The 288,358-nt window shown below is 39.5% G+C and overlaps 5 protein-coding genes and 2 long non-coding RNA genes across 9 annotated transcripts in view; all 7 read right to left on the reverse strand.

Annotated features, from left to right (window-relative positions):
• plppr2a (phospholipid phosphatase related 2a) overlaps positions 1-1,131 on the reverse strand; it is a 48,106-nt gene extending 46,975 nt beyond the window's left edge. For both annotated transcript variants that reach the window (XM_084408961.1, XM_084408962.1), the window contains exon 1: positions 854-1,131. The gene's annotated coding sequence lies outside the window, so the exon portion shown is untranslated. The remainder of the gene's footprint in view (positions 1-853) is intronic.
• An 18,760-nt stretch (positions 1,132-19,891) lies between these two features.
• On the reverse strand, positions 19,892-95,760 carry LOC311304575 (uncharacterized protein; the record flags this gene model as incomplete). Its single annotated transcript, XM_084431684.1, has 22 exons — positions 19,892-21,925; positions 22,225-22,308; positions 22,390-22,638; positions 22,730-23,038; positions 24,442-24,699; positions 24,874-25,116; positions 25,204-25,458; positions 25,547-25,804; positions 26,182-26,658; positions 27,160-27,624; positions 36,846-37,295; positions 61,784-62,206; positions 62,504-62,926; positions 63,223-63,693; positions 64,196-64,507; positions 65,178-65,642; positions 68,486-68,935; positions 92,501-92,923; positions 93,221-93,643; positions 93,938-94,408; positions 94,911-95,363; positions 95,702-95,760. The coding sequence occupies 22 exons, from the start codon at positions 95,758-95,760 to the stop codon at positions 21,859-21,861; spliced, it is 7,488 nt and encodes a 2,495-aa protein (XP_084287810.1). The 3' UTR covers positions 19,892-21,858.
• A 5,901-nt stretch (positions 95,761-101,661) lies between these two features.
• Positions 101,662-132,627, reverse strand: LOC311304583 (nucleotide-binding oligomerization domain-containing protein 1-like; the record flags this gene model as incomplete). Its single annotated transcript, XM_084431698.1, has 6 exons — positions 132,571-132,627; positions 121,207-121,541; positions 119,500-121,120; positions 107,707-108,084; positions 102,441-102,913; positions 101,662-102,194 (listed from the first exon to the last, which is right to left on the reverse strand). Exons 2-6 carry the CDS (start codon positions 121,538-121,540, stop codon positions 101,662-101,664), a joined length of 3,339 nt encoding a protein of 1,112 aa, XP_084287824.1. The 5' UTR covers position 121,541; positions 132,571-132,627.
• Positions 132,628-138,234: 5,607 nt separating this feature from the next.
• LOC311305559 lies at positions 138,235-141,787 on the reverse strand. The gene is made up of 4 exons (XR_014630025.1): positions 141,633-141,787; positions 139,636-139,679; positions 139,441-139,525; positions 138,235-139,348 (listed from the first exon to the last, which is right to left on the reverse strand). It is a non-coding gene; the product is annotated as an uncharacterized lncRNA (long non-coding RNA).
• A 13,061-nt stretch (positions 141,788-154,848) lies between these two features.
• LOC311306268 (uncharacterized protein) lies at positions 154,849-159,504 on the reverse strand (the record flags this gene model as incomplete). Its single annotated transcript, XM_084434589.1, has 2 exons — positions 154,849-154,908; positions 154,992-159,504. The coding sequence occupies one exon, from the start codon at positions 159,502-159,504 to the stop codon at positions 156,541-156,543; it is 2,964 nt and encodes a 987-aa protein (XP_084290715.1). The 3' UTR covers positions 154,849-154,908; positions 154,992-156,540.
• A 48,889-nt stretch (positions 159,505-208,393) lies between these two features.
• Positions 208,394-212,217, reverse strand: LOC311276576. The gene is made up of 5 exons (XR_014625086.1): positions 211,955-212,217; positions 210,885-210,917; positions 210,680-210,738; positions 210,327-210,492; positions 208,394-208,900 (listed from the first exon to the last, which is right to left on the reverse strand). It is a non-coding gene; the product is annotated as an uncharacterized lncRNA (long non-coding RNA).
• Positions 212,218-221,798: 9,581 nt separating this feature from the next.
• Positions 221,799-288,358, reverse strand: part of LOC311306254 (uncharacterized protein) — a 72,852-nt gene continuing 6,292 nt past the window's right edge. The window contains exons 1-13 of one of the 2 annotated variants that reach the window (XM_084434576.1): positions 274,952-275,725; positions 250,256-250,705; positions 246,189-246,611; positions 238,759-239,244; positions 236,852-237,301; positions 229,004-229,261; positions 228,661-228,915; positions 226,005-226,247; positions 225,572-225,829; positions 223,973-224,275; positions 223,632-223,880; positions 223,470-223,553; positions 221,799-223,169 (exon numbers count right to left, since the gene is read on the reverse strand). In XM_084434576.1, the coding sequence (XP_084290702.1) occupies positions 223,103-223,169; positions 223,470-223,553; positions 223,632-223,880; positions 223,973-224,275; positions 225,572-225,829; positions 226,005-226,247; positions 228,661-228,915; positions 229,004-229,261; positions 236,852-237,301; positions 238,759-239,244; positions 246,189-246,611; positions 250,256-250,299 (3,120 nt within the window). In that variant the 5' untranslated portion in view covers positions 250,300-250,705; positions 274,952-275,725 and the 3' untranslated portion in view covers positions 221,799-223,102. Of the gene's footprint in view, positions 223,170-223,469; positions 223,554-223,631; positions 223,881-223,972; positions 224,276-225,571; positions 225,830-226,004; positions 226,248-228,660; positions 228,916-229,003; positions 229,262-236,851; positions 237,302-238,758; positions 239,245-246,188; positions 246,612-250,255; positions 250,706-274,951; positions 275,726-288,358 lie in introns of those variants that run through there. The other variant, XM_084434575.1, reaches the window with a different exon arrangement.

The raw sequence follows: 288,358 nt of genomic DNA on the forward strand, positions 1-288,358 counted from the left end.
ATATCGGCCAAAATGCAATATCGTGCATCCCTAAAAAGAAGATATTATGAAGGACGTTTGGGTCCAAACTAAATATGAACCCACTGACTTTCAGTGCATGGAAAAATAAAAACAACCCAACATGAGATATAGATATATTTTGTGTTCCACACAAGAAAGGTTTTTAGAACGACACGAGGGTGAGAAAATAACGACAGAACTGTCATTTTTGGGTGAACTATCCCATCAACTAACATCCCTTATACATACACAAATGAAACTCAAAAACATATACCAAGAAGACATGCACGACTTACTCTGTCTCTTTTCTCGCCCTCTTCTCTGCATTCATTCCTTCATTTATCCAACCCAACAACAATAAACCACATGCTCAAGCGCGTAATCCTCTTGCTGGCGCGCTGTTGATGTAAGCACCTGGATTACACTGTGTACTGTACGTGTCTATTGCTCTACTGTCAATCGTTGATTTCGTGTCTCAGGGCTTCGAACACCCCCAAAACACACGCACGTTTCAAATCACCACATACATCATCCGGCAGCATCGCAATTTCAAGCTATTAAAGGTGGGGGATGTATGCGAAGGCAATAAGAGCGTAAAACCCTAAAGGGATTTCGCTATACAGGGTAATTAGAGCTAGCGTTTGGGGAATACCACACCAACACCCTCCTTCTCAATGTCCTTCTGATTTCCAGCGATATGGGGCAGGAAACATCACTCATCCTTCCAGGGTGCTTCACCAAAGCGGCCACACTCACCGTAAAATGACAGCCATGCACCGTCCACAGTGGAAGAACCCTCGCGTAATGGTGACCAGAAGCGTTTGCATGCATAATTAGATGGATAGCCACTTACTTCACACCCTGCAGCCGTCACGATAGATAGATTCCTATGCAGTGGCCATAACGCGCGTTTGCCATGGAGCTCCTGTGAACCGATCCAGCTTTCCTCTCTTCGTCCTTCCTCTTATCCTCCCACCCACACAGGATTTTTTCTCGTGGAGTGTTTCCTCACATTAGCGCATGCAGATGCGCTCACGGTCTGTGTGTAAACCGCACTCGCATGCACAGGCGGATCCTGCTTAATGAGGCGTGAGAGATTAAATCGTCACCTCAACCGCAGCTCTCCAGTGCGGCTGCAGAGAATGCGCGTGTGCGCAACGGAGAGTCTGATTTGTATTCAAGCTCGCGTCTCTCTCTCTCTCTCTGAGGATTCAGGTAACAGTCTGAGCTGTAGTGAATGTAGGTTAATGTTATATTCAAATTGTTCTGCAATAGGTCAATGCTTGTCAAGCATGTCGGTCTCTATAATATCAAAAATGAACAGTTACATTACACTCATTAGTGGTGTTTGCTATAGCATACATCAGTACAACTGTCAAGGAGTGTTGATAGTAGTATACAGTATGATGAACGAACAGTGACCCATATAATAATGTGATGAAACATGTTAGTGTTAAACAGTTCATATACTTCTGGGTTTTTATACAGTGGGTACGGAAAGTATTCAGACCCCCTTACATTTTTCACTCTTTGTTATATTGCAGCCATTTGCTAAAATCATTTAAGTTATTTTTTTTTCCTCATTATTGTACACACAGCACCCCATATTGACAGAAAAACAGAATTGTTGACATTTTTGCACATTTATTAAAAAAGAAAAACTGAAATATCACATGGTCCTAAGTATTCAGACCCTTTGCTCAGTATTTAGTAGCACCCTTTTGATCTAATATAGCCATGAGTCTTTTTGGGAAAGATGCAACAAGTTTTTCACACCTGGATTTGGGTATCCTCTGCCATTCCTCCTTGCAGATCCTCTCCAGTTCTGTCAGGTTGGATGGTAAACGTTGGTGGACAGCCATTTTCAGGTCTTTCCAGAGATGCTCAATTGGGTTTAAGTCAGGGCTCTGGCTGGGCCATTCAAGAACAGTCACGGAGTTGTTGTGAAGCCACTCCTTCGTTATTTTAGCTGTGTGCTTAGGGTCATTGTCTTGTTGGAAGGTGAACCTTCGGCCCAGTCTGAGGTCCAGAGCACTCTGGAGAAGGTTTTCGTCCAGGATATCCCTGTACTTGGCCGCATTCATCTTTCCCTCGATTGCAACCAGTCGTCCTGTCCCTGCAGCTGAAAAACACCCCCACAACATGATGCTGCCACCACCATGCTTCACTGTTGAGACTGTATTGGACAGGTGATGAGCAGTGCCTGGTTTTCTCCACACATACCGCTTAGAATTAAGGCCAAAAAGTTCTATCTTGGTCTCATCAGACCAGAATCTTATTTATCACCATCTTGGAGTCCTTCAGGTGTGCTTTCATTTGTCTTGCACTGAGGAGAGGCTTCCGTCGGGCAACTCTGCCATAAAGCCCCGACTGGTGGATGGCTGCAGTGATGGTTGACTTACTACAACTTTCTCCCATCTCCCGACTGCATCTCTGGAGCTCAGCCACAGTGATCTTTGGGTTCTTCTTTACCTCTCTCACCAAGGCTCTTCTCCCCCGATAGCTCAGTTTGGCCGGACGGCCAGCTCTAGGAAGGGTTCTGGTCGTCCCAAACGTCTTCCATTTAAGGATTATGGAGGCCACTGTGCTCTTAGGAACCTTAAGTGCAGCAGAATTTTTTTTGTAACCTTGGCCAGATCTGTGCCTTGCCACAATTCTGTCTCTGAGCTCTTCAGGCAGTTCCTTTGACCTCATGATTCTCATTTGCTCTGACATGCACTGTGAGCTGTAAGGTCTTATATAGACAGGTGTGTGGCTTTCCTAATCAAGTCCAATCAGTATAATCAAACACAGCTGGACTCAAATGAAGGTGTAGAACCATCTCAAGGATGATCAGAAGAAATGGACAGCACCTGAGTTAAATATATGAGTGTCACAGCAAAGGGTCTGAATACTTAGGACCATGTGATATTTCAGTTTTTCTTTTTTAATAAATGTGCAAAAATGTCAACAATTCTGTGTTTTTCTGTCAATATGGGGTGCTGTGTGTACAATAATGAGGAAAAAGAGTGAAAAATTTAAGGGGGTCTGAATACTTTCCGTACCCACAAGTCCATTCTACAGATATAGCAGGTGTTTAGGATAAAGTCTGATCAAATTGAGTCAAAACTCCACAGTTTTTCCATGCAACTTTTCATTCGAAACGACTGACTTATGGTCTATTGTTTATCATAAGCAGTGAAAATGAGTTTAAGGTACTCTATCATTCCCTCAAAAGGTAAAATACTATCACCAATTACACTTACCCTTATGTCATTCTATGAGTTTTTTTTTCTTCGAAGGAACACAAAAGATGATATTTTGAGAAAATAAATGTTTTTTTTGTGTGTGTGTATGTGTGTGTGCACTGCACGCACAATAAAAGTCCAATATTGTTTTGTCTTCAAAATATATATAGTTCTGTCTTGAAAGTCTAGATGGCTCAGGCTAATAGTTCCTTCACTCAACCTGCTTACATTCCAACGCTATCTCACGAACAATTCGTACGAATTCATATGATTTGTCTAAACCCCAGTGATGGTTAGGTTTAGGGGTGGGGTCAGAGGTAGGTAATTCGTACAAATTCATATGAATTGAGCAACTCGTAAAATATGTACGATTAAGCAAAAATCGTACAAATTTGTACAAATGAGGTAGTATGAATTCGTACTAATTAGCCACTTCGTAAAATACGAACGAATTGCCGTGAGATCGGGTTGTACATTCACATCATTCTCTATAGGGCACAGCTGATTGGTTCCTGTTGTATCAGTAGCCAATGAGCTGATTGAGCTCACAGCTCAACCCTGGTCAGAATTTGCCTTGGCAGTAGGCTACAGTGCACTTTCAGAAACCCACCAAGCCAATATGAGCCCGATCTCATGAAAGTGCGTATCTATCGCACGAATGATATTTCTCGTATCATTTATACGCCAAAATGAGTTTTTGCGTACATATGATACGCAGTTTTCGCGTGCATATGATACGCACTTTATGGCGGGTAATATGCACGCTCTCCTCACCCCAATCCTACTCAAGGGGTTTACAGGGCGTATCATTTGAACGCAATAACACGTTTTGGCGTATAAATGATACGAGAAATATCATTCGTGCTATAGATACGCACTTTCATGTCGTGCATGTATTGGTGGCCAGTAGCAAGTCCCTTACTAACAGCAGATCTGTTACAGTTACACCATGACCAGACATATCAACATTGCCATACCCATTACCATAAAAAAATTAATAAAAAAAAACACTTGAGAGTTATCATGACATAACTTTTGTTCTGCAGAGGAAAGACAATTAAATGCATTTGAATGACATGCATTTGAGACTGACATTTTGGGGTGAACCTTCATTTAAGGGCTCAAATTTTCAATTTGCGTCCGGTGGACAATAAAACATACGAAGGACCAGAATATCATGGAGACTTAAGGATGGACCTAGCAATGCCTTAACCATCCAGAATGGGTTTTGCATGTGCAAGCATTCTCATATTTTTCAGACATTAGCAATATTTATTTAGAGATTAAAGTACCAAACCTTTGCTATAAAACCTTCTGGATATTCTTTTAATGTTAATTGCAGATAGCAAAGACATCACGGAGTGGAGCAAATGCAAATGAAATCTGAAACTAAAGCAGCTTGCATGTCTCAAGGGTGATTTATGTGCATTATAGCAGTCCATTGGGTGCAAATGTGACTTAACCTTTTACTTCTAGACTGTGTGTGTGTGTGTGTGTGTGTGTGTGTGTGTGTGTGTGTGTGTGTGTGTGTGTGTGTGTGTGTGTGTGTGTGTATGTGATTGGACAGCTCTGCTTAACATCTTGTCAGGCAGCAATCCCTTGAGTCCTGTATTCAGTCAGGCGGTGCTGCTCACACTTGATCATCCCAGTAAGGGGGTTTTGGAGGGAGAGAAAAATCAATAAAGACCTTAAATGCTTCATATTTCTGCTCTATATGTCAGCTGTATACAAGCAAATGACTGCATTATTTTTTTCCAAGACCTGAAGGAAGAATAAAAACAAAAAGGTCAAAATCATGAATATATTAAAAGCATGGATGTTATATTTACAGCACTAGAAATTGAACCAGTTCTGTTTCTGAGCATTTTTTTTTTTAAGCATATTAATGTTTATACTTTAGGTTTATAGATCTGAACAAACCACTAACAGTATATAGTAAAGTGTAACTTTGTACTACAGACTGAAATTAAGAGATTTGAGGAAATCTGTGCTAAACCCTCTGATTTATGATTTCTGCAAAAAAAATCCCATGGACTTACATTGATGAAGTAGCCTACCCATAACTATAATATTTTGGTGAAACTCACTAACCACCCACAACTCAGTTTAACTATAGGCACAAGATGGGGAATTGCGCCATGCAACTTGAGTTCAGCACAGATTTTATGGGCGCATTTTCACTGTTGTCGGATTTGCATAATTTCTTCAGTGAATTAAGTGTTAAAGCGACGCAAACATCTTACGCAAATAAATGACACTATCAGCGGGTGCAACTCATTCTCTCCCACAGTGTTATGGTTAAATGAACATCATGTTTCATTAGAGCCTGTTTCAGAAGATCTTGTAGAACCTCGTCCCCTAGAAAAACATCTTTCTTTTCTGCTGCCACATGGGAAATGATGCGTGTTATTCAGCGCCAGATGGAGAACTGATGCGGACTACACTGATGCGACAGAACGGCCTTCCCTCATTAAAATTCATGACAAAAAAGAGGTCATAGCTAGCAAACAGTCAGAATGGACAGGTTGTATTCCTACAGCTTTTCCGGTAGATCACAATGGAGCAAGTAACTAGTGTCTCCCAGTGGAAGTAACACATTTCTAGAGAGCAGCTTTTTATATCTTAACATATTGCAACTTAACAGGCCGGTTTTTCTCATTTGGGTTACATTTAACATCCTATAGAACTATAAACCTTAAATTTACTTTCTTACGTTCATGATCACAAATGCAGCCATTTTTTTTATCAGCTCCCTCAACCTCATGTCATGATCCAATTCCAGCACATTTCAAGTAAGAAGAGATTTTGTGTGATTTTACAGTTGAATTCACAGTTTTTGGAAGTGAAAAAGAAGTAATCCTATATAATTTACAGTGGAAAACCAATTCATTGCCAGAATTTACACTGTTACATCTTGTGTTGTTAAATTAATATTTATTGCATTATTTTAATGTGTGACTGTTTTATATTTGTGTGATATCTTTATATATTAGTATTTTGAAAAGCTATGAACGTCAGTATATTATAATAGTACAAAGCATTATTTTAGTATTTTATTAACATTTATCAGTTACTTTTCTTACAGTTCATTTGAGTTTAAGCTGTAAAACCTAAAAAAAAAAAAAGTTTGCACTTTACCCCTTAAAAAATATGGTAGTCACATTTTATCATGAATTTCACAGCTTCTTTTGAACAGTGCGTGGTGTCTAATAGAAAGAATAAAGACATCTCACTTCCTAAAGGACTGAAAACATCACACACACACACACACACACACACACACACACACACACACACACACACGCACACACACGTCTGTTAGTGAGAATCATTGGCACAGGGCTGGATGTTCTTCGCTGGCAGCTCATTGAGAATCCAGATTGTGTCTTGAACAGCCAGCTAATTTAAATCATACCCACATGATCTTCTTCATTATGTGAGAGACAGACATCAGAGGAAAGTTGAGTGAAAAATGGCCAGGAATCTTCCTCTGTCCACCCTCAGCATGCATGGCTGCTTTAAAACATCCCATAATGCAACTGAATGAATATTTCAGGCATGAGAGGCAAACCCAGTGTGTGTGTATGTATGTTCATGTGTGAGTGCATGTAGTGGGACTAATGCACTTCACTGCACACTTCATATGTCAAAAAAAAAAAAAAAAAATGTTGAGCATGGGTCTTTGTGAGCATTCCTGCATTATATTCACTTCAAATTGATAATTACGCCATGAAAATAGTATTATTTTACACTCATCCATACTGTCATCAAAATCAGTGTCATTCCTAACAATATTACCATAACTTTAAATGCAACATGAAATCAAAATTGACTGCATTTACTTACAAGTGATGTATTTGTAGTGGTGTCTCTGAAACCAACTTGATTGTTTTTGCTGTTATCACAAATGGCTTTTTTACAAACATCTACAAACCAGTAACATCTACAAAACCTGATGCTGTAAATTAATGCTTGCACATTTATATATTAAACGTTCAAAAACAACAAATAATAGATTTTAAAAAAGGAAAGAAAAGTTAAAATAAAGTAGTTGTCTATATCCACCAATAGGAAACATCCACTTTACACCATAATTGATATCCAATTAAAAAATAATTAATTATCATTTGGAAATATGTTATTATTAAATATAAAAAAGAGTTTTTATGACATTCTGGATTAAAGCTTGTCCCACGAAAATAGATTTTTTTTTTGTGGAGCAGATGTGAGTTGGGCGATGTGGAAGCATGTCATATTTCAAGGCCTGGGGCTCTCTGGGTTCCTCTGAATACAGCATGGTCCAAATCTGAGTCGAAAGTGTTTGTGAGTCACGCCAGAGCAAATCTCATGCAAACAGGCAAAACCCTCAGGATGTGAAAGATGGAGCATTTAGACTAGAGGAACCAAGAAACTGGAGGATTTTGCTATAAGAATCATGAAAAATTATTATGGAGATAATGAGTATATATATATATATATATATATATATATATATATATATATATATATATATATATATATATATATATATATATAGTTAGTACACACTCATTTGGAACAAAGAGGAAAATATATAATAAGTGTGTATAATGGGTGTGTGTATGTATATAAATAAATAAATAATTAAATAAATAGCCTACACTAAATAAATTAAATTGTATGTCATTATTTGGCATATAGTATGTTCATAAAGAGCCAGGTTATACTGAAGCTAAAGACAGGTTTATTTATCAGTGGTCACTCACTGGAAACGGTCGGCTGAGGTGGGAATTAATTTGACGGGATGACTGATGGCAGGGCACTGCAAGACAATAGTTGCAAATATAACCACAAAAGAACAAAATGATGCTTGTATTTTGGCCGTATAGCCCTATTGCTCACATCAAATGACTCTATATGGATCATAAAGGCACACATAAACCTCTACCGACATATCCATGACTCAAACTTGGAGTGAAACCATTATCGTCACTATAATACCATTATCAAGAAGCTTTCACTGAAATATACAAACACAGCTGGTTTAATTGTTGTTCCATTATAACAGCCATATTTGACTGCAATACATGTTCATAAAGAATTTCCTGACACTATTGCTGTGCTATGAACTGCATTGTTCTATGTTGTAGGGTGATGTACATCAGGTAATCAGGTGAAAGTTCATGGCAAGGTGAAGCTGTAAGTGGACTCTATAATCTGCACTTTCACTGAATTTAAAAGAGATGAAGGTTAGAAAGATCCATCTATCATGACGGCTGAAAGCTCTATAGCTTCATCAGCATTAGCTAAAACATCTGCAGACATCAGCATCTCTGCCATCAAACTACAGCAGTCCTGCAACCTCTAACCAGGGGACTTATAGAAGACCTGACCTGACCTGAATATGAAATAACATCTAAAACTGAGTTGATATCCAGTAGGTAAACAGTCAATGTACCTTCTGATATTAGAATTAGTTTACATATCTAGTTCAGTCATGAAACTCTAAATGGCGCAGGCTGATCGGTCCTTTACATGCAATCTGCAAGCAATCACATCATTACCGCATGGCACAAGCTGATTGGCTTCTGCTGATCCTGCAGCCAATGAGATTGCTTGCACAACATTTAAATAGTGTAAACTATCAGAGTTCCTCTGAACCCCTCCACCTCCCCAGCTCAACCTGCCTAGATCTGCTACACACACATCTATTAGCAGTAGCAAGTCCACAGCTCAAATATATTCACAAAAAATATACCATTTATATTGTTCATTACAGAGAATAATGCCTTAAAACCCCCAGTACACTCTTAAAAATAGACATTTTAAAATGTTATGCAATCAAACATTGCCAATGTTTATCAGAGGAAAGCCTCATGCTGTCTGATGTACCAGTTGCTGAGCAGATTGCTTTCGTGTTTAGGGCTTTAAGACAATATGAGACAATTCACCCTTCCCGAGAGGAGAGCAGATGAAAGCAGAAACTGAAATGGGTCGAGGAGAGAGGGATGTGCTCTGTGGGCGAAGCTCATGAGGAGGACGATTAATCAGCTCTGTGCCACAGTAACATAAAGAGTGTGCTTCCCTACGAATGACTGTCACTTAAAGGAACAATCCACCTTAAAATGAAAATTCTGTCACCATTTACTCACTCTCATGTCATTTCAAATCCATATGACTTTACTGTAAAAGTCTGTATATCATATGTATATGATATACATGCTGTATATGACTTAAATGACTTAAATGTAATAACTCACTTGCACGGTGTGAAAAAATAAATAAATAAAATATATATATATAATGTTATTTCTCTTTCGTAGTTCAGGAGACATTAATGAATCATATCATCTTTGTCTCAGACATTTCTACTAAAACACCTAAGATCACTCAGGAGATATTGTGCTATAAAATATAAACTGCAGACTTTGGGAGCACAATTTAATACATTATTCAGATTTTTTTTTTTTTATGAAGAAATGTGTGAGATTATTGGGATCTTTCCTCTGAATTAAAAAAAACTAAAAAGCAAAAGACTTCAGAAAATGTCTATTAAAGATATTTACTTTCCTTTCCTAATAAGATACAATAAACAAACAAATAATTAAACAAAGGCAACACTGTACTGGATTATCTAACACAGGAAATGCAAATAAAAAAAAATAATTTACATTCTTAAGACAACACACAGGGACCTCATGAACCTCATGAAAATTGACAATCAATATACATAATCATGTAAAAAGATGAACTCTGAACATCACACAACAAGAAACTAACAGCCAGCAAAGAGTAAAAGGATCCTATAAAAGTAACCACATGATTTATTCATGCAGAAATGCATGCTGGGAACTCTAAACAAATCTGCAGCATTGTTGCATTGTTCAGACTCTGTTGGTTGGAGCAACATTTGGACAATATGTATCCTAGTATCTGTGACTCAAAAAATAATGATCTAACCCTTGGTTTCAAGCATGAACCTCATAGAGCCCAAAGTTGCTCTCAAATGGTGTAAAAAAAAAAAAAAAATTGTATTGTAGTATTTGTAAATAGATGTGTAAACTTACTGTCTGACCTAGAAAGTGAGCAGTTGTAAGTCAAACCCTAATTGACTCCAAAAAAGCATAACAAATATTGTTTTATTGGATGGGATTGAACAATCACTCATAACTCCAAAAATACACATAAACCTTGAGATTACATAAACACTGGGAAGCAGTAACTAGTTCCTGCAGCTTTTGTATAAGAATGTCAGAGTGCCACACAATCCTTTCCCACATACAAATACACCAGAAAACCCAGAGTACGAGAAGCCAGTTTGTGCTGAAACACCTGCTGGGTCTCTGAAAGCAAATGAAGGTTGTAGAAGACTTTAAAAACAAGCCCACAGACGGTCAAAGTGGAGAAGCTGAATAATTCATTGAAGAGCCGGTCAGGACTCTCTGCTTCTCCAAGAGTTAAAGACAGACTCCCAACAAATGATGCTCGAACAAAACCATCAGAGAAACGTTTCGGAATCGAAAACTAGAATTTAGATTAATAACTTTATTTACTGCATTTCATTTGCATTAACTACATTAACTGCATATGTTTTACAGTTTTCAATATTAGTTAAAGGTTAAAAGCCTGAAGATGAGAGACGTAACTGCTAAAATCATTCACAACATTTTTAAACACACTGTCTTTTGCTTTCAGTAGTCGATTGTCGAGTTCACGCGCGTGATCATAGGTAGGCTACTAAACCTATGCGCGTGAACTCGACAATTGACTACTGTGGACTTCGACCGAAAACAGGATGTAAATACAGGTATGTGCACTGGCTGAATAAACATCATTTTTATTAATATCTTTCACATCTACTGCAGTCAGATTCACTCGCGTTCACTCCGAAAGAATCACTCACATGACCTGTGCACTTGTAATGACACATCAAGGATGTTAAGAGGCTAAAAGCAGGTTTAAAACTTGCCCCATTGAAGTCAACAGGGTGCAAATTTTAAAAAGAGGATAACTCGGTGTAGGCAACACCGATTTTTGTCGTTGTTCTCTGTAGCCTACTGACAGCACTCCAAATGTACAAAAAAATGAGCTCAATGTTAAAATTGACCGGAGTTCTCCTTTAAGGAAATCTGTTCTGGTCGAACTGAACCAGCTCTTTATGACCTTACAATGTGTTTGATTTGGAGAAAGCTTCTCAATATTGTGTGATTTTCATAAATGCAAAAGTACTTTGCTGGTGCTGAAGACCAATATCTTGTACATGAAAACAGATCAAATGAGTTAAAATGATGAAAGTGATTTCATAAAATGGCTAATTGACATTTTGAATCGTTCTTCTAATGAAATGAAATTCTTTAAATCTACAGGCTATAATGTGCAGAAATATTAAACGTTTCTCTCCTCAAAACAAACCTCAGTGAAGTGTAATATATTAGTGAACACGTATGGAAGACACTTCAACAGCTGCTCATCTCTTTCTCAAAGATGCTGAGATGTTTTATGTTCTGTAAGCTCTCAGTCGTCCTACTGAGATTCCCTCATACAGACACATTCAACATCAACTGAAAAACACTGAGATTGTTTCAGTGATTGGAGCCGTTGTTCCAGCATGTCTGTGGAAATGGAATCGTCATGGCAACAGCGATCATAAACTCTGAAGAGGAAAACACAAGTGCCCTTATCGTCTCTCCTATGTGCATCTCGATCAGATCGTCCTCTGTTTCTCTACCTTAGAATATTGTTCAAAAAAACTGCTAAAATCAGATAAATTTGTTTTAAAAAACTAAGTTCAGTAGCTTTAAATTCAGGAAAACTTTTATTCAAGTCTAGCACAATATTATATTTCAAAATGAACGTATGCTGGATATGACACGAATACGGAAAATGTCAGATTTAATTTCAATCAGTAACAGTTTATTAAAGCTATAAATACAACACAGGATTGAATGCAAAAGTTATCAAAAATACATCTGAAAACCAGTCAAGTAGGCTAGTAGGCTATGACACACCTTGTAAACGTCCTGTTAACATTTGTAATACATTATATCTAAAATGCCTCAGTACCATAACATTCCGGAATAACTAGAAGATATAAAAACTAAATCAAGTTTTACTCGGACAAAGTTAAATACAGAGGACAAATTCGAGAGGGGGTAAAATCTTTGCGTGGCAGGGGGAGCTGCCACTCGACCAGTCACGGATATACGCGCCTGCCACTGCTTTATATGCGCCGGCCACTCGACCAGTCACGGATATATGCGCCTGCCACTGCTTTATATGCGCCGGCCACTCGACCAGTCACGGATATATGCGCCGGCCACTCGAACTTACACAATATGTAAGGTTTAAAAAAACAATCAAATGCAGCGCGCGTCTCGTGGATCGCGCCGGCCAGACCAGCCACACAATCTCTCACTGTTTACATCTATCAGACACTCCTAATGATACACAAAAGCACACATACAGTGCAATACATATCTTATTTACCTATTTCTCATCTGTTTTTTTTAATTTGCACTTTTTCCCATATGGGAGCGCGCTCGTGGCTAAGCGATTCAACGAAGCGTCGCACCAGCCACACGATCTCTCGCTGTTTACGGCCACTACCAGCCACGTACGCGATCTCTCACTGTTTAACATCTTTCAGGCACTCCTAATGATACACGAGAGCACAAAGACAGTGCAATACATATCTTATTTACCTATTTCTCAACTAAATCTTATTTTTTATTCGCTCTTTTTACCCGTATATGGGAGTGCGCGGTCGTGGCTCTGTTAGCGTCGCGCCGGCCATACCAGCCACACCAGCCACACAATCTCTCACTGTTTACATCTATCAGACACCCCTAATGATACACAAAAGCACACATACAGTGCAATACATATCTTATTTACCTATTTCTCATCTTATCTGTTTTTTTATTTGCTCTTTTTCCCGTAAGGGAGCGCGCTCGTGGCTAAGCGAAGCGTCGCACCAGCCACACGATCTCTCGCTGTTTACGGCCACTACCAGCCACACAATCTCTCACTGTTTACATCTATCAGACACCCCTAATGATACACAAAAGCACACATACAGTGCAATACATATCTTATTTACCTATTTCTCATCTTATCTGTTTTTTTATTTGCTCTTTTTACCCGTAAGGGAGCGCGCTCGTGGCTTAGCGAAGCGTCGCACCAGCCACACGATCTCTCACTGTTTACATCTTTCAGACACTCCTAATGATACACGAGAGCACAAAGACAGTGCAATACATATCTTATTTACCTATTTCTCAACTTAATCTTATTTTTTATTCGCTCTTTTTACCCGTATATGGGAGTGCGTGCTCGTGGCTCTGTTAGCTTAGCGCCGGCCACACCAGCCACACAATCTCTCACTGTTTACATTGATCAGACACCCCTAATGATACACAAAAGCACACATACAGTGCAATACATATCTTATTTACCTATTTCTCATCTTATCTGTTTTTTTTTTTTTTTTTGCTCTTTTTACCCGTAAGGGAGCGCGCTCGGCTAAGCGAAGCGTCGCACCAGCCACACGATCTCTTGCTGTTTACGGCCACTACCAGCCACACGATCTCTCACTGTTTACATCTTTCAGACACTCCTAATGATACACGAGAGCACAAAGACAGTGCAATACATATCTTATTTACCTATTTCTCAACTAAATCTTATTTTTTATTCGCTCTTTTTACCCGTATATGGGAGTGCGCGGTCGTGGCTCTGTTAGCGTCGCGCCGGCCATACCAGCCACACCAGCCACACAATCTCTCACTGTTTACATCTATCAGACACCCCTAATGATACACAAAAGCACACATACAGTGCAATACATATCTTATTTACCTATTTCTCATCTTATCTGTTTTTTTATTTGCTCTTTTTCCGTAAGGGAGCGCGCTCGTGGCTAAGCGAAGCGGCGCACCAGCCACACGATCTCTCGCTGTTTACGGCCACTACCAGCCACACAATCTCTCACTGTTTACATCTATCAGACACCCCTAATGATACACAAAAGCACACATACAGTGCAATACATATCTTATTTACCTATTTCTCATCTTATCTGTTTTTTTATTTGGTCTTTTTACCCGTAAGGGAGCGCGCTCGTGGCTTAGCGAAGCGTCGCACCAGCCACACGATCTCTCGCTGTTTAGGCTACTACCAGCCACACGATCTCTCACTGTTTACATCTTTCAGACACTCCTAATGATACACGAGAGCACAAAGACAGTGCAACACATATCTTATTTACCTATTTCTCAACTTAATCTTATTTTTTTATTCGCTCTTTTTACCCGTATATGGGAGTGCGTGCTCGTGGCTCTGTTAGCTTCGCGCTGGCCACACCAGCCACACAATCTCTCACTGTTTACATTTATCAGACACCCCTAATGATACACAAAAGCACACATACAGTGAAATACATATTTTATTTACCTATTTCTCATCTTATCTTTTTTTTTTTTTTTTTTTTTTTGCTCTTTTTACCCGTAAGGGAGCGCGCTCGTGGCTAAGCGAAGCGTCGCACCAGCCACACGATCTCTTGCTGTTTACGGCCACTACCAGCCACACAATCTCTCACTGTTTACATCTTTCAGACACTCCTAATGATACACGAGAGCACAAAGACAGTGCAATACATATCTTATTTACCTATTTCTCAACTAAATCTTATTTTTTATTCGCTCTTTTTACCCGTATATGGGAGTGCGCGCTCGTTGCTCCATTAGCTTTGCGCCAGCCATACCAGCCACACAATCTCTCACTGTTGTTTACATCTATCAGACACTCCTAATGATACACAAAAGCACACATACAGTGGAATACATATCTTATTTGCCCATTTCTCATCTTATCTGTTTTTTTATTTGCTCTTTTTACCCATATGGGAGCGCGCTCGTGGCTAAGCGAAGCGTCGCACCAGCCACACGATCTCTCGCTGCATGTTTGCGGCCACTACCAGCCACACGATCTCTCACTGTTTAGGCTACATCTTTCAGACACTCCTAATGATACACAAAAAGCACACATACAGTCATGGGCGTCAGTTTGGTTTGAAATGTGCTGGGGACAGAGACGCATTCGGAAGTGCATTTTCAGAAGTGCTGGGTACAATGACGCATTCATTTTTTTTCTCTCTTTCGCGCAGGTTATGTTTTGGAAGACGATGTCCTGTAGCTCAGGCACGGCCCCACTTTTCAACAAGCCCACCCAAAAGTTTCAAAAAAAAAAAAAAAAAACAAACAAACTTTTACTATATTCTAATTTTGTCAATAATTATAAAAAAAAATCGCCAATAAGCTCATAATTTGTGCTAAAATAGTGTTTAGTTTTAAAAAACATTTTAAAAAGCTGGTTATATTTTGATGTTTCTGTGCAAGTTCAGCAGACAGTGAGGTTCGGGTTTGTTCCGATCAGAGCTCCTGAGTGGAGAGCGCATTTCTGAATATTCCGCTCCGCTCGTCCACTTCGTAAAAGTAATGATATGAATGATTGTTAATAGGCTATATCTTCATTAACTAGAGATATAATTAACAGAACATCTAACAGAACATAGCCTAATTTGTTTATTTTTTTTACACCTTGTGTGTATTTTAACGTATGTTTAACGAAATGTCAATCTTCGTGTTTATAACAATACAATACAAAAATATTCAAGATGTAAAACGGATTGTCACCTTATAAACAGTCCTTTTTTAATGGAATAATACACCCTTATAGTAAAGAAAAAGCTTCAGTGATAAAGAATATGAACGCAATGCATTTAATTATACATTAAGCGTTTTCCTTTCATAGAAACCCTTTATTATAAAGAAAATAGGTGGCTCTTAACGTGTCTTTCTATGGGAGGATGGCATAGCGGTGCATAGCAAATATTCAATGCATTCAATGAAAATATTCAATGGTATTCAAAGAAACAAATAAAATAAATAAATTATTGTGGCATTAATTAGCCCATAAACAATATTTATTTTAAAGCCTAAACAAATTTGTTTAAAGAAAAACACCAGCGTTTGGCGTTTATCTGTATAGGCTAAGTGTTTCAGCCGCCCTTTTCAAACTGCCGCAATAAAATGCAACAGAATTTGATTAGTTAAACATGAAGAGGATTATCCGTCTGGCATGGCCGCTCGCTCTAACGTTAACCTAGATAAATGTTTGCTATTATGAAGCGCATATCCAAGTGTTTGTGCGGAGTGTGGAGCGCGCACTATGACATGGATAGAGGCACCGGTGCCATCACTCGCATTTTCCTATCAACAGTGGAAACAACTTAAAATACTCCATTTCTGATCATACAGAATATAATAATACATCAGTCGCAACTACTTTTATTTGTGTAAACTCACAACAACAAGAAAACGGTGTGCCTTCTGTAAAATAACGAACAGGGCGCGCTTTCATGATCTCTGTGAATTGGAGCGCGCCTCAAAAATGAACTGACAAACAGTGTATAGACAAGCCTCACAGACATGAGAAATATAACTATAAAGTTACTGAAAAAAAATGTCCACCAAAGAAAAAAAATCCAATCGAAAGCAAATACGGTAGCTACCATCTGATTATGTAATCCTGTCCGTATGAAAGGCGCATCTAGGCTACATTACAGCGGAGATGTGGAGATATGTATGCAGGCAGCCTACACTGATTTAGAAAAGACTAGTTCATTAATAAACAATTAAAATGCATCGTTATTTTAAAACGACATAAGATCTCGTTATTAGACATAATTGAGGTGAAAAAATAATATGTATGTGGCAGCAATGCGTCATCGTATGATTCTGCTATATTTAGCCTACTTTTTATAGCTATATTAAATCCAGGCAATTGGTTCATGAAACATTGATTAAAATTAAGATATAATTAATACAAAACGAAATTCACTTTAAAGAAAGGCAGCTGTTCTGTTTGAGGTCTCTGTGAAAGTTTTAAAGCAGTCTTTTAGTGCCGCTTTCAGAGCGCTGCACGTCCGTAACCATAAACTGAAACTTTTTCCCTCATAAATGCGAACACGGAAAATAAAATAAAATGAATATTATAGTGTTTTTTTTGTTGGGTCAGACAATGATTACCAAATTTCTCTCTCATATTGCTCCACATAACCACTGAAAACGATGAAAAAAATCGAACCAAAAGTCAAATTAATATGGACGGAAGTTAAGTGGTGGGTACAAAATGACTCATGACGAAATCTGGTGGGTACGCGTAAAATAAAAAACCAAGATGAGAAATAGGTAAATAAGATCTGTATTGCACTGTATGTGTGTTTTTGTGTATCATTAGGGGTGTCTGATAGATGTAAACAGTGAGATTGTGTGGCTGGTAGTGGCCGTAAACAGCGAGAGATCGTGTGGCTGGCGCGACGCTTCGCTTAGCCACGAGCGCGCTCCCATACGGGTAAAAAGAGCAAATAAAAAAACAGATAAGATGAGAAATAGGTAAATAAGATATGTATTGCACTGTATGTGTGCTTTTGTGTATCATTAGGAGTGTCTGATAGATGTAAACAGTGAGAGATCGTGTGGCTGGTAGTGGCCGTAAACAGCGAGAGATCGTGTGGCTGGTGCAACGCTTCGCTTAGCCAGTAGCCACGAGCGCGCTCCCATACGGGTAAAAAGAGCAAATAAAAAAACAGATAAGATGAGAAATAGGCAAATAAGATATGTATTGCACTTTATGTGTGCTTTTGTGTATCATTAGGAGTGTCTGATAGATGTAAACAGTGAGAGATTGTGTGGCTGGTGTGGCTGGTATGGCCGCGGCGCGACGCTACAGAGCCACGGCCGCGCACTCCCATACGAGTAAAAGAGCGAATAAAAATAAGATTTAGTTGAGAAACAGGTAAATAAGATATGTATTGCACTGTCTTTGTGCTCTCGTGTATCATTAGGAGTGTCTGAAAGATGTAAACAGTGAGAGATCGTGTGGCTGGTAGTGGACGTAAACAGCGAGAGATCGTGTGGCTGGTGCGACGCTTCAAAAGAGCAAATAAATACGGGTAAAAAGAGCAAATAAAAAAACAGATAAGATGAGAAATAGGTAAATAAGATATGTATTGCACTGTATGTGTGCTTTTGTGTATCATTAGGGGTGTCTGAAAGATGTAAACACAGTGAGAGATCGTGTGGCTGGTAGTGGCCGTTAACAGCGAGAGATCGTGTGGCTGGTGCGACGCTTCGCTTATAGCCATGATGAGCGCGCTCCCTTACGGGTAAAAAGAGCAAATAAAAAAACAGATAAGATGAGAAATAGGTAAATAAGATATGTATTGCACTGTATGTGTGCTTTTGTGTATCATTAGGGGTGTCTGATAGATGTAAACAGTGAGAGATTGTGTGGCTGGTGTGGCTGGTATGGCCGGCGCGACGCTAACAGAGCCACGACCGCGCATCCCGGGTAAAAAGAGCGAATAAAAATAAGATTTAGTTGAGAAACAGGTAAATAAGATATGTATTGCACTGTATGTGTGCTTTTGTTAATCTGATAGATGTAAACAGTGAGAGATTGTGTGGCTGGTCTGGCCGGCGCGATCCACGAGACGCGCGCTGCATTTGATTGTTTTTTTAAACCGTACATATTGTGTAAGTTCGAGTGGCCGGCGCATATATCCGTGACTGGTCGAGTGGCCGGCGCATATAAAGCAGTGGCAGGCGCATATATCCGTGACTGGTCGAGTGGCCGGCGCATATAAAGCAGTGGCAGGCGCGTATATACGTGACTGGTCGAGTGGCCGGCGCATATAAAGCAGTGGCCGGCGCATATATGCAGTGGCAGGCGCGTACATCCGTGACTGGTCGAGTGGCCGGCGCATATAAAGCAGTGGCAGGCGCATATATCCGTGACTGGTCGAGTGGCAGCTCCCCCTGCCACGCAAAGATTTTACCCCTACAGACAAATTCTGAGCATGGGTTACCAAACTGGGCCTTTGTGTCACTTCACTTTCCTTTCACTTTCACAAATCATTGCTGCCCTCTACTGGAAATACATTGAAATTGAAAATTAAATATATCAAAAGCATCTTTAGCACTCACAAAAAAAAAATTATGGCAGTATTTCAATTCGCTCTTTTTTTTAGGTGAAGTGTGTAATTCTAGCATCTACAAACAGTTCTGCAAAAATAATAAAATCTATCATCCATCCATTCAAATTATGCTGATAACACACATACAGGAATAGGACTGAAAAAGGACTGAAAGCTGCATGCATGCTTTGGCTTTGTTCATTCATTTGTTTGTCAAGACAAAGGGGAAAAAAGACCAGAAATCCATATTATCATTAAAGAAAACTAAAAGAAAACATTTTCACTAAAAATGAAGATTAAACTAACATAGATTTTCATGACTCCAAAACATACTAAAATAGACCAATTAATTTTAGGTTTTGATACATGACATATCAAACTTGAAACCTTTACATCTTGCCTGAATTAAACATGAAAAAGCCTCTATAGCAAAAACACTGGATTGAAAGACTTCGTTTAAATATTTAACCCTGTTTTTATTTTAAACGATTCCAGTTGGCATATTTACTTTAGAAAACATACTGTAACGTAAATACTGTACATCTGACTCTGGGTCAATGCGAATTAGCTCAAGAATATAGGGAATTTTGGAAATATTACTAATCATAAATCATGGTCATAATTAATAAATCGCATATATATATTTACTTTATCAATTTTCGAGATTACCTTGTTCTGTAACTGGTTTGGTCATCAGTCATTCGTCCAGCGAATAAATGTAAGTTTGTCACAGTTAAGAAGGGGTATCCCGTTTACAAACTCCAAGAAAGTTTATCTTCTGGCCACGAACATAAAACTTTCTGAGTTTATGAATTAAAACTATTCAAAGTAGTCTATACTATCAAGCGTGTAGCTTAGATCTTTTTTTTTTTTCATTGACTTAAGGTGGGGTTTCAAACACAGAGACAGTTAAAGTATAAATGGATTTTAATAGATGTAAACTAGAGAGATTATATGAGCTACAAATATAAACGTACGTAAAAATGCAAACAATAAATCGAACAAACATTTAAACATACAAGAACATAAGAGATAACGTGATCAGAGTGAATAAAATGAAAGAGAGAAAATAAGAAGAGAGAGAGAAAGAAAAGCTGGTAATTATTACAGACAGAAACCTAATTTTCAAGAGGCACCTGGAATCAGCTTTTAGAGAGATATACTTGCAAGTTTGTTTTCTGTTCGAGTGATGCTGAGAGGCAGGAAGCGCGGACGGTGTCCTTTTTGTGCTGCGTCTTCCGGTGTCGCGGGAAGCTTAAAAGGCTCACTGAATGTAACGTTACCAGAAAATAAGATTCATCTCCCGGGAAGGGAGAGGCAAATATATAACTTAGTTGCAAAGAACGGCAGCTTCTACATGACGCGAGGGTATGCATCCCAGAGGAGAAGGCCTGGTCCAGCTGGTTCCGTTGGGAGGAGAAGCGCTGCGCGTGGAGAAGAGGAGGAAGGGTGAGAGAGCGGGGTGAGAGAGAGAAGAAACTGAAAGTTTGGACTTTTATCAGTGTCCCGTGAGCAGTGTCCCACGTCCCCTTTTCCGTGGGGGACGAATCATCTTAGAGTATTTCGAAAGAAAAGGTTCCTTTGTCCGGTGGACGACGCCCACTGGAATGAGTCATGAGGGAATTTAACTTGAGAGGATTTGCTCCAGACATATGAAATGTATAAAACAATGCGCATCACTGCATTCTGCTATCGGAATTCAACTCCGTTAGCTGGAGAGGATTTCAGAGATATCAAAAATAGAATATAGACGTTGTAGCAATGCAAAGATACATTATTATGCATTAGTATAGGCATTTGCAGTTCTATTAATGTTACAGTAGGACATATATGCTTTCCTATGGTTTACACACACCTCTTAACACAAAAAGGGATATATTTAGTACATTTAAGAGTGACTTTATGGGTAAAAAGTCCTTTTCTGTAGTGGGTTTCTGTTTCAAAGTCCAGAGTGTGTTTGTGTGTGTGCGTTGGAATGTCAAGAGTCTATAAAGTCACGGGGAGTTCACGCTGAACTGGGGGGGATTCCAGTCACCCTGGCGCTGGTGAGTTACCCCGTAGGGAATAATAATAACCAGAGCTGTCTTCCTAAGGACAAAGAAGATGTGTTCGACATCCTCATGATCCACTTAATTTGAAAAGCAGCTGGCCGGATGTCAATGTTGCTACAATACACATACTAAAAATAAAATAAAAACTAAATAAACTGTCCCTGAGAAAAATGACACTATGAATGACTACTATGAAAGTATTAACTACACTAAAACTAAATTACAGTGAAATCTAGACTAAATTGAAAATAACAGATATAAAAACAGATATTCAAAACTATAACCCTGCATGACAAAAATAATATAAAAGAATGGAGAAGAGGAAAGAAAGTTTACAGATGGATTTGGTCATTTTACAAAACACAGTTAATGCAACAGATTATGACTGAAGATGATGATGAAACATGAATATGGAATAAAATCTGCAGCTAGATTCATCTCTGGGACTCTGCTGGGCCGATTCTTCAAAAGTGTTCACACCTGTTACCTTTTCACGAGCCTCATCTCTCTAGATCTGCATTGGTTGTTTCGCCTGTTTGTTGATTCCAGAGAGAGTTTATTATCATCACCACATCTCAAATCGTGGGTCTGTAAGGAAGAGCTCTCTGGATTCAATTCTGTTGTTAAAGAGCCTACAGATACAAACACACATTGATATTAGAAACAGCAGCTGAAACAAACACACCATAATGAACAGAATTCAGATTTATAGACATAAATTGTTCCAATGTTTTAATTTCTTTTAAATGAACGATAAATTGTAGTAGATATCAAAGGAAAAGCAGAAACAAAATGGCCTTGAATAAAAGAGAAATCACTTCAACTCAGAGATCACAGTTTTATTTTTAAGCCTCATGTTTGTTGCTACTGTAAGACTTCAGCTCAAATAACTTAAGAAGGGAATGTGATTCTGTGACGTTCAGACACACACCTTACTGTCTTTATGTCACTGTTGCGACAGACGATACTGTAGATTCTCTGAGCCCCAGTGTCAGTGATGCTATTGCCACTAAAACTGCAGATCAAACAAACAAATCAGATAAAATGCAAAAATATTACATTATACTTCATACTTCTTTGTGTCTCAGTCACTCACTCAATGTTTTGTGCTTTGTGGAGGTTTGGGAGCAGCAGATCCAGGCTGGGATTAGTGAGACGGCACTGACTCAGATCCAGTTCAGTCAGTCCTTCAGAATATTCCAGAATCAGCGCCAGACCTCGACAGACCTGCGGCTCCAGAGGAGTCTGACTGAGGTCCACCTCGTCACCCAGAGCTCGAGAAAGAGACTCCGCTTCCTCAGGACTCACATGAGCCAGAAACTGAAGCAGCAGAGATTTATCACAGCTGAAACACAGAGAAAGAGATGATTTACATTTAGATTTATATTAGATTTCTGTCTGTTTGTGTATGAATGTAATCTGTTGATGTTTCTCACTAGAGTTTCACAGCATGTAACACTGGGAACAGCTGGTCCATTCCAGCTGTGTTAATCTCACAGTCCTGTAGAATCAGCTGTGTGTGTGTGTGTGTGTGAGCTCTCTGAATGACTGTGGTCATCACACGGCAGTCCTCAGTGGTCAGATGTAGAGTCTCAGAGTGTGTGTTTGTTGTCAAATCCAGAGCAGAACGGCAGGAGAAGTCCAGCTTGTGTTGCAGGACGGAGAGCAGAACTGAGGAAAACTCCTGCTGGACATCAGAGACACTGCAGCAGCGAAGCATCTTCAGTAACAGCAGCCTGTCAACCCTGAACACACACACACACACACACACACACACACATCATCATCAACACTGAACACACACACACACACACACACACACACACACACACACACACACACACACACACACACACACACACACACACATCTGGTTTACTATCTTTGTGGGGACTCTCCATAGACTTAATGGTTTTTATACTGTACAAACTGTATATTCTATCTCCTTACACTAACCCTACCCCTAAACCTACCCATCACACAAAACTTTCTGCATTTTTACATTAAAAAAAAAAAAAAAAACTCATTCTGTATGATTTATAAGCTTGTTTACCCATGGGGACCTCAATTTAGGTCCCCACTGTGACACGAGTCCCCATGAGTCTTTGTGCATTCAGGTTGAAGTCCCCACTGGGATAGAAAAACATGAACACACACACACACACACACACACACACACACACACACACGTCTGGTTCACTATCTTTGTGGGGACTCTCCATAGACGTAATGGTTTTTATACCGTACAAACTGTATATTCTGTCCCCTTACACTAACCCTACCCCTAAACCTACCCATCACAGGAAACATTCAGCATTTTTACTTTCTCAAAACAACTCATCCTGTGTGATTTATAAGCCTTTTGAAAAGTGGGGACCGCTGGCTGGTCCCCACAATGTAGGTGATCTCAGGTTTTACTATTCTTATGGGGACATTTGGTCCCCACAATGTAATATAAACAAGGGCACACATTACACACACACACACACACACACACACACACACACACACACACACACACACACACACACACACACACACACACACACACACACACACACACACACACACACACACACACACACACACACACACACACACACACACACACACACACACACACACACACACACCCCAACAACAGACTCTGGGAACATCAGTACCAGCTAAGAGTCACAGTATCTTAAAACACTAAGTATGTAATTCAGTTTTTTCCCTATAAAATACAACTAACAAAATAATTTGTCTTTAAGTAGTTGCAAAATAACACAAGCTTTTATCCATAAGGCTTTTGTATGACACAAAATCTGTTGAATGTAAGAAACAGGCCGAGAGAAAGAGGAGAAGAGAGAAATAAGGAGTTTCTCAAATGAAAGGCTGCATATCTCGACTTTCACATCATACAACACTGTCCACGCCTGTTTCCATTTATAGGATCTTTGAGACCAGGGATTATTGCCATTTATCATTACATTCTGTAACTAGAAACTAAAAAGTTTTTAATATAGGCCTATATAGTTTTATTTCTTCAAAATATATTTTTAATATCAGATACACTGGACTCCAGTGTTTAATGCTCCAGAAGGACTGGTAAAGGAAGAACGCAGCCTTCGCATTGAGAAGCCTCTCCAGAGAAAAGCAGCGAGACCTAATGTGGGAGACATGTCTGAAGAGAGGCACAATGCTCTCCAGCTCTTCCTCTGGTATGGAGGTCCACAGCAGGTCGAGTGAAACTGCAGTGCAGTGCTGCAGTGTGAAGCGCAGCGCCGCACAGTGGACAGAGTCCAGATCTCTGCTCTGCAGGGTGATGTAGTTCTTCACTGAACTCAACAGACTGAACACACACTCAACAGAGCCGCTCTCATAGATCTCGGTCATTACAGACAGCATGAAGACAGAGCTCATCCTGTACACACACACACAAATCATCATGATTAAAGATTGATCCTTTGTATCATTTCTTATTCAGTTCGAGATTTTATATGAAAAAATAAAACCTTTAAATCTTGCCATTCATTTAGAGGTTTTATATCATTTCTAAAGTGTTTCTGAGATAGAAATAATTTATTGAATAGCTTACCGTTTAAACTGAATCCTGTTCAGAAATGGCAGCATTTCTCTGATGTTGCACTGAATGTTGCTCTTTCTGAAGTTCACAGAGATTTGTTGAATTCTGTGCTGCAGGAAATAGTGAAGCTCTTCCCAGCTCAAGGAACAGGAAGTCAGATCTCCGCCCACTTTCTGCAGGAAGTGCTGAGTCAGTTCCTCTTCCTGAGCTTCATACACACATTCAACCAGCTTCTGGAGACTCTCTTTAGATGGTCTACACACACAGAATTCAATGTTTTATTTCTATGCCATGATAAATGTAAGGTCAAACACTGCTGAAATGTGTCTTATAGTCTAATACCTGAGAATCACTGGGCCCTGGTGACACAGTAGGACACATAGAGAAACAGACGCCATCTTGTATTCAGTCAGGTTCAAATACTGGACAGTCCAGAGTCTCAGAAAGATGGCCAAACTGCTCAGGACTCTGGACCACTTCCTCTCTGACAGCCGTTCATCATTCAGATCAAGTGTGAGTTCATTAATAGTGACAGGAGTGTGAACCCTCATTGACCTCAACACCTGCACTATTCTCAGCAGCATATCACCACTCAGCCTAAACAAAACAATACCCACTGTAAATATTAGCAGGGAAATTAATCAAGATCAATATTCGAGATGATTATTAATAATCCTGTCTGTACCTGAGTGTGTGTATGTGTGTGATGTGTCTGAAGAGAAGCCTTGTTCCTCTTAGAGAGATGGCTTTAGGTTTTAGAGAGAGGTTGAGTCTGTCAGAAGAGAAACGTAAGACTCTTCCCACAGACCTGCAGGATTTACTGGGTAAACTTCCTTCCAGACTGACGGAGGAGCCGAGAACCTCCAACAGTAAAGTCACCAGCTCTGGATTCTCTCTGAGCTGAACCACTTTAACTAAAGTTAACAAACACCGCTCAGAACAGCTGAAAAATACAATAAATACTTGATTAAAAAGACTAGATTAATTAATATGACTCATTACAATTGGAAAAAGAAATTAACAATGCACTGTATTTCATGTGTAAAAAATCTAAAGACTCTTAGGGCCAGTTCACACAGAACGTGTTTTTCCATTCACTGCGCTATATTGTCCATTGTTTTAGAATTTAATCATGCACTAGACGGACGTGTTTGACGTCTCGCACAGGCTTCGTTCTAGGATTGCGTCACTTGGGGGGAATTTCGAAAACTTATGTAATGTTTGTTGGTCACACTTGATTCAATTTATGATTCATTGTTTTGTTTTTCTTTTCTTTTTTTCCAAATGACTGACACTGTAAGTTGTTGTAGATTCTCTCACCTCAGCTGTGAGATGTAGGGCAGACACTGAAGGAAACTCTTCACTTCTCTCTCTTCCTCTGAACATCCTCTCAGCTCTACTGGTTTCTTCTCTGTCTGGAGTTTCAGCACTTCCAGGAGGACGGAGGTCTTTCTCTGTGAGAGATCTATGATCCAGACATCAGGTAACTGGAAAACTGACTGTAATGCTGGAAGGAAACTCCAGCCTGTTTGAGTCTCATAGTTCTTCACATCTAAGTAAAGATCCAGCAGGAAATCACTCTGATAAACCAGATCATCATTCCGCTCTTGATCATAAGGGAAGGTTTTGTAACTGCACACAGATGACAGCAGAGTAGAGAATCTTGTTCCTGTAACTGTGACATTTTCTACAGCAGCAACACAGAGATCCAGCAGGAATTTCACTGCAGACTTCATCATTTCTACATCATCATCATCATCATCATCATCATCATCATCATCTTCACTGAACCTAAACCTGATAAAATACAGAGAAATAAAAATCCTGTTAATTTATGACAACATACAGCATTTATAAATAAAATATATAGTACACAAAAACAAGTATAAGAAGAAACATAAAAGCAACATTAATATAAGAGGACAGAATGTCTCAGTCTCTGCTGCTTTAATCAAGAGTCTCAGAAGAAACTTCACTGCATCACTGATATTCCTAAAGTCAAACCTGTTTCCCAAAGAAAAAAATACTATAAACAGAGATAAATGATCCCAGAATTCTGACAAGGACAAGAACTCAGAAATTCTATTTGTGCTTGAAAACAAATTTCAGCTTCCTTTGTTATAAATAGTTTAATAAATGCATCGGATGAAAGGGAAAAAAATAATTTATTACTTTAATCATTGTAAAACGATTTTAAATGAATATAACGCATATCTTTCCATAAACAGATGCAGATACAGTGAAGTGAAACTGATTGAGAAGTAGGTACAGTAAGTGAATATCCAAAAGTTCATATACCTCAGCTGTGAGATGTAGGGCAGACACTGAAGGAAACTCTTCACTTCTCTCTCTTCCTCTGAACATCCTCTCAGCTCTACTGGTTTCTTCTCTGTCTGGAGTTTCAGCACTTCCAGGAGGACGGAGGTCTTTCTCTGTGAGAGATCTATGATCCAGACATCAGGTAACTGGAAAACTGACTGTAATGCTGGAAGGAAACTCCTGCCTGTTTGAGTCTCATAGTTCTTCACATGTGAGTAAAGATCCAGCAGGAAACCACTCTGATAAACAGCATAATCATCCCACTCTTCATCAAAAGGGAAGGTTTTGTAACTGCACACAGATGACAGCAGAGTAGAGAATCTTGTTCCTGTAACTGTGACATTTTCTACAGCAGCAACACTGAGATTCAGCAGGAATTTTACTACAGACTTCTTCATTTCTTCATCATCATCATCATCATCATCATCTTCACTGAACCTAAACCTGATAAAATACAGAGAAATAAAAATCCCGTTAATTTATGACAACAAAAAACATTTATAAATCAACTATACAGTACACAAAAACAAGTATAAGAAGAAACATAAAAGCAACATTAATATAAGAGGACAGAATCTAATGACATTTATTACACTTTTTTCCAAGGTCCATATACAGTATAACGTGTAGCGTCTGGACTGAATCACGATGACCGATTCAGTTCTAAGCTTCACAAAGCTTTTAACCTTTTTGGACTTCTTCATGTAAATCACTAGCCTGACTACGTCAGACTTCGTACTTCCGCTCAATTTCATTTCGCCGAATGTCCCCAGCATATATTAGCCTACACTGTTAACCCTTGCTGTAAAATGAGGCCAAATTCTGACAATATCATACCATTTTCCATTAAAACAGTAATATACCAAAGAAAACAAAAATAGCCTACATGAATAGAGTATACTGTAAATCAACAGTACTCAAAATCGACACTCAGAGGCTGTTTTCACAATCACACCCTATACCCTCATTCACTATTCACTACATTAGTTCACTGATATAGTCCACTTGACAGAGTGAATGAAAAGAAGTGAGTGAATTGAGACACTGATGAACACCTGATAAGCAGAATCACTGAAGGACAGAGAATCAAGAACAGAAAAAAGAGAAACACAAGAACTACAACTGACTTCCAGCAACACCTGAGTGTGAAACCAGTTTACAAACCAGTTTAACATTATTTCTTTCGTACAAAAGTTATTGTTGAGAATTAACAGATATTTAGTGTTTTATTGAAAATAATAAAGTTATTATCACCATGATAGAGATCAGTATTTGCTTTAGTTGGGCTCTTGACCCTTGGCTTTACAATATAATGTTCTCTTACGAGAGTCCTCTCGTACTGCGTTTTTGTAGAAAACGCTACGGGAAAAGTCTCTTTTCACGAAATACTGAAGCAAAAAATTATCCTTAATTTTCATAAATGTAAAACGCGTTGCGGCAGTGCTAAGCTATGGCGAGACGGCTTGCTCGCTCATTGGCTGCTCTGCGGCAACTGCATAAGCCTATCGAGCGAGGCCTGAGGTGACGTCAGGCCAATGAGGACGCTTCGCGCCCTCCTAGCCATTTCCCGCCGAGACGGGTGTGGCTAGCCTCTATATAAGGAGCTCGAGAAGGCTTATTCACTTGATTTTTCATCTCTTCAGCGAAGCTCTCACATCGCTGGATCACGAGGAAGCAAGCGTCGTTTGAGGCAAGCACTTCAGCGGGACGAGCCACTTGAAGCCGCTGGCAACGCCGCCTTCTACGGCCGTACCTACTGCGCTTTCCGGCGCTATATCCTTTCGTTTATTACTGTTCTTGTGTGTGTGTGTGTGTGTTCGCCCCGCGACACTCACCCCTAAAAGAGCTGCGTCTTTTTAAAGATGCCTTCATGTGGCTCGTGCCGAGCCCCACTCTCCCAGGGAGACCGCCACGTCATCTGCGTTTCCTGTTTGGGAGAGGACCATGCAGCGCTCGCGCTCGCTGACGGCGGTTGCCCTCACTGCGAGCTTTTGCCTATGGTGACTCTGCGGACTCGCCTGGCTTCCTTCTCAGAGTCTGCATGCCCCGCCGCGCTGCCGCGCCGCAAGAAGCGCCGCTCGCAGCGGGTCCCGGAACCCGCTCCAACCCGACCAAGCTCGCCGGTTCGCCCGCCTGCTTCACCGGCTTCTCCTGTTCTTCTTCCTGATGCTCAGCGCCCGCAGTCTGCCGCCGCTTCATCAGAGGAAGTCGTTTCCGAGGCCGCGTCGGGGGAGAAGGATTCCTGCTCTCTGTTAGCTTCAGGCAGCGAGGACTGGGCGAGCTCTGAGGACCTCGCGCCTCCTGCCCGCAAGCCCACTACGAGAGCCAACATCGAGAAGGAGCTCATGCGAGTACTCGCGCTGGCCGCGGCGAGCCTCGGCCTCGAGTGGTCTGCACCGGAGCTCCCCTCTCGTACCCGGCTAGATGGTAGCTTCCTCCCTGGTGAGCGCACTTCTCCGGAATCTAAGCCCGCCCCCTTTCTTCCTGAGCTTCATGAAGAAGTGGCGAAAGCTTGGAATGCGCCCTACTCTGCGCGAACGCGCTCGTCTGTGTCGCCTGCATTTTCCTCCTTGGATAACGCAAAAGACCGAGGCTACCTTTCACTTCCGCCGGTGGAACAGGCGATAGCAACCCACCTTTGCCCGCCCTCTGCTGGACGGCGGACTAAACCGGTGTTGCCTTCCAAAGCCTGCCGCATGACGTCGACGCTGCTCGCGCGAATCTTCTCCGCTGCTGGGCAGGCTGCGTCAGCGCTACACACCATGGCTACGCTGCAGATATTCCAGGGTGATCTCCTCCGTAAGTTGGATGAGATAGGACCTGAAGCTATCTGCATCGCGGATTTAAGGAGCGCTTCGGACCTAACTCTCCGCGCTACCAAGTCTGCTGCACAAGCCATGGGGCGATGTATGGCTTCCGCCACTGTTGCTGAGAGACACCTATGGCTTACGCTCACGGAGATGGCTGATTCCGAGCGCAACGCGTTCCTCGACGCCCCGCTGTCTTCCGCTGGCCTTTTCGGTTCTTCTCTCTCCGAGTTCGTGGAGAGATTTACCGAAGCCCAGAAAGCGTCTCAAGCCTTCAAGCACTTCCTTCCGAAGCGCTCCGGTTCTGCAGCGAGTCGTGAGAAACAGACTCCGCGGAGTTCTCAGCCTCAGCCCCCGCCTTCGGCCACATCTTCACAGCAGCGACAGCAGCGACAGCAGCACAGCTCTAGGTCCCGCTCTCGCTCTACTAGCCGACGCCCCGCTCAGCGCGGGCCGCGGTCGAGGATTGTGGTAAAGCCGGAAGCCCCGAAGAAGTCCTAGCACTCCTAGGAAAGCGCAGGTGTGTGAGTCCCGCTGCGGCCGGTCTCTCACCCAAGCGCGCCGCTGTTTCAGTCCCAAGACTTGCGACTGCCCCAGCGTTTTCTGCAAGGCGCAAGCCCGCACAGTTGCCCGCTTGCCTGCACACAAAAGCCGTTTTCACGGCTACCCAGATATATCCCGAAAAGAGTGTATTTTCTGGTGTCCCGGCCACGGCCGATGGTGCTATAAACGTAGTGTCGATGCCCACTCCTCAGTGCCCATCCCTACACATAAGCACAGCCCTACACTTAGGGCTCGCGCACATAAAATCGACTCAGATCGATTGCGCTTCAAATGTAGTGAAAGTGTCCACTTCCCAGTGCCCACACACACTATGTCTCACGGACCACAGGCTCTCTGTAAAAACGAGACCTGTGTGCGCTCGCTCTGCTCAGGCAGACAGCGCGTCCAAAGCAGTGAATGTGCCCGCGTCCCGCCCACATTTACCCGCAGACATGAGTCCCGCGAAACTCGCTCAGCCCTCCCTCACTCAGTTAAGCACTGTAGTAAGGTCGAGGACGAGCGCTCTGCCCGCTGTAATAAGCGCGCCCCCCGCCTCGAATGCCACAGGCATAACGCCTATGTTATCGCACCCCGAAGCACCTCTGTCACACGAACAGAGCGTGTTTCGTATCCAGCCCTTAGCCAACCATGCAGTAGCATGGGCAGCGCTCCCAGGGGTTTCGGACTGGGTGCTAGGCATTATAAAGAGAGGCTTCTCGCTACAGTTTTGTCGACGCCCCCCCCGCTTCACAGCGCGCGTCGAAACTTCGGTGAATTTAGAAGTAGCACACCTACTTCGCGCCGAAATATCAAAACTGATAAGCAAAGGGGCGATAGAGCACGTACCCCTAGCTCAAAGCAAAGGGGGGCTATACAGCAGATACTTTCTAGTCCCCAAAAAGGACGGTGGTATCAGACCCATACTGGATCTAAGACGGCTGAACAAAGCATTAGTGAAACGCAGTTTCAAAATGCTCACGACCAGGAAAATCCTCGCGCATGTTCGCCGAGGAGACTGGTTCATGTCGATAGATCTGAAGGACGCGTATTTTCAAATACAAATAGCGTCACATCACAGGCAATACTTGAGATTCGCCTTCGAGGGTCAGACATACCAGTATACAGTCCTGCCGTTCGGCTTGTCCCTGGCACCTCGTACATTTACGAAGTGCATGGACGCAGCGCTCGCTCCTCTCAGACTCAGAGGCATGCGAGTGCTGAACTATTTGGACGACTGGCTGATCCTAGCTCAATCACGATCACAGCTCGTGGAGCACAGAGCCATTTTACTCGATCACCTCGAGAATCTTGGTATCACAGTCAATTGGACGAAGAGTTCACTGAACCCCAGTCAAACGATCTCGTTTCTGGGTACCATTCTGGACTCACAGTCTATGACAGCACGGCTGTCGCCACAGCGCGTGCTGCACATTCAGCGCGCAGCGAGATCTTTCCGCTGCAGCGCGACTACCCCGCTCAGGACGTTTCAGAGGATGCTAGGTCTCATGGCCTCAGCATCACCGGTTCTTCAGCTGGGCTTGCTCCGCATGCGCCCTCTGCAGTTCTGGCTGAAAGCGCGAGTTCCGCGCGGAGCGTGGGTGTCCGGCCGGTTACGTCTCAAGGTCAATCAGAGCTGTGTGGCAGCCCTAATACCTTGGTTGGCGGACGACTGGTACCGATCAGGTGTAAGCCTGGGGACTTCCTCGAGAGTGAGGATGGTGTCGACAGACGCATCCACCTCGGGATGGGGAGCGCTGCTCGAGGGCAGACCGTTCTTCGGCCTATGGTCGAAACGAGAAAAGCTCCAACACATCAACTGCCTGGAGATGCTGGCAGTGCACAATGCGCTGACGCGTTTTTGTCCCCAAATCAAGGACCATCACGTCGTAGTCCGTTCGGACAACACGGCCGTGGTGTCCTATATAAATCGCCAGGGCGGTCTGAGATCCACAGCCCTATACAGGCTGGCGGAACGCCTCCTAGTATGGGCTCAGCACAATTTGCGCTCGCTGAGAGCAGTGCATGTGCCTGGGCTCCAGAATGTGGGCCCAGACAGGCTGTCCAGGAACAACATTCCCCTGGGCGAATGGTCTCTACACCCGCAAACAGTTCTGCTGTTGTGGGAAAGATTCGGCAGAGCGGAAGTGGACCTATTCGCGTCCCGCGAAAACGCTCATTGCCCCGTGTTCTTTTCCAGAAGCGACAGCGCGCTGTCCCACGTGTGGCCGCGCTGCCCGCTTTATGCCTTTCCCCCCGTCTCCCTCCTGCCACAGGTGTTAGAGCGGGTCAAGGAAACGAAATGCTCAGTGCTGCTTGTAGCACCGCTCTGGAAGAACCAGGCATGGTTCCCAGTCCTGATGCAGCTAGCAGACATCGCTCCGTGGCCAGTGCCATGGAGGAGAGATCTCCTCTCGCAGGCCAGGGGCTCGATTTGGCACCCACACCCGGAGCTGTGGTCCCTTCACGTGTGGGCGCTCAACGGTTATCCGTTGACCTCGCAGAGGGAGTGATAAACACCATCACTCAGGCCAGGGCGCCGTCAACTCGGCGGCTTTATGCCTCGAAGTGGTCGGTTTTCTCCGGCTGGTGTACAGCTCGGAGCCTATCACCTCTCGATTGTGAGGTGACGGAGGTTCTCTCCTTCCTACAGGAGCTGTTGGATAAGGGCAGATCCCCTTCCACGCTCAAAGTGTATGTGGCGGCTATTTCAGCGTTCTCCGGTTCAACGCTGGGCCAGTCACTAGGAAGGAATGATTTAGTCATCCGCTTCCTCAGGGGAGCTAGGAGACTGAATCCACCCAGACCTCCTTCAGTTCCTATGTGGGACCTTTCTACGGTTTTGGCGGCCATGAAAGGTGCCCCTTTCGAGCCTATCCAATCTATTAGCCTCAAACATTTGTCTTTCAAAACAGTGTTCTTGATGGCTCTCGCTTCGGTGAAGCGCATAGGCGACCTGCACGCGCTCTCTGTGAGCCCAGCGTGCTTGGAGTTTGGACCTAACGACTCTAAAGTCATACTCAAACCTAAGCATGGCTATGTGCCAAAGTCCCTCAACACACCGTTTCGGGCTCAGGTTATCTCCCTGTCTGCCCTGCCGGGATCAAGTGAGGAAGGGGACTCAAGTTTTCTTTGCCCCATTCGGGCTCTAAGAGCTTACGTGTCCCGCTCGGCTGTCTTCAGACAGACTGAGCAGCTCTTTGTCTCGTTCAGTGGACGTTCCAAGGGAATGGCTGTGTCGAAACAGAGCTTATCCAGATGGATAGTTGACGCCATAGCGCTGGCTTATACTACCAAGGGCCTCCAGTGCCCGTTGGGAGTTAGAGCGCACTCCACGAGGGGCGTTGCCTCCTCGTGGGCTTGGTCCAGCGGGATTTCCTTACAGGATATATGTACGGCGGCGGGCTGGGCCTCGCCGTCTACATTTATCAGGTTTTACAACCTAGAGGTTCCCGCCTTACAGGCTAAGCTACTATCGGTATAGCTGATTCAGCTGTATAACTAGAACACTGAAATCGCATGCGCAACGCGCTGCCGACTGTCTTATGGGCAGAACTGTGTAAGACCCACATTTCTCACATTTAGTTCAGGCTCCCCCACCCTGTCTATGTGATGTCATATTCGCGTCTGCTGACGCAACCATATAAGGACAGAGGAATCCCCTCTTGTCTCTAGACTCTCTCTGTGAGGTCATGTTTTACGTCCGCGGACGTTACAATATAGGGAATTAAGGTTCCCCTCCCTTAATCCCAGGCCCTTTGAGTCTATCTGGTGATTATGCACTGTACACCTGGTTAGCTTCCAGTGATCGGTGTCTTTATCCCAGCACGCACGGCGTTTTACAAGGGGTTCCCGTAGCGTTTTCTACAAAAACGCAGTACGAGAGGACTCTCGTAAGAGAACGTACTCGGTTACTAACGTAACCTCGGTTCTCTCTAGAAGAGGGAACGAGTACTGCGTTCTCTGCCGTGCGTACGGTTCACTCTGGTTCGCTTCGGCGATGAAAATCAAGTGAATAAGCCTTCTCGAGCTCCTTATATAGAGGCTAGCCACACCCGTCTCGGCGGGAAATGGCTAGGAGGGCGCGAAGCGTCCTCATTGGCCTGACGTCACCTCAGGCCTCGCTCGATAGGCTTATGCAGTTGCCGCAGAGCAGCCAATGAGCGAGCAAGCCGTCTCGCCATAGCTTAGCACTGCCGCAACGCGTTTTACATTTATGAAAATTAAGGATAATTTTTTGCTTCAGTATTTCGTGAAAAGAGACTTTTCCCGTAGCGTTTTCTACAAAAACGCAGTACTCGTTCCCTCTTCTAGAGAGAACCGAGGTTACGTTAGTAACCGAGTACGTTTTCTCTGGCTGCTTTAACTGTGAGTTAATAAAACACATTTGTTATGGCAAGAAAAAGTCAAGAGGAAGACGATAAGGTTTATTTGACTGTTGTGATGATTACATAATCATCCTGGACATGTCTGATTATATGATTTAACCAGTGTATAAGCTTTGGATTCATGGGTATTTCATATTAATCATATGTCTGTTAATCTATAACATGAAATACAGCAATGTTTCTGTAATCATTTATTCTGAAGAATATTGAAATCATACAGTGCTTTATAACATTTTGAACTCTTGCTTAACTCAGACACACACAGACATCAACAATCAGCATATTAATCTCAACAATGGTGACAATAAAAAGTTCCATGTCGCAATGCATCTTGGGTTCCAGGATAGTATAAAACTCCCAGCATGTACTACTGCATGAATAAATAAATAAAAATAAATTATTGCTACCATTGATGAGAGACATATGCAAATTTTGTATATCTCTGTGTTTCTACAACACATTGTATCTCTGTTTCTTTTTTAGGTTGTGCATGATGTGTTAAAAAAAAATCATCATCATAACTTATTACTGTAGTTTCACAGTGGTGGTAATGTAACACTTTTGATATAGGATTAAAAATTGAAGGAGACTTAGTGAATGAACAGGCTATGATGATTTTGTCATCATAATCAATTTAACCGCAATCATTCACAAACATCTGTGCACACAAATGTGACCTACAAATACACAGTTGAAGCAGCAAGAGAAAAACTAATATTAAGAAGTCAAGAGTCCAGAACTCAACTAAATAAAACACTGATCTCCTTCATGGTAACTTCAAACCAAAAATTTTCAATTAAACATCTTAATAACAACTTCTGTAGATATATGACAGAAATAAAGTCATACTGGGTAATAATAAGTGTAAAAATGTGTAATGGCTGGAAGTCAGTTGTAGTTCTTGTGTTTCTCTATTTTATGTTCTTGTGATCCTCTTTCCTTCAGTGATTCTGTTTGTTAACAGCAGGTGTTCATCATTAATGCTCAACAATCACTTATTTCACTTATTCACTTATTATTCAACCTATTCACTTAATTATCTCACTGCAACACTGCATCAATGTTACTTTTACTCTTTGTAGTGTGGATTTTCCTGTGGGGTTGAAAGGGTTAACAGTGTAAGATAAAAAGACACACCCACAAAATGTATTTTAATAAACTGTAAGTTATAAAACAAGTATATACTGGCAACACTGTTGCCAGTAGTTTACTGTAAAAGTTTGTGTCACCATTGTGCTGAAGAGTAGAGCCTGTGCTTCAGTCCGGGAGTATTGATGATTAATGTTGATTGATTAATACTGATGATACGCTGCATGTTGCTTTATTTCACAGGCGGTGACTGTGTAGTTGTGGTCCAGTGGAAATCTTTTTATGTACAATATTTTTTTAATGGTCTCAAATGAAGTAAGTTCACAGTAATACTTTGCTCACATTACTTATGCATTATAAATTTTAGTTAATACATTTAAATGACAGTTGGTCGATTTAAGGCAGTCAGTTTCTGCAAGTGAAATGAGTAAACTCGAGTTTTAATTTAGTACATTTTTACAGTAACATACTGTAGATTACAGTAAAGAACTGTACAATTACCAGTATATTATTTTACTGTAAAAAAAACTGATAAGGTCTAACAGTGTAGTGGTGATTTGATTCTTTGCTGGCTCTCAAAGATTAACTGTTGGTGATATTTCCTTTTTGAGCTAATTTGCTACAAATGTTAGTTGAGGTTTCTAGAAACCAGTCAGTTTCATTTTCCTGACTATTTTCCAGCTTCTCTGTGACCCTTAGAATAACAGTTTTTTTCAATCAATTTTACACATTTCTGCAGGTAAATACAAAACAATAAATAAAATTAATGATCCATTTAATACACAAAGACCTACTGCAGCTTTTTTAAACATGTTGAGCAAAAGGCTGTGCAATATCTTACCTCAGCTGTGAGATGTAGGGCAGACACTGAAGGAAACTCTTCATTTCACTCTCTTCCTCTGAACATCTTCTCAGCTCTACTGGTTTCTTCTCTGTCTGGAGTTTCAGCACTTCCAGGAGGACGGAGGTCTTTCTCTGTGAGAGATCTATGATCCAGACATCAGGTAACTGGAAAACTGACTGTAATGCTGGAAGGAAACTCCTGCCTGTTTGAGTCTCATAGTTCTTTGCATGTGAGTAAAGATCCAGCAGGAAATCACTCTGATAATCCAGATCATCAATATTATAATCATCCCTCTCTTGATCAAAAGGGAAGGTTTTGTAACTGCACACAGACGACAGCAGAGTAGAGAATCTTGTTCCTGTAACTGAGACATTTTCTACAGCAGCAACACTGAGATTCAGCAGGAATTTTATCTTCATATCCTCTTTATCATGTAACCATCTAAACCTGATAAATACAGAGAAATAAAAATCTCATTAATTTATGACAACATTCAGCATTTATAAATCAACTATATAGTGCACAAAAACAAGTATTCTGATAAGAAGAAACATAACAACAACATTTATATAAGAGTCTAATGAAAGAATCTAATGACATTTATTACACTTTTTCCCAAGGTCCATATACAGTATAACGTTAGTTGAGGTTTCTAGAACCAGTCAGTTTAATTTCCCTGAATATTTTCCAGCTTCTCTGTGATCCTTAGAATTAAAATTGTACACATTTCTGCAAACTAATGTAAACACAAAACCATACTTTTTTTAATGATCATTTAGCAGACTATTTATCCAAAGCAACTTACAAACGAGGAGAGCAATAGAATCAGTGAAACTAACAATAGGACAACAATATGTATGTGCTGTGATGATTTCTAGTTTAGTCTAAGGCAGTATGTGTAATTTTTGTATTTTTTAAATAGATATAGAGTAGAAGAGAATAGAAAAGAATGCGTTAGTACTAATGGATCAAGTGTTGCGGAAAAAGATACGTCTTCATTCGTTTCTTGAAAATGGCTACGGACTCGGCAGCGCGGGTTGAGTTCGGCAGGACATTCCACCAGCAGGGAACAGTCAAGGAAAAGGTCAGTGAAAGTGATTTTGTGCCTCACTGAGATGCAGCACGAGTCGACGTTCACTTGCAGAAAGCAAGTTTCTGGATGGCACATAAGTCTGGAGTAATGAGTTTAGGTAAAAGGGAGTAAAAGGGCCAGTGGTTGTTCTGTAGGCAAGTGTCAGTGCCTTGAATTTGATGGGAGTTGTAACTGGCAACCAGTGCAATTTTGTGAGGAGAGGGGTGACGTGTGCTCTCTTCGTCTCAACAAAGACCTCTCTAGCTGCAGCATCTGGATCAGTTGCAGAGGTTTGACAGTGCAAGCTGGAAGGGAGCATTACAATAGTCCAGTCTGGACAGAACAAGTGCTTGGACAAGGAGTTGTGTATCATGCTCTGATAGGAAGGGCCTGATCCTCCTAATGTTGTATAAGGCAAATCTGCAGGATCAGCCAGTTCTAGCAATGAACTTTATAATGAATCCATTTTTCACCAAATACATTTGAAAAAGTATTTACCATCTTACTTTTTTTACTTAATTCTTAAAGTGTTTAATTATTGAACAACATTATGTGCCCTGAAATGATCAACTTACATTTGAGACTTTTTCTAAGCTCAGCAAAACAATTAAATCTATTCAATTTATCAATTATAAACTATTCCAAATAATTTTCATCCATTTTCTATGCTGTGTAAAGTTGTTAATGTCTCAATGATTTGTATTAAATTTCTACATTACATACCCTACAGTTACTGTATATTCAGAGAAGAGCATTTCTATTATTTTGATTATACCAGACAATGGAAAAACTGCTAAAATCGAACAATTAATGGAGAAAAGTTTACTTTCTGAATGTAAGTGACAAAAGGAGAAAGACGTTATTTGGTTCAACAGTCGTGGACAGATTCTTCACCTTTTATTTTGTTCAACTTGATTTTTTTATTGCATATTGTTTTAAAATAGTTATTGGTTTTAAATAGTCAAATGTTTGAAGTATTGAATTTGGCCTTACTGATTGTAATATAGTATTTTAAATATTTCATCCTGTATCCTGTATCCTGTGTAATATGTAATCCTATATTACATATATCATCTGATCATCCTTCTGCAGTGTGTGCCAATCTGAACGGCACACACACACCTGGACACAGTATGAATGACCATGGGACTTCACTTCAGCAGCAAAATGGACATGCAGTTGACATATCACACAAGGACAATGATAACACCACTCCGCCACAACAACCTCTGCTCACGGACCCAATCTCAGCTGAGCCCTGCCCACAGAGCTCACCACAGACAGACATATTAGAACTGCTCCAAGATTCAGCAGCCAAGGACGACTTCCTGGAAAACAGCCAGGGAAGCCAGGACAGCATATCACAGCCTCCGATAACACCAGAGCAACAGCCCCTTTCACCAGACACTTTCTCCCTCTCTCCAGCATCTCCACTTCTGTGCTTCTCACAGAAAATGGAAGAACTGGTGTATGCTGGAACCAAACTATCCCACTCTTCTGCTGCAAGCCCCCAGATACCAACCAAAAAACGGCAGGCACCTCAACCACCAAAGCCTGTGGGCCCAGCTCGCCCTCCCCCTCCTCCTGTGAGAGCTCTTCGGCCTCTGCCAGTGATATGTGTTGGGTCCCTGCTATGATAACAGTAACTTTCTCAAATGTTTACAGAACAAGCGGGAACCCAGTGTGCCTGTATCTTTCTCTATTGCTGTTCTATTACAAGATATAAAGTCTAAGGCCTTCAATAGCCGTACAGCAAACCCAACTAACCTGGTGCCTATTACATGTCAAACTAAGATTGCTGTGGGGACAAAAAGTAAGACCGTTAAGTTAGCACTTTTTTAAACATTCGCTCACTTAAAAATAAATCACTTTTAGTCAACGACTTAATAACCACAAACAACCTGGATTTTATGTTTCTAAATGAAACCTGGCTAGAAGACAGCTGCAGTGCAACAATCCTCAATGAAACAGCCCCTCCTAACTTTACTTTTATGAGTGTCTGCAGAGCTGTTAAAGCTGCATTATGCAGCTTTGCCGATTTCTTCGCTGTTTTCTCGCTTTTTGCTCACGGGTTTCTCTAAAGAGCTCCCCCTACAGCTTCGGAATAGATATTTGACAACACGGTCGTCAAAACCCGTTGGCTCGTCCCATCTTCTCCCGCTGGTCATGTGCATTTGTTTTCAAAGAATCCGGCGAACGCACGGAGCCATGTCCACTGAGGTATGTATAATACACAGAAGGCTAGCATATAAATGTTTAGATAGTATATGTGTGCAGTGCCGTAAAGCAGTTTGTTACATCACGAGACCTGATATCACGCGATACTTCCTGATGCTGCGGTCGTCGGCCCGCCGGCCCAAAGTTGCAAGGGTGGTTTTTCGTCTCACAGGTGCTCGGGGGGAGCGAGAAGACCACCATTCAACCCGAAAACAGTCATATAACCATTCCAATGACTCCGAAGCTGTTCGGTTGAGATAAAAAAGTTACTTAATTCACCTTTAAGAGAGGTGGGGGTCTAGCTGCTCTTTTTAAAGATATCTATCAATGCAAATATCATTTGGGAATTACCTGTCTTTCGAATATCTGGGTATTGTGTTAAAAGGTGCTCCACGCATTTTACTTATTATTTACAGGCCTCCAAAATACTCTCCAGCCTTTGCTGAGGACTTTACAGAACTGTTATCAACAATTACCTCAGAGTTTGACTGTGTTTTGGAAAATTCAGCGTTTCTTATAATCATTCGTTTCCAAACTGTTTAATCATATGTTTCTGTGAGGTTTTCTAGCAGCTGAGGGGGGACAGGGAAGCGAGAGGCAATTTAGGTCGTAGATGAAGGCCTTTGGGTGTCTCAGAGACAAAGAACAGTGTGACCTGTGCCAGGGGGGGTAGAAACCAGTCCGAACCAGCAGGAGATAGGGGGTATCTTTCTGGAAATTTACAAGAAAGCTGGAAGGAGGAGTTTTTGCCAAGAAACTGTATAAGATCTGTATGTTTTATTATGTCTATTAGGTATTCTATTTCAAAGCTGGGTGGCTGCGGCTTTTGTGAAAAGAATCCTCATTGAAATAAACCTTTTCTCTTTATTACAGTTTTGTCTCTTGAAAGTTTTCTTACACCTCTGATGCTGTTTGATATTAACTTCTCAAAATTGCCATTACAACTTGGTGTCAGACGTGGGGTCCTGTGTGGATCTTCTTCTCCTGGTCCTGAAGAACGGATTTGGACGGAACTGCAAACCCGGCGGCATCAGGCAGCCGTCTCATACCCCGACTGTTTGAGATAGTGACTCAACAGGTTAAGGGAGAGAGAGCCAATTCCGGCGTTCAGGACCAAGGGAGGAACTCCCACCAGGATCAGAAAGAATCCGCGGCAATTACAGAAAAGAGAAAGCATCTCTGGGTAAGAAACGGCAGAATTGTTTTATTGATGTTAAGTGTGATTTGATAATTGTGAGTGAACGTGAACCATATTGGCTGAATTTGCTTTGGGTACGGGCGAGAGGTGATTCAGATAATCACAATTTTTTGAGGGAGAAATTGATCTGACAGATTCAGACCGGTTTCTGCCACACTTAGCTCGTTAGTGGACAGGGGTACCACTGGTGATTCAGGTAATCACAGGTGCTGGTTAATTGGTTTTGCTCGAAGTCTCTGTAACCCGAAGAAGTCTTGCAAAGGTGGACGGAAGAGCCACGCCAGATTAATTGGGTGAATAGAAGATTTTGAGTAAAACATAATTACAAAAGCACAGCATATTTGCTGAAACCCGACCGATTTTGGGTGAAATAAGATCGGGTCTGTTGAAGACGTTTGACAGATACTGTAAGACACGTGTCGAAAGTGAAATCCAGAAGGGAAATTCAGCCAAAAATGGGGTCATCTAACAGTAAATTAGATCATTTTTATACACCAATTTTCTGTCAAATGAGAAATAATTATGGTGGTAAATGTATGGTTGACATACAGAAACTGATCAAATATCACGATTTTCCCGAAGCGGGGACCTTGAGTAAAATAAGACTAAATGTAGTAAAAGAGTCAGTAGAAAAGAACGAGGGAAAACAGAGTAGCTGCTGTGTGTGTGTCAAACATGTGTGTAAGAATGTGAACAGACTATAATGTGTTGGGTAGAAGAGGCTGACAGGCGAGAACGAGAGCAAATACAAAAAGAATTGGCATGTAATGTTGAGAATGTTGTGTGCGTAAAAACAGTTCCACTGGAACAGAATGCTACTAATGAACCGAATGTATGTGCTTTTCCACATGTGACTGAGGTGGCAACGGCTCCGCCGCCTGCCTACAATACAGCTCACTACCCAGTAGCAGAGATACCGGCCCTCAGGCTGGACCTCGATCTGGACCGCTTTCCACCAGCCCCGAGAACAGCCCAAGAAGCACGACTTGCAGAAGCACGAGCACAAATTGAACTGGCAGAGGCAGCCCAAAGAGCAGCGCAGGCAGAGACAGATGCAAGAGAAGCGCGAGAGGGGGCAGAGGCCGCAGAGCGAGTGGCACACAGACTAACAGCGCAGTTTCATGCACAGTTACACGGGCGTTTGAGTGCAACGCTGGGGCACGCTACTCACGCTGAAGAGGACAGAGAAGAGCTGCTGGAGGGAAAACAAATGGAGCTGTTATGTTTGTGCCACAAATGCCCACTCGCTCTGAGACTGTACAAAATATAGAGTGTGCAAGAAGACGGACACTGGAGCAGCGCGTGTCCCACCATGAAGTCGGATTGAACCAAGGGGGCTGAGAGAGCGGGACGGAAAGAGTCCGGTTCTGGGAAGCCATTCTCAAGCTGCAGCAAAGGGAAGTGAAAATATTTTTACTAACACACACACACACGACGCACACACAAACACTTATGGCGCTTTTCCACTGCATGGTACGGCACGGTTCGGCTCGGTACGGTTCGACTCGGCACGGAACGGTTCGGCTCGCTTCGCTTTTCCACTGCGTGGTACGACTCGACTCGGTACGGCACGGTTCGGTTCGCTTTAGCTCGGTTGCTTTTCCATTGCAGTTAGTACCGCTTCAAAATGGGTGGGACTGATCGTTATAGTTGCCGCCTCTACTGCCATGACATCATCGTAAACGCGCCACATTTCAAACGCACAACACAGGGGATGGTGCTCTTGATTCTCGGCATGTTGTGGATGTTTTTAAATTAAATTAAACGTTCTTATAATGGTTTACTATATGGAAGGAAAATTCTTAACGTGTAATTAAACGTTGCGTTCATATTCTGGGCTCATCTGATTTTTTGTACATAGCATAGCCTACTTTATGATTTTAGTATCATAATGATTAATAAATGCACGCACAATTATCCGTGAACTTGATTTGAACAAATGCCTTTCAACTTGTGTGTGCAAAATTCAGAATTAAATGAATGTGCAGCAATCTTTACAAATAGAGTCTAGGCCTAATGTAGCCTACTGTTTTAAACTACTGCCATTAAAAAAGCGCATTTAATGTTAATGTTATGTTATTTTTTTCCATTTGCCTATGTTGATTATGAAAAGTGAACAGCACGAGACGAGTAGAGAGACATGGAGCGAGTCAGACATAATTTTGACCACTTCATTAAGTTTTGTTCACTTTGTTTTCTTTAAAGTGAATTTCGTTTTGTATAAATTGTATCTTAATTTTAATAATTTTTTCATCAAACAATTGCCTGGATTAAATAAGATGCAAAATAGACAATTTAACCATTGAGGCGCCCGAGCGGTCACTTGCATTGTACGTTAACTGGAGCGCATCTCATCCTCAAATACACAAAGCTTGAAATGTCTTTAAACGAAATAATTCAAAACAAAAAGAAATAGGCTACTCTCTTATGTAATCCATTATGTGCATTTATCTCTATAGGCGCGTTTACTACGAATATGGCGATCGTCAACTTCATCTTTGCCATGCACAGACACTGACAGAAAACACTATTTTATAAATAAAAATCAGTGCACGCGTTTTAATAAAATTAAAACTTTAATTGTGATCATTAAAATAATTGAATATTAAATAATTTGTGGCCAATTTTTGCTCATTTATTAATAGTAGGCTATATATATATAGGATATACAGTGAGGAAAATAAGTATTTGAACACCCTGCTATTTTGCAAGTTCTCCCACTTAGAAATCATGGAGGGGTCTGAAATTGTCATCGTAGGTGCATGTCCACTGTGAGAGACATAATCTAAAAAAAAAAATCCAGAAATCACAATATATGATTTTTTAACTATTTATTTGTATGATACAGCTGCAAATAAGTATTTGAACACCTGTCTATCAGCTAGAATTCTGACCCTCAAAGACCTGTTAGTCTGCCTTTAAAATGTCCACCTCCACTCCATTTATTATCCTAAATTAGATGCACCTGTTTGAGGTCGTTAGCTGCATAAAGACACCTGTCCACCCCATACAATCAGTAAGAATCCAACTACTAACATGGCCAAGACCAAAGAGCTGTCCAAAGACACTAGAGACAAAATTGTACACCTCCACAAGGCTGGAAAGGGCTACGGGGAAATTGCCAAGCAGCTTGGTGAAAAAAGGTCCACTGTTGGAGCAATCATTAGAAAATGGAAGAAGCTAAACATGACTGTCAATCTCCCTCGGACTGGGGCTCCATGCAAGATCTCACCTCGTGGGGTCTCAATGATCCTAAGAAAGGTGAGAAATCAGCCCAGAACTACACGGGAGGAGCTGGTCAATGACCTGAAAAGAGCTGGGACCACCGTTTCCAAGGTTACTGTTGGTAATACACTAAGACGTCATGGTTTGAAATCATGCATGGCACGGAAGGTTCCCCTGCTTAAACCAGCACATGTCAAGGCCCCTCTTAAGTTTGCCAATGACCATTTGGATGATCCAGAGGAGTCATGGGAGAAAGGCATGTGGTCAGATGAGACCAAAATAGAACTTTTTGGTCATAATTCAACTAAACGTGTTTGGAGGACGAAGAATGATGAGTACCATCCCAAGAACACCATCCCTACTGTGAAGCATGGGGGTGGTAGCATCATGCTTTGGGGGGGTTTTTCTGCACATGGGACAGGGCGACTGCACTGTATTAAGGAGAGGATGACCGGGGCCATGTATTGCGAGATTTTGGGGAACAACCTCCTTCCCTCAGTTAGAGCATTGAAGATGGGTCGAGGCTGGGTCTTCCAACATGACAATGACCCGAAGCACACAGCCAGGATAACCAAGGAGTGGCTCTGTAAGAAGCATATCAAGGTTCTGGCGTGGCCTAGCCAGTCTCCAGACCTAAACCCAATAGAGAATCTTTGGAGGGAGCTCAAACTCCGTGTTTCTCAGCGACAGCCCAGAAACCTGACTGATCTAGAGAAGATCTGTGTGGAGGAGTGGGCCAAAATCCCTCCTGCAGTGTGTGCAAACCTGGTGAAAAACTACAGGAAACGTTTGACCTCTGTAATTGCAAACAAAGGCTACTGTACCAAATATTAACATTGATTTTCTCAGGTGTTCAAATACTTATTTGCAGCTGTATCATACAAATAAATAGTTAAAAAAGCATACATTGTGATTTCTGGATTTTTTTTTTAGATTATGTCTCTCACAGTGGACATGCACCTACGATGACAATTTCAGACCCCTCCATGATTTCTAAGTGGGAGAACTTGCAAAATAGCAGGGTGTTCAAATACTTATTTTCCTCACTGTATATAGGCCTAATTTTATTAAATTGAACAAGCGCAAAATTCAGCATTCAATCAAATATTCAAAAAGACTTAATAATAATAATAATGTTATTTCAACATAATATCTCGTTATTTCGACATAATGTGCGTGCAACAAGCAAGATGTGCGTTTGTAAATCCGGGGACGCGTGCACTGATTTTTATTTATAAAATTGTGTTTTCTGTCAGTGTCTGGCAAAGATGAAGTTGACGATCGCCATATTCGTAGTAAACGCGCCTATAGAGAGAAATAACATTATTATTAAGTCTTTTTGAATATTTGATTGAATGCTGAATTTTGCGCTTGTTCAATTTAATAAAATTAAAACTTTAATTGTGATCATTAAAATAATTGAATATTAAATATTTTGTGGCCAATTTTTTCTCATTTATTAATTATATATATATATACACACACATATGTGTGTGTGTGTCCTCAGCACATGCGTTAAAAATTATCCGGCGCCGCCCCTGACTGCAAGAAACAGTTTACAAGAAACTTTTTAACTGCAAGACACTACAGCGTTGGCTGTTGTCTACTGGCTATTTAAATCTAGCGGGTTTGTCTCGTGCATGGTCTCGTGTCGCAAATACAATGACACTGGTAGTGACGATTCTGTCTGACCAATCAGTGATCTTCAGTGTTTTCACGTCACATTTTAGTACCGGTACGGTACGGTACGCTTGGAACCTCAACAGAGGTGGTACCATTTAAAGCGAGCCGAAGCGAGCCGTACCGTACCGTACCATGCAGTGGAAATGCGCCATAAGCGTGCCGTACCGAACCGAGCCGTACCGTACCATGCAGTGGAAAAGCGCCAAAGCGTGCCGTACCGAACCGAGCCGTACCGTACCATGCAGTGGAAAAGCGCCAATACACTGATCTTCTTTCTGCTGCCTGCAATGAAAAAACTGCTTGCAAATCTTTTTGTGTGTCTGATGAAACTTTGAGCAAAGCTATGACTGATACTTTGAGCAGTGTTGTGAATGACGAATGTATGAGATTGTACAAAAGTACAGGGTTTCCTGAAATGCCAATTTACCCGTTATTAGTCAAGGGGGTAATTATTGAATTTTTGGTCGATTCTGGTATCAGTCTGTCCACGTTACGACCATGTGATTTACCATGTTTTCTACGGGAAAGTGTAAATTAAATTTGTCCCTCTGTGCTGATTCTTATGGAATTAGCATTGAGGAGGCACCACAAATTACTTGTTCTAAATTTGAGCCGAAGTAACAGATATTGATTGGGCAGAAAAGATTTTGAAATTGGCAAAAGATTGTACAGACCCAGTCAATACAGAGTTTATGACAAATGACAAAATGCATTGTACATCACATGTCGTAACAGAACGAGATTCAGACTTTGAAAAGATGTGGTTTAATTCTGTGAAGAATGAAAGTGTGAAATTTGACCAGATTTTCTGGACAGAAAGTGTGTGTGCGCATTGGCTGCAGTGTTGACAGAAAGTCAGAAAGCTTGTTATCTTATGTCAGAGAACACCGCCTGCCACTTATCTGTCTCCAAGGCCATAAGCCAGCAGTGGAGAGATGCAGGCCTTTTGTGAGAGAGTGTCTATCGGCCACAGACTGGGTGAGAGTTGACACACATACAGCAGAGAGTCAGAGTATGGGGGCATTTAAATCAAAATGTGACTGCTGTTGGGAAAAATGTGACAGGACAGGGAGAGGGGGATATTTCTGCCTCAGAAATTGATATTTCTTCGGCACAAATATCACCAAACTTGTGGGCAAAAAAACAAATATGATGTGGGGCTGATAAAAGGTTGTGAGCCAGTTGTAATCACACCAAAATCTGATTTCAGACCATGTAAGGCACAATATCCACTGAAACGTGCACAATATCCACTGAAACGTGAAGCAATAGAGGGCATAAAACCAGTGTTTGACGCTCTGTTGAAAGAGGGTGTAATTAGGCCTTGTGATGGTTCACAAGTTAGAACCGAAATTAACCGTACTCCTTTCTTATGTTGATGACCTTTTGATCTGTTCAGAAGGTGAGTCTATTTGCAGGGCTGACACTGTGACTCTCCTGAAGCATCTTGAAAGGGAGGGGCACCAGGTCAGCCTTTCAAAGCTGCAGTTTGTGAAACAGGAAGTGACCTTCCTGGGGCATGTTATCAAACCAAACAGCAAAGCACTGTCACAGAAAAGGGTGCAGGGCATAAAAGAAGCCCCAAAGCCTGTAACAAAAACAGTTGCTGTCATTTTTGGGGATGTGTGCTTACTGTCGTACATTCATTCCCAATTATGCCATTTTAGAACAGCCTTTACGAGCCCTGATAACAGGGAAAGGGTTGAAGTCATGTGACAGACTTGTTTGGACAAGTGAAGCTGAGACAGCATTTGATAACATGAAAGCACAATGAGATATCTCGATTGTTAGGCCTTCTGGTTGTAGACCATCCACTGTTTAGATGGTTGATGAAAAGCATGACCTTATGACTTCTGTTCTCCTGTAGACGCATGGTGACCGATGAGAAGGTAGCCTATTTTCAACAAAACTCGACCCCGTGGCAGCGGGATTGCCACACTGTCTCCGGGCGGTGGTGGTAGCTGAACTGGCCCTCAATGGCCTCAAGAGAGTTTGTAGGCTATGCTGATCTGACTTTAGGGGTCTCACATTTGGTGTCTTTGATTTTGCAGGAGCAGAGAACGTCACATTTGTCTACAGCTCGATTGAGGTATCATAAAATTTTGTTTGACATGCCAAATGTCACTGTTAAAAGGTGTGCACACCGCGTCCAGATTTGTTGGACGTTCCGCTTGATAATTGTGACAATGTCCTTTTTGTGGATGGATCTGCGTCGAAGAATCCACAAACAGGACAGAATAACGTAGGTTATGCGGTGACGACTGAATTTGAAACTGTAAGATCTGGCAAATTACCATGTCATTACTCTGCACAGGCAGCTGAATTAGTCGCTTTGACTGAAGCATGTAAACTGATGACTGACAAGTGTGTAACGATTTACACAGACTCGCGTTATGCTTTTGGGGTCACGCGTGACTTTGGTGCTCTGTGGAAGCACAGAAAATTTTTAAGTCAGACGGACGACCGATACTGAACGCTACGTTAGTATCTGACCTTTTGGAGGCCATTATGCTGCCAGACAAGATTGCAATTTGTAAATGCGCAGCGCATATTAATGATAAAAGTTTCGTATCAACAGGCAACGCCAGAGCTGATATGGCTGCGAAGGCAGTGGCAACAAACCAGTCTGGAGCTGATACCATTGGCGCCACTTGCGTACAACTTGACAATAACCTTAACAATGACATTTCTCCTTGTTTACAGAGCATGCGGTTTTTTTCCACAGGAGCTGAGAAAAACAAATGGAAGACGGCAGGCTGCAGCCTTGTTGATGGTGTATGGAGATCTGTTGGTGGACAGCCATGTCTGCCCACTGCCCAGCCATTTTTTCCCACATTAGGCTAAATTAATGCATGGGTGGGACCATGCATTAAAAGAGGGGATGATTATGCAAATGAGAGAATTGTGGTTTACCAAAGGTTTCACAATATATGCTGAGAATTTTTGCAAAAGATGTGTGATTTGCACCGCATATAACATTGCACGGGGCATTAAAACACCACTGGCAAGTCAGCCAGCCCCAGACGGGCCATTTGAATATTTAATGATTGATTTCATTGAACTAACCCCGTGCGGAAAACAGAAATATTGTTTGGTATATAGTCGTGGATATGTGGTCACGATGGAACACACTGTGCCTAAGACGCTGCCAGCGGGGGCGCTGTTGAGCGTGAAAACCAGACGGTAAAGAACAAATTGGCAAAATGCTTTGAAGAAACAGGACTCTCGTGGGTGAACGCACTCCCCACTGTGTTAATGTACATGAGAATGAGAAAGAGAGTCAAAACAAATTTGAGCCCATTTGAAATCCTCTTTGGTAGACCACCATTCATGGGTATAACGGGGGAAAGAAGGAGGCTTCCATCAACAGATGTGTGTGAGAATGAAATGTTGAATTACTGCAAAGAGATGTCGTGTTTGTGATCTAACAGTTCTGTGCAGGTGAAAGAAATACCAGGGGCAAAGTAGCAGAGACGTTCCTGCACAAAATCAGACCGGGTGATTACGTGGTGATTCGAGACCTCAGGAGAACGAGCCACGTGGGTGAATGCCAATCACTGCAGGAGAGTTCCACCCATATCAGGAGAGCAACAGGAGGAGGAACCCGGACGACAAACAACAACGGCGAAACCTATCGTGCTGCCAGGGCCACCCGAGATCGAACGGGCCTCTGGAGAGGAGCTGGCCTGGATGAGAGACGAGGGGACAAGCAAAGGTCAGACTGAGACAATTGAAAACTGGGTGGTCAGACTGCAGAATTAAAACCAACCACGAAGAAATCAACTTTAAGTGTCCATTCGATAAACCGTATCAAAGTTCACCGGCGGCAGTTTGGGTTTGTGGTAATATCATATCACCGTTTGGAAAAAGGACTGGTCAGGGTGCTGTTATCCAGCTTTAATGAATGTGGGAACTTCTGTGTATCTGCCAAACAAGGTGGTTGGAGTTAACAAAGAAAATGTTTAGTGAAAACCCCTTAGAATATGTTGAATGATTTTCTGTGCAGTTTATGAAAATGAATGTGGTGCCAATAATAATGATGAAGATTATGCTTTTGGCTGTTGTGATTGAATCCACACTGGTGGACGGTAAAAGAATGACAGAGAACTGCTTATCAGTGGCTGTGTTTACATTCCTGATTGGGACACACTGCTTCAAGGGTGTGCAGTAAGTTGGAGCCCTTTGCAAGCTCAATGATCAAACTATAGGCAAAGAGAGTGTTTTAATTATGGTCAGGGGGGGCCATTTAGCCCGTAATTGTAAATGGACACTCGGAAAAGAAAGATATAACGTGAAAGTGACGTGTATTAATGTGGGTTTTTGAAAGTAGAAGCAGTATTACTGGATTAATAGTTGATAAATGTAAAATATGTAGAAAGGCATCTGATTAAACAAACAGTTTGTTAGTGTCTTGAACGTGGAGGTTGACCATGAAAGAACTAGGAGCTGATGTTTTGCTTTCAAAAGATAAGCTTGTGATTGGCTGAGACAGTTTGCTTATCGGAATCTGGTGTGTGCTGTGGCTGAGACGTCCAGTGCGACAGAGACACGATCTGAGAGGAAATTTGTAATGTCTAAATTCCCTGATGTGGGCAAAAGACAAATATAAAAATTATGTTTATTTGAAAATAGATATCGGGGTGGTGTGGCGCAATGGATAAGACAAATGCCTTTGGTGTGAGAGACCCGGGTTCGAATCCACTGTGAGACACCAATGTGTCCCTGAGCAAGACACTTAACCCCTAGTTGCTCCAGAGGCGTGTGACCTCTGACATATATAGCAATTGTAAGTCGCTTTGGATAAAAGCGTCAGCTAAATGAATAAATGTAAATGTAAATGTAAATTCTGGCAAAGATGCCTTACTGCTGGGCTAGAGTTAAAAGTTTAAGTGGTAGATAAAGTTTGATTTTAGAAGTTTATGAGAGTACAGTGTGCCAGTCCTAAATGCCTAAGAGTCTCTCTCATTCAATGTCAGCTAAAAGCTGTTAACTGAGCCTGTGCGATTTAGGGATTGAGAGATGAGTAATATGATATTTTGTTTTTTGTGAAACAGCAGAGATAAGTGGGACTGAGGAAATATTGATAACATTAAGTTGAATCTGCAGACTAACAACTTGATAGAGGAATACTGTTTTCAACAAAGTTTTAATGAAATTGATGACATGTAGTACAAATTTTATACTTTTGTGAAGAGTCCTGAAAAAAACAGTGAAAAGAGGAGAGCAAACGCTGTAAGCAGCTGTGCTCTGAAGCTTTGACTTCAAAGAAATGTGGAGTTGTAAAATGTTGGGGGTATCATGTTGTTTTAACATTCCTGATTATAGTGACAACATAACCAATATCATCGAGCACATGAGGAAAGCGGTAAAAGAGCCGCCTCAAGCTACTGGTAGTGAGTGGGTGGGGTGGCTGATGTCTGCATGGTCAGGGTGGTTTTTATAGAATAATTCAAACTGTCTTGCCAATTGTGGGTATGGGATTACTGATTCTGTTTTGTTTACCATGCATTATGAAGTGCCTTTCCAGCTTAGTGCAGAGATTGATCAGGGCAGGGACGGTTAGCACGTCAGTCCAAGCAGTGAAACTGACTCTGTACCCAATAACTGATGGAGAGCAATGTGATGATTATGACAGCGATGACGTGTATACAGACATGAGTTAAATGTGTTTTCTTTCTTTTTGTTTGCCTTCCTGGGACCAGGAAAGGGATTTTCTAAACTTTGATTGTTTAGGGTTTGATGTCAATGATTGACTGTTCTATTCACTGTTTTATTATTATTATTGTTTTCATTATTTTTATTTCTTTTTCCATTGTAAGAATGATGATATGTTCAGAAGGTTAAAACCAGCGGTCATCCGTGTTACGAGGTGACGTACAAGTGGAAGGGTTTGAGCTGAGGGATTTTTATGTATACTATTTCTTTGCATCTTTTTTTTATGAATTGATATGTTTTTTCCATACTAATGTGATCTATACTATTTCTTGTTTATACTGAGGTGACTGAGGGTCCGATCTATAGTGTCGGGGATGCAATAACAGTGCTTATTCATCTAGCCCGGTTTCAGAATAAACCTTTACTTGCTTGCTATAACATGGGGGGCCTATCCTGAAAAAAAACAGCCTAAGCTTTTTCATTCTAAATTTTAATGAAGGTTCAAGTAAAGTATCAGGTATATAAAAGTCAGACATGAAGAGTAGCCTATAACTGTGATGTAGAGACTTGAATCAATTCTGTTCTTGAAATGTAATGATGTAATGATGTAATGATTTTGAGAAAATTAGAAGACAAGGGTAAATTTTCCTTTAATACGTTTATCAGAGAATGATAAAGAGGAGGAATTGTTTTGGAAAATTCAGCGTTTCTTATAATCATTCGTTTCCAAACTGTTTAATCATATGTTTCTGTGAGGTTTTCTAGCAGCTGAGGGGGGACAGGGAAGCGAGAGGCAATTTAGGTCGTAGATGAAGGCCTTTGGGTGTCTCAGGGACAAAGAACAGTGTGACCTGTGCCAGGGGGGGTAGAAACCAGTCCGAACCAGCAGGAGATAGGGGGTATCTTTCTGGAAATTTACAAGAAAGCTGGAAGGAGGAGTTTTTGCCAAGAAACTGTACAAGATCTGTATGTTTTATTATGTCTATTAGGTATTCTATTTCAAAGCTGGGTGGCTGCGGCTTTTGTGAAAAGAATCCTCATTGAAATAAACCTTTTCTCTTTATTACAGTTTTGTCTCTTGAAAGTTTTCTTACACCTCTGATGCTGTTTGATATTAACTTCTCAAAATTGCCATTACAACTGTTTTGCCATTGCTGGAGATTTTAACATTCACATAGATAATGCAGAAAACAATATGGCAAAAGAAATCAAAACTGTTTTAAAAACTTTTGATCTGACTCAGCATGTACATGGACCCACACACAATAGTGGACACACTCTAGATTTACTTATCAGTAAGGGTCTAAACATTTCATCGATTGTTATTAAGGATGTAGCACTGTCTGATCATTTCTGTATTTTCTTTGATATATTGATCTCTCCTGCCACTGAAGCTAGATCTGTGTCTGTCAAGAAGAGATGCTTAAATGAGAACACTAGTGTACTATTTATGAAGGCTATATCCTTAACACCAAGCATATCTGCTGACTCTGTTGATTTTCTCCTTGATTCTTTTAACTCAAATGTTAAAAGTGTAATTGAAGATATTGCTCCTGTGAAAGTCAGGAAGAAGAGTGGCAGACAAAAAGCACCTTGGAGAAACTCAACAGCAGTGCAAAATATGAGAAGACAATGCAGAAAAGCAGAGCGCATGTGGCGGAAGACAAAACTTGTAGTCCATTATAACATCTACAAAGACAGCCTTCATGCTTTCAATATGGAACTAGGCAAAGCTAGACAGACCTTCTTCTCAAATATTATAAACAGTAATTTAAACAACACACGCACTCTTTTTGCTACTGTAGAGAGACTGACAAACCCCCCAAGCCAGATTCCCAGTGAAATGCTCTCAGACAACAAGTGCAGTGAGTTTACTTCTTTCTTCTCTGAGAAAATCAATAATATCAGAAAGGTGATCAGCACATCCTTGAGTTGCGCTGGGGTCAGACAGATCAGACCACCTGAGAAAGTAGTTACTATGTCTGATTTCAAAGAAATTGATGGCAAAATTTTGGAAGAAACCGTACAGCACCTTAAAACATCAACTTGCGCTCTTGACACACTTCCCACATCTTTTTTCAAAAGTGTGTTAAACAGTTTAGAAGCAGATCTTCTAGAAGTGGTAAATGCCTCACTTCTCTCTGGGAGTTTTCCAAACTCTCTGAAAACTGCAGTTTTCATGCACCTCCTGAAAAAGAGCAATCTGGATAAGACCATATTAAGCAACTACAGGCCGATTTCAAATCTTCCTTTCATAAGCAAGATCATAGAAAAAGTTGTCTTCAATCAGCTGAACAAATTATTATGCACGAATGGATACTTTGACAATTTTCAATCTGGTTTCCGACCGCACCACAGCACAGAGACAGCGCTCAAAAAGATAATAAACGATATTCGCTTAAATACTGATACAGACAAATTATCAGTGCTGGTACTACTCGACCTCAGTGCTGCATTTGACACTGTCGATCACAACATACTTCTGGACAGGCTGGAAAACTGGGTGGGGCTTTCTGGGATAGTCCTAAAATGGTTCAGGAGGTCATCCTTAGATGGGAGAGGTTATTATGTGAGTATAGGAGACCATAAGTCTGAGTGGACATCCATGACATGCGGAGTCCCTCAAGGCTCAACTCTTGGGCCACTCCTGTTCAACCTGTATATGGGCCAGTGACAAATAAGGTTTTCAACTGATAAAAAATTCAAAAAGGTTAAAACTGCACATCAAAGTAGTTATTATCTTTATGGGGGTGTTTTTTACTTATTACTAAAATCTCAATTTTAAACAATGTATTTTAAGCGGTTTAACTGAGAATCATGTGACGACACCAGTCAAAATGTCATACGGGATAACGTTAATGCATTTTCTAAATATTACGATATTAAAACTTTTCAAATCAATAATACTTAATGAATATATAAAGTGATGCAGTAAACAATATTTGGAGCACAGAAAAAAATGTTTTGCACAACAATTTTTTCTCATTATATTGTGATTTCTTTAAACGTGACCCTACTTGTTCAAGTTCTTTACCCACATTTTAACACTGCAATGTGATTTAAAATGCGAAATGTCTGAAAATGTTTTACAGGACTTGGTATCATGTTATTATTGTTTCCTCAACTCCATGAAGTGAAATAATTCATTTCAATGGGAAAAAACAGCGTTATCCCGCCTGACTTAAGTTGTTACTCGGTATGACACCATATAAGTTAACACATGAATTGTCATTTTTACAACACTTAATAATGTTCATAAATAATTAATGTTTATGTTATGCAATGTTTTTCCAAGGAAATTAATTAGGCTCCACTGTAAAGAAATACAGATGTGGTTTTCAGTGTGTAAACTGTTACACACAAACTCAGTGTGGTTTCTTCCCAGATTTGGCAAGTATACAAATACATTTAAACATTTTTTTCATGTTTATGAATATCAGAACAGCACAACTTTTCAACATTAGGTTTAATTTAGTACTGAAAAGAACCGTGAATCATTTTATTGATGATCATAGTCACTCTACATCAATATTCATAAATAATGTAAAGGGTTAAAGTAGGCGACCTTCACTCATTTCACTGAACATCATTTATTTGAACAACAAATTTACAAAAGCATGTAATTGAACAACATATTTATAAAGAAAAATCTTATTAATGGGTTGAAGTACCTTGAATCACTAAATTTCATTAGTTTCATTAAATGAACACTACATTTTTATAGACTTAAAGGGGCTGATTCCCCAATATGACAGGTTGGACAATAATTAAGTGTAATTGTAATTGAATATTAATATGAATTATATAATTTGCTAATATTTAACTAAACAATGTTAATGATATGTTAATATCACAATTTTAATGGAAATTATACAAATTAAAGCTGAAAACTGTATAATAATATATTGTCAAACAGAAAGTAACTGTTATCCTATATGACAAAATTGTTATCCGGTATGACAAAACTCAGTTTAAATCTTTATCAGGCAGTATTTTTGGCTACCTATAGAAATCTGCAACCTTTACCTTCAACTTCCAAATATGTAAATTCATGCTAAATAAACATATTTACATAAAATCCACATTATATATGTTATTTTAGCGTTATCCCATATGACACAGGATTTTACTACATAGTGTGCTAGTGAAGAAAAAGGGTGAGTTAAACACATTTTATGAAAGACATACTTACCTTTCACCATTGTTTGGGGGTCCATCAGGGTCTTCCTGATTGTGTAACATGCTGTCTCACATCGTGTCAAAATAAAATTCACAATAAAATTGCTCCAGTTTGCTTGTTATCCCGTATGACATTGGCTGACAGCCAGTTTTGGGACAGAATGCTCCAAAGCATAACAATTAACTGGATGTCATATTCTTTGTAATATTTAAATATATTGTTGTCAAGACTCATACAATAATGCCTGTGGAGGAGATGTTAGGGTTTATTCGATTTTTTACAGTTTGTTTGGCTTTTTTGTATGTCACTCTAAGGTCCGGACAGTTATCCGGTATGACATTATGTGACTATAATGTCTAATAATTCTTACACTTTGTAATACCCTCAATATATGTTTATATCATTTGATAAACAGAGATCAATTGATTCAATAAATGTGCTTTTTATTAAACATTTCCTTATTTTGACTTCATAAAGGGGTTTGGACATCAAAATTGCACGTCACGTCATTGGGCCGTATGCTCCCAATGAGCCAAATAATGAGAAAGAACCAAATCTCTTACCACAGCTATGCAGACGACACACAGATCTACTTAGCCCCATCGCAACAATTACAGCCCCATTGACTCCCTGTGCCAATGCATTGATGAAGTCAACAGTTGGATGTGTCAAAACTTTCTTCAGTTAAACAAAGACAAAACTGAAGTCATTGTGTTTGGAAACAAAGATGAAGTTCTCAAGGTGAACGCATACCTTCACTCTAGGGGTCAAACAACTAAACATCAAGTCAGGAATCTTGGTGTGACACTAGAGTCAGACCTTAGTTTCAGTAGTCATGTCAAAGCAATAACTAAATCAACATACTATCATCTGAAAAATATTGCAAGAATTAGATGCTTTGTTTCCAGACAAGACTTAGAGAAACTTGTGCATGCTTTCATCACCAGCTGGATGGATTATTGTAACGGACTCCTCACTGGCCTTCCCAAAAAGACCATGAGACAGTTGCAGCTCATACAGAACACTGAGCAGAACCAGAAAATATGAACATATCACACCAGTCCTCAGGTCTTTACACTGGCTCCCAGTTACATTTAGGATTGATTTTAAAGTATTATTACTGGTATATAAATCATTCAATGGCCTAGGACCTCAATATATTGCAGATATGCTCACTGAAAATAAACCCAACAGATCACTCAGATCATTAGGATCATATCAGCTAGAAATACCAAGGGTTCACTCTAAGCATGGCGAGTCCGCTTTTAGCAATTATGCCAGCCGCAGCTGGAACCAGATTCCAGAAGAGATCAGACGTGCTCCTACTGAAGTCACTTTCAAATCCAGACTCAAAACACTTCTGTTTAGCTATGCATTTACTTAATGAGCACTGTGCCACTGTTCGTCCGACTGTTTGTACTAGGGCTGTCAAATTCAAGAAGAAAAATCAAATTCGAATGGTAATCGAATATCAAGAAATGTATTCGAATATCTACGAGTAAAATGGAAAATGAAGTTAAAGGACAAGTTCGGTATTTTACACTTAAAGCCCTGTTTACAGATCGTTTCTGATGAAATAGAACGGTTAAGATTAAAATTTGGACACATGCTGCTGTCCCGAGAATTTTAGGTTTATTTCGCTTTCCCCAAAACCTCCACAATGGGTGTATAGGTGCACTGGAACAATCCTTCATAAAACGCATTAAACTTTAGTTTACAAAGACGTGAAACTCACCGAGTGGTAAGGGGTGTTCACTGATTTGCTCACACAAAAATCGCTGCAAAAGATGCTTTCCAACAGGTTTTATCGTAGTTTTTGTCCAACTCCATTGACTTGTATTGAAAGAGCTGTGTGAGGTACGGTATTACTCCGCCGTTTCTTCTTCTGCTTCTTCTGTGTATTCAATGAAATGCCAGCGGATGCTTGCATTTGGCAAAGGTGCATTATCGCCACCAACTGGGCTGGAGTGTCTATTATTCAAGCTCTCAAGTGAGACGTTTGGAAAAATAGATCCACAGTTTTACAACGAATGGTAAAACGCCTGTTGGAAAGCATCTTTTGCAGCAATTTTTGTGTGAGCATATCAGTGAACACCCCTGACCACTCGGTGAGTTTCACGTCTTTGTAAACTAAAGTTTAATGCGTTTTATAGAGGATTGTCCCAGTGCACCTATAGATAGATTTCCGATGACGTCACATTTCTCCCGCAACTCCTACCGGCCCCATCTTGTGTGTCAAGTGTTTGTGTTACGGAGCATGATAATATCCTGAATCGGCATTATTCTGAACATAAAAATCATACGATTATTCTCCGTTTGGCTGGAGTTAATGTTCAGTGCTGCTCTTGTGAACATTAGAGGTTTTGTGCTCTGGAGATGTGACACTTTATCTAATCATTTCCAAGATGGGCTAGCTAAATGCGCTAACGTTAGCTCTCATCGGCTGTCAAATCGCTGTACCCAGGCGGCTACTATCGACACAGCCCTTGAGAGGTGTTGGCTGGCTGGGCAGAAGCACACTCTGACGATTGTCCACCTTCATCACTTTCTCTGTGGCCACATCAGCTGGTCGAGCCAGAGGCAAAGGCTAAACCTGGAGCACATCGCTCCGTGCCTCTGCTCTCCATCTCTCTCCTACACTAAATTAGTTCGGAGCGTTGTGGTGTTGTTTTTTTACCCAGATGGTGTTGTCTTGACACTGAGTCTAAATGTACCGTATAATAAAGGCTGTGCAGATATCAGCCGCCTGGCTACAGCGATGTGAACCGCCAATGCAGGTCTCCAGACTAACATTTCCACGAGGGAGAGAGAGCAAGACAGCGCTTAGTTTGGAGACGGTGAAGTTTTGTTTACACTTTCGCCTGGCTCCGAAGAGAGAGAAAGTGCGCGCGCGCGACCGGCTTTCTCCCTCTGCTCGTTCTTTCAGTTAAACATGCGCCCAGTTCATCTACATTACTCACCGATCAAATAAGACTTTGGCGGGCGCTAAAACAAGTTCAATGCAGGAGAATTCATGCGTGAATTTAACTGAGTAGTACATGACCATGCACTCGCACAAATGCGACCATATAAACTTTTAACTCGCACATTCTAACAAAATAATTGTATGCTTCCAGAGACTTTCTTCCTCTTAATTCGTCAAAAGTGTACACACTAACGGTGTGGATGAGATACTTGGCAATGTGCATTTCCTGAATATCGGGGTACGCCGCAGCATTAGCCTACATAACCAGTCCTCTTTCGACATTGTGTAAGGATCCTTTCCATCGATATAACTAAATTTCTCATCATATCTTGCCTTGCAAACATCGTCTAATGTGTCCCTGTAAATAACCTTCACCTTGTCGCCAGGTTTGGAGGAATTTGTCATCGTTATCTCAACACAAGAGTCAAAAATACTTTATATTAACTGGCTTTCTATTAATGCAGCACAGTTGATAACTGACAGCTTTGACACACAACATGGCGGGGCGCCGCAGAGGATAATGGGTAATTCGCGAAACGGAAACCCATCTATACACCCATTCTAGAGGTTTTGGGGAAATCGAAATAAACCTAAAATTCTCGGGACAGGAGCATGTGTCCAAATTTTAATCTTAACCGTTCTATTTCATCAGAAACGATCTATAAACAGGGCTTTAAGTGTAAAATACTGAACTTGTCCTTTAACGAACAACCTCGATCCATCAGGAAACGCCGCATGGTCGCTGAATTTCACTGCGCTTCATGGAGAGTTTTTCTTTTGCGTGAAATAGCCGTTCGCCGGAGATGTGTTAAAAGATAGCGGAGTGTATTCATGATTAGGCTACCGGTATAATAATCCTCCTGGCGCCAGGTCTGAGTGAGTAATGTACTCTCTTACCTTTGTTATTTGATTAACATTAATGACACTTTAAGACCAGTCGCTGCGGACAGAAACGCGATCTGACACGCATCGCATTTTCTCACATCTCTACGTTCATTTAAGACTTTATTTAAATAATTTAAGACTGCTCTTATGAGGACACTCGACAAAACGGACATTTGGCATAATTTGTGTGTTGTGGTTTGTTCAAGCCCAAAAGAGAACTCGATACTGACACGCGTCTTTTCTGTGGGTCGACTCGTGTGTGTGTGTGTAACAGGCAGGAATTACAGCGCGGTCTCTTTAGTTTTGTCGTTATCTTCCATTTTCAAAACAAGCTGGCTATTCGCTGCTATTATTCGCTTGATTTGGTCATGGGCCTACGCTACAATACGTTTAGAGCGGCCGCTACTGGATGAGATGGCAAACAATAAAATAAAAAGCAAACGGTCTAATCATTAACTAGCCTGACGTCGTCATACTCAGATTCTAGTCAGAATGTGAGTCTGAGTACTGCTCCATAGAGATTTGATTATGGGGCGTGTCTCAACCGAACCAGGAAAAAAAAAAAACTCTGCACTCAATTGGATAGACCTACAACCAATCAGAGCAACGGAGTAAATGACGTATGTTCTTCATTCATATTTTCAACCAACAAAATGTCGCGGCTCTCTGTTCCTCTTTTAAAATGAATGCGCTGTCGATATCTTCTATAACAGACGCGATGGCGGAATCTACACATGATGTTTCATAAACAAAGTTCGGGAGGAGCACGTACAAATAATCAATCCAATATCAACTTGTCATCAAACAATACCATGTCTAACGTTACCCTATATCAGCATGAGGAAGCATATTCACTCTGTAAACTTACCTAACACTCTTTGACAGTTTTTCAGCATCCCTCCACCACCCCGAATCCTCACTCTTGTCTTGTTCTCTCACAACCAGGAATACGGGGGAGTATGGCTACCGAGCCCACAGCCCTCTCCTCGGACAGCACGTATACGCATTTATTCTATCGACTTATTTGTGTGTAATCTTATATACGCATTTATTCTATCTGACTTATTTGTAAATGTGAACTCGTGAAATCTCAATTCTCCAGCAGCAGTCGTCTTTGTTGTAAACTAATTCAAATCAAGCGCTCTTTGGTGACGTGGATGATTACGTTACCGTTGCTCATCTGTCCATCATCGTATAAAGCCCGCCCTGACAATTTGATTGGTCCGAACAATTTTTGTTCGGGCATAATAGCTCCTCAACGGAGCGAGTCCAGACCGAACTTCCCGACCCAAAAATGTTGTGGGCGGGGTTCGGGCTGGCACCCAGGCTGGCTAATCATTAACAACAAAACATGGCACTTTAAAAACCGGATAGTTTATTTATAGTTCGGTTTTGGATATTTCATGTCATGTTCGAATGCATATTCGAATATCGAATAAAAAGTGACAGCCCTAGTTTGTACTGTACTGTATTTTATTTTATTTTTCTAAACTGTTTTAATTATTCTTATTTCTTTTTATTATTTTAATTTCTTCTATGTAAAGCACTTTGAATTGCCATTGTGTATGAAATGTGCTATATAAATAAACTTGCCTTGCCTTGCCTATAGATGTGTGCATTGAATTGTGTTGTGAATCCAAAACTTTCACTTGCTGTATTAAAAATCAACATGGTGAATTAGCAATGTTTTTCCAAATTACACACCAATCCAAAACATCCATAAACAAGATAAATGTTCTCATCAATGCCTTCCTAAAACATGTTTAATGATAAAAACATAAATAACATCATGAATATCAATGCCTGGGGATCTGAGGGTTAAAATCAACAATAAAAAGCATGTAAGTTCAGGTACCTCAGCTGTGAGATGTAGGGCAGACACTGAAGGAAACTCTTCATTTCACTCTCTTCCTCTGAACATCCTCTCAGATATACTGGTTTCTTCTCTGTCTGGAGTTTCAGCACTTCCAGGAGGACGGAGGTCTTTCTCTGTGAGAGATCTATGATCCAGACATCAGGTAACTGGAAAACTGACTGTACTGCTGGAAGGAAACTCCTGCCTGTTTGAGTCTCATAGTTCTTCACATGTGAGCAAAGATCCAGCAGGAAATCACTCTGTTTAATTCTGTTAGTCTTTTGATAAGGAAAAGATGTGTAGGTGCAGACTGATGATAACAGTTTCAGCTTCTGCTCTCCTGTCTGTGTCTCAGTCTCTGCTGCTTTAATCAAGAGTCTCAGAAGAAACTTCACTGCATCACTGATATTCCTATAGACAAACCTGTTTCCCAAAGAAAGAAAACAACTATAAACAGAGATAAATGATCCCAGAATTCTGACAAGGACAAGAACTCAGAAATTCTATTTGTGCTTGAAAGCAAATTTCAGCTTCCTTTGTTATAAATAGTTTAATAAGTGCATCGGATGAAAGGGAAAAAAATAATTTAAAACTCTAATCATTGTAAAAACGATTTTAAATGAATATAACGCATATCTTTCCATAAACAGATTCAGATGCAGTGAAGTGAAACTGATTGAGAAGTAGGTACAGTAAGAGAATATCCAAAAGTTCAGGTACCTCAGCTGTGAGATGTAGGGCAGACACTGAAGGAAACTCTTCACTTCTCTCTCTTCCTCTGAACATCCTCTCAGCTCTACTGGTTTCTTCTCTGTCTGGAGTTTCAGCACTTCCAGGAGGACGGAGGTCTTTCTCTGTGAGAGATCTATGATCCAGACATCAGGTAACTGGAAAACTGACTGTAATGCTGGAAGGAAACTCCAGCCTGTTTGAGTCTCATAGTTCTTCACATGTGAGTAAAGATCCAGCAGGAAATCACTCTGTTTAATTCTGTTAGTCTTTTGATAAGGAAAAGATGTGTAGGTGCAGACTGATGATAACAGTTTCAGCTTCTGCTCTCCTGTCTGTGTCTCAGTCTCTGCTGCTTTAATCAAGAGTCTCAGAAGAAACTTCACTGCATCACTGATATTCCTATAGACAAACCTGTTTCCCAAAGAAAGAAAAAAACTATAAACAGAGATAAATGATCCCAGAATTCTGACAAGGACAAGAACTCAGAAATTCTATTTGTGCTTGAAAGCAAATTTCAGCTTCCTTTGTTATAAACAGTTTAATAAGTGCATCGGATGAAAGGAAAAAAATAATTTATAACTCTAATCATTGTAAAAACGATTTTAAATGAATATAATGCATATCTTTCCATAAACAGATTCAGATGCAGTGAAGTGAAACTGATCGAGAAGTAGGTACAGTAAGAGAATATCCAAAAGTTCAGGTACCTCAGCTGTGAGATGTAGGACAGACACTGAAGGAAACTCTTCACTTCACTCTCTTCCTCTGAACATCCTCTCAGCTCTACTGGTTTCTTCTCTGTCTGGAGTTTCAGCACTTCCAGGAGGACGGAGGTCTTTCTCTGTGAGAGATCTATGATCCAGACATCAGGTAACTGGAAAACTGACTGTAATGCTGGAAGGAAACTCCAGCCTGTTTGAGTCTCATAGTTCTTCACATGTGAGTAAAGATCCAGCAGGAAATCCCTCTGATAAACAGGATCATCATCATACTGCTCTTCATCAAAAGGGAAGGTTTTGTAACTGCACACAGACGACAGCAGAGTAGAGAATCTTGTTCCTGTAACTGTGACATTTTCTACAGCAGCAACACTGAGATTCAGCAGGAATTTCACTGCAGACTTCATCATTTCTACATCATCATCATCATCATCATCATCATCTTCACTGAACCTAAACCTGATAAAATACAGAGAAATAAAAATCCTGTTAATTTATGACAACATACAGCATTTATAAATAAAATATATAGTACACAAAAACAAGTATAAGAAGAAACATAAAAGCAACATTAATATAAGAGGACAGAATGTCTCAGTCTCTGCTGCTTTAATCAAGAGTCTCAGAAGAAACTTCACTGCATCACTGATATTCCTAAAGTCAAACCTGTTTCCCAAAGAAAAAAATACTATAAACAGAGATAAATGATCCCAGAATTCTGACAAGGACAAGAACTCAGAAATTCTATTTGTGCTTGAAAACAAATTTCAGCTTCCTTTGTTATAAATAGTTTAATAAGTGCATCGGATGAAAGGGAAAAAAATAATTTATTACTTTAATCATTGTAAAAACGATTTTAAATGAATATAACGCATATCTTTCCATAAACAGATGCAGATACAGTGAAGTGAAACTGATTGAGAAGTAGGTACAGTAAGTGAATATCCAAAAGTTCATATACCTCAGCTGTGAGATGTAGGGCAGACACTGAAGGAAACTCTTCACTTCTCTCTCTTCCTCTGAACATCCTCTCAGCTCTACTGGTTTCTTCTCTGTCTGGAGTTTCAGCACTTCCAGGAGGACGGAGGTCTTTCTCTGTGAGAGATCTATGATCCAGACATCAGGTAACTGGAAAACTGACTGTAATGCTGGAAGGAAACTCCAGCCTGTTTGAGTCTCATAGTTCTTCACATCTAAGTAAAGATCCAGCAGGAAATCACTCTGATAAACCAGATCATCATTCCGCTCTTGATCATAAGGGAAGGTTTTGTAACTGCACACAGATGACAGCAGAGTAGAGAATCTTGTTCCTGTAACTGTGACATTTTCTACAGCAGCAACACAGAGATCCAGCAGGAATTTCACTGCAGACTTCATCATTTCTACATCATCATCATCATCATCATCATCATCATCATCATCATCTTCACTGAACCTAAACCTGATAAAATACAGAGAAATAAAAATCCTGTTAATTTATGACAACATACAGCATTTATAAATAAAATATATAGTACACAAAAACAAGTATAAGAAGAAACATAAAAGCAACATTAATATAAGAGGACAGAATGTCTCAGTCTCTGCTGCTTTAATCAAGAGTCTCAGAAGAAACTTCACTGCATCACTGATATTCCTAAAGTCAAACCTGTTTCCCAAAGAAAAAAATACTATAAACAGAGATAAATGATCCCAGAATTCTGACAAGGACAAGAACTCAGAAATTCTATTTGTGCTTGAAAACAAATTTCAGCTTCCTTTGTTATAAATAGTTTAATAAATGCATCGGATGAAAGGGAAAAAAATAATTTATTACTTTAATCATTGTAAAAACGATTTTAAATGAATATAACGCATATCTTTCCATAAACAGATGCAGATACAGTGAAGTGAAACTGATTGAGAAGTAGGTACAGTAAGTGAATATCCAAAAGTTCATATACCTCAGCTGTGAGATGTAGGGCAGACACTGAAGGAAACTCTTCACTTCTCTCTCTTCCTCTGAACATCCTCTCAGCTCTACTGGTTTCTTCTCTGTCTGGAGTTTCAGCACTTCCAGGAGGACGGAGGTCTTTCTCTGTGAGAGATCTATGATCCAGACATCAGGTAACTGGAAAACTGACTGTAATGCTGGAAGGAAACTCCAGCCTGTTTGAGTCTCATAGTTCTTCACATGTGAGTAAAGATCCAGCAGGAAACCACTCTGATAAACAGCATAATCATCCCACTCTTCATCAAAAGGGAAGGTTTTGTAACTGCACACAGACGACAGCAGAGTAGAGAATCTTGTTCCTGTAACTGTGACATTTTCTACAGCAGCAACACTGAGATTCAGCAGGAATTTTACTACAGACTTCTTCATTTCTTCATCATCATCATCATCATCATCATCTTCACTGAACCTAAACCTGATAAAATACAGAGAAATAAAAATCCCGTTAATTTATGACAACAAAAAACATTTATAAATCAACTATACAGTACACAAAAACAAGTATAAGAAGAAACATAAAAGCAACATTAATATAAGAGGACAGAATCTAATGACATTTATTACACTTTTTTCCAAGGTCCATATACAGTATAACGTGTAGCGTCTGGACTGAATCACGATGACCGATTCAGTTCTAAGCTTCACAAAGCTTTTAACCTTTTTGGACTTCTTCATGTAAATCACTAGCCTGACTACGTCAGACTTCGTACTTCCGCTCAATTTCATTTCGCCGAATGTCCCCAGCATATATTAGCCTACACTGTTAACCCTTGCTGTAAAATGAGGCCAAATTCTGACAATATCATACCATTTTCCATTAAAACAGTAATATACCAAAGAAAACAAAAATAGCCTACATGAATAGAGTATACTGTAAATCAACAGTACTCAAAATCGACACTCAGAGGCTGTTTTCACAATCACACCCTATACCCTCATTCACTATTCACTACATTAGTTCACTGATATAGTCCACTTGACAGAGTGAATGAAAAGAAGTGAGTGAATTGAGACACTGATGAACACCTGATAAGCAGAATCACTGAAGGACAGAGAATCAAGAACAGAAAAAAGAGAAACTCAAGAACTACAACTGACTTCCAGCAACACCTGAGTGTGAAACCAGTTTACAAACCAGTTTAACATTATTTCTTTCGTACAAAAGTTATTGTTGAGAATTAACAGATATTTAGTGTTTTATTGAAAATAATAAAGTTATTATCACCATGATAGAGATCAGTATTTGCTTTAGTTGGGCTCTTGACCCTTGGCTTTACAATATAATGTTTTCTCTGGCTGCTTTAACTGTGAGTTAATAAAACACATTTGTTATGGCAAGAAAAAGTCAAGAGGAAGACGATAAGGTTTATTTGACTGTTGTGATGATTACATAATCATCCTGGACATGTCTGATTATATGATTTAACCAGTGTATAAGCTTTGGATTCATGGGTATTTCATATTAATCATATGTCTGTTAATCTATAACATGAAATACAGCAATGTTTCTGTAATCATTTATTCTGAAGAATATTGAAATCATACAGTGCTTTATAACATTTTGAACTCTTGCTTAACTCAGACACACACAGACATCAACAATCAGCATATTAATCTCAACAATGGTGACAATAAAAAGTTCCATGTCGCAATGCATCTTGGGTTCCAGGATAGTATAAAACTCCCAGCATGTACTACTGCATGAATAAATAAATAAAAATAAATTATTGCTACCATTGATGAGAGACATATGCAAATTTTGTATATCTCTGTGTTTCTACAACACATTGTATCTATGTTTCTTTTTTAGGTTGTGCATGATGTGTTAAAAAAAAAATCATCATCATAACTTATTACTGTAGTTTCACAGTGGTGGTAATGTAACACTTTTGATATAGGATTAAAAATTGAAGGAGACTTAGTGAATGAACAGGCTATGATGATTTTGTCATCATAATCAATTTAACCGCAATCATTCACAAACATCTGTGCACACAAATGTGACCTACAAATACACAGTTGAAGCAGCAAGAGAAAAACTAATATTAAGAAGTCAAGAGTCCAGAACTCAACTAAATAAAACACTGATCTCCTTCATGGTAACTTCAAACCAAAAATTTTCAATTAAACATCTTAATAACAACTTCTGTAGATATATGACAGAAATAAAGTCATACTGGGTAATAATAAGTGTAAAAATGTGTAATGGCTGGAAGTCAGTTGTAGTTCTTGTGTTTCTCTATTTTATGTTCTTGTGATCCTCTTTCCTTCAGTGATTCTGTTTGTTAACAGCAGGTGTTCATCATTAATGCTCAACAATCACTTATTTCACTTATTCACTTATTATTCAACCTATTCACTTAATTATCTCACTGCAACACTGCATCAATGTTACTTTTACTCTTTGTAGTGTGGATTTTCCTGTGGGGTTGAAAGGGTTAACAGTGTAAGATAAAAAGACACACCCACAAAATGTATTTTAATAAACTGTAAGTTATAAAACAAGTATATACTGGCAACACTGTTGCCAGTAGTTTACTGTAAAAGTTTGTGTCACCATTGTGCTGAAGAGTAGAGCCTGTGCTTCAGTCCGGGAGTATTGATGATTAATGTTGATTGATTAATACTGATGATACGCTGCATGTTGCTTTATTTCACAGGCGGTGACTGTGTAGTTGTGGTCCAGTGGAAATCTTTTTATGTACAATATTTTTTTAATGGTCTCAAATGAAGTAAGTTCACAGTAATACTTTGCTCACATTACTTATGCATTATAAATTTTAGTTAATACATTTAAATGACAGTTGGTCGATTTAAGGCAGTCAGTTTCTGCAAGTGAAATGAGTAAACTCGAGTTTTAATTTAGTACATTTTTACAGTAACATACTGTAGATTACAGTAAAGAACTGTACAATTACCAGTATATTATTTTACTGTAAAAAAAACTGATAAGGTCTAACAGTGTAGTGGTGATTTGATTCTTTGCTGGCTCTCAAAGATTAACTGTTGGTGATATTTCCTTTTTGAGCTAATTTGCTACAAATGTTAGTTGAGGTTTCTAGAAACCAGTCAGTTTCATTTTCCTGACTATTTTCCAGCTTCTCTGTGACCCTTAGAATAACAGTTTTTTTCAATCAATTTTACACATTTCTGCAGGTAAATACAAAACAATAAATAAAATTAATGATCCATTTAATACACAAAGACCTACTGCAGCTTTTTTAAACATGTTGAGCAAAAGGCTGTGCAATATCTTACCTCAGCTGTGAGATGTAGGGCAGACACTGAAGGAAACTCTTCATTTCACTCTCTTCCTCTGAACATCTTCTCAGCTCTACTGGTTTCTTCTCTGTCTGGAGTTTCAGCACTTCCAGGAGGACGGAGGTCTTTCTCTGTGAGAGATCTGTGATCCAGACATCAGGTAACTGGAAAACTGACTGTAATGCTGGAAGGAAACTCCTGCCTGTTTGAGTCTCATAGTTCTTTGCATGTGAGTAAAGATCCAGCAGGAAATCACTCTGATAATCCAGATCATCAATATTATAATCATCCCTCTCTTGATCAAAAGGGAAGGTTTTGTAACTGCACACAGACGACAGCAGAGTAGAGAATCTTGTTCCTGTAACTGAGACATTTTCTACAGCAGCAACACTGAGATTCAGCAGGAATTTTATCTTCATATCCTCTTTATCATGTAACCATCTAAACCTGATAAATACAGAGAAATAAAAATCTCATTAATTTATGACAACATTCAGCATTTATAAATCAACTATATAGTGCACAAAAACAAGTATTCTGATAAGAAGAAACATAACAACAACATTTATATAAGAGTCTAATGAAAGAATCTAATGACATTTATTACACTTTTTCCCAAGGTCCATATACAGTCTAACGTTAGTTGAGGTTTCTAGAACCAGTCAGTTTAATTTCCCTGAATATTTTCCAGCTTCTCTGTGATCCTTAGAATTAAAATTGTACACATTTCTGCAAACTAATGTAAACACAAAACCATACTTTTTTTAATGATCATTTAGCAGACTATTTATCCAAAGCAACTTACAAACGAGGAGAGCAATAGAATCAGTGAAACTAACAATAGGACAACAATATGTAAGTGCTGTGATGATTTCTAGTTTAGTCTAAGGCAGTATGTGTAATTTTTGTATTTTTTAAATAGATATAGAGTAGAAGAGAATAGAAAAGAATGCGTTAGTACTAATGGATCAAGTGTTGCGGAAAAAGATACGTCTTCATTCGTTTCTTGAAAATGGCTACGGACTCGGCAGCGCGGGTTGAGTTCGGCAGGACATTCCACCAGCAGGGAACAGTCAAGGAAAAGGTCAGTGAAAGTGATTTTGTGCCTCACTGAGATGCAGCACGAGTCGACGTTCACTTGCAGAAAGCAAGTTTCTGGATGGCACATAAGTCTGGAGTAATGAGTTTAGGTAAAAGGGAGTAAAAGGGCCAGTGGTTGTTCTGTAGGCAAGTGTCAGTGCCTTGAATTTGATGGGAGTTGTAACTGGCAACCAGTGCAATTTTGTGAGGAGAGGGGTGACGTGTGCTCTCTTCGTCTCAACAAAGACCTCTCTAGCTGCAGCATCTGGATCAGTTGCAGAGGTTTGACAGTGCAAGCTGGAAGGGAGCATTACAATAGTCCAGTCTGGACAGAACAAGTGCTTGGACAAGGAGTTGTGTATCATGCTCTGATAGGAAGGGCCTGATCCTCCTAATGTTGTATAAGGCAAATCTGCAGGATCAGCCAGTTCTAGCAATGAACTTTATAATGAATCCATTTTTCACCAAATACATTTGAAAAAGTATTTACCATCTTACTTTTTTTACTTAATTCTTAAAGTGTTTAATTATTGAACAACATTATGTGCCCTGAAATGATCAACTTACATTTGAGACTTTTTCTAAGCTCAGCAAAACAATTAAATCTATTTAATTTATCAATTATAAACTATTCCAAATAATTTTCATCCATTTTCTATGCTGTGTAAAGTTGTTAATGTCTCAATGATTTGTATTAAATTTCTACATTACATACCCTACAGTTACTGTATATTCAGAGAAGAGCATTTCTATTATTTTGATTATACCAGACAATGGAAAAACTGCTAAAATCGAACAATTAATGGAGAAAAGTTTACTTTCTGAATGTAAGTGACAAAAGGAGAAAGACGTTATTTGGTTCAACAGTCGTGGACAGATTCTTCACCTTTTATTTTGTTCAACTTGATTTTTTTATTGCATATTGTTTTAAAATAGTTATTGGTTTTAAATAGTCAAATGTTTGAAGTATTGAATTTGGCCTTACTGATTGTAATATAGTATTTTAAATATTTCATCCTGTATCCTGTATCCTGTGTAATATGTAATCCTATATTACATATATCATCTGATCATCCTTCTGCAGTGTGTGCCAATCTGAACGGCACACACACACCTGGACACAGTATGAATGACCATGGGACTTCACTTCAGCAGCAAAATGGACATGCAGTTGACATATCACACAAGGACAATGATAACACCACTCCGCCACAACAACCTCTGCTCACGGACCCAATCTCAGCTGAGCCCTGCCCACAGAGCTCACCACAGACAGACATATTAGAACTGCTCCAAGATTCAGCAGCCAAGGACGACTTCCTGGAAAACAGCCAGGGAAGCCAGGACAGCATATCACAGCCTCCGATAACACCAGAGCAACAGCCCCTTTCACCAGACACTTTCTCCCTCTCTCCAGCATCTCCACTTCTGTGCTTCTCACAGAAAATGGAAGAACTGGTGTATGCTGGAACCAAACTATCCCACTCTTCTGCTGCAAGCCCCCAGATACCAACCAAAAAACGGCAGGCACCTCAACCACCAAAGCCTGTGGGCCCAGCTCGCCCTCCCCCTCCTCCTGTGAGAGCTCTTCGGCCTCTGCCAGTGATATGTGTTGGGTCCCTGCTATGATAACAGTAACTTTCTCAAATGTTTACAGAACAAGCGGGAACCCAGTGTGCCTGTATCTTTCTCTATTGCTGTTCTATTACAAGATATAAAGTCTAAGGCCTTCAATAGCCGTACAGCAAACCCAACTAACCTGGTGCCTATTACATGTCAAACTAAGATTGCTGTGGGGACAAAAAGTAAGACCGTTAAGTTAGCACTTTTTTAAACATTCGCTCACTTAAAAATAAATCACTTTTAGTCAACGACTTAATAACCACAAACAACCTGGATTTTATGTTTCTAAATGAAACCTGGCTAGAAGACAGCTGCAGTGCAACAATCCTCAATGAAACAGCCCCTCCTAACTTTACTTTTATGAGTGTCTGCAGAGCTGTTAAAGCTGCATTATGCAGCTTTGCCGATTTCTTCGCTGTTTTCTCGCTTTTTGCTCACGGGTTTCTCTAAAGAGCTCCCCCTACAGCTTCGGAATAGATATTTGACAACACGGTCGTCAAAACCCGTTGGCTCGTCCCATCTTCTCCCGCTGGTCATGTGCATTTGTTTTCAAAGAATCCGGCGAACGCACGGAGCCATGTCCACTGAGGTATGTATAATACACAGAAGGCTAGCATATAAATGTTTAGATAGTATATGTGTGCAGTGCCGTAAAGCAGTTTGTTACATCACGAGACCTGATATCACGCGATACTTCCTGATGCTGCGGTCGTCGGCCCGCCGGCCCAAAGTTGCAAGGGTGGTTTTTCGTCTCACAGGTGCTCGGGGGGAGCGAGAAGACCACCATTCAACCCGAAAACAGTCATATAACCATTCCAATGACTCCGAAGCTGTTCGGTTGAGATAAAAAAGTTACTTAATTCACCTTTAAGAGAGGTGGGGGTCTAGCTGCTCTTTTTAAAGATATCTATCAATGCAAATATCATTTGGGAATTACCTGTCTTTCGAATATCTGGGTATTGTGTTAAAAGGTGCTCCACGCATTTTACTTATTATTTACAGGCCTCCAAAATACTCTCCAGCCTTTGCTGAGGACTTTACAGAACTGTTATCAACAATTACCTCAGAGTTTGACTGTGTTTTGGAAAATTCAGCGTTTCTTATAATCATTCGTTTCCAAACTGTTTAATCATATGTTTCTGTGAGGTTTTCTAGCAGCTGAGGGGGGACAGGGAAGCGAGAGGCAATTTAGGTCGTAGATGAAGGCCTTTGGGTGTCTCAGAGACAAAGAACAGTGTGACCTGTGCCAGGGGGGGTAGAAACCAGTCCGAACCAGCAGGAGATAGGGGGTATCTTTCTGGAAATTTACAAGAAAGCTGGAAGGAGGAGTTTTTGCCAAGAAACTGTATAAGATCTGTATGTTTTATTATGTCTATTAGGTATTCTATTTCAAAGCTGGGTGGCTGCGGCTTTTGTGAAAAGAATCCTCATTGAAATAAACCTTTTCTCTTTATTACAGTTTTGTCTCTTGAAAGTTTTCTTACACCTCTGATGCTGTTTGATATTAACTTCTCAAAATTGCCATTACAACTTGGTGTCAGACGTGGGGTCCTGTGTGGATCTTCTTCTCCTGGTCCTGAAGAACGGATTTGGACGGAACTGCAAACCCGGCGGCATCAGGCAGCCGTCTCATACCCCGACTGTTTGAGATAGTGACTCAACAGGTTAAGGGAGAGAGAGCCAATTCCGGCGTTCAGGACCAAGGGAGGAACTCCCACCAGGATCAGAAAGAATCCGCGGCAATTACAGAAAAGAGAAAGCATCTCTGGGTAAGAAACGGCAGAATTGTTTTATTGATGTTAAGTGTGATTTGATAATTGTGAGTGAACGTGAACCATATTGGCTGAATTTGCTTTGGGTACGGGCGAGAGGTGATTCAGATAATCACAATTTTTTGAGGGAGAAATTGATCTGACAGATTCAGACCGGTTTCTGCCACACTTAGCTCGTTAGTGGACAGGGGTACCACTGGTGATTCAGGTAATCACAGGTGCTGGTTAATTGGTTTTGCTCGAAGTCTCTGTAACCCGAAGAAGTCTTGCAAAGGTGGACGGAAGAGCCACGCCAGATTAATTGGGTGAATAGAAGATTTTGAGTAAAACATAATTACAAAAGCACAGCATATTTGCTGAAACCCGACCGATTTTGGGTGAAATAAGATCGGGTCTGTTGAAGACGTTTGACAGATACTGTAAGACACGTGTCGAAAGTGAAATCCAGAAGGGAAATTCAGCCAAAAATGGGGTCATCTAACAGTAAATTAGATCATTTTTATACACCAATTTTCTGTCAAATGAGAAATAATTATGGTGGTAAATGTATGGTTGACATACAGAAACTGATCAAATATCACGATTTTCCCGAAGCGGGGACCTTGAGTAAAATAAGACTAAATGTAGTAAAAGAGTCAGTAGAAAAGAACGAGGGAAAACAGAGTAGCTGCTGTGTGTGTGTCAAACATGTGTGTAAGAATGTGAACAGACTATAATGTGTTGGGTAGAAGAGGCTGACAGGCGAGAACGAGAGCAAATACAAAAAGAATTGGCATGTAATGTTGAGAATGTTGTGTGCATAAAAACAGTTCCACTGGAACAGAATGCTACTAATGAACCGAATGTATGTGCTTTTCCACATGTGACTGAGGTGGCAACGGCTCCGCCGCCTGCCTACAATACAGCTCACTACCCAGTAGCAGAGATACCGGCCCTCAGGCTGGACCTCGATCTGGACCGCTTTCCACCAGCCCCGAGAACAGCCCAAGAAGCACGACTTGCAGAAGCACGAGCACAAATTGAACTGGCAGAGGCAGCCCAAAGAGCAGCGCAGGCAGAGACAGATGCAAGAGAAGCGCGAGAGGGGGCAGAGGCCGCAGAGCGAGTGGCACACAGACTAACAGCGCAGTTTCATGCACAGTTACACGGGCGTTTGAGTGCAACGCTGGGGCACGCTACTCACGCTGAAGAGGACAGAGAAGAGCTGCTGGAGGGAAAACAAATGGAGCTGTTATGTTTGTGCCACAAATGCCCACTCGCTCTGAGACTGTACAAAATATAGAGTGTGCAAGAAGACGGACACTGGAGCAGCGCGTGTCCCACCATGAAGTCGGATTGAACCAAGGGGGCTGAGAGAGCGGGACGGAAAGAGTCCGGTTCTGGGAAGCCATTCTCAAGCTGCAGCAAAGGGAAGTGAAAATATTTTTACTAACACACACACACACGACGCACACACAAACACTTATGGCGCTTTTCCACTGCATGGTACGGCACGGTTCGGCTCGGTACGGTTCGACTCGGCACGGAACGGTTCGGCTCGCTTCGCTTTTCCACTGCGTGGTACGACTCGACTCGGTACGGCACGGTTCGGTTCGCTTTAGCTCGGTTGCTTTTCCATTGCAGTTAGTACCGCTTCAAAATGGGTGGGACTGATCGTTATAGTTGCCGCCTCTACTGCCATGACATCATCGTAAACGCGCCACATTTCAAACGCACAACACAGGGGATGGTGCTCTTGATTCTCGGCATGTTGTGGATGTTTTTAAATTAAATTAAACGTTCTTATAATGGTTTACTATATGGAAGGAAAATTCTTAACGTGTAATTAAACGTTGCGTTCATATTCTGGGCTCATCTGATTTTTTGTACATAGCATAGCCTACTTTATGATTTTAGTATCATAATGATTAATAAATGCACGCACAATTATCCGTGAACTTGATTTGAACAAATGCCTTTCAACTTGTGTGTGCAAAATTCAGAATTAAATGAATGTGCAGCAATCTTTACAAATAGAGTCTAGGCCTAATGTAGCCTACTGTTTTAAACTACTGCCATTAAAAAAGCGCATTTAATGTTAATGTTATGTTATTTTTTTCCATCTGCCTATGTTGATTATGAAAAGTGAACAGCACGAGACGAGTAGAGAGACATGGAGCGAGTCAGACATAATTTTGACCACTTCATTAAGTTTTGTTCACTTTGTTTTCTTTAAAGTGAATTTCGTTTTGTATAAATTGTATCTTAATTTTAATAATTTTTTCATCAAACAATTGCCTGGATTAAATAAGATGCAAAATAGACAATTTAACCATTGAGGCGCCCGAGCGGTCACTTGCATTGTACGTTAACTGGAGCGCATCTCATCCTCAAATACACAAAGCTTGAAATGTCTTTAAACGAAATAATTCAAAACAAAAAGAAATAGGCTACTCTCTTATGTAATCCATTATGTGCATTTATCTCTATAGGCGCGTTTACTACGAATATGGCGATCGTCAACTTCATCTTTGCCATGCACAGACACTGACAGAAAACACTATTTTATAAATAAAAATCAGTGCACGCGTTTTAATAAAATTAAAACTTTAATTGTGATCATTAAAATAATTGAATATTAAATAATTTGTGGCCAATTTTTGCTCATTTATTAATAGTAGGCTATATATATATAGGATATACAGTGAGGAAAATAAGTATTTGAACACCCTGCTATTTTGCAAGTTCTCCCACTTAGAAATCATGGAGGGGTCTGAAATTGTCATCGTAGGTGCATGTCCACTGTGAGAGACATAATCTAAAAAAAAAAATCCAGAAATCACAATATATGATTTTTTAACTATTTATTTGTATGATACAGCTGCAAATAAGTATTTGAACACCTGTCTATCAGCTAGAATTCTGACCCTCAAAGACCTGTTAGTCTGCCTTTAAAATGTCCACCTCCACTCCATTTATTATCCTAAATTAGATGCACCTGTTTGAGGTCGTTAGCTGCATAAAGACACCTGTCCACCCCATACAATCAGTAAGAATCCAACTACTAACATGGCCAAGACCAAAGAGCTGTCCAAAGACACTAGAGACAAAATTGTACACCTCCACAAGGCTGGAAAGGGCTACGGGGAAATTGCCAAGCAGCTTGGTGAAAAAAGGTCCACTGTTGGAGCAATCATTAGAAAATGGAAGAAGCTAAACATGACTGTCAATCTCCCTCGGACTGGGGCTCCATGCAAGATCTCACCTCGTGGGGTCTCAATGATCCTAAGAAAGGTGAGAAATCAGCCCAGAACTACACGGGAGGAGCTGGTCAATGACCTGAAAAGAGCTGGGACCACCGTTTCCAAGGTTACTGTTGGTAATACACTAAGACGTCATGGTTTGAAATCATGCATGGCACGGAAGGTTCCCCTGCTTAAACCAGCACATGTCAAGGCCCCTCTTAAGTTTGCCAATGACCATTTGGATGATCCAGAGGAGTCATGGGAGAAAGGCATGTGGTCAGATGAGACCAAAATAGAACTTTTTGGTCATAATTCAACTAAACGTGTTTGGAGGACGAAGAATGATGAGTACCATCCCAAGAACACCATCCCTACTGTGAAGCATGGGGGTGGTAGCATCATGCTTTGGGGGGGTTTTTCTGCACATGGGACAGGGCGACTGCACTGTATTAAGGAGAGGATGACCGGGGCCATGTATTGCGAGATTTTGGGGAACAACCTCCTTCCCTCAGTTAGAGCATTGAAGATGGGTCGAGGCTGGGTCTTCCAACATGACAATGACCCGAAGCACACAGCCAGGATAACCAAGGAGTGGCTCTGTAAGAAGCATATCAAGGTTCTGGCGTGGCCTAGCCAGTCTCCAGACCTAAACCCAATAGAGAATCTTTGGAGGGAGCTCAAACTCCGTGTTTCTCAGCGACAGCCCAGAAACCTGACTGATCTAGAGAAGATCTGTGTGGAGGAGTGGGCCAAAATCCCTCCTGCAGTGTGTGCAAACCTGGTGAAAAACTACAGGAAACGTTTGACCTCTGTAATTGCAAACAAAGGCTACTGTACCAAATATTAACATTGATTTTCTCAGGTGTTCAAATACTTATTTGCAGCTGTATCATACAAATAAATAGTTAAAAAAGCATACATTGTGATTTCTGGATTTTTTTTTTAGATTATGTCTCTCACAGTGGACATGCACCTACGATGACAATTTCAGACCCCTCCATGATTTCTAAGTGGGAGAACTTGCAAAATAGCAGGGTGTTCAAATACTTATTTTCCTCACTGTATATAGGCCTAATTTTATTAAATTGAACAAGCGCAAAATTCAGCATTCAATCAAATATTCAAAAAGACTTAATAATAATAATAATGTTATTTCAACATAATATCTCGTTATTTCGACATAATGTGCGTGCAACAAGCAAGATGTGCGTTTGTAAATCCGGGGACGCGTGCACTGATTTTTATTTATAAAATTGTGTTTTCTGTCAGTGTCTGGCAAAGATGAAGTTGACGATCGCCATATTCGTAGTAAACGCGCCTATAGAGAGAAATAACATTATTATTAAGTCTTTTTGAATATTTGATTGAATGCTGAATTTTGCGCTTGTTCAATTTAATAAAATTAAAACTTTAATTGTGATCATTAAAATAATTGAATATTAAATATTTTGTGGCCAATTTTTTCTCATTTATTAATTATATATATATATACACACACATATGTGTGTGTGTGTCCTCAGCACATGCGTTAAAAATTATCCGGCGCCGCCCCTGACTGCAAGAAACAGTTTACAAGAAACTTTTTAACTGCAAGACACTACAGCGTTGGCTGTTGTCTACTGGCTATTTAAATCTAGCGGGTTTGTCTCGTGCATGGTCTCGTGTCGCAAATACAATGACACTGGTAGTGACGATTCTGTCTGACCAATCAGTGATCTTCAGTGTTTTCACGTCACATTTTAGTACCGGTACGGTACGGTACGCTTGGAACCTCAACAGAGGTGGTACCATTTAAAGCGAGCCGAAGCGAGCCGTACCGTACCGTACCATGCAGTGGAAATGCGCCATAAGCGTGCCGTACCGAACCGAGCCGTACCGTACCATGCAGTGGAAAAGCGCCAAAGCGTGCCGTACCGAACCGAGCCGTACCGTACCATGCAGTGGAAAAGCGCCAATACACTGATCTTCTTTCTGCTGCCTGCAATGAAAAAACTGCTTGCAAATCTTTTTGTGTGTCTGATGAAACTTTGAGCAAAGCTATGACTGATACTTTGAGCAGTGTTGTGAATGACGAATGTATGAGATTGTACAAAAGTACAGGGTTTCCTGAAATGCCAATTTACCCGTTATTAGTCAAGGGGGTAATTATTGAATTTTTGGTCGATTCTGGTATCAGTCTGTCCACGTTACGACCATGTGATTTACCATGTTTTCTACGGGAAAGTGTAAATTAAATTTGTCCCTCTGTGCTGATTCTTATGGAATTAGCATTGAGGAGGCACCACAAATTACTTGTTCTAAATTTGAGCCGAAGTAACAGATATTGATTGGGCAGAAAAGATTTTGAAATTGGCAAAAGATTGTACAGACCCAGTCAATACAGAGTTTATGACAAATGACAAAATGCATTGTACATCACATGTCGTAACAGAACGAGATTCAGACTTTGAAAAGATGTGGTTTAATTCTGTGAAGAATGAAAGTGTGAAATTTGACCAGATTTTCTGGACAGAAAGTGTGTGTGCGCATTGGCTGCAGTGTTGACAGAAAGTCAGAAAGCTTGTTATCTTATGTCAGAGAACACCGCCTGCCACTTATCTGTCTCCAAGGCCATAAGCCAGCAGTGGAGAGATGCAGGCCTTTTGTGAGAGAGTGTCTATCGGCCACAGACTGGGTGAGAGTTGACACACATACAGCAGAGAGTCAGAGTATGGGGGCATTTAAATCAAAATGTGACTGCTGTTGGGAAAAATGTGACAGGACAGGGAGAGGGGGATATTTCTGCCTCAGAAATTGATATTTCTTCGGCACAAATATCACCAAACTTGTGGGCAAAAAAACAAATATGATGTGGGGCTGATAAAAGGTTGTGAGCCAGTTGTAATCACACCAAAATCTGATTTCAGACCATGTAAGGCACAATATCCACTGAAACGTGCACAATATCCACTGAAACGTGAAGCAATAGAGGGCATAAAACCAGTGTTTGACGCTCTGTTGAAAGAGGGTGTAATTAGGCCTTGTGATGGTTCACAAGTTAGAACCGAAATTAACCGTACTCCTTTCTTATGTTGATGACCTTTTGATCTGTTCAGAAGGTGAGTCTATTTGCAGGGCTGACACTGTGACTCTCCTGAAGCATCTTGAAAGGGAGGGGCACCAGGTCAGCCTTTCAAAGCTGCAGTTTGTGAAACAGGAAGTGACCTTCCTGGGGCATGTTATCAAACCAAACAGCAAAGCACTGTCACAGAAAAGGGTGCAGGGCATAAAAGAAGCCCCAAAGCCTGTAACAAAAACAGTTGCTGTCATTTTTGGGGATGTGTGCTTACTGTCGTACATTCATTCCCAATTATGCCATTTTAGAACAGCCTTTACGAGCCCTGATAACAGGGAAAGGGTTGAAGTCATGTGACAGACTTGTTTGGACAAGTGAAGCTGAGACAGCATTTGATAACATGAAAGCACAATGAGATATCTCGATTGTTAGGCCTTCTGGTTGTAGACCATCCACTGTTTAGATGGTTGATGAAAAGCATGACCTTATGACTTCTGTTCTCCTGTAGACGCATGGTGACCGATGAGAAGGTAGCCTATTTTCAACAAAACTCGACCCCGTGGCAGCGGGATTGCCACACTGTCTCCGGGCGGTGGTGGTAGCTGAACTGGCCCTCAATGGCCTCAAGAGAGTTTGTAGGCTATGCTGATCTGACTTTAGGGGTCTCACATTTGGTGTCTTTGATTTTGCAGGAGCAGAGAACGTCACATTTGTCTACAGCTCGATTGAGGTATCATAAAATTTTGTTTGACATGCCAAATGTCACTGTTAAAAGGTGTGCACACCGCGTCCAGATTTGTTGGACGTTCCGCTTGATAATTGTGACAATGTCCTTTTTGTGGATGGATCTGCGTCGAAGAATCCACAAACAGGACAGAATAACGTAGGTTATGCGGTGACGACTGAATTTGAAACTGTAAGATCTGGCAAATTACCATGTCATTACTCTGCACAGGCAGCTGAATTAGTCGCTTTGACTGAAGCATGTAAACTGATGACTGACAAGTGTGTAACGATTTACACAGACTCGCGTTATGCTTTTGGGGTCACGCGTGACTTTGGTGCTCTGTGGAAGCACAGAAAATTTTTAAGTCAGACGGACGACCGATACTGAACGCTACGTTAGTATCTGACCTTTTGGAGGCCATTATGCTGCCAGACAAGATTGCAATTTGTAAATGCGCAGCGCATATTAATGATAAAAGTTTCGTATCAACAGGCAACGCCAGAGCTGATATGGCTGCGAAGGCAGTGGCAACAAACCAGTCTGGAGCTGATACCATTGGCGCCACTTGCGTACAACTTGACAATAACCTTAACAATGACATTTCTCCTTGTTTACAGAGCATGCGGTTTTTTTCCACAGGAGCTGAGAAAAACAAATGGAAGACGGCAGGCTGCAGCCTTGTTGATGGTGTATGGAGATCTGTTGGTGGACAGCCATGTCTGCCCACTGCCCAGCCATTTTTTCCCACATTAGGCTAAATTAATGCATGGGTGGGACCATGCATTAAAAGAGGGGATGATTATGCAAATGAGAGAATTGTGGTTTACCAAAGGTTTCACAATATATGCTGAGAATTTTTGCAAAAGATGTGTGATTTGCACCGCATATAACATTGCACGGGGCATTAAAACACCACTGGCAAGTCAGCCAGCCCCAGACGGGCCATTTGAATATTTAATGATTGATTTCATTGAACTAACCCCGTGCGGAAAACAGAAATATTGTTTGGTATATAGTCGTGGATATGTGGTCACGATGGAACACACTGTGCCTAAGACGCTGCCAGCGGGGGCGCTGTTGAGCGTGAAAACCAGACGGTAAAGAACAAATTGGCAAAATGCTTTGAAGAAACAGGACTCTCGTGGGTGAACGCACTCCCCACTGTGTTAATGTACATGAGAATGAGAAAGAGAGTCAAAACAAATTTGAGCCCATTTGAAATCCTCTTTGGTAGACCACCATTCATGGGTATAACGGGGGAAAGAAGGAGGCTTCCATCAACAGATGTGTGTGAGAATGAAATGTTGAATTACTGCAAAGAGATGTCGTGTTTGTGATCTAACAGTTCTGTGCAGGTGAAAGAAATACCAGGGGCAAAGTAGCAGAGACGTTCCTGCACAAAATCAGACCGGGTGATTACGTGGTGATTCGAGACCTCAGGAGAACGAGCCACGTGGGTGAATGCCAATCACTGCAGGAGAGTTCCACCCATATCAGGAGAGCAACAGGAGGAGGAACCCGGACGACAAACAACAACGGCGAAACCTATCGTGCTGCCAGGGCCACCCGAGATCGAACGGGCCTCTGGAGAGGAGCTGGCCTGGATGAGAGACGAGGGGACAAGCAAAGGTCAGACTGAGACAATTGAAAACTGGGTGGTCAGACTGCAGAATTAAAACCAACCACGAAGAAATCAACTTTAAGTGTCCATTCGATAAACCGTATCAAAGTTCACCGGCGGCAGTTTGGGTTTGTGGTAATATCATATCACCGTTTGGAAAAAGGACTGGTCAGGGTGCTGTTATCCAGCTTTAATGAATGTGGGAACTTCTGTGTATCTGCCAAACAAGGTGGTTGGAGTTAACAAAGAAAATGTTTAGTGAAAACCCCTTAGAATATGTTGAATGATTTTCTGTGCAGTTTATGAAAATGAATGTGGTGCCAATAATAATGATGAAGATTATGCTTTTGGCTGTTGTGATTGAATCCACACTGGTGGACGGTAAAAGAATGACAGAGAACTGCTTATCAGTGGCTGTGTTTACATTCCTGATTGGGACACACTGCTTCAAGGGTGTGCAGTAAGTTGGAGCCCTTTGCAAGCTCAATGATCAAACTATAGGCAAAGAGAGTGTTTTAATTATGGTCAGGGGGGGCCATTTAGCCCGTAATTGTAAATGGACACTCGGAAAAGAAAGATATAACGTGAAAGTGACGTGTATTAATGTGGGTTTTTGAAAGTAGAAGCAGTATTACTGGATTAATAGTTGATAAATGTAAAATATGTAGAAAGGCATCTGATTAAACAAACAGTTTGTTAGTGTCTTGAACGTGGAGGTTGACCATGAAAGAACTAGGAGCTGATGTTTTGCTTTCAAAAGATAAGCTTGTGATTGGCTGAGACAGTTTGCTTATCGGAATCTGGTGTGTGCTGTGGCTGAGACGTCCAGTGCGACAGAGACACGATCTGAGAGGAAATTTGTAATGTCTAAATTCCCTGATGTGGGCAAAAGACAAATATAAAAATTATGTTTATTTGAAAATAGATATCGGGGTGGTGTGGCGCAATGGATAAGACAAATGCCTTTGGTGTGAGAGACCCGGGTTCGAATCCACTGTGAGACACCAATGTGTCCCTGAGCAAGACACTTAACCCCTAGTTGCTCCAGAGGCGTGTGACCTCTGACATATATAGCAATTGTAAGTCGCTTTGGATAAAAGCGTCAGCTAAATGAATAAATGTAAATGTAAATGTAAATTCTGGCAAAGATGCCTTACTGCTGGGCTAGAGTTAAAAGTTTAAGTGGTAGATAAAGTTTGATTTTAGAAGTTTATGAGAGTACAGTGTGCCAGTCCTAAATGCCTAAGAGTCTCTCTCATTCAATGTCAGCTAAAAGCTGTTAACTGAGCCTGTGCGATTTAGGGATTGAGAGATGAGTAATATGATATTTTGTTTTTTGTGAAACAGCAGAGATAAGTGGGACTGAGGAAATATTGATAACATTAAGTTGAATCTGCAGACTAACAACTTGATAGAGGAATACTGTTTTCAACAAAGTTTTAATGAAATTGATGACATGTAGTACAAATTTTATACTTTTGTGAAGAGTCCTGAAAAAAACAGTGAAAAGAGGAGAGCAAACGCTGTAAGCAGCTGTGCTCTGAAGCTTTGACTTCAAAGAAATGTGGAGTTGTAAAATGTTGGGGGTATCATGTTGTTTTAACATTCCTGATTATAGTGACAACATAACCAATATCATCGAGCACATGAGGAAAGCGGTAAAAGAGCCGCCTCAAGCTACTGGTAGTGAGTGGGTGGGGTGGCTGATGTCTGCATGGTCAGGGTGGTTTTTATAGAATAATTCAAACTGTCTTGCCAATTGTGGGTATGGGATTACTGATTCTGTTTTGTTTACCATGCATTATGAAGTGCCTTTCCAGCTTAGTGCAGAGATTGATCAGGGCAGGGACGGTTAGCACGTCAGTCCAAGCAGTGAAACTGACTCTGTACCCAATAACTGATGGAGAGCAATGTGATGATTATGACAGCGATGACGTGTATACAGACATGAGTTAAATGTGTTTTCTTTCTTTTTGTTTGCCTTCCTGGGACCAGGAAAGGGATTTTCTAAACTTTGATTGTTTAGGGTTTGATGTCAATGATTGACTGTTCTATTCACTGTTTTATTATTATTATTGTTTTCATTATTTTTATTTCTTTTTCCATTGTAAGAATGATGATATGTTCAGAAGGTTAAAACCAGCGGTCATCCGTGTTACGAGGTGACGTACAAGTGGAAGGGTTTGAGCTGAGGGATTTTTATGTATACTATTTCTTTGCATCTTTTTTTTATGAATTGATATGTTTTTTCCATACTAATGTGATCTATACTATTTCTTGTTTATACTGAGGTGACTGAGGGTCCGATCTATAGTGTCGGGGATGCAATAACAGTGCTTATTCATCTAGCCCGGTTTCAGAATAAACCTTTACTTGCTTGCTATAACATGGGGGGCCTATCCTGAAAAAAAACAGCCTAAGCTTTTTCATTCTAAATTTTAATGAAGGTTCAAGTAAAGTATCAGGTATATAAAAGTCAGACATGAAGAGTAGCCTATAACTGTGATGTAGAGACTTGAATCAATTCTGTTCTTGAAATGTAATGATGTAATGATGTAATGATTTTGAGAAAATTAGAAGACAAGGGTAAATTTTCCTTTAATACGTTTATCAGAGAATGATAAAGAGGAGGAATTGTTTTGGAAAATTCAGCGTTTCTTATAATCATTCGTTTCCAAACTGTTTAATCATATGTTTCTGTGAGGTTTTCTAGCAGCTGAGGGGGGACAGGGAAGCGAGAGGCAATTTAGGTCGTAGATGAAGGCCTTTGGGTGTCTCAGGGACAAAGAACAGTGTGACCTGTGCCAGGGGGGGTAGAAACCAGTCCGAACCAGCAGGAGATAGGGGGTATCTTTCTGGAAATTTACAAGAAAGCTGGAAGGAGGAGTTTTTGCCAAGAAACTGTACAAGATCTGTATGTTTTATTATGTCTATTAGGTATTCTATTTCAAAGCTGGGTGGCTGCGGCTTTTGTGAAAAGAATCCTCATTGAAATAAACCTTTTCTCTTTATTACAGTTTTGTCTCTTGAAAGTTTTCTTACACCTCTGATGCTGTTTGATATTAACTTCTCAAAATTGCCATTACAACTGTTTTGCCATTGCTGGAGATTTTAACATTCACATAGATAATGCAGAAAACAATATGGCAAAAGAAATCAAAACTGTTTTAAAAACTTTTGATCTGACTCAGCATGTACATGGACCCACACACAATAGTGGACACACTCTAGATTTACTTATCAGTAAGGGTCTAAACATTTCATCGATTGTTATTAAGGATGTAGCACTGTCTGATCATTTCTGTATTTTCTTTGATATATTGATCTCTCCTGCCACTGAAGCTAGATCTGTGTCTGTCAAGAAGAGATGCTTAAATGAGAACACTAGTGTACTATTTATGAAGGCTATATCCTTAACACCAAGCATATCTGCTGACTCTGTTGATTTTCTCCTTGATTCTTTTAACTCAAATGTTAAAAGTGTAATTGAAGATATTGCTCCTGTGAAAGTCAGGAAGAAGAGTGGCAGACAAAAAGCACCTTGGAGAAACTCAACAGCAGTGCAAAATATGAGAAGACAATGCAGAAAAGCAGAGCGCATGTGGCGGAAGACAAAACTTGTAGTCCATTATAACATCTACAAAGACAGCCTTCATGCTTTCAATATGGAACTAGGCAAAGCTAGACAGACCTTCTTCTCAAATATTATAAACAGTAATTTAAACAACACACGCACTCTTTTTGCTACTGTAGAGAGACTGACAAACCCCCCAAGCCAGATTCCCAGTGAAATGCTCTCAGACAACAAGTGCAGTGAGTTTACTTCTTTCTTCTCTGAGAAAATCAATAATATCAGAAAGGTGATCAGCACATCCTTGAGTTGCGCTGGGGTCAGACAGATCAGACCACCTGAGAAAGTAGTTACTATGTCTGATTTCAAAGAAATTGATGGCAAAATTTTGGAAGAAACCGTACAGCACCTTAAAACATCAACTTGCGCTCTTGACACACTTCCCACATCTTTTTTCAAAAGTGTGTTAAACAGTTTAGAAGCAGATCTTCTAGAAGTGGTAAATGCCTCACTTCTCTCTGGGAGTTTTCCAAACTCTCTGAAAACTGCAGTTTTCATGCACCTCCTGAAAAAGAGCAATCTGGATAAGACCATATTAAGCAACTACAGGCCGATTTCAAATCTTCCTTTCATAAGCAAGATCATAGAAAAAGTTGTCTTCAATCAGCTGAACAAATTATTATGCACGAATGGATACTTTGACAATTTTCAATCTGGTTTCCGACCGCACCACAGCACAGAGACAGCGCTCAAAAAGATAATAAACGATATTCGCTTAAATACTGATACAGACAAATTATCAGTGCTGGTACTACTCGACCTCAGTGCTGCATTTGACACTGTCGATCACAACATACTTCTGGACAGGCTGGAAAACTGGGTGGGGCTTTCTGGGATAGTCCTAAAATGGTTCAGGAGGTCATCCTTAGATGGGAGAGGTTATTATGTGAGTATAGGAGACCATAAGTCTGAGTGGACATCCATGACATGCGGAGTCCCTCAAGGCTCAACTCTTGGGCCACTCCTGTTCAACCTGTATATGCTCCCAATGAGCCAAATAATGAGAAAGAACCAAATCTCTTACCACAGCTATGCAGACGACACACAGATCTACTTAGCCCCATCGCAACAATTACAGCCCCATTGACTCCCTGTGCCAATGCATTGATGAAGTCAACAGTTGGATGTGTCAAAACTTTCTTCAGTTAAACAAAGACAAAACTGAAGTCATTGTGTTTGGAAACAAAGATGAAGTTCTCAAGGTGAACGCATACCTTCACTCTAGGGGTCAAACAACTAAACATCAAGTCAGGAATCTTGGTGTGACACTAGAGTCAGACCTTAGTTTCAGTAGTCATGTCAAAGCAATAACTAAATCAACATACTATCATCTGAAAAATATTGCAAGAATTAGATGCTTTGTTTCCAGACAAGACTTAGAGAAACTTGTGCATGCTTTCATCACCAGCTGGATGGATTATTGTAACGGACTCCTCACTGGCCTTCCCAAAAAGACCATGAGACAGTTGCAGCTCATACAGAACACTGAGCAGAACCAGAAAATATGAACATATCACACCAGTCCTCAGGTCTTTACACTGGCTCCCAGTTACATTTAGGATTGATTTTAAAGTATTATTACTGGTATATAAATCATTCAATGGCCTAGGACCTCAATATATTGCAGATATGCTCACTGAAAATAAACCCAACAGATCACTCAGATCATTAGGATCATATCAGCTAGAAATACCAAGGGTTCACTCTAAGCATGGCGAGTCCGCTTTTAGCAATTATGCCAGCCGCAGCTGGAACCAGATTCCAGAAGAGATCAGACGTGCTCCTACTGAAGTCACTTTCAAATCCAGACTCAAAACACTTCTGTTTAGCTATGCATTTACTTAATGAGCACTGTGCCACTGTTCGTCCGACTGTTTGTACTAGGGCTGTCAAATTCAAGAAGAAAAATCAAATTCGAATGGTAATCGAATATCAAGAAATGTATTCGAATATCTACGAGTAAAATGGAAAATGAAGTTAAAGGACAAGTTCGGTATTTTACACTTAAAGCCCTGTTTACAGATCGTTTCTGATGAAATAGAACGGTTAAGATTAAAATTTGGACACATGCTGCTGTCCCGAGAATTTTAGGTTTATTTCGCTTTCCCCAAAACCTCCACAATGGGTGTATAGGTGCACTGGAACAATCCTTCATAAAACGCATTAAACTTTAGTTTACAAAGACGTGAAACTCACCGAGTGGTAAGGGGTGTTCACTGATTTGCTCACACAAAAATCGCTGCAAAAGATGCTTTCCAACAGGTTTTATCGTAGTTTTTGTCCAACTCCATTGACTTGTATTGAAAGAGCTGTGTGAGGTACGGTATTACTCCGCCGTTTCTTCTTCTGCTTCTTCTGTGTATTCAATGAAATGCCAGCGGATGCTTGCATTTGGCAAAGGTGCATTATCGCCACCAACTGGGCTGGAGTGTCTATTATTCAAGCTCTCAAGTGAGACGTTTGGAAAAATAGATCCACAGTTTTACAACGAATGGTAAAACGCCTGTTGGAAAGCATCTTTTGCAGCAATTTTTGTGTGAGCATATCAGTGAACACCCCTGACCACTCGGTGAGTTTCACGTCTTTGTAAACTAAAGTTTAATGCGTTTTATAGAGGATTGTCCCAGTGCACCTATAGATAGATTTCCGATGACGTCACATTTCTCCCGCAACTCCTACCGGCCCCATCTTGTGTGTCAAGTGTTTGTGTTACGGAGCATGATAATATCCTGAATCGGCATTATTCTGAACATAAAAATCATACGATTATTCTCCGTTTGGCTGGAGTTAATGTTCAGTGCTGCTCTTGTGAACATTAGAGGTTTTGTGCTCTGGAGATGTGACACTTTATCTAATCATTTCCAAGATGGGCTAGCTAAATGCGCTAACGTTAGCTCTCATCGGCTGTCAAATCGCTGTACCCAGGCGGCTACTATCGACACAGCCCTTGAGAGGTGTTGGCTGGCTGGGCAGAAGCACACTCTGACGATTGTCCACCTTCATCACTTTCTCTGTGGCCACATCAGCTGGTCGAGCCAGAGGCAAAGGCTAAACCTGGAGCACATCGCTCCGTGCCTCTGCTCTCCATCTCTCTCCTACACTAAATTAGTTCGGAGCGTTGTGTTGTTGTTTTTTTACCCAGATGGTGTTGTCTTGACACTGAGTCTAAATGTACCGTATAATAAAGGCTGTGCAGATATCAGCCGCCTGGCTACAGCGATGTGAACCGCCAATGCAGGTCTCCAGACTAACATTTCCACGAGGGAGAGAGAGCAAGACAGCGCTTAGTTTGGAGACGGTGAAGTTTTGTTTACACTTTCGCCTGGCTCCGAAGTAGAGGTCTTCACAGTGAACCCGAGACCCGTCGACCCGGGACCCGACCCGGGACCCGTACGGGTTCGGGTCTATATTTTAAATTATCAGCCGGGTCCGGGTCGGGTCCGAATTTATTACTTCGGGTCCCGGGTCTGTTTAACATTGTGTGTAATACCCGTGCGATCGGAGTCATCAGATCAGACTCGGAGAAAACCGTGATTAGACACTGCTGGTGTTTTTTTGTAACTTGCAACTTGTAAAATTAGGACACTCAAAATAAATTGCGTTAAAAAGCATATTTTAGGTTGATCCAGCTAGCGTGCATGTGCAGTCTCAAGCGCGTGTCATGTTTCTATGGCAACCAGCAGAGTTTCAGTGAGGGACCGCCAAACCGCGCTTTAGATTTTACAATATAAATTAACAGTCTTGTTTAATCTTAAAGTTTTAGTGGTCAGATTCAGACTCGATGCAGAGCAGAGCACGGAGATGATAGCAAATAAATAACGTCAGCGGCCATGGCACTGAACGAGCAATCGTTATTATAACGTTAGTTCAAAAGGGCAAACAGTCAAAGTTATTATGCGAGTTAACTCGAGTCAGAATGTATGTTACATGTGCAAAGTTGCATTTGTCATCCGTCACCGTGACATCAAGTGGACTTTTGAAGCTGAAATAATGAGTGGATTAAGCTTGGACTTGGAATAACTAGAGGAATAACATGAATAACTTTCTTGTCGGAGGATTGTAATGCATGATCACAGCCAGTCAGGTAACGTTAACGTTACAAGGAAAGGAGAGGAGACTACTACGCTTCCATGGCTCCTTAAATTAGGTAAGACAAAAAGTTGTATTTTTCGCAACAGGTTTATTGACTTGTAATAGCAGTTTAAGGTGGAATATATGACAATCGGGTCCAGTCGGGTCTGTGTCTTCCCGGCGGTTTCGGGTCCAGGTTTCAAATAATAGACGGGTCCAGGTCGGGTCCGGTTAGGCATTTCTCGGATCTGCACGGGTCCGGGTCCAGCTTTTGAAATAATAGACGGGTCCGGGTCGGTTCGGTTTAGCACATTACGGGTCTCTTTCGGGTTCGGGCACGAATTTTTGGACCCGTGAAGACCTCTACTCCGAAGAGAGAGAAAGTGCGCGCGCGCGACCGGCTTTCTCCCTCTGCTCGTTCTTTCAGTTAAACATGCGCCCAGTTCATCTACATTACTCACCGATCAAATAAGACTTTGGCGGGCGCTAAAACAAGTTCAATGCAGGAGAATTCATGCGTGAATTTAACTGAGTAGTACATGACCATGCACTCGCACAAATGCGACCATATAAACTTTTAACTCGCACATTCTAACAAAATAATTGTATGCTTCCAGTTCCAGAGACTTTCTTCCTCTTAATTCGTCAAAAGTGTACACACTAACGGTGTGGATGAGATACTTGGCAATGTGCATTTCCTGAATATCGGGGTACGCCGCAGCATTAGCCTACATAACCAGTCCTCTTTCGACATTGTGTAAGGATCCTTTCCATCGATATAACTAAATTTCTCATCATATCTTGCCTTGCAAACATCGTCTAATGTGTCCCTGTAAATAACCTTCACCTTGTCGCCAGGTTTGGAGGAATTTGTCATCGTTATCTCAACACAAGAGTCAAAAATACTTTATATTAACTGGCTTTCTATTAATGCAGCACAGTTGATAACTGACAGCTTTGACACACAACATGGCGGGGCGCCGCAGAGGATAATGGGTAATTCGCGAAACGGAAACCCATCTATACACCCATTCTAGAGGTTTTGGGGAAATCGAAATAAACCTAAAATTCTCGGGACAGGAGCATGTGTCCAAATTTTAATCTTAACCGTTCTATTTCATCAGAAACGATCTATAAACAGGGCTTTAAGTGTAAAATACTGAACTTGTCCTTTAACGAACAACCTCGATCCATCAGGAAACGCCGCATGGTCGCTGAATTTCACTGCGCTTCATGGAGAGTTTTTCTTTTGCGTGAAATAGCCGTTCGCCGGAGATGTGTTAAAAGATAGCGGAGTGTATTCATGATTAGGCTACCGGTATAATAATCCTCCTGGCGCCAGGTCTGAGTGAGTAATGTACTCTCTTACCTTTGTTATTTGATTAACATGACACTTTAAGACCAGTCGCTGCGGACAGAAACGCGATCTGACACGCATCGCATTTTCTCACATCTCTACGTTCATTTAAGACTTTATTTAAATAATTTAAGACTGCTCTTATGAGGACACTCGACAAAACGGACATTTGGCATAATTTGTGTGTTGTGGTTTGTTCAAGCCCAAAAGAGAACTCGATACTGACACGCGTCTTTTCTGTGGGTCGACTCGTGTGTGTGTGTGTAACAGGCAGGAATTACAGCGCGGTCTCTTTAGTTTTGTCGTTATCTTCCATTTTCAAAACAAGCTGGCTATTCGCTGCTATTATTCGCTTGATTTGGTCATGGGCCTACGCTACAATACGTTTAGAGCGGCCGCTACTGGATGAGATGGCAAACAATAAAATAAAAAGCAAACGGTCTAATCATTAACTAGCCTGACGTCGTCATACTCAGATTCTAGTCAGAATGTGAGTCTGAGTACTGCTCCATAGAGATTTGATTATGGGGCGTGTCTCAACCGAACCAGGAAAAAAAAAAAACTCTGCACTCAATTGGATAGACCTACAACCAATCAGAGCAACGGAGTAAATGACGTATGTTCTTCATTCATATTTTCAACCAACAAAATGTCGCGGCTCTCTGTTCCTCTTTTAAAATGAATGCGCTGTCGATATCTTCTATAACAGACGCGATGGCGGAATCTACACATGATGTTTCATAAACAAAGTTCGGGAGGAGCACGTACAAATAATCAATCCAATATCAACTTGTCATCAAACAATACCATGTCTAACGTTACCCTATATCAGCATGAGGAAGCATATTCACTCTGTAAACTTACCTAACACTCTTTGACAGTTTTTCAGCATCCCTCCACCACCCCGAATCCTCACTCTTGTCTTGTTCTCTCACAACCAGGAATACGGGGGAGTATGGCTACCGAGCCCACAGCCCTCTCCTCGGACAGCACGTATACGCATTTATTCTATCGACTTATTTGTGTGTAATCTTATATACGCATTTATTCTATCTGACTTATTTGTAAATGGTAACTCGTGAAATCTCAATTCTCCAGCAGCAGTCGTCTTTGTTGTAAACTAATTCAAATCAAGCGCTCTTTGGTGACGTGGATGATTACGTTACCGTTGCTCATCTGTCCATCATCGTATAAAGCCCGCCCTGACAATTTGATTGGTCCGAACAATTTTTGTTCGGGCATAATAGCTCCTCAACGGAGCGAGTCCAGACCGAACTTCCCGACCCAAAAATGTTGTGGGCGGGGTTCGGGCTGGCACCCAGGCTGGCTAATCATTAACAACAAAACATGGCACTTTAAAAACCGGATAGTTTATTTATAGTTCGGTTTTGGATATTTCATGTCATGTTCGAATGCATATTCGAATATCGAATAAAAAGTGACAGCCCTAGTTTGTACTGTACTGTATTTTATTTTATTTTTCTAAACTGTTTTAATTATTCTTATTTCTTTTTATTATTTTAATTTCTTCTATGTAAAGCACTTTGAATTGCCATTGTGTATGAAATGTGCTATATAAATAAACTTGCCTTGCCTTGCCTATAGATGTGTGCATTGAATTGTGTTGTGAATCCAAAACTTTCACTTGCTGTATTAAAAATCAACATGGTGAATTAGCAATGTTTTTCCAAATTACACACCAATCCAAAACATCCATAAACAAGATAAATGTTCTCATCAATGCCTTCCTAAAACATGTTTAATGATAAAAACATAAATAACATCATGAATATCAATGCCTGGGGATCTGAGGGTTAAAATCAACAATAAAAAGCATGTAAGTTCAGGTACCTCAGCTGTGAGATGTAGGGCAGACACTGAAGGAAACTCATCATTTCACTCTCTTCCTCTGAACATCCTCTCAGATATACTGGTTTCTTCTCTGTCTGGAGTTTCAGCACTTCCAGGAGGACGGAGGTCTTTCTCTGTGAGAGATCTATGATCCAGACATCAGGTAACTGGAAAACTGACTGTACTGCTGGAAGGAAACTCCTGCCTGTTTGAGTCTCATAGTTCTTCACATGTGAGCAAAGATCCAGCAGGAAATCACTCTGTTTCATTCTGTTAGTCTTTTGATAAGGAAAAGATGTGTAGGTGCAGACTGATGATAACAGTTTCAGCTTCTGCTCTCCTGTCTGTGTCTCAGTCTCTGCTGCTTTAATCAAGAGTCTCAGAAGAAACTTCACTGCATCACTGATATTCCTATAGACAAACCTGTTTCCCAAAGAAAGAAAACAACTATAAACAGAGATAAATGATCCCAGAATTCTGACAAGGACAAGAACTCAGAAATTCTATTTGTGCTTGAAAGCAAATTTCAGCTTCCTTTGTTATAAATAGTTTAATAAGTGCATCGGATGAAAGGGAAAAAAAAAATTTAAAACTCTAATCATTGTAAAACCGATTTTAAATGAATATAATGCATATCTTTCCATAAACAGATTCAGATGCAGTGAAGTGAAACTGATTGAGAAGTAGGTACAGTAAGAGAATATCCAAAAGTTCAGGTACCTCAGCTGTGAGATGTAGGACAGACACTGAAGGAAACTCATCATTTCTCTCTCTTCCTCTGAACATCCTCTCAGATCTACTGGTTTCTTCTCTGTCTGGAGTTTCAGCACTTCCAGGAGGACGGAGGTCTTTCTCTGTGAGAGATCTATGATCCAGACATCAGGTGACTGGAAAACTGACTGTAATGCTGGAAGGAAACTCCAGCCTGTTTGAGTCTCATAGTTCTTCACATGTGAGTAAAGATCCAGCAGGAAATCACTCTGTTTAATTCTGTTAGTCTTTTGATAAGGAAAAGATGTGTAGGTGCAGACTGATGATAACAGTTTCAGCTTCTGCTCTCCTGTCTGTGTCTCAGTCTCTGCTGCTTTAATCAAGAGTCTCAGAAGAAACTGCACTTCATCACTGATATTCCAATAGTCAAACCTGTTTCCCAAAGAATAAAATACTGTAAACAGAGATAAATGATCCCAGAATTCTGACAAGGACAAGAACTCAGAAATTCTATTTGTCCTTGAGAGCAAATTTCAGCTTCCTTTGTTATAAACAGTTTAATAAGTGCATCGGATGAAAGGAAAAAAATAATTTATAACTCTAATCATTGTAAAAACGATTTTAAATGAATATAATGCATATCTTTCCATAAACAGATTCAGATGCAGTGAAGTGAAACTGATCGAGAAGTAGGTACAGTAAGAGAATATCCAAAAGTTCAGGTACCTCAGCTGTGAGATGTAGGACAGACACTGAAGGAAACTCTTCACTTCACTCTCTTCCTCTGAACATCCTCTCAGCTCTACTGGTTTCTTCTCTGTCTGGAGTTTCAGCACTTCCAGGAGGACGGAGGTCTTTCTCTGTGAGAGATCTATGATCCAGACATCAGGTAACTGGAAAACTGACTGTAATGCTGGAAGGAAACTCCAGCCTGTTTGAGTCTCATAGTTCTTCACATGTGAGTAAAGATCCAGCAGGAAATCACTCTGATAAACAGGATCATCATCATACTGCTCTTCATCAAAAGGGAAGGTTTTGTAACTGCACACAGACGACAGCAGAGTAGAGAATCTTGTTCCTGTAACTGTGACATTTTCTACAGCAGCAACACTGAGATTCAGCAGGAATTTCACTGCAGACTTCATCATTTCTACATCATCATCATCATCATCATCATCATCTTCACTGAACCTAAACCTGATAAAATACAGAGAAATAAAAATCCTGTTAATTTATGACAACATACAGCATTTATAAATAAAATATATAGTACACAAAAACAAGTATAAGAAGAAACATAAAAGCAACATTAATATAAGAGGACAGAATGTCTCAGTCTCTGCTGCTTTAATCAAGAGTCTCAGAAGAAACTTCACTGCATCACTGATATTCCTAAAGTCAAACCTGTTTCCCAAAGAAAAAAATACTATAAACAGAGATAAATGATCCCAGAATTCTGACAAGGACAAGAACTCAGAAATTCTATTTGTGCTTGAAAACAAATTTCAGCTTCCTTTGTTATAAATAGTTTAATAAGTGCATCGGATGAAAGGGAAAAAAATAATTTATTACTTTAATCATTGTAAAAACGATTTTAAATGAATATAACGCATATCTTTCCATAAACAGATGCAGATACAGTGAAGTGAAACTGATTGAGAAGTAGGTACAGTAAGTGAATATCCAAAAGTTCATATACCTCAGCTGTGAGATGTAGGGCAGACACTGAAGGAAACTCTTCACTTCTCTCTCTTCCTCTGAACATCCTCTCAGCTCTACTGGTTTCTTCTCTGTCTGGAGTTTCAGCACTTCCAGGAGGACGGAGGTCTTTCTCTGTGAGAGATCTATGATCCAGACATCAGGTAACTGGAAAACTGACTGTAATGCTGGAAGGAAACTCCAGCCTGTTTGAGTCTCATAGTTCTTCACATCTAAGTAAAGATCCAGCAGGAAATCACTCTGATAAACCAGATCATCATTCCGCTCTTGATCATAAGGGAAGGTTTTGTAACTGCACACAGATGACAGCAGAGTAGAGAATCTTGTTCCTGTAACTGTGACATTTTCTACAGCAGCAACACTGAGATTCAGCAGGAATTTCACTGCAGACTTCATCATTTCTACATCATCATCATCATCATAGAACCAAAACCTAATAAAATACAGAGAACCAAAGATTGCATGAATTTATCACAACATACAGCATTTATAAATCAACTACAGTATATAGTACACAAAACAAGTATGAGAAGAAACATAAAAGCAACATTAAAGGGCACCTATTATGCAAAATTCACTTTTACATGGTGTTTGAACATAAATGTGTGTTGGCATTGTGTGAGCAAAACCACCCTAGAATGATAAAAATCCACCCAGTAGTTTTTTTTACTATCTCAATAAATCACAAGCACTGTCTCAGAACACCCTGTTCTAGATTTTCCTCACTGTGACGTAGAATTGAGCTAAGCCCCACCGACGTGTTTGATTGACAGTCTGGTTTTGGCATAGACCCCGCCCTCGGTGATCTGTACGTCATCACCATCCTCCATTGTTTCAACGACAGCCGGTAATGTCTCCTAAGAAGTGTAGTGTGTTCTGTTGTGGGATGTAAGAATGGACATAGTAGTCTTCACTGACATCAGAGCCACTGAAAACGCAGCGGATGGATTTTATTTATGAAGAAAAGGCGCCACTTAAACTTCCTAAATACAAGAATCATTTTCTGACTGACTGTTTAGTGAACGAGGGTCAAAGTTAATCCTCAAGTGTGGATCGTTGCCTACTGTTCGCGATCCAACGTCACCTCCAGAAGAAGTAAGTGTATTTTATTATTTTTGAGCAAATAATAGTCATTTCAATCGATGTCAGCCAGTTCAACAACAAATGCGTCTAAAGCTATTTATTGTCGTCGTCATAGCTAGGATGTCTCAACAAACAACGTCAGACAGTTGTCGAACCCATGAACTTTGTGTTGTAAGTACCAACGCTCTACTGTTTGAGCTACAGGAAAGCTCGACACTATACAATTCAATATTACTATATATTTGCTGTATAGAATTGTTCTGAAAGAAGAAGAGTCAAAATTCGTTTTTATTTTTAATTTTTTTATTTTTTATTTTATAAATCTGTTGAAAATGTTACAAGTTCATGAGATAATTAACTTCATGACCCTACGTGTATAAGCATAGCTGCTTTATGTCCAGGGAAAAGGATACAGAGGCGTCAGAGCTGGTTGTACAGAAAAGAGATCTTAATATAATCAGCAGAGTAAAATAAGCTGATAAGTGTTTTTATATAAAAAATAATAGATCCATTATAAAATTAGGCTATATGCAGATCAATAAATGCAACTTGAAAAAAATGTAAATGACTTTGCAATTTATGTTTCTTTTAGGTAGCCTATAGCTACTTTAATTTAATCTACATCTGTTGTTATTTGTGATTAGAACTCATGACAACACACTACAGAAAATATGATACACTAATGTTGAGAAGAAGATTCTTACACGTCTTCTGAAGTGCACTGACAAGTCTGTTCATCAGAGGTGGGACAAAGTCATTGTTATGCAAGTCACAAGTAAGTCTCAAGTCTTTGCCCTCGAGTCCCGAGTCAAGTCGAGTCAAAGATGAGGCAAGTCCCGAGTCGAGTCAAAAGTCAAAGCCAACAAGTCTCAAGTCGAGTCCAAAGTCCTACCATTTTAGTTTCGAGTCATTTCAAGTCCTCTTACCACAGAAATAAAATTTATACAAATCATGTACGCCTGTAAGATTTGTATTTATTTAAACCTCTTTTTATACTTTGATTTATAATCAAATACAGTAAAAAACAGAAAATTTAATTTTCACAAAAAATGCTTGTATTTCAACAGCATATTGCACTAGAACAATGCACAGCATGCAGCTTCAGTCCTGTATTGTATTAACCTCATATTGCAAAACAGTTTAACTTTCAAATAGACATGGGTCGTTTTAGCCTAAACCTTTTTAAACATGTCATCAATAAAATCCTCACTCCTCAAAATTATCACTTCTGAAAAACTGGACCAACCTGATAATATAATTGGAATGCGTGTTGCAGTGCGTATGCGGTGCAAGACCAGCACGCGCGATAGTGCTTTCACATATGCTGCGTTTGCAGTGCGTGATCCGCAGCTGTACCACAAATACATACTCACTATTTGTATTTCAAATCCAGAAGTTATTAGCATCTTTTATTTAAAAAAAAATTTTTGTCAGCATTGCGATTCTCTTTGTACACACGTATACACTCTTTAATAGACGTATTCACGTTTAAATACAATTTAAACAACGTATTATTTAATGCATTACTCTTATATAATTATAGGCTATATTAAGTTGCTCAAACAAGTGGTAAAATATTTAACCATGTACTTATATTAAAATCGCATAGCCTACATTTTAAATTAAAACTTAAAATTGACAAAAACAGCAGACTCATACGCTTTCTTTTGCATAATTTAAATCTTTATACAATATATCTCGCATGTCACAAAGAACTTGTTTTTCCACCTCCACGAATGAGACGAGTGTTATGTTGCCTTGTTGAAATATGTATTTTCCCTTGATTTAGGCTACCCCGGTCTTACGTCTCAGCATTGCGATTCTCTTTGTACACATACACTCTTTAATAGACGTATGCACGTTTAAACACAATTTAAACAACGTATGCCTATTATTCAATGCATTACTTCTACTTATATGAAGTTCCTAAAGCAAGTGGTCAAATATTTAACCATAGGCTACTTATATAAAAAAACAGCCGACTCTCATGCCTTTTATTTTATATTTAAATTAATACAATAAATCTTGCATGTCACAAGGAACATGTTTTTCCACCTCCACGAATGAGACGAGATTTGTTCATTATGTCGCCTTGTTGAGGTAAATTGTAGTTTTCCTTGCTTTACCCTGGTCTTAAAGTGAAAATAGTATTTAATTAAATACAATTATGGTGAGATTACTACATTTTATTTAATTAATCGCATTTATGGTGAAATTACTAAATTTTTAGGTCAATCTGTGTTCATGTTGACCACGAAACATGCGCTGTCACTTTAATTCAGCGCGTGCAGCACATGTGCAGCACAGCAGAAATAGACTCGGTGCCGAAACGATCGCGTCACTGCTGTATACGCACCGCACCTGGAACGGATCGACGGACTGCAACCGCGTGCAGTGTGAAAGCTCTAACCTGTTAACATGGGTACGGAAAAAAATACGCACCCGCTGGCGCATACGCACTGCAAACGGAGTATGTGTGAAAGTGAAACGGGCTATGCTGTCGAATCAAAACAACGTGGGACTACAGTGATTGGATGTCGTGCAGGCAGCGCGCACGCTCGCTGCATGCATACAGGTGGTGCACATTTTTTTTCACAGTTGCAGATAAACTGAGAGCGGCGCGGCCATGTGGACATTTTTTCCCCCAGTTTTCATGGGAAGTAGCAAGTCTTCTCGAGTCAAAAGGCGCAAGTCCAAGTGAAGTCACGAGTCATTGATGTTAAAGTCCAAGTCGAGTTGCAAGTCTTTGTACATTTTGTCGAGTCGAGTCTGAAGTCATCAAATTCATGACTCGAGTCTGACTCGAGTCCAAGTCACATGACTCGAGTCCACACCTCTGCTGTTCATCCAATGAAACCGAAATGCCCCATGTTAACATAGGCGTGGTTTCTGAGCTTGACACTTAAGTATGTTAAACTTATTTGAAATTGCGTCAAATACGCAGGAATACACACTTCAAAAACAAATCGCTTTATTATGCACACCAGTGTGTATACAACTGGTGAAACATACGTTTTTAATCATGGATCCGTGAAAAATGGTTGAGACGAATCTGTAGCCGTCTAACATCTGCTGGAAATCCAGGTAAAACTATCTGCGTGCACGCGCGTTTCCCCAGTTAACATGATCCCAGAGAATGTCTAATATGGCGAGAAGTTTCACTCTCACTACACTTCCGGCTTCTGAACTGGTTGCAGTTCCACTCTGATTCCATATGAGGGCGCTCACAGGACGAGTGCAGAATGAATGGAGGTCAATGGCGGTATACCCTTCAAAATCCACTTTTCTCAGGATATAATTTTTTGTCTAGTAATTTGAATGTTGTATTCGAAAGGAGATGCAAAGAAATTACACATTGCTGGGTGTTAGATTTTTTTGAGTCACTTATTTGCTTTAAAAAAGTCTTTCAAAGTGTCAATGACGTCAGAATGCTGACGTCATTAGCAGAATGCTAGCGTGTTATGGGCAACAACAACTCAACCTGTAAGAAATCAAAACGACATAAGTACTCGTTCGTTCAACTTTCGACCTAAAACCCATGTTGAACTTGCAAAATCTACAATCAGATCTGAGATTTCTCAACGGCAATCGGGTGAAAGAGACAAATTTAGCCGTCTAGCCCCATTGACTCCCATTCATTTTGCACTCATGGCGAGCGCCCCCAGTGGAACTCTGGTGGTACTACAACCAAAATTCGGTACAATAGGGCTTAATAGGGAGTGGGCAGGCTCTCCGTAGACGGGCTCTGATGATCCCCAGTTGATCCGTAACACCGGAGTTTCTTCATCATTTGGGTCCAGCAGGGCGGGGATTATGCAGCTCATTTACATTTAAAGTGGTACACACCAAAACAGCTCTTTTTAAAACAGGCCCCAAAAATGACATTTTCAAATGGTTATAATAAATTAACTGTGGGGTATTTTGTGCTGAAACTTCACAAATACATTCTGGGGACACCCAAGACCAATATTACATCTTGTAAAAAGGGGCATAATAGGTGCCCTTTAATATAAGAGGACAGAATGTCTCAGTCTCTGCTGCTTTAGTCAAGAGTTTTAGAAGAAACTTCACTGCATCACTGATATTCCTAAAGTCAAACCTGTTTCCCAAAGAAAAAAATACTATAAACAGAGATAAATGATCACAGATTTCTGACAAGGACAAGAACTCAGAAATTCTATTTGTGCTTGAAAGCAAATTTCAGCTTCCTTTGTTATAAATAGTTTAATAAGTGCATCGGATGAAAGGGAAAAAAATAATTTATTACTTTAATCATTGTAAAAACGATTTTAAATGAATATAACGCATATCTTTCCATAAACAGATTCAGATGCAGTGAAGTGAAACTGATTGAGAAGTAGCAGTGGTGGACGAAGTACACATACCATGTACTTGAGTTAAAGTAAAGATACTCAAGGTAAAATATTACTCAAGTAAAAGTAGAAGTGCTGCCTTTCAACATTCACTTGAGAAAAAGTATTTGCCTTCAAATGTACTTAAGTATCCAAGTACAATGAATTTGTTGTTAAACTCAGTCTACGTGAAGACTGTAATGTCACTCTTGGCGCATCAATCTATTAATAAAATGACATTAATTAGTCATATATATATATATTTATTTGAATTGAATAAATGTTTTGTGTGTTTAATTTTGGACGGAAGGGGACTGTTCCCATAAGGTATAATACATTTACAATATTTACTGTATATATTTTTCACGAGTGTCTATGGTCATAATTATAAACATCCCAATGTTATGATACATTCACATAAACCTGCACAATGCCATTAAATATACACACATACACACATACACACATACACATATACACACACACACACACACATACACACATACACACATACACATATATATATATTCTACGTTATGGGAGCAGCCAATTTCCCTCCAAAACTAAACACCAAACGTATTAATGCAGTGTTTCTGCTACTCCCCAGAAAAAAAAATGCTATTAAATGCAAGTAATTTTAGTGTCAATGTAATAAGCAATGTTCATTATGCGTCAATATTTACCGATAATTGCTGTAATAATAGCTGCTGCTCTCTGCCCCGCTTAAAATCATTGGCAATACGATTTGTTTGGAACTGTTGAGAGCTACACGAATCACGTGACCGCGCGGCGGAGAGAAGATCACAGTAGTTTTGTTCGACTTGAACCGGCGCTGCACACTGCACAGACCAATCGGTGAATGACGTCACATTAAAATACCATTAGAGAGTAGACGGCTCTGTATGCTTTTCAATCGCTCTCGCGACTTCGCTCTATACTTTGATGTCATAAACTGATCGGTCTGTGCAGCGCCGGTTCAAGTCGAACAAGCGTGTGTCACAACCTCTTATATAGCCTACTGTCTATGGTCGCAACTCTCATATTTAACGGCTTTGGTTCGCGCTTAGTAGATAAGGCAAGTTCAAAACAAAGTGCGCACGTTGTAGGCTACTGTGATTGGTGGCTCGTTTGACCAGTTTAAGTTTTTATCCACTCATAAATAAAAAGGAACGACTGATTTTGAAAATGTAGTAGAGTAAAAACTAAGATATTTGACTTTGAAATGTAGTGGAGTTAAAGTAAAAGTCTTCCCGAATTTAAATACTTCAGTAAAGTACAGATACGCAAAAAAGCTACTTAAGTACAGTAACGAATTACATTTACTTCGTTACTGTCCACCACTGAGAAGTAGGTACAGTAAGTGAATATCCAAAAGTTCATATACCTCAGCTGTGAGATGTAGGACAGACACTGAAGGAAACTCTTCACTTCTCTCTCTTCCTCTGAACATCTTCTCAGCTCTACTGGTTTCTTCTCTGTCTGGAGTTTCAGCACTTCCAGGAGGACGGAGGTCTTTCTCTGTGAGAGATCTATGATCCAGACATCAGGAAACTGGAAAACTGACTGTAATGCTGGAAGGAAACTCCTGCCTGTTTGAGTCTCATAGTTCTTCACATGTGAGTAAAGATCCAGCAGGAAATCACTCTGTTTAATTCTGTCAGTCTCTTGATAAGGAAAAGATGTGTAGGTGCAGACTGATGATAACAGTTTCAGCTTCTGCTCTCCTGTCTGTGTCTCAGTCTCTGCTGCTTTAATCAAGAGTCTCAGAAGAAACTGCACTTCATCACTGATATACATATAGTCAAACCTGTTTCCCAAAGAATAAAATACTGTAAACAGAGATAAATGATCACAGAATTCTGACAAAGACAAGAACGCAGAAATTCTATTTGTGCTTGAAAGCAAATTTCAGCTTCCTTTGTTTTAAATAGTTTAATAAGTGCATCGGATGAAAGGGAAAAAAAAATATTTAAAACTCTAATCATTGTAAAAACGATTAAAAAAAATATATATAACATATCTTTCCATAAACAGATGCAGATACAGTGAAGTGAAACTGATTGAGAAGTAGGTACAGTAAGAGAATATCCAAAAGTTCAGGTACCTCAGCTGTGAGATGTAGGACAGACACTGAAGGAAACTCTTCACTTCTCTCTCTTCCTCTGAACATCCTCTCAGCTTTACTGGTTTCTTCTCTGTCTGGAGTTTCAGCACTTCCAGGAGGACGGAGGTCTTTCTCTCTGAGAGATCTATGATCCAGACATCAGGTAACTGGAAAACTGACTGTAATGCTGGAAGGAAACTCCTGCCTGTTTGAGTCTCATAGTTCTTCACATGTGAGCAAAGATCCAGCAGGAAATCACACTGATAAACCAGATCATCATCCCGCTCTTGATCATAAGGGAAGGTTTTGTAACTGCACACAGACGACAGCAGAGTAGAGAATCTTGTTCCTGTAACTGTGACATTTTCTACAGCAGCAACACTGAGATTCAGCAGGAATTTCACTGCAGACTTCATTTCTTCTTCATCATCACTGAACCTAAACCTGATAAAATACAGAGAAATAAAAATCCTGTTAATTTATGACAACATACAGCATTTATAAATCAACTATATAGTACACAAAAACAAGTATAAGAAGAAACATAAAAGCAACATTAATATAAGTGGACAGAATCTAATGACATTTATTACACTTTTTTCCAAGGTCCATATACAGAATAACGTGTAGCATCTGGACTGAATCACGATGACCGATTCAGTTTTAAACTTCAGAAAGTTTTTAACCTTTTTGGACTTCTTCATGTGAATCACAGGCCTAGCGCCGATGAGTCTGGATCAAATTGTCCCCATTGTCACTTTAGTGTCCTGGCAGAGGCTGAACAGAAACACCTTCGAGAGCTTCATAAAGATCTGAATCAACTCAACTTCCCTCTCATGCCAGGAACGAAAGGGTTGGAAACTGGAGAAACACACCTAATATACAGAGACAGACATTCTTTCCATTTAACTCATTATTAAGTCATCCAAGAAAGTAAATGATATATTCCTGAGTGTATGAATGTCCCCAGCTTATATTAGCCTAGTTACAACTTTCTAGTTTTGTTAGTTAAACTCTCAGTGCTTATAGTCAAGTGTAAGAATGTTTCTCTGCTTCTTCCAACCATTTCTTTCTTGGTATTGAAATATTCCTCTCGTTACACCTGAATTAACGATGTTTAGTGTGTTACAATAAATTGTATAATACTATTTTTACCATCCTTTGGAGTAAAAATGACCAATTCTGACATCATCATTAAACATGCAGATTAGGCTGTCAGAAGGAGATGAAGAAACTCTCTCCCGCTAAACGTTCCTAACTACTATTGGTCATTTCAGCCAAAATAGGTGTGGACTGATTTATCCTTAAGCCTGGAACACACCAAGCCGACGGTCAGCCGTCGGGCAGTTTCTGTGCGTCGGCCGACTAAATCTTCTCGGTGTGTTCCGCATAGGTTTGCCAACTTTCTGAAATGGAAATAAGGAACAGTGAGCGGGGGGAGGGGGGGGGGATTTTGAAAAATAACCCCTGAAATGATGACTTCTGGTGAATATTGTGGAAACTAATTGATACATTTAGATAAATACCAGCACACTAAAACACTAGCTGGACCAAAGCATAATTTGGCAAATGTGGACAGTGTTCAACAAACGGTAAAAAGAAAAACGTTTCGTACTCCCAAACACAGAACAGACAAGTTTGCCCCACAACAAATTAATAATTGCAGCAATAGTGGAAGCAACCATGAGGCAAAACGGGAGAAATGTCCTGCATATAGCCAGCAGTGTCACAGGTGCAACAAATAGAACCATTTCCAAAAATGCTGCAAATCTATGAAGGTTCATCGTACACGGAATCTACAAAAGTTGCCAGAGCTTCAAACAGCAGTGAAAACTCATTCTTTATAGACGGAGTTTCCTTAAATCACCAGAAGGTGGCAGAAATTGACACAAAACAGTCAAAGAAAACCGCAATATCTTGCACAGTCCGAACCAATGGAAAGCCTCAACTAAAGATCGACACAGGAGCCTCATGCAACATCATGTCTATGCAGACATTTGCACAGGTAAAGCAAGAAGAGAATCTTCAGTTGTCAAGCCATGTGAAGCTTGTTGCATATGGTGGAGAGGAGATCCAGACATTAATCTGGGAGTCTGTTCAACTGTGTTATCATGCAACCTGAGTGACCAGAACTATTCTCTACAGTTCTACGTGGTGGAAAAAAAATGTACAGCCATTGCTTGGGCTGTATGACTGTCTTCGGATGGGCCTCATTTCTCTCAATAACGCAGTGCACCAGGTCAGTCTAAAAGAGAACTCAAGTTTTGCCCAGGGGATTAACACAGATTATGCAGATCTTTTCCTAGATGAAGTAGGAAGGCTTCCTGTAACATACTGCATGAAACTTGACAAAGAAGCTTAACCTGTCATCCGTCTAGCACAGGGGTGTCCAAACTCAGTCCTGGAGGGCCACTGTCCTGCAGAGTTTAGCTCCAACCCCAATTAAACACACCTGAACCAGATTATCAAGGTCTGATTATCTGGTTCAGGTGTGTTTAATTGGGGTTGGAGCTAAACTCTGCAGGACAGTGGCCCTCCAGGACTGAGTTTGGACACCCCTGGTCTAGCACAAAGAATTCCTGCAGCAATGCAACACAAGGTAAAAACAGAGTTGGAAAGAATGGTTGCTATCGGCGTTATCACTCCTATATCTGAGCCAACCGATTGGGTGTCATCTATGGTGGCTACTCACAAGAAAAACTCAGATGAAATAAGGCTGTGTATAGACCCTTGGGACCTAAACAAGTTTCTAAACCGTCCACATCACCCCATGCGCACAGTGGAAGAAGTGGCAGCGCAGATGCCAAACTCCACTGTATTCTCAGTACTAGACGCCAAAAGCTCATTCTGGCAGATTTCACTGGATCATAAGTCTACTGACCCTACTGACTACTTTCAGTATGCCATTTGGAAGATTTAGATTTCTTCGGATGCCCTTTGGCATTAATTCAGCCAGCGAGGTCTTTCAGCGTGCTATGGAACAGATCTTCGCTGGCTATCCGTGTGCAGTCATAGTTGATGACATCATTGTGGGGGGCAACGGCGAGCAGGAACACAATGCAAATTTGAAGAAAGTGTTAGACCGTGCTCGTGAAGTGAACTTGAGACTGAATCCTCAAAAGTGCGGTGAGCTATGTTGGACATATTTTCACAAGCAAGGGACAACAACCTGACCCTGCTAAAACAAAAGCAATCACAGAAATGCTGCCGCCAGACAATGTTACTGCACTACAGCGCTTCCTGGGTATGATCAGCTATTTAGAAAAATTCATACCAAACCTCAGTGAGTTGTCTGCACCCCTGTGTGAGCTGACCTGTAAAAACACAGAGTGGTGCTGGTTTAAACAGCATCAGGATGCTTTCGAAGATCTGAAGCACAGGATTTCCAGTCCACCTACCTTGAAATACTATGACATCCAGAAACCCGTCACACTCACCTGTGATGCTTCCCAGTTTGGACTCGGAGCTGCGTGTCTTCAAGAAGATGCACCTGTCTCGTACGCTTCTCGCACTCTGACGCAAACAGAAGTGCGTTACACGCAGATTGAAAAAGAGCTTCTGGCTGTGGTATTCGCGTGCACCAAATTCAATGACTACATATATGGTAAACAAATTCACATTGAGATGGACCACCAGCCATTGGTAACCATCCTTAAAAAGCCTATCCATACAGCTCCAGCAAGGCTGCAACGCATGATGCTAAGATTGCAGAAATACAACTTCACAATCACATACAAGAAAGGAAAACACATGTTCCTTGCCGACACATTGTCACGTTCCCCCAGAGACTCACCAGATGAACACATTTGATGACAGAGCTGACTTCAAAGACATACTACGACAAGTCCAGCAGAGCTCTACGGCCACTCATACAAGGTGAGATAGTGAGACTTGCAACTTCTAAAGGCCATGACAGAATTGGACTCGTCAAACAGGTCTGTGATGAACCAAGGTCATATCTTGTGGAGACTGAAGGTAAAGAATCCTTCCTGTTGCGGAGCCACAAACACAATGGTACGAGTACAGCGATATGTCATTTCCCTTTGTCCAGACCCCCTCTGTTGAGTCTAAACATAAATACTCCACTCCAAGTGAAGTCAAAGAACAATGCACCCCACAAGGAGCCGAGAAGAAGCCACTGAATGAACATTCAACAAGAATTCATTCCACAGTTCCATATGTGATCAGAGCAGGTCGCCTTTGCAAACCAAACCCTAAATACATGTGATAAAGAAAAAAAAAACAGAGGAAACAGTTCAGTTATTTAGTAACAAAATGTTCAATTTGTAAATGTTGACATTACTTTGTCAAGAAACGGTTACGTGTAAATAGACTTTCTTACTCTCAGCTTAACTAGTCTGTTAAATGTGTTGCTTATAAAGATAAAGGCTTTGAGTTAACTTACAAATGTAAGGAACTTCGTAGGGAACTTTTCATTAAGGAATATCTGTCACAGTTAAAGGAGGAGGATGTAGAACATAGTGTTCTGTAGCTTTAAATCCAACAGACTTGTAAAAAGCTTGCTTCTACGCATGCTCGGGAATGGGTTACGTTGATGAAGTTATATGCTTGCATGTTGAACTTCTGTATCTTCTAGTAAAGTTATATGTTGTTAAACGAACCTTTGCCTTGCCGCTCGTCATTCAACAGTGTGTTCCAGGCTTTAAAGGACGATGACAATAGCTCATTTTAACTCATTCCTTCTTCCCTGTCCGCTCTTTTTCCTGTCCTTCTGATGAGACATCTTGATTTTCAGCAACTTTGCTTTCAAGTAAACCTTTTAAACTTCCTGTGAACGACGCGCCCTCCGGAAGAACCCAAAGTACACTTCAAGCTCACGAACCACACAACGAGGATCTACACACACACACACACACACACTATGCATCAATGAATAAGTTCAAATATTATTTCTACTGATATTTAGATGCGTTTAAGATTGTTTGCCCCTGCCTTAAGGTTATTTGATTCTTTGCTGGCTCTCAAAGATTAACTGTTTGTGATATTTCCTTTTTGAGCTAATTTGCTACAAATGTTAGTTGAGGTTTCTAGAACCAGTCAGTTTCATTTTCCTGACTATTTTCCAGCTTCTCTGTGACCCTTTTCAATCAATTTTACACATTTCTGCATCCAAAGGTAAATACAAAATAATAATTAAAAAAAAGATCCATTTAATACACAAAGACCTACTCCAGCTTTTTTAAACATGTTGAGCAAAAGGCTGTACAATATCTTACCTCAGCTGTGAGATGTAGGGCAGACACTGAAGGAAACTCTTCACTTCACTCTCTTCCTCTGAACATCTTCTCAGCTCTACTGGTTTCTTCTCTGTCTGGAGTTTCAGCACTTCCAGGAGGACGGAGGACTTTCTCTGTGAGAGATCTATGATCCAGACTTCAGGAAACTGGAAAACTGACTGTAATGCTGGAAGGAAACTCCTGCCTGTTTGAGTCTCATAGTTCTTCACATGTGAGTAAAGATCCAGCAGGAAATCACACAGTTCTGGGTTGTTATTGTGTCTCGTGTCAAAAAAGGAGCAACTGCACTGAGATGCTTTATGGAAGAATTCTCGAAAGAATGTGATTTGCTTCAGTGGTTCTTTCCAAATCTTTAATCTGCAACACAGAAATCATATATCAAAATTAATAATAATAATAAATACATTTTAAATTATAACAATTAAGCAAATTAATAAAGTAATACATTTAGTCAATAATTATATTGCATTGTAAAATAAAGGCATTTGATAATAATAATAATAATAATACAATTTAAATGTACAGAACATCAGAAAAATTATAATACTAATATTTATGTCTTAATTTCTTTGCTTTCAAATGTTAAACTTTTATTTTGGTGAAGACCTTAGAGCTTCACTTTAGTTCATATCAAATCTCATTGCAGAAAGTTGAAACATGTTGCCTTTTTAAACGCATGTTACAAGCGACCCAAACTTACAGCACTAGCAGAGAAGAGTTTGTGTGGAAACGATTTTTACTGACAATAGACTCTTGGCAAGTGTTAAAAGTCAAGATGAAATGGAAGTTGTGACCGTTTTTTTCCCCCATATTGTGACGTATATCCAAGTGAAACAGCGAAATGGGAATTGCTTGTTGGATTGCTGTTTGCTACTGCTTTGATCTCATGTGAGTGACAGGAGGTTGCTGGAGTTTATTTTCCCGTCCTCACACCAGTAAACACGTCATCAGAGAAGAGATGAGATGTCAGTGCGTGGAGGAGGGGAAGTTATTCTGAATAAAGATTTGAAAAAAAGTGTTGTGCACAAATAAATATTTCATAATAAACACTGCAATATTCCATTTCGATTTCATGGCGACTTTAACTTTAGACTCTGGCTGAGATGCTAAGCGTGTTCTGTATACAATCACTGATGGCACCGTCCGCTAGCTTGTGCAGTCCTGCCGTTGTTCTTGCATTTTGCGCTGTGGGCTGTTCCATAGTACATGGCCGCAGACTGTTTTACATTGTTTATAGCCTCCTGCGTGGCATCGAAATGTATATAGTTTAAAAGGCTAACACAGAGGACCACCTTTATTCGCAATTGTTTTTGTGCTAAATTTAAAGTCCTTAAAAATACAATATAGTGTAAATCTTATTTCAGCAAATGACCTCTCATTGCATCTATCCCCAGCCAGTTGTGGGGTAGATTGTAACAACTGAACTCTTTGTATTTGACATTAACGCACACAATCTGTGAATGTTTTGTTAATGTCCAAGTGAGTTATATTTGTAGCAGACAAATGTGGCTGCCGTGTATCACATTTTGAGAGATCTAGCACAAACAGTGGCTGAGTTACAGATGCTCAAACATAAGGTGTTCCCCTTCCATCCCCGGTCTCCCCTATACAAAATATTTAGGCCTACATAGTAAACTCCCCAGATGCAGATATTTTCACTCGCTAGTGGGCATCGTTCATTTCCACGGCAACATTGAACTTCCGTGCTTCTCGTTCCCTTAAATTCAGCACAGTCATTAACTCGGTTCATTACAATAGAAGCTGTTTGCCCGGGATAAGTCGAATGATAGGCTTTATCTTATAACTATATGCCACAAGTCAAGATTACCGGATTCATAATTTGTTTCAGTTTATTATCAAATGGCGAATTCCAAGATAATTTGGGTGCATCAGGCTTGCAACAATATAATAAAGTAATAACGAATAAGTAAATAAATACAAAAGAGCTGGGCAGAGGGTGAAATAGCTCCGAAAGGATCGCCGCCTTATCGTGGTGGAGCGGTTTGTGCACGTCTCCATGACCCCTAGAGCTATGTCGGCAGGAGTCTTGTACTCTCTTGTACTCCTGGCAGGGTCACCCAAGCCGAACAGGTCGAAGGGTAGAGACCAGACAAAGAGCGATCCCACTGGCCCTCCAGGTTGGGGGTTGGGCGATGGGCTAACTACCCGTCCCCGGAAAAAATAAATTGGTTACAGAAACCGAAACTATGGAAACTATCCCTTACTGAACGAAGCCTAACTGACGACCCACGTGTGGGATGTATGAACCGCCTGAGACAAACTCACCAGAGACCCCAGGGCGGGAAATGTCTGCTGAAGCTGAAGTCAAGAACGAGAATTGGGTGTTGGAATGTCAGAACACTTTACCAAACTGGAAAATTGGCACAACTGACAAAAGAAATGCAACGATACAACCTAAGCATTGTTGGTGTATGTGAGAGCCGATGGAATACCTTTGGAAAAATAACAACTGCCACTGGAGAGACCTTTCTCTATTCAGGAAACCCCAAAGAAGATGATCCACACACACACGGAGTAGGAATACTCCTTTCAAAAGATGCAGGTAAAAGCCTCATCGAATGGGAACCAATTTCAGAACGAATCATCACAGCCAGGTTTACATCAAAAGGATGTAATATAACAGTTATCCAATGCTACGCTCCCACCAACAATGCCGTATATGAAGAAAAAGAGACCTTTTACCAACAACTACAGGCTGTCTTTCAGAAGAATCCCAAAAGAGACATCAAGATCATCATGGGAGATATGAATGCCAAAATTGGAAAAGATAACAGCGACTGGAGAGGAACAATGGGAACTGAAGGATTGGGGCAGATAAGTGAAAATGGGCTCCTCTTTGCCAGCTTCTGTGCCCTCAATGAGCTAGTGATCGGAGGCAGTCTCTTCCCACATAAACAAATCCATAAAGCTACCTGGATATCACCAGACCACTTCACTGAGAATCAGATTGACCATCTTGCAATAGACAGGAAATGGAGGAGAGTTCTCCTTGATGTCAGAGCCATGAGGGGCGCCGATATAGACTCTGACCATCATCTTCTCATGGGAGAACTCAGAATGAAACTTGCAGTGAAGAAGAAACCTGGGAACAGGGTTCAGAGAAGGTTTGAAACACGGAAACTAAAGGATAATAAAATATGCCGGGAATGGGGAATCCACCTCCGCAACCGGTTCCAAGCCCTAGCAGAAGGAGACAACATAAACAACAAATGGGAAAGATGCAAGGTGGCCTTCATAAACACCTGTGAATCTCTTCTGGGCTACAGTGACCCCAGAAGAAAAGATTGGGTCACAGATGCAACTTGGAGTGAGATCGAAGCTAGACGAGATATCAAAGCAAAACTCAACAGAGAGACAGATAATAACAAGAAGAAACGCCTCAGACAAGACTACCAAGAAAAAAAACAGGGTGGTCCGTAAAAGCTGCAAGAGGGACAAGAAAGCACGAATAGAGGAGCTGGCTAAGGAAGCAGAAGAAGCAGCCAGAGAAAGAAACGCCAAGGAACTGTACAGAATAACCCACCAGTTGTCAGGGAAAAAACAGACCACAAGCCTGCCTATCAGGGATAAGCAGGGAAACCTTCTCACCAAAGAGTCCCAGCAATTAGAGCGCTGGAAGGAACACTTCGAAGAAGTCCTGAATAGATTCCCCCCAGACAGTCCCCCAGTCATAGAGGACGCGGAAAAAGACCTAAACATCAACTGTGGTAGGATATCAAAGGAGGAAATAAGGAGAGCCTGCAAAAAACTAAAGCTAGGCAGGGCACCGGGGAAGGATAACATCCCACCTGATATACTGAAAGCAGATATCAGCGCCTCCACTGATATCCTCCATGGGCTCCTAAATGACATCTGGAAAAAAGAGGAGATTCCCAATGATTGGAAGGAGGGGTTAATTGTCATAGTCCTCAAGAAAGGAAACCTCAGTGAATGTAAAAACTGGAGAGGCATCATGCTCCTCTCAGTCCCCAACAAAATTCTCTGTCGAATAATCCTAGACAGAATACAAGAACCACTAAACAAGATTTTCAGGAGAGAACAAGCAGGTTTCCGTATAAACAACTCGTGTACAGATCACATTGCAACACTCAGAATAATTGTTGAACAATGCATCGAATGGCAGTCATCATTATTCATAAACTTTGTTGACTTTGAAAAGGCCTTTGACAGCCTAGACAGAAACATTCTGTGGAAGATGCTCCGACATTATGGAATACCCATAAAACTGGTCAACATCATTAAATGCATGTATGATGGATTCACAGGTAAAGTCACCTCAAATGGTAAGCTCTCCGACACCCTCCGCATAAAAACAGGAGTACGTCAAGGCTGCCTACTGTCTCCCATCCTCCTCCTCATTGCAATCGACTGGACAATGAAAATGTCAGTGGATGGTCAAAGGACAGGACTACAGTGGAACCCTTTTGAGCAACTGGAAGATCTTGATTTTGCAGATGATCTGGCTTTGATCTCAGAAACACATACACACGTTCAATGCAAGACCACAAGATTGCATGAACACAGTAAACAGATAGGCCTCAGGATAAATGTCGGGAAGACCAAGGTCATGAGACTTAACACCAAAACCTACCAACCTATCACAATCGAGGATAAATCCCTGGAAGATGTGGTCGAGTTTGTATACCTCGGAAGCAACATTAGCACAGATGGTGGAGCTGATAAAGATGTCAAGTTGCGCATCAGCAAAGCAAGATATGCCTTTAGAACGCTCCGACCTGTATGGCTCTCTTCCCAGCTCTCTAGAAACACCAAAATCAGAATCTTCAATACAAACGTAAAATCTGTCCTGCTATATGGCTGTGAAACCTGGAAAACCACCAAATCAATCATTGATAAATTACAAGTGTTCATTAACAACTGTCTCAGATACATACTAAAGATTTGGTGGCCTAATAAAATATCAAATGTTGACCTGTGGAGACGCATGAACCAGGAGCAAATACACATTGAAATCAAATCTAGAAAGTGGAGATGGATCGGTCACACACTAAGGAAGGATCCGAGGAACATAGCAAGACAAGCTCTGGACTATAACCCCCAAGGCAAGAGGAAGTTAGGGAGACCTAAATCCAACTGGAGGCGGTCCACGCTTGATGAACTGACCAAGACGGGGACCTCCTGGCAAGAAGTAAAGTCCTTAGCACAGAGGAGAGTGAGGTGGAGATCCATGGTGGACGTCCTATGCTCCCAAGGGGGCCAAGAGGATTAAAGAAAGAAAGAAGAGGGTGAAATAAGTAGCCGGGCAATATGTAGCCTGCTCCCGATAGCCAGACCTGTCTTACATTTAGCAGTTATTAACAATAAAAACTATGGCACTTTGTGTGAAAAAAGGTGTTCCTCTGTGTTAGCCTTTTTAAACTATATAGGCTACTTCTCAACAAGCACACAGTCGGATATAAACCATAACGGCAGCCCCCCACCCATCATTTAATTGTGACTTAAGAAATGATCTTTAGAATAATATTGAATATTTTTCCTTTTTTCTTGCATTTTGCCTAAATATTCTCATCTCTCATTTTGGAAAATATTCAATATTATCCAAAAGATCATTTCCTAAGTCACAATTTAGCAAAAGTAAAATTGAAAAAAAAAAGGAGAGGGAATGGCAATTATACATTGATAAAGTAACCAGGGGAGAAAAAAATGAAAAATTGATGTTTTAATTTTATTTAATTTATGGAGCTTTTTTTTATTTATTTTTTTATTTTTATTTTTTATCTATGGACCATAGCCCCATAATAAACCATTAATCTGCTGTAGTTTGGACTGCAACGCTATTATTTACCTCATCTCTGATAAAGGGCTTCTGCATGCAATAGAAAAACCCCTACAGGCACTTTCCCAACATTTGTATTATTATTCTTAAAAGTAATGTAAATTATGTTTGCAACAAGTGTGGTTTTTGCTGTGGGTTTACAAGGTGACCTAGAATAGATAAGCGTTAAATATTGAAATAGGAGATATTGAAATCCATTTCAGATTTCAATATTAATTAAAAGAACATTAATCTAACACCATTAATTAATCAATTAATTAATCGTAATTAATTGTAACTGCAGTGTAAATACATTCATGCCAGTTAAACAGTCTGTGATAAATTCAAATTTAGAGGCAGCTTTTAGGGGTAAAAAGTCATTGTAGCTGAAGTGAAAGAAATGACTGGAGTAAAAGTGTGTCAGTTAGTCTGTGGAGTCGGTCTCTTGGCAGGCTAAAAATCTGAGATACCGCATCTCTAAATGTAGTCCAAGAGTTGTTGGTTGACTAGTCAAATATCATGATCCTTCCTTACTAAAGTAGTGGTGTAAAGATACACATGTCGCGATTTGGTAAAATACACAATACTGTAATCACGATACAATTTAAATGTAGTTTTGTCACTGAAACTTAGCTTTTTTTCTCACGCAGTAAAAATGCATTCAATGCAGGCATTCATTGGATCTCTTACAAGTCGCGCACAACATCCCACTGTTTCCCTTCTCTCCCTCTATAAATACACTTAGCCTACATGATAAGAATAAATCATCTAAAAAACTTTGAATCATCATAATAAAACTACAAATGTGAGATGGTGATTTAAATGATGTTTTGTCACTGTGCAATCAATCACAGTTTTAAATGTGTCAAAATAAATATTCCTAAACGTTAAGAGGTTAGTTAATACAAAAATTTAAATTCTGTCTTCATTTACTCACCCTCATGTCATTCTCGCACATCACACACACACATACATACATACATACATATATATATTTGAACGTCTGTTTACACTACAATATGTTTGTTGATCAGTAATTCTGTTCATCATATAAAGCGATCATGTCTCTTCAGAAGACTAGGATTAAACTGATCGATTGATTTTTTTTTTTCGATTGACCTTGTTGGATCTTTTAAATAGAGGGACAGAAATGTCTCAGGTTTCATAAAAAAAATGTGATGAATGAAAATCTTATGGGTTTAAAACGACACGGGGGTGAGTGCATGATGAAAGAATAAATGGTAACACTTTACAATAAGGTTCATTAGTTAACATTAGTTATTATATTATAACTAACATGAACTAACAATGAGCAATACATTTGTCACTATATTAGTTCATCTTTGTTAATATTAGTTCATACAAATACAGCTGTTCATTGTTTGTTCATGTTAATTCACAGTGCATTAACTAATGTTAAAAATACAACTTTTGATTTAAAAAATGTATAGTAAATTAATGTTGAAATTAATATTTACTAAGAATAATAAAGGTAGTGTTGTATTACATATTTATTAAATGTTTAATTTAGTTTTTCCACTGCTATAGTATATAAACTGATAAAGTTTATATACTGATTTATTGAGTCTCCAGCAAGAGTCTCCTTTCCTGCCAGACCTGTTTTCTCTATTGTGTTTTAAATAAGTCAGATCACTTGATTCTCACCTTTCGGAGCCCAGACGTTGAATCGTTAGGTTGATTGACTTTCACCTTTTGTCTTTAATGGGTCTGGGATGGCTCTTGGAATTGGAGTTCCTGGCTAGTATCAGCATGTGAATAGTTATGCTGATTCAATTGGACTCAGAGTAGGGTGTGTTCCTACTTCATTTGCATGCTTTGTTCAGGGTCTCCACCTCTATGTAATCCCTCCCCCTTGGAATGTATATAACTACAATGCAAACTGTATTAGAGTCAGATTATGTTGGACGAAACCGCAGCCGCGCTCAAATAAAGAAACTCTTCTGTTTGACCGTGATCCCAACGTCTCCTGGTCTGCTTTGAAGAAAGAAAAACTTTACAACAGATGGTGCCGTGACCCGGATGGAGAAAAAGGAAACTTAACTCAAAGATCTCAACAAAGCCTGACTAAGTTCCATACTGAATCTTCTGAATCCAGATTAAAAACTTCAAGCTCCAAAAAGATCTCAAAGACTTTTTTCCAGACGGAATCTTTCTCTACAAATGAAAGACTTGGTGAGTTTCACTCCATTTCAAAGAACCTTTGCAGACCAGTACAAAAATAGTTTTCCTCTGCGCCGTTCAGAGAAGTAGTTAACAAACAGCTGTAGAGTTTGGTTAACTAAAGATAAGCCTCTAAAGTTTGCTTTTAGAGATGAAATTTACCCTCTGTTGTTGGCAGGGAAGTTTAACAGTTACATGTTAATATTGTGTGTATCCTCTTGCTAAGAGAAGACCTATCCTCTGTAAGCTAGAGAAGATTTAGCATCATGTGCTAATAAGATTGCACCCTCTTTTTGTAAGACAGTAGAGAGAAGTTTTCGTGTTTTGTGATTGTTAAGTAACAAAGGAAGTCACAAAATGGTTAGAAGGAATGCTAGGCTGATACCCACAACAGAGAAAGGTGGATTAGCTAGCCCGTTATGGACAGACAATGAGTTTAAGTCTTTGTTAAGAGAGCACATGGACTCAATCGTGACTGAGGAAGTCAGATTGAATTTAACAAAGAAATTCGGCATTGATGCAGACACAGTATGGCCAATTGAAGATTGCAAGAAAGTGTTGGGTGCATGTATCAGGAAGAAAAACGTGAAAGGTATTATCTTCTGTCACAGAGAATTTAGCTTATCCATTGTACAAGAACAAGCTCGATGTATTGATAAGTTAAAAGAACAGAACAAACAATTGCATACTCAAGTGTCCTGTTTCATGAAAAAGTTGGGCCATAACAAGGCCTCAACCAAATGTGACTCAGAAAACCAACAGTCAGATGAAAGCTATCCTGATTTACAGTCTTTTGATAGTATAGAGGACAATGTCAATGCAGATGTAAATGCAGTTGAAGTGTGCGTAGCTAGACAAAAGGCTCAGGGAAAAGGTGTTGATACAGTTCCATTTGCAAACCCCATATTGCAGCCACAAGCAGTCAAAACATCTTTAGGTCCTAAAGATATTGAGAGAATTTCTGAAAGTTTGCCATCAGTGCAAAGAAATTTTTCTGAGTTTAGGAGAGAGTTGTCCAAAAAGATGCGGCTCTACGATATGTCTCTAGCTGAAGTCACTCAGCTAATATCACAGATCTTGACTGAGTCAGAATTCAATGATTTTGAAAGTGCTGTAAACAATTCTGAACTGCAACAAGCCAGTAAAGATGAATTGAGAGAGGAAGTTCTGAAAATTTTAAAGAACATTGTTGGACCGAACGTGGACTGGTCAAAAATAACCAATTGTGTACAGAAGAAGGGTGAGACTGTTTGTGAGTACACAGAACGATTCTGTCAGATCGCTGCCGTTTACAGCGGAATTGCCGACACTCCAGAAAAGGTGTTAGGTCATAATGGTCCTTTGGTTCGCACATGGTTTCATTGTCTTTTGCCAGAACACAGAAAGGCGTTGCCTTACTTAAACATCACATGGTGTACGAGAACTCTGCAAGACAACTTGGACAGTTTAGCTATTTGGGAAAGAGATTCTGATGTCAAAGAGAGAGTAAGAATTGCAGCAGTTTCTGTTATGGTCAACTCAGAGAAGCCAAAGAAACGCAAAAGTCCTAGAGAAGCCAGTTGTTCTTACTGTGGCAAGCACGGACATTTTGGAAATGAATGTAGAAAAAACAAAAATAACTTAAGACAAGTTAACAATGTTATGCAGCTCTTACTACATTTGTTTGCTACTTTAAAGCAACCCCTCCCCTCGTCATTGGACTCGTGGGTAAGCTTTTTGAGGTGTTAACCATTTGGGCTGTGATTGCTTAATTTCCCCAGTAACTCACAACAAAGATGAAAGACTTATTTTTGTTTAATAGAACAAAAGGAAAGTGACTGTCTCAGCCTTTGTTTGAGGGACATTCAGTATACTCACAGCCTTAAATGTTATACTGCAGAACACAGAATATTGCAATCAGACACCATCCTCTGTTAATGATGTTTATTAGGACTGATGTTTCACTGGAGAATGGAAATGTGCCAATTTTCTCACACACTGTACAGTGTGTACACAACACAGGGACAGAATAGGACACGGACAAGTGAGGTGCCCTGGGAGGAACTGACGCAACAGGCTTCGGGGGTGAACCCAGGGTGAAGACATACCTCATAGGCTTTTCCCGATTTAGTCCATCCTTACCTCACTGGTCCATAGGTGTCAAATCAATTAAGAAATAGGGAAAGAATGAAACGACAACAGTAGACTCTGAAAACGATAGAACCATAATGTTTAAACTGCTACAACCGTAGTGTTTTGAAGAAATACTGCTCTCTGTTTTTCTGTTTTCTGTCTTACAGATAAAACTTGATGGCTTTTTCAAGATCCATATGCAACGACCGTCTCATCTGCGTATGAAGCCCCAACTTCAAGAAGACAACCAGACCCACTGCTGAACGAACTATCACCAAAGAAAAAGAAAAAAATACACAACGCAGAAAATTCACGGACCCTAGTTGCATGTTATGTTTCTGTGTCAGCATGCAATTACAGATGAACAACACAGATCATGTTTGTGCCTGTAACTTTTTCAAGTTACAAGAATGAACTTTTAAGTGTACTTTGATAAAAGTTAGACTTAAAACCACTATACGATCAAATGACTTATGGAAGGATGAAGTCTATGCATGAATATTGCTGTTCTGCTGTTTCTTTGTTTTCTTGTGTTACTCGTATGTGTTGATGTCTTCACAAGCAGCATCCTGGTATAAAACATCACCTCAGATTTCCATGAACAAACCTCATGAGGGACGAGTCATCAGAGCGACTCTACGTGGGAAATGGACGCTACAGGAAACAGACTTCACAGCTATTCAGGCGCCATGGACTTTCAAGAATTCCACTGTTATGCTACATGGTTTTCTGTGTAATCATGTAGTTTATATGACATTGTACACCCTGCGTCGCAGGTGTCAACAGTTATGGTTTTGAGAAGAACTATGACACTCATGTAAATCATGGACACAACACAGAATAAGTTACACGTGCCTGTAACTTACACAAGTTAAAAGAATTAACTTTTAAGTGTATAAATGTGTATTTTTGTGAGAGTTATTAGAACTCTCAAAGGGGGAAGTGTTGTATTACATATTTATTAAATGTTTAATTTAGTTTTTCCACTGCTATAGTATATAAACTGATAAAGTTTATATACTGATTTATTGAGTCTCCAGCAAGAGTCTCCTTTCCTGCCAGACCTGTTTTCTCTATTGTGTTTTAAATAAGTCAGATCACTTGATTCTCACCTTTCGGAGCCCAGACGTTGAATCGTTAGGTTGATTGACTTTCACCTTTTGTCTTTAATGGGTCTGGGATGGCTCTTGGAATTGGAGTTCCTGGCTAGTATCAGCATGTGAATAGTTATGCTGATTCAATTGGACTCAGAGTAGGGTGTGTTCCTACTTCATTTGCATGCTTTTTTCAGGGTCTCCACCTCTATGTAATCCCTCCCCCTTGGAATGTATATAACTACAATGCAAACTGTATTAGAGTCAGATTATGTTGGACGAAACCGCAGCCGCGCTCAAATAAAGAAACTCTTCTGTTTGAACGTGATCCCAACGTCTCCTGGTCTGCTTTGAAGAAAGAAAAACTTTACAACAGTAGTTAACTAATGTTAACAAATTAACCTTATTGTCAAGTGTTACCGAATAAATATTTATTCTTAAGGTATTTATAATACCTTATAAATACAGTAAGCTCAGTCTTGGAGGGGGAAAAAAAATATATTGCAATTGATTTTCACATCCACAATACGTTGTCACATTTTTTTTAAATATTGCTATATATCTTTTCACCCCATTCCTTAGTAGTACCTGATCTTGGGTCCGCAGCTGAGCATCATGTTCATTCCTGCGTCAGTCATGTTACAGTCCTCCAGATTCAGATAAACCTCTTTATCTCTGGACTGAGTGATCACATAAGCCAAAGCACAACACTGATGAGGGTCGAGATCCTCTTCAGGCTCAAGCTGATGGTCCATCTTCTCCAGGAACATTAAACACGCTTTAGGAGACTGGAGCTCATACAAGCACTGACACACATAGAGAAGATCAGACTCTTCACTTTCACTCTGAGGTTGGAGGAAAGTTTCCAAAAACTTCTCAATGAACCAGTCAGATGTTTTCTTTATCTGATCTTCTGGGAAGAGACATTTGATGAGTTTAATGTTGTGTTCTTCCAGAAGTCCACATAAGAAAGGAAGAACATGTTTCATGTGTTTATTCTCTTCAGTCTGACAGAGTTGTAGGACTTTCTCAATTTCACCTGGATGTCCAAGAAGCCACAAAGCTGAGAAGAATTCTTGCACTGTGTTGTGGAGAAAAGCACAGTACGTTGTTGCAGATGTAGGCGAGTCTCTTGTTGTGATCATCTTCAGAAACGCACGAGAAATATCTGTCGCATCACAGCTAATAAGGGTTAGAGTTTTCTGCATAGTTGCATTGAATGCCTTTTCCATCAAAAAATAAACCTGATCTTTAATGTCTTTCAAGTATTTATCTATTTGCTCAATTTGTTTCTTCACAGCAACACGGAAAATGTGGATGTACATTTCTGTGACTGTGTGTTGATGGTTGAAAACGTTGTCGTTTTTAAACTGAATCAAGTCTACAATCATGAATGCATACATTGGCACATGGCTGAGACTGAACAGCTCTTGATTCTTCAAAACAACATCTAGAAGAACAGGATCGTGACCCAACATCTTCTGATAGTAAGCGGTGATAGACTCTTCACTGAATCCTTGGACATACACTTTCAGTGTCGGCCAGTCGGAGAAAAGCGGATCATATTCCACCTCTGATCTGCATGTTATTATAATCTTGGCATCAGGCAGGAGCTCGTGGTTCATGATCTTCCATAAGGTGGAATTTTTTTCTAAATCGACGACATCATCAAATACAATGACAACTTTCTCAGAGTTTTCCTCAATATCTTGAAACACGTACATTCTGTCTTTTTCCATTGGTTTAAAATACACTTTAAACAAAATAGATTCCAAATCGTCATTGCTAGAACCGGACAAAACACTTTCATCAAAGTAAAACATGTAGTCCAGCTCTCGGTCATCTTTCTCTGCCCACAGACGCAACATTTCCTGGACAACTGTAGTCTTTCCTATTCCAGGTTTGCCTATGAGGAGGATGTTCTTATCTTGGCATCTCAGCAGATCCTCAGGTGAAAGTGCTTGTTGCTCAGTAGGAATGTAAGAGATCAGCTTTTTGGGCCGCAGCTTTTTGCATTTTTTGTTTTTCCATTTTATTTTGCATTGAGGAGTTTTCATCACAGAGTCTTTCTCTAAAACGACAGGTATAAAATGAAAATGTACTTGTGCCTTGTCATCTGGATATTTACAGCAACGTTCTCTTTGGTCCTTCAGAATCCTTTTTGCTTTCTTCTTGAGCGCTGACTGGTAGTTTTGACAGGGCTTTGTACCTGAAACAGCAACAAAAACAAAGATTTGTATTGAAATGTGTTAATTTACTTCTTTTTATTGAAATGTTTTTCATTTATATACTCACCAAATGAATAGCTGGTCTCTTCATCTTCCACTCTTAATGGAAAACAGCTGATCCAGGAGTGCAAATTAAGATGTAATGTCCTCTTCTTAGTGACATCCAAAATCCTGAGTAATTCATAACTGGCCTCTTCCCCTTTTTTAGTGACCCAATCCAATATACATCTGGCTTTATCAAACTCTGTCCTCTCAGCTTTGAGATCATCGACCTCATGGTCATTGAAAACCCTCTGCTGATAAAGATTCTCAATGATCAGAGGAAGGTTCTCCATTTGGATCACCAGCTTACTCCTGGCATTTTTGAGGAACTCAATAGCAGATTGCCGTGCACACGCCATGCTGCAGGTACAAGACAGAAGTTTAAGCATTTTCATGCAACAGTATTACATGTCTTAATCATATTTATTAGCCGAGAACTGGAGAGATTGGATCCAGCAATTTAACTGTATCTTATCACAAGCACAATCTCGTAAAAAAAGAAATTAAGTTTTACACTTTTCTGCACATTGCTGTCAGGGTTTGGGTAGATGAAAGTAGCAAGGACTCAAGTGCAGGACAATGGGTATTAATTAGGTAAAAAATTAAAACAAAAACAAAAACTACCCCGTGGGGGAAACCTAGACAGGTTGTAAGCCTTCAACTAGACTCAGCATGGACAGGAAACACAGGGAGAATAAATAGGGAGAGCAAACAAAGCAGGTAACGAGGGAGGACAGGTGGGGCAAATGAATCAATAATCAGGTAACAAGATGGGAGGGGCTAGACAATCGACAGGAGAGCACATGGCACAAGGAAACATACATGACAAGCCATGTGCTCACACTAAACATGACAAAAACCCAAGCACATGGCCAGTAAAACAAATCACAAGCCATGTGCTAACACAAAACGAGACATGAACACGCAGCCAATGAGAACACTCATAAGCCACGTGTTCACACAAAACATGACAACATGAAAGCACACAGCTAGTGTAAAACACAACTTGTGTGCTACACAGTACAAGACAAAACATGACATGAAAGCATGCGGCCGATGTAACCACAAACCACGTGCTACACAAAACACAACACACGTGGACAAAAGAGCATTCGGTTCGAGCGAACTCGAAACCGCATGCTCACACAACAATACAGAACACACGAGAACGAGCGAAAGCTCATCCTGTGCGCTCATAACAGAATACAAACATGCGGAGCATGAATGTCTGAATCCCGACACAGAACCGAAACCAAACTAGCCCCACGTGCCGGGATCCAAACACCACGCCCCACACATGAAACAAGGCACACAGACAAGACAAAACAGGAGTTGCAGGGCTCTGTCACAAAACCAAGAAATAGACTAGACAGAAGTGACAGAACCCTGACACTACCCCTCCTCTAAAGGGACGCCACCTGGCGGAAAGCACACAGCGGAACAGACATGACTCGCAGCATGGACGGAGCCGGCAGGGCAAGGAGTTTGGGAACGGCCTCTGGGCCGACAGCAGGCTTTGGGACGACCTCCAGGCCTTGTGGGGCGCTCATAAGTTCACACAAAACATGACAACATGAAAGCACACAACTAGTGTAAAACACAACCTGTGTGTTACACACTACAAGACAAAACATGACATTAAAGCATGCGGCCGATGTAAACACGAGCCACGTGCTACGAACGAGCGAAAGTTCATCCTGTGCGCTCATAACAGAATACAAACACGTAAAGCATGAATGTCCGAATCCCGACACAAAACAGGAGTCTCAGGGCTCTGTCACAAAACCAAGAAATAGACTAGATAGAAGTGACAGAAACCTGACAGTTGCAGGAGACGATGCAATCAAGGTATTCAACACTTTCACGTTGATGTTGACAACTTCAAGACATTAAAAGAGCTGTTTGCCAAATACTGCGAACCACGGAAAAACCTGACATACCCGAGACATTTGTTCTTTATTAGAGCACAAGGCCAAACAGAGTCGATAGATGCTTATGTAACGGACTTAAAGAATAAAGCGAAGGATTGTGAATTTCACAAAGGAGTCACTTATACTGGACCGGATTGTTTGTGGTATTACAACTGGCCAGATCAGAGGCAGGAAAAAATACTATGGAAGTCAATGGGGTCCATCAACTGTCTGGTTAACGACATTCTTAAAAATATCAATATTGTCTTCAGCAGAAGAAAAAAAAAATTCATGCAGGTTTGAAACAACTTGAGGGTGAGCAAATGATGACAGTATTTTGACAATGAACTATTCCTTTAACCCTACAGAGGGAAGTGGAAATTTGCCGTGTCAGTGAGGTGAGTCAAAACCTATTAAAATCACTGCAAGAATAAACAGAAATTCCCATGCACAAAATTTCACAAGCAGAAGAATGTGAAAAAGGAAAAAGAATGTGTTCAGCCAAAGAAAGATTAATCCCTAGCAGAATGCACAAGAAGTGGATATAAATACAAGCCAAAAAATGCCCTGCATACAGACAGATATGCAAAGCTTGCATATAAGCGCACAAACAGAGAAATAATGAACTGTAGAATTCATGGAATCGGAATTATCAAGCAGGGAAAAGCAGGATGTCCAAAAACAGAATAATCATGGTGATCTTTCGTAGTGCAATTTTTATTATTTTACTGATTTGGTGTTATCACTTATCAGTTACTAAAGCAATATGAAGAAACTTATGAGCATCATATGATAGTGTCATTGTAACAAAGTATGTTGTTATGGGAAGGAGGCGGGAACCGGCGAACATTTAAACAAATTAATAATAAAACAAACACAAAACGAAAGTAAAAACGGCAGCCCCTCACGGACGACTGCCGCACACACATAAACAAAACAGAACAAAAAATTCCAGGACTGGTCCTCTCTCGTCTTTCATTGTCGTTGCTCTCTTCCTTTTATGGTTCCATAGCTCCTCCGTGAGAGATACAAGACCGGTGCGGTGCGCAGGTGATGCTCATTCTCTCACGGCCCTCGTCCTGCATGCCACAGTCATCTATACGATGACGTAAGCAGGATTTTGCAAAGATGATGACGGTAGCGGCGGAGAGAGCATGCTCTTATGTGCGCCGTACCAGAGTTCGTTTGGAACCGGACCGAGACCAGTTGTTGATCGAACTTGATTTCGATTCAATCGAACCAAACAAGACAGGTGTTAATACACCCTTAGACACAGGCAGATTGTAATGTCATATCAGTGCGAGAACTGGATGCGTTAAAGATCGACAGAAGTTACATGAGAGAATCACGATGGAGACTAGTGACGTATCCGGGTCACAAGATCAGGCCCTTGGGTCAGCAATGCCTTGAATGCCAGTACAAAGACAAGGGCTGTGTCTGAAATCACACTCTCTTGAGTAGGTACTTATTTTAAAGGAACACGCCGACTTTTTGGGACTTTAGCTTATTCACCGTATCCCCCAGAGTTAGATAAGTCCATACATACCCTTTTCATCTCTGTGCGTGCTGTAACTCTGTCTGACGCACCCACCGCTAGCCTAGCTTAGCACAAAGACTGGAGGTAAACGGCTCCAGCTAGCATACTACTCCCAATAAGTGACAAAATAACGCCAACATTTTCCTATTTACATGTTGTGATTTGTATAGTCACAGCGTGTACGAATAACAAGGTCACATGAGACACAACCATCTTCTAACCGTATAGTGGGAACTATATTCTCAGAAGGCGAAGCACTGCTACTTATGCGGAGTGATTTACTCCAACTCTGAGCGAACTCTCTGCTCCTCACCACGGGGCTTCTCAGGCGCTGCGAGCAAATCACTCCACCCAAGTAGCAGTGCTTCGCCTTCTGAGAATATAGTTCCCAGTATGTATACGGTTAGAAGATGTCTGTGTCTCTTGTGACCTTGTTATTTGTACACGCTGTGACTATACAAATCACAACATGTAAATAGGAAAATGTTGACGTTATTTTGTCACTTATTGGGAGCAGTCGGGCCTTTTTTTTTTTTTTACAGATCGGGCTTTGGTCAGACTCGGGCTCATTTAGCTTCTCTCCTTTCATCGTGCCCATAATATGCGTGCAGAGCGCAGGCTACTGTAGGCTACTGAAATATTGTTATATTGATAATATTATAAATATGTACCGCAATATGCGATTACACGAGTAACGTGACACGCGTGCAATGCATTAGATGACAGTTGACCATGGAGAGCATCAGGGAGAAGTTGGAGCGTGGGGAGTTACTAAAAGTTCTCAATACTTCAGGAAAAGCTGCATTTTGAAAGAGTTTTGATTTGATTACCACAACAAACAATGAGCCTGAAGCCTTCAATAGTGGATGCTATTCTTTTTCTTCACAACACTCGCGAATAAACAGTGAATGAGCCTACTCAGTTCAATGGATTTTTATTTATTTATTATATTTTTATTATTATTTAACGTTAATTATTTAGAGTTCTTTGAAACGTTGTTCTTCAGTAAAGTTACTAAACATCAAAAAAAGGTAGGCCGTAAATATTTATTTACTGCTGGATCACATTTGGCTATATAATATTCTCTACTGCATACTTATGCTTCTCTGTAACAGTCTGTATTAATATTTGTGGGCATAATTGTCGGTGGTGGTAGTTATGTTTGAGGCCTATAATAAAATTTTACCTAGTTGTGTGTGTGTATGTGTGTGCGTCTAGCAGAGACAGCGCGCATCAGAGAGCGTGTGTCAGAGAGAGCTTAAAGTGATATTGATGTTGGTCTTGGTTCGGGCTGAAAAATTGCAGACGTTTTGGGGCTGGGGCCGGATTAGCGCTTGAACATCATGGGCCAGGTCTCGGTTAGGGCTGGATTTTTTGCCCCGTGCAGGGCTTTAAGCAGTATGCTAGCTGGAGCCGTTTACCTCCAGTCTTTGTGCTAAGCTAGGCTAGCGGTGGGTGCGTCAGACAGAGTTACAGCACGCACGGAGATGAAAAGGGTATGTATGGACTTATCTAAATCTGAGGGATACGGTGAATAAGCTAAAGTCCCAAAAAGTCGGCGTGTTCCTTTAAATAAGTAATTACTTCACGACTATTCTATATAGTATGAATGTGTGTAGTATGAATGTAATAGACGTACTACATCTGCTATGTTGTCATTATCATGTGACCTACCAGCGTCGGTTGCGTCACTTCACTGCCGCTATCAAGTCCTCTACCGTGGCCTCATGGGATAGTAAAGTTTCCATCGTATGCACACTTCAGAATCTTTTTTGAATTATTTTGTCACATACTGTTTTTCACCGGCTATATAGTAGGGAAGTATGTGATTTTGAATGCAGCCAAGCTGTACACTCTTGAATTTCAGGTCATAGAGCAAAATGCCAGTGCAACTCTGGGAAGAAAATCGTGCAACACATTGTGAGTAATAAAAAGGATGTATGGAATAAAAAGAGACACCTCAAAAGGTATTATCAGTGAATTTGAAGATTTGTTCACAGGACTGCTTTGTGTTCCGGAAGTCCACCACATTCAGACAAAGCCTGAGGTCATGCCAGTGATTCACAGTGGCCTTGAAAAAGACATTGAAAGAGAACTTAAACGTAAAAAAGAGATGGGTGTCATTAAAAAACAGACTGAGCCCACAGAATGGGTAAATAGTATGGTAACATTAGTAAAACTCAACAAGATTAGGATCTGTCTAGAACCTCAAGATCTAAACAGAGCAATACGAAGGGAAGACTATCCTCCTAAAACGCTTGAGGAACTTGTTGCAGAAATGCCAAGAGTCAAGATGTTCTCTGTGGTGGATGCAAATCAGGGATTTTACAGATCTGGCAGGATGATGACAGTTCTAAATTCTGTACATTTAACACACCCTTAGAGAAGTACAGGTTTCACAAGGCTTCCTTTGGGATTTTATCAGCTCCAAAAGCGTTCCAAAGGTGTTTGTCTCAGTATCTGGAAGGAGTTGTTAATGTAATGGACAACATTCTTGTGTGGGGAGAAGACAAAGACTCATATACAGCAGACTGAGGAAGCTGTTAGAGAAACTGAGAAGCATAAACCTAAAACTGAACAAAAACAAATGCAAGATTGGCCAAAGTGAAATCTGCTAAACATAAGTCATGTGCTGAGCAATGACGGACTGAAACCTGACAAGGAAGAAGTGAGAGCTATTCTTGAGATGCCGGAGCCACAGGACAAGTCAGCCCTGCAGAGGTTCTTAGGCATGTTGCAGTACTTAGCAAAGTTAATCCCAAATCTTTCAGAAGTGACTGCACCTCTCAGAAAGCTGCTGGAAGGAGAAACACTGGCACTGGGAGAGTGAACAAGACAGCTTCAATCGCCTGAAAGTGCTAGTGAGCTCAGCACCAGTGTTGAAATGTTATGATGTGAGCCAGCCAGTTACCTTGTCTGAGGATGCCAGCTCAGAAGGCCTAGCTGTGATTCTTCTATTCTGTGATTCTTCAGGAGGGACAGCCAGTAGCGTACGGCTCGAGAGCACTGATAGACTGTGAACAAAACTATGCATAAGTTGAAAAAGAGCTGTTAGCAATTGTGCATGGCTGTGAAAAATTTCACCTGTACAGTCACGTTTCCACCGTCACTTCCGGGGTTTCCTCGGGGGCCAACGGCCAGGGTTTTTTTGCCCGCCGAATACCTTGGTCCAAAGCGGGCCAACTGTCAGAGACGGAAGCACCGCGGATGATTTCAAATACCAGCTAACATCAGCATTAAAGACTTTTAAAATCATTTTAGCTCAAAACTCACTTACAGACAGCAGCGAGTGTTTGAAATAACTTCTGTTTGTGATACGATGTGATTCTGATCACCGCATAAGGCAGAAATATTTATGCAATGCTGAAGAGAAGACTATGCACGATAACCATTACCATAGTAAACATGGTAAATACGATCGCTTGAAAAATCAGACAAATCATATAGGCTATCATAATTGTGTTTTTATTTTATCTGTCAGTACGTCTCGTCTCTTTATACCGGACAGTCTGATCCATATTTAGCTCTGCATATGTCATAAAATAAAGAAACTGTTTTTTGGAAGTTCTTTCTGTTCTTCCTCTGTTTCTCTAACTGAAAATATAACTGTTAGTTATATATAGTTAGCTCCTCAGGTCGTAGTTTTGGTGGAAAATTTGTAGAAATTATCAGTCTTTCTAAATGTGATATAAACATACTGTCCTGTGACGACAAATAAACAGAAACAGATGCAACTGAATAAATATGCCTCCTCTTTCTTTTGTGAAATAACGGATAAATACCACTTTATTTCTGTGTGAGTAATGTGCAGAAGTGACAAATGTATTCATTATGATCAATGTGTCACTTTCTTATTGTAAAACTGTGGTAAAACATCAACATTTTAAATCTTTAAGTAAACAACAAAAATCCCAACAAACAAACGCTTTTATCATGTTCGTTTTGGGATCTCGGTAGTTTCCAGTGATTTCTTGACGGGTCATTTCACCCGTTTCTTGTTGGGATCAACTCATGAAGCACACATGGGTATTGTAAAGCGCAAGGAAAGAGCCAGAGAGTTCTTGTTCTGGCCAGGGATGGCAAAGCAAATTGAAGATATTGTCAGTAAATGTGACATCTGCAATAAGCACAGAAACAGCAATTCCAGAGAACCGCTTGTCTCACATCCTATCCCAGAAAGAGCTCGGTCGAAGGTCTGAATGGATGTTTCACTTCAGAGATGCCGATAATCTCCTCTGTGTGGACTACTTTTCCAAGTGCCCTGAAATTGCTAAGTTAAATGATATGACAAGTAAGCAAATCATTGCGGTTCTCAAATCAACGTTCGTCAGACATGAAGTTTCAAATGAACTCTTTCAGATAATGGTAGAGAGTTTGTAAGTGCTGAAATGTGAGCGTTTGCAGCCAGCTGGGAGTTCATTCATACTACCTCAAGTCCTGGATTTCCACAGTCAAATGGTCAGGCAGAGAGACATTGCTCTTCTGGAGTATAAACACGCCGTTGGATGGAATAGGCCTTTTCCCTGCGCAGTTACTCATGGGAAGAAGCCTGAAATCAAAGATTCCAGTGTCAAAGAAACTGCTGATGCCCAAGGTTTTCCGGCAGGTGCGTAATCGACTGAGAAACAGGCAAGTCAGACAAAAGCAGTACTTTGATTGTGAGACAAGAAAGCTACCTGAAATGAAGAAAGGTGAAAGAGTGAGTATTAGACAGGATAGCACCTGGGGTGCTTCTCGACTAACTTGAACAGCCAAGGCCTTACACTGTTCAAACACCAGACAGTCGCATCTTCAGTAGGAATAGAAGAGACTTGCCGAAAGCAAAGGAGACAGTAGCCGCGTTTCCACTGTCGGGCCAGGGCCGGGCCGTGCTAGTGCGTGCCAGGGCCAGTCGCGTTTCCACTGTCACTTCCGGGGCTTGATCGGGGCTTACTCCAGGATTTCTGGCCCGTCGAATACCTTGGGCCAAAGCGGGCCAGCTCGGGCTAGAGGAGTGGTTACGAACAGAGGCGGAGTTCACCTGAGTCGGGAGACGGCAGCGCTGGATGATTCTGTCAGCATTAAAGACTTTTAAAATAATTTAACTCGCGTTCATGTTTGAATGCCTTCTGTTTGTGATGCAAAAGACTATGCGCGCAAACCGTTACCATAGTAAACATAGTAAACGCTTGAAGATACGCATAGTAAAAAAAAACATAGTGAACGCTTGAAGAAATCAGACCAATCATAAAGGCTATCACAGTCATGTTTTTATTTTATCTGTCAGTAGCCTACGTCTCGTCTCTTTAAAATAAAGCAATTTTTATTTCGGGCGCTTCCTCTGTTTCTCTGACTGAAAATATCTGTATGGGAGTCGAGAGAGTGCTAAAGCTCCTCAGGTCGTATTTATGGTGGCATCTATTTGTAGAAATTATCATTCTTTCTAAATGTGATGTAAATACGTCCTGTGACTACCAGATAAACAGAAACAGACGCGACTGAAGAAGTAGCCTAAGTGTGTCCTCTTTCTTTTGTGAAATAGACCTAACGGTAATTTGACTAAATAATAGTGACTAATGTGCAATTTTGACATAAATTAATTCATTATGATCAATGTATCACTATTTATTGTAAACCTGTGGTAAAACATCGATGCTTGGGTTTTAAATATTCAAGTAAACAACAAAAATGCCAGCAAACAGCAAGCTTTTATCATGTTTGTTTTCAACGCTGTTTCCAGTGATATCTGATTAGTTTTCTGATAAAACATCTATTTGTTGGTGAAATGATGGGTTAGTGTGACGTTGTTCCAGAGAGGCGTGTTACGGGCGTGTTTTAGTGAAGCGCTGTGGAGCTTCTGGCCCGACAGTGGAAACGCAGGCTCGGTGCTATTAGCCAGAGGCTATTAGCCCGGCACGGCCCGTTTAAAGCCCTGGCTCGCACTGTCCTTCAACTCAAACTGAAGCTGTGGAAGACTTACCTGTTGTTTCACCAGATTTAGAGCTGAATTCAGAGCAGGAACACAACGTGGACAATAATGCCAGTGCAAGTTGTTCATCTTCTGTGAATGCCATGAATTCACCAGTGAGAAATAGTAAATTTCATTCAATGAATAATGAGAGACTGCCAATATTTAGACCTATCAGAGTGCCTAGTAGGTACCGGGTGAAATACAGTGACTGTATAGTTCTAACCCTGGTGAAATTTTTTTATGTTAAGTATATTTGCAGTATATTTGCAGCCGGACTAATTTAGCATACTTCAAGTGTGTTAATGATTAGTTACAGTAACTTGAAGTGTGCTATTTTGAAACAACTAATTTTAGTTGTAATTAAATTGTAGTAAAGCATAACTTTAAGTGTATTTAGTGTACTTTGGTGTACTAAACTGGAACAACTTAGTAAAAAAGTAATACTTAGTAAAAAAGTATACTTAGTGCGTAAATCTAAAAATGTTTACACATTTTATATTTTATAAAATATAAAATGCGTAAATGTAAATATTAAAGTGTACTTTATATGTGTTACAAGTACAATACAAATTCATAACTAAAAGTTTTTTTTTTTTTTTGTGCCTAGGATAGGACAGTAGCTAGACAGGAAGTGAGGTGGGAGAGAGAGGGGGTACAGGATTGGGAAAGGTCCACAAGCCGTGACTCAAATTTGGGATCCATAGGCACTTGCCCACAAGGCTATCGGTGCCAACCATAAATATATAACAAAGTGCACACTTTGTCTTCAATAACAAATGCACATTAATAAACAAATAATAGGCTACTAAGCTATACTTTGTAAAAAAAAATACTATTGTATACTATAATGTATTTTGAAAGTATACTTTCAATGCATTGTTACAATGATCATTTCCAGCACACAGTTAAAATATACCTAAAATATATGTTTAATAAAGTGCAAATAAATACACTTTAAAAAAATTAAACTGAATTTTCACTTCAAGTATATTTTTTCTAAAATGTATTTTTAGAAAATATACTAAAGTACAATTATTTTAAAATGTGTCAAAAGTTGTATTGTGAAAATCTGTAAAAGCATGATGCTAATACACTTTTAATATATTTAAAGATAGTACAATTTTTGTTGGTATATTTGCAATGTACTATTGAAAAGGGTAAAATATTTCAAATACAATAAAGTATACTTTTAAGTCAATTGTTATATACAAGTTTTGTTAACGTTTAAAAAAAGGAGATGTCTTCACATGTATGTGTAGCCTCCATGTTGTAATGTAATGTAGTGAACGGCCACTTCAGATCAACCACGTGCGATCTCCTGTCATCAATACATTTCAGTGGCATTTATTATTATGAAATAATACATATTTAATTATTAAATGATTATGCAACTGTTGTATATTGAATCTTTAACTCAACGTTGTCAAATAAAAAAGTCATACTTCTAGATTAAGTTCCATGACCCTCAAATACACAAGATCGCCTCGAGATCAGTCTCCGGTTGCAGATTCACAAACAAGTGTAAAAACGAAACCGAAACCAAAACACAATTTGTCTCAATGAGGGCTAGATTAGTTCGTATTTCAAGTTGTTTAATTCGCGTAATTTATCAGTTTCACAGTATATTCTCAAAAGGCTCTGATGGGTGAACAGACTAAGACAATAATATGGTTTAGCCATTCATGCGACGCGATTATAGAGACTACGTTAAACATGCCTTCAAAGACATAGGCTACAATTTGGCAATCCATGAAAGCATACGTAGAAATAAATTAAACGAACTTTCATGAATAAACTAAAGATGCGATCCATGCAGTACAAGCAATGTGCGGATTACCAATACACTTGGAAGAGTTTGTAAGTGTTCTTTGATCAGACTATTATGAAATCGAGTTATGAAATAGAACTGATTAAATTAGATTCCAGCGACACATGGTCCATTTAAAATATCAAACGAAGCAATGCTAACAATTTGGACTGGATATAAATTACCTGCCATTCAACTCTACCACAACTTCCGAGGACCAAAACTGTACAGGAAACTCCAGTCTCTGCAGCGCTTGTTCTTCTTCTTGCTTGTTTATGGCGTTTGCCATTCAACTTTTAGCTGATTTACCGCCATCTGCTAGTTAGGAGTGTGGGTCAAGAAGATGGCAAATATATTCAAATATTAGGTATAAAAAATATTGAGTTGTGTTGAATGACTCTTGAATTTCCAAAAATATATGTGGTCTTTTAGATTTTGTATTGGAAATTGGATTTATTCACCAATTTGTTGCATTCGTGCCTAAAATTTATGGAAGCATTTGGGTAACAATATTCAATTTGAAATGTAATATGCTAAATGACAATGGAATATGTAAAATGGGAATGCATTTCTGTATTTACATTTACATTTTCCATTACATTTGTGCAACGTTTGGTGCAAAATGAAAATGAAAATTTAATTATATAATTTCTACATTTTCCATTTCATACACTAGTTTTAATATGTAAATTGAATACATATGTTAACGCTTTATAAGTTGCAAAATTAAAATTAAAATGTATTGCAGAAATTATTAGATATGTTTAACATGTTCAAGCAAAAAATGTAGCAAAATGATCATTTAAATTTTATTTTTCTTAATTGCATTTACACTCAGAGTTAAGACACTTAAGATTGCATTTTCATTAAATATCCTAAAATGAATGTCGCAAAATTCAATGTGCAAATTGAAAATGCATTCCGAGCCGATCACGTCCCCGCCCCACCCAGTCAATCACTATTATAATCGCTATTCCATCACCATCTTCATTATAGGCAAACAGTTTGTAAGTTTGTTAGTGTTCTTTAATCAGACTGGCTTTAATATCCCTCTGATATAAAATAGAACCTCTGTTATGAAATAAAACAGAAATATGGTCCAAACGAAGCAATGTTAATAATCTGGACTGGATATAAATGACCTGAGTCACCTCGACAGCAACTTCCGAGTTTCGACTGGGAGACCGGGGATGGTTGTAACACTTTGCTAGTTCATGGCTACATGACTCTGGGTTAGTTAACAACAAGACTCGGGTTAGTTGAAACGTTACAACCTAACCCTAACACCTTACAGACACACACACACACACACACACACACACACACACACACACAAACACGTTCAATTTACATTTTATTATTTATAATACTAACAAACATGCTTACACACAAACAATGTTTGTGTTCAAGTTCAATTTATAATGGTCAATTACTATGACTGAGAGCGACAAACACACAGAGACTGAGAGTGACACACACAGACACACACATCAGTTATATTGAAAAGTCAGTGTTGAATAAAAAGTGTTGAATTTTTTTTTTTGCCATAATCCTTATTTCATTATGTTACATATCACCCCAGGGTGTGTTACAGCTAACCCAGACTATGGGGTGAATTTAACACTCCTCGTGTTTGAAACTAAACCATGCATTTTCTGTTTGTGGTGCAAAGATAATAGCATGTTATTTGATAGCAGACACTTGTAACTAGTTTGAATCACGTTTTGAACACACTGACTTAAAAGTACTTCAAGATATAGACAGAAAGGTCAAAAATGTTACAACCACCCCTGGTCTCCCCTACAGGAAACTGTTTCTGCAGCGGTTCCTTTCTCACAGAATTAACCTTATCTTTCACGAAAATGCAAATTACCAGTAACTTTCCCTGAATCATCAACATTTATTTTCTGCAATTCTGATAATAGCAGGACATTTAATCATAAGCAGGCCCATACAGAATCTATGGACTTTTTCCTTATTTATTTAAGACAATCTGAAGAATGGCTTTATATGGTAATATGTGTTAAACTGAACTAAGCGGACCTGAAGGGTAATAATAATGTTCAGCATGACACATTATTGCCCAAAGAGTGAATTTTTACATGCATCTACACACACATACACTCATGGTTCAGTGCCAGGCAGTGCTTGTCCATTTCTCATCGGTAACAGGTAAGTCAATCTCTTCATTAATTTAATTATGGGTTACTTCTTTATCCTGAAATAAAACTTTATAGACAGATCAGTAATGAGTATATACATAAACTGTAAGACGGTTCTAGAGAGGGACGCTGTAACCTATTCTTATTGTTTTTTCTCATTTTAAATTAAACAGAGAGGAGTAAAAACAAGAGTTTGCAATGTTAAATGCAAGCGTTCAAAGCATATTCATTAATGTTAAGACTCTTAAAAAGAAACTTATCTGTGTCTAAATCGTTCATGTGATACAGGGTTGCTAAATCACTTTATCTGCTCAGTGTAGAGCAGTTCTTATGATGTAGACAAAACTGAATGATGCAAGATATATCATAATGACGACAGGAGACGCTAGAGGTGCAAGACCTGAACAAAAAAACAATTGGATAACCCTTTATTTGTTAACATCAGTATAGCCTACACATGAAAACATGTTTATTATATGTATATTAATGTACACAAATATTGACCTTTAATAGAATATCGTTTATCGATCAAAAGCCTATTTTTTTCTATCTGTAAATACCATTAAATAAAAATACAATACTCTGAATACCTTAGATTTCATTTGTATCGTATTTAATGAATTGCAAAGAGCACTTTGTATGTTAGTGCAAATTTATGTCCATGACATTGACTCAACAATATATTATTAGAAACGACGGCATCATGTAAGTTAAATATTATGTTTTGCAGCTGAAATGTGGGGATGAGGATGATAGATGAAGGATGAAGGAACTTTGCGCAATGAAAAGAGTAGAATAATCTGATCTGGGAACTAATGCAAAGTCCAAGATTACATCCCAGTCCCATCCTCTCCTGATGAATATCTTGAATTTGGAGGCATTTTAACTGCATAATAACAGTGAAAGCATGCACTCTCAAGGTGTGTTTTAGTTTGGGTTTTGAAAAGCGAATGGCATCTATAATGTCAGTTTGCACATTGTTAAAACAATTATGGGTAACACTTTAGAATAATGGTTCGTCATTAATAAGACAGTAACTATGCAGGAAGTAATGCAGGACTAATGAGTAGATCTACATTAACACTTCAGCTACTACTAATACTAAATTTAGGACTCGAATTTAGATAGTTCCTTATTAGGTAATCAATAATTTATTTAATGAGACTGGCATCATTAAGAACTAATATGTAATTATGACAAATTATAAAGAATTACTAATTAATTAGTAATCACAACAATGTGTCAATCACGTGTCTGAGACGTTAGCAATTGTGTTTTTTTTACTCTCAACGTGGTCATAAAATGCATCACTAGTTATTCAAGTGTTACCTAAAAAGTTGTTTTTCACTTTAAAATAATGGTCCAGATCACTAGTAGATCCTGCATAGTGACTAAGTAACACTTGAGTAAATAGTGATGCATTTCATGACTATATTCAGAGTAAAAATGACGATTGGTTACGTCTCAGATACTGAAGATACACAATAATGTTCTTTATACCTAATTTGTCAGTTAGTTAATAGTTATTAATGAGGCTAATCTCATTAAGTAACTAGATGTACCGCATGGCGGTACAAAATATGACCGCCGCTCAGGCCTGCACTGGCTTTCCACAAAAATAAATGACGTGGAGCAATTTGGCTGCATTGCGTGTTTATGTATATACCTAAAAAAAGTAGTAGTATGTGCATGTCTGTCTGTGTGTGTGTGTATGTGTGTGTGTTTGTGTGTGCGCATGTGTGTTTGTGTGTGTGTTCAGATCTTGTATCTTTTCTATGAAATATCTCTATAAAAAAACATAATTTCACAGCACAATGGACTTAAAAGGAAGGAAATCTGTGCTAGTCAGATTCAAACTTAAGCAGCTCTTTATGACTGTAACAAGTTATCAAGGGGTTTGTTGTGCACCAGCTGCATAACTAGTAGTTCACCAGTTTGTTTCTATACAGACGTTTTAGCCTTTTATGTTCAAACCGAAGACAGACAATGATGGAGAGACTCAAGAACAAGTGACATGTAGACAACATTTCTGAATGGTTAGTTGATGAATTTATGTAGCTGATGTGTAGTTATCTTTTAGTCATTGATTAGCATATTCTGTCATGATAATCTATAAATCACGTTCCCGGGGGCGGGGTTTATGTAAATTTTAGGGTTTGTGATGTCACTAACCCAGGAGGAATGTCGTGTAGTCCCTACCAGCCGTTTGTTGTAGTCCTTAAAATGCGATTTCTTTCAAAATTAAGATTACCCCAAAATGAATTGCATTGCTAGCCCACCCCAACACTTACTGTATGCACAATAATAATGATAAATGCTGACCAGTGCTTATTACTTATTATTATTATTATTATTAATTTTTTTTGGAAGATTAGCCTATATATTTTAGTAAAACAAGCAAAATGTATAATTTGTTTTGTCATATGACATAGCTATGCATGACTACACTAGATAATTGCAGTGAAAACATCTACATTTTCAGTCAAGCAATGATTTAATGCATTATTAATTGTATTTTATTTACTGAAAACAATAAGAAACACGAATAAATGAGTAAAAGATTTAAAAAGTAACCATCACAATAAATAAATAAATAAATAAATAAATAAATAAACAAACAAACATACATATATACACTACCGTTCAAAAGTTTGGGGTCAGTAAGATTTTTAATGTTTTTAAAATAAGTATCTTCTGCTCACCAAGGCTGCATTTATTTGATTAAAAATACAAACAGTAATATTGTGAAATATTATTCTAATTTAAAACAGCTGTTTTCTATGTGAATATACAGTAAAGTGTAATTTATTCATGAGTTCAAAGCTGAATTTTGAGCATCATTACTCCAGTCTTCAGTGTCACATGATCCTTCAGAAATCATTCTAATATGATGATTTGATGCTCAAGAAACATTTATGATTATTATCAATGCTGAAAACAGTTATTTACATTTTTATTTCATGATGCTATGATGAATAGAAAGTTCAAAATAACAGCATTTATCTGAAATCTAAACACTAAACACTACCGTTCAAAAGTTTGGGGTCAGTAAGAATTCTAATTTTATTTTTTGGGGAAATAAATAAAATAAATCAATACTTTTATTCATCAAGGATGAGTTAAACTGATCAAAAGTTACAGTAAAGACATTTATAATGTTAGAAAATATTCTATCTCAAATAAATGCTGTTCTTTTTAAATTTCTATTCATCAAAGAATTTAGAAAAAAAATTGTACACAACTGTTTTCAACATTGATAATAATAATGAATGTTTCTTGAGCATCAAATCATCATATCAGAATGATTTCTGAAGGATCATGTGACACTGAAGACTGGAGCAATGATGCTGAAAATTCAGCTTTGATCACAGGAATACATTACAGTTTACAATATATTAAAATAGAAAACTGTCATAAATTGTCATAATATTTCACAATATTACTGTTTTTGTATTGTTTTTTATCAAATAAATGCAGCCTTGGTGAGCAGAAGATACTTCTTTTAAAAACATAAAAAAATCTTACTGACCCAAGTCAACAACACATGAAACAAAGCTTTATTCATACTTACTGTTCTAACAATCACATATTTACAGGCGGTGACCCCTATAGAGCTGGTAAGTCCCGCCCCTTCCGCTAACCCCACTGGACCTCTAGGTTGAAAAATCGTCAATGCAAGTGAATGTGAGAAAATAATTATACTGGTCCCGTTTGAATTTTGCCATGAATGTGAACATATGGTGTCTGTGAATTTTTTATATAATTTTTCGTGTGAAGAATGCTACAATTTAGCGGGTAGAAGTTTGATACGGTTAGACTTTGTGTGAGAGCACTTTGTGGACTACAACTCTTTTTACATCAGACGGGAATCTGAAGAAAGAACAGCCCATTTGGTTTGAATGGTGACATTTGGGTACAAAACACACAGGCATCTCGATCTGTCTCCATAGATTATTGCAGCATTAGCACCGTGATTTGACAAGTGGAGGGAAAATGTGTTATGGGGTGACGTCACATAGGCGACATGTAGTCTTTCTCGTTATGTCTTTTCCACAACTGCTAGCCGAAGAATCACACCATGTACTGTCAAACTCGTAACATGAAAAATTATATAAAAAATTCACAGACAACATAACTCACATTCACGGCACAATTCAAACGGGACCAGAAAATAATTATTTTCTCACATTTACTTGCATTGACGATTTTTCAACCTATAGAGGTCCACTTGGGGTTTTACGGATGGGCGGGACTTACCAGCTCTATATCCTACTGCCATCTCAACACAGCGGTTCTCATTCTGCGGCTTTATTCCGATGAATCAGCTGACCACCGTTCCCACCTTCCACTGTCTCTGCCGTCCATCATGTCCCTCATTGCTGCAGTCATACTAGAATCTGATCATGGATGGGAAAAGGACATCGAGGCCATCTTTGCCTGAGTGCACCGTCTCCCTCATCACCTCATACAGAGAGCCTGTACAGAACCTGTGAGACTCGTCTCAACAGTAAACACTCCTGTGAGAGAAGCATAGTAGAGCGAGCCTTTAACATGCTAAAAACAAGCTGGTGCTCCATTTTCTTCACGGCCAGAGGTGAGCCGTGCCTTTGTGCCTGAGGTTGTTGCTTGCTGCTCTGTGCTTCACAATCTGAGGCAATAAGGGCCGGTGGGGTGATGGAGGGTCTCATAAGGGCCGGTGGGGTGATGGAGGGTCTCATCCATAGCACCATTTCCAGGATTCAGCTCTGGGATCCTCATCCTCAGTGATGATGATATACCAGTCTGCAGAAATTTCTGAATCCTACAAAAATGCACAAAACATAATAAAAAACAGACATGTTAACAGCACAATGTCATTTGATTTCTGTATTACAAGTAACAAAATTATCGTACTTTTTATTTTTATTTCAGGTTTTCCTTTCCCCCCACAAATGCCGCTGTCACCCTGCCTTGCATCCTCTGCTCCACCACAAAAGCTCTGCAGCAAATGCACAGAAATCAAGAATCAGAAAAGTGCTGTAATAACTCTGTGTGAAATTACAATAAAAAAAATAAAAAAAAATTTTTTATTCATTTCTGTATACTCACTCAAAGCCTTCATGAGCCACTCTCACACACGTGTTCATCTGTTCCTGTAACATCCAGACAAGATTCACGTTACCTCTGATTTATGAGCTCAATAAACATTTACATGTTGAGGTTGATGCTGATGTTGAGGTTAACCCACTTATTATGCAACATAAATGTTCCTCAATTTATCAACAATACCAATGGACAAAGAAAATAGATAACATATGTAACGACTGAGACGAATCCGACACAATTATTTGTTATAGTTAACAAATAATATTTAAAACTCACTCTGGGATTTGTGGTCCCATCCCCCTAATAAGGGCAAGAAGGGTCTTTGGTTACCATGACTACGATCAGATAAGTTGGTTTTATTGCTGTTAAAAAATGTAGTCAAGACAGAGAAGACAGAAACAGACTTTAAAACAGACTTTAATCATCGACGGACTGATCTATAAAGGAGCATGCATCCCAGAACATTTTGTGAATGATTTACTGTCTTGTGTAATGTCTTTTAATACTATTATTTTGTTGATGCTGTGTATTTTACAATAGAATCAATGGTCACCTATACCATGTTTGGTCTCTATAAATTGGTACTTTGAAGATCGAATGATCGTGTATATGTTGATAGCTGCGCAACATATTAGTATTACAAGAATCTTTCATAGTTTCTTCATCAGCAACCAATCCAGCTGCACATGCAAAGGAGCACGCTTAAAACAAAGAGTCATAAATCCTACCAACAGAGGAATCTCCTGCTTGGAAATTCCCCCTTTCTTATTGGTTGAGCCAACCCTGAAATGTGTGACCTTTGTCAAGCCTTAAATGGCCTGCCCACAAGCCCTTCCTCCTCTTGGCCTTCTCGGTACGTTCAGGGTGCTGTGCTGTCCTGCGTGGCCTCATCAAGCCCCAACCAGCCATGTGCTCATTCAGGAGAGAGAGGAATCTCTCAACCCTAACAGAATCAAGGACAACCTCAGGAGTTTGGCACAACGTCTTCTTTCAATGCAGAAGAAGTCCATCGCAACTCCCACCATTTGCCCTGCGTGCTCTCTCCGGCCCAGGACTGGCAGGCCACGACCTGCACTCCAGCCATGAGAACAGAGTCGAACTAACCATGCAAGTTCATCATATCTTCTTCATCCAACGGAGAAGAAAACGATTGCAACTTCAAAATTTGACATTCACGGACGCACACACACACACTCACTTGGATATGTGGTTTACGGGGACTCTCCATAGGCGTAATGGTTTTACTAATGTACAAACTAATCTATCCCCCTACACTAACCCTACCACACACACACACACACACACACACACACACACACACAATAACAGCAAGCCCTGACAGGAGGAGGACAGAGTAAAGGTACACAGGACCTAAAATTTCCACACTTTTATTAGCCCCGGGTCCAGTGGACCCGAACATCCTGTGTGTAATATAAATGTGTAGGGGGGGTGTACAGTGTGTGGTCATTGAAAATGTGTACTGATATGTTCTTCACAGAAAATGAGTCTGAGGTTGAAAAAATAATTAATCGTATCATTTTTCTGTTGGTAAAAAATGAAAACGGGTCCTACAGATCCGAACACCATACAAGGGTTAAGTTAATTCTATTAACTGATCCAAATATTCATAATCAATTATAACAAGTTATTATTGATTATTAATATTTCATAGAGCTTATTTGTTACACCACTGAAAGGTTCTTTATAGAGAATTTTTTTTCTTTAGATTATTAAAATGTTCTTCACACTAGAAAAAAAAATTATTCTTTTAAGAACTGTTCACTAAAAAGGTCTTTAGGGAACCAAAATGTTTCTGGCTATGAAAACACCTTTTGGAACCTTTATTTTTAAGAGTGTATGATGAGGACTTTAATATCACAATTTGTAGCATTAAAATGGCTTTTATACCTATAATGAACAAATATATTTTCTCCAATTCCCTAACTGTCCTGACCCTCATCCTAAAAGGTTCACTGTTAGTTCTTCTTCACTGAATGTACCTAGGAAGCGTATGATGCGTCTCAGCAGGGGGTTGAAGTAACAGCAGTCGGCGGTGACTATGGTCTTCTCCTGCGCGCCCTCTGACCTCATGAAAAACGCCATCACCTCGCCAGCCAGAATCTGAGGAGGAAAACACACGAATGAATCAAACAGTAGCTTTGCTTCAGCCCGCCAGAACATCCTCCACCCCGTTTGTTTTGGCATTGTTGTATTGTTGTAGCTCCATTTGGTTGAAATCCGAGTGCAGGGAAACATGCGCATACTCTTTCTAAGCAGGCGTTTTCTGCCTCCAGAAGAATTTGAATCATGAGTTGCTAATAGTCCCTCATCTTCACTGTTCTCAAATGCCAACACCAGAACCTCATTATTTCTGATCTCCCTGGTAACGGTTGAGAAGAGTAACAGCTCATCAACGTGACTAATTCTGCTTAGCAATGTAAGAGCTACGCTTATATCAGTTCTCTGTTTAAATACTCATACTGTATATCTCCTCTGCAATGCAAACAGTAAAAGCTAATTTATTATTCACAATTATAATAACACAGCTCAATTCTGATTGGTCAATCGTGTCATTCTGTGTTTTAAAACTATGAACAAAACTATGCAAGGTAAAAGAAAATACGGCCCATATCACACCTGCTATGAGAATAAGCATGGTTTGTGTCGACCACATGTGTTTAGTGCAGTGAAGTATTGGCTGATGAAACCATCAAAATGCAAAAGACTTTTATAAGACATAAACCATAGAAGAGATTGTGAAAATTAGGGATGTCTAAAATATTGGAGACATATTTAAATAACTTTAATGAATAAAATAACAGATAACAGATAAATAACAGAAATGAAAACATTAAAAAAATGGTTTGATGTTAATAAACTGTCACTAAATATAGATAAAACTAAATTTATTTTATTTGGTAATAAACAAATAAATAAAAAAGTCCAGATAAGAATCGATAAATTGGAACTAGAATTGGTAAATGAAATAAAATTTTTAGGTATATCCTATATAAAGTCAAAAATTTCTAAAACACTGGCTATCCTGTCTAAAACAAAACACATTCTTGATACAAAGGCCCTAAACATATTGTACCAGTCTCTAATAGTGCCATACATGACTTACTGTGTAGAGATCTGGGGAAATACATACAAAACAATAATAAAACCAATAGTTATTCTGCAAAAACGTGCAATACGAATTATAAATAAAACAGATTATTATCACCCAACAAACAAGTTATTTATGAATTCCAACCTATTAAAATTTAATGACTTGGTGGAATTTAAAATAGCCAAAATAATGTATAAAATAATAAATAATACATTTCCAGCCTGTGTCCAGAACTTGTTTCAGATGAAATCTACTCCTTATGAGCTCAGAGGAACACTTATGTTCAGCAAACCTCAAATCAGAACCAATGTCAAACAGAGATGTCTGTCTGTTCAGGGGGTTAATAGTCTTGATGATGAATTGAAAATATGTAAATCCATTAGTAGTTTCAAGAAATTATTTAAAGAAAAAAAGATCACATTATACAAAACTGAATGAATTTAGCTTCTTTTTCTTTTAGTCATTGTATGCATGATGACTTTGGGATTTGGTGTTGTGTGTAAAATAAATGTTATTCAAAAAGGATCGGCGCAATAAGCATAAGCTTCAGCCGACTCCTTTTCGGTCGATCAACTCTCTTTTAAATATTGTTTACATTGTAACCTAATGTTTGTTTTCTATGTTTGCTTGTAAATTGTTTTTCTTTATTTTTTTCTTTTGAGGTTGACCGAAATAAACTTTAACTAACTAACTAACTAACTAACATCACTGTTTTCTCCAAAGCTGCTTTATAGATGAAATGAACTAATTTAACAATTGATGATCTTCAAAATAGAACTGAATAAACGCTGAACAACAATCAAAATGCATCATTTTCCTGTTTATCACTGTAAAGATGCTTTGAAACACTGAACGAAACATCTGAACCATACTGGTATACAAGCACTTCCCTGGTGGCAGAATGTTGGCGCAGTCATTTTCGTGAATAATAACCGGTTATTCTAGTAAATTTTACGGAGGAAAAAACATACAGACATCACTCGGTATTCTGTTGGACCGGAACCACCTTTATTAGCATATATCCATTTATGGATAGCAGGTCACATTCACGTGACACAAGTGAGCAGTATGAGGGCACACATTACAAACTTTAACACCCCCACTTGTTCTCATACTGTTTAGATTACCATTATAACAACAAATCACATGAACAGTCTTGTATTTATCTTGTGCTACATTTACATGCCAAACATAAGACTTTTGAACTTTTCAATGTCTGTAATAATGTGCGATGTCGCACCAGTGTCGACCATTAGTCCCTTTCGTTGCACACTGTAGAATTGGCAGTCACTCGCTCTAAAGAGAAATGTGTGCTCGTCGTTGTCCTCTTTGTCAGCGGCTTGTTTAACATTGTCTCTCTTTTTGCGTCTGCAATTTTCATCTTTGTGCGTCGAGCTTTTACAATAATTGCACCACAGTCTTTTGTGATTTTGGTTCGGGCAAGCACGGGCTTTGTGCCCCTTTTGACCGCAGTTATAGCACGTAGGCCTAAAGTCAGAGTCTGCTGACGTTAGTCGTTCTCTTCCCCTCTGTTGCGGAGCTGAGGCACTCGCTCTCATCACGTTATCATCACTCGCGCTGGTGTGAAACTTTTCCGTACTTTCAAAACTCCTCAGCTTGGTTTTGAACTCTGCAAACGTTATGTTTTCATCACTTTGTGTGATATGGATGGCGAACGGTTTAAACGAGTCTGGCAAACCTTTCAAAATCATCGCAATTAACAGTCCATCACTGAGACTCTCTTCGGCATTTCTCAGAGCTGTGATTGCGGTTTCTGCTCGAATAATATAATCCGTGACGCTCTCATTTGCCATTTTCTGCAGCGACGTTAACTCTGTGTACAGGCTGATTATTCGCGGTTTTCATTTACCAGCATAATAACCTCTCAAAATCTGCAGAGCTTTCCTATTTCTCTGAGGATAACGCATACTGTGATCAACTACCTCTGTCTGAGCACATTGCTGATTTTTAGTCTCATTTTGAGGTTTATGAGTCTCTTCTGAGATCTGATCAGTCACATTTTCTTTTGACTGGGAGGATACATATCTTTGCCCATGGAAATCATCATCTGACATTGAAATGTCAGTCTGTGTCTGGTGTTCTGTAACACACTTTGTTACAAATCTCACAAGCCTGTGCTTGAGAACTTTTCCTGTGTCTGGATAATAGACCAGGTATGCAGGGCTGTTTTTGTCATACCCTACAAAGATCCCTTTTTCACATCGTGCATCTAATTTCTTTTTGTCCTGCTTGTATGCATAACATGCTGAACCAAAAACTCTCATTTTTGAAAGATCAGGTTTTCTCCCTGTCAGTGCATAGTATGGGGTTTGCCGTATTCTGCCATTGTAGCACCTGTTGCGAATTACTGCAGCAGTCATTACAGCATACGTCCACAACATCTTGGGTAGATTGCTCTCTAAGAGCATACATCTTGCCATTTCAAATAGCGTTCTCCAATTTCTCTCAGCAGTCCCATTTTGATGGGGTGAGTAAGGTGCTGAGGTCTCATGTCGAATACAGTTCTTACTTAATAGAGACTGAAACTCTTTTGCCATAAATTCTGTGCCGTTGTCTGATCTAACACACTTTATAGTCCCATAAGGGGCTGAATCAGCGAGGAACTTTTCAGTAGCTTTCGCAGTGTCACTCTTAGCTTTTAGAAAATACACGAACACTGAACCCGAGTAGTCATCAGTAAATGCTAGTGCATACTTGAAACCGTCTTTAGCTACTGGGTCGATAGGACCAGCTAGATCTGTGTGCACTAGTTCAAGTGCAGCCTTAGCTCGTGTGTCAGGTTCCCTGTTTCTGCCCTGAACAAATTTACCTTGTGTGCAAACCTCACAGTTTAGGTTAGATTTGTCAGTCTTATTCTTACCCTTGATTTTCATTCCCTCAACTACATCTTGCAATTTGGAAACATCATCATTTGCACAATTGCAGTGGCCGAGGATCTGATGCCAGGTTTGAATGTCATAACATCCGTTACAACTATCATTGTCCTCGTTGACAGTGTTCAAATAGTACAGTCTGTTGTATTCTTGAATGTGAAATTTAGTACCGCTCTTGTGAATGAGTTCATCACATCCTTGTTGAAAGTTGATCGAAGCTCCATTCGTCGTTGCAGCTTTAACAGAAAAGATGTCCTGCGGGTACGATGGAATGTACAACGCGCTCCTCAGCGTCGTCTTCACCTGTTGTCCCTCGTTGTCAATCAGACACACCTCCGCATCTCCTCGTTTCAGCGCCACTCCGCTCGCTCTGGTCCCGTCAGCCAACTCAATGTAGTGTTTCTCCGGCTGGAATTTGTCATCAAACTTTTTGAATAAGCTCAGCATATGCTTCCTCGTTTTTATCGTCATCATCCTCTTCCTCACCACGCGCAGGAGGCTCTGATAAAATGGTGTCCTTTAGGCCTAGCAAACGCAGGTGGCCTAGAAATTTTGTCTCCCAAAGTTCGTAACTTTTCTCATCTCCGTCGAAATACAATCTACTCCATCGGTTACCTACTTCTCTTCTGGGCCCATAACCTGTTGGCGCAGTCATTTTCGTGAATAATAACCGGTTATTCTAGTAAATTTTACGGAGGAAAAAACATACAGACATCACTCGGTATTCTGTTGGACCGGAACCACCTTTATTAGCATATATCCATTTATGGATAGCAGGTCACATTCACGTGACACAAGTGAGCAGTATGAGGGCACACATTACAAACTTTAACACCCCCACTTGTTCTCATACTGTTTAGATTACCATTATAACAACAAATCACATGAACAGTCTTGTATTTATCTTGTGCTACATTTACATGCCAAACATAAGACTTTTGAACTTTTCAATGTCTGTAATAATGTGCGATGTCGCACCAGTGTCGACCATTAGTCCCTTTCGTTGCACACTGTAGAATTGGCAGTCACTCGCTCTAAAGAGAAATGTGTGCTCGTCGTTGTCCTCTTTGTCAGCGGCTTGTTTAACATTGTCTCTCTTTTTGCGTCTGCAATTTTCATCTTTGTGCGTCGAGCTTTTACAATAATTGCACCACAGTCTTTTGTGATTTTGGTTCGGGCAAGCACGGGCTTTGTGCCCCTTTTGACCGCAGTTATAGCACGTAAAGTCAGAGTCTGCTGACGTTAGTCGTTCTCTTCCCCTCTGTTGCGGAGCTGAGGCACTCGCTCTCATCACGTTATCATCACTCGCGCTGGTGTGAAACTTTTCCGTACTTTCAAAACTCCTCAGCTTGGTTTTGAACTCTGCAAACGTTATGTTTTCATCACTTTGTGTGATATGGATGGCGAACGGTTTAAACGAGTCTGGCAAACCTTTCAAAATCATCGCAATTAACAGTCCATCACTGAGACTCTCTTCGGCATTTCTCAGAGCTGTGATTGCGGTTTCTGCTCGAATAATATAATCCGTGACGCTCTCATTTGCCATTTTCTGCAGCGACGTTAACTCTGTGTACAGGCTGATTATTCGCGGTTTTCATTTACCAGCATAATAACCTCTCAAAATCTGCAGAGCTTTCCTATTTCTCTGAGGATAACGCATACTGTGATCAACTACCTCTGTCTGAGCACATTGCTGATTTTTAGTCTCATTTTGAGGTTTATGAGTCTCTTCTGAGATCTGATCAGTCACATTTTCTTTTGACTGGGAGGATACATATCTTTGCCCATGGAAATCATCATCTGACATTGAAATGTCAGTCTGTGTCTGGTGTTCTGTAACACACTTTGTTACAAATCTCACAAGCCTGTGCTTGAGAACTTTTCCTGTGTCTGGATAATAGACCAGGTATGCAGGGCTGTTTTTGTCATACCCTACAAAGATCCCTTTTTCACATCGTGCATCTAATTTCTTTTTGTCCTGCTTGTATGCATAACATGCTGAACCAAAAACTCTCATTTTTGAAAGATCAGGTTTTCTCCCTGTCAGTGCATAGTATGGGGTTTGCCGTATTCTGCCATTGTAGCACCTGTTGCGAATTACTGCAGCAGTCATTACAGCATACGTCCACAACATCTTGGGTAGATTGCTCTCTAAGAGCATACATCTTGCCATTTCAAATAGCGTTCTCCAATTTCTCTCAGCAGTCCCATTTTGATGGGGTGAGTAAGGTGCTGAGGTCTCATGTCGAATACAGTTCTTACTTAATAGAGACTGAAACTCTTTTGCCATAAATTCTGTGCCGTTGTCTGATCTAACACACTTTATAGTCCCATAAGGGGCTGAATCAGCGAGGAACTTTTCAGTAGCTTTCGCAGTGTCACTCTTAGCTTTTAGAAAATACACGAACACTGAACCCGAGTAGTCATCAGTAAATGCTAGTGCATACTTGAAACCGTCTTTAGCTACTGGGTCGATAGGACCAGCTAGATCTGTGTGCACTAGTTCAAGTGCAGCCTTAGCTCGTGTGTCAGGTTCCCTGTTTCTGCCCTGAACAAATTTACCTTGTGTGCAAACCTCACAGTTTAGGTTAGATTTGTCAGTCTTATTCTTACCCTTGATTTTCATTCCCTCAACTACATCTTGCAATTTGGAAACATCATCATTTGCACAATTGCAGTGGCCGAGGATCTGATGCCAGGTTTGAATGTCATAACATCCGTTACAACTATCATTGTCCTCGTTGACAGTGTTCAAATAGTACAGTCTGTTGTATTCTTGAATGTGAAATTTAGTACCGCTCTTGTGAATGAGTTCATCACATCCTTGTTGAAAGTTGATCGAAGCTCCATTCGTCGTTGCAGCTTTAACAGAAAAGATGTCCTGCGGGTACGATGGAATGTACAACGCGCTCCTCAGCGTCGTCTTCACCTGTTGTCCCTCGTTGTCAATCAGACACACCTCCGCATCTCCTCGTTTCAGCGCCACTCCGCTCGCTCTGGTCCCGTCAGCCAACTCAATGTAGTGTTTCTCCGGCTGGAATTTGTCATCAAACTTTTTGAATAAGCTCAGCATATGCTTCCTCGTTTTTATCGTCATCATCCTCTTCCTCACCACGCGCAGGAGGCTCTGATAAAATGGTGTCCTTTAGGCCTAGCAAACGCAGGTGGCCTAGAAATTTTGTCTCCCAAAGTTCGTAACTTTTCTCATCTCCGTCGAAATACAATCTACTCCATCGGTTACCTACTTCTCTTCTGGGCCCATAACCTGTTGGCGCAGTCATTTTCGTGAATAATAACCGGTTATTCTAGTAAATTTTACGGAGGAAAAAACATACAGACATCACTCGGTATTCTGTTGGACCGGAACCACCTTTATTAGCATATATCCATTTATGGATAGCAGGTCACATTCACGTGACACAAGTGAGCAGTATGAGGGCACACATTACAAACTTTAACACCCCCACTTGTTCTCATACTGTTTAGATTACCATTATAACAACAAATCACATGAACAGTCTTGTATTTATCTTGTGCTACATTTACATGCCAAACATAAGACTTTTGAACTTTTCAATGTCTGTAATAATGTGCGATGTCGCACCAGTGTCGACCATTAGTCCCTTTCGTTGCACACTGTAGAATTGGCAGTCACTCGCTCTAAAGAGAAATGTGTGCTCGTCGTTGTCCTCTTTGTCAGCGGCTTGTTTAACATTGTCTCTCTTTTTGCGTCTGCAATTTTCATCTTTGTGCGTCGAGCTTTTACAATAATTGCACCACAGTCTTTTGTGATTTTGGTTCGGGCAAGCACGGGCTTTGTGCCCCTTTTGACCGCAGTTATAGCACGTAAAGTCAGAGTCTGCTGACGTTAGTCGTTCTCTTCCCCTCTGTTGCGGAGCTGAGGCACTCGCTCTCATCACGTTATCATCACTCGCGCTGGTGTGAAACTTTTCCGTACTTTCAAAACTCCTCAGCTTGGTTTTGAACTCTGCAAACGTTATGTTTTCATCACTTTGTGTGATATGGATGGCGAACGGTTTAAACGAGTCTGGCAAACCTTTCAAAATCATCGCAATTAACAGTCCATCACTGAGACTCTCTTCGGCATTTCTCAGAGCTGTGATTGCGGTTTCTGCTCGAATAATATAATCCGTGACGCTCTCATTTGCCATTTTCTGCAGCGACGTTAACTCTGTGTACAGGCTGATTATTCGCGGTTTTCATTTACCAGCATAATAACCTCTCAAAATCTGCAGAGCTTTCCTATTTCTCTGAGGATAACGCATACTGTGATCAACTACCTCTGTCTGAGCACATTGCTGATTTTTAGTCTCATTTTGAGGTTTATGAGTCTCTTCTGAGATCTGATCAGTCACATTTTCTTTTGACTGGGAGGATACATATCTTTGCCCATGGAAATCATCATCTGACATTGAAATGTCAGTCTGTGTCTGGTGTTCTGTAACACACTTTGTTACAAATCTCACAAGCCTGTGCTTGAGAACTTTTCCTGTGTCTGGATAATAGACCAGGTATGCAGGGCTGTTTTTGTCATACCCTACAAAGATCCCTTTTTCACATCGTGCATCTAATTTCTTTTTGTCCTGCTTGTATGCATAACATGCTGAACCAAAAACTCTCATTTTTGAAAGATCAGGTTTTCTCCCTGTCAGTGCATAGTATGGGGTTTGCCGTATTCTGCCATTGTAGCACCTGTTGCGAATTACTGCAGCAGTCATTACAGCATACGTCCACAACATCTTGGGTAGATTGCTCTCTAAGAGCATACATCTTGCCATTTCAAATAGCGTTCTCCAATTTCTCTCAGCAGTCCCATTTTGATGGGGTGAGTAAGGTGCTGAGGTCTCATGTCGAATACAGTTCTTACTTAATAGAGACTGAAACTCTTTTGCCATAAATTCTGTGCCGTTGTCTGATCTAACACACTTTATAGTCCCATAAGGGGCTGAATCAGCGAGGAACTTTTCAGTAGCTTTCGCAGTGTCACTCTTAGCTTTTAGAAAATACACGAACACTGAACCCGAGTAGTCATCAGTAAATGCTAGTGCATACTTGAAACCGTCTTTAGCTACTGGGTCGATAGGACCAGCTAGATCTGTGTGCACTAGTTCAAGTGCAGCCTTAGCTCGTGTGTCAGGTTCCCTGTTTCTGCCCTGAACAAATTTACCTTGTGTGCAAACCTCACAGTTTAGGTTAGATTTGTCAGTCTTATTCTTACCCTTGATTTTCATTCCCTCAACTACATCTTGCAATTTGGAAACATCATCATTTGCACAATTGCAGTGGCCGAGGATCTGATGCCAGGTTTGAATGTCATAACATCCGTTACAACTATCATTGTCCTCGTTGACAGTGTTCAAATAGTACAGTCTGTTGTATTCTTGAATGTGAAATTTAGTACCGCTCTTGTGAATGAGTTCATCACATCCTTGTTGAAAGTTGATCGAAGCTCCATTCGTCGTTGCAGCTTTAACAGAAAAGATGTCCTGCGGGTACGATGGAATGTACAACGCGCTCCTCAGCGTCGTCTTCACCTGTTGTCCCTCGTTGTCAATCAGACACACCTCCGCATCTCCTCGTTTCAGCGCCACTCCGCTCGCTCTGGTCCCGTCAGCCAACTCAATGTAGTGTTTCTCCGGCTGGAATTTGTCATCAAACTTTTTGAATAAGCTCAGCATATGCTTCCTCGTTTTTATCGTCATCATCCTCTTCCTCACCACGCGCAGGAGGCTCTGATAAAATGGTGTCCTTTAGGCCTAGCAAACGCAGGTGGCCTAGAAATTTTGTCTCCCAAAGTTCGTAACTTTTCTCATCTCCGTCGAAATACAATCTACTCCATCGGTTACCTACTTCTCTTCTGGGCCCATAACCTGTTGGCGCAGTCATTTTCGTGAATAATAACCGGTTATTCTAGTAAATTTTACGGAGGAAAAAACATACAGACATCACTCGGTATTCTGTTGGACCGGAACCACCTTTATTAGCATATATCCATTTATGGATAGCAGGTCACATTCACGTGACACAAGTGAGCAGTATGAGGGCACACATTACAAACTTTAACACAGAAGAACAGGAGACCACAAACACAGACATCAAATCCATGAGCTTAAACTGGAAGAGACAGACAGATACGTCAGGGATGAGACAGTGAGGGACAGGAACATAGAGTTCACCTCACACATTCCCCAGTTTAGCACCTGACCGCTGACACACACTGACATCAGTGAGGGAATGACCAACAGTCAGTCCATGTGACTCACGCAGCAAGAGAAAGTTTGGAGGGCTTGGAACGATATCGTAAGGGTGACCGATTTTCATTTTTGGGTGAACTGCGATGTTGTTGTGCATCTAATATAGTGTGTTTGTGAGAGTGTGAACATCAGTTGAAGTGTGAATAACGCACCAGTAGACGAGATAAAGCCGAGTTTCTAGATCCTTCTATCAGCTTTTAGAGCCGGTCATGGGCGATTAGGCTTGTGGCTCATGTTTCTCATATTAATGTATATTATAAAGCAGATCTCAACACCACAACGGCTCCCAACTGAGGGCAGGAAAGTGTCACCGGCAGGATATGATGTCTAATTCCCACCATATAATCACTTGCAGGGCTCGCAAAATCGCCTGCCCGACGTCCCGGGGCTACTGTGTTTTCCCGTCGGGCTACCAAAATGCATAACCGGCCTGCCCGACGGGCTACCTGAAATAGTGTTCGCTTCAGTCTTGTTATAATCAGATTCAGCGCGTTCTTCATCTTCAATCCGCAGCAGCGCAGAGCAGAGCGCACGTCAGAAAGGTGTGTGTGTGTGTGTGTGTGTGTTGTAATGTTCATCTGAGTCTCATTGGTCTGTCAATGTCAGAATATTTGAGATGACCAATCAAATCAAAGTAGGCGGGCTTTATGTTCACAAGAAGCTGCAGTGCGCGAATTTGAGCAGAGCGAGCAACTGACACTTCAGTTTACGATCAAGTGCGAGATATGTAAGTAGCTAAACTAAACATTTCATATTTGACAGCTTTTTTAGGTCAAATGTGAAACGAATGACAAAAATAATCAGACAAACGAATATACTTTTGTCGAATTTTGCCATTTTGAACTGAAAATAGGCCTATGTAATGTGACTAATAATTAGTTTACTGTCATTGTGAGGGGACATTAGCATTAACAGCCGTTTTCATGTTAGGCACAAGATTAATAATGAATGTGTACATGTTGAGAATTAATATACAATTTGTAGCCTTCAGTAAATTTAAAAAAGTTCAGCTTTAGGAGGGAAAGAGACAGGGCAAGATGAGGAGACTGAGAGAAAAACAAAGAGTGATGGATAAGAAGTGAGAGCAGGTATTGACACATAATCTACTGCCCACTGAAGTTTTTTTAAAGCTATTTCTTATCCTTTTTTGGCCTTCAAACATCTTCAAATGGACATATCAGAGAAATAAAAAATTTGAACCCCCTATTAACCTTAAATGTAGGACCTATTTGATTATAAAGCCCTGTATTAGGAATAAGATCAATAATGAATGTGTACATACTGTGAATGAATTTAATAAACTTCCTAGTAGCTTTCAGTAAATTAATGCGTCTGAGAAAATGATTCATAAATCAACCTATCAGTTGACCCTAAGTTTACTTCACTGACAGACAAAAATGAAAAGCCTATATCAGTCAGAGCTCAGCTTTAGGAGGGGAAGAGACAGAGCAAGAGAAAAACAAAGAGAATAGGAGTGTGATGCTGATGAGGAGAGAAAAATAATCAGCTGCCCACTTACATGGTTTTAAAGCTATTGTTATCCAATTTTTTTGGCCCTCAAAACATCTTAAAATGCACATATGTAGATCAGAGAAATCAAAATTTTCTCGGGGGTGCCCCCGAACCCCCCTGACTAGTCTATCTCACATTCGGGACATCCGTGATGATAAAACAATGCCATTTGCATGTTAATGAAACTTAATAGTGAGCATTAGACCCTAAACTAAAGTGTTACTTTTTTTTTTTTATCATACCCTCATTGGGGGCTGAGCCACCGACACAGACTGATTCATGTTCCATACTGGTCACACACATTTCAGTTCAGTTAGAACCAGATGCATATTTGTTGATATTTTGTGTTTTGAAAAAGTTTTTGATTCATTGTTTTGACTCCTAACCAATTTTCTACATTAATAAAATTGTCTTTTTATCTGGGCTAGTAAAATTCATTTCGGGCTACCAAAATCTGAAGAGTGCCTGCCCAAAGGGCTACCAGCGATTTAGAAATTTTGCGAGCCCTGACTTGATACCATAGTAAATGATATTAGATCACAGCACAGAAAAGAAAATCCTCAAAAATAATTCAAATGGAAAGCTCAAGATTTATATTTAGTTAACATTCATTAAGTCAACATGACATCAAAATGAACCCCATTTACTTTGTTTATACAAGTTTCTGTTTTCTTACTGAATATCCTATTTATGGACAAAAACAAAACAAGTAATATATCATATTAGAAAACTACAATGGGTTGTGAATCAAAGACATCCTGATGTTTATTATTTAGGTAAATTTGATGAAATTGGGAAGAGATTCCACAACACTAACATATAAACTAACATTCAAAAGGTTTTTTTTTTTAATGTTTTTGAAAGAAGTCTCACCAAGACTACACTCATTTGATCAAAAATACATAAGCAGTAATATTTAAAAAAAATCTGTTTTTTTTCTGTGTGAATATATGTTAAAATGTAATTTATTCCTGTGATCAAAGCTGAATTTTCAGCATCATTACTCCAGTCTTCAGTGTCATCCTTCAGAAATCATTTTATGCTCATAATTTGATGCTCAAGAAACATTTCTCTTCATTATTATCAATGTTGAAAACAGTTGTGCTGCTTCATATTTTTGTGGAAACCATGATGCATTTTGTTTCAGGTTTCTTTGAAGAATATAATTATCCAATGAACAGCATTAATTTGAAATAAAAATATTTTTGTAACAATATAAATGTCTTTCTTTACTGTCACTTTTGATTAACTCAATGCGTCCTGGCTGAAGAAAAGTCTTCATTTCTTAAAAAATAATCTTTACTAACCTCAAAGTTTTGAATGGTATAGTGTATTTGTTATTTGCTAGAAATGATTATGTAAAGATTATCCAAAATATGCATAAATACTATAAATTCATCTGCATCATTAAAAGCACCTATGCCGCCCATTGATCGAATGCGAGACTCCAGTTCCGTTAACAGATGTTTATTACACCGTAGAACTAAAAGTTCAGGTAAACAAAATAGACAACATTAAATATTGCAATTGTTACATAAATAACAAAGAATACAAAGTAATACTGACCACTTTAGCCTGCTTATCAACCAACGGCAGAGTACTTTTCCAGAAGCAATCTTCAGTCAAAAAATGTATTCTTCAGCTTATACACAGTTGAAGTAAACACCACGAATCATGGATTATAAAAAATTAAACTAGACAGGTGTCACTGCTACATGTGCGCTTGGTCTCTGCGCTTTGCTTACTGAGCTTACCGAAGCTTACAGCCGCCACTTCCGGTTTTCGGCATGTCAAAATAAAAGTATGTGCGCATTTCAAAATAAATACAAAAAAAGCAGCTGCATTTACACTCCCACCATCACACAATGTGTGATTCACAATAAAAAATATACATTGTTAACAGATCTCTGGAGGTAAATACAAAACAATGTCATTGAAGAGCTAACCTACTTATTCAGCCTCAAGCAATAGTACTGTTTTGTGTATTGACCTTTCTAAGTAAAGTGGCTTATGTAAGCGTGTGCCTTTACTGTCTAGTGTTGTGTCACTAAGTAACAGTTTGAGTTTTCTGACTCTTCCATCAGTTCCTTGGGCGACTTCAACTACCTTCGCCAGCTTCCACTGATTTCTTGGTGTACCATCATCTTGCAACAGGACAATATCATTCACTTTAGCATTTCTCCTGTCCTTGCTCCATTTGCTCCTCTGCTGCAGATTCAGCAAATACTCCTTTCTCCACCTGGTCCAAAATTCATTGGACAAGAACTGTACTCTCTTCCATCTTTTCTGAAGATAGAGATCTGCCCTTACAAACTCACCCGGTGGTGGTGCGATTATTGACAATTTCATTGTCAATATTAGATTAGATTAGATTCAACTTTATTGTCATTACACAAGTACAGGTACAAGGCAACGAAATGCAGTTTAGGTCTAACCAGAAGTGCAATAGCAGCAAGTGCAGGATATACAGTGGTTCCATAAGTGCAGAACATGGCTATGTACTGAATAAATATAGAGTTGAATACTATTATAAACAAAAATTTACAGATAGATTGTCCTATGAATATAATATACAGATAACTATTACTGTGAACAGAGTTTACAGCTAGATATGTACTGAATATAATATACAGATGGCTGTTACTATAAACAGAATTTTACAGATAGATATGTACTATGAATATATATACAGATGGCTGTTACTATAAACAGAATGTGAGCATAATATACAGATGGCTATTACTATAAACAGAATTTAACAAATAGATATATGTATAAGTTAGGCTAATGAGCAGTATAACAATGGATTTAAAGTAGTGCAAATAAAGTTTGGACAGAAGCTATCCGAGTGAAAGTGCAGTGGAAAGTAATTGCATATTACAGTTAAGGTACGATATTGCAATGTATATATAAACAGTCGGTACTGTAAATAAACAGTCGGCAGTGCAAATTGAGCATATTCCAGTCAAGGTAGTAGTGCAAGATGCATATGTAAACAGTTGTTACTGTAATAACAGTCAGCAGTGCAAATGAACATTATAGTATTGCAAATAACAAAATGGAGGCAGGTGTGAGGAGGGAGAGGAGAGTCAATCAGTATATGAGGGGAGTGGGATCAATGAGGGTTAGAGTTTAATAAAGAGACAGCTCTGGGGAAAAAACTGTTCTTTAGTCTGCTGGTCCTGGTCCGGAGGCACCTGAAACGCCTGCCGGAGGGCAGGAGAGAAAACAGTCTGTGGGCTGGGTGAGAGGAGTCCTTAAGGATGCTGCGAGCTCGATGCAGACAGCGTTTCCTCTGGATGTGCTCGATGGCAGGTAGTGGAGTCCCAGTGATGCGCTGGGCGGTTTTCACCACCCGCTGCAGTGCCTTGCGCTCTGCAACAGAACAGCTCCCATACCACACTGTCGCACAGTTGGTCAGGATGCTTTCTATTGCACAGCGATAGAAGTTCACCAGGATAGTGGAGGAAAGCTGATTCTTCCTCAGTGTCCTCAGGAAGAAAAGGCGCTGGTGAGCCTTCTTGACCAGGCTGGAGGTGTTGGTTGTCCAGGTCATGTCCGCCGAGATGTGGATCCCCAGGAACTTGAAACTGGAGACACGCTCAACAGCCATTCCATTGATGTGGATGGTGTCGTGTGTGCCTCTTGACACTTTCCTGAAGTCCACGATGAGCTCCTTCGTTTTGGTGGTGTTGAGGAGCTGGTTATTTTCGGTGCACCATGTGGCCAGGTGCTTGATCTCCTCCCTATAGGCAGTCTCATCGTTGTTGCTGATGAGACCAATCACCGTAGTGTCGTCCGCAAACTTGACGATGGAATTAGATCCGTACACAGGCTTGCAGTCGGAGGTGAAGAGGGAGTAGAGGAACGGGCTTAGCACACAGCCCTGTGGTACACCAGTGTTGAGTGTGATGGATGTGGAGCAGTTGGAGCCTGATCGAACATTCTGGGGTCTGTTGGTCAAGAAGTCCAAAATCCAGTTGCACATGGAGGTGTTGAAGCCCAGGTCTCCAAGTTTGGCTATTAACTTAGTTGGGATGACAGTGTTGAATGCTGAGCTGAAGTCAACAAACAGCATGCGTGCATAAGTGTTCTTATTGTCCAGATGTGTGAGCACAGAGTGCAGTGCCATGGAGACTGCATCCTCTGTGCTCCTATTGCTACGGTAGGCAAACTGGTGTGAGTCCAATGTGGATGGTAGAGAGTCTTTTAGGTGTGCCAGGACCAGCCGCTCAAAGCACTTCATTACGATGGGTGTGAGTGCTACAGGGCGGTAGTCATTAAGGCACTTCGGGCTGGAGTGTTTTGGCACTGGCACAATGGAAGTGCATTTAAAGCATGTTGGTACAGCTGCTTGGGCAAGAGACAGGTTGAAAATGTCTGTAAAAACCCCAGCGAGCTGCTCCGCACATGCCCTGAGTACGCGTCCAGGGATGTTGTCTGGTCCAGCAGCCTTGTGCGCGCTGATCCTGCTCAGTGCATTGCAGACATCTGTGGAGGAGAGTGTGATCGGTGGGTGGTCAGCTGAGGATTTGAGCTTGGTGGCAGTTTCTCTGTTGTCTCTTTCAAAGCGAGCATAAAAGTCATTTAGCTCGTTCAGGAAGTTGACATCAGTGGCTGCGGGGGTGGAGTGAGAGGGTTTGTAGTCGCTGATGGCCTGAATGCCCTGCCACATGCGCCGAGGGTCAGCGTTGGAAAAGTGTCCCTCTATCTTAAGCTTGTAGCAGTGCTTGGCCTCTTTGATGCCCCTTTTCAGATTTGCTCTGGATGTGCTATAGGCTTGTGCATCTCCTGATCTGAAGGCAGTATTGCGTGTCTTCAATAGGAGTCGCACTTCCCTGTTCATCCATGGCTTCTGATTTGGGTATGTGGTGATCTGCTTCTGGGTTGTAACACTGTCAATGGTGGTATTAATATAATCCAGTACAGAGGAGGTGTAGCAGTCAATGTCCGTGTGAGAGCCACTGGTGGCTTGAGAAGCAAACATACTCCAGTCTGTGTGTAGAAACCTTTCCTGGAGTGAGAAATCTGCCCCCGCAGGCCACACCTTGATGGTCTTCACTGATGGCTTCACGCGATTGATCAGAGGTGCATATTTGGGGGTGAGGAACAAAGAAAGGTGATCTGACTGTCCCAAGTGGGGGAGGGGTGTCGCGACGTAAGCTTCAGCCATGTTTGTGTAAACATGGTCTAAGGTTTTGTTTCCTCTGGTGTGACAGGAAACATGCTGGTGAAATTTCGGTAGCACAGACTTTAAGTTTGAATGATTAAAATCACCCGCAACAATAAACGCAGCTTCCGGGTGAACGGTCTGTTGTTTACTGATGGCTGCGTGAAGTTCTTTCATAGCAAACTTGGCATCAGCATCCGGGGGAATATAGGCTGCAGTTATAATAGTGGAAGTGAACTCCCGCGGTAGATAAAACGGTCTACATTTAACCATGAGAAACTCAAGGTTAGCTGAACAATGTCTCCCAACAATAGCAGAGTTTGTGCACCAAGCTTTGTTAATGTAAATGCACAATCCACCACCTCTGGTCTTACCGGAGCCATCTAATGTTCTATCCGCCCGGAATGTATGGCGTCCCGCTAGCTCAATAGCGTTGTCCGGTATTCCGCTGTTTAACCATGTTTCCGTGAAAATTAGAACATTACAGTTCAAAAGTCTCTTGCTGTATGTGATGTTGAGTCGAATCTCCTCCATTTTGTTCAACAGCGACCGTACATTGGCAAGGAAAATGCTGGGTAAAGAGAGCCGGTGTGGTGTTAGCTTTAGCTTAGCTCTTAGTCCTCCGCGCTTCCCCCGCCTTTGTTTACGATCTCGCCGGCGCCTGCGAGCACTTCCGCCCGGCCGGGCAGAGTGCATAGCCTCGGGTGATCTGGCGATCTCAGGAAGGAGTCGAAGGTTGTCCATAAAACTGTCGGAAATTCGCAAACCAATATCCAAAAGCTCACCTTGGGTGTACGATGTTAAGGCACAACTGTTCTGGACGAACAGACCCGAAATGAGCAAGAAAAATACTGCTAAATTACAGAATCTGGAGAGACCGCGAGCCTCGCGATGTACTCGCGCCGCCATCTTGGATCAAAGGATCAATATGTGGTTTGGAGTTAGGGGTTCAGGTCCTAATGGATCATTGAGATGTTCTGTAGTCAATGGTCGACTGTTCACTGTAGCCATCACTTCGTACAGGAATGTTCTTAATGAAGAGCTGTCTAATCTTCCAGCAGACTGGTCTAGGATGGATGTGAGGACACTTCTCACGGTCCTAATCTGCCTCTCCCAGACGCCGCCCATGTGACTGGAAGCAGGTGGGTTCATGACAAAGTTGCATCCCAGCTCTTTCACACGTTCTCGATCCATTCCTTTCATTAATTCTTGGAATTCATTGCGTGCCCCCACAAAGTTTGTGCCTTGATCACTTCGTAGTTGACTCACATTGCCTCTTATAGCAATGAAACAGCGCAACGCATTTAGGAAAGCATCAGTGGAAAGGTCATCCAATACCTCAATGTGGATGGCACGTGAACACATGCAGGTGAATAGAAGCCCATACCTCTTCAGTTCTTTCCTTCCGTCTTTGACATAAAATGGTCCGAAGCAGTCCATACCACTATAGGTAAATGGAGGGGTAGCTTCCATCCTCTCTGGTGGAAGGTCGGCCATTTTTTGTTCCTGATTACACTTTCTGAGTTTTCTGCATTTGATGCATTTGAAAATGAGTGATGACACTTCACTACTACACCCCAGGATCCAAATCCCACTGGAGCGTAATTCATTGATGGTCATTCCACGACCCTGATGCTTCACCTTCTCATGGTAGTGCTTTATCAACAATCGAGACACATGATGTCCTTTGGGGAGGATAGCTGGGTGTTTGACATGAGGGTGGAGTGTTGCTTGTGTCAATCTACCTCCCACCCTCAGGATATCTTGGCTGTCCATGAAAGGGTTCAACTTGTGCAGTTTGGTTGACTTGTTCTTTTGTACTTCTTTCTTTTGTTTAATAGCCTTGATTTCATCACTGAACGCTTCTACTTGAACTGCATGGATTATGAATTGTTCAGCCTCTATTCTTTCTTCCAGTGTCGTAGCTTCATTGGATCTTGTTTTAAGACCTTTCACCTCCTTTGCGAAACGCTTAAGTCTTGCTATGGCTCTTACAACTCTCTTCCAATCAGAAAACTTCTGAAGTCGATCTGTTAGGGACCTTTCCTCATTTGCTTTCGTTGTGTGAACTTGTGCTCTTTTGATTTCTGGGTCTTCCTCATTGAGGTCTCTCACCTTAATATCTTCTTCCTTAGGGAGCTCCTTTTGCCACAAGAAACTAGGTCCCGTGAACCAGTTAGACTCTACAAGCTCCTTTGCCATGAGTCCGCGAGAGGCATGGTCAGCCGGGTTATTTTCTGAGGCAACATATTTCCACTGGCTTGGTTCTGTGCTCGATTTGATCTGCTGGATCCGATTGGCTACGAATACATGAAATCGCTTTTCATCATTGGTAATGTAACCAAGGACAACCTTGGAATCGGTCCAAAAGTATTCCTGCAGATTTTCAATCTCCATTTCTCTCCTTAGCAGATCACTTGACCTTGTTGCCACAACCGCAGCTGAGAGTTCCAACCTTGGGATAGTTGTTACCTTCGTCGGTGCAACCCTTGCCTTCCCCATAACAAAAGCGCAGTGGACTTCTCCAGACTTCGAAACAACCCTAAGGTAAGAACACATTCCATAGCCAGAAACACTGGCATCGGAAAAATGGTGAAGTTCACACTGTTGAATTTCCTTGGCTGCCAATGGTATGTAGTGCCGTGGTATCTCTACCGAAGACAGATTATGAAGGTCTTGGAGCCATTCTTCCCAACGCGGCCTGAGGTCGTCAGGAAGTGGCTCATCCCATCCTACCTTGTCTTGGCACATCCTTTGTAGAATCTGTTTACCTTTCAAAATGATAGGTGCCACAAATCCAAGAGGATCAAAAATTGAGGCCACCGTTGACAGTACTCCTCTTCTGGTAAAAGGATGCTCTTTTACCCTCACTCTGAACTGAAACTTATCTGAGCTAATGCACCATTGGACACCGAGAGCCCGTTCTATCTTGTGCTCGCCCAAAGCCATGTCCAGGTCAGCTGCAACTTCGGCAAGTTCTTGCTTTGGGATTGTGGCAAGAACCTTCTTGTTGTTGGTAATGAATTTGTGTAAGCGGAGTTTACCGGTGTTGCATAGGTCTCTTGCCTCTCTAACAAGCTCGATAGCTTCCTCTTCACTGTCCAAACTTGTTAATCCATCGTCAACATAAAAGTTGCGCTGTATAAACCTCACTGTAGCTTCACTAAACTTGCCTTCTCCTTCTGCAGCCAGGTGTTTGAGCCCAAAGTTTGCGCATCCAGGTGACGATGCAGCACCAAACAAGTGCACCTTCATGCGGAACACTGATGGTGGAGCTTCCATATTGCCTCTTTCCCACCACAGAAATCTGAGGTAGTCTTGGTCTCTTGGTGCAACATGAAATTGATGGAACATCCGCTCTACATCACACATGATGGCTACTTGTCCTTTGCGGAAGCGACACAAGACCCCTACAAGGGTATTTGTAAGGTCTGGCCCGGTGAGTAGATGCTCATTCAGTGATGTATTCCGGAACTTAGCTGAGCAATCAAATACCACGCGAATCTTTCCTGGCTTTTGGGGATGGTAGACCCCATGGTGAGGGATATACCACGTGGTCTGATTGGTTACCTCTGACTCTGGAACCCTTTCAGCATCACCTCTTGCTATGATGTCCTCCATAAAAGCCACATAATCTTTGTGATATTGATTATCTTTCTTAAGCCGTTTTTCCAAACATCTGAGTCTATGTTCTGCACACACTTTGTTGTTTGGCAGGCTTGGTCTCTCTTCCTTGAAAGGCAATGGCATTTCGTAATGTCCATTTGGCTTTTGCTTGATTCCTTCTTTCAGCTTCCTCAAGAACTTAATATCTTCTTGCGATATTAGAACTTCTTCACTGAACTTCTCAGCAAAATCTGACTCAAAGACCTTGAGTATATCTGCTGGAGTGATCATTTCCTTGACTTGAGTTCTATAAACAAAATGAACCTCAGACTTGAGCTCAGTAAAGGGCTTGGTAGCTGGCTGAACTTCCTTTATGATGATACGGTGGCTCACACCGATTTCATCCTCATGATCATAATCAACTTCAGTACTACTGTAGCCGATAATGCTCCAACCCAACACAGACCTTTGTGCATATGGCTGGTTTTCATTGCCCGTGATGACATCTCTGGGAAGTAAGGCTTGTGGACAGTTATAGCCGATTAATAATCCTACTTCACAGTCGAGCTCTGGAGACATTTCTTCTGCCAAATGTTCCAAGTGAGGCCATGACTTTGCGGTTATGCTTGTGGGTATATGGGATCGGTTTGCTGGTATGTAATCTCTGGTATAGGTTGTTGGGAGTTTGATTTTAGTGTCAGAGCTGATGCCTCTTACTTGTAGTCCTTGCACCTTTTGGCTATTCACCACTTTTGTTTTTGATGTTATCGTGGACACTTTAAGTTTTACTGGCTCTTTCTTGACACCCAATGTTACAGCTGCATCCTTCAGTATGAAGATTGTGTCGCTCTGACTATCAAGTAAAGCATACACTAAAACTTCCTTGTCTGGTTCCGTTGTCGTGGAGACATAGACTGGAACAATAGATGAAGTATGTGTACTGCTCTTCTCTTGAACAACTCGGTTAGAGGTAGCTTGCTGTATTTCAACTGATTCAGACTGTTGGTTCTTGTCTCCTTTGTTTTCTTTTGATCTTTCTTGTTTTATTCTTACTCCTTGCTCTTGGTCTTTCTTCCCACGATCTTGATGTAGGCATGTAGGGTGGCGTTTTCCACACAAGTCACACACACTCCTGGATGTGCAAGCTCTGGAGTTATGGCCGATCCTAAGGCAGCCAAAACACAATTTCTCCAGTTGGACAAACTTAACTCTTTCTTCAACTGGTTTTTCCCTAATCTTGAGACATTTATGGAGAGTATGGCCTTTTTTCTTGCAAAACAAGCATGTGATGTTTGTCTTCTCAATTGTGTTAGTAGAGAAAGTCTTTGCACTAACGTTTTGATTCCGTTGATACTTAGACTGTTCTCGTTCTGTTGGCTTTGATCTTTCTTGGTCAGTTGACTTCACTGCATATAATGATGTGATGGGGTTGCATGCAATTCGAGCCTCCATGTTGAGAAATCTCACAAAGTATCTGAAGTCAGGGAACATTTTGTGTCCATCTTGATAAATTGTGGCTTCTCTGTTCCAGCGTGAGCTCAACCAATCCGGGAGCTTGCCAGTAATCCTTTGGTTTTCCACACAGTCGTTGAGTGTTTGTAGACCTTGAACATATGGCATAGCTGATTCCACACTGCTCAGGAAATCAACAAACTCACGAAGATTTTCGCTGTCCTTGGGGGCAATTTTATGCCATGTATGTATCTTGTCACGGTATGACTTGGCAACTATAAATGGATTGCCAAATCTGTCTTCAAGTATGTCCCAGGCAGCACGATAAGCTGTTTCTGTTCCTACAAGGAAATGGCCTTCTATAGCTCTCTTGGCTGAGCCACCAACGTACTTGCGTAAAAAGAAGAGCTTTTCTTGAGCTAGCAGGTTCTTGCGATCAATCAGAGTAAAGAAGGAAAGCTTCCAATCATTGTACTTGAGAGGATCTCCTTTAAAAACTTCAGGTTCTGGGATTGGAACTCGATTAGCTGTGATTGCTTCAGCAAGAGTTCTCACAAGGTCATTGGAAGCTTCATGTGAGGTTAAAATGGCTTGAGTGGCAGGAGCTTTAGTGGTTGGGACTTGTTGCATGAGTGGAAGTGCAGTTGGAGTGATAACTTGACTTACAGGGACTTGCGAAAATGTGGCTGGCTGTGGAACAGAACATGAGGTGTACATGGAGGGATATAGAAGAGGGTTTTTAGTGGCTGTAACCTCATGTGGGTGATGGACTTGATTGGGCTTGGCTTGTTGCGCAGGAAGAGCTTGAGAGACTGGTGCTTGATAGGAGGGAAAAAATGGATCCATTAAAGGGTTAAGTGCAAAAGGTGGATCGACAGATTCTGAATAAACCTGCAGTCTTGCTTGAGCTGCAACATGCCCTTTAAGTTCTTCTAGCCTTTCTACTTCTCTTCTTTTCCCTTCCAACTTCATTTTTCTATCAGCACTTTCTGCTATGAACTGAGCTCTTTTTTTAGCACTCTCTGCTTCAATTTCCCTTTCTTTAGCTTCTCTTTCAGCCTTCAAGATTTGATCTTCCACCTCAAGTCTTTGAATTTCTTCCTTCTGCTGATGTTGTGCATTTGTTATCTTTATCACCTCTTGCGTAGCCGCAACTTCAGCTGCCGCTTGTTTTGCATTAAGGGACAGGATGGAAGAATGTCTGGATACTTTAGAAGACGCTTTTGACTTAGCAGTTTGAGCTGAGGAAACACTAGAAACTGTGCTGTCAAACACTGACTTAGCATCAGGCCAAGATATGATTTCTGAATCATCACCACTGCGAAAACGTTGAACATTTGTATTTGCAATCCTAGTGAATGCCTGGCATGTGTCATTCATTCTCCGGCTGTCAGGTTCAGGACTAGAAATGGCTCTTATTTTGAGGTAAGTATTGTCCATGTCAACTTGAATGGTGTTGATTGCATTTACAATCTCATCAATCAGATCATCAGCATCATTATTCTTAATGGACCGTTTTAAGCCATTAATGTGATACTTCCATCTTCTGTACATCCTTACAAAACTCACATTTAGATCCTTCAATTTGTCATCTAACAGAGCTTTTCCCTTTTCAGTGAGCTTTTGTGTGCGTCCAGATTTCCTAATTGCAGGAGGCAGTTGAGTATCATTCGCACCAACCTGAGATTGTGTGTCCTGCGCTGTGTCTTCAACTTGCTCATCAGCGTCAGCTTGCTGTGATAGGGTAGTCTGCTCTGCGTCACTATCTTCTTGAAGGTCTCCAAGAGTGACCTCTTCAGTTGGAAAAGTGCTTTCCTTTGAGTGTGACATATTAAATGTACAAAGGTTTAAATGTGTTGAAATTTGAATAAATGTATTCTGTTCTCTAATGTGTGCAAATATGAAATAAAATGTAAAAATAAATCTCTTTGATTACCCTAGCTTAACCTTTGAATAATGCACAATAAACACTACAGTATCATAAGAAACACACTTCAACAAATAAGCAATAAAAAGGCAATTAAAGTGAGGAAAAAATAAATAATTTGTCACAGTCTAAATATGAAAAACTCACTTGCAGGCACGTGCAGAGGGGGGGGCGTTGGGTGCTCGAGCACCTGCCCTTTTGCCCCTTGGTGCCCAAAGTGCCCTTTTGTCAAAGCAAAATTTCCTCTCCTTTTTTTGTAATTAAAGGCCCTTTTGTGGATGCCTGCCCAATCTAACTATTAGTAAAATTAACAAATAATAATTTAGCCGTAAATAAAATGACCCACATGATGACCTTTCACCTGACGAACTCAACCGGGACGATTCCTCACGCTGCACGCGCATTTTTTAATTTCGCGCGGCTACGCGCACTACCAGAGGATATCTTCAACTCTGCGGCTGCTGGTAAGCTGTGTTTCATTCTCAGCGAAGTGCTTTTGTTGTTTGTTTACTTATTATTATTATTTTACAAGAACGACGTGAAGAGAGCATGCATAAATGTTGTTTATATTGCTGTGTGTAACTGTTAGGCTGTAGAAGTAACGTTAGCTTGCTGTTTAGGGAGAAAAGTTTCACGGGCGTCGAGGGGTCTGGTCTTTTTATGTTATTTATACTTTAAACTATTATTATTATTATTACAATATTTATTTTAAAAACGTAGAGTGCCTTAAAAATGATCACAACACTGGTAAGGCTTACCAGTATCTTATGTTTTGTGTGCAGCAGCCTCTGTGAACATCTCCCCTAGCAGCCTGGGCAGAATCTGCAGCTTTACAGCAGGTCAGTGAGCTAGTGAGCCAGTTCCAAACACTGTCAGTAATCTTTACATCTTGTCATGGTCACATAAAAATTGTTTAATCAGCTAATATATCCCCTATATGTTTGTTTTAATGTCTACAGTCTCAGATCAACTCCAGCAGTATCATCATCATCATCATCATCATCATCAGCAGCAGCAGCAGTAACAACAACAACAGCAAAGGCAGCAAACTCACTTAAGGACTTTAGTAAGAATTTACCAGAACAGGTATCACATTAATGTTAAAAATATTGTAAAGTATTAATTGCTGTATTTTTTTCTGTTTGCTTTGTTTTTATTTTCATTGTATAAATGTAACTCTTGTATTTTTGTAAATCAGTTTATGCCATGAAAATAGCCACAGATGCTGACATGGCATTAAATAAAACTATACTGTACTGTACGAAACATGGGCCATGTTGATTTTGTCCTACGCAGTTTACTATAACAGCTGTTCTTTATTATTCTGTATAACAGAGAAGAAAAATACATCAGGTTGGGGCAACTTAAGATACTTCAGTTTCTAATCCCAGAGTTATTAATAGGTGCACATACTTTGTTTTTGTTTTTTTACTTTTAAACGTAAAATTAGTCTTTTCTGTTCTGTTTCTTTTTCAAAACTGCATCAATGCATTTGCTGCCGTATCGATACAGAATCATCCATATTGATATATTGCTGTATTGATATTTTGAGCACAGCCCTATTTAAAGCCTTGTTCCATGTGCCCCCTTTTATACTTTGAGCACCTGCCCCTCCAGAGGTCTCTGCACGGCCCTGCTCACTTGTAAGACCAATACTTAGATATAAACTTAAAACATCTTATATTCAACTGGAAGAATGGTTAATTTACTTGTCTACTTAGTTTCTTTGATTCTTACTAGATAATCAACTGCAGGAAGAAATAATGTCCACTGTTGCTTTAAGGAAAAAACACAAATGAAAACGTCCGTGTGCTATAATGGCAGTACTTGCTACTTTCAAGACACTCTTTTCGACGTGCTTGCTTGTTTAGCCTTGTCCACTTGCCCCTTTGGATTCACACGAACAATTCACAAGGTGGCTTCTCCTTTACCGCACGTGGCCTGCTCGTCCATCTTCGTCCGCTCGGAGTCTTCACCGATGCAGAAGTGTTCTACTATGCCGCCCATTGATCGAATGCGAGACTCCAGTTCCGTTAACAGATGTTTATTACACCGTAGAACTAAAAGTTCAGGTAAACAAAATAGACAACATTAAATATTGCAATTGTTACATAAATAACAAAGAATACAAAGTAATACTGACCACTTTAGCCTGCTTATCAACCAACGGCAGAGTACTTTTCCAGAAGCAATCTTCAGTCAAAAAATGTATTCTTCAGCTTATACACAGTTGAAGTAAACACCACGAATCATGGATTATAAAAAATTAAACTAGACAGGTGTCACTGCTACATGTGCGCTTGGTCTCTGCGCTTTGCTTACTGAGCTTACCGAAGCTTACAGCCGCCACTTCCGGTTTTCGGCATGTCAAAATAAAAGTATGTGCGCATTTCAAAATAAATACAAAAAAAGCAGCTGCATTTACAGCACCTTCTGTTCATCTCCTGAGCTCCACAACACAAAACCAGACAGTCAAGCGATGCTTTTTTATTATGTGTGATGAAACCGAATGAAAGCCTAGAGCCCTGACACGGCTGCTTTACCCCGTTTCATCTTTGCTCTTATTGTGACGCAGAACAGACCATAAACGCACTCTTCCCTGAGGCTACGAGTGGACAGTCCTGCCACGACAGAGAGGTGCACAGTTCAGACATATGTGACCCTGGATCACAAAACCAGTCACATGTCACACGGGTATATTTGTGGCAATAGCCAACAAAACAATGTATGGGTCAAAATTATCGATTTTTCTTTTTTGCCAAAACCATTAGGATATTAAGTAAAGATCATGTTCCATGAAGATATTTTGTACATTTTCTACCTTAAATAAAATCGCCAACATAAATGGACAACTTTAAAGGCGATTTTTTTCAATATTTAGATTTTTTTGCACCCTCAGATTCCAGATTTTCAAATAGTCGTATCTCGGCCAAAAATTGTCCTATTCTAACAAACCATGCATCAATTGAAAGCTTATTTATGAAGTATAAATCTTAATTTAAGAAAGCTGACCCATAAGACTGGTTTTGTGGTCCAGGGTCACATATGTTGAAATGCCAGTGCATTCCCCCCCTCGAGTAGCCAGTGCCATCTGCTCCGGTTTCTCAGGTGGCATCACTGTTCACCCTCCACACACTCCACACACTCTGGCCATCAAGCGCTTATATTTAGACTGTTTGATGCAGTTTACACCTTGAATCAGGCTGAAACATAAAACAGCAATTTTATGTTGCTGATAAATTAAAGTTGGCATGAAACAGAAGTTGCGATAGTTTTTTCTTTTCTATTGCGACGTATATTCGAGTGAAATGGCTTCTCAAACAAGAACAAATGTAGGGCGGGGCTTGATTTTGCCCAGTGGGAACTGATTGGATGATTGTGGTTTGCTATTGGTGGATCTCATATGACTGACAGGTTGCCCCGCCCTCACGCCAGTAAACACATCATCAGAGACAAGAAGATATGTTAGAGGGAGGGGAAGTTATTTTGAATAAAGTTTAATAATATTATAATACTTATAATAAATACTGCAATACTCAGAATTGTCAATATTGATTTCATGGAGATTTTAATCTCCAGTCCTAACAATCTAGTGACCTGTCTAATGCCTGAGCAGAGCACAAACATCCTCAAAATATTTATACCTCATAAATGAAAGCACAATACTGGAATTATCTGATAAAACGGTTTAGGGAAGTATTATGGCCAACCAAGAAACTAAAAGGGTTTTTATAGACTCTGAAATTTGATCATTTTGAGCTTTAAAAGAGACTTTAAAAATACTTTAAACATAGCGCACAAGTCATATGTAACATTTTTGTGTTGGTTTCATGTCACATTTTTGTCATTTTTGAAGCTTGTGATAACTGAATATGTTAATTGTATGTAAAATACAGCAGCATGAACTTTTTCCTACACATTTCCTTCAGTGATAAACGTAAGAAAGAAGTCGCAATAACAACAGCAACATGATCTGATCATGAGTTTAAATCATGAGTAGGTTACAGTCTGCTATCAAATTCTCAGAAAACACGGGTTACCTACAACACCTACAGCTTTTGAAAATAACTTTTAGATCAGCACATAATTAATTATTAACGGCTTCTTTTTGACATTCTTTCAACATTAGATTTTGGCTCTTTTGATCATACGGTGTAGAGAGAGCGTTTATCTCTGGCTTTCTTTCATCAGTCTCTATCACTCATGCTTACAGTCTCTTGTTCTCACATTTCCTTCAAATTAATCATCACTGTGAATACTCTTTTATTCACTTTTTTCCATTATTTGATGCATTATATACTCTTCTGCAGGCTAGAATTGACTAGAGCATGTGCAGAACCCTTTAATGAAATGACAACCTTTTTATCCCCGAAAACAAAACTAACTTTGACTATTTTTATTATTGTTAATAATAATTTTGGCTGAAGAACATCTGGTTATGTGAAATCAAGGTAACTTCTGTCTGTCTATGTAAAAAGTACTTCTCTGACTGTGAAATGGAATATTCAATATGTCACTACATCAGATGTTTTAGTCAGAAGATGGTGGAGATGAAAATGCTGCTAGTTTGATATTGCTGAATCCAGCTGCACTTCCGACCTCAGCGATGTTGGAAATATTGTATTTTCCCCAAATGTATTTTTCTACCCTGTGATGTAACATGTTCTTGTAAGACCAAACCATATTAAATGTTAATCTCACTGCCCTCAATATGAACTGCACAACATGTGTGAGTGTATTTGAATGAGAGTTTTTTTTTTTATCTTTCCTTGGGAAAACAATTATTATAGACTATTTAGAAATAAAAGCTTCAGGGCTCTCAGTGTCCACTTTTCACAGGAGCGTTCACATCTAACCAGGAAGCTCTAGAGTCAGACATGATAATTAGAAACTGAAGGTCTGTCTGTCAAACAGTTTTTCATCAGATTTTAGAAACTTAGAATTGGAGCCAATTCTACTCCAGAAGAGTCACACTTGAAAAGAGATGAGGAGAGTCAGACACACCACAGAGAGCTTGATGGGATTTGTGGCTGTACATTGAGTGACATCTCAGTCTCAGTGGTCAGAGCTTGATGTCTCAGCGAAAATGTACAACAGGTGACAGAAAAAATTCCACTCCATCAAATTCGGTGAGAGACGTGGTGAGAGATGTGACACAGGAAGCCTAGTTTTTTCTTCTGATTTTTATGCTACACATTTTATTTTGTCTTAGTGATGCTTTCTTGCTATTTTTTGTTTGAATCTTGGTTATTTCCTTGTTGCATTTAATAATAGAAATAATAATTATTATTATTAATAGCTGTTGATTATTATTGCTGCCGCAGAGCAAGTATGGACTTGCTACTGGTAATAGATACACAGAGACGCTGCTGTGAACATGTAAGATATGCTGATAAATATACATAAATCCCATAGCAGATCTAGGCAGGTGGAGCTGGGGAGGTGGAGGAGTTCAGATGAACTCTGATACACAGTATAAATATTTAATGGCAACTGACCAATCAATTTCCTCAAATGAAGTGAGTTATCTCAGGTTTTAATTCAGTACATTATTAATAACAGTAACATACTGTAAAAATTACATTAAAGAACTGTAAATTCACAGCTGCTCTTGTTTTGCTGCTTTTACAGGTGTGCTGTATAATTTTACAGTATAATTGTAGTTTACAGTACTCTTGTAAAATTTACAGGCTTACTGGCAACCAAAATTGCCAGTAAGTTGCTGTAAATTTTACAGTAAATTTTTAACAGTGTAGTTTATAGCAAACAATGAACCAGACTATGTAAATGTTAAGCAAGCAATCTCATTGGCTGCAGGATCAGCAGAAGCCAATCAGCTTGTGCCATGAGGTAGTGATTTCTTGCAGATTGGATGTAAAGGACCGGTCAGCCAGCGCCCTCTAGAGTTTCATGACTGAACTAGATAATAATAATAGTAAATGCAACAAGAAAACATTTCTCATTATTATCAATGTAGAAAACAGTTATTTACATGTTTATTTCAGGACTCTTCGATGAATAGAAAGTTCAAAAGAACAGCATTTATCTGAAATAGAAAGCTTTTGTAACACTAAACACTACCGTTCAAAAGTTTGGGGTCAGTAAGAATTTTTATTTTATTTTTGGGGGGAAATAAATAAAATAAATCAATAGTTTTATTAATCAAGGATGAATCAAAAGTTACAGTAAAGACATTTATAATGTTACAAAATATTCCATTTCAAATAAAAGCTGTTCTTTTGAACTTTCTATTGATCAAAGAATCCGGAAAAAAAATGTACACAACTTTTTTCAACATTGATAATAATAATGAATGTTTTTTTGATCATCAAATCCGCATATCAGGATGATTTCTGAAGGATCATGCGACACTGAAGACTGGAGTAATGATGCTGAAAATACAGCTTTGATCACAGGAACAAATTACATTTTAATATATATTCATATAGAAAACAGTTATTTTAAATTGTCATAATATTTAACAATATTACAGTTTTTGTATTTTTAATCAAATAAATGCAGCCTAGATGAGCAGAAGAGACTTTTTTAAAAAACATTAAAAATCTTACCGATCCAAAACTTTTGCTTTGTCAAAGTAGCCGGAGCAACTTTTCCCTATTTACGGATATGACGAGACACGCACGGGCGAATGACGCATGTGAAACCCATCCCATCAGGTCTAAAATATAAATACCTATAGGCTTTCATCAATGAGTCCTAAAAAACATTATCAGTTTCCACCAAAATATGAAGCAGCACAACTGTTTTCAACAATAATAATCAGAATTGCTCAGTTTCTTGAGGATCAAATCATCATGACTGATTTCTGAAGGATCACGTGACACTGAAGACTGGAGTAATGATGCTGAAAATCCAGTTTTTGTAATAATATTTCACAATATCACTTGTTTTTGAGTTTTGTAATGTATTTTATGCATGATATTCCCCCATAAAAAAATCTGGGTGACCGTGTCACTCTGTTTTGGACAGAAAGTGACTGTGTCCCGATGGGCAAAAGCACCAGATGTCGCACATTTCATTCCCTTTCTCATTCTCAATCAATCATTGCCTCTGCCGGCCATCATAACATCTCTAAATGACTCTCTTGCGCGTGTTTCTATCCCACTATGCCTGATTTCTTGTACTTTCCCTTATTTATGAATCTAACAGAAGTTGTCTTCCATTTCAAACACCTTCTCATGCGTCTCTCGGCCTCGTCTTCACTTGGCTGTACTTTATGTGTGAGTGTGTTTTGGCTCTGACAGCTCATGCCAGTACACTCGTACATGAAGCTCGTACTCCAGGCTTCAGATCGACTGCTGGCTCATACACTCGCTCAGAAACACATGCCCACATGTACCACACGTGGCTCTGACAGACTCGGAAAAAGGAGGGAGGCAGATCCGTGTGGTCCCACAATCTGTTGCCTCCGCTTCACAACGTGGCAGGGAGACACCAGTAAAACCAGCACCTACAAACCATCACATCCAGTTATAGCTGCGGTCTACTGTTGTTCAGAGGTTGCTCTGGTTCATCTGATAATTCTGTTGCACCAAACTTACATTTAAGCTATATAATTATTTATTTTTTATCCTGGTTTTAATTTACATTTAAGATAGACAAAATGTAATCCTGTTGCTCCATTACTTTAAACTCTTATTTAAATCTCAGTTAGGGATTAACTTTAAACTTAAAGGAAAGGAGGAACTGATTTTGATGAGAATTGTTTAAGTTCATATCAAGATCTCTGACTTTTGATTGCAGTCGTTAGTGTTCTGGTGAAACTTGAGACATCATCATGTCCGATAACTGGGGTCTTTTTCACTGCAAGGAAAAAAATAGATCTGAGAACCCCAGGACTAAACAAGTAATAAAAACTCAGTGAGTGTTTTAGCGCAATTTTCTCACCTCATGGGATCACAACACTAAGAGATAGTAAATCTTTTCCTGGATTTTTTTTGTGCGTTCCCGAGATTAGACCTTCCTTAACATAATGCCGAAAACCCGAAGTCTCTAGGTGGTCTGGTTGAGGAGTAGATAGAAGTGCAAGATTGGTGCGCACAGACACACAGAACAGAAATCATGAGTTAACAATCGCAATTTGTCCGGTGGAAAATTGCGCTAAAAACACTCTATTTAATCTCACTTTTGTCTAAGAGAAACTACTGAGATATTTATCTATAATTATATTTATTTACAGCAAGAATGCTGTCTAAAAACTCTATATTATCGTGCAAGGCCAGTAGACGTCACTAGAAAAACTACGCGTCTATAGACTGAACACATAAAACACATGCGCATGACGTCACCGTTTTCACAAATTCACATTTTTGTTGTTTACACAGAGACGATAAGGCTACCGTTTTCAAAAGCTTGCACTTTGAAACTCTTTTTCAAAAGTTTGCATAAAAAGTTTAGCATTTTTAGTTGAAAACGGTATCTTGTAAACGGCCCCTGAATGTCCCCCTTTAAAACACTTAAATCTCATGAAAACCTGTCCAGACACAAAATGAAAACGTGTGAACACGCTCATCAGCGACTTTCAAAATGAGTTCGCTTTCATTCAAGCTTTTTTACACACATTGGCCCTCATTTATCAAAAGTGCGTACACCAAATTTCCAGCGTACACCTGGCGTACACCCAAAACCACGGTGACTTTGAGATTTATCAATATGGACGTTGGCGTACGGCACGCTCAAATCCTACGCCAGCTCAGGAGGTGGTGTACGCACGTTTCGAGTGCGGGAATGCGCAGAAAAACAATTTCTAAAACCACACAACGCACTGACAAACTAAAAGATATGATATATTATGACCCACTGTAAAAAAAAAACAACAACTAGTAATTATAAACTTAAGTGTTTATTTTTGTGCAACATGGACTTCAATGTTTAATTTGTGTGACTTTACCAAAGCATTTGAATTGTAGGCATATGTATTCCTTAAGTTGCGAGCCTGTGCGCTTTACCTGACGTTTCAAGCCTTGTTTATACTTTCGCCTGGCTCCGCAGCGCTAGTCTCCGCAGACTGCGCGCGCACCTCCCCAAACGGACGAGGCGTTTATATTCGACGCGCTCGCCGTTGTACTATTCTTTGAAACGATGGTTAGGCCAGGGTTAGGCCCGGCAGGTGTGCACGGACTGGGTTTAGTAATGAAAGGCTTTCAATGACCAAAAATAAATAAATAATTCTGACTGACAAAATAATAAAAATGACATTCTTCTTCTTTTAAATAATAGCCTAATAATAATAATAATAATAACGACATTCTTCTTCTAAATAACAATAAGCGTCATTAATAATAAAAATCTAGAAATCAATTTTGTTTCTTTCCACTTCCCTGGTTTCGCTTTCTCTTTCTCAAAGAAGTTTCTCTTCTTTGCCGTCTTCCGTGTGTCCATGGCGTAAAATGAGGGCGTGGGGGGAGCGGAGACTTGAATATATAGGGGCGTGTTATTCTAATGACGATCGATTTCAGCCGCGGCATTTATCAAGGGCAGGTATTGCGTACACCTGGATTTCAAAGGTACGCACAGCTTCATAAATCAGGCGATGAGAGGAGTGTAAGCATAATCTTACGCCAATATATACGCCCGTTTCTACGCAAGAATGATAAATGAGGGCCATTGTGCTTCTCATTAAATAAAAATAAAATGCTTTAAAAAATCTCTACTTTTTAATTTTTTTTAAATATTATTGTAATGACATCAATTTCAAACTCTTATTTCTAAAATATAAAAAGTCTTATTACTAAAATATGGCCAGATGTTTTCTAAATTTTCTAAATCAAAAAAGAAAAAAAAGAAAATGCTTATTTTTTTTAACATTGTGATATTATTGTCATGTCAACACTTTACTGTCAAATTAAAACATAATACATGTTTAAATACAATTAGGCTACAATAATAAAATAATATTATTTAACATTTTAATATTATTTCATAAATATTTTACTATTTAAATAATATATTATTATATATTAAAGTAGGCAAATGTGATGTCTGCGCGAGCAGATGCACGGAGGTATGGAAATTCATACACTGACAGTCAGGTAGGACATCCTATCATTGCATTCGGACCGAATGCAATGATTGGACGAACATTCTTTTGGTCCTGAGACTTCCACAGAAGACATATGTACATGTTTTAATATTTAGACCACTTCTATTATTGATTGTTTTTAGGACATGAAGAGAGTTTCAACCAGAGTAACAAAACGTGCTTATGAAAAAAAAAATGTCCTACCCTACCTGATTTTTTCCCCACATTATGGTGATAAGAATTTAATTATTTTTTCCATTTTGATATATCAGAGGGTTGGGTTAGGAAAATAATGTCACATACAAAATGATTAGTCCTAAAATAACCTTCATTACATAATAAAGCCTGTTTTGTACATTTTTGAATTCTGGATTCTCTCTCACACACACAAAATCATATTACATGTAGGCGTAGCTCACATATATATCCAGATAATGAATGATGATTCATCGTTTATCACTCAAACTAAAGTTGAGTCTCACTTCTACCCACAAGCACACAGAGAAATGAAGGGAAGACAGAGGCTACTCACGATCATACACTGTTAAAAATGTTCGTAATTTTAACAGTAAAAAACTGTAAAAAAGCAACGGAAAAAAAATGTTAATTCCTTAACGGTATGTACCCTTACTATATACAGTGAAAAACTGTAATAGCTCTCACGGGACATTTCATGTAATTGTACATTAATATACTGTTAAATGTACAGATTTTGGAAGTACACTGTAAAAAAAAAACTTACCGTTGCATTTACCGTACCTTACCGTAAAAAATACGGTAGCAAATGTTTACTAATTTTACAAAGTTTTACATCATCGAACTAAAAATTACGGTGAAAAACTGCCAGCTGGTTGCCAGTACTTTACCGTAAAAAATACGGTATAAATATTTATGTTTTACGGCATTGAACTAAAGTTTACGGTAAAAAACTGGCAGCTGGTTGAAAGCGATTTACCGTAAAAAATACGGTAGTAATATTTTAGGTTTTACGGCAGTGATCTAAATATTACGGAAAAAAACTGGCAGCTGTGGTTGCCAGTACTTCACCGTAAAAAAATACGGTAGAATTGTTTTTGCTTTTACGGCACTGAACTAAAGTTTATACGGTAAAATACGGTAGTAATATTTTAGGTTTTATGGCATTGAACATTGAACTGAACTTTTATATAAAAAATAAAAAAATAAAAACCTGCCAGCTGTGGTTTCCTGTAATCTAATTATTTAGAATTACCAGAGGTTTAGACGTTGATGTTTTATTGAAAATGATAAAGTTTGAAGTTACCATTATGGAGATGAGTGTTTGCTTTAGTTGGGCTCTCTGACTTTTTAACTTTAGATTTACTCTGACTGCCTTAACTGTGTAGTTATATAACACAAATGTTATGGCATGAAAATCAGAGAAAAAATGTGACCAGGTGATGATGGCAGGTTAATGATGAGAAAATCGTCATATTGTGGCCTGATTCACTGATCTCATAAAGAGTCTTATCTCTCACTTTGAGCGAAGTGATAATATTGATTATAATATTACAAATAAATATTTCATATTATTGAGTATAATATTTCTGTAAATGAGCAACAGATAATCTGAAGAACTTTAAAAATACATGGTGTAGAAAAAAGGATTTAAACTACTGCTTAATTTAAACCAACACAGACATCAAGATTCAGCGTATGAATCTCAACAACGGTGACAATCAACACAATAATCAGATAAAACTCTGAACATCACAAAACAAGCTACTAAAAAGCTGCAACAAAAACAACATCAAAAATAAAAGCAGATATAATAATAAAAGAAAATACTAAGGCAATTCAGCATAATGTATTCCTGCTGCAATGCATGCTGGGAGATACTGATGAGTTTTGATTGGAGGCTCAATTAGGGCTGGGCGATTTAAATCGCGATATGGTTATGCGCATCTCGTCAGTAAAGCCGGTTCCTTGATTAGTAGTAAATCACCATCACCTGCTTTCAGATGAAGCAGCATTTAGGGCTGAGGAGATAATTAAGTGATTAATTTAGTGATGATTGAGCATTATTGAAGACACCTGATGTTAACAAGCAGAATCACTGAAGAAGAAAATCACAAATTGTAAGTTACCATTAAGGTGATGGGTGTTTGCTTTAGTTCGGCTCTAGACCATTATTTGTTTACTTTAATATTTATTGTTGTTTGTCTGCTGTTATTAATTTATAACAGTTAAATGAACAAAGTAAAATGTTATCTTATAGTGGTGGTTATGTTTTGACATAATCATGCTGTGATCTGAAAAAGGAAACTCATTGAGATAGTTTGGTTTAACTTGTTAGCAGCAGTTTAGTGATTCTTCAGCCTATAATTATCAGTACTTTACTTACAATTCAAAATATTTAATAAACATTGTTCTGATCAAAAGATTTTCAGATAAATTCATTTAAAACACAGACATCAATAATCAGCCTGTGAATCTCAACAATGGTGACAATAATAAAGCATGTTGCAGTGGCTGCCACCAATCACAACTCATTAATGGCTCCCATCATGCATTGCGGTATGAATAAATTATGATCTGAATTGTCTATGTAATTTACTTTTCCTAATTGAATATTCTGCTCCTCACCATTGTTGAGATGCATAGACTGAATCTTGACATCTGTGTGTGCCTTAAGGAATGATTTTTTTTTTTTAAACAACTTTTAAGAAATCCTTTATATTATATCAAAAAGTCTGGGCATTTATGCAGATTCACTAACCAACAACATAAACCGAAGTCAGAAAGAAGGATTTTAATGAGTTCAGTGACATCTGTGTGTGCCATCATTGATTCACAACTGCCATCACACGATTCATTTTCTCTCTGATTTCCTAGCTATAATCAACATGTTTTATAAACACAGAGTTACAGCAGGCAGAGAAAAACTAAAGTTAGAAAGTCAAGGGTCAAAACCCCAACTAAAGCAGTCACTGATCTCCATCATGGTGACTTCAAATGAAACAATAAATCATCAACATCTAAACCTCTGTTAATTCTCAAACAGAACTGTAGACGTCTGACAGAAATAAAGTCAGTCTGGTTAGTAATAAGTGAAGCTGGTAATGCTGTTTGTGGAGTTGTTTAATCCTCCTCTGCTGAGATCTTCACAGATTTAATGTTTTTTATCTTCAGTTGATTTCATCTGAGGCTGTGGCTGAAGTCAGTTGTAGTTGTGTTTCTGCTCGTCTCTTTTTTCTGTTCCTGTTGTTTCTCTAAATGGACATTCCCAGAATTCCCTGTGTGACACTTCACATTTGATGCTATTTAATTTAAATAATTATGTTTCTTCTTGGTTTTTGTTATCAGTTTATATTATATTTTTTTGGTTTATATTACATCATATATTGTTTAATGAATGTTTATGCCATTATTTGGAGTCACGTGTGTATGTCACCATGATGGTGTTTTGTGTTTGTGTGTATGACACTGTGCACCTTCTCAATATTACCATGTACCTCAGATTGTGAAAAACTAATGGTATACTTAAATCATTGTGTTTTTTTTTCTTCTTTTTTGCCATTTGTGTTGTTATGATGGTTTTCAGTATATTGCAAAGATATAAAGTAAACTTTAATACTTCAGTGAAATTTAATGATAACATTTATCGGTTTATGTAATATAACGGTTGTCCCGTGAAAACTAAAAGGTTCCTACTGTATTTTTTATGGTAAAGTACTAGGAACCACAGCTGATGTTTTTTTTTTTTTTTTTTTAAAGTAAGGTTGCTACCATATTTTTTACGGTAAAATACTGGCAACCAAGCTAACGTTTTTTACCGTAAATTTCACAGGGGTTTTTTTACATTGTGTTTTTTTGCCCGTAAATTTAAATCCCGTAAAACATAAAAGGTTGCTACCTTATTTTTTACGGTAAAATACTGGCAACCACAGCTGCCGGTTTTTTACCGTAAATTTCACGGTTTTTTTTAACAGTGTAGTAGGAATCGCAGCAACCAGAGAGTAGATGAGCACCGGCGGTACGTTACTTCTCTCGTCCGGTCCAGGGTACGGTTTGGAGAACGTCTTATCGAAGCAGAAGAATCCCTGGATGTGTACGGGAAAGGTGTCCGTGTACTCGAAGTAGTACGCCAGGAGAACGGTTCCTGCCATGATCACCAGCTGAAAATAGAACATGATCCACGCTTTACAACCAGAGATGAAGACGCTCCGCCACAGCCTGTGTGTTAGCGCACAATCACAGACACACACACTCACTCCGGTGTCGTGATACTGAGAACGTTACACGCTGTTCTACCAGGAAAGCTTCACAGAACGAGCGAGGAGAGAGTGGAAAGCGGGGAAAGATGTGGAGAGAAACAGCGGGGAGGGACAGCGTGAATTTGAGCCTGAGCACACACAAATTGGTGTGTGTGTCCGTGTGTTCACGTCCGTGACATTTTGGATGTGTGTGAAACACAACGAGGGTGTGAACTCGCTCATTAGCGACTTTCAAAATGAATTTGCTTTCATTCAAGCCTTTTTACACACTATGCTTCTCATTAAACCTTTATAACACAAATTCAGATTTAAATGCATTAGAAATAAATACACACACACACACACACACACACACACACACACACACACACACACACACACACACACACACACACACACACACACACATATATATATATCAGGTTTGCTGTGCTTGTTTGGCTGCATGATTTGGCCAAACATTTTGTGATTATAATATTTCAATATGTCTATAAAATAATAATAATAATAATAAATAAAAAATCTAAAATTACTCAATAAGTAGGCTAATAATAAATATTATAATATAAAATATCAAAATATTATAAATGCTATTGTAATATTTCTCATTATTTTATTAAATAATATGAAAATAATATTAAAATATTCAAACTACTATTGTAATATTTTTCCATTATTTTTATTAAAAAATATGAAAATATTAAATAAATATAAAAAATATGTTTGAATGAAATGCATAATAAAATAAAATAAAATATTTAAAATACTATTGTAATATTTCAAATTATTTCAGTAAATAATATGAAAACAATATTACAATTTTAAATAAAATATTCAAAATATTGTGATATTTCACATTATTTGTATTAAATAATCTGAAAATAGTAAATAAACATATTTAATGTTTATTAAAATAAACACACACACACACGGACATAATGTTTGAATGAAATGCATAATGAAATTGAATTGAACTGAATGAAAATGAAAAGAAAATGAAAATATTATAAATACTATTGTAATATTTCACATTATTTTATTAACTAATATATGAAAATAATATGAATATATTTAATAAAACATAATTTTATTATTATAGTTAAATTATTATAAAATATTTATTCTGAATGAAATGCATAACAAAACGAAAATGAAAAGAAAAATAAAGTGCTTAAAAATAAGAATTTGTTGTTGGTAAATGGTTGACATGACTGTATGTCACAATGTAAAAATAAATGAAAAATCTTATAATCTTTATATTAATTTAGAAAATTTAGAAAACATCTGGCCGTATTTTAGTAATAAGAATTTGGCAGCAAACTGATGTCACATGACAATAATATTAGAGTTAAAAAATATATATTTTTCTTTTGATTTTAGTGTTAAATGGGACCTGGCCTATTTCTTATTCTCATAAATGCACTTGTTTCCTGAGCATTTGAAAAGCGTGGATTATTTTTGGATTATTCACCTAGATCTCTCAACCTCCAAAACACACTGTTAGATAAAGAAAATAAAAGGAAAATAGATGTGGTGCTGTGCAATGCTGATGTTGTCCACTAGAGGGCAGACTGAAGCTTTTGAAGATGATCAGTGGCGCTTCATATAAGGCAAGAATCACTATTACCATTGCTCATAATGGCCCTCATTTATCAATCTTGCGTAGAAACGGGCGTATATATTGGCGTAAGATTAGGCTTACACTCTTCTCATCGCCTGATTTATGAAGCTGTGCGTACCTTTGAAATTCTGGTGTATGCAATACCTGCGCTTGATAAATGCCGCGGCTGAAATCGATCGTCATTAGAATAACACGCCCCTATATATTCAAGTCTCCGCTCCCCCCACGCCCTCATTTTACGCCATATGGACACACGGAAGACGGCAAAGAAGAGAAACTTCTTTGAGAAAGAGAAAGCGAAACCAGGGAAGTGGAAAGAAACAAAATTGATTTCTAGATTTTTATTATTAATGATGACGCTTATTGTTATTTAGAAGAAGAATGTCGTTATTATTATTATTTGTATTATTATTATTATTTTAAATAAGAAGAATGGCATTTTTATTATTTTGTCAGTCTTAAAGGGATAGTTCGCCCAAAAATGATATTTAAGCCATGATTTACTCACCCTCAAGCCGTTCGAGATGTATATGTCAATCTTTTTTCAGACGAACACATTTTCAGTTATTTTAGAAAATGTCTTAGATCTTTCAGTGGTTATAATGTGAAGCAATGGGGTCCAGCTCGTTGAAGTCTGCAAATGTGCATGCGTCCTTCACAAAAGTAATCCATCCGGCTCCAGGGGGATAAACGAAGGCCTTCCCAGGGTAATCCGTGCGGTTTTGTAGTAAAAATATACATATTTAAAACTTTATAAACGAAAATAACTGGCTTCCGGTCGCGGTCGACGCGCGTTCACGGAGATGGATGCTGGCATATGACGTATGACGTAGCGTAGGAAGCGTCGTGACGTAGAACGAACGTAGAGTTTTGTTTAGCTCTGCTCTCTGGCTGCGCTGTCACGTTCGTACTACGTCACGACGCTTCCATCTCCATGAACGCGCGCCGACCGCCACCGGAAGCCAGTTATTTTCGTTTATAAAGTTTTAAATATGTAAATTTTTACTACAAAACCGCACGGATTACCCTCGGAAGGCCTTCGTTTATCCCCCTGGAGCCGGATGGATTACTTTTGTGAAGGATGCATGCACATTTGCGGACTTCAACGAGCTGGACCCCATTGCTTCACACTATAACCACTAAAAGATCTAAGACATTTTCTAAAATAACTGAAAATGTGTTCGTCTGAAAAAAGATTGACATATACATCTCGAACGGCTTGAGGGTGAGTAAATCATGGGCTAAATATCATTTTTGGGCGAACTATCCCTTTAATTATTTTTTTGGTCATTGAAAGCCTTTCATTACTAAACCCAGTCCGTGCACACCTGCCGGGCCTAACCCTGGCCTAACCATCGTTTCAAAGAATAGTACAACGGCGAGCGCGTCGAGTAACGCCTCGTCCGTTTGGGGAGGTGCGCGCGCAGTCTGCGGAGACTAGCGCTGCGGAGCCAGGCGAAAGTATAAACAAGGCTTGAAACGTCAGGTAAAGCGCACAGGCTCGCAACTTAAGGAATACATATGCCTACAATTCAAATGCTTTGGTAAATTCACACAAATTAAACATTGAAGTCCATGTTGCACAAAAATAAACACTGAAGTTTATAATTACTATGTTGTTTTTTTTTTTTACAGTGGGTCATAATATATTATATCTTTTAGTTTGTCAGTGCGTTTTGTGGTGTTAGGAATTGTTTTTCTGCGCATTCCCGCATTCAAAACGTGCGTACACCACCTCCTGAGCTGGCGTAGGATTTGAGCGTGCCGTACGCCAACGTCCATATTGATAAATCTCAAAGTCACCGTGGTTTTGGGTGTACGCCAGGTGTTAATGCTTTGATATGAGGTGTGTATACTGTATGGGACGTCCCCTATAAGAACTGACCATTACTTTTTTCTACTTATTTGAAATGAGGTCTTTATAGGCATCTATAGTCAAATAATGTGACATATCTCCAAAATACTGCAGTAAAATGCTTTGATATGAGGTGTGTATACTGTATGGGACGTCCCCTTTAAGAACTGACCATTAGTTTTTTCTACTTATTAGAAATGAGGTCTTTATAGGCATCTATAGTCAAATAATGTGACATATCTCCAAAATACTGCAGTAAAATGCTTTGATATGAGGTGTGTATACTGTATGGGACGTCCCCTATAAGAACTGACCATTACTTTTTTCTACTTATTTGAAATGAGGTCTTTATAGGCATCTATAGTCAAATAATGTGACATATCTCCAAAATACTGCAGTAAAATGTTTTGATATGAGGTGTGTATACTGTATGGGACGTCCCCTATAAGAACTGACCATTACTTTTTTCTACTTATTTGAAATGAGGTCTTTATAGGCATCTATAGTCAAATAATGTGACATATCTCCAAAATACTGCAGTAAAATGCTTTGATATAAGGTGTGTATACTGTATGGGACGTCCCCTATAAGAACTGACCATTACTTTTTTCTACTTATTTGAAATGAGGTCTTTATAGGCATCTATAGTCAAATAATGTGACATATCTCCAAAATACTGCAGTAAAATGCTTTGATATGAGGTGTGTATACTGTATGGGACGTCCCCTTTAAGAACTGACCATTAGTTTTTTCTACTTATTAGAAATGAGGTCTTTATAGGCATCTATAGTCAAATAATGTGACATATCTCCAAAATACTGCAGTAAAATGCTTTGATATGAGGTGTGTATACTGTATGGGACGTCCCCTATAAGAACTGACCATTACTTTTTTCTACTTATTTGAAATGAGGTCTTTATAGGCATCTATAGTCAAATAATGTGACATATCTCCAAAATGCTGCAGTAAAATGCTTTGATATGAGGTGTGTATACTGTATGGGACGTCCCCTATAAGAACTGACCATTACTTTTTTCTACTTATTAGAAATTATGTCTTTATAGGCATTTATAGTCAAATAATGTGACATATCTCCAAAATGCTGCAGTAAAATGCTTTGATATGAGGTGTGTATACTGTATGGGACGTCCCCTTTAAGAACTGACCATTACTTTTTTCTACTTATTAGAAATTATGTCTTTATAGGCATCTATAGTCAAATAATGTGACATATCTCCAAAATGCTGCAGTAAAATGCTTTGATATGAGGTGTGTATACTGTATGGGACGTCCCCTATAAGAAATGACCATTAGTTTTTTCTACTTATTAGAAATTATGTCTTTATAGGCATCTATAGTCAAATAATGTGACATATCTCCAAAATGCTGCAGTAAAATGCTTTGATATGAGGTGTGTATACTGTATGGGACGTCCCCTATAAGAACTGACCATTAGTTTTTTCTACTTATTAGAAATTATGTCTTTATAGGCATCTATAGTCAAATAATGTGACATATCTCCAAAATGCTGCAGTAAAATGCTTTGATATGAGGTGTGTATACTGTATGGGACGTCCCCTTTAAGAACTGACCATTACTTTTTTCTACTTATTAGAAATGAGGTCTTTATAGGCCTCTGAAGTAATAAAATGTGACATATCTCCAAAATGCTGCAGTAAAATGCTTTGATATGAGGTGTGTATACTGTATGGGACGTCCCCTTTAAGAACTGACCATTAGTTTTTTCTACTTATTAGAAATTATGTCTTTATAGGCATCTATAGTTAAATAATGTGACATATCTCCAAAATGCTGCAGTAAAATGCTTTGATATGAGGTGTGTATACTGTATGGGACGTCCCCTATAAGAACTGACCATTAGTTTTTTCTACTTATTAGAAATTATGTCTTTATAGGCATCTATAGTCAAATAATGTGACATATCTCCAAAATGCTGCAGTAAAATGCTTTGATATGAGGTGTGTATACTGTATGGGACGTCCCCTTTAAGAACTGACCATTACTTTTTTCTACTTATTAGAAATGAGGTCTTTATAGGCCTCTGAAGTAATAAAATGTGACATATCTCCAAAATGCTGCAGTAAAATGCTTTGATATGAGGTGTGTATACTGTATGGGACGTCCCCTATAAGAACTGACCATTAGTTTTTTCTACTTATTAGAAATTATGTCTTTATAGGCATCTATAGTCAAATAATGTGACATATCTCCAAAATGCTGCAGTAAAATGCTTTGATATAAGGTGTGCATACTGTATGGGACGTCCCCTTTAAGAACTGACCATTAGTTTTTTCTACTTATTAGAAATTATGTCTTTATAGGCATCTATAGTCAAATAATGTGACATATCTCCAAAATGCTGCAGTAAAATGTTTTGATATGAGGTGTGTATACTGTATGGGACGTCCCCTTTAAGAACTGACCATTCGTTTTTTCTACTTATTAGAAATTATGTCTTTATAGGCATCTATAGTCAAATAATGTGACATATCTCCAAAATGCTGCAGTAAAATGCTTTGATATGAGGTGTGCATACTGTATGGGACGTCCCCTATAAGAACTGACCATTACTTTTTTCTACTTATTTGAAATGAGGTCTTTATAGGCATCTATAGTCAAATAATGTGACATATCTCCAAAACTCTGCAGTAAAATGTTTTGATATGAGGTGTGTATACTGTATGGGACGTCCCCTATAAGAACTGACCATTACTTTTTTCTACTTATTTGAAATGAGGTCTTTATAGGCATCTATAGTCAAATAATGTGACATATCTCCAAAATACTGCAGTAAAATGTTTTGATATGAGGTGTGTATACTGTATGGGACGTCCCCTATAAGAACTGACCATTACTTTTTTCTACTTATTAGAAACGAGGTCTTTATAGGCCTCTGAAGTAGTAAAATGTGACATATCTCCAAAATGCTGCAGTAAAATAATTTGATATGAGGTGTGCATACTAGGTGGGACATTGAATTACAGAAACTTTTAGTATAGTAAAAGAATATATATGAAAAAGCAAATACAATAGATGTATTTAGAAAGAATGTACTTTATTTTACTTTTTTTTTTTCAAATAATTATGTTGTAAACCTCTACATAAAAATTCTCTAGATGTGACCTAAAAAGAAAAAAAAAACATTAGTCAAAGAAATACACAACTTGCAAAGACAACATGAGTGTAAATTAAAAGGATAACAGAGTAAAGTACAAAAACTCTTGAAATATGTCATCTTATTATATCATGATAGATAGATAGATAGATAGATAGATAGATAGATAGATAGATAGAGAGAAAAAAAGAAAGAAAGAAAAAAGATAGATAGATAGATAGATAGATAGATAGATAGATAGATAGACAGACAGACAGACAGATAGATAGATAGATAGAGAGAAAAAAAGAAAGAGAGAAAAAAGATAGATAGATAGATAGATAGATAGATAGATAGATAGATAGATAGATAGATAGATAGATAGATAGATAGATAGATAGATAGATAGATAGAGAGAAAAAAGAAAGAAAGAAAAAAGATAGATAGATAGACAGACAGACAGACAGACAGACAGACAGACAGACAGACAGACAGACAGACAGATAGATAGATAGATAGATAGATAGATAGATAGATAGATAGATAGATAGATAGAAAAAAAGAAAGAAAGAAAGAAAGAAAGAAAGAAAAAAGATAGAGAGAAAAAAAGAAAGAAAGAAAAAAGATAGATAGATAGATAGATAGAAAGAAAGAGAGAAAATAAAGAAAAAAGATAGATAGATAGAAAGAGAGAGAAAAAAGAAAGAAAGAAAAAAGAGACTGATAGGATAAATAGAAAGAAAGAGAGAAAAGAAAGAAAAAAGATAGATAGATAGATAGATAGAGAGAGAAAAAAAGAATGAAAGAAAGAAAAAAAGAAAGATAGATAGATAGATAGATAGATAGATAGATAGATAGATAGATAGGATATAGAAAGAAAGAGAGAAAAGAAAGATAGATAGATAGATAGATAGATAGATAGATAGATAGATAGATAGATAGATAGATAGATAGATAGATAGATAGATAGATAGATAGATAGATAGATAGATGGGCAACTCAAGCGCTCTGAAAGCGCGTTCTCTCTGCTGTTACTGAAATGACCGTATTCATAGTAATAGGCGCACACGCTTTTTTTTTTGGCGGCTGGCTTGACCGTGTATTTTCAAACCGCGGCTGGCTTGACCGCAGTGATGTACTGATTGCATTGCTGGAATGTGTGTGTGTGTGTGTGTGTGTGTGTGTGTGTGTGTGTGTGTGTGTGTGTGTGTGTGTGTGTGTGTGTGTGTGTGTGTGTGTGTGTGTGTGTGTGTGTGTGTGTGTGTGTGTGTGTGTGTGTGTGTGTGTGTGTGTGTGTGTGTGTGTGTGTGTCAGAGAGCGGGCGCCGGGGCGCGATCGAACAGTGGAAACATAAAAACATACTCCATTTTGTTCATACAGGACATAATTAAAACTGCAAAGTGTTTAGCCTACTTATATTTGTGTAAAACACAACATTGTGCTTTTGTCAAACTGTAAACTCTTGTCAAACTGTAACCTACAACTGTCACCCAACCAAAATCACACCAAAATGACAAGAAAAAAACATAAAAACGAATGAAAACTGATAACCGCAATGCATTACAATGGACGAGGAAGCAGAGAATGTCCAAGTGTATTGGGTTAGCTATGCGTACTGTGATTGGCTTATCGCGTTTGGGGGCGTGGCTTAGCCATTGGTCAATTAGCATACATGCACAGGGAAAAATAAATGTAGAAATGTGGAAATACAGAAATAAATAAATGTAGAAATGTGGAAATACAGAAATAAATAAATGTAGAAATGTGGAAATACAGAAATATATAAATGTAGAAATGTGGAAATACAGAAATAAATAAATGTAGAAATAAATACATATATAAATATATAAATAAATAAATATATAAATACATAAATATATAAATAAATGTATAAATACATAAATAAATACATATAGAAATGCATAAATAAATAAATAAATACATGTAAAAATACAGAAATAGCCATTTATATTACCAAAATGTATTTATTTTTACTATTATTTCTGCATTTATTTAATTATTTCTACTTTTATTTATTTATTTATTTATTTTTCGTTCTGTCATTTTTAGTCCTTCATACAATAAAGTCCTTCTATCTTTATTTTTAACAGCATTTCATGTGTGTTTAAAAAAAAAAAAAAAAAAAACATTTCCCTCAAATGTCCTTATAACAATGTAGCTGATATCAGGTTTTACTTTACTGTCTTAGTGGACATTTAGTCAACACAATGTAAGCCAAATCAGACCCACAAAGAAATGCAAACAAACCTTCAAGTGCATAGATAAAATAACTACAAGATTCACCTAGAGTTCACTGAAGCGCAGCAGTGTTCGCCCTCTGCTGGATCTTACAGGAGCTACACAACACATTTCTCATTCAGCATCACAAACCTACAGAGGCAAAGGCAACAATTTCATAAAACTGTGAATTCTGTCATCATATATTAAAATATATCCCTGCTCACTATTTGCTTCATAGTATGAAAAAGAGCAGCGTGAACATTCTTCAAAATTTCCCCTTTTGTGTTTCGAAAAAAAAAAAACCTGAGTAAAAATTGACATTTTTCATTGAAAATTTTTATGTGAATAACAGGTTCTCTTTCTCTCAACACACACACACACACACACACACACACACACACACACACACACACACACACACACACACACACACACAGAACCCTTCCATTAAGTTGTATAACTGGCTGTTATGATGTTTCTTTCACATTCCCAGTTCCCGTGCTTTTTGCTTCGCCTTGCTAAAGTGAGTCATAGCAGCAGTTGAATGTGCTACATGAAAAAAAATCAATGTGGCTTATCAAATAATCATACATGCATTCTGCAAGAGCACACTGGATCTGCCTGTGAATGCATGAGCGGCTGAATCACTGGAGGAAAGCAGAAGGCAGAAGCATAGAGAAGATTTACACTTGTGGGGGAGAGAATCTAAAAATGATAGTGTAGAGATGGGATCCAGATCCAGCTGATTGGTATCCATAGTAACAACAGCAGAGGCAAGTGTCGTGATGTGTTTGTAATGCACACGCAACATTAGTGCGCGCTCACACACAATAACATCCCATCCTTCAGGAAAACAAAGAATGAAAGAAACTAGACATTTAGAACTGACTTGAAAACTACTCTTCATAGAAATGTTCTGAATCATAGAAATCATTTAATAAAATGTTATTATAAATGTATAAAATTCTCATATATATATATATATATATATAGTGGGGTAAGATGAGCCATTTTTTATTTATGTGGTCCTCAAGATAAGGGAAAATGAGGTAGAAGTGCAATAAAATATCTAAAGTAATTTCAGAATCTTTCCTATAATTTTTAAATTGTCAGACTGCATCTATGACAAAGGGTTCTCAAAATATGCCCTTTTATAAAAAAAGTGCTCATGTGGCTCAATTTACCCCAGGTTAGGGGTAAGTTGTTCCAGGTCAGGGGGTAAGTTGCACCATCTGGGTGTAAACTGACCATCTAAATGAATCTGATTCAAACTTGTGTGAAATTTGAAAGATAATTTACCTCTTTTAAAAACTAATTTAATAATCTAATTTCCTTTAACAAATCATTGTATTTCTTTTCATAAAGCTACCTTAAACAACATAAAACCAAAAATGAAGTTGAAATGTCATTATCTTTAATTGTTTGCAGTTCTAAAACAACATGTTGAACACCGGAAGTTGTAACCTTCCTAAAAACAGACTAAACAGAGAGTTTGTTGAGCAAAATTAAATAAAAACTGAATTAGAATGAATTAATAAATGTCACTGAAACTAATAAACATTTTAGTAGTTGACATAAACATGGTATTTTTTCTGCAATGTCGAACATGTTAGGCCATTAGGGACTACAGTTGGAAAGATATGGATTATTAAGCATCTTCTGGTTCTTATCAGAGAAGGATTTGGTGTACTTGTACATTATTCCTATCAAATAAACTCAAACTAAAATAATAATAATATAAAAAAAATAATAATAAACTAAACCGTTTGTGTAATATTAAGTTGATATTATACCAGTTTATATTTAAGAGATTTAACTTAACTATTTGCTTTGATGTAACAGCCATTACATCTGTTATGCTAAAATTTTAATTTGACGAGACAAAAACGGTTTTTAAATTAAATGGATGCCTTCACTCCTCCTTTGTGTTTCTCCTTTTCACAGTATGACAGAAATGATGGGTCATTCCAAAATATTAAGTCAAATGACAATACAAGTGTACAGTTGCCAAGATAAAGGGGGTGGGTCAACTTACCCACTGGCTCATCTTACCCCACTCTCCCCTATATTATTAGAATGATTTCTGAAGGATCATGTGACACTGAAGACTGGAGTAATGATGCTGAAAATTCAGCTTTGATCACAGGAATAAATTACATTTTACTATATATTCACATAGAAAACAGTTATTTTAAATTGTAATATTATTTTACTAATACTAATACTGTTGTTTTTACTGTATTTTGCAGCCTTGGTGAGAGCAAGAGACTTCAAAAACATTCAAATAATCTTAGCAATCCCTAACAGTAGCACAGTATATATCATTAAAAAATTATTTTTAAATATGTAAATCTAACATAAATTATTATTTGTTATATACACTCCTGGGCAGCGAAAAGGCCAAGCCAAAAATGGCTAAATATTTAGTGGTCTTTTAATGGTCCTTACTATTTTAATCACAAATCACTGGTCAGGAAATTAGCAAGAATTGCACAAATACTGAAGACAAAGCAACAGAATACAGCCTTCCTCAACGTGCAGACAGATTTTACAGGAAGAAGAATCAGTGTTGTTTCACTCAATGTTAACGGCTTCGAACCGTTCATGAGTAGTTAAAAAACGTCTCCCTGTTTGAGTTTAATGTGAGACCAAATATTCAGTACAAGGTTCAAATCTGGACTCTGACAGGCCAAAACATGAGCCTGATGGACTTGTTCTCAAGAAACTTAGTTGTCTTCGCAGTGTGTTCAACATTGTCGTGTTGAAATATAACATCTGATAATTCCTCTTTAGATAACAACTTTTCATTTGTGGGAAGCATTCTGCAGTATTCTCATGTACTCCGAAGCATTTAATGAGTTTTCACAGTGAAGCATCTCACCAACGCCAGCAGCTAAAAAGACTCCTCACACAATGACACTCTTCCTCCACGCTTCGCTGTGCTGGAGATGCATTTATTATTACACATTTGTTTTTTCAAAGTGAAGCTGAATTCAGTCAATACTAGGGCTAGGTATTGACACAAATTCCACAATTCGATTCGATTCACAAGCTTGCAATTCGATTCGATTACGATTCGATTCGATTCAATATTGATTATTATTGATTATCAGGTACAATACATTGCAAATTTTCTCAAGGAAAACAAATCTCTTCAATAATGCTGTAAACTATGGTAGTCAGTTGTAGCCTATAGGCTTCATTAGCCTACTATAATATTGAAGGTAAATTAACTGATTTGTATACAAACACTTAAAATACACTTTATTTATTTTTATAATAATAAAGTTATATGAAATTATATAAAATTTTAAATGGTGGCTGTCATAAAAAACTTTCCAGATTTATTCAAGCATGCATTAAATATTGAAGAACATTGAAAATTATAATGAATATGTAATATGGTGCATATATTTAACAAAATGCTCCTCTCTAGAGTTAACTTTTCTAACTGACTAACGAGTTTATGGTCACTGGATATGTTTTTTCTGAGGTAAATGTGACGTTACATGACATTGTTTACTAACGTCTTTGCACGGTTGAAACACTGATTGAGCGATTCCATGAGACATGATACGGACTTCGATAAGTTGTACTCTATATTTTAACACACTTTCAGATGCTCATTCATGTTTATTTCGCGCTGTAACTGGTATTTTTAAGGCGGAAGAGCTTCTCTTGAGCTGAGCTGCGCCAGAGCGATCTCACGCCACAGCGCCAAAACGGTAATTATGTTTTTGAATTTCGTAAGAAAATGGACGTAATTTGAAATCTGAGACTTTGTTTCATATCAATAATAACAAAGCACACAGATTATTGCGATTTATTGGATGGGATGCGCGCAACAAATCCATTCATTCATCAACTGAAAACAGGATGACTAATCGATTCTTGGGATTTAAGAATCGATATTGTTTCGTAAAAATGAGAATCGATTAAAATCGAGAAATCGATATTTTTTACCCAGCCCTAGTCAATACTGAGTAAATTTTTGATGTGCAGCCTTTCTCTATCTGATCTGAGCTTCACTTCCTTTCAGGTCATGGCATAACCTCATATTTTTCACTGCAAGCCCATTGAGAGTTCATAAAAGTTCCTGATAAAGTCCTAATTATAGTCAGGGTTCAGGATTATTTATGTTGATATGATAACTCACCTCTACAAAGAGGAAACATGGTACAATGGAGCTACTGCTCTTCACAGCAGGCTTCTCTTCTGCTGCCATTGTAGATCCTGCTTCTTTCTGCTCTCGCACTCCTCTCGCACTCCCACTTTAGTCTTCACACATGAAAGAGAGAGGAAGAGAGAACAGGTCAGGTGATAGAAAACTCAATAACTCAATTAATAATAACTCATTTGTCCTTGTACATACATCTAGGCTACCTCTATTGCATGACTATATATAAATGAAACATTCATACAGTTGATTGGTGAAGAACAAAACCAAAGAAAAGACTAAAACTTAGTGTAGTTTCCCTATAAAAATATATGGTGCTTAATCTTTTATTTTTCTCATTATCCTTTTTGTGAGTTTTTTGGCAAAAATTCTTTACTCCTTTGATCTAATATTTTATGTTTTTAAAAATGTAGATTTAAGTAGCAAACGAGAATCACTAAAATTATTGAAATATATTTTGAGACAGAATTTTGTTCAAGCTAATTAAAGCAACAGTTTTTTTTTTTGAAAACGGAAGAATATGTAAAAGTATGGTATTTGGGGTGAAAGGACAATAATTAACATGATAATAAATATCTGGCTGACTTTTCCATTTGTTGACATGACATGGTTAGATTCAGATGGTAAAAATCATATCAAATTGGGTCTGCAGCACCTTAGAGATAATCACCATATTTATAATGAAACCATCATATTTAAAAACATGATATTAATCATATCATATAATAAAATATGATTTAATGTTACTACTGTAAATCTAGATTAAACGCCTTCAGAATCTTTACTTTTTAAAATAATTTTGTTTTTATATTAACATAAAAAAATATTTTATTTATCTAAATAAACAGAAAATAGTACAAACTTTGCTAAAGTGATTGTTTTGAACAAGTATTACCTTAGACACTATTAAAAACATATAATTTAAGCTAAAGTATTTGTATTAATACTGTGTAACTTTTGCCCATGCTGATTAGCCTTTTAAAATTTATTTCTAAAGCTACTTTTTGTAATGTCTATTTGATGTTTTTCTCATTCAACGCAATAATGACTTTAAATGATCTTTTGGGGGTAATTTCTCAGCCAAATTTGATGATTCATTAATCCAATTTGTGACACACAGACAAGGCTGATTTTCAGACACAGTTATGTTTTAAAACTGTGGCCATTATATGAATTGTCAACATCCACCAAACCTGCAATGGAAAATAGTTTGTAACAACAATGACTTGGTGTTGGGGAATTAATTAGCTCGAATTAGCGGTAATATTCATCAATGTGAATATGCATCTGTTGCTTCCATAAATTAATTTATTCAAAAATAGGGAATAGGTCAAAACCTCGGCTTGTATCAGCGATTACCCAATTACTTGTAGTAATCACTGATAGAGACGGGTAGAATTTACTCAATTAGGGGGAATTTGAGGTAGAAGTTGAAGAATGTTCATTTATCATGCAGACGGGCCGTCCGGCGGACCGAATGTATAAGTTATGAACAGAAATCGGGCGTCTTTAACACTGATAGATAACACTTTCTTGTGGCCACAAAGAAGATAATTATCTTCGTGTTTTAGACCATTTTTAGATTTCTTTTAATAGTAAGACCAATCGTTAGCCTGACATCGTCATACTCAGATTCTAGTCAGAATGTGAGTCTGATACTTCTCCATAGAGATTTGATTATGGGGCGTGTCTCAACCAAACCAGAAAAAAAAAAACTCTGCACTCAATTGGATAGACCTACAACCAGGGTTCGAATTATGATTTCATCTTTGTGGGGGTCTCTTTAAAAAAAAAAAAAAAAAAAGTAGCCTATGAGCAGACTTATAGCTTAATAATGTAATATAAAAATATAAAAATTTGTAAATATAATACAAATTTAATTTAAAAAAAAAAAAGCGTTGGTAACACAATTCAATTTAAATAGTACATTTGGTTTCATTTGTCGTTTGATGAGGTCTAAGATGTTGTGAGTTGTAGAATTTTCACGTGAGTAAATTAATAGATCCGACGGATTTAAGCACAATACTTACGTGGTCCAGTGGTAGAACTTTTGCCAAGCGTGTCAGAGGCTCTGGGTTCGAATCCGTACTCATATATATATATATATATTTTTTTTCTTTTTATCAAATCCGATTATGTTTATCAGTGGTTGTATATCAGGCAGAGACAGACGTTTGTGTGCATTTTGTTTTGTAATTTCACTGGAACGAATAGGGAGTCTCCACAACGGATTGAAACGAGTGAAGACTGTGCGCGAGCCACAAACAAACACAGTATCCGCGCCACTGATCGCAGCGGCAACGAGCACTTTGATCACTTGATTTAAGCATAAGGATGTAGTGTGATGACAATCTGAGTCCGAAGGAAAAAGTGCTTTATTTGTAATTGAAAATAATGGTGCTGATGATTTTTAGAGACCCCCACAGGTGTATGATTTTACTGCTTTCATGGGAGCTCATCCTCTCTCTATGGGAGCTCAGCTCCCACTGGCTCCCACGTAATTCGAACCCTGCCTACAACCAATCAGAGCAACGGAGTAAATGACGCATGTTCTTCATTCATATTTTCAACCAACAAAATGTCGCGGCTCTCTGTTCCTCTTTTAAAATTAATGCGCTGTCGATATCTTCTATAACAGACGCGATGGCGGAATCTACACATGATGTTTCATAAACAAAGTTCGGGAGGAGCACGTACAAATAATCAATCCGATATCAACTTGTCATCAAACAATACCATGTCTAACGTTACCCTATCTATCAGCATGAGGAAGCATATTCACTCTGTCAACTTACCGAACACTCCTTGACAGTTTTTCAGCATGCCTCCACCACCCCGAATCCTCACTCTTGTCTTGTTCTCTCACAACCAGGAATACGGGGGAGCATGGCTACCGAGCCCACAGCCCTCTCCTCGGACAGCACGTCATATACGCATTTATTCTATCGACTTATTTGTGTGAAATCTTATATACGCATTTATTCTATCTGACTTATTTGTAAATGTGAACTCGTGAAATCTCAATTCTCCAGCAGCAGTCGTCTTTGTTGTAAACTAATTCAAATCAAGCGCTCTTTGGTGACGTGGACGATTACGTTGCGTTGCTCATCTGTCCATCATCGTATAAAGCCCGTCCTGACAATTTGATTGGTCCGAACAATTTTTGTTCGGGCATAATAGTTCCTCAACGGAGCGAGTCCAGACCGAACTTCCCGACCAAAAAATGTTGTGGGCGGGGTTCGGGCTGGCACCCAGGCTAACCAATCGTAGAGCTTATAAGGTAAAATCTGCACTCCTCAGGGACTCAGAATTTGAAACAAACAGGCAAACTTAATTCAAATGATTTAACAAAGTTTATTTAAACAAGCTAGCGATTACACAATTACTTCAAATCACGCAAGAATAAAAATGCATAAACAAAACAGGCAATATAACGATCGTAATACAGAAATACAACAAAATAAAAAGGTTTGAGAGAGAGAGAGAGAGAGAGAGAGAGAGAGAATCAGCGAGAGGAAACTAATAGCTGCTAGTTGAGGTACGAATGATTTTAGGTGTGCGTGTGAGATGTTGAGATGGTAGCGTTTGTAAGGTGGGTGTGTCGGCGGCTCCGTGAGCACGTGGTAGTGTGTTTGTCTTTGCACACGTGGGTGAGAGTATGTGTGTGTGTGTGTGTGTGTGTATGTGTGTGTGTGTGTGTGAAAGAGAATTTAGAGAGAGAGATAGAAACAGTTTAGTCATTCACCACAAAACCCCAACGTTTCTCAGTAATATTTAGACACTTTAAACAGCATTTCCTTCAGATTGCAAATTTAAAAGATCTACGTTACTCTGTTTGGAAGATCGGCCTTCTGTGTGTGTGTTCGTCTGGGTTGGATATAAAGGCACCTGGATCACGTGGTCACAGCGTTCTGGTTGCTATGGCGACTTGAAGCGAGCGAAGACTCAGCAAAGATTATCTTAGCCTTAAGTTGATTTCGTGGGTTGGTTTCAGAAGACTATACTGAAGTAATAGTAGCTCTAAGAAAAGACTTGGAAATAAAAAGAAAATAAAAGCGAGCGAAGCTTCCTTGAGGGAAGGAGGCGTGTCGTCTTTCTCTCTCTGGCGGACTGCACTGAGAGGAGAGGGGCGCGAAATTTTAAAGGGCTAAACTCACGCCTCCCTCACGTACGTGGGCCAATCGTCTTTAACAACGTATCGGGCCCACCTCCTGACGTTTCGAGGTCTATACGCCCCCCTTTCCGCGGGGTTTTGAAACGATGAATTCGTCCATAACTTAATAACACTGGTATTTAATAAACAATGCATTCTCTGATATTTTGTGTTAAAGATCCAGCATCGTTGGGGTTTGTGGAACACGGCAATACCGCGAATGACAGTTCTAAGATCTAAAATCAAGGAGGTACATCATTTCTTGTAATTGTGGGCACCAGAGTGATTACAGGCCAATAAACTACATAGGCATAACATTTGGGACAGGGGATCATACACATCAAGAAAATACATTTAAAATATTTTATACAAGGATTTTGGATCACACGTGGTGGGGCCTGCGTGTGTTTCTGTGTGTGTGTGTGTGTTTGAATGTCTCTGGAAAGTTCACAACCGCACGCTGAATCTTGTCCCTGGCGCTGCGGGGTGAGGTTTATGTGTGTGCGTTCGTTTGACTCCTTGCATTGATGTACTCAGCAGAGACCACATGTTTTGGGCATCTGTTCTTACAACACTGTTTTATTGTTGTGAAGAGTTAATTAGTGTCTATGTGAAGAGTTCAGATGCAAAAGCCTCTAAATGCCATCTGAAATTTTCTTCTAGAATGATCATTTTTATCAAGCTTGTATATTTAAGGTCAGTAATTTCACTTAAATGACAATTAATAGGTAATCTTCATTGCCATTTAAGTGAAATTATTGAATTTAAATATACAAGCTTGATAAAAATGATCATTCTAGAAGAAAATTTCAGATGGCATTTAGAGGCTTTTGCATCTGAACTCTTCATGTGTAAATCAGTGTTCGAGAGACTCCCTAGGAGGGGGTGCTTTCGGGCTCGCTCTCATTGGTCAGCGTTAGGCTCTCCAAGCCCTAAACAGACGGTCTTTGTTGATTTAGACGTAAGAGATCATGTAGAGAGAGAGATAGTCCATGATTTACACCATTTTTCGGTGCCATCTGGTCTGCAAGGCGCAGAGCAATCTTAAGACAACAGAGGTGTCGTAAATGAGAGTGCTTGGAATGTCAGAATAGCTTGAGTCAGAGCGAGACAGGGGTTTTGTGGATTTGGACTGCATTAATTAATTTGATTTAATCACCATGCAGACTGGTGATCTGCTCTCCGCTACAAGTTATTATTTACATATTAAAATATGCTATTTATTGTGTTTCATGATTCATTATTTATCGTATTTCCTGTTCTTGTGTATCCTTTATAGACATTTTTTTATTACCACTGACAGTTACATGACCCAAAAAGGTTTTAAATATAAATGGTGAAGTGAAATACAAGAGTTGCTGTTTACAAACTAAGGCCGCTTATTGGATCAATTAAGGTATATGCCATTATTGAGTGACTGCTCATTACTTTACAGAGAGCTTATGACCTACAAGATTAACAAGTGTGTTAAGATCAAGAGGTGCAACCATTTTTAGCAGCTTAAAATCTAATTAGTAGTTACAAATCCCCATTTACTTCAGGATTAACTTGCAAACAGCTGGTCTAAACCTACAACAACTCTCTAGGACTGGACTTTCATTCGACCGTGAACCACAGAGAAGCGTTTTGTCAGAGGGTCTGTTCAACATCACACTGTAAACCTCTGAGTTCAGGACAGGGAAATGAATATCACATGAAGCCAGGCACTAAAGCCCAACGACAGAAAGCATCTAGTACATGCTTCCGCTTTTAGTGTGCAACGGCCCTTAAAGCATGAAGAGTTCAAAACACAAACAGTAGTCAAGTGTACATATAATGAATAGGTTCATTTTAAATAATCTTTAAAAAAAATGTGAAATGCCTATTTGTAAAGACTGAAGTACCATTGTTTGGCCAGATAAGCTGCCATTTTTCCCATGCGTTTGTGTTGCCACTAAATGAGCAGGATTTGGTCAGAATAAGCTGCAAAGTTGGCCAGACTTCGTTGATAGTCAAAAGTCTGGCTCTGTATGACTAACTCATGTGTGTCATACAATCAACAGAGCCAAGCTGACAAACAAACACAAAGGCAATGACTAAAATAATAAATGATGCTGAAAGAGACACTTCAAAAATAGAGATGGAGGGTTTCTGGATGACCACAAATTGAGATTAGGCTCCTAGTATATCCTCAGAGGACACTTGAGCTTCAATTAGACCAACTCCATTACAATGCAAAGCTTGCCCTGACTTTCCATTATGGTTCATGTATGAAAACATAGACAGTCTGAATCAGCTTTCATATTAAATTAGCGTTCAGAATGATTGTTACTAAAGGATGGTGAAAAGTAAAACAAAACCGTCTCCAATGTTTTTAGCATCTACATGTAATCCTATAATAGAGCACTACTTGTCTTCACCAATACAAACTGACATTTTCAACCTACAAAAGACAAGACAGACATGGTTTGGAAAGACAAGCATGCATACATGCCATTTTGCACATTATTGTCAGCAATTTTTTGTAAAATTATATGCAATGTGAATATGGAACAAATTTTCCAGTGTGATAATATCTGGATAGGTAAGCTACATAATCTTCACGAACACAACCTGACTTGGGACATGGGACATGTTTTACATACGATTTTCATACGAAAACATGTATTTTTGCCTGGTCCCACTCCTTTCGCCAAAAGTCCTGCAAGATGCATATGTGTGTTTATTTACAGTCACCATGAAATATGGAATATTGCAATATCTATTATACGGTAAATTATTTATCCGTGCACATCATTATTTTTAAATTCTGTGCCCTTGTAATCTTTAATCAAAATCACTTCCCCTCCCTCCCTGCAGCTCATCTCTTCACTTCTCTGATCATGTGTTTACTGGCGTGAGGGCGGGGCAACCTGTCACTCACATGAGATCCACCAATAGCAAACCACAACCATCCAACCAGCCAATCAATTACCCATGGACCAAACCAAGTTTTTCAATCGAATATACATAACAAAAGAATTCCATTTCATGGAAATTAATCAAGAGTTTTGCAGAACAAGGTAGACTTGTGGTGTTTTGGGTGTTCGCAGAGCGTTGGATTTTGCTTAGTCAAAAGAACCCTCAAAAGAGTGTCTATGATATTTAAGAGGGCAACAACATAAATCCCAGGGGAAAACCTCTCCCCTCTCATCAACAAATTTATGTCTGTTATAGCACAAATGATGCAGGATTTATGCCACTCAATGGAGCAATGGAATCAGAAAATACCATTATTTAATGATCTTCATGCTGCTCTGTACCTCTATCATGCATATCTTTCTTCTGCAGAACACAAAAGAAGATATTATGAAGGATGCTGGGGTCCAAACTAAATATGAACCCACTGCCTTTCAGTGCATGGAAAAACAAAAACAAACAAACATGAGATATAGTTAAAAAAAAAATCTTATTTTGTGTTCCACACAAGAAAGGTTTTTAGAACGACACGAGGGTGAGAAAATAACGACAGAACTGTCATTTTTGGGTGAACTATCCCATCAACTAACATCCCTGTATACATCCTGCACAAATGAAACTCAAAAACATACACCAAGAAGACATGCACGACTTACTCTGTCTCTTGTCTCGCCCTCTTCTCTGCATTCATTCCTTCATTTATCCAACCCAACAACAATAAAACACATGCTCAAGCGCGTAATCCTCTTGCTGGCGCGCTGTTGATGTATGCACCTGGATTACACTGTGTACTGTACGTGTCTAGTCTATCGCTCTACTGTCAATCATTGATTTCGTGTCTCTGGGTTTCGAGCACCCTCCAAACACACGCACGTTTCAAATCACCACATGCATCATCCGGCATCATCGCAATTTCAAGCTATTAAAGGTGGGGGATGTATGCAAAGGCAATAAGAGCGTAAAACCCTAAAGGGGTTTCGCTATACAGGGTAATTAGAGCTAGCGTTTGGGGAATACCACACCAACACCCTCCTTCTCAATGTCCTTCTGATTTCCAGCGATATGGGGCAGGAAACATCACTCATCCTTCCAGGGTGATTCACTCCAAAGCGGTCACACTCACCGTAAAATTACAGCCATGCACCGTCCACAGTGGAAGAACCCTCGCGTAATGGTGACCAGAAGCGTTTGCATGCACAATTAGATGGATAGCCACTTACTTCACACCCTGCAGCCGTCACGATAGATAGATTCCTATGCAGTGGCCATAACGCGCGTTTGCCATGGAGCTCCTGTAAACCGATCCAGCTTTCCTCTCTTCGTCCTTCCTCTTATCCTCCCACCCACACAGGATTTTTTCTCGTGGAGTGTTTCCTCACATTAGCGCATGCAGATGCGCTCACGGTCTGTGTGTAAACCGCACTCGCATGCACAGGCGGATCCTGCTTAATGAGGCGTGAGAGATTAAATCGTCACCTCAACCGCAGCTCTCCAGTGCGGCTGCAGAGAATAATGCGCGTGTGCGCAACGGGGAGGCTGATTTGTATTCAAGCTCGCGTCTCTCTCTCTATGTCTCTCTCTCTCTCTCTGAGGATCCAGGTAACAGTCTGAGCTGTAGTGAATGTAGGTTAATGTTATATTCAAATTGATCTGCAGTAGGTCAATGTTTGTCAAGCATGTCGGTCTCTATAATATCAAAAACAAACAGTTACATTACACTCATTAGTGGTGTTTGCTATGCATACATCGGTATAACTGTCAAGGAGTGTTGATAGTAGTAATGTATACAGTATGATGAACGAACAGTGACCCATATAAGACAAAAGGCCGCCAAAATATGATGAAACATGTTAGTGTTGAACAGTTAATCTACTTCTGGGTTTTTATAAGTCCATTCTACAGATATAGCCGGTGTTTAGGATAAAGTCTGATCAAATTGAGTCAAAACTCCACAGTTTTCCCATGCAACTTTTTTCAATCGAAAGGACTGACTTATGGTCTATTGTTTATCATAAGCAGTGAAAATGAGTTTAAGGTACTCTTTCATTTCCTCAAAAGGTAAAATACTATCACCATTTACACTTACCCTTATGTCATTAATGTCATTCTATGACTTTTTTTCTTCGAAGGAACACAAAAGATGATATTTTGAGAAAATAAATGTTTTTTTTTGTGTGCGTGTGTATGTGTGTGTGCACTGCACACACAATAAAACTCCAATGTTGTTTTGTCTTCAAAATATAGTTCTGTCTTGAAAGTCTAGATGGTTAATAGTTCCTTCACTCAACCTGCTTACATTCCAACGCTATCTCACGACCAATTCATACGAATTCATACGATTTGTCTAAACCCCAGTGATGGTTAGGTTTAGGGGTGGGGTCAGAGGTAGGCCATTCGTACAAATTCATACGAATTGGGCAACTCGTAAAATATGTACATTAAGCAAAAATTTTACAAATTTGTACAAATGACGTTGTATGAATTCGTACAAATTAGCCACTTCGTAAAATATGTACGAATTGCCGTGAGATTGGGTTGTACATTCACATCATTCTCTATAGGGCACAGGCAGCTGATTGGTTCCTGTTGTTTCAGTAGCCAGTGATCTCACAGCTCAACCCTGGTCAGAATTTAGCGTTAGCGGCACAGTGCACTTTCAGAAACCCACCACCTTCCCCAGCTCCACCTGTATAGATCTGCTACAGGCAATTCATACACTACATTGGACAGCAGCAGCATGTCTTACTTGCTCACAGCAGCGTGTCGTGTATGTATTGGCCAGTAGCAAGTCCCTTACTCGCTCTGCAGCAGCAGCAATAATAGCAGATCTGTTACGCCAAGACCAAACATCAACATTGCCATTCCCATTACCATGAACTCCAACTCTTGAGAGTTATGACAAAACTTTTGTTCTGCAGAGGAAAGAAAATTAAATGCATTTGAATGACATGAATTTGAGACTGACATTTTGGGGTGAACCTTCATTTAAGGGCTCAAACTTTAAATTTGCATCTGGTGGACAATAAAACATTTGAAGGACCAGAATATCATGGAGACTTAAGGATGGACCTAGCAATGCCTCAGTAACCATCCAGAAAGGGTTTTGCATGTGCAAGCACCAATCACATATTTTTCAGAAATTCACCATTTCTATTTAGAGATTAAAGTACTAAACCTTTGCTATAAAACCTTCTGGATATTCCTTTAACGTTAATTGCAGATAGCGAAGACATCACGGACTGGAGCAAATGCAAATGAAATCTGAAACTAAAGCAGCTTGCATGTCTCAAGGGTGATTTATGTGCATTATAGCAGTCCATTGGGTGCAAATGTGACTTAACCTTTTACTTCTAGACTGTGTGTGTGTGTGTGTGTGTGTGTGTGTGTGTGTGTGTGTGTGTGTGTGTGTGATTGGACAGCTCTGCTTAACATCTTGTCAGGCAGCAATCCCTTGAGTCCTGTATTCAGTCAGGCGGTGCTGCTCACACTTGATCATCCCAGTAAGGGGGGTTTTGGAGGGAGAGAAAAATCGATAAAGACCTTAAATGCTTCATATTTCTGCTCTGTATGTCAGCTGTATTCAAGCAAATGACTGCATTATTTTTTTCCAAGACCTGAAGGAAGAATAAAAACAAAAAGGTCAAAATCATGAATATATTAAAAGCATGGATGTTATGTTTACAACACTAGAAATTGAACCAGTTCTGTTTCTGATCATTGATGTTTTTTTTAGGGTTATAGATCTGAACAAACCACTAACAGTTTATATTTAAAGTGTAGGCTAACTCGTTCTGCAAAATTTGTACTACAGACTGAAATGATGAGATTTGTGGAGATCTGTGCTAAACCCTTCGATTTATGATTTCTGCAAAAAAAAAACAAAAAATAACAAAACAAATCCCATAGACTTACATTGATGAAGTACCCATAACTATATTATTTTGGTGAAACTCACTAACCACCCACAACTCAGTTTAACTATAGGCACAGGATGGGGAATTGCGCCATGCAACTTGAGTTCAGCACAGATTTTATGGGCGCATTTTCACTGTTGTCGGATTTGCATCATTTCTTAAGTGAATTAAGTGTTAAAGCGACGCAAACGCAAATAAACGACACTATCAGCGGGTGCAACTCATTCTCCCCCACAGTGTTATGTACAATGGTTAAATGAACATCATGTTTCATTAGAGCCTGTTTCAGAAGATCTTGTAGAACCTCGTCTCCTAGAAAAACATCTTTCTTTTCTGCCGCCACGAGAAATGATGCGTGTTATTCAGCGCCAGATGGAGAACTGAAGCGGACTACACGCGACAGAACGGCCTTCCCTCATTAAAATTCATGACAAAAAAGAGGTCATAGCTAGCAAACAGTCAGAACGGACAGGTTGAATTCCTGCAGTTTTTTCGGTAGAGCACAATGGAGCAAATAACTAGTGTCTCCCAGTGGAAGTAACACATTTCTAGAGAGCAGCTTTTTATATCTTAACATATTGCAACTTAACAGGTTTTTCTCATTTGGGTTACATTTAACATCCTATAGAACTATAAACCTTAAATTTACTTTCTTAATACACGTTCCTGATCACAAATACAGCCATTTTTTTTTATCAGCTCCCTCAACCTCATGTCATGATCCAATTCCAGCTCATTTCAAGTAAGAGATTTTGTGTGATTTTACAGTTGAATTCACAGTTTTTGGAAGTGAAAAAGAAGTAATCCTATAATTTACAGTGGAAAACCATAAAATGACATTCCCATAATTTACACTGTTACATCTTGTGCTGTTAAATTAATATTTCTTGCATTATTTTGATGTGTGACGTTTGATGTTTTATATTTGTGTGATATTTTTATATATTAGTATTTTGAAAAGCTACTTGTGATGAACGTTAAATCAAAATGGTGGTTGTCAGTATATTATAATAGTACAAAGCATTCGTTTAATATTTTATTAACATCAGTTACTTTTCTTACCGTTCATTTAAGTTTAAGCTGTAAAACCTAAAAAAACAAAACAAAAAAAAACAACAACAACAGCATTTTACCCCTTAAAAAATATGGTAGTCACATTTTATCATGAATTTCACAGCTTAACAGTGCATGGTGTCTAAGAGAAAGAATAAAGACATCTCACTTCCTAAAGGACTGAAAACATCACTCACACACACACACACACACACACACACACACACACACACACACACACACACACACACACACACACACACACACACACACACACACACACACACACACACACACACACACACATTTGTTAGTGAGAATCATTGGCACAGGGCTGGATGTTCTTCGCTGGCAGCTCATTGAGAATCCAGATTGTGTCTTGAACAGCCAGCTAATTTAAATCATACCCACATGATCTTCTTCATTATGTGAGAGACAGACATCAGAGGAAAGTTGAGTGAAAAATGGACAGGAATCTTCCTCTGTCCACCCTCAGCATGCATGGCTGCTTTAAAACATCCCATAATTCCACTGAATGAATATTTCAGGCATGAGAGGCAAATCCAGTGTGTGTGCATGTATGTTCATGTGTGAGTGCATGTAGTGGGACTAATGCACTTCACTGCACACTTCATATGTCAAAAAATAAATAAATAAATAAAAATGTTCTACTGACTTCTGTTTTCTTGAGACCTTCTCAAACGCCTTTGCATCCCTGCATTATATTCACTTCAAATGGATAATTACACAATGAAAAGAGTATTATTTTAAGCTCATCCATACTGTCATCAAAATGAGTGTCATTCCAAACAATATAAACATAACTTTAAATTCAACACGAAATCAAAATTGACTGCATTTACTTACAATACATCAGTTCGCATTACTCTAAAATAAAAATAAAAAAGTCTTTCATCGTAGTGATGTACTTAGTCTCTGAAACCAACTTGATTGTTTTTGCTGTTATCACGAATGGCAAACATCTACAAACCAGTAGTTGATGCTGTAAATTAATGCTTGCACTTTTATATATTAAACGTTCAAAACCAACAAATAATAGATTTAAAAAAAGAAAAGTTAAAATAAAGTAGTTGTCTATTTCCACCAATAGTAAACATCAACTTTACACCATAATGAATTCATGGAAATATTAAATATAAAATTGTTTTTGTGACATTCTGGACTAAAGCTTAAAAATAGATTTCTTCAGTATGGGTAATTCATTTTTTATTTTATTTTTGGTCATGCATTTGGGTTCAGAGTGGAGCAGATGTGAGTTGGGTGATGTGGAAGCATGTCATATTTCAAGGCCTGGGGCTCTCTGGGTTCCTCTGAATACAGCATGGTCGAAATCTGAGTAGAAAGTGTTTGTGAGTCACGCCAGAGCAAATCTCATGCAAACAGGAAAAACCCTCAGGATGTGAAAGATGGAGCATTTAGACTAGAGGAACCAAGAAACTGGAGGATTTTGCTATAAGAATCATGAAAGAATTATGGAGATAATGAGTGTATATATATACACTGTAAAAAAATTGCTGTAGTTATGCAGCTGTTTGCCAGTAACTTACTGTAGATTTAAATTTATGTTATTTACTGGCAACAGTTTGTTCAAAGTTAAATGAACATTAAACATTAACAAGTCTTTGTCTTTACAGAATAAAATTATAAAATAACAATCTAATGCAAAGCATTCTGGGAACCAGAAATCTTCATCAACCTTTTTCTGTTTTTTTTCTTTCAGATTTTGGTTCTCAGAATGCTTTGCATGAGGCTGTTATTTTAGTTTTATTCTGTAAAGATAAAGACTTGTTAATGTTTAATGTTCATTTAATTTTGAACAAATTGTTGCCAGTAAATAACATCAATTTAAATCTACAGTAAGTTACTGGCAAGTAGCTGCCAGTAATACTGTAATTTCTACAGATTTTTCTAACAGTGTATAGTTGAGTATATATATAGTTAGTACACACTCATTTGGAACAAAGAGGAAAATATATAATAAGTGTGTATAAAGGGTGTGTGTATGTATATAAATAAATAAAGAATTAAATAAATACACTATGACATTGACTTACAATTTTATGTCATTATTTGGCATATGTTCATAAAGAGCCAGGTTATACTGAAGCTAAAGACAGGTTTATTTATCAGTGGTTACTCACTGGAAACGGTCGGCTGAGGTGGGAATTAATTTGACAGAATGACTGATGGCAGGGCACTGCAAGCCAATAGTTGCAAATATAAACACAAAAGAACAAAATGATGCTCGTATTTTGGCCGTATAGCCCTATTGCTCACATCAAATGACTCTATATGGATCATAAAGGTACACATAAACCTCTACCGACATATCCATGACTCAAACCTGGAGTCAAACCGTTATCTTCACTATAATACCATTATCATGAAGCTTTCACTGAAATATACAGGAGAAACAAACAGAGCTGCAGTTTAATTGTTGTTCCATTATAACCATATTTGACTGCAATGCATGTTCATAAAGAATTTCCTGACATCTATTGCTGTGCTATGAACTGCATTTTTCTATGTTGTAGGGCACAAGTGTCAAACTCAGTTCCTGGAGGGCCACAGCCCTACAGAGTTTTGTTCCAACCCTGCTTCAACACACACACACCTGCAGTTTTGAAATAAGCCTGAAGGACTTGATTAGCTGATCAGGTGTGTTTAATTACGGTTGAAGCTAAACTCTGCAGGGCAGTGGCCCTCCAGGAACTGAGTTTGACACCCCTGTTGTAGGGTGATGTACATTAGATAATCAGGTGAAAGATCATGCCAAGGTGAAGCTGTAAGTGCACTCTATAATCTGCACTTTCACTGAATTTAAAAGAGATGAAGGTTAGAAAGATCCATCTATCATGACGGCTAAGAGCTCTAATAGCTTCATCAGCATCTGTGCCATCACACTACAGCAGTCCTGCAACCTCTAACCAGGGGATTTATAGAAGACCTGACCTGACCTGACCTGAATATGAGAAATAACATCTAAAACTGAGTTGATATACAGTAGGTAAACAGTCAATGTACCTTCTGATAGTAGAATTAGTTTACATATCTAGTTCAGTTATGAAACTCCACACTGCAAAATTTTTCGTTGTGAATTTACAATAAATAATTGGATAAATTTTGCATGACTTTCACAGTAAGGATTACAGCAATATACTGTGAAATATACTCACAGCAATTTACTGTAATTTTATATCTGTGATTTTACAATGCATTGTTGTAAAAGCACAACTGTATACTGTAACTTCACAGCTTCAATGACAAAGCAATTACTGTGATATTACAGTACATTACTGGGGAATTACAATCTTTTGCTGTACATTGTTACAAGGCCCTGTACTTTTACAGTGTGTACTTTGAAAGTAATGTACAAGTTGACAATAATATACTGTGAATTTACAATCATTGTACAATTAACCCCCTCCCCCCAACAAACAACTCTGAGGTAAAGTCAATGTTAGCCCAATGGCATATTTATTAACAAATACATATTTTTCAATGTACAGCAGATGCCAAGAACTTCAAGAGTTCAAGAAATTCAACTTTCTAGTCATAAAAGTCAGAAAATGCAGAGAAATTGTGCAAACTTGCAATTCAACTAGCTGTGTCACAATAACAGTAATGGACAGGATGGGAATGAGGCCTTCATGGCAAGATAAGAGAGCGATGAAGGAATGTCGTAAAGGGGTCAGGCGCTCCTCTCAGTCTCAAACATTATAATGAGTCCACACGCAACAGCATTGTGTAAAAATCTTGTAGTGCAAAGTTGTCTTGAAAAATTACAAAAAGAACAAGGCTACTCAAAACTGAGCCTGACAACTACCGCTGCAAAAAAAAACTATGATGCCCACTCAAAGTCAATAAGTTTCCTCAAAAGGGTGCTCACATGAGGGTTCATTGTTGTCCGCTTCTTGGTCTTTGAGCCTCTTTCAGGATTGATGCCCAGGAAGCACCTGTTAATAAGCAAAGATAGTTTCAGTTTCAAATAGACTTACAGTATGTATTGCAGACAGCATTTATCAAGGTGTGCTTTTTGCTGTGCTTTTTCCCCACATCAAACCCTAATAGATTTATAATCCAAACTTGTTAGATCTTACTCTCACCATAATTTTTTTTTTGCCATTTTTAGCCAAGGTGCCTCAGGTTAGGTTTGCCTGAGGCAAATAGGGTTGATTTTCTACTATGAGAGGCCATATCAACGTGTGCCGCCACTGAAATGCATCTTCACGCAATTGGCCAGTTGGTAAATTAAAACCAAACCCTGTTGAAAGTATGACAAACATATCCTTTTCAATAAAGGGCCTGAGAGCATTTTGTTCTGCTTTGAAAGAAAATTTCATCTACTTCATTCAATACATTCGCATTTCGCAATAGACGTTTCAAAATCATCATCACATAGCCTGCCCCAAAACAAAATAAATAGCTGTGATTGGACCAGCAGGTATTTGTCAGCATAACATGTGTAGAAACCCAGACTGATCTGCAGAGCGAAATTGAATGAGTTCGCGAGATCAGGGTGGTCTCACCAGGCTAGCCTCAGGCCCCGTCCACACTACTGCGTTTTAGTTTAGAAACGGAGAATTAAAACGAATACGATCGCCGTCCACACCAGCGTTTTAGCTGCATATTAGAATTGATCTCCGTCCACATTAAAACGACTGAAAATGAGTATCACGTGACCATTCACCAACACTGGGCATGCGCGTGCCGGTGTAAACCTAGAGACTTTCAAACATAGACTGTAAAAAAATGCTTTCAAACATCAAAATGTCATTTATTAATATGTATTTGTGTCAAAATGACATATAAACATGTTTTCCTATTCTATTTTTCTTGGAAACGCTTCCAACACGCTTGCGTGTCGCATGAAAAATAGGCGTCGGTTCTATATAGCATGTAGTGCTATGCGTTTACTGCGCGAGCCGCACCTGAGATGCTTCCAAGAGGCAGTTTCTTCTTCTTCTTACTGTAAGAAACTGTTCCAGCGGGTGGAGTTTACTGGTACTGAATATTACCTGTGTATACTCCATGACTGATGACACCCAATCATAGAGCCGAGCGCGAGCCTCTGCGTCATCGTTTCTAAAGTCCTCCGTTTTGACCCGTCCACACTAAAACGCCCTCCGGAGTTTCAAAACGAAAAACGGGTCGGCAGCGTTTCTAAACTTCTCCGTTTTGGGTCTCCGTTTTTGCCGTTTTAGTGTAGACGGGAGGTGTAAACGTAGCAAAAGGTCTCCGTTTTTAAACAAAAACGCGGTAGTGTGGACGGGGCCTCAGGTACCTCGTTTGTCAGCATTTTAGACCTCAAGACAATCATTAGAGTTGGAAGCCTGTACTATAATGTGAATTACAAGATTAAATGTGATCTTTATAAAATACCTTTGAATGAACTCCAGCGTTGACGATCCAGCGGCAGGATACTCAAGGTTGAAGACGTAATAGCTGCTGAAGAAAGCAGCTACTCCGTGTAAAAAGAAAGGGTGTGGGCCCATCACGACATGTCCCTCGATGGATATAAGCCATCCAGAGGGCTTCATCATGTCACCTGAAATGAACAGATACAGCATTATGTGTTATGAGCACTTTGCGATCTGCTTAAGATACAAATGTCTATACAAATGTAATTATTATTATTATTATAATTATTATTACTTATTGTGGTCTTGTAGATTTCTAGAATGAAAACAAAATAATGAGTTAGAAATGTCGATACTAGATCAAAGTAACATTACCTTGAATTATCAAGCAGGGGCTGCTGGGGAGTTCTGCAGTATTGACCAGTGGCACATGGCTGTAACATAGTTAACACACAATAGCATGGATTTAGGATAAAGGATAAATATTGTTCATTGGTCAGAGGTAGTAAATCATGCAAGGTAAATGTTGATAATGTAATCACTCATTTTGCATTTTAAATATTTGAATAAAAAATCTTACATCAACTTCAAGCATCAAACTCTCTCTGATGACCTGGAAAGAAAAGTAAAAGGAGAAATTACACAAATGCAACCAAAAATAAGAATTTCAGTTTGAATGCAGATTATGATCATTGATCATTGTAATTTAATTTTAGCCGTATGTCAAAAATGATAGTGGTATATATATATATAGTGTTTTTTTTCTGTAGCACTTTGAGATTGCTCACTCAATGTAACGTGCATTTACAACTTTTACAATTATTATTCTTCATTCATATCAGGACAAGTGGGAAACCCTAATGTTAAAACCCTCCCGTTGTCGAACACGACATGAGACTAAAGGGGGTCGCACACCGGATGCGCAGCTCGGCGCCGCGCCGCGCCACGTCTTTTAAATTCGAACACATTATTCTCTATGAGAGTACACACACCGGCGGCGCCTTTCGGCGTCTGTCCGCGACGCCCAGCAACGGCTCAGGACCGTGTTCAAAATCCTGACGCGCCACAGAGCGCCATTTACATGGTTTTATATAAAATTTACATTCATAGAGATGTATATCTTCCTCTTACATTCTCATAGAGAATAATGTGTTCGAATTTAAAAGACGTGGCGCCGAGCTGCGCATCCGGTGTGCGACCCCCTTAACAGTTAACGTTAGCTCAATCATGTTGTAACTAGGATATCCGCTGAAAAAAATATTTTTTCATGGACCGTTTGAATCACTAAGTTATTAAAGTTAAACAGCTAACGGTTAGCCCTGCTAATCTATGATAACCTTGACTAATTACAGAAATGTGCACACATAAATAGTAATGTTTGTCCCATCATTGGTTTTTATAAACTTTACAAACACCAGATTTGTCTAAACGGTGATAGTGACATGAAAAATTATAGCGAAACTCTCTTCATTAGCTACTAACATTAGCCTACTACTATTAGCAAATGCTGTGAGAGAACTTTCAACAATTCCGGGCACTTGCTAACAAAATGTGAACTGTGTCATGCGATAAACGTTTATTTGAAAGTAAATATTATCATCATATTAAAATAACATGGGTGTAAGTGCTGCAAACATGTATGCTACTCACCTTCTCCATTCAGCCCGGAAATTCAGAAGAGGGACACGACCGCGCCTTTTCAGTTCAAATTCAAAACAGTTCGGTTATGTCATGTGACTTTCCAGGGCATAATTTCAATACAATATTTCACTGTAATAATACTGTTTAATGCTGTGAAATCCTTTTTTTTTTTCACTGTGTTGCTGTGATATTACAGACCTTGTTGTGATATAACAGCAGGTTTTAGATTGCAATATTTTACTGTAAAATAAGAGTTAAATGCTGTAAAATCCAAGGATACTGTAGTTTTTACAGGTATTCATTGGGATATTACAGGGAAACTTAATTACAACAAGTTACTGTAAAATAATACTGTTAATTATTGTGAATTGCTGGTAATTTTTAACAGTGCAGAGGGCGCAGGCTGATCGGTCCTTTACACGTAATCTGTAAGCAATCACATCATTACCGCATGGCACAAGCTGATTGGCTTCTGCTGATCCTGCAGCCAATGAGATTGCTTGCTCTACATTTAAATAGTGTAAACTATCAGAGTTCATCTGAACCCCTTCACCTCCCCAGCTCCACCTGCCTAGATCTACTACACACAGCCTCTGTGTATCTATTAGCAGTAGCAAGTCCACAGCTCAAATATATTCACAAAAATATACAATATATATTGTTCATTACAGAGAATAATGCCTTAAAACCCCCAGTACACTCTTAAAAATAGACATTTTAAAATGTTATGCAATCAAACATTGCCAATGTTTATCAGAGGAAAGCCTCATGCTGTCTGATGTACCAGTTGCTGAGCAGATTGCTTTCGTGTTTAGGGCTTTAAGACAATATGAGACAATTCCCCCTTCCCGAGAGGAGAGCAGATGAAAGCAGAAACTGAAATGGGTCGAGGAGAGAGGGATGTGCTCTGTGGGCGAAGCTCATGCAGAGGACGATTAATCAGCTCTGTGCCACAGTAACATAAAGAGTGTGCGTCCCTACAAATGAGTGTCACTTAAAGGAATTTGATTTATCTAGTAGAATTCAATTAAAATCAACATAAATCAAAACTGACTGTAACGTCATTGATCCTGTTCTTGTTGTGCACAAATAATCAGTGCATGTTATTCCAAAGAAAAGAAAGTTTGTCTTCATAATATTTCATCAAAATGTAATAACTCACTTGCACGGTGTGAAAAACAAAAAAAAACAAATGTTGTTTCTCTTTCATAGTTCAGGAGACATTAATGAATCATATCATCTTTGTCTCAGACATTTCTACTAAAACACTTAAGATCATACAGGAGATATTGTGCTATAAAATATAAACTGCAGACTTTGGGAGCACAATTTAAGACATTATTCAGATTTCTTTTTTTTTAATGTGAGTTTATTGGGGTCTTTCCTCTGAATTAAAAAAATCTAAGAAGCAAAAGACTTCAGAAAATGTCTACATTTGCTATTAAAGATATTTACTTTCCTACCCTGAAATAAGATAAAATAAACAAACAAATAATTACACAAAGGCAACACTGTACTGGATTATCTAACACAGGAAACCATTTATCTTTATCATGCAAATTAAAAAAATCATATACATTCTTAAGACAACACACAGGGACCTCATGAAAATTGACAATCAATATACATAATCATGTAAAAAGATGAACTCTGAACATCACACAACAAGAAACAAACAGCCAGCAAAGAATAAAATGATCCTATAAAAGTAACCACATGATTTATTCATGCAGAAATGCATGCTGGGAACTCTTAACAAATCTGCAGCATTGTTGCATTGTTCAGACTCTCTGCTGGATGGAGCGACATTTGGACAATATGTATCCTAGTATCTGTGACTCAAAAAATAATGATCTAACCATTGGTTTCAAGCATGAACCTCATAGAGCCCATAGTTGCTCTCAAATGGTGTTTTTTTTAAAAACATTTTATTGTAGTATTTGTTAGTCTAAATAGATGTGTAAACTTACTCTCTGAACCAGAAAGTGAGCAGTTGTAAGGCAAACCCTAAACTGACTCCAAATAAGCACAACAAATATTGTTTTATTGGATGGGATTGAACAATCACTCATAACTCCAAAAATACACATAAACCTTGAGATTACATAAACTGGGAAGCAGTAACTAGTTCCTGCAGCTTTTGTATAAGAATGTCAGTGTGCCACACAATCCTTTCCCACATACAAATACACAAGAAAACCCAGAATCCGAGAAGCCAGTTTGTGCTGAAACACCTGCTGGGTCTCTGAAAGCAAATGAAGGTTGTAGAAGACTTTAAAAACAAGCCCAAAGACGGTCAAAGTGGAGAAGCTGAATAATTCATTGAAGAGCCGGTCAGGACTCTCTGCTTCTCCAAGAGTTAAACACAGACTCCCAACAAATGATGCTCGAACAAAACCATCAGAGAAACGCTTCAGAATTGAAAACTAGAATTTAGATTAACAACTTTATTTACTGCATTTCATTTGCATTAACTACCTTAACTGCATATGTTTTACAGTTTTCAATATTAAAGGTTAAAAGCCTTAAGACAGTGGTTCCCAATTCCAGTCCTCGTGACCCACTGCTCTGCACATTTTGTAGGTCTCTCTTATCTGACACACTCAGTTCAGTTCATGGAGTCTCTCCTAATGAGCTGATGATCTGGTTCAGTCAGGTGTGTTAAATAAGGGAGACATACAAAATGTGCAGAGCAGTGGGTCACGAGGACTGGAATTGGGAACCACTGCCTTAAGATGAGAGACGCAACTGTTAAAATCATTTACAACATTTTTAAACACACCGTCTTTTGCTTTTTCAGTCTCACACACAGCGACAGCACTCTCTCATACTCAGCAGGAAATACATAATAATATAGAGTTTGTTCACACATAAAATTTAAAAATAAAAAGTGCAGCTATGGACTTTGAGCGAACAAAAACTAACAAAAACATCAAGCGCAAGGAAATCTGTTCTGGTCAAACTGAACCAGCTCTTTATGACCTTTACGATGTGTTTGATTTGGAGAAAGTTTCTCAATATTGTGTGATTTTCATAAATGCAAAAGTACTTTGCTGGTGCTGAAGACCAATCTTGTACATGAAGACAGATAAAATTACTATTAGTTAAAATGATAAAAATGATTTCATAAAATGGCTAACTGACATTTTGAATTGTTCTTCTGATGAGATGAAACTCTTTAAATCTACAGGCTATAATGTGCAGAAATATTAAACCAGTAACGTATCTCTCCTCAAAACAAACCTCAGTGAAGCGTAATATATTAGTGAACACGTATGGAAGACACTTCAACAGCTGCTCATCTCTTTCTCAAAGATGTTGAGATGTTTTATGTTCTGTAAGCTCTCAGTCGTCCTACTGAGATTCCCTCATACAGACACATTCAACTTCAACTGAAAAACACTGAGATTGTTTCAGTGATTGGAGCCGTTGTTCCAGCATGTCTGTGGAAATGGAATCGCCATGGCAACAGCGATGATCATAAACTCTGAAGAGGAAAACACAAGTGCCCTTATCGTCTCCCCTAATGTGCATCTCGATCAGATCATCCTCTGTTTCACTAACGTTGAATATTGTTCAAAAGAACTGCTAAAATCAAAACTAAGTTCAGTAGCTTTAAATTCAGACATTTTTTTATTAAAGTCTAGCATTATATTTCAAAATGAACGTATTCTGGATATGACACAAAAACGGAAAATGTCAGATTTAATTTCAATCAGTAACAGTTTATTAAAGCTATAAATACAACACAGGACTGAATGCAAAAGTTGTCAAAAATACATCTGAAAACGTACTCGGTTACTAATGTAACCTCGGTTCTCTCTAGAAGAGGGAACGAGTATTGCGTAAGTTGCTTACGCATCGGAAAGTCTTCTTTCTTCGAGATCTGAAGCCAAAAAATTATCCTTAATTTTGTATTCATTGTCAACGCAGTGCAGCAGCCGACAGACCTAGGCAGGCTGTATAAGCGTGCTCATTGGCTGCTCGGCGGCAACTGCTTAAGCCTATCAGTGAGCGCTCTGAACGCGGCAACCAATGAGGGCGCTTCGCGCCCTCCACACCCTTCTAACCGTCAGAATGGGTGTGGCCAGCGTGTATATATTCAGTGCTCACAGGCTAAAATTCTGGTTTTCGCAGTCTGAAGCGCAAAAGCTCGTGGCGCGACACGGCAGGTTACGCAATACTCGTTCCCTCTTCTAGAGAGAACCGAGGTTACATTAGTAACCGAGTACGTTCTCTTTCGAGAGGTTCTCTCGTATTGCGTAAGTTGCTTACGCATCGGGAACCCCTTGTCAACGGCGTGTGCGCCGAGCATCCAGCCCATGAATCCCAGGGAAACCGGGGAAAAACATTCTGCTGGAATATGTGGCCGGTCGGAGAGACGGGCCAGCACAGTACAAGCACTTCATGCAGTATATGAAATAGAGCGGCGCGGCCGGTCTATAAGCATATAACAGTGCAAAACAGTAGGGCCGGCAGAGCGAGCCCATGCAGTACATAAGCACTCATAAGGGTAGGAGAAGAACGACATAGTCGGTCTCACATGAAGAGAAAAATCCCCGCGCCACAGAGAGGAATACGGGCGGCCAGCAGCGCGGGCCAGCACCGATAACAGCGCGTAACGGGAAATAGGAAACAGAGCGGATCAGCCGGTCTGAGTCAAACACTTCACCCTGAGTATAGTACCAGAATAGCGCCAGCATATGAACGTAGTCTGCACACGAGAACTGGGCAGAGCATACATGTCACTTTACACTTATACTCACTTATATTTTTGCCTGTAGGGCAGGAACTTCCAGGTTATAAAACCTCACGAATGTTGACGGGGAGGCCTAGCCCGCCGCCATACACATATCGTGGATAGAAATTCCGCTGGACCAGGCCCACGACGAGGCCATGCCTCTAGTGGAGTGGGCTCTGATGCCCAGAGGGCACTGCAGGTGTTTGGAGGCATAAGCTGCTGCGATCGCGTCCACTATCCACCTGGACAGGCTCTGCTTCGAGGCGGCGAGACCCTTGGTGCGTCCGCCGAAGGAAACAAAGAGCTGCTCTGAACGCCTGAAAGCGGCGGAGCGCGTGATGTAAACTCTCAGCGCCCGGCCTGGGCATAGGAGGTTATCACTGTCCCCATTATCGGATGCTGGCAGAGCCGAAAGGGAAATAACTTGTGCCCTAAACGGGGTTCCAATCGCTTTGGGGATGTAAACGTGTCTCGGTCTGAGAATGACTTTCGAGTCATTCGGCCCGAACTCAAGACATGCAGGGCTAACAGATAGCGTGTACAGATCACCCACTCGTTTGACTGAAGACAGAGCTATCAGAAAAACGGTTTTAAGCGACAGGTACTTTAGATCCACGGATTCAAGCAGTTCAAAGGGAAAAGCCTTCAGGGCCGCCAGGACCAAGGACAGATCCCAAGAAGGAACCGAGGGGGGCCGCGGGGGATTCATCCGTCTAGCTCCTCTGAGGAAGCGGATAATGAGCTCATTCCTTCCCATTGCCCGGCCGCGCGTCGTCTCAGCGAACGCTGCAATAGCGGCCACATATACTTTGAGCGTGGAAGGGGATCTGCCCTTTTCCAACAGCTCTTGTAAGAAGAAGAGCACCCGCGGGACCCCGCATGCGCGCGGATCCAAGCTTTTAGTAGCGCACCATTTGGAAAACACCGACCATTTAGACGCGTAGAGCCGTCTCGTGGAGGGGGCTCTAGACCGTGTGATCGTGTTCACGACCCCTTCTGACAGGTCAACAGGTATCCGTTGATCACCCATGCATGCAGCGACCAACGCTCTGGATGGGGATGCCAGATCGATCCACCGGCTTGGGAAAGGAGATCCCTTCTCACCGGGATCGGCCACGGGGGTGGGTGCGACAGCCTCACCAGCTCTGGGTACCAAGTTTGGTTTTCCCATCGCGGGGCTATAAGAAGCACTGAGTGGTGCGTTTCTCCGATCCTCGAAATGACCTGTGGCAACAGGGAGATCGGAGGAAAAGCATACAGCGAGAGGCTGGGCCATGTCTGGGACAGCGCGTCCTCGCTCTTCGAGTAAAACTTCGGGCATTGAGCATTGTCTTCCGACGCAAAGAGGTCGATCTCCGCTCTGCCGAATAGGCGCCAGAGAAACTGGACTGTCTGGGGGTGCAGGGACCATTCTCCCGGGGGAATGTTGTCCCTGGACAGTCTGTCTGGACCGACATTCAGGTGGCCCGGCACGTGCGCGGCTCTCAGCGAGCGCAGCGAGCGGTAAGCCCACACGAGAAGGCGTTCTGTCAGCTTGCACAGATTCCTGGATCTGACACCGCCCTGTCGGTTCACATAGGATACCACGGACATGTTGTCCGAGCGGACTAGCACATGGTGATCCTGTATGAATGGGAGGAAGCGTTTGAGCGCGTTCTCGACCGCTATCATCTCCAAACAGTTTATGTGGAGGCATTTTTCCTGGTCTGACCACCGGTTTGCCCTCGAACATAGCGCCCCAGCCTGAGGTGGAAGCGTCCGTCGAGATAACTTTGCGGTGTGAGATAGCTCCCATTGTCACTCCCCGCTGGTACCAGTCGGCCGCTAACCAGGGCTTCAGTGCTGAAACGCAGCTCTGAGTCACTCTGATGCGGATACCGCCGGATGCCCATGCTCTGTGAGGCACTCGGGCATTCAGCCAGCGTTGTAGCGGGCACATTCGTAAAAGGCCCAGCCGAAGCACTGCTGCGGCTGAGGCCATACAACCCAGTAACCTCTGAATTGTTTTGAGAGGTACGGTGCTGACCGGCCGGAAGGACGCGGCTAGGCGTCGAATGCAGCGCGCACGCGCGAGAATTTGCGCGAGAATTGTTTTGAGAGGTACGGTGCTGACCGGCCGGAAGGACGCGGCCAGGCGTCGAATGCAGAGAATTTGCGCGAGAATTTGTCTGGTTGTGAGCATTTTGAACGGTCTTCTCATAAGAGCCTTGTTCAAACGTCTCAGATCCAAAATTGGTCTGAGAGCTCCGTCCTTCTTGGGAACGAGGAAATAACGGCTGTAAAAGCCCGACTCGCTCATGGAAGGGGAAACCGGTTCTATAGCCCTTTTGCACAGAAGTGTAGCTATTTCTGCTCGAAGTAGATGTGCTACTTCCCCATTCACTCTGGTCTCGATACGCGCTTGAAAGCGCGGAGGGCGGCGAGCGAACTGCAGAGTATAGCCCTGTTTTACTGTGCTTAGCACCTATTCTGATGCGCCTGGAATAGCTTCCCACGCTTTTGCGTGTGCAGCCAGGGGCAGAATGGCCTCCGAGCTCCGATCGCCGCGCATCACGGGCTCGAGAGCTCGAAATGGAGGGGCGGGCGCGGCGCGCGCACTCTTGGTGCTTAGATACGGCGGATCGCACGCAGCGATAGCTGGCCGTTTTACACACAGTGTCCCGGTGGCTTTGGACGGGGAACATATAGTGTGAGGCGCGACGCGCGATGGCGGCGTCGGGGCGAAAATGTTCGTTAGTATGTGTGAGCGCTCAAGGGCGGGCACTGGACTTACATTCAAAACATGACCGGTCGTGCGAGGCCGTGTGACAGAGCGGGCAGTGAGTAGGTGTGGGCACGGAGAAGTGGACACGTGACCTACTTTTAACACTAAAGCGGCTTTTGCCTGCTTTATGAGAGTGGGCTCTGTGAGAGACACGGGATGTATAGTGCTTGTGTACAGGGGTGAGCACAGAAACGTGGGCACATTCACTGCACTTGAAACACATACGGCGTCAGCCGTGCAACCAGACATTATGCTCTTTTGAAATTTCTCTGGGTTGCCGTGAGAACGGCGGTTGCGCGCAGTCGAGCAGGTAGATATAACAGCTCGTTGACTGCGAGGTAAACATCTGCAGTAGCCGTGGCAACGGGGACTGACAGAGCGTTAAGCTTCGACGGTGGTCCAGCCGCAGCGCTGCGGGACTTAACCGTCTTTTCTTCTCTCGTGTTTAGACGCTCATAAATACTTGAGCACCATGAGTAGGTGTGGTGTGAGAGGCGGGTTCGCTTTCTGTAAGTAAGAAAGACTGGCCGCGAGCTCAGAGAAGCAAGCAGCATAAATTTTTATCTGCCCCGAGAGCTGGGATTGAACACGGATCTCCCGCACGAAAGCGTATGATTCTGCCACTGAGCCACAGGGGAAAACACATTAGCTTTCGGGTTAGCGCGAGCACATAAAAAGCGACCTCATGTGTCGCGTCGGCGTTTGTTTGCAGGCGTGCGTGTATTTAAAACAGGCTCGTTTACTGCAATAGTAATATTTCCAGTCGCCTGAACTTAAGAGGGGACTGAGAAATGTGTGAGGATTGGCGGTTGTCCAGCCGCAGCGGGACTAACACACTCTCTTCTCTTTTCGCCGGTGAGTGAGGCGCGCACGCTGAACGTTGCTCGTGACCGTCCGCTTTGTCATCCCTTGAACGGCGCAATCTGCGCGGCCCAACGAGGGAGAGAGCGGGCTTGCTTTCAAGAAAAACTGGCCGCGAGCTCGGAGAAGCGAACAGCATAAATTTTATCTGCCGCGAGAGCCAGGATTGAACCCGGGTCTCTAGCATGACAGTCTAAGATTCCGCCACTGAGCCACAGGGGAGAATGCATTAACTTTCGGTTAGCGTCATCATGTCTTGTGACGGTGTTTGCTTGCAGGCGAGCGTGTATTTATAGCAGGCTCGTATACTGCAATAGTAACAATTCCAGTCGCCTGAACTTAAGAGGGGACTGAGAAATGTGTGAGAAATGGAGGTTATAGTCCGGCCACGGCAGGACGAAAACACTCTGTTCCCCTTTCACCGGTGAGTGACGCGTGCAGGACGGAGTAGCTTTCTTGTAACGTAAAGAGAGCTCCAAGACCATCCGCTCCTGCCATCCCTTGTGAGCGGCGCAGTTTGCGCGGCTCGAACAGAGGGAGAGGAAACTCGCTCCGAGACCGTCCGCTTCTGCCATCCCCTGTGAGCGGCGCAGTTGCACGGCTCGAACAGAGGGAGAGTACGCGGGTATCTATCACATTCGCCTCATCTCCTGACGCGGCGGCGGCGCGGGCGAGAGCCGGCGGTTGAGCGGCCGGGAGGGAGAGGGCGAGAGAGAGCTCGAGGGAGAGGTTCCGGCGAGCTCCTCAGTCACAACAGTCTCCGGTGGTCTCTGCGAGCGGCGCTTCTTATTGCGCGGCCCGGCAGGGACAGGCGGAGCGACAGCTTGGTCGAAAGCTTCAAGTCGAGCCCACAGGGTCGACATTGAAAGCTCTTTGCACTCGGGGCAGCCGCCCGTAGAGAGTGTGGTGGCGGCGTGCCCGCGGCCCAGGCAGAGAGCGCAGAAGAGGTGGCGGTCTCCGTTGCTGAGCGGGGCGCGGCACGAGCCGCAGGAAAAACGAGGCGTTTTGATAAAAACGCCTCGTGCTCTTTTAGAATACACACAGTAACAGTAATAATGTAAAGGATATGTCGCCGGATAGCGTAGCAGGCACGGATGGCTGAAGGCGGCGAAGACAGCCGGCTTCCTCAGGCGCTGTCCTTAGCTTGCTGGTCGCTAGTTTCAACGGCGGCGGCTCTCAAGATCCAGCAATGCGAAGAGCTTCGCTGAAGACAAGAAAATCTGAATTTTAGCCTGTGAGCACTGAATATATACACGCTGGCCACACCCATTCTGACGGTTAGAAGGGTGTGGAGGGCGCGATTGGTTGCCGCGTTCAGAGCGCTCACTGATAGGCTTAAGCAGTTGCCGCCGAGCAGCCAATGAGCACACTTATACAGCCTGCCTAGGTCTGTCGGCTGCTGCACTGCGTTGACAATGAATACAAAATTAAGGATAATTTTTTGGCTTCAGATCTCGAAGAAAGAAGACTTTCCGATGCGTAAGCAACTTACGCAATACGAGAGAACCTCTCGTAAGAGAACCAGTCAAGTAACAGTGTGACACCTTGTACGTCCTGTTAACATTTGTAATATTATATTTCAACGGTCTCAGTTCCATAACATTCAGGAAGAACTAGAAGATATAAAAACTAAATTGAGTTTTACTCTCCTAACTGACCAATCGTTTCAGTCGGAGGAATGAGGTGAGTGTGTTTTCATGAGTAAAACGTCTCTCTTGTATTCTGTCTGCAGTAAACACTAGAGTTCAGGCAGTCAAACGGTTTCTACTCTTCTTCATGATGAAGAGGAGAAGATCAGGTAATCAATGGTGTAAATACATTACTGTATGTCCTTCAGTTTGGATGTTTTCATTATTCATGAGAGGGAAGTCGTGGACTAATGGTTAGAGAGTCGGACTTGTAACACAATGGTTGTGGGTTTGATTCCCAATACCGGCAGGAAACGACTGAGAGCGAGACACCCAACTGTGTGTGTGTATTCACTACTCACTGCTCCTAATGTGTGTGCACTAACTTGGATGTGTTAAATACAGAGGACAGATTCTGAGTATGGGTTACCAAACTGGGCCTTCTTGTCACTTCACTTTAACAAATCATTGCTGTAAATGATTACTAATCTGCTTGAATTTATAAGGTCTGTACCGATTTATGTGTATAGTTATTTTGAAGGACTTTTATTATGATACGGCCTTAACGTGCACCAACATGTGTATAAAGCGCGCTCTGTTTCCGCTATGTGTATGTGCGCACACTTTCGTGAAGGACGCAGCTTAATGCATGACGGTTTTCTTCCCCCCATGAAGTTTTGTGCATCCCATTTGAGGGTTATAAGGTAAACTAAGTGTAATGTTTATCATTTTTGTGATTGTATCGTTTTATTGTGATGTTGGTTAATGTGTTGGAGTGACAGTGTTTGTTTGTTTTAATTGTTTGTGTTTTTGCTGTAGCTCTTACGGTGTCTACATGAGTGTCACGAATAAAACGCTAATGGAAACATCAGTTTAAGGAGTAATTTGACCATCATTCAAGTGGGGTAGCTACAATTGCTGCCCTCTACTGGAAAGACATTGAAATTGAAAATTAAATATATCAAAAGCATCTTTAGCATTCACAAATGATGATGATGAAGCATGAATATAGTTTACAATCTGCTGCTAGATTCATCTCTGGGACTCTGATGGGCCGATTCTTCAAAAGTGTTCACACCTGTTACTTTTTCACGAGCCTCATCTCTCTAGATCTGCACTGGTTGTTTCGCCTGCTTGTTGATTCCAGAGAGAGTTTATTATCATCACCAGATCTCAAATCGTGGGTCTGTGAGGAAGAGCTTTCTGGATTCAATTCTGTTGTTAAAGAGCCTAAAGATACACACACACATTGATATTAGAAACAGTGCTGAAACAAACACACCATCACGAACAGAGATCAGATTTGTAGACATAAATTGTGCCAATGTTTTAATTTATTTTTAATGGATGATAAATTGTAGTAGATAGCAAAGGAAAAACAGAAACAAAATGGCCTTGAATCAAAGAGAAATCACTTCAACTCAGAGATCACAGTTTTATTTTTGAGCCTCATGTTTGTTGCTACTGTAAGACTTCAGCTCAAATAACTTTAGAAGGGAATGTGATTCTGTGACGTTCACACACACACACCTTACTGTCTTTATGTCACTGTTGCGACAGACGATACTGTAGATTCTCAGAGCCCCAGTGTCAGTGATGCTATTGCCACTAAAACTGCAGATCAAACAAACAAATCAGACAAAACGCTAAAATATTACATTATACTTCATACTTCGTGTCTCAGTCACTCACTCAATGTTTTGTGCTTTGTGGAGGTTTGGGAGCAGCAGATCCAGGCTGGGATCAGTGAGACGGCACTGACTCAGATCCAGTTCAGTCAGTCCTTCAGAATATTCCAGAATCAGCGCCAGACCTCGACAGACCTGCGGCTCCAGAGGAGTCTGACTGAGGTCCACCTCGTCACCCAGAGCTCGAGAAAGAGACTCCGCTTCCTCAGGACTCACATGAGCCAGAAACTGAAGCAGCAGAGATTTATCACAGCTGAAACACACAGAGAAAGAGATGATTTATATTTATATTTATATTAGATTTCTGTCTGTGTGTGTATGAATGTAATCTGTTGATGTTTCTACCAGAGTTTCACAGCATGTAACACTGGGAACAGCTGGTCCATTCCAGCTGTGTTAATCTCACAGTCCTGTAGAATCAGCTGTGTGTGTGTGTGAGCTCTCTGAATGACTGTGGTCATCACACGGCAGTCCTCAGTGGTCAGATGTAGAGTCTCAGAGTGTGTGTTTGTGGTCAGATCCAGAGCAGAACGGCAGGAGAAGTCCAGCTTGTGTTGCAGGACGGAGAGCAGAACTGAGGAAAACTCCTGCTGGACATCAGAGACACTGCAGCAGCGAAGCATCTTCAGTAACAACAGCCTGTCAACCCTGAACACACACACACACACACACACACACACACACACACACACACACATCATCATCAACGCTGAACACACACACACACACACACACACACACACACACATCATCACCGCTGAACACACACACACACACACACACACACACACACACACACACACACACACATCATCAACCCTGAACACACATACACACACACACCAACACTGCAGCAGCGAAGCATCTTCAGTAACAGCAGCCTGTCAACCCTGAACACACACACACACACACACACACACACACACACACACACACACACACACACACACACACACACACACACACACACACACACACACACACACACACACACACACACACATCATCATCATCATCATCAACACTGAACACACAGACACACACATCATCAACACTGAACACAGACACACACATAATCAACAAACACAAACAAACACACACACAGTTTTTTGCCCTATAAAATACAAATCAAGCATAGCATTAGTTCTGGCAGGTCACGTTAGTCAAGCTCGCATCAGTTGATCCACATCTACCTATTAGGAATACGACGCCTATCACTGTATACATAAGCTCCTTCAGTATTATCAGCAGCTATCGCGTTTCTCAGGAGCTAATTACCCTCCTCCATCCCCAGCTCCTCCTCTCGCTCAGGATTTGGCATTCTGATTCCCCTTGAATCAGAATAATTATCGAATCATTTTGTACTTTAAAATCTTGAATTAAATATATTTGCAAACTTTCATGTTGGTTCTGTTCTGTTTACCCCAAGGGGGAATATTGCTGCTCTCGCCCAGAACGGAACCATACCGCCAATCCAAACTGTATGCTAATTGTCAATCGTATTTGACGGTAGTGGTTCTGACAGAACTGACAAAATAATTTGTCTTTAACTAGTTGCAAAATAATGCAAGCCTTCCATAAGGCTTTTCTATCACACAAAATCTGTTGAATGTTACAAACAGGCCGAGAGAAAGAGGAGAAGAGAGAAATAAGGAGTTTCTCAAATGAAAGGCTGCATATCTCCACTTTCACGTCATTCAACACTGTCGAAGTCTGTTTCCATTTATAGGATCTTTGGAAAGCAGCCTTTGAGACCACGGATGATTGCCATTTAGCACTACATTAAGTCAGAAAACAAAGATTTTTAAATATAGTTTTTTTTCTTTAAAATATATTTTTAATATGAAATACACTAGACTCCAGTGTTCAATGCTTCAGAAGGACTGGTAAAGGAGGAACACAGCCTTGGCATTGAGAAGCCTCTCCAGAGAAAAGCAGCGAGACCTAATGTGGGAGACGTGTCTGAAGAGAGGCACAATGCTCTCCAGCTCCTCCTCTGGTATGGAGGTCCACAGCAGGTCGAGTGAAACTGCAGTGCAGTGCTGCAGTGTGAAGCGCAGCGCCGCACAGTGGACAGAGTCCAGATCTCTGCTCTGCAGGGTGATGTAGTTCTTCACTGAACTCAACAGACTGGACACACACTCAACAGAGCCGCTCTCATAGATCTCTGTGATTACAGACAGCATGAAGATAGAGCTCATCCTGTACACACACACACAAATCATCATGATTAAAGATTGATCTTTTTTAATCACTTCTTATTCAGTCCAAGATTTTATGTGAAAAAATAAAACCTTTAAATCTTGCCATTCATTTAGAGGTTTTATATCATTTCTAAAGTGTTTTTGAGATATAAATAATTTATTGAACAGCTTACCGTTTAAACTGAATCCTGTTCAGAAATGGCAGCATTTCTCTGATGTTGCACTGAATGTTGCTCTTTCTGAAGTCCACAGTGATTTGTTGAATTCTGTGCTGCAGGAAATAGTGAAGCTCTTCCCAGCTCAAGGAACAGGAAGTCAGATCTCCACCCACTTTCTGCAGGAAGTGCTGAGTCAGTTCCTCTTCCTGAGCTTCATACACACATTCAACCAGCTTCTGGAGACTCTCTTTAGATGGTCTACACAACACAGAATTCAATGTTTTATTTCTATGCCATGATAAATATAAGGTCAAACACTGCTGAAATGTATGGGGCGCCGTTTGTAAAGCGGTTCACACTGAAAATAACAGCAACATTTTGTCACATTTAGCTTCAAACAATGTTTAAAAAACTGGTATGAATTTTTGACGGTCACTTTTTAGCACATTTACAACAATATGTCAACTTAGAGATACTTTAAATAGTTAAATCTAAATATTAAATGTTATACCTAAATGTTAAATCTAAATGCTAAATCTAAATGTTAAATCTAAATCTAAATGTTAAATCTAAATGTTAAATCTAAATCTAAATGTTAAATCTAAATGTTAAATCTAAATGTTAAATCTAAATGCTAAATCTAAATGTTAAATCTAAATGTTAAATCTAAATCTAAATGTTAAATCTAAATCTAAATGTTAAATCTAAATGTAAATCTAAATCTTAATGTTAAATCTAAATATTAAATCTAAATCTAAATCTAAATTTTAAATCTAAATGTTAAATCTAAATCTAAAAGTTAAATCTAAATCTAAATGTTGAATCTAGATGTTAAATCTAAATCTAAATCTAAATGTTGAATCTAGATGTTAAATCTAAATCTAAATCTAAATGTTGAATCTAGATGTTAAATCTAAATCTAAATCTAAATGTTGAATCTAAATGTTTCGGGTGAAACTAAATATTTAACTAATATGCAAATTCAAAATGCCGGTAACCGGATTTAGATTCAACATTTAGATTTAGATTTAGATTTAACATTTAGATTTAGATTTAACATTTAGATTTAACATTTAGATTTAGATTTAGATTTAACATTTAGATTTAACATTTAGATTTAGATTTAACATTTAGATTTAACATTTAGATTTAGATTTAACATTCAGATTTAACATTTAGATTTAGATTTAACATTTAGATTTAGATTTAACATTTAGATTTAGATTTAACATTTAGATTTAGATTTAACATTTAGATTTAAATGTAACATTTAGATTTAACATTTAGATTTAGATTTAGATTTAACATTTAGATTTAACATTTAGATTTAACATTTAGATTTAGCATTTAGATTTAACGTTTAACATTTAGGTGTAACATTCAATATTTAGATTTAACTATTTAAAGTATCTCTAAGTTGACAAATATTGTTGTAAATGTGCTAAAAAGTGACCGTCAAAAATTCATACCAGTTTTTTAAATGATGTTTGAAGCTAAATGTGAAAAAATGTTGCTGTTATTTTCAGCGTGAGCCGCTTTACAAACGGCGCCCCATAGAAATGTGTCTTAAAGGAGAACTCCGGTCAATTTTAACATTGAGCTCATTTTTTTGTACATTTTGAAGTGCTGTCCATACAGTGCCCAGCCAATGTGAGTGATTCCTTCAGAGTGAACATGGGTGAATCTGAATTTACATCCTGTTTTCGGTCGAAGTCCATAGTAGTCGATTGTTGAGTTCACGCGCGTGATCATAGGTAACTAAACATATGCACGTGAACTCGACAATCGACTACTATGGACTTCGACCGGAAACAGGATGTAAATACAGGTATGAGCGCTGGCTGAATTAACATCACTTTTATTCATATCTTTCACATCTACTGCAGTCAGATTCACCGTGTTCACTCTGAAGGAATCACTCACAATGGCTGTGCACTTGTAATGACACATCAAGGATGTTAAGAGGCTAAAAGCAGGTTTAAAACTTGCCCCATTGAAGTCAGCAGGGTGCCAATTTTAAAATGAGGATAACATGGTGTAGGCAACACCATTTTTTGTCGTTGTTCTCTTTATTGACAGCACTCCAAATTTACAACCGTTGTTGACCGTTGTTACAACCGTAATTTACAATTAGCAACTGTTGGCAACCGGATGGGGCGTGTCTGGCGACGCGACAAAGTTGAGATTTGTTTAACTTTTATGCAAATGAAGAGCAACTTTCGGGAGCGACAACCAATAGGAGTGAAGTGGGGTGCACGTGATCCGTCACTCTTCAGTGCCGAGTCCGACCAAGGCAAGAAGAATGAGAAGCTCATTTTAGTAGTCAGAAACTGTCCTATAATGTATGATATGTGTCCGTGTACATACGGTGGTACTAACTCCGAGTCTGAATGCTTTTGTGAACTCAGATAGACCGGAATTTGCCTGTTTGCTGCAGTTAGATAGCCGTGATGGCAAAGAGCACTCGCTGTTTCTCGTTCATCTTTAATATTATACATTTTATGTACTGAAAATGTTTGTTTGTAGTGGCAAGAAAACGGATTGTTCTACAACATGGAGTAACATCCGTGAATGTCACTCACAAACATTACTAGGCAAACAGTAGTGGGAACGCCTACTAGCGACCGCACCAAGTCGCTTGTAGTGTGAACGCAGCTTTATAGTCTTATACCTGAGAATCACTGGGCTCTGGTGACACAGTAGGACACATAGAGAAACAGACGCCATCTTGGATTCAGTTAGGTTCAAACACTGGACAGTCCAGAGTCTCAGAAAGATGGCCAAACTGCTCAGGACTCTGGACCACTTCCTCTCTGACAGCCGTTCACCGTTCAGATCAAGTGTGAGTTCATTAATAGTGACAGGAGTTTGAGCCCTCATTGACCTCAACACCTGCACTATTCTCAGCACCATATCACCACTCAGCCTAAACAAAACAATACACACTGTAAATATTAGCAGGAAAATTAATCAAGATCAACATTTGAGATGATTATTAATAATCCTGTCTGTACCTGAGTGTGTGTATGTGTGTGATGTGTCTGAAGAGAAGCCTTGTTCCTCTTATAGAGATGGCTTTAGGTTGTAGAGAGAGGTTGAGTCTGTCAGAAGAGAAACGTAAGACTCTTCCCACAGACATGCAGGTTTTACTGGGTAAACTTCCTTCCAGACTGACGGAGGAGCCGAGAACCTCCAACAGTAAAGTCACCAGCTCTGGATTCTCTCTGAGCTGAACCACTTTAACTAAAGTTAACAAAAACTGCTCAGAACAGCTGAAAAATACAATAAATACTTGATTACAATGACACATGACTCATTACAATTGGAAAAAGAAATGAACAATGCATTGTATTTCATGTGTAAAAAATCTAAAGACTCTTAGGACCAGTTCACACAGAACATGTTTTTCCATTCTCTGCGCTACTTGTCCGTTGTTTTTCAATTTAATCATGCGCTAGACGGACGTGTTTGACCACTGCGCTCATGTCTCGCACAGGCCCCGTTCTAGGATTGTGTGACTTGGGGGGGAATTTCGAAAACTATGTAATGTTTGTTGGTCACACTTGATTTAATTTATGAAGCATTGTTTTGTTTTTCTTTTCTTTTTTTCCAAATTCAGAATGATTCACTTTGATTTCTAATGAAATTGTATTAAATACTAGATAAAATGCATTTTTTTTTTAGTTTTTTAATACTTTCTATCAAAAATAAACTACTTAATATTGTTTATTGCATGAACAGTAATTTGAGAGGAACTTTAAATATATGTACAGGTCAAGTCACATGATATTTGTTTACATATAGACCACAAGACATAATAATAACTGAATTTACAAAAATATCCAGTTCATATGTGTTGTTTCCTGAACTATCAAAAGCTGCAAACATTCACTGATGCTCAAGGCAACACAACACATCAAGAGCCGGTGGGTGTAAAGCTTTGAAAAGGAGGATTGGATGATCCTTATTTTATTTTAAGATCTTAGTTTTTAGTACTGTCCTGCAGAAGCTGCATAAGATACTTACATATTTCCAGATGACAAATTTATCCCCAATTATCCTGTGTAAATATTTACACCCCCTGCATTTTAATGCATTGTGTTTTCTTCTGGAACGTCAGTAAATGTTTTCAGTTTGTAAATTATGACTTCAACTAATAAGCTTCTATGCAACAAAGAGTGCAAAATATTGATAAAATATTTTACAGCAGAGCATAACTGAGCAAAACAATTCCATATTTTACTACAATAGTTACATATTTACTTTTTTTTGTCTCTAGATTTTTCATGGCTTAAATAACAATTTTAAATTACCTATTTCAATTTCCAAGTTTTCCATGATCGTGTAGCAATGCATCAATGGTGCAATTATGAAGGAGCTGTTATCTGTCTCTAGTATTTCACGTTTTTTAACTGATTAAGTGTTTATATATTTTTTAAATAATTAAATATATAAATTATAAATTAACTTTATAAAATAATAAATAATGTGTGCTATCACAAAAAAAAAAAAAAAAAAAAAATCCTGGGAATACACAGGCACTGTGTCTATGTGTGAGTTGCAAATATAACCCATTATAATCAGTGATGCTGTTGCTGTCTACACTGGATGCGTAGCGTGACTGAGCGGTGCAGTACGGTACAGTACAGTACGGTACGGTTCGGTAAACCATGAATCGGCTTGCGTTTCCTCTAGAGATGTTCCGATACCCTTTTTCCCTTCCCGATACCGATTCCGATACCTGGACTCAGGGTATCGGCCGATACCGAGTACTGATCCGATACCTGGGTGTGTATCTATACAGCTGCAATTCATACTAGCCCTGTATGAATTGATATAATTATTTTATGGTGTGCTTCAGACTAATCCCCTAATAAAACATGAACAAATACATACAGTGAACTAGAGTATTTTTATTATCTGACATACATTTCACAGCAATATATTATTTATTTTTCTTAAGTGAAAAAGAACTTCAAATGCAGCCACACATCTAATCCTATAAACTGAAAAAGGTATTTGTTTTATTTAGTTATATAACTATGAATAATATAAGAAAAATAATCTCTTTATAACTTGAAGTCCAGAAACAATTTGCTAAATAAACGGCATTTCATTTTTGAAATACATAAGAAAAAAAAGGTACAACAGTAACTTGTACTCAATCTAACGTTAGTGCAGCCACAATGTAGTGAAATAAGAGACTTGAGTAATAGTGTATAAATAAACCTCAACTAAAGATGTCGGTAGTAAAGCTGATTGTTTTCACATCTTTTATTTTACATGAAATGTGTTTACGCACTATCTCGAATAGGGAACGCTGTTTCAGAGATGTATTTGCGACCAGACAAACTGTACCGGGGCTCCAAATGCTCAATTAAGCGGCGAAATCCATTGTTTTCGATGACTGAACAGCGGCTGGTCATCCAGAATAATAAACTCAATAATTTTGTTGGATAAATGTATCGCTCGTTGGCTGTCTTTTGAAAACCTTTCTCTTCGTTTGAATGAAGCTTCCAGAGATTGTTGATTCTGGCGCGGCTCATCCTTCTCTGCCCTTGCGTTTATGTAACCGTCGTGTTCTGCGGGGTGACGCGTCTTTAATGCTTTATTAAGTTACTCGTGTTGAAGTTGCTTCTTCTTGTGCCACCCCTCAAAATTACAGTATGGAATATGAGACATGTCGCCGTTTTAATGGCTGGTTGGTCCAGTCTGAAATACTCCTGCCAAACAGCGGACATACTGCCAGCGCGCGTTTTCATTTCTTCTTCGCTGCTCTAAACAGTGGTTGCTTGTGGCAACAGCACAACTTCCTGCGTTGCCACAAGCAACCACTGTTTAGAGCAGCGAAGAAGAACTGATCTCCGATTTGCCGCGTTAAGCAAAGCTAGCGTGCTTTACTAGGTAATGTTATTGTTTAAGAAAATGGTATCGGATCGGTACATGGGTACAAGTACTCGCCGATACCGATGCCAGCATTTTGATTGGTATCGGCGGCATTTCCGATACTGGTATCGGAATCGGAACAACTCTAGTTTCCTCTGCCAACAGTACCCTTACTTGATAGGCGTGGTGTAGCCTATGCCGGAAAGAAGCGATCGACGTCATTTTCACGCAAAGAAGAAAGCGACATAAACAACGATCTTGTTCTTGCTTCCCGGAGTGTTTGTCACAAGAAGCCAAGCGCCGACATTAGGCGTTTCTCAAAAGCAAGTACGCAAAGTTCGGTCTTGCCAAGTCCGACTCAGGAGAATGACTCCCGACGACGCGAGTCTACGGAGGGATTATTGGGTCAGATTGAAAACTAAAAGTCTAAAACTAAAAGTCTTAAACGAAAACTAAAAGTCTAAATTTGAAACTAAAAGTCTAAGTCGAAAATGAATTTGGTATTTAGGATTGGTCATTTGGTATTTAGGATTGGTCATTTGGTATTTAGGATTGGGCATTTGGTATTTAGGATTGGGCATTTGGTATTTAGGATAGGGCATTTTGTATTTAGGATTGTGCATTTGGTCATTTAGCCATTTAGGATTTAGGATTGGGCATTTAGGGATTTAGGATTGGGTATTTGGTATTTAGGATTGGGCATTTAATCATTTAGCCATTTAGGATTTAGGATTTGTGGATTTAGAATAGGGAATTTGAGGATTGGGCATTTAAGGATTGAGGATTGAGGAGTGAATGCAAATAAGGAGGCGTGGCCCAAATACTGGAGGCTGGGTTTGAAATGGCACCTTATGGACAGCAGAGGGAGCTCCCAGTGCTGAGGAGCACACTGTAATGAAACCAAACAGAGCGAGTGAGCAGGGCTGGAGCAAGGACTGTACTTTTTAATTTTGATAACTTCAACTTAATGACAGCGTTGTAACATTTATGTGGCCTCACACACAAAGTCACCAGTGAAAGGAGTGCTATCGGTCTGACAACGAGAAAGCAGCAGCCAGTGCAGCAGGTAAGATGCTAACATTAGCTACTAATTATATTAGCTGATATTGCTAACATGCTTTAGTAGGCTATTGTTATACGCATTATTTATTTTTTTTAACTACGGTTAACCCCAATAACAGGAGTAGATACACTCCTTTCACATTGCCAGTAGATGTGCTTGTTTCAGTTTTTTTGCTATATAGCCTCTCTTTCTCTCTCTCTCTCTCTCTCTCTCTCTCTCTCTATATATATATATATTTTTTTTTTTAACGCAACGCATCAGAAAAAACAAGGTTAGGAAACAGTAACTGTACGTTCACACGGTCACACTGCCGCCGACTTGAGCTGCAAAGAAGCTCTGGCCGCCCTGTCAAGGACGCTTCAAAAAGTACAGGGAAGCTTGTTGACAATAACAACGCTTGTTGATAGTGGGTGCGCGCGCGCAGATCTAATTGTAACAGACCACAGTGATATTGTGAAAGCCGTGGCAAGAGACAAGCAGCTTCTTTATTACTATATCTGTGTGCTATCTATTACAACTTAAAAATGCCCAATCCTAAATACCAAATTCATTTTCGACTTAGACTTTTAGTTTCAAATTTAGACTTTTAGTTTTCGTTTAAAGGAGACATAACCTGCAATTTTCACTTTTCCACGAGAATCAATGTATGTTATGATTGCCTAACGATTATACACTGGCCGGGAAGCCGATATTTAAAAGTGAAGCGTTTGTTTACCTCAGGGTAAATAAACCAGCGCGCGTGCACGCGCACTCAAATACGAGATTTTGATTTCAGCCCCGTCTTGACGTCATGACGGGGCAGGATATACCATATATGGACACCGCAAACCTATGCCGCGGGAAGCCCGCCCCTCTCCCCCTCAGATTCAGTTCAGTCGAGAAAGATGGAGAAACGAGTACACACCTGAGTTGCTCTGTGGTTGACTGCCACAAACAACATGTAAATGTGTTTTCTCTACCAAAAACAGACCAAACTATCAGGGACCAGTGGATTAAATTCATTTTTAATGACGCTGTCCCAACAACCCTTTCAACTGGCTTATCGTTAGGAGTCTGCGCTAAACATTTCACACAGGAATCATACACAAATTTGGGGCAATATCAGGCGAAGTTGGCCTCGAAGCTCTGTTTGGAAAAAGGTGCAATTCCAACCATCAGAGACTTGCCTGAAATTGAAACGGTAAGACTGAGTTTTTATTGCTCTACTGTGTGTAACAAACTGCAGCTAACTGCTAATGCGGCTATTGTATGCTAGCGGGAGTATTAGCTTCAGATATCGCATCAGATCTCGCGAGACAATAATGCCTTCAGAAATAAGGGTCTGAGGAGCTCTGTGTTTATTTTTTTTCCACTTTTCTTTTTTAGAAGGGCCTGAAAGACTATAATACAGCAGTAGGTATCCAAGGTAATACTAGGTTATGACTCCTTTAAGACTTTTAGTTTTAGACTTTTAGTTTTCAATCTGACCCAATAATCCCTCCATACGAGTCCGGTTATTCTGCAAATGGAATAGCGCGTTCTCGAAAGCGTCACTCAGCTCGCTCTGTATGGAGCTTATAATATGACAAAAAGATTTGAATTTGAATTGTGTAAATTTGAATTATTTGCAAGTGTAATCTAACAAAATAGAATTTTAGGTGGTAGTTTAAATAGTTTTGAATTTGAGTTTTTTAAACGAATATTGAACATTTGAAATTTAACAAATTGAAATGTTTTTATGGCTGAATTTTATAGACATGTATTTTCAAACAGCTAATTTGTTTGTTCTGAATTCTTATACTGCAAATATTCAGTTTAAAAAAATACAGATCCAAGTTTTCAAGATGAAGAAATTCGGAACTTCAAATTCAGTTTTCTAAAATTCAATCTCAAAAATTCAATCTCAAAAATTCAATCTCAAAAATTCAATCTCAAAAATTCAATCTCAAAAATTCAATCTCAAAAATTCAGATCTTACAGAAAGTAGGTCACAGGTCATCCACAGGGAAGAGTAAAGGATCTCAGAAAAGTCGAACAGAGCATTTTGGCTTCACTGCAGTAGTTTTCTGCCGCAAACGCGGTGGTGGTTCAAGAGAATCCGTGTATCTTTCGTTCAGTCGTTTTTTTATTTAATATTAAGAGAAAAATGAGAAAACAGCTTGAGTATTAGATTTCTAATATTCTAGTAATAATAGTCCGCTGCAGCAGTTGCACGGAGCTTACAAAACTTAACGCGTGTATTGCAACTATAGGCTACATTTAATTTTCTCATCAAACAACTAGACTAACGAATGTCTCGGTACAACAGAAGAGCCTAGAAAGGGCTTTTTCTCTGTGTAGACCAGCAGTTGGTCTGAATTTGCTATAACCTATAGCCTATTTTCTGGACTGTAAAGGCTAAGTCACGTTTTATCATGAAACACGCTGTGATTTATTCAAAAGTGACTCAGGCATATATAATGCATTTAACGTTAAATAATCTAAATGTTGACTTCCAAAAGTAGGCGCGCCAAGAAGGCTATTCTCTGTATTTTGGTTCATTTTTGGTGAGCGCCAGAAAGATCGAAAGAGACCGAGACGCGCTAAAGCAGCGCATCATGTTGTTTTATTTATTTTTCAATGACATTATATTTTGTAGTCATTTTGAATGTACACAAATAAAAATATACATTTTACTGTTTCGAATGATGTCATATTATCTGTATGACTATAATGGACAACTCTTCTGATTATTCTTTTCACTCCTCTCAGAAATCTTGCGAGGAGCACTGGTCGAGGCAAATTTATGGTGAAATTATTGTCTTTCCACTTCCGTATTATGGCCCCAAAAGTGCTCACTGGACCATTCAGAAGCTTAGAATGGCGCCTATAACCAATGCCATCATTATGTTTTGCAACAATTAGGTTGCGAAGGTCTTGAGACAGCTCTTTGCTTTTACCCATCATGAGATGTGTCTTGTGTGACACCTTGGCAATGAGACCTTTTTGTAGGCCATCATTTGTGACTGTACCAGCTGTTATTAATTTCCACTGACAGGGGGCTGGATTCCTTTTTAATTACTGTAAGTTTTCAGCAGTTGTATTGGCTTTCCATGCCTTTTTGCGCCTCCCTTTCTTCATGTGTTCAATACTTTTTCCCTGTGTCATTTCACATTATTACACATAACTTAATTTCTGAACTTATTTTTGTTTGTTTCTTTGTATGGCTTACTTGGGTTGTTACCAACATCTGGTGAAAATTTCATGTCAATAGCACCTTTGGAAATATATTTACTGAGAAAAATGATGATGTGTTCAATAATGTTTTCCCCGCTGTAAACTACTCCAAATCATTTAATCTATTTTCTATGCTGTGTAAAGTTGTTAATATCTCAATGATTTGTATTAATTTACTACATTACACAGCCTACAGTTATATTCAGAGGAGAGCATTTCTATTATTTTGATTATACCAGACAATGGAAAAAAACTGTTAAAACCAAACAATTAATGGAGAAAAATGTACTTTCCGAATGTAAGTGACAAAAGGAGAAAGACGCTATTTGGTTCAACAGTCGTGGACAGATTCTTTAGCTTTTATTTTGTTCAACTTGATTTTTTTTTAAAATAGTTCTTGGTTTTAATAGTCAAATTTCTAAACTTTTGAAATATTGAATTTGTCCTTACTGATTGTAATATAGTATTTCATATATAGATGTGTGAATTGAATTGTTTTGTGAATCCCAAACTTTCACTTGCTGTATTAAAAATCAACATAGTAAATTAACAATGTTTTTCCAAATTACACCCCAATCCAAAACATACATAAACAAAATAAATGTTCTCACCAATGCCTTCCTAAAACATGTTAATGATGAAAAAAGAAATAACATCATGAATATCAATGTCTGGGTCTCTGAGAGTTAAATCAACAAAAGCATGTAAGTTCAGGTACCTCAGCTGTGAGATGTAGGACAGACACTGAAGGAAACTCTTCATTTCACTCTTTTCCTCTGAACATCCTCTCAGCTCTACTGGTTTCTTCTCTGTCTGGAGTTTCAGCACTTCCAGGAGGACGGAGGTCTTTCTCTGTGAGAGGTCTATGATCCAGACATCAGGTAACTGGAAAACTGACTGTAATGCTGGAAGGAAACTCCTGCCTGTTTGAGTCTCATAGTTCTTCACATGTGAGTAAAGATCCAGCAGGAAATCACTCTGTTTAATTCTGTCAGTCCATTTATAAGGAAAAGATGTGTAGGTCTCTTGATAAGGAAAAGATGTGTAGGTGCAGACTGATGATAACAGTTTCAGCTTCTGCTCTCCTGTCTGTGTCTCAGTCTCTGCTGCTTTAATCAAGAGTCTCAGAAGAAATCTGCTTTGAACACTTTCATTCAGATTAGAGAATCTGTAACAAAATGGAAATGAGAAATGTGAATAAATTGAAATATCACAGAACTTATTATAGCTAAATACTTGACTAAATAATACAAATGTAAATAATGTGTTTGTTTCCTGTTTTCAGCTCACATTGTTGTAAACACTTGAAAAAAGCACATTAGTCATTAAATACTGTAATTTACACTTTATAATGAATACATTTTCCCCAAATATATTTACAACATTATGTGTCCTGAAATGATCAACTTACATTTTTACATGGCTGCAAAAAACCTGCAATATAAAAGGAGTGAACCTCATTGACAACTTCAATCTTTTCTGGAGTCAGAGACAACTTTTTCATCGGGATGGCCATCACCCAAACAAACTTGGTTCAAGAGTGTTAAAGGACAATATCTACTTCTCCCTCAATCATCCTTCTGCAGTGTGTGCCAATCCACTCAATCTGAACGGCACACACACACCTGGACACAGTATGAATGACCACGGGTCTTCACTTCAGCAGCAAAATGGACATGTGGTTGACCTATCACACCAGGACAATGATAACACCACTCCGCCACAACAACCTCTGCTCACAGACTCAATATCTGCTGAACCCTGCCCACAGAGCTCACCACAGACAGACATATTAGAACTGCTCAAAGATTCAGCACCCAAGGACGGCTTCCTGGAAAACAGCCAGGGAAGCCAAGACAGCATATTTGCTATGAACCCTGTTACGGTGGCTTTAATATACCGGCCCCCAAAACCAAATAAGGTTTTCGTTCAGGAATTCTCTGATCTTTTGAGCGCAATGTCTACGAATTATGACTGTTTCTTACTTCTGGGTGATTTTAATGTTCATATTTGTTGTGCAAATGATACCCTCTCAAGTGAATTTTTAAATTTGATAGAGTCGTTTGATTTAATACAAGGGGTTAAAAGCCCTACCCATAAACGAGGACACATGTTAGACTTAATTTTAACCCATAACCTGCAAATAGACGACACAAATATCTGTGAGACTAACTTTTCTGACCATATGCCAATAATCTTCAAGACTTCTACTACCATCAAACCTGTATCCCAGGGGGACTCTAGGCGTTGGTCAAGGAGATTAAGCAGCACCTCTAGTACTGACTTCTCAGCACTGTTTAAAACTAAGTGCAATATTTTGATGCTGGAAACCCCGCTTCATCTTTTAAGTGTTGATGAGCATTGGACTTTACTAAACTCAACTTGCATGGACATTTTAGATGTTATCGCTCCGCTCAGACTGACAAGCAATAAAAGAAAAATAAATGTTTGGTTACTTTTACAATCTTGTACTGTATATAATGTAAATCTGTTATAGTTTTGTTGACTTTTAAAATTGAGCTTAAAGGCATAAAATGTGCGCAGATTCAAACAGATTCAAAATACAGTGAAGTGAAACTGATGGAGAAGTAGGTACAGTAAGAGAATATCCAAAAATTCAGGTACCTCAGCTGTGAGATGTAGGGCAGACACTGAAGGAAACTCTTCATTTCACTCTCTTCCTCTGAACATCCTCTCAGCTCTACTGGTTTCTTCTTTGTCTGGAGTTTCAGCACTTCCAGGAGGACGGAGGTCTTTCTCTGTGAGAGATCTATTATCCAGACATCAGGTGACTGGAAAACTGACTGTAATACTGGAAGGAAACTCCTGCCTGTTTGAGTCTCAAAGTTCTTCACATGTGAGTAAAGATCCAGCAGGAAATTACTCTGTTCATCAGGATCATCATAATCATACCACTCTTGATCAAAAGGGAAGGTTTTGTAACTGCACACAGACGACAGCAGAGTAGAGAATCTTGTTCCTGTAACTGTGACATTTTCTACAGCAGCAACACTGAGATTCAGCAGGAATTTCACCGCAGACTTCTTCTTCATTTCTACATCATCATCATCATCATCATCATCATCATCATCATCATCATAGAACCTAAACCTGATCAAATACAGAGAAATAAAAATCTGGTTAATTTATGACAACATACAGCATTTATAAATCAACTATAGAGTGCAAAAAAACAATTATTCTGATAATAAGAAACATAAAAGTAACATTTATACATGAAGACAGACTCTAATGACATTTATTCCACTTTTTCCAAGGTCCATATACAGGATATAGTGTAGCGTCAGGACTGAATCACGATGACCGATTCAGTTCTAAGCTTCAGAAAGCTTTTAACCTTTTTGGACTTCATGTAAATCACAGGCCTAGCGCCAATGAGTCTGGATCAAATTGTCCCCATTGTCACTTTAGTGTCCTGTCAGAGGCTGAACAGAAACACCTTTGTGAGCTTCATAAAGATCTGAATCAACTCAACTTCCCTCTCACGCCAGGAACGAAAGAACATGTGGCTTGGAAACAGGAGAAACGCACCCAAAATACACAGATTCTTTCCATTTAACTCATAATTAAGTCATCCCAAAATGTCTATGATATATTCCTGTGTGTATGAATGCCCCCAGCTTATATTAGCCTAGTTACAACTTTCTAGTTGTGTTAGTTAAACTCGAAGTGTTTATAAGTGTAAGAATGTTTCTCTGCTTCTTCCAGCCATATCTTTCTTGGTATCGAAATATTCCTCTCGTTACGCCTTAATTACGATGTTTAGTGTTACAATACAATGTATAATACTATTTTTACCATCCTTTGGAGTAAAAATTACCAATTCTGACATCATTACACATGCAGATTAGGCTGTCAGAAGGAGACAAAGAAACTCTCTCCCGCTAAACGTTCATAACTACTATTGATCATTTCAGCCAAAATAGGTGTGGACTGATTTATCCTTAAAGGACGACGACAATCGCTCATTTTCACTCATTCCTTCTTCGCTGTCCGCTCTTTTTCCTGTCCTTCGGATGAGACAACATCCTCTTGATTTTCGGCAACTTTACTTTCAAGTAAACCTTTTAAACTTCCAGCGAACGACGCGCCCTCTGGAAGAACTCGAAGAACACTTCAAGCTCACGAATCACGCACCGAGCAGAGAGAGAGAGAGAGAGAGAGAGAGAGAGAGAGAGAGAGAGAGAGAGAGAGAGAGAGAGAGAGAGAGAGAGAGAGAGAGAATTGAATTTTGAAAAAATCTTTATTCACAATAATTCACACAACTATTACAACAGAAGGGAAAGAAACTAATCAAAACACCTTAACCCAACACACAATAACAGGTACCATCAAGCCTCACAAAAGAGGGGGACATTACAAAGAAAAAACTAACTCATCTTCAGAAATAACACACAATGCTCCATTACAACACCAAATCGTCTCAAAATTAGACAAGTCATCCATAGTTTTATAAAATTTAAAATCAATCACCACCCTTGATTTCACCAGCATTAAAAAAACCTCAGTGATGCTTTGGCAAGGCTTTTGCTCAATTTTCCTTTTCCTGCTGGTATATATTGCCAATTTTGCTTGTCCCAAAACAAAATTCAAAAGTTGACAGGCATACCTCTTGTTCCGACTATATTTAAAACCCAGAATAAAAGTTTTTTCAGAAAAAATCTCTTTACAACAGTTAAATATTCCTTTTAATAACATAAATAAAAGTTGTAATCTAGAACATTGCATAAACGCATGAAACACTGTTTCCCTTTGCAAACAAAATGGACATTCTGAACTAACTTCTGGATTTAAAACAGAAATAAAAGAGTTTACAGCAATGATACCATGAAGGATTCTCCACTGTAAATCCCCTGCCCTCTTTGATAATGGCGGCTTATACAGAGATCTCCACTCAGGTTTTACATTTTCATCTAGCCCCAAAAAAGAGCGCCATGGTGTATCAACCTTTCTTTCAAAATATGTCTTATTAAAAGCCATAACACAAGCTCTATACAACAAATTACCTTTAGTTGACAATAAATCCAACCACAAAGATTGCCAATTCTTTAAAAAAAACACCTGTACACCCATCAAGATTAGGTAAAAACTCTAGACAGGGAAAAAGGTCCTGAGCATTGGGAGTATATGTCCCAGAGTTGTAATCTTTTAACATTTGGTTCTCTTCATCTGTGAGAGCTGATCTCAGTTTAAACAAAAACAAAGAAACAAGGCGAACAGATCTAATACCCAAATATTGGGATGCCATCTCTGCATTCTCCAAATTTGAGCCAGCCAAAGTCAACATCTGTCCTAAAGTGACAACCCTGGATTTTTGGAGAGCAGAACTGAACCCATGTAAATTACAATTGTTCGTTATATCCAGACGTGCTCCAAATATCAAAGGTTCCTCTAACAGCCAATGAAGAGAGTATGAGCGTTCAGTTTTTTGAATATGAAACAAACTCCACACTTAAATTTTTTTTTTATAAAAGTACGGCATCTTTGAAAAGTCCATTTTTACGGGGTTCATCAAAAAAAGATGTTTATCCAACCCAAACCCCCCAAAGTTTTGCAATATGGCAGAGGCAGCAGCCCTCCAACTCACATCAGACGCACCATCAAAAAATCTCTGTAGAAACTGCAACCGAAAAGCAGCGGTTCTGCTTTGTAAATTCATGAGTCCTTGTCCTCCTTCTTCCTTGGGCAGGTATAAAACACTCTGTTGTACCCAGTGTAATTTGTCCCAGAAAAAGTCCACAAGAACAGCTTGAATTTTCGCTAGAAGTTGCTTTGGAGGATCCACACAAGCCAACCTGTGCCACAGAGAGGAGGCAACCAGATTGTTTACAACAAGAGTTCGTCCTCTATAAGACATATTTGGAATCAACCATTTCCATTTTTCCAGACGGCCCTTAATTTTTTCACACACCCCTTCCCAATTTTTCTGTTGAGTTACATCATCACCCAAAAAAACACCTAAATATTTAATCCCTCTTTTACCCCAAACTAACCCATCAGGAAGGTTTGGTTTGCCATCAACCCACTGACCAACCAACAGTGTCTCACATTTTGTCCAATTGACTTTAGCAGAGGATAACAACATAAAATCTCTAATTAATTTAAGTAAAATTTGTACATCATTTTGTCCACTAATTAAAACCATCACATCATCAGCATAAGCTGACAAAACAATGTTATTTTTACAATTGGGTAAACATAAGCCACACACCTTTTGTCTTATTTGTTGTAACAATGGTTCAATGGCCAAAGAATATAGCATCCCAGATAAGGAGCATCCTTGTCTTATACCCCTTTGAACCTGGAAAGGAGCGCATAAGCCGCCATTTATCTTCAGTACACTCTCAACTTTACTATAGAGTATTTTGACCTTGTCTATAAAATCTTGACTAAAACCAAAAGCTCTCAAAGTCCCCCACAAATAGGAATGTTCGACTCGGTCAAATGCTTTTTCTTGATCCAAAGAAATCAAGCCCACATCTAACTTTAACAATTTTGAAACTTCTAATACATCACGAATTAGTGAAATGTTATCAAACATTGATCTACCACGAACACAATAGGTCTGGTCCGGATGGATGACCTCGTCCAACACTCCAGCCAGTCTGTTAGCTAAGGCCTTTGAGAACAGTTTGTAATCGCTGCACAGAAGTGAGACGGGGCGCCAGCTCTTTATTTCAGTGAGATCCCCTTTTTTCGGTATGAGGGTGATTATTGCTCTACGACAACTCAGCGGCATCATACCTTCAGACAAGCTGTCATTCAGTACCTGTAGTATATCCACTCCCAGCTCCGTCCAGAATGATTTATAAAAATCAACTGGGAGACCATCCACTCCTGGAGCCCTCCCAGACTCCATGCCTTGAAGGGCCTTATGCAGCTCTCCCAAGCTCAACGCACCTGAAAGGGCTGCATTACCCTCTTCAGACATCTGGGGTAAGGAAGTGAAAAAGGCATTTCCTTCATTGCTCCCCGACTCAGACTCACTTCTGTATAGATTCTGATAAAAACCAACCGCTCTCCTTCGGATATCACCAGGTTCTACTAACAACTCCCCATTCTCAGAGCGCAAAGCTTGAATCAAGCGTCTTTGCCCATTCTTTTTCTCAAGGCTGAAAAAGTATTTGGACGGCGCATCCATTTGGGCTATACTCTGAAATCTTGACCGGACCAGTGCCCCTTGTATTCTATACCCCAGCAAATCATCTAACCGAGCCTTTTTCCTTAACCCAATTTCTAAATATTGATTATCTCCAGTGGATTCCGCTAACTGTTGACATTCACTTATTTCATTTTCTAAATTCTCCAAAGATCTTCTCATCTCTCTAGTAACATTGTGAGTGTTCTGTCAGCAGTACTGTCTAATTTGAACCTTGCCAAAGTCCCACCACTGTTGTACTGATTGAAATTCGTGCTTTGTATTTCGGTATTCCTCCCAAAAAAAAATAAAAGAGCCCTTAAAAAAATTGTCACTCAACAGAGAAATATTAAAATGCCAGTAAGCACTTCTAGGTTTGAGAGAGCTTAAAATAAAACAGCATTGCACCATTCCATGATCTGAGAAGCCTATAGGAATAATTGAACATTTATTAAAAATATTAAGATGATGCTTAAATCCATAAACTCTATCCAATCTAGCAAGCGACATTACGTTATCTCTTGTATGAACCCATGTGTATTGTCTCTCAGTTCCATTTAATTGCCTCCAGATATCACATAATTCATACTTCTTTATTATGTGGATGAGACGTTTTTGGGAAGGCAAATGAGGTTCAATGTGGTTTCTGTCCAGTACGTGTTCAGTACAATTAAAATCACCCCCCCAAAATAAATATTCTTCAGAAGAACAACTTTGCAAGATAGAACATAATGTGTCTAAAAAAACCATCCTTTCAACTGCAGCAGTTGGAGCATAAACACAGATGAAAACAAACACATTATTTTCGAAACAAGCTCTTACTTTTAAAAGTCTGCCTTTTACGATTTCATCAACATCATATGAAATTGGACTAAAACTTTTTGCAAACAAAACAGCAACTCCAGCACTTGTTGAAGTATGATGGCTCAGTATAGAAATACCCTCAAACTCCCTCGCCCAATCAGCAGCATTTTTTCCATCACTGTGTGTTTCTTGTAGTAAGATAACATCTAGGTTCTTCTGTTTCATCACTTCATTCAGCATGGCTCTTTTCCTAATGTCTCTGGCACCGTTCATTCATTATTAAAAGAGAGAGACAGAGAACTGAAAGAGAAGGGAGAGAGAGAGAGAGAGAGAGAGAGAGAGAGAGAGAGAGAGAGAGAGAGAGAGAGAGAGAGAGAGAGAGAGAGACACACACACACACATACACACACACACACACACACACACACACACACACACACACACACACACACACACACACACACTCTCTTGCTCAGCACCAAATGCAAGTATTATTTATATGGATATTTAGATGTGTTTAAGATTGTTTGCCCCTGCCTTAAGGTGATTTGATTCTTTGCTGGCTCTCATAGATTAACTGTTTGTGATATTTGCCATTCTGTTATTTCCTCTTTCTTTCTTTACTTTTCATTATTTTGTATATATGTATTCTTTATTTAAAGGTGCCATAGAATGGAAAACTGTATTTATCTTGGCATAGCTGACTAATAAGTGTTCTGTCCATGAAACTGACATACCGTGAGCCTCAAACACAATTGTTTCCTCCTTCATATGTAAATCTCATGTTTGCAAAAGACCGCTGAAAAACGGCAAATCCCAACATAACACCGACGTGACGTTGCAGTCAGGATCATTCATATTTACGCACCCAAAATCTGCATATACCAGCCCATGTTCTAGGCCAGGCAGTGCTAACGTGGACCTGCACAGCCGAATCATCAGAAGTTCTGCAGGTATTGTGAAGAAGCAAGCAAGGACAAAAGCGGAAATGGCAGATCATGGATATAAATGTTATGTTCCAGGCTGTGCAGGGGATGTGAACACTTTTCACACTCTTCCCACAGAACAACTGTCAACAGGAGAGGTTGATGTTTATCTACAACAGGATACCGCACCATTTTAATTCACAGTCGTTTGTTTGCTCTGCCCATTTCACCACTGACAGTTTTCTAACCTGGGACAATATCAAGCAGGATTCGCTCAGCCTTTGATACTGAAGGCAATTACAACTATATTGCCATTACAAACCCCTACCGCAGTGATCTCAAACTCAATTCCTGGAGGGCCACAGCTCTGCACAGTTTAGTTCCAACCAGCTCCAATTCACATCTGCAAGGAAGTTTCTAGTAATCCTGAAGACTTTGATCAGCTGGATCAGGTGTGTTTGATTAGGGTTGGAGCAAAACTGTGCAGAGCTGTGGCCCTCCAGGAATTGAGTTTGAGATCACTGCCCTACCGCAAGCAGTAATGTTAGTGATTTTTTCCACTTGACTGTTGAAGTCATTTCTGTTTAAATCTAAAGTTTCTAAGTGAGCTAACAATATTAACGATAATTTACCCTTTGTTGTCGAGAACGAACGCAAGATGCAAGTACAGTAATGTTAAGCTTAGCTAACTAGCAAGCTCCAAGTAATGAGCTAGTGATGTGTCGTTCATGAACGATTCATTCATTTTGTGTTGACCGCGCATGCGCGCAACATCCCATAGGTTCTGTACATGAAACAGAAATGATTAGTTCGAGACTTTGGGAGTTCGGGTTCGGCTCGACCGGGTCCTCCGAGTCTGTCGTTCTTCCTCTCAGTGCCATAAAGACTATGCTGTCAGTACCGGAAAGAGAAATGATTAGTTCATCTGGATCGGGTTCGGCCAAGTCTGAGTCTTTCGTTCTTCCTGTCAGTCCCATAGATGATGTTATAAACAGTTTAATAAGTGCATCGGATGAAAGGGAAAACAATAATTTAAAACTCTAATCATTGTGAAAACGATTTTAAATTAATATAATACATATCTCTCCATAAACAGATTCAGATACAGTGAAGTGAAACTGATGGAGAAGTAGGTACAGTAAGTGAATATCCAAAATTTCAGGTACCTCAGCTGTGAGATGTAGGACAGACACTGAAGGAAACTCTTCATTTCACTCTCTTCCTCTGAACATCCTCTCAGCTCTACTGGTTTCTTCTTTGTCTGGAGTTTCAGCACTTCCAGGAGGACGGAGGTCTTTCTCTGTGAGAGATCTATGATCCAGACATCAGGTGACTGGAAAACTGACTGTAATGCTGGAAGGAAACTCCTGCCTGTTTGAGTCTCATAGTTCTTCACATGTGAGTAAAGATCCAGCAGGAAATCACTCTGTTTAATTCTGTCAGTCCATTGATAAGGAAAAGATGTGTAGGTGCAGACTGATGATAACAGTTTCAGCATCTGCTCTCCTGTCTGTGTCTCAGTCTCTGCTGCTTTAATGAAGAGTCTCAGAAGAAATCTGCTTTGAACACTTTCATTCAGATTAGAGAATCTGTAACACAATGGAAATGAGAAATGTGAATAAATAGAAATATCACAGAACTTATTATAACTATGACTTGACTAAATAATACAAATTAAAATAATGTGTTTGTTTCCTGTTTTCTGCTCACATTGTTGTAAACACTTTAGACAGAGAATCAAATTAGTCATTTAATACTGACAGAGTAATTAACACTTCACATTTACATTACATTTAATCATTTAGCAGATGCTTTTATCCAAAGCAACTTACAAATGAGGAGAGCAATAGAAGCAGTGAAACTAAAAATAGGACAACAATATGTAAGTGCTGTGATGATTTCTAGTTTAGTCTAACGCAGTATGTGTAATATTGTTTTATATATATAGATCTAGGCCTTAAAAAAAAAATATATATATATATATATATATATATATATATAAAGAGAGAGAGAGAGAGAGAGAGAGAGAGAGAGAGAGAGTAGAAGAGAATAGAAAAGAAAGTGTTAGTATTAATGGATTAAGTGTTGCAGAAAAAGATACGTCTTCATTCGTTTCTTGAAAATGGCTACGGACTCGGCAGCGCGGGTTGAGTTCGGCAGGACATTCCACCAGCAGGGAACAGTCAAGGAAAAGGTCAGTGAAAGTGATTTTGTGTCTCTCTGATATGCACCACGAGTCGACGTTCACTTGCAGAACGCAAGTTTCTGGATGGCACGTAAGTCTGGAGTAATGAGTTTAGGTAAAAGGGAGCAGAGCCAGTGGTTGGAGATGGTCCTCACTGCAGAACACAAAATCCCACCTTACATATACCAAAACCTACCCATCTCCACCCCCTGATCCCTAAACCCACCCCTAAACCTACCAATATCCACCCCTTATATCTGGATCCAACCAGTGCAGTTTTGTGAGGAGAGGAGTGACGTGTGCTCTCTTCGGCTCCCTCTAGCTGCAGCATCTGGATCAGTTGCAGAGGTTTGACAGAGCAATCTGGAAGGGAACATTACAATAGTCCTGTCTGGACAGAACAAGTGCTTGGACAAGGAGTTGTGTATTATGCTCTGATAGGAAGGGCATGATCCTCCAAATGTTGTGTACAAAATTCCCCGCCTCACGCATGCGCAAGTCGAACTTGTTCAGACTTGTCTGATGCATGAGCAAAAAGTTTCATTCGGCAGCGTCCAGTACCAAAGTTATACAGAGTTTTCCTGGCATTGTTTATTTTCTAAAAGTCTCTTTTTTTTTCTTGTGTGGTATTGATGTGTGTTCTATCACGTAAGTACGTAAGTAAAAATTGCCATTGTACATGTTTTTCAGAGAGTGTCAGAGTGTGATTCAGTTTATTTTACCTCAAAAATATAATTGTGTCAATATACACACAATCGGCGCAATGCTCACGTATTCAACGGATCATCCAGTTATATTTTATCAACAATGTTTACTCATTTGGGAAAGGTTGTTGCTTGTCATATGTTGAATAAAATATTTATCCAATATCTTATCAGCATATTAGTAATGTTACAAAGAGCGCAGAGGAGTGCTAGAGCAGCGCACACACTTTCATAATCGGACACCTCTTGTTAGTGGCAGCAGCGGCAGTTTAATGTAGCTGCATTTATAGCCCATATAATTCAATAAGCTCTGGTTTGCTGTTACTTCATACAACTTTAACTTCTCCATGTATATTAATACAGGTATTATGTGTGTATATTCTGTCATGTCATATTATCATTTATATTTATCATCCTTAATTTGTTCTCTCACAGAAACCACTTTTGTGTGTATATCCACGCAAACCTTCAATTGTATGGCCTAATAAATATGGAGAATGGGCAAGTTCTCTCTAGCTGCAGGTCATTCTAACCAAAGAATTAGGCCAGTTGAGTTCCAACCATCCCACTGCGCGCAGAATATCCCACATGTTGTAAATCTGCAGGATCAGCCAGTTCTAGCAATGAACTTTATAATGAATCCATTTTTCATCAAATATATTTGAAAAAGTATTTACCATCTTACTTTTTTTAACTTAATTCTTAAAGTGTTCAAATATTGAACAACATTATGTGTCCTGAAATGATCAACTTACATTTGAGACTATTTTTCTAAGCTCAGCAAAACAATGAACTATTCAATTTATCATATATAAACTACTCCAAATCATTTAATCTATTTTCTATGCTGTGTAAAGTTGTTAATATCTCAATGATTTGTATTAATTTACTACATTACACAGCCTACAGTTATATTCAGAGGAGAGCATTTCTATTATTTTGATTATACCAGACAATGGAAAAAACTGTTAAAACCAAACAATTAATGGAGAAAAATGTACTTTCTGAATGTAAGTGACAAAAGGAGAAAGACGCTATTTGGTTCAACAGTCGTGGACAGATTCTTTAGCTTTTATTTTGTTCAACTTGATTTTTTTTATTTCAGTTTTTTTTTAAATAGCTCTTGGTTTTAAATAGTCAAATTTCTAAACTTTTTAAGGACTGAATTTGTCCTTACTGACTGTAATATAGTATTTCATATATAGATGTGTGCATTGAATTGTGTTGTGAATCCCAAACTTTCACTTGCTGTATTAAAAATCAACAAAGTAAATTAGCAATGTTTTTTCCAGATTACACCCCAATCCAAAACAACCATAAACAAAATAACTTTTCTTATAAATGCCTTCCTACAACATGTTTAATGATGAAAAAAATAAAATTACATCATGAATATCAATGTCTGGGTCTTTGAGAGTTAACTAGCAGATATCACCATGAAACTTTCCCAGTTGATTACCTACTTTAAGATGAGAAAAAAAATGTATTACAAGTTTTCTGTAATTTAATGTTTAAATATGCAAATTATGCATTATCTAATTAAATATGCGCTAATTTGCATATACTTTAAAAAACCGAAATCTGAGGATTGGATAAAGCCAGGTTCAAATTAAATTTTTCATTGTGTTCACATATTAGATGGAAAAAATACAGAGGAATTTATGGATATCTACTTTTGTTATCCTGTAAATCAGAATATACTGTCATTAGCCTGAAAAATGATTTTCGCCATGTTTTCTTAAATAAAATGTTATATAAAATCAAGCTAGGAATAATATATTTACAAATCCCTCTGTAAATGTCTTCATAATATAACTAGGTACAAGACTGGAAAGTTTGGTGTATATAGGTGCTACTGAAGTGGAGATTTTGGACTTGGAGAATGAGAGAAAAGTCATTTTGAGAAAACGGGCTTTAAAGAATTATATCAGCCAATGAGATTGCACATTTAGAGTTAAATTCCCCCTTTTACTTTCACGATTGGTTGCTGATAAAAAGGAAATGACCATATTTGGATCCGACAGCATTGTACAGGAGACAGAGAGCTTTCTAAAGGTGTATGTGATGACAGTGTGCAGGAGATCGCGGAGCAGCGGAATGATTTACAACGCCAACTTTTGTTGAATTTATGAGAAATCTACAGACGCAAACGGACAAAGTTTAGCAAAATAAAGACCTAAATGTGTATTTTGGACTTTTTTTCACCACAAGTCTGAAAGAAGACATGTTATTGAAGACAAATATCCCAAACTCTCAAAATTTACCAGTGAAAAAAAAATACAATGTTTTTGCCTGCCGTGTCTCGCCACTAAATCAACAATAAAAAGCATGTAAGTTCAGGTACCTCAGCTGTGAGATGTAGGACAGACACTGAAGGAAACTCTTCATTTCACTCTCTTCCTCTGAACATCCTCTCAGCTCTACTGGTTTCTTCTCTGTCTGGAGTTTCAGCACTTCCAGGAGGACGGAGGTCTTTCTCTGTGAGAGATCTATGATCCAGACATCAGGTGACTGGAAAACTGACTGTAATGCTGGAAGGAAACTCCTGCCTGTTTGAGTCTCAAAGTTCTTCACATGTGAGTAAAGATCCAGCAGGAAATCACTCTGTTTAATTCTGTCAGTCCATTTATAAGGAAAAGATGTGTAGGTCTCTTGATAAGGAAAAGATGTGTAGGTGCAGACTGATGATAACAGTTTCAGCTTCTGCTCTCCTGTCTGTGTCTCAGTCTCTGCTGCTTTAATCAAGAGTCTCAGAAGAAATCTGCTTTGAACACTTTCATTCAGATTAGAGAATCTGTAACAAAATGGAAATGAGAAATGTGAATAAATTGAAATATCACAGAACTTATTATAGCTAAATACTTGACTAAATAATACAAATGTAAATAATGTGTTTGTTTCCTGTTTTCAGCTCACATTGTTGTAAACACTTGAAAAAAGCACATTAGTCATTAAATACTGTAATTTACACTTTATAATGAATACATTTTCCCCAAATATATTTACAACATTATGTGTCCTGAAATGATCAACTTACATTTTTACATGGCTGCAAAAAACCTGCAATATAAAAGGAGTGAACCTCATTGACAACTTCAATCTTTTCTGGAGTCAGAGACAACTTTTTCATCGGGATGGCCATCACCCAAACAAACTTGGTTCAAGAGTGTTAAAGGACAATATCTACTTCTCCCTCAATCATCCTTCTGCAGTGTGTGCCAATCCACTCAATCTGAACGGCACACACACACCTGGACACAGTATGAATGACCACGGGTCTTCACTTCAGCAGCAAAATGGACATGTGGTTGACCTATCACACCAGGACAATGATAACACCACTCCGCCACAACAACCTCTGCTCACAGACTCAATATCTGCTGAACCCTGCCCACAGAGCTCACCACAGACAGACATATTAGAACTGCTCAAAGATTCAGCACCCAAGGACGGCTTCCTGGAAAACAGCCAGGGAAGCCAAGACAGCATATTTGCTATGAACCCTGTTACGGTGGCTTTAATATACCGGCCCCCAAAACCAAATAAGGTTTTCGTTCAGGAATTCTCTGATCTTTTGAGCGCAATGTCTACGAATTATGACTGTTTCTTACTTCTGGGTGATTTTAATGTTCATATTTGTTGTGCAAATGATACCCTCTCAAGTGAATTTTTAAATTTGATAGAGTCGTTTGATTTAATACAAGGGGTTAAAAGCCCTACCCATAAACGAGGACACATGTTAGACTTAATTTTAACCCATAACCTGCAAATAGACGACACAAATATCTGTGAGACTAACTTTTCTGACCATATGCCAATAATCTTCAAGACTTCTACTACCATCAAACCTGTATCCCAGGGGGACTCTAGGCGTTGGTCAAGGAGATTAAGCAGCACCTCTAGTACTGACTTCTCAGCACTGTTTAAAACTAAGTGCAATATTTTGATGCTGGAAACCCCGCTTCATCTTTTAAGTGTTGATGAGCATTGGACTTTACTAAACTCAACTTGCATGGACATTTTAGACGTTATCGCTCCGCTCAGACTGACAAGCAATAAAAGAAAAATAAATCCATAGTTAAATGATAACACTCGGGTCCTCAGAAAGCAATGTAGGCAGAGTGAGAGGAAATGGAAAAAGAGTAAACTACAAGTCCACTATGACGCTCTGAGAGACGCTCTATTTAGTTATCAAAAAGCTGTAACCAAGGCCAAAAATACTTACTTCTCCAATATAATTAGGGCCAATAGTAATAACTCAAAACTCCTATTTTATATTATTAACTCTGTAATGCAACCTTTAAATAACATACATCAAAAGTCCTCACTTATTTCTTGTGAGGACTTTCTTAATTTCTTCAGCCAAAAAATTGTTAATCAACGCTCCCAGATTCCTTTGGTAAATACAGATCCATCTAACTATTCTGCCTGCACTGCTGAATGGGGTGCCTTTGAACCTATCACCTTGACAGTCTTGGAGGATATTGTACAAAAACTGAAACCAACTTGCGGTGCCTCAGACAAAGGAGATGATGTTATTCTAGCGCAGCTTTTGACATGATTGACCATGACATCCTTATTTCCCGTCTGGAACACTCAATAGGTTTAAAAGGCACAGTTTTGAAATGGTTTCAGTCCTACTTGAGTGGTAGATGTTTTTCAGTTAACTATAATGACATGACCTCAGGAAAAAAAAAACCTTACGTGGGGGGTCCCGCAAGGGTCTATCCTTTCTCCTATACTATTCTCATTATATTTGCTCCCTTTGGGAAGCATTTTTAGAAAGTATGGAGAGTCATTTCATTGTTACGCCGACGACACGCAAATGTATCTACCACTCTACCAGTTCATTCATAAAAACTGGATGGCTAAAAACTTTTTAATGTTAAATGAGGACAAAACAGAGGTTATTGTATTTGGCCATCAAAATAAATCCGCAGAAACTATATTAGATTCAAGTCCTCTAGCATCTTACACGAAATCTACAGTCAGAGATTTAGGCTTTTTAATTGACAATAACCTAAAAATGGACAAGCAAATAAATTCTGTGGTCCGGGCTTGTTTTTACAATCTGCGTCTACTAGCTAAAATCAAACCATTTCTATGAAATAAAGACTTTGAAAGAGTTATCCACACTTTTATCTTTTCAAGGCTCGACTTTTGTAATTCACTGTATTGTGTCATTACCGCCGCATCTCTGTCTCGACTGCAATCGGTCCAAAATGGGGAGGCTTTTAATGAGGATAAAGAAATACGAGTCGATCACACCTGCACTGGAGTCTCTAAATTGGCTTCCAGTGCAGTACAGAATAAGATACAAAATTTTACTGTTTGTAATTTGTATATAAATCGCTAAATAACCAGGCCCCACCATATTTGGCGAATCTTTTAACTTTGTATACCCCCTCCAGAACACTACGCTCAGAGAATCAGGAACTACTGATAGTGCCTAGAACAAAACGCCTTCATAAGGGTGATCGGGCGTTTGCGGTAACAGGGCCAAGACAGTGGAATGAGCTGCCGCTATCTATCAGGTCTGCAAAATCGCTGTCGATTTTTTAAGCATTTTTTTGTGTAAATCACATCTGATGGCGTTAGCCTATAATGAGTAGATGTGACATTCTATATGTTATGTATTGACTGGTCTAGGTATGTCGTTATTTTTATTCCTTATTGGAATCTGTATGTAAAGCACTTTGGTTTAACCTTGGTTGTGTTTTAACAGTGCTATATAAATAAACAAACAAACAAACAAACAAACAAGCATATCACAGCCTCCGATAACACCAGAGCAACAGCCCCTTTCACCAGACACTTTTTCCCTCTCTCCATCATCGCCACTTCTGTGCTTCTCACAGAAAATGGAAGAACTGGTGTATGCTGGAACCAAACTATCCCACTCTTTTGCTGCAAGCCCCCAGATACCAACCAAAAAACGACAGGCACCGCAACCACCAAAGCCTGCGGGCCCAGCTCGCCCTCCCCCTGCTCCTGTGAGAGCTCTTCGGCCTCTGCCACAACACCAGGGCCCACACCCTCCTCCATCTGCTAGAGGTGAACCAAAAACAACTGATACCAGCTCTCAGTGATATGTGTCAGGTCCCCACTACGATAACAGTAACTTTCTCAAATGTTTACAGAACAAGCGGGAACCCAGTGTGACTGTATCTTTCTCTATTGCTGTTCTATTACAAGATAGAAAGTCTAAGACCTTCAATAGCCGTACAGCAAACCAAACTAATCTGGTGCCTATTACACGTCAAACTAAGATTGATGTGGGGACAAAAAGTAAGACTGTTAAGTTAGCACTTTTAAACATTCGTTCACTTAAAAATAAATCACTTCTAGTCAATGACTTAACCACAAACAACCTGGACTTTATGTTTCTAAATGAAACCTGGCTGCAGTGCAACAGTCCTCAATGAAACATCCCCTCCTAACTTTACTTTTATGAGTGTCTGCAGAGCTGTTAAGAGAGGTGGGGGTCTAGCTGCTCTTTTTAAAGACATCTATCAATGTAAGCAAATATAACTTGGGAATTACCCTTCTTTCGAATATCTGGGTATTGTGTTAAAAGGTGCTCCACGCATTTTACCGATCATTATTTACAGGCCTCCAAAATACTCTTCAGCCTTTGCTGAGGACTTTACAGAACTGTTATCAACAATTACCTCAGAGTTTGACTGTTTTGCCATTGCTGGAGATTTTAACATCCACATAGATAGTGCAGAAAACAATATGGCAAAAGAAATCAAAAGTGTTTAAAAAACTTTTGATCTGACTCAGCATGTACATGGACACACACACAATCGCAGACACACTCTAGATTTACTTATCAGTAAGGGTCTAAACATTTCATCGATTGTTATTAAGGATGTAGCACTGTCTGATCATTTCTGTATTTTCTTTGATATATTGATCTCTCCTGCCACTGAAGCTAGATCTGTGTCTGTCAAGAAGAGATGCTTAAATGAGAACACTAGTGTCCTATTTATGAAGGCTATATCTTTAACACCAAGCATATCTGCAGACTCTGTTGATTTTCTCCTTGATTCTTTTAACTCAAAAGTTAAAGGTGTAATTGATGATATTGCTCCTGTTAAAGTCAGGAAGAAGAGTGGCAGACAAAAGGCACCTTGGAGAAACTCAACAGCAGTGCAAAATATGAAAAGACAATGCAGAAAAGCAGAGCGCATGTGGCGGAAGACAAAACTTGTAGTCCATTATAACATCTACAAAGACAGCCTTCATGCTTTCAATATGGAACTAGGCAAAGCTAGACAGACTTTCTTCTCAAATATTATAAACTGTAATTTAAACAACACACGCACTCTTTTTGCTACTGTAGAGAGACTGACAACCCCCCCAAGCCAGATTCCCAGTGAAATACTCTCAGACAACAAGTGCAGTGAGTTTGCTTCTTTCTTCTCTGAGAAAATCAATAATATCAGAAAGGTGATCAGCACATCCTTGAGTTTCACTGAGGTCAGACAGATCAGACCACCTGAGAAAGTAGTTACTATGTCTGATTTCAAAGAAATTGATGGCAAAATTTTGGAAGAAACCGTACAGCACCTTAAAACATCAACCTGCGCTTTTGACACACTTTCCACATCTTTTTTCAAAAGTGTGTTAAACAGTTTAAAAGCAGATATTCTAGAAGTGGTAAATGCCTCACTCCTCTCTGGGAGTTTTCCAAACTCCCTGAAAACTGCAGTTGTCAAGCCCCTTCTGAAAAAGAGCAATCTGGATACAGGGTTCCTACACAATTTTCATTTCAAAATTCCAAATTTTTCCAGACTCAAATATCCAGACTTCCCTACAGATTTTTCCGACCATATTTAACTTGTTCTGATAAATTGTTTTAAAATTCAACTGCTAACAAGTATGTTACATTCTAAAGATTTAGTATTGCCATTTTTGCCTTTTATTAGGATAGGAAAGTGGCTAGACAGGAAGTAAGGTGGGAGAGAGAGGGGGGCGGGATTGGGAAAAGTCCATGACCCAGGACTCGAACTCGGGTCTCCCGAAGCACAACAGCGCTACATGGTGACGCGCTTACCCACAATGCTATTGGTGCTGACAAGTATGTTACACTCTGAGTCAAAACCTCTATGTAGGCTATCATGTTAAACTTGTAAATTTGAAAATTGTAGCTACTGTTGCTTGTACAAGTCAATTTAACACCAAACCCAGTCAAGTTCAAAGCACAGCATTTTATTAAAACTGCAATGCTAAATCAGAGCAATATTATTCATATTTGTAATTTTGTCCATTTAAATAACTGTAAACCCCTACAGAAACAGAAGGGATGTTCATGTACAATTAACCAGAAAATTAGAAAATAGAGCTAAAGTCAATTGACAATGCTTAATTGGCTGTTAGGTACAGCAAACTTGTAAAGACTGTTTAACCAATAGGCTAATTATAAATAAAATATTTAGAAATCCTATATTAAAATATTGCCTTTTGTGACCTTAACAATTAAAATGCTAAATCAGTCACAATTTTTTTAAAGGGTTATTAATTTACCCAAAAATGAAATTTCTATCATCATTTGCTTACCCTCATGTCATTCTAAACTAATAAGACTTTTGTTAATCTTGGAAATCTTGGATACATGAAGATATTTAAAGGATTAGTTCACCTCAAAATGAAAATGTCCTAATCATTTACTCAACCCAATGCCATCCAAGATGGCAACCAACTCAAGTTGGTTGCTCAAAAACTTAATTTATTTTTCACTGAAGAAAGAAAGACATGGATATCTTGGATGGCATTGAGGTGAGTAAATGATTAGGTTTTTGATTTGATTTTGCAAGCACAGAGATAGTCACTGGCTTCTGCTTCAATTGCAAGTTCATCTGCAGATGTCAGAAGTTCATTTATGTTGTTGTGAAGCTTTCTTTTCTTCATCTTCATTTGGCCCACCTCATCCTGTAATATTTGCCGTTTCTTTGTTTGTGTGTGCTCCCTCTTTTTTTTTTCTTCCTCATCAAGGTATGCATGGTATCTCTTTCTTGCACAGCCAGCAGACTGTAGTAGTTATTTGGTCATCCCTACATTAGCTACCCCACCCACATGGTGCAGGTGGTCTACTATTACCCGCTGGGCAATCAAGGTTCTCTCCTTCATGTTTGGAACAGTAATGTTCTTATTAACAGAGAACCCTCTTTCCACAGAAGCCTGACCATGGGACAGCAGGAGAACCTTTTGGACAATTTCCCACAGATCTTTGAATGCATGATCTTTTGCCAGCTGTGCATGAAAGAATGTGTCCAGTCTGGAGTGTGCACCAGTGGGCCACTCTGAGGCATCTTCACTCATTTTGCAGACCACAGCAAAGTCTCTGAACTGGTTGAGGATTGTGTCACACTTGTTCTCTCTGACTTTCCCAGCACTGGAGATGATTTGCAGGCACAGCCTCAGTTGTTTCTCACAAAGGCCAGACTTCTCTTTTATCTTCTGTGGATCCAGCCATGCCAAGTTTCTAATCAGTGTGTACTTCAGAGGGCATTTCTCTAGCAGCTTTATCACAGCTGTGACAAGGAACTCCTTGGTCTCTTTTCTAACTGTAAGGACATCTAGCTCAGAAACCTTCTTCCTCACCCTCAGCTGTGAAAGTTGTTTGTCTGCAACAAATCCTATGGTGATAAGGGAGGCATCTTTGCGATTTGATCGATCTGTGAAGTCTTCTGAGAAGAGCTTTACTGCAGTCTTCATCCTCTTAAGTACATCATCTTTGACAAATCTCCGGAGAAAGTGCATCATTGCAGTAAAAAGATCATCTGCCAGGAATGGTAGCATGGGCTTGTCAGTTTGATACTTTATTAGAAAAGGCTGGCATTCTTGCGCAACTGAGAGGAAGATGTTGGCTTTTACCAAAAACATGGGGTCAGTGCATGCCTTCTCAACAGACTCAAAAGACTTGTTTTTTGGATGTGGTATCTTAGAGGCCTTAACATTAGCAACGTATGTCTGGATCTGTGGCCATATTGTAATGGCTCTTTCTAACACTGTGACATTTTCAAGCAATCTAAGTTGACAGTACTTAAGAGGGAAAACAGTTGAAGCTGTAATCATCACGCCTGGCTGGGGAGTCCTTAAAAAGCCAACAAAGGCAACTCAGAGTGTGCTCAATGTCCCAAGCGGTTTTACTGCTACCAGCTTTAAATGCATTGTGCATCACATGTAGCCCACAACTCCCTATGTAGAGGAGTTTGGAGCCAGTCTCGTCTTCCAAATCCTTGGAAAGCGTGTCAAACAGCTTCAAGTTTACATTCGGTCCATCCATTGATAGCTGCAATATGCCATGAATCCCAACAGTGTTGCAGTTGGTGCGTAGTGGTTTGTAGAGGTCATCAGCACATGCATGGCCGAGAAAGTGAGAGTCAAAGAACCTTGTGGTAACATGGTCTCCATCCCAAAAGTGAATGTGCACATCTAACTGTTTTGACTGGAGGGGGCGGTTCAAACTCTCACCAAAAAGTAGAACATAGTCACTAGTACATTTCACTTTTGACAAAAGTAGTGATGAGGAATGTGGTGCAATTCCAAATGTTGTCAGGTAAGCTGCTTTGTCCTCCCCGCATGTGAACTTAGAAGCAATGTTGCTGTCTGGAAACATAAGATGAAAAAGGTCACCCTTCCCAGTACAGCTGTTGAAGGAACCATGCTTTTCCATGACATCAAGCGCCCAGTACACTTCAGTAGACAGAACTTCTGGCCCACTCTCAAAGGTTCTCATTGAACTACCGGATGAAGTTGTAGCTGTGACACTACAATAAAAACAGTTTCAGCACATTTAGTAGAGAATAGGGTTGAAACATGATTATTTTGCTAACAGATTTATCCTCTAAAAAGCAGACCCCATGCATGCAAAAGTAGTCACACGTAGCTAGCCCTTCAGACTGATGGAGCGCTATAACAGCTTTCAAAGCAGCCAATCAGAGTTTGTTTTGTTCAGCGCCATGTTAAGGGCGTGAAAATGTAAAGTCGATGTCCCTACAATTACAGACTGCTGTGCATCCATTAAATCATTTAATCAAGAATGTGGGCTTCAATCGTCAAGAGTCTATGCCAGACGTCAGCAACCTAAGGCACGCGTGCCAGTGTTAATCGCTGGCACGCAAGCAAATGCGAGAGAAGTGTATACGGTATTTCATTCAGATAAAGTAGTCTACCTGCACACAGATCTACATTTTGATGTAATAATTCCTCATAGTAAAAAAAGCTTATTTTATTAAGTTAGAGATGCACCGATTGATCCGCTGGTGGCCGAAATCAGCCGTTTTTCACGTGATCGGCCATAACCGGCGACCGGCCGGTCAGAATGTGCATGTCTAGTGTGTTTTAACAAGAACTGGATTAGGTTATGTCAGAAAAGAAAATGAAGACTCAAAAATATTTATATAAAATCTACCCATTTAAACTTGTTTTTATTATTCAGTTTGGGTAAAAGGATATGATATTTTATATATATATATATATATATATATATATATTTCTGTGTGTTGTAAAGTGGTTAGAAAAAAAGAAATCGGAATCGGCTAAAATCTGTATCGGCAGGTCAAACTCAATGAAAAATCGGAATCGGCCTAGAAAATTGTAATCAGTGCATCTAGGAGTTATAAATACTATTAAATTGTCTATCTAAATCTAAAACAAATTTCAAGAGAAATATTTACATTTCTGTACTATTTCTGTGTAAGCCATTATGAAAATGTAAAATGTTTGTGTATTTATATGAGTGTGTGTGTATATGTAGCCTATATATGTATATATGTATATATATATATATATATATATATATATATATATATATATATATATAGGCTATGTGTGTGTGTTGTGGCACAGTGATGAACTCGGTAACTTAAAAATGGCTCTTTATGACAAAACGGTTGTCGACCCCTGGTCTATGCCATGAACGTCACATTATACTTTTGAAAATTCAGCGTATAGTTTATCCTGATAAGCGCTCATTTTTACAAATGTAGCTTTCTTCTTCTATGAGGGGTTTTGGCGTCACAGTAGCTTGTTTCCAGCTTCCAGGCAGACCGTTAACAAATGTGACCTGGAAATCAATGCCTGCCACTCCATAGCAACCAAACAGAGTACCTTAGCAACTATTTAGCAAGACATATATCTCTGTATCAGAGCATCGTATAGAGATGGGGGTTGGTTTATATAATTCATAGTGACAAGAAGAATTTGGAGTTTCATGATTGGCAGCTGCCAAGCCACTCCCTAGCAACCAATCAGAGTACCCTAGCAACCAAAATCCAAAAAGGGATATCTTCCAGTCTGAATGTCACAGAGGCATGGGAGTTTGTTTATTTCATTCATAGTGAAAAGAAGCCATTGTAGTTTCATCATTGGCAGCTGCCAAGCAACTCCATAGCAACCAAACAGAGTAACCTAGCAACCAAAATCCAAAGAGGGATATCTTCCATTCTGAATGTCACAGAGGCATGGGAGTTGGTTTATATCATTCATATTGACAAGCAGCCTTTGAGTTTCATGATTGACAGCTGCCAAGACACTCCCTAGCAACCAAACAGAGTACCCTAGCAACCAAATTCCAAAGAGGCATATCTTCCATTCTGAATGTCGCAGAGGCATGGGAGTTGGTTTATATCATTCATAGTGACAAGAAGCCTTTGGAGTTGCATGATTGGCAGCTGCCAAGTAACTCCATAGCAACCAAACAGAGTACCCTAGCAACCAAAATCCAAAGAGGCATATCTTCCATTCTGAATGTCACAGAGGCATGGGAGTTGGATTATATAATTCATACTGACAAGAAGCCTTTGGAGTTTCATGATTGGCAGCTGACAAGCCACTCGCTAGCAACCAAATAGAGTACCCTAGCAACCGTTTAGCAAAACGTATATCTCTGCATCAGAACATCGTATAGAGATGGGAGTTGGTTTATATCATTCATACTGACAAGAAGCCTTTGCAGTTTCATCATTAGCAGCTGACAAGCATCTCCATAGCAACCAAACAGAGTACCCTAGCAACCATTTTACAAGACCTACATCTCTGCATCAGAATATTGTATAGAGATGGGGGTTGGCTCATTAGTTTCAGTTGGAAAACAGTCTGTAAATATCACCATGGTAACTGTGTATTCACACCCTAGCAACCATTTAGAGCCACCTAGCAACCATTTTGCAACATATAGAAGCCATATTTCAGCTCCACAACATCGTAGAGGCATGGTTGTTGGCTCGTATGCAATCATGTACAACACCCTAGCAACCGAGTGGCGAGTTTTGCCACTGCAAGCACCACTTCACATTTTCTTCAGGAAATGTACATTCTAGTTAGTGGTGCTTGCTGAAAGCAAGGCATCACTATTGTTATTGCTCATACTTATTATTATTATTTTTCTTATTATTATTCCGGACAAAAGTTTGGCGCGTAACTCGTCCCGCAGCTTTTATCACAGACACACGAATGAGGCGTCAAATCGTGTGGATTATTCGGGAATGGTGTGCTATGACTTTTATAAGTGATCGGGGGTACGGTGTTCGCCCCAGGGGCGAAAAAGCGGCCAAAAAAGTCCCATTGACTTAACATTGCGACGAACTTTGACCACACGTAGCTCTGAGCAAGGATTTCGCAGAAACGTGTGATTTGCCACATTTGAAGAGGCTGACAGCCTCTGTGAGAACATACCTCACAATGGGGTAAAAGTTGCACCCCTGGGGGGCAGGAGATGCCCAAAGTTGCCCCATTGACTTACTATGGGGAAGGAACATCCCGTGAAACACACATGCTTTTCCTACTATGGTAAATTGCATAGGGACTTTGTATTGAACGTAGCTCTGGATCACAGTGTCATAGAGACAAGGGGGAGGGCTCATTTTACTCAGATGACCAATCAGTCTCTCTGGATCATCGTGAAGCTATCAAGCCACGCCCTAGCAACCATTTAGAGCCCCTTAGCAACAAGTTCCATAGACTTCCATTGAAAGAGTTCAAAGAGATATCTCCGGACTGAATTGTCATAGAAACATGGGGGTGGTCTCATTTGACTCGGGGCAGCAAACAGCCAATCATGAATCACCTCAACACTTCCAAGCCCCTCCCTAGCAACCATTGTCGAGCACCTTAGCAACCAAAATCCAAAGAGGGATATCTTCCATTCTGAATGTCACAGAGGCATGGGAGTTGGTTTATATCATTCATATTGACAAGCAGCATTTGAGTTTCATGATTGACAGCTGCCAAGACACTCCCTAGCAACCAAACAGAGTACCCTAGCAACCAAAATCCAAAAGAGGGATATCTTCCATTCTGAATGTCACAGAGGCATGGGAGTTGGTTTATATCATTCATAGTGACAAGAAGCCTTTGGAGTTCCATCATAAGCAGCTGCCAAGCCACTCCATAGCAACCAAACAGAGTACCCTAGCAACTATTTAGCAAGACCTATATCTCTGTATCAGAGCATCGTATAGAGATGGGGGTTGGTTTATATAATTCATAGTGACAAGAAGCCTTTGGAGTTTCATGATTGGCAGCTGCCAAGCAACTCCCTAGCAACCAATTAGAGTACCTTAGCAACCAAAATCCAAAGAGGGATATCTTCCATTCTGAATGTCACATAGGCATGGGAGTTGGTTTATATCATTCATAGTAACAAAAAGCCTTTGCAGTTTCATCAATGGCAGCTGCCAAGCAACTCCATAGCAACCAAACAGATTACCCTAGCAACCAAAATTCAAAGAGGGATATCTTCCATTCTGAATGTCACAGAGGCATGGGAGTTGGTTTATGTCATTCATACTGACAACACTGTAAAAAGTGATTCTGAGTTTTAGTCAGGTGGACTAGTAAAATCATGTCCTGTCAACTTGCAGTGTCTCACTACACAATAGGATGAGTTATGACAACCTCAACTTGAAGGGAAATGGAAAACTTTAAATAACGTGTTCATATAACAACAAAGCATAGGTTCTATCAACTTTCTGTGTAATGCGCATGTGCCAGAAACTCTACGTCATGATGACGTACTATTTGAACGAATTTGAAGCAGACGCGCCATCGCCATTTTTTTTGAACGAGAAGTTTCTGATGCAAGAAAAGACGAAGGAGCCCGCGTTTGAACGAGTACATGTGGACTTTTATGGAGTGCAAATAATGAAATGAGTAAGTATACCCTAATTTGTGCTTTCTTTCATGTTAATTTAGGCTTGTTTCGTTAGCGCATCTCGTCCGTGTTTTGATTCCAGGCACATTTTGATTACATTTGGCAAACTCGATTAATGTTAGCCAAACGCACTGCCAGGCAAATTTCTGCTCGTTCGACAGAGACACTGCTGTCGAGACGTGAGCAGAAAGAGAAGTCATCATTAAAAGTTAATGTTTATAAATAGATAAAATAGTGTACATATAAGTTTTTTTTAGCGTGTTCTTAATCGGTTCATTATCGTTAGAAACACCTAATAACCAGTAATGTTAACGTTAAGTTAATATCTGAAGCAGCGCCGCCAGTCTATATTTGTGCTTAACATGACAAATAAAAATGCTTGATTGACTTATGTTTCTTAAACGCCCTGTTGTTATTTTTTCAAATGACATAGGCTACCATATGAATGTTTTTGAGCACGTGCAAACGGCGTGTCTTCTATAGGTAAGTTGTGATGTAAGTTATTAATATAAGTTCATACATTTTTGTAGTGTAATAATCACATTATTAAACTTATATGTAATTTGTGTTACCTGTGAAGCTCTGAAGAATCATGAAATTCAGAATTAAGTTATTTGTATTAAACATTTTCACATAATAAAAGCTATATGTATAGCATTGCAACATCATCAGTATAATATTCAATGCATCACCCAGCCATAGAAATAAAAAGTGTTGATATTTTTTCCCTCATTGTATTTGGGGAGTAAGATGTTTTAGGGCTACATGATTATGACAAAAATCATAATTTTCCTATTTTGCCTATTACAATAAATTTGTTTACACAACAATTGTAGACACAAACAAGTGCTGTTCTATTAGAAGATATGGGAAAACTTAATATCCTAAGATTATATGACCAGTTCTTTCATGTTGAGTGAAATTAAAATGTTTTAACTTGTTAATGTTTTAAGACTGTCACTGAGACCCTGGCATCTTTGTTAAATTTGTAAATGCATTTATGTTTTTATAGATCAGCAAAGAATTCACCAGGCTTGTGTCAAAGGCCCCGAGCAAGTCCTTTTTGGAAGGCCTAGATGGTCATCTCTCAAAGCAGATACAGTTATTCAGGTCAAAGCGGTATGAGGACATTCCAGAAATTACTTCAGTACTGGAGAACCTTGATAAGGATGTGAGTCAATTTATTTTAAAGCAGTCTTTCTCTCCCCAAAATGACAATTCTGTGATCATTTACTTACTTACTCACATCATAAACCTAGTGATAGTGACATCATTTCATACAATGACTTCAGAGTAACTGTCTAAAAAGTAACCTATACGTTTTGTATGTCATATTCAAAGTCTTCTGCAATCATACAATCTCTTTGTATGATGAAAACATACACATTTCAGTCTTTGTTTACAATAATGTTTTATTGTATTAGCTACTACATAAATATCAAGCCTCATTGGTTCTTGCAAGTCTTTTGATCAAATGTCATGACACAAGAACTAATGAGGTTTGATGTTGTTGTTGTTGTAGTATGTCGTAGTAACCTTAACATTGATATGATCTGATCAGTTCATTACACAAAGTTTTAAAACCTTTAAAATAGGCAACATAACTCATCCACTACTTTTAACTGCATTTTTTATAGTGTTGACTTGTCCTTTATAGAGCTTAACAGCCTAGCCATTGTTCATTTATGAATATTTTTGTATGTGTTTGAAGTGGCATGTTGGTGAGTAAATGACAATTATCATCTTTGGTAACCTATCCTTTAAAGTGTTGTTACAACCCCAATTCATTTAAGGCAGGGGTGCCCAATCCTGCTCCTGGGGAGCCAAGATCCTGCAGAGTTTAGCTTCAACCCCAATTAAACACACCTGAACCAGCTAATCAAGGTGTTCAGGATCACTACAAACTTCCAGGCAGGTGTGTTGAACCAAGTTGGAGTTAAACTGCAATACATTATTGGCCCTCCAGGAGCAGACTTGGAGTGCTTTCACACTGGGGTCATTTGCTGCGGTACGAGCCCGAGCGCGATTGTTCCTGGTTTCACACTCAACTTGATTCTATCGAACCCTGGTGCGTTTGCGTGCATATTACATCATGGCAAACGTGCACGGCGCATGATAGAAAACAGAATGTGGGTCAATATAATTCGGTGCTATTATGCGCAGCTGAGTGAACAACACAGGTTTACTGTGTGTGTGTGTATGTGTGTGTGTGTGTGTGTGTGTGTGTGTGTGTCGCATAAGGTGACCTTCTGCTGCTTGCAAACGGACTCTTTTGAGGAGACAGTGGATTTCCAAATTTGTTGCCCTGATTCCACACGCTGTGCGCGAACACACTGAAGGCTCACTCTCGCTCGTATCCAAGGTAAATCATCAACACTATCATCCCTTACATGTGTTTTATTTAACTAAATACATCCTAATCAGCTAAAACGCATGCGCAGGTCACTTTACTTCCTGTAAAACTGGGTGTGTGCTTGTTCAGGAAGTAAAGTGACCTGCGCATGCGTTTTAGCTGATTAGGATGTATTTAGTTAAATAAAACACATGTCCGGGATGATGGTGTTTAAGATTTACCTTGGATACGAGCGAGAGTGAGCCTGCAGTGTATTCGCGCACAGCGCGTGGAATCAGGGCAACAAATTTGGAAATCCACGGTCTCCTCAAAAGAGTCCGTTTCCAAGCAGCAGAAGGCAATCAGGCGCCGGGAACAATCGCGCTCAGGCTCGTACCACAGCAAACGAGCCCAGTGTGAAAGCCCCCTAAACTAAACTGCCAGTGTGAAAGCACCCTTAGACACTCCTGATTTAAGTGCCATGAGCGTGTTACACCCACTATTAAATCTTATTTTGGTGCTGAACAAAAAGGTAACAAACAACTGTTGTTGCACCACATCACTGGTAAATTCTTTACAACAAAAGTGTACAAGTGTAAATGTGCAAATTTGAAATGAATGTTTTTATTTTTTCTAAAAACAAGACGGAGGGAGGGGAAGAAAGGATAAACGAATAAAGAAAAACAAAGGATTGAACCAATAAAGCTGGTACTTTAACCATCCTTTAATTTACAGACAACAAACCAAAGGATGAGGACTGCAGCATTGCTTGGCCTGCCGTGGTACATGCGAGAGATTCCTTCAAAATTCATGAAGATATGTGAGGTAAGCTGAAACCTTTAAGGCAAAACAAGGAAAAATTGCAGGGGTCTGGGGACTGTAAATTGTTTGTGTAATTGGTTTTAAGTAATAGTACCTTGTTTTGTTTGCATTCTATAAAGCCCAGTGACATTGAAGAGGAAGTGATCAAGGAATCCTACTGGTTGTGGAAAATATGATGGAACCTCAGTCAGCGTTCTACAATGACGTTGTCCTGGTGATTGAGGAAGAAGTGGTAATGCGTCACCTGAGTGCTGTACCTAATGCTTATCTGAACCTGATGGGCCTGGTGTACGCATTAAACCTTGACTACCCAAAGAAATTCAAATTCACTTTTGAAGTGATACAGCGCCTGTTTATTGGTGTTGGATCAGACTCTTGCACCACAAGAGTTCACTTTTTAAAGAGCAAGTTGCTGAGATAAGACAGAAAACAAATGTTGGTATTCTTGATTTTCAAACAGACTGTTTTCTTGTTACCTTGTTCTGCTTGCTCTTTCCTTGCCATGTTTCTACAAGTGGGAATTGAAGACACTGTTTAAACCGTTTAATCTGTGAAGTTTTTAATACAGCTTATTGTGAATTCTTCTTGTACACTTGTTCCTGCAATGAAAATATCTGATAATGACAAGGAGAGTTATTTGTACTATTTTGGCTCTAAGATGGGTCTGTGCATAGAGAAGTTTGCACTTGTTTGTGTGAGCTGTATGCATGTGAGGGTTTTTCTTGTGGAGTTTTTTTTTTATCTTTGCAAGATAATTATTTGTGTCTGTGTCTTTTGGGTGCAATGCATCTATTTAAAAAAATAAATGCTGAGAGTTTCAATTTTGCAGTTGTTGATTTCATTAAAAATCTGATTCCAGATAGATATCTAGAACTTCTTGTTAAAGCAAGCAATGAAGTCCAGTAAACTCAAATAGTTAAGTTATGATGTTGAGGAAAAATGACTATTTATGTCAATTAGACTTGGTTAATGGTTGTGAAAACATGAAAAATTAAGTTCATCCAATATGTTTTTCAGTTGACTTAACAAAATTATAAATGCTTATTAATTGATACAGTACGTTGGCTCAATTTACTGCAAGTTATTTCAACAAATACATACAAGTTGAGTGAACTTAAATCCTAACGTTGGCTAAACTTAACTGAGTCAATGCAACAAGATGACTTGACTAAGTCAAGTTGTGTCAACAAATCATTTTTTACAGTGAAGAAGCCTTTGGTGTTTCATGATTGGCAGCTGCCAAGCCACTCCCTAGCAACCAAATAGAGTACCCTAGCAACCAAAATCCAAAGAGGGATATCTTCCATTCTGAATGTCACAGAGGCATGGGAGTTTGTTTATTTCATTCATAGTGAAAAGAAGCCATTGTAGTTTCATCATTGGCAGCTGCCAAGCAACTCCATAGCAACCAAACAGAGTACCCTAGCAACCAAAATCCAAACAGGGATATTTTCCATTCTGAATGTCACAGAGGCATGGGAGTTGGATTATATCATTCATACTGACAAGAAGCCTTTGGAATTTCATCATTGACAGCTGACAAGCCACTCGTTAGCAACCAAACAGAGTACCCTAGCAACCGTTTAGCAAAACCTATTTCTCTGCATCAGAACATTGTATAGAGATGGGAGTTGGTTTATATCATTCATACTGACAAGAAGCCTTTGCAGTTTCATCATTAGCAGCTGCCAAGCAACTCCATAGCAACCAAACAGAGTACCCTAGCAACCATTTTACAAGAACTACATCTCTGCATCAGAATATTGTATAGAGATGGGGGTTGGCTCATTAGTTTCAGTTGTAAAACAGTCTGTAAATATCACCATGGTAACTGTGTATTCACACCCTAGCAACCATTTAGAGCCACCTAGCAACCATATTGCAACATATAGAAGCCATATTTCAGCTCCACAACATCGTACAGACATGGTTGTTGGCTCGTATGCAATCATGTATAACACCCTAGCAACCGAGTGGCGAGTTTTGCCACTGCAAGCACCACTTCACATTTTCTTCAGGAAATGTACATTCTAGTTATTATTATTATTCTGGACAAAGTTTGGCGCGTAACTCGCCCCGCACCGTTTGTCTCAGAGCCATGAATGAGGTGTCAAATCGACCGGCTCATTAAGGAGAGGTGTGCTATGACTTTTATAAGCGATCGGGGGTGCGGTGTTCGCCCCAGGGGCGAAAAAGCGGCCAAAAAAGTCCCATTGACTTAACATTGCGACGAACTTTGACCACACGTAGCTCTGAGCGAGGATTTCGCAGAAATGTGTGATTTGCCACATTTGAAGAGGCTGACAGGCTCTGTAAGAACATACCTCACAATGGGGTAAAAGTTGCACCCCTGGGGGGAAGGAGATGCCCAAAGTTGCCCCATTGACTTACTATGGGGAAGGAACGTCCCGTGAAACACACATGCTTTTCCTACTATGGTAAATTGCATAGGGACTTTGTATTGAACGTAGCTCTGGATCACAGTGTCATAGAGACAAGGGGGAGGGCTCATTTTACTCAGACGACCAATCAGTCTCTCAGGATCATTGTGAAGCTATCAAGCCACGCCCTAGCAACCACCCAGAATACCCTAGCAACTGCCTAGCAACCACCCAGAATACCCTAGCAACCACCTAGCAACGCCATAGCAACCACCCAGAACACCATAGCAACCACCCAAAACACCCTAGCAACCACCTAGGAAAGCCCTAGCAACCACACAGAACACCCTAGCAACCACCTGAACAACATGAATAAGTCATATCTCAGCACCAGAACATCGTACAGACATGTTTGTTGGCTCGTATGCAATCATGTACCACACTCTAGCAACCGAGTGGCGAGTTTTGCCACTGCAAGCACCACTTCACATTTTCTTCAGGAAATGTACATTCTAGTTAATTAATATAAATATTGATAGATTAAAGGTTTGCAGTAATTTTATAATTGTATCTGCAAACCGTAAGTGGTAGGCTAATGAAGCCGATTCGGTGGGGGACATACCCTTACGAAAAAGTACTATATAGGAATCTTATAGTATTTTGGGACAAAATATTATAGTAATCTTATAGGAATACTATAGTAATTTGGGACATACTACAGAAGTACGATAAGACTACTATAAATACTGTAGCAGCTTAAAAATATTATAGAGGTATTACAGAACATCACAGAAGTATGTTATGTTCTGTAATACCTCTATAATATCCTAGAGCCGCTATAGTATTTCTATAGTAGTCTTATAGTACTTCTATAGTAATATTTTGTCCCAAAATACTATTTCCCTAAGGGTAATTAGGCCATGCATAACCAACACAGACGTATATTTTCTGTCATTTAACGTCGGTCATCCTCATTAATGTATTTTAAATTGTTTTCATATTTAGATATGACGGCCAGAAAAAATAAGTTATGTTAAGTTTTTGTTATGTTAAGTTTTTCAGTGCCATTGACTCCCATTATTTTTATTTTTCGGCGTTTTCCTTCAGTTTTCAGTCCATAATGGCGGCCGCGCCGTCACGTCATGGGGGCAACTGTTGCTATGGAGCGTTCTATTGAGTTTCGCCTCTTGGGCTTCTATAAGATTCCTATATAGTACTTTTTCGTAAGGGTATGTCCCCCACCGAATCGGCTTCATTAGCCTACCACTTACGGTTTGCAGATACAATTATAAAATTACTGCAAACCTTTAATCTATCAATATTTATGTTCTATTATGCATTTTCCTTGTTATATGAATGACAAAAATTCATGAAATGATATATAGGCAGACACACAGTAATAAGATATTTATTCAAATGTTGATTTTGAAATTAGTGAACATCACCATATATATGATTTGGAAAAATAAATAAATAAATAAATAAATAACATTATAAATGAACATGTCTAAAGACTTTTCTTTTACATAGAATATCACAAAATATTAACAACTTGTTTTTTCAACATCTTCAGTGAAAGTGCACACAGTGAACGTTTCAATGGCAAGAAAAAAAACAATCTATGAATGTCCTATTACAGGCGGAAAAGTACAAAAAAGATGTGCAATCTAGCAAGTGCACACATGAACTATAAACACCTACTAAAATGGATTTTGCCATTGACTGGCGCTAACGATTTCAGCAGCTTTCAGTCCATAATGGCGGACTCGCCTCCGCAGCGCCATCTACAGACTGTTACCCATAACACAACAGAGTTTCGCCTCTTGGGCTTCTATACTCTTTGCTTGGAGTATAAAGAGTATAGAAGTAACAAGGCTTCAAAGAGTATAGAAGTAACAAGAGGCGAAACTCCGTTGCAGTTTTGATAACAGCCACTAGGTGGTGCTTCGGTAGCGCGGCCGCCATTTTGGACTGAACCAACGGCTTTACCTTTAGCACAACTACCGTATAGACAAGTTTCCCGGGCACTTCCGGTTTACTTCCTGTTTCTGCCAAGAACTTCCGGCGCAGGCTGAGTAGTGGTGTAAAAATGGCTTTGGAATGGCAACATTCGACCGAAAATCTTACTAAAAATGGTGTTTTGACCGTTCCGCATCCAAGTAAGGTAACCTCAATCGCCACGAGTTGTTGCAACCGCGAACAGCACAATATGTCCCGGAGCCGTGTCGGCGTGTAACACCATCCATAGTTTACTTTTTCTGCACGCTAATCAAAGACAGTAAAAGACGCTAACTCACTAACCGGAAGTAATTGGCAGACACAACCGGAAGTCGTTGGCAGAGTGAAAGGCTAATGGCGGCCCGCCTATTTCACTCAGGAAACTTGTCTATAGCCTACAGCATAACATTATGTCTGGAAATAATTGGAAACAAAGAAAACAGTGTTCTGCCATCAACTGCAACAACTACCAGTGTACAACCAATCAACTAGCATTTCATAGATTCCCCAAAGATCCAGAGAGGTAAAGTAGAAAATGTTTTATTAACTTTAAAGTGAGCTAACGTCAACGATAACAGGTGCTGTAACGTTAATGTAAGCTATCCCATAACCGCAGTAACAGTTTGCTAATGTTATGTATTTGGTCGAAATTGTCAAGACTCGAAATGGGCTTTTTAAATCGCATACTTTAAGAGATATATGAACACCTAACCTGGCAAATGACCGCTTTATTAATTCATTGTTATCACTAAATTAACCCTTTAACTGTCACCTTTTTTTTCGCATAAACATGAAAATCACTAGCCAAACTTAAATGGTTGTAATTCAAGAATGAGTTGGAATTTAGACCTATGGTTGGTATTGTTTTAATTTGTCAGATTATTGTTGAAGTGAAATAAATTATGAAAGTGAAACAGAAAAAAATGTATATAAGTTTGTATAAATAATTTTATATAAAATATATATATTACAAAATATATTTTACTCTAGAACTGCAAGAAAATGAAAGCAAAAAATCTGAACAAGTTGTGTTCCACATTTTAGGTTGATATGTTGATATCTCGCTTCCTCACCCTTTCTGCCGTGTGCTCTAACGTTACACGGTTTGGAGCTGCGCGCTCTTGCTCGCTCGCTCTAGATTCCGGGTGATTTTAGCTAATTTGTGGGCATCAGGGAGCCGCTATCAATATGCGGGAGACTCCCGGATCTTCCGGGAGACATGGGATGTCTGCTCAAGAGATATTAAAAAATAGAAACTACTTTTTAGTTAATTTAACCGCTTTTGAATTTGAACCGGTATCGTTCAATTCTATGACAGCTGTGTTGCGTTCAGTCCAAGATGGCGGAGCTGCAGCTCTGCGCATGGGTGAGTTTGTTGCAATGGAACGTTCTATTGAGTTTCGCCTCTTGGTACTCCTATAGCTACTCTTTGGGGCTTCATAGAACGCGGAAATCATCCGACCGTTTTTACAAGGAGGGACAGAGCAGTGTAGAATAATGGTTAAATATGTGAATTTTTAAAAACGAAGCATGAACACATGTTACAGTGCACCCCACAAACACAATCAAGCCTTCGAAAAAAGGCGTTTTAGCACCCCTTTAAATGATCATGTCATGCGCTCCCTTATCTGTTGCTGGTTTGAGTGACGTGGATGCGCGCACTCGTTCATTTAACGAAGGTCAAAATACAACTGATTTTGGAAAAAGACAAACTTGTGTAATAGGAATAACGTTACACGCATATTGAATTCATTCCCTTGTCATAATAGATCACTTAACAACAAACCACAATCTAATCTTAATGATTGCGTGCTCCCTCGATATTTTGCTTATTTGATTGTGTGACGCGGATAAGCGTGCTCATTCAACGGCCCAGATTGGATAGCCTACTCTAGTAAATCGACGAATTTGCGAAATGAAAATACACAACTTTAATTTGTTACACTGAAACACTAGAAAATATCAAATATAGGCCTAACAAGAACGTTAAAGAGAAACAACACTCACGCCGCGTCACCCAATTGCACTCTGTGAACGCACCTGATAATAAATTGACCGATGTGACTACTGCTGCAGCTCCAAATACTCCATATTCCCTCTAGAAATGGCCTTTATCTTCTCACCAACACTATATTCACATAATTATCTTGGTGTGGTAACGTTATATATACTGAATTGATAAGCTGACGTTATCTTTAGATCGTCAGCTTTCTAGACTTCCTGCTAACGTTAAGTAGCTAGTAAGTTAATTAAAGGATAACATTAGACTGACTATAGTTCAAATGCTCACCTTTGATCAATCGGTACATTATGGGCTTCGTGACTTGATGTGGTCGGCCTTGGTCCCACCTTGGTCTGGGCCATAAACGTTGTGAGACTTTGTGTGGTGGATGCTGTGATGAGACGACGATGCTTTTGGCCTAGCATATGGCTTACGCCTCCCCCATGTTGGAGATGTCAAATGATTTGACACAAAGTTTGCAAATAGCTTTCTTTGTAAATTTTAAGTCTTTGGCTAACCAGGCTTTATATTTAGGATTGGCAAGCCAGCCCTCGGAAAACTTGCATTTTCCCATTTTGTTTGCCGTGAAGTCCACACTCAAATGTAAAAATCAAGGACAACGTTCCAGGTGTTTTTAGTCAGTTTGAGGTAGGGGCGCTGATGGCAACTGCTGCCTAACAACGTAACAACCAATCACTGCAGACCTAGACTCCAGCAGATCAAGTGTAAAAACGATCGGCAGCGCGGACGGACTGATCCAAATGGCATAAAAAAAACGATTGTATATATTATATATTTTTTATATACATTTAGAAATTCTTAATTTTATATTTAGAAAACGAAATAGGGACAATAGTCTGGAAACATAAATATTTTTCCATACTCTGATTTATTTTTTCCATACTTTTCCAGACCTGGGCTGAGTTTCCCGATAACGTTGTCTCTTAGCGCGCTACGAAGACTCTTAAGGTATAACTTAACAGAAGGTATACCATTTCTAGGTGTGTTTCCCGAACTATACCTTAGGAAGCCGCTTAAGATATACCTTCTTACGTGCAACGTTACCCGGTGCTGTCCGTGGCGATGGTGCTGAATTGGTTGATATCGATGGCTCGAGAATCAATTATTCTCTCGTGCAGGGGCTGTTTATGCGAGAAAGCGGCGTTCTTTATAAAAAAAAAAGCACTTTAGAAATAGTTGAAATTGCATGTACTATGATGACTCATGGTATATTTTAAAAAAATAATCCAAACTATAATAGCCTATAATAGCATTGCCTACATATTTTAAAATTGTATCATATATTGCTGCCATAATAACCATTTAAATTTTTTATGTGCTTTCTTCTCTTTCCCATTTTTGTTCGCTGAGGTGGAGCTGCTATGAAATGTTGTTCTTGTAAATACTTTCAAGCATTTCAGTAATAAAAGTGTACGTCACGTACGGTGCTCGGCAGTGATCAAAAAGGATTTAAACAGTGAATTTTGAATCTCTTCTTGAAAACGCAGATGTGGATTCAGACGGCAATTAAATTAACGTACGACCTGTTTGTCAAAAAACAGCAGGTACTAATTTGGCCAGGGATTTTTACGTGGGTTGGGTGTGAAAAAACACTGATATTATGGATTCGGACGGCACTAAAATAGCCGACTTACCCCTGTAAATGTTTAAAATACCATACGAGCCCATGATAAACAATATTAGCGTCCGAATAGAACTTCACTGACAGAAGCCTATGCTTTCACTGGCCTTTAAAAGCGCTCTTTAATTAAAATAAATTTATAACATCTTATTATATATAGTAATATAATTAAAATTCTAACAACAATCAGTGTAATGACGATTTTTATTCTTTGCATGAAAACACTTGAATTAGCTAACTGAACACTGTCTGGGTGTATTAAAACTTCAGAATTATATTCGTATAGACCTGCAACAGTGATAAGGTAAAGCTAGTGGTCCAGACCAACCTTCCGAAAGTATGACTTTACAGAAGGTATACTTAAAGGGGGGGTACAATGGTGTTTCATGTATTCAGAGTTGTTTACAGTGTTAAAGAGATGGATTCTCATGCTAAACATGGCCAAAGTTTTAAAAAAATATATTTTGGACGAATAACGGAGAATTTCTGTGCTGAAAATCTTACTTCCGGGTTGGTACAAGTTTTTTTCGATCGTGGATCTAATGACGTAGACGAGAGTGGAACTCCTTATATGAGCATTTCTCATATTTCTCATTTCTCACATCAACACACTTCAACAGGAAATCATCGGCAGCACTGCATAGGATTTGTTCAAGAATGTCTCTTCAAAGTGTGTTTTTGGATGTGAGGGAAAGCTTACCGTGTTCAGCTTCCCAAAGAACCCAGCGTTACAGGAACAGTGGATGCAGTTTGTTTTTCCGGGGCAGCAACGGAGTGTAGCAAGTGCGGTTTTGTGTTCTGGTCATTTCAGTGACGAACGTTTTATTAACAAGGCCCAGGTCGACGCTGGATTTGCAGATCGTTTGCTATTAAAACGTGGAGCGTTCCCAGTGATAAAAGACCCCATTCATGTAAGTACAACTGGATCAGATTTCTGTCTTTTGCTGGAAATCAGCACATGAGTGAATATATGTTGACTCTATAGCTCCGGTGTAGCAGTCGATTCTGTTCCCTATCGGAATTCCTGTTCCCTTTACGCAAATCATACTACAAATCATGCGTAGTTGCCGAGTTACCATGCGTACCATCAGAACTGAATACGAGCAAGAAGCACAACTGGATGTATGGGAAGCCAAAAGGTTAAAAAAGGATTGTATTTTTTTCCCGAAATTTAAGCGTTTTTTTATTGTTTTTATTTTTATTAGAAGCGAATTTTCCCCCATCTGTCAATTCAATCCAGATTATTTCTTTTCAAATTTAAAACATTATTACAGATTTCAATGTAATGTTTATTAAGGCGTTGATTTATTAAGGTTTATTAAGGCTTTGACGCATGCGCTGTCAGCAGACACGGCTCGTTCAGGGGGAACAGGAATTCCGATAGGGAACAGAATCGACTGCTACACCGGCCCACGGCACGCCTCCAGGAGCTCGGCTTTTTCTGGAGAGAATCGGAAAGCTGTATTTGTCTTTTATAAATATGATAAAACTAAAGACTTTTTGGAGATATGAAGGATGCACTACTACTCTATAGGTACTCAAGATTAACATGAGAGTAGGTGAAACTGTGTATGTTATGTACCCTTTAACTAAGAACGTTTCGGGAAACACGTATTAATGATAAGGTACAGCTTAAGGTGTAACTTTTAAAGGGGTCATATAATGGTACATGCACTTTTACAAGTTGATTGTACTGAAATGTGTGTTGGCAGTGCCTGTACACAACCATCATAAAATGATAAAAATCCATCCAGTGTTTTTTTTTTAATCTTCTTATATGTGTCCTCCTGTCTCAAATCAAGCTGTTCGATATTGTGACGTCACAATATCGACGCCCCTCCCACGATGGTTGATTGACAGTAGTGTTTCAAACACAGACCCGCCCTCGTGAGCGAGCGAGCTGTCAATCATAGCACGCGCCGACGCGCGTTCATTGTTGATGGCTGGAGTGCTGAGTAGAATGGAGTCTAACGATTGTGGTGTTCTGTTCTTGGGTGTAATAACGAACACAGCAGTCATATTGATGATGTTTCTAAATCCTGTGGAAGAAATTTAATAATGTTCTATATGTTTGCATTTTCTTATATTCATAGAATCTTAGAAATATGATGATAATCAGATGAATATAGTGTTGATACATATTCGTATTAATATATGTATGTCTATGTCCTTGTATATGACCGGACAAAAGTTAATGTGACTGAATGTATGACCGAGACAGAGTCTCTCCATTTAAAGCTGTAATATGATTAAATAAGATAGACAAATCTAAACAATATGTTAGTTATGGCTAAGATGTATCTTGATTTAAAATTGTTTGCCACTACAATTTGGCGTTGTCGGCAGGATTCCTTGGATGTGTCTCTTGGACCCGTGAGCGGACGGTGTTTGGCCACCTGGACTGAGTAGTTCCAGCCCTACCTCGCAAACTTGAGAGAGAGGGGCCGACCGCAAGGGCCCCTAAATTGTTGAAAAGGGATGAACTCATGATGGTCAATGGAACACTGTGGTGGACTAGTACAGAATGCTAGTCCAGACTAGTACAGTTTATTAGTCTGGTGGGTTCAGTTAATCCACGGGAGTGTATTGGGGGAAACCCCGAAGATCCTTTGATCAAATTTGTGAGTAGAAGTTCTTGCTGCATGGCGTAAGAATGACTGCTCACCTTTTTCAATTGAGGTGAAAATTGATCTCTCTAGAGACGTCTAGAGTTATATAGGGGCGCCAACAAAAAACCACGGGAAAAAGGGACCATCATGGGGAAATCTCAGAGTAAAATGCGCAAAAAGATCAATATGATGAACCGGTGTTTTTTTCTGATGTCTGTTTTGTCTGTTGTTTGAGATGTGCATGTGGATTGTAAGCGAACAATCATGTAATGGTTAGAGGAGGCAGAGCGCAAAGATAAAAGTCGAACTCCCAGGAGAAATAAAGTTTTTAATTTTTTATCCAGTAAATGGATGCATGACATTAGATATCTAGAGAACTTAAATTTATATGATAAATATTGAAGGAGCAAGCAGCCATAAGGCTGTGTGTGCGACTTGGGGATTGAGATATGATAATATTTTGGTTTCTGTAAAACAGCATAAGTGGGACTGAGACAATAATGATAATACTTGTATGTGAAGGCTAACCATTTTGAGAAGTGAGTTTCAGATAAAAATAATAAGGCATTGAGTATGATTAACAGGGATTAACGTGATATAAAGATAAGGAATGATTCATTAAGTAGAATGGGGAACAATTCTATATATGGTGGCATTTATGATTGTAGACGATGTCTGCATTTAATATCTGAGGAGTGACTGAGGGTCCAGCTATGCTGGGAGTACAGCAACAGTGATGGCTTATTTAGCCCGGCTTCCGGATGTTGAATATGTACTTGTTTTGTAATCAGTGTTGTTGATGATAATACCAAATTAGTAAGATGTAAAGACAGCTAGGTCCAATGATTCTGGATATTTTGTTGACATTAAGTCATTGAAGGAAAAAATATATTGTCTGTTTTATAAAAGAAATTATGGGTTGGGGATAATTTGGACAAGTGAGACTAAAGTTAAACAGAAACTTTGTGAACACCGCTTAGAATATTTTGAGCATTTCCTTGCAGCTTATGAAAATTAATGTGCTGCCAATGATAATGATTAAGATTATGATTTGGCTATTGCGATTGAATCCGCCACTGGTGGACTGTAAAAGAATACAGAGAACTGCTTATCAGTGGCTCTGTTTACATTCCTGATTGGGACACTGCTTCAAGGGTGTGCAGTAAGTTGGAGCCGTTTGCAAGCTCAATGATCAAACTATAGGCAAAGAGAGTTGTTTTAATTATGGTCAGCAGGGCCATTTAGCCTGTAATTGTAAATGCCCACTCGGAAGGTGAGAAAAGGTGAAAGTAACAGAAATTTCTGGTATTAATGTGGGTTTGAAAGTAGATCAGTGTTTAAATGACGATATTAAAGTTTTCGTCTGAGAAGGAACTAAGAATGTGAACGCAGTGCAAAAGAAAGTTAAAGGAAAGTTGATAGATGGAAGTCCTAAGAAGATTGAAGGTTAAAAGAAGGTCAATAGATTGAATTCTTAAGGGAATCCTTTTGAAGGAAAGAGCTATGATAATATATATTTTTTTATATAAGTGAAATGTAGAATACAGGTTGATGTAAAATTTAATGACTCAAACAAATGAGTTGCAAAATATTTTAAAAGTACCGGTAACTAAAAGGATGATTGTGTTTTGAATGAAACGCTTTGATAAGGTTTTAGATGATATAGAGAGATAAATCTAACGAGTGATTTATATTGATAAAAAAAAAAAAAATTATCACAAGCAGCCTCAAAAGTTAGTGTGAATCCTAGAAGCAGATTAATAAACTCCTGGAGAAAACATAGAAGTCAGGTATTAAATGATGGTAATTGAGAACCTGACAACTAAAAATTGAGATGAAATTTGAAACGTTATTAAGAACTAGAATAATAATTATTCTTTCTTTAAGATAACATAAGCAGAAGCAGTGTTACAGGATTAACAGTTGCTAAATGTAAAATATATGTTTTGGGTTCAAAAGATAAGCTTGTGATTTGGCTGAAACAGGTTTGCTTATCTGAATTTGGTGTGTGTGTGGCTGAAACGGCCAGTGCGACAGAGACATGATCCGAGTGGAAATTTGTAATGTCTAAATTCCCTGATGAGGGTCTAAAGACAAATATAAAATGTGGTTGTTTGAAAATACATGTAAATTCTGGCAAATGTATTAAGCTGGGCTAGAGTTAAAAGACTGTAGATAAAGTTTGATTTTAGAAGTTTATGAGAGTACCAGTCCTGAATGCCTCAGAGTCTCTCTCATTCAAAGTCAGCTTAAAGCTGTTATCTGAGCCTTGTGTCATACATGTTGATAAGCTATTTATAGTGAAGCACAGTGTTTTAGTTTTGAGATGCACCGATTGATCGGCTGGTGACCGGAATTGGCCGATTTTCACGTGATCGGCCATGACCGGCAACCGGCCGGTCAAATGCACTCGGGCGCCGCATGATTATCCTTTTGAGCGGTACGGTCTCATTATGGGTTTTTTATTTCTGTGCCCTGAGAGTAACGTTACGGTGCCACATTTAGGATGTTCAGTGACGTCGCATAACTGCCAGATTCAAACTGTGCTTTCGCGCGTTGGCTGGCGCTGAGCCAGAGTCGAACGCGTTCAGTATATCACAACTAAGCAGTGTTTTCAACCTCATAATGTTTATTTTAGGTTTCAGATATTTAAATACACATAAGCACGAGTAAAACAATACATTTGGAGTTTGTAAAATACACACTGATGTCTGTGGAAGCAGCAATAACAATCTATTCAAATATAATTTGCCGAAATGTGTTATTCATATCAGAAAAACATAGTGGAAGTAACGTAACTATAAAGTTTACTCTGTTCTTCTCAGTTCACCGGCCACTTTCTTGCATTTATTTCGGGAGAAACTGATGAATTCACATGCTGTAAATCCGACTGACAGGACAACATTGCGGCGCCCATCTCATGTTATCAGTATTATTTATAAAGGTTTTTAAACGACCAAACACACTCACTTACACGTATTTGAGAATCGGAATATCAGATAGGCTAGTTGATGACATGGTTAGCAAGTTTGTGAATATTTTGAATAAAAAAGGAAAAGCGAAATAAAAGCGACACATCTGTCATACAGTATTATTGTGGCTGCGGTGTATCGCGTGACGCGTCGCCATGGAAACATTAACCCATTTAATCCCAAATTTTTCTCAGACACAAAAATATCCAAATCATGTGTCATTAGTATCCCTTTGAAACAATCAATCATAATTTTTTTACATTTTCATGGAAAAGTATGTGAAAAAGTGTGTTTTATGATCGGTCACAATTGTGACCGGTGGGATACTGTGTTGTATCAACCATTGGACAGACTGAATATAGGTCTATTTGACCTGTGCGTGTGTTTGTGTGTTTGTTTGTGTGTGTGTGTGTGTGTGTGTGTGTGTGTGTGTGTGTGTGTGTGTGTGTGTGTGTGTGTGTGTGTGTGTGTGTGTTTTTGTGTGTGTTTTTGAGTTTTTGTGTGTGTGAGTGTGTGTGTGCGTGTGCATAAGAGTGTATAAAATCCTTATAAAATCCTTGAGGCCACGAGATACTATCTTGAGGCAACGAGAAACTATCTTGAGGCCACGGGATAGTGTCTGGAGGCCACGGGATAGTGTCTGGAGGCCACGGGATAGTGTCTGGAGGCCTCGGGATAGTGTCTGGAGGCCACGGGATATTATCTGCAGGCCACGGGATAGTGTCTGGAGGCCTCGGGATAGTGTCTGGAGGCCACGGGATAGTGTCTCGAGGCCACGGGATAGTGTCTGGAGGCCTCGGGATAGTGTCTGGAGGCCACGGTATAGTGTCTGGAGCCCACGGGATAGTGTCTGGAGGCCTCGGGATAGTGTCTGGAGGCCTCGGGATAGTGTCTGGAGGCCACGGGATAGTGTCTGGAGGCCACGGGATAGTGTCTGGAGGCCTCGGGATAGTGTCTGGAGGCCACGGGATAGTGTCTGGAGGCCACGGGATAGTGTCTGGAGGCCACGGGATAGTGTATCGAGGCCACGGGATAGTGTCTGGAGGCCACGGGATAGTGTCTCGAGGCCACGGGATAGTGTCTGGAGGCCACGGGATAGTGTCTGGAGGCCACGGGATAGTGTATCGAGGCCACGGGATAGTGTCTGGAGGCCTCGGGATAGTGTCTGGAGGCCACGGGATAGTGTCTGGAGGCCACGGGATAGTGTCTGGAGGCCACGGGATAGTGTATCGAGGCCACGGGATAGTATCTTGAGGCCACGGGATAGTGTCAGGAGGCCACGGGATGGTATCCTGAGGTCACGAGATGGTATCTCGAGGCCACGGGATACTATCTCGAGGCCACGGGATAGTGTCTCGAGGCCACGGGATAGTGTCTCGAGGCCACGGGATAGTGTCTGGAGGCCACGGGATAGTGTCTCGAGGCCACGAGATAGTGTCTGGAGGCCACGGGATAGTGTCTGGAGGCCACGGGATAGTGTCTGGAGGCCACGGGATAGTGTCTGGAGGCCACGGGATAGTGTCTGGAGGCCACGGGATAGTGTCTGGAGGCCTCGGGATAGTGTCTGGAGGCCACGGGATAGTGTCTGGAGGCCACGGGATAGTGTCTGGAGGCCACGGGATAGTGTCTTGAGGCCACGGGATAGTGTCTGGAGGCCACGGGATAGTGTCTGGAGGCCACGGGATAGTGTCTCGAGGCCACGGGATAGTGTCTCGAGGCCACGGGATAGCGGGATAGTGTCTCGAGGTCACGGGATAGTGTCTGTGTGTAAAATTAGGTAGAAAGTTAGGTAGCAGCAGAAAGTAAGGTAGAACAGTTAGCCTATGTGTATTAGCATGTTGATACAATGGGTTATCCCACCGGTCACTATTGTTGCCGTTGACATGTTTGTGAGTTCTATGACCACATTAAATAAAGTTGAGTAATTGCAAATGCATATATCAATACTAGACACCTTAAACATGATGTGTACCAAAAATCTATGTCCTATCTTTATGTTAACATACTTTAATAACCTTTTCTTTGGGAGCTTTCTTGCTGCCATCCTCTTCTCTTGGCGCAAACAGGAAGTAAACAGCTCTGGTCATGTGACAATTTACAGTAAACATGCGACACTGCACATATTTCATTGAGACCCTTTATTATTTCAATATCTGCTGGAAATGCATTGATAGATCATTCAGTAACATTTTTATAGCCTTAGAAATGAAACATTTTTTTACGGTCACTATTGTGACCGGTGGGATTAAATGGGTTAAAGGGAACGTTCGCCTTGAAAAAACTCACTCTGGGGGTGGGGGTGTCAGTTAGAATATATTAAACTTACGTGTGAAAGGGTTAAAGAAAAGATCGAAAATAAATATTTGTGTGTGCTGTAAAGTGGTTAGAAAAAAATTAAATCGGCTAAAATCGGTATCGGCAGGTCAAACTCAGTGAAAAATCGGAAATCGGAATCGGCCTAGAAAATTGTAATCGGTGCATCTCTATTTTAGTTGAAAACCATAGACATGGAGATGTTAAAAGAAATCATGCTATAGGCAGTTCAGATTTTATACATTTAGAGGGCAAATGTTTTTAAAAGTAAAACTGAATGACTTTAAAGAAGTCTTTAAAATAATAATGACCTTAAATGATAGAAGTGACATTTTGACTAGTTTATTTTAGGCCCAGTAACTTCTTTGTCTGATCTTAGCCTCAACCATGAAACAGGGCCGATAGCTCTGAATAAAAGTTGTGATAACTAAATTTACTGAGTATAACCTCAGTATTGCGATTTTGCTGATTTGAAGATCTTTAAAAGATTTAAGTGATTAAACACTGTTATTAACCTGTCTCCCTGTGTTAACACCATTAGGCAGTCCAGAGTGCTCTGGTGACTCTTGAATGTGCCTTTCCTAAGCTCCAGAAAACAACTGAGTCTGTTGAAGAAAACTGATTTTGTGATGGGAAAAAGCGGTTACCAGTGTGCATGAGGTGTCGACCCAGAGACGGGTAAGATTCTCCGATGGCCAGAGGGGGACAACCTAAGCCAGGGCTTCGCCGCCACTGGGCACCTGCCCAATAGAGAAGGGAGGTGTTTTATGAGAAAGGTATTAGAGTTGAGTGGTGACTGTGAGGCCAGCAGCATCAGCAGAACATTGAGAGGGGAGATGAGCTGTGAGGAGTTACGGCAGTCTGACCCAGAAAATGTGAGTTCTTCTATACCACTTGCAAGAAACCGCATTCATTGTATGGCTTGTTTTTCATTATGACAAGCGTTTGCAACTATGCCAGGGGGGGACAACACCCTGATTAAGATTATAGATAAAGAGCTGATGGGAATGGGCTTTCAAGAGCCAGCTGAGACCGTGAGGTGATTGTCATTATTTGTTATGGAGACAGTAACAAAACTTAATTTATGTCAGGAACATGATGCTGGTTGCCTTATGGGCAAGAAAAAATTATAGAAGTGTTGATTTTGAACTAACATGTCTAAGACATTTTTAACTCCGGGAGGTCATTAGACATGTTTGTGGCTAAAGATGAAGACAGCTTGTGATGAGTTAAGAGAAATTTCTGGATAACAAAGGTTAGGTGAATTGAGTACTCAAACTAAAGATAACCTTAGAAATGCTCATATCATAAATTATTTTAGATTGTTGTAATGGTTCTAATTTGAGTTAAACATTTGTATTTTAACATTTGTGAACTATTAAGGGTTCTAGACTATGATTCATTTAGCTACAGTCTTAGGAGGCTGTTGAAAAGATTATGTGTATAGTGAGAGAGACTCTGTCTGTCTGTCTCTTATCAGTCTCTTATGAGTTTTACCATTACAGATGGGTTAAGTGAAACGACAAAACTTTAAAGAAGTTGATGATTCTGAGTCAATCTGATGAAAAGATGATGCAGAACATGGGACGAGCTTTAAATGGATTAGTTATCCAGCTCTGTCTGCTACTGGTAATTATGACTACTTTTGTCATTTATGATGTTGTGAAGTTGAAGATTAAGTCCATTATGGGTTTAAGAACAGTTGTCTAAATTCAACTGAGGGTCTAAAGAGTCAACTATGTGTGATCAGAATAGATATAAGACTTGAAAACTGTGGGAATGTGTTGGTTGTAGTTGGTTGACAAAGACAAAACAAAAGGCCTGAATTGGGCAAGATAGGCAGTGACCACTGAATTTGAAGTGTTAGTCTTAGGGCCGTTGGCATTATTAATCTGTTTAAGGAGCTGAGTTTGTGGCTTTAACGGAAGCCTGGAAATTAATGAAAGGAAAAAGTGTAATAATTTACACAGATCCGCGTTATGCATTTGGGGTAGCTCATGATTTTGGGGCATTGTGGAAACATTGAAAATTTTTGAAGTCAGGTGGTCATCCTATTCTTCATGCTGGCTTAGTGTCCAATTTGCTGGATGCTATTTTGTTACCTGAGAGGATTTCCATTTGCAAATGCGCAGCGCATACTAACAAAAAAGATTTTGTTTCTGTAGGAAATGGCAGAGCAGAAATATGATGATAATCAGATGAATATAGTGTTGATACATATTCTTATTAATATATGTATGTCTATGTCCTTGTATATGACCGGGCAAAAGTTAATGTGACTGAATGTATGACCGAGACAGAGTCTCTCCATTTAAAGCTGTAATATGATTAAATAAGATAGACAAATCTAAACAATATGTTAGTTATGGCTAAGATGTATCTTGATGTAGCCTCGGGAAAACAACCTTGGGGAGGAACAATTATAAAGAATGAAGGATACCCCTCACTCGTGGTCACACTCTGCAGGCACTTTGTAATGACTGTATGACTGCTGACCTTTCCTTGCAAGGGAATAAATAATTGTTAAAGACAATTGATACCTGTTGGTCTCTTATTCAGTGATGTAAAATTGTTTGCCACTACAATTTGGCGTTGTCGGCAGGATTCCTTGGATGTGTCTCTTGGGCCCTTGCGGTCGGCCCCTCTCTCTCAAGTTTGCGAGGTAGGGCTGGAACTACTCAGTCCAGGTGGCCAAACACCGTCCGCTCACGGGTCCAAGAGACACATCCAAGGAATCCTGCCGACAACGCCAAATTGTAGTGGCAAACAATTTTACATCAAGATACATCTTAGCCATAACTAACATATTGTTTAGATTTGTCTATCTTATTTAATCATATTACAGCTTTAAATGGAGAGACTCTGTCTCGGTCATACATTCAGTCACATTAACTTTTGTCCGGTCATATACAAGGACACAGACATACATATATTAATACGAATATGTATCAACACTATATTCATCTGATTATCATCATATTTCTAAGATTCTATGAATATAAGAAAATGCAAACATATAGAACATTATTAAATTTCTTCCACAATCCGTACAGCTGAAGACGCAGTGGCTGAGTTTGTTTTCGAAGGGAATATTCCCCACGATCAACGTCAATGCTGTCATGTTTGCGCAAATCATTTCACCAGACTGCTTTACAAAGGAGGGTCAGTATAAAGCTGGATTTGCTAAGAAGCTGCTCCTGAAAAAAGGATCAGTACCAACTATTCGTGTTCCTGCTTCACCTCCAGAAGAACAAGTGAGTGTAACGTTTTATTGACCTTTATATTAATCTTTAATCTTTGCAAATAGCTTGCATGCTTCACGATGATTGTGGCTATTTTTACACTCAGGGTACATTATGGCATGTTTTCTATGTAAGACGTTTTCAATATAATTCATAATCCCACGTTTATAATGAACGAAGCGTTATTGTGTTACAAACGGTGTACGCACAGAACAGAGGGGCGGGGTGAGCAAAGCTCATTATCATTTAAAGACGTATGCACTGAAACGGCGTGCTGAAAACAGAGCTGTTTTTTGACCAGGTAAAATGAGTGTTTTCTTACAATACTAATGAGAATTTTTAATTAAAATATATTACAAACTTTTAATTTAGACCCTAAAGAATCATATTAGCTTGTACAAAAATGACATTATATGACCCCTTTAAGAACGACGTAGCGTTAAGAAGGTTTCGGGAAACCCAGCCCAGGTCTTTACACTGGCTCCCAGTTAAATTTAGGATTGATTTTAAAGTATTATTACTGGTATATAAATCATTCAATGGCCTAGGACCTCAATACATTGCAGATATGCTCACATAAACCCAGCAGATTACTCAGATCATTAGGATCACATCAGCTAGAAATACCAAGGGTTCACTCTAAGCATGGCGAGTCCGCTTTTAGCTATTATGCCAGCCGCAGCTGGAACCAGCTTCCAGAGGAGATCAGACGTGCTCCTACAGTAGTCACATTCAAATCCAGACTCAAAACACATCTGTTTAGCTATGCATTTACTGAATGAGCACTGTGCCGCTGTTCGTACTGTACTGTTCGTACATGATCCTGAGGACCCCCATGAAAACGAGATGTTTCATCTCATGGGGTTGATCCTCTAATAAAATGTTCATAAATAAATAAGTACTGTATTTTTTTTTTTCTTAAACCATTTTAATTATTCTTATTTCTTTTTATTATTTTAATTTCTTCTATGTAAAGCACTTTGAATTGCCACTGTGTATATATTACCTTTATTTAACCAGAAAGAAAACTCATTGAGATTAAAAATCTCTTTTCCAAGAGTGTCCTGGCCAAGACAGGCAGCAGCACAATTAACAAAGTTGCAGACATAAAACAAGTACATCAACATTTAACAAATAACGTATTACAAATAATCCTGGTAAAAAAATAGTGAATTACAAGGTCATGAAGGTAGAAAAGTTGCAAATATTTAACTGAAGCAATAAAACAACAGCAATGCTCGCTGGGATCGTCCGGATGATCAATCATAACATTTACAGGTAGTTTGGGTAGCCTCCAACTCATTTAAAATTGCTTTAAACTTAAAAAGTGAGACCAGCTCCTGAAGTTTTACTACATTTTGTAGCTCATTCCAAGCACAGGGGGCTGCATACTGAAACGCCCCTTTTCCTAGTTCGGTCCGTACACGAGGGACAGATAAAAGCATTAAGTCCTCGGAACGAAGAGAATATCTTCCTATGTTTTTCTTTATAATGTAAGATTGAAGGTATGGTGGAAGCAAACCAAGAATTGCTTTATAGATAAAAACGTACCAATGGTTAAGTCTACGAGTGGACAGAGAAGACCAACCAACCCGGTCATACAAAGAACAGTGATGTGTTAGTGTTCTAAAATTTGTGACAAACCTAAGCACTCCATGATAAACCGTGTCCAGCAATTTTAAGCTTTTAAGAGATGCATGCATGTATATAACATCACCATAGTCAAGCACTGACATGAAAGTAGCAGCAACAAGCCTCTTTCTTGCCTCAAAGGAAAAACATGACCTATTTCTGAAATAAAATCCCAGTCTCAGCTTCAGTTTTTTCACCAACTGCTGAATGTGAGGTTTAAAAGAAAGTGAGTCATCAATTAATATACCGAGATATTTGTACTGCGATACAAACTCAATCTTGGAACCCCGTGAAGTAGTAATAGGTACAAGGTTCTTTGACTTTGATTTTGCATTGGAAAACAACATTAGTTTTGTTTTCTTATCATTCAAAACAAGTTTTAAATCGGATAGGGTACGTTGAACAATATCAAAAGTGAGTTGTAATTGGCAAAGAGCTTGGTTTGGAGTTGATGCAGAGCAGTAAATCACAGTATCATCGGCATAAAAATGGAGATTTGCATTGGAAACATTTTGATCGAGAATATTGATGTATAGTATAAATAAGAGTGGTCCCAGCACTGACCCCTGGGGCACACCCTTAGATACACTAAGAGGGCTGGAAGTGAGACCATCTGCCTGTACGCACTGAGTTCTACCTGATAGATAGTTTTCAAACCAGCCAACTGAGTGATCTGACAGCCCTACACTGAGAAGTCTGTGTTTTAAAATTTTGTGATCCACAGTGTCAAAAGCCTTTGATAGATCAATAAAAAGAGCTGCACAGTGTTGTTTTGTGTCTAAAGCATCAATAAAATCATTTACTACTTTTAAAGCTGCTGTAGTTGTGCTGAGTTTTTTACGAAAACCTGATTGATATTTTGACAAAATATTGTTAGTAGATAAAAACTCTTTCAGTTGTTCATTTACCATAGTTTCCATAACCTTGGCCAGGACGGACAGTTTCGAGATGGGTCTATAATTATTTAAATCTGACGGGTCACCCCCTTTTAGCAAAGGAAGAACAAATGCAGATTTCCATATAAGTGGAATTTCATTTGTGTCTAAAGATAGATTAAAAACATAGGTCAAAGGTGTAGCAATAAAATCGGATGCTAACCGTAGAAAAAAAGGCTCCAGTTTATCAGGACCAGCTGATTTTCTAATGTCTAAAAGTGTGAGGGCTTTATGCACTTCTGAAACTAAAAAAGGATTAAAATGAAAAGAATTAATGAGTCTACTTTGACCATATGTATGGCTTGTAGGACGATTCTGATATGTAGAGTTGACTGAATCAAATAAGGAACCCAAGGCAATAAAGTGCTCATTAAAACAACCAAGCATTTCAGCCTTATCAGATA

Source organism: Rutilus rutilus (assembly GCF_951802725.1).
Source record: "Rutilus rutilus genome assembly, chromosome: 1".
NCBI lineage: Eukaryota > Metazoa > Chordata > Actinopteri > Cypriniformes > Leuciscidae > Rutilus > Rutilus rutilus.